Source organism: Pleurodeles waltl, chromosome 6 (assembly GCF_031143425.1).
Source record: "Pleurodeles waltl isolate 20211129_DDA chromosome 6, aPleWal1.hap1.20221129, whole genome shotgun sequence".
In the NCBI taxonomy this organism is placed as follows: domain Eukaryota; kingdom Metazoa; phylum Chordata; class Amphibia; order Caudata; family Salamandridae; genus Pleurodeles; species Pleurodeles waltl.
This window is the reverse complement of record NC_090445.1, coordinates 839,093,081-839,381,438: the sequence shown is the minus strand read 5'-3', so window position 1 is coordinate 839,381,438 and position 288,358 is coordinate 839,093,081.

The window sequence follows — 288,358 nt, the reverse complement described above, 5'->3', positions numbered from 1 at the left end:
GTCATGTGTTGTTGTGGGGTTTGATAGAATTTCAACCTGAAACCTCAAATTGTTTGCAACACCCAGGCATCCTGATCCTTGCGCATAAACAAACAAACTCAACCATCCCAACTACACTTGAGAGGGGTTGATAAGTCTTACCTGTGACATTATTGGCTTGGAAGAAATTCTCATAGCCTCCTCTGCTAAACCTTCTCCTGGTGTAGAAGTTCCTGGAACAGAAGAAGGTGCCTTCCCTGGTGGAGTCCTGCCAATCTCCTCTGCCATAGAAACCTCTTTGTGAGCCCTGGTAGTACTGACAGCCAGATGAGTGGGCCCTGCCTTGACTGGCCCTTGCAAAAAGGTTGGCAAGGAACACCATTTTCAGGTTAGATTAGGCTTTGTCCAAGGTGGTGAATGTATGGACATATTTGACAATGTCTTTAATGAATTTGTTGCCAAAGAGCGATCAGTCAGCCAGGGGGCCAGCATCTGCTGTTGCCAATTCTTTATGGTTTGTATCACTCTGCATAAGGAGAGACTTTCACTGTTCTGCAGATATGGCACAGTTCGCTTACCCAGAGGCAAATTGCACGCTAAGCCCACTCGGCCAGGACATCCGGGTCCACCGCAGACCTACTCTCCTTAGAAGCCAAAGCCATCTCAAGATGTTTTGCTATCGGGCCCACAATGTTGAGTATCTTATCTTGGCATGTGCACCAAGTCCGATCAATCCCTTTTGTAAGGTTCTTAGCGTACTTCTTTAGGAAGGTCGTCATGCTTGTATCTATGTCAGGAGTCTCCTCAGCCCGGTCAGGTAAGTCGGGCCTTGGACATTCAGCCCTCAGTCTGTTGCAGACTTCCTTATCAAAAAATTTATGTTGTTTGTCATGCAGGTATTCGGAAACAGCAGGAGGAAGGACCTGTCCCCAGGATCTTGGGTAGATAATATCCTCCGGGTTGAAGGCGAATGGGGTCGAAGGAGAGCCACTAGAAGCACACTAGGGCACACTGGAGACTGGCCTCCTATGTTTCTTTCGCTTTGGGAAAGTGTCTTGATCGGAGTTTGAAGGGGTATTATCGGAAGTGTCTGAATCCGTGGATGCCTTCTCTTTGGAAACGTGACTCTTGGAAGTGGAAGGTGCTGAACAATATTGGTGATCCCCCATAGAGTCCTGGGATAGAGCAGTCAGAGCCTCAGCTTGAGGCTAATCGATCGTCTCGGCTTTAGCCTTGCAAGGCTAGTCAGTTTTTTTTCTCAGTTTAGATGTAGGGGGCTGGTCAAAACCTTGTTGTTGTGCAAAATATCCAAGTTGTACGATATTGAGCTTTAAAGCAGCAGCCAAGGCCTGATTGAGTGTTAGACAGAGGATTTAAGGACCTTGCTTACTGTCTGCTGCACAGATGCTTCCAAAGCCTCCACCAGATAATCCCCAAGCGGGCGGGGGGCCTGTTTGTCTGGGGCGTAATACTGACCATAGTGTTCCTCCTCAAAGGGCTCCCAGTCTTCCATGATGATGAAGGGTTCAAGAGAGACTGCCAATTCTACCCAGAGGGTTAATCAGACGGGGCAGTGGACCCTAAGTGCAGGGATAAGGAAGGCCCGAAGGCCATCGCTCCTCAGCACACGCTGTATTTAATTATTGCAGCCCTCTCACTCTACCACAAGAAGGCGCCAGGAGAGCCAAACAGATGTTTAATAGAGTGTGCATACCACTCGAACTACGGGAGAGCACTGTTGTTGCAGGCTGGCTGGGCGTCAGATCCAGGCTTCAGATGCTTCAAAAAGTGTGCTAAGCCGAGCTCTACAGAAGCATCTGCTAATTAGAGTAGAAAGGGAACTGCTCCGAGCCCAACTAGCTATCTGTGAGTAGCCCATTTGGGCTACGTGCATCCTGGCTCTCAACTCTGGCCTGATTAGGGAGGGCTCCGAGGGAATTGACGGTGCTGACTTGGGTGGCCAAGTGGGCCGCAAATAGAAGAAAAAACAATGCTCTAATGAAGTGCTGAAAGAGCAAAGCATGAGCGACAAGACAGCAGCAGCTCATCGGGCAGGTCAAATGAGTTCAACCAGTTACCACAGAAATAAGGTATGAACAGGTGTTTATGATTTACCAACAAGGCACACTATGAACGAGTGTGGTGATTAGAGCATTACTTAAAAGGATAAACCGAATGTAAAGGCACTTATCTCAGCTGGCCAGCAGCAAAGAAAGAGGTCATCAATATGGTGCCAATATTATATGTATGGTCTGCTGGGTCATGATTGAAGGGGTTCATGGACTGACCATCATGGGATATTTTGTTTGTTATATGTTTAAATTTGTTTTCATTGGCTGCTGTCAATATGAATAATAAAGAAAGAAAACCATAATCAGTGCCTCTGGTCCTGACATAGAATCTCATTTTCTTCTGTTCTCTTCATATTTATTCTCCTGTTTAATACATATCTTTCTCATTCCTTTCTGACTGTCTTGATTATATCCCTCTTTTTTTCCCTTGACCTTTTCCCTTTCTTTCTCAGCCTCTTTTCCCCTTGTATCAATATTTTTCTTCTTCTCCTTTCTTGGCACACCACTCTTTCCCTGTCACTAAATTCATTTCTCACCTTTTGCTTCTTTTACTATCTTTTTCTCTAACCATGTCTCTTTCACAATCCTCCACCCTTTCCCCAGTGCTTCATTTGTTTAAAAAGAAGGAAAAAAAAGAAAAATGTGCTGTGGCCAAAAAAATTCAAAGTAAGCTGTCGCTCACTTCCATCACTCGCGCAGCCTACTTTCACTATGGCAGCGCCTACTTAAACCCCAGTGCAGTCCATTTCAGCCCCTGGCTCTGTGGGAAGTGGTGTTTGCATTAAAGCATACGTCTAAATATTGAGACAAGAAATATTTAATCTTGGTGATGTTAAAGCAACATAGCTTTTTTTTTGTGAATGGTAGTATATTTTTCAGTGAAGATTGGGGCAGAAAACCTCTGTTGGAAATGACCATCTTTTATTTCCCTCATATTTTTGCCTTCTGTAGTTGAACCAGTTTTTTGCTAGCTATGACTGCACTTCCTGCCTAGTTACCAGTGGTAACATGCTTGTGGTCTCTCTTTAATCATGGTTATCACCCTTAATTTACTCATAAGTCGCTACTGTAAAGAGCTACAGGCACCTAATGCCGCTAAACGAAATGCTAACGGTGGGCTGAAGCACTCATTGTGCCACTTGATAAAGTAGAACTGTATAACATCTGCTAGGCCTAACATTGCAGCCTAAGGTGCAGTTTAAAACTGCGATTTTGAACTGGCTAAATAAACCTTACGATCAACATAAACCCTCCTTTTTAATACTTTTAAAAGTTTCCCTAATGTAGGACCTAATTGCTCATAGGGCAAAGTGCACAATATTTAAAAAGTAGGACATGTATGTTTAATGTTTTACATGTCCGTGAAATAACGTCAGTTATTTTTCACCATGGCAAGGATGGCCTCCCAAAGACTAACACTGGTTTACTCTGTTACATTTAATAAGGGCTAAATTCAGTTTGGCAGCAGCTAGAGAAATATTTCAAAGGCTCATTTTAATAGTAATTTAAAATCCAACTTAATGATAACATCAAATTCTATATTATTTTTTTGGAAATGGCACTTTTGGAAAGTTGCAATTTCCCTGCATAAACCAGAAAGGCTTGTTGCCAGTGTCCTGGGTCATCTGACCCCTAACTGCTCTCCTGGGGTTTATATGCACTACTCTCAGATAGTGGAAGAAGAGTCTTCTTGGATTTCAGGTGGTGTATCCCCTTCCTTTGGTATCCTGGCCTAATGCTATGATGTGAATACAGTGACGTACAGTGGAGTGGTGTGGACTGGCATAAAGTGGAGTAGAGTGCAGTGGCATAGAGTGGATTGGCATAGAGTTGAGTGGAGTTGCACTGAGTGGAGTGGGGTAGACTAGAGTGGTGTGGAGTGTCATGGCATAGAGTGGCACGGACTGTCATAGAGTAGAGTGATGTGTAGAATAGGGTGGACTGTTGTACAGTACAGTGGCATTGACGGCAGTTACTTAGAGTGGTGTAGAGCAGAGTGCCATGGCGTATGGTGCAGTGGCATAGAGTAGAGTGATGCAGAGTAGAACGAGTGTCAAAGAGTGTAGAGAGGCGTATAGTGCACTGGTGTGGAGGGTAGTTGAGTAGAGTGGCAAACAATGCAGTGGCATAGAGCAGAGTGGCGTAGAGTGGAGTTGTGCAGGCTATAGTTGAGTGGCATAGAGTGCAGTGGTGTAGAATAGTGCATAGCGTACTAGGGTAGAGTGCAGTGACATCGAGTAGAGTGGTGTAGAGTACAGGGTAGGGGTGCCAGAGGGAAAAGACGCAACATGGAATGGGGACAGGTGGGAGGGAATAGAAGCTACATAGGCGGGTATATGGGAGAAGGACGAGAGAGGGAGTGAAAGCACAAGCACTCATATTGAGTGCTTGCACACAAACCAGAGCAGTAGATGGACTCAAGTACTTGGTCCATTCTCCCGGGGAGAGCCAAAAACAAGAAGAGCAAATGACTCCTGCATGCTGTGACAAAGGGGAGTGAAGGAAATTGGAGCGACTCTGAAGCTAACCAATGGCTACCTATGGGCAGGCTGTAATCTTGCTGTATGTAAACAAGATGTCTTGCTGCCTAAGCGAAACCTAAAAAGGATGCCAAGACAGTAAGGTTGAATCTGACCATTAATTTCAAGTGGAGTGGGAGAGGGAGGCAACTGTCCAGCCCTCTGAATATCTTGGAAGTTAGGAAGATAGTGTAGTCCAGTCGTGTTGACATGGAAAGTTGGAACAGGTCATGCACTTGCCGGGTTATATGCTGTAGGAACTGGTAAGAGACGCATTCATGAAAATTAATTTTTTTTTTTTACTAAAAGAAATGGACTTGCTCGATAACCATGCACAAATATTTTTATGTGAAACATAGGTGGTTTACAAAACATGCCTGAATACAGGTGTCTTACTCTACACTTGCATTTTGCACAACAAGTCCGTAATATATAGGTTTGTGTAACATACACTTGCATAAGTTGAGTGGTTGTGGAAAGCATGGGTACTGCACAATGGCTTTCCTCTAAGGATAGGCAATGCAAGTTATGTTTATAGTGACAAAGAAGCAAATTGACCAGCTCTCAAATCAGGTGTTCAGTGGGCTCTGTTCAAAGCAAATGTCAATCAGTAATTATAGTGGGTCTAATGTAAATTACTTTTTCTTTCTTTTTTTTTCCTTTTTTCTTTTCTTTTTCTTTCCTTTTTTCTTTTCTTTTTCCTAAGCAAAGAACACACTTCCACTGCTGTTACTCATTTTTGTAAAAGCAGATTTTTATTTTTTTTGTTCCATTCCTTTGGTTAAATGCACATTCTCTGCACTGAAATGGTAAGCATGTCTATCAGCAAAATGCTTGCTTTCATGTGATTAGCAAACATTGTATGACTATTGAACCTCATGCGTGGTGCGGTTGGAAGGGTTCCTGTCTTGTCCCCATGTGTGCACTTTGGAATTATACATAATCGTTTTGCTGTTGAGGCATTTTAAACTTAGGATAGAATTGTTTTTGATTTGGACCTAGAGGTAGAAGCGGCAGTGAATCACATCGCTAATCACCCCCACAAGGTGTGATCTTTCCTGGATGTGGGAAAACATGGGTATAGCCACTGAGTTGTAATGTGCAAAACATTTCTGAAATGTTATAACGATCATCGTCATCACCTACTAGCATCACCATTTCACGCAACCTCAAACCAAAGGATAACATCAAGGGTTACTACTGTGGAATTGAAACTGCTCGTGTTCTGAAAATATTTTAGATATGTTTTGTTTTTATACATTTTGCTTTTCAGTGAATCGTTAGTAGCCTTATTGTGCTATTTCTGCATAGTTGGTTAAAAGTCTAAAAACGCACTGTTAAGGATTCTGAATGTTGCACTGCTTATAGAAGATAAAATACATTCTGCTTCGAACGTGCACAACTAAACCACACAACCTCTGTCTGACAGATATGATAAAGTTGCACTTATGTTGAAATTGAGAAGCCTGCAAGCCTTGTTTTGTTATCACTTCAAACTGCTGGATTAATTTAGGCAGTCATGTTTGAACAGATTCAATGTCACAGTGAAGTTTGAGTGGTCTATTGGATTCAGTTGGTTAATTCAATTTATACGCAATGTAATTGTCTGTTTGAACTTCACACTGTTGGTATAGAGAGCCTATAGCACAAATATATAAACAAAGTGATGTTTCTCCTAACCATTGTTTTTATTAATGTATTACTAGAAGTGTATAATTTGACTCTCGCTCTACCTTGAAGCCATGTACTATGGTCCTAGGACGTAATGTAATAGTTTGTTAATGTCACCAGCATCACATTGGATTATATAACACATTGTAGCATTTTTGTACTTTTACGTTACTGGGAAAACAAGCATGTTCGTGTGCTCCCCATTGACTGAAATTAGAATTGAATTGAACATACATCAGTGTTGTTTTCTGCTTGTAAAACAATAGTCAGATATTATGTATGTAGGCATAGATTATATTTTCTATATATAATTGTGAATTTGGGTTTCTTGACCCAAATTATTTCACCTATACATAATCCATATTTTGGGAGTGGACATAATGCCCAGAATATGACTGAGCACTATCACTGTAACAAGACATATGCAGTATTGTTCACAGTCACATAAAAGGTGTATCTATTCAATATTTGCTGCATTGCACATGCACAAAATAATGTGAAAAAAGAGTATAAGTAAGGCAGTCCATAATAACGTTACACAATGCAACACACATCTGGTCGAATTGCAAATACGGTTTAAATCCACAGGAAATGTTGACAATTCCACCATGGGCAACAACATGTAACACTTACCACTTGTCCAACAAATACCAAACAAACAAACGTCAATGACTCTCACAACACACACAAAATCTAACTAATGATCAGCTGTTTCATATTTAATGTGAACACTCTTGTAAAAACGCATCTACAGGACTTAAGCATGCACTTATCTTCAACACATACCGTTACTCAGCAAACATACACCCTTGCACATATATAAGGGGTTTTTATTGTGTACTTTGATCCACTTTTACGTTCCCATGCCATTAATTGTTCACTATTAACTCCCCATGCTATTGCTTCGAATCAGTCTCCAACTTTGTAATAACCATTGCTTTGGCCTCATCAGTTCGACCTCAAGTCACTTCACCCTCCCCATTCCTAAATTCTCTCTATTCAGCTTACTTATGTAGATATATGTTCTTACTTTTTATTGACCTCATTTTCAGTACTCGTTTAGTACTTTACAGACATGCTTACTCTAGACTTCAAATTTGCAACCTATCAATGTGAGTTGGCTTACAATCACTGTGTGTTCTTTATTACTGCAGTTACTAAAGAAACATAAAAGTAATACATTTCTATATGGTTTGACTAATCTTTGAAACTAAAGAAAGCACCTCTATTGAAAGAGGGAGTTTAGTGGAATTGGGGCCATATGTACAGACACTTTTTCTCATAGACACAGAATGGGTAAAAACCTTTGCTACATCTGGCCCTAAGTGCCTGATTTAGAGTTTGGCGGAGGGGTTACAACGGTGATGGATACCACGTCCTCCAAGATCTAAATCCTGTAAGACAAAATGGGATTTAGGTTTTGGCGGGTGGGATATCTGTCATCGTTGTGACAGAGTAACCCCTCCGCTAAGCTGTAAATCATACTCTAAATAATTAATGGTAGTGGTAATAATTATCTCATACTAACACCAATGAGTAAGTCATGGTTGTTTTTTCCACTTAGGGCTTCCTTTTCCATCCTTTCTGTCTTTTTAGTCAAATCTTATCACATTTTGGACATTTGTATTGTTTTCTATGTTTTCACTACTTTGAATAAATGGTCAAATTATTGTTGATGTTGAATGTTCATATGTTCACCCTTTCGTAGTCTTTAGCTATCACATGTTTGCTACTTTTACATTTAACTTAGTCTGGACACTTATGTTCCTTATGTTGACTATATTGAATTGTGTTAGTTGAGTCCTTCATTCTTTAGCACCTCTTGCAGAGTTAAGCTTTAGGGAGGGCAAAAGCTTATGAAAAGTTGAGTAAATGCATACTTTTGAAAGCTTTTGGTTGCTTCGGTCTGTAAACAGCTATATTCTGGTTCTGTTGGGTCACTTGGGAAAGCAGGAATTTGAAATCAGGTTTCCCGGCTCAGTGATCGTCAGTCGCTGGACCACGTTTCCTATGAAAGGGTTAAACCTGTCCCAATGCCTTTTTAAAGTGTAATGAATCATGAGTGTTTTCCTGATGTAAATTATTTTAAATTGTATATTGATTTTCAGTTTCAGTGTACTTGTCTGATCCACAACAGTGTTGTTCAGAACTAAGGATCATGCCCTTGTGCAAACTCGTTTTAAAACGTCTGAACAATTGTGTGTTGCAATTGAATAATATATGCCGTGGGTACCCAAATGGAGTATTTTCGTTCTCAATGTGAACCACTGATTTTGAAAAACAATACAGGACACATTTGTAATTATGTACTAGGAAGCCAAAAAAGAACCCCCTCCCCGTTTATTCAGTAGTACTTTAATGCATACACTTATCATGGTCAAAATGTTGCATTTTTAATTCCTAGAAAGACTTTTATTCACTTCTGCTTCAAGATAGCAGACTTCAGGCAGCAGATTAGAAAATCAGGAAAGAATGTCTATGAAATATCAAACCTGCTTAATAAAAGTAAATTGTTTATGATGCACTATTATATTTAATAGCTATATTTTAGATGTGAAGCTTGCAATCGTGAAAAGTCTTGCCAAAACTCTGGACATTAAGCACAGTTGTTGCACATATTTGAATCACACTTTGGAAGTTGTCTTTGAGAATGTGGAACTAATCTGTAAACCCAGCGAATTTTCAACAACCAAATATCATGAGAAGTGAGTGAAGTCCATACTTTTTTTGGATTTGCCAGTTTGAGAGTTTGGAAAGAGAAGATTTTGAGGCAATGAAACCGTTTATACAGAGTGCAGTATGCATGACTTGAGGCCTCCGCAGAGGTTGTAAGGTATGCACAAGGGCACGTGGGTAATCAAATAGTGGCTCAATTGGTAGCACACCTGCTTTTGAAGAGAGTGCCACCAGGAAAAGGATGTCAAACAAATGGTTTTTGCTTCTACAGATCTATTCCTTGAATAACATGAGTTTGTCACCACTATTTCTCTATTGGAAGCTGATGCAGTTTATGGCACTCTACTTTAAAATGGAAACCGTGTCTGTTCTGTGACACACATCACTGGGGAGCAAGAAGAAGGATAAACAAATAGTTTATAAAAGATGAGTCTTGCTGTTGCTTAGACCTGGTACGCAATTTTTAATCTACTTTGGTGCCCCTGATAAGACAGGCCTCTCTACAGATGCTGCCGACTGCACAAATAGGTTAATTCACATTTGCAGTACATATCCAATAGAGTGTCTAAATTATTTTGTCTTGTCTCTCCTCCGCTATGTGAATATTGAAATAAAGGTGCCAAGACAAATATTCTTCTGTTGCAGGCTACCACTGGATTTGGGTTTTGGCCATAATGACTGTCCAAGAAGGTATGGATTGGCTTCGATGATATATTGACCTGGAGGAATTCAGGATCAGATTTTGTGCTGATTTTTATTGCTGCACCAGTACTACTCCTCCCCATGCATTCTGTGCTTCCTCCCTGTTGCTGGCCAATATGGCTACCCAGTGCTACAGAGAGATTCTCCAAGCTGGAAGCATTCAGTAGTAGCGTCCGAGGCTGTCTTCCAGATATCTTTGCATGCAAGACATTGTTGTATTGTTCCTATTAAGGGAAGTAGGAGAGAAGCATGAAATCTTCATTTACTGTCTTTGGTCACATTACTGATTGAAGAAGGTTTTGAAAGTGGTAATATATCTCTTGGGATCCAGCAAATAAGAGAGAAAGGTATAAGGGTCAACCAAAGCCCACAGTGGGTCTGAAAACCAAATGGTACATCTATTCAAGATGTAGCCTTGGCCCCAACAGGTGTGTTTGGCAAGGACAACCACTAGTAAATTCTCTGCATTAAATATGTATGATCCATCCAGCCGTCTAGGCCTAGTAATAACTGCAGGCTCTATCTAAAAGGAAAGTGTAATCCCCCAACCTCTTTCAAGACATCATCATATAGCAGTGGAGTCATTCACTGTATTAACCAATCATAGAATATGTGGTTCTGTGCAAAACGTCATACTCTTGAAGAGGTACCTACAACCTGGAAGCTTCCCAAATCAGTGCAGTAGGAAAGGGTCCCCCAATATAAGAACACACTACCAACAGATGTATATAATCTAGACAGCCAGCTAGCTCTAGTTCAGTTCAGTTAGCTAACTCTTTTTGCTTGCAAGTTCTGATAAAGAAAGTCAAACCAAAGGAGCCTCTAGAGTTTAATATCCGCATCTATCAACATGAATAAACTGTCTTTTGTCAGGTAGTGAGGATCTGTGCTAACATAAATGAGAGTATTCATTGAATAATCTGACCTCCTCTGCCGCCATTCTGACATAACAGCCACATCTGTTGACTCAAGAGGGAGAGAAGGAACACCCCATTTCTTCTGTGGCTGGGTAGAATCATTCTCGGCTAGAGCTCCCAGGTGTCAGTGGTGCAGAAGAGCAGGGCTGTCATTGACAGCAGAGTTTAAATTTGGTAGTCCGCATTTATAGAATCCTTGTGCCAATTGTATTATTCTGTGTGCAGTAGCATCAATGCTCAGTTAAAAGCCCCTGTTAGAGATATTCAGGAAAGTATGATGGAGACAGAAGTCTCCTCCAAATACGCCACCTCTGTAGTCAGGCTGGGTGACTGTATAGATAATCTTAAAACAAAGTTGGAGAACTTGGAGAATTGCCAGAGCTGATGTAATCCTCATGTTATTGTGATTAAGGATTGAATAAAGCAGCAAGATTGAAAGGAATTATTAATCCCCATAATAAAGCCTTACTTAAAGCCCACACGTTTTCATTTCATTGACCCAAGGATATGACTTGCAGGAGGTATTTCTCATCAGTTTGCTAACATTTGTCTAATAAAGAGTTTCATTTTCAGGTGGTAGACAGAGCAAACCAATTGAGTGTGAATAACATTCTTTTCTCTTCTGGTTTAGGTTTATGAAACTACGGCTGACAGAAGGTAGAAAGTACAAAATCTGAGCTATCCTTTAAAAAAAAAAAAGTGTGAATGAGACCTGCGAGAGGATGGTATCTTAGATCAGCTGCAGCTGCCAAAGATGTACTTGGTTATGTGCAGCCCCAAGGACAATGACAGGACAACATATGTTAAGATGTTGATTGAGTTGTATTTGGTTTAGACGGGTCTTTATTTTCCAATACCTTGATCTGACACAGTATGCACCCTTCATATATCGGTACTGAATGCTTAATCATTTGTTTTAATATTCCCTTTTTAGGGTTGAGCCTGCAGAGACGCTTTAGGAGTTAGAAAAGGGCTCGGAGCCCAGTTGAAGTCATGTCAGTTGTCTTTCATTGGTTCATGGGCTTGCCTGTTAAAATCTACTTGCTTTCATTAGTGGAAGGCACGCATACGTCGTGCCTTTTCCGGTGGTTAGCCCTCCTCGAGCGCAGGGACCAAGTACTGAAAACATGCGAGGCTCGCTGTTTTCTGTCAGGTTTGTGGACTACTTTTTATCTTTTGTTTGCAGCGCGATCTCGCTTGGCAGAAGTCGAGCGCTTTGTGTAGCATCGACCCTGTTACATAGTTAATTGCACTTTTGCTGGTTACGTAGATAATTGCACTTTTGCCGATAGGTTTCATTAGGATTTAACTGTAGCAGCGCGATCCTGCTGTTTTTTTCTTTCAATGTGGGAAGAAAAATCTGGTTGGGAGTTTACAACTGCTAACAGCTGTTTCTCGGAGAAATGTGAGTCCCTAGGGCATTGCAAATGCTTGTTTCTTTACTGTGATATGAAGGTGGGGAAAAGTTTGGAATAATGGTCCCTGTGAGTTCGCTGGACGTTAAATGATTCCCCTATCGGATGGAGGAGGGACTGCAGTAGGGTGAATGGTGGGGTTGAGGCAAGGACGGCACAAGGGTTGTGAAGGTGCCATGTGGGGAATCCAGGGAATAATTCAAACCCAGTTGAAAATCTTATCATTGAGCATTAAGGGATTAAGTAGCGAGGGTAAAAACTATAGTGCCACGAAATTGGTGCTATGAGCTTAAAACCATCTGTTTACACATAAATTGAGTGGTGTAAAGGACCTTTTGAAAGTTTTTCAGGCAAGAGGAATCTCAAATGTTATTGGCTCTTCTTAGTTTCCTTCATGGTTAGTAGTGATTATACCTAACCTCAGAGTTTGAGTCATTAAGTTCAAAGTAAATTATTGTGGCAGATGGAGATGGTTTCATTGGTAATGACTTAGCCCCACTTGAAATTGTGTTCATTTTATGGCCATAATCTTGATTAGCCCGCTTCTTCCACAGTCACATGGGAGTTGTTAACTGACATATATGGATTTCACTTCTGTCTTGGAAGAACAAGCTAACATTCATCCTATAGAAATAGGATTGGTCACGATGTGAGAATTATTTTATTTGTGCTGGAAATATTCTAGTTAGTCAATATCTGTCAAGGGCTAAATCATCTGAGCCATTAATATATATTTTCTGTATTTCACATACACAAAATTAATGTATTGATATCTTTCTGGTTGTAAGGGACATAGCTAACCTATGTTCTGCACAAATATATCATACAAATATGTTTGTTCATTTCCCCATTCAGTTAACTATTCACAGATATCAGGTTCTTCTTTATGATCTGTTGGAGCTCTTCTGCAAAATCTTAATACCTCAGATACAAGCCTTCACCTTTCATTACATCGGTGCCCACTCAACATCCCTCTCGGCTTCGGCCACATTAGAGACACAAATATAGGGACAGACATAGGCCTCTCATAGCCACCTTGCGGCCAGGGCTCATATTATACACTCTAAATCTGACCTACATAACTTGGAACTAAGGTATTGTACAGCCACATCTACCAGGGACCTGCAAGAGTCCAGGATCTGATCATGGTTAGCCCTTACCAGACGACAAATTAGAACATTGCCTAATCATAAGATCATAGAATGAATGCATTCTGTAGCACTGTATTTATGAAGGGAGGTAAAATAGGCAGAATACAATCCTTGATAGCTGAGGATAAAGTTGTTCAACAAAGAATTATAAGGACATAGAATGATTAAGCTAGATTCATTACCTGGATGATAGATTGCTTTCTGCTATTTTCTTGTAAGTGTGTAGGTTTGTGTGTGTGGTGAAAATCGCGTGTGTCTGTTTTCCCAGAATGTGTGTTGATATTTTTACATGAACCATCTTGTCACAATAGGTATGGAGAAAAATAATTCTGCGATTATTTGCTTTTGAAAAGGCACTAGAGAAGGGGTTACAATTATCCCATCTCTATATAATTTACATGGAAATCAGTTCTAGGTATTATAAATAAACCCCAGAAAAACATACTTTCTATGTGAAGGGTGGGAGTCAGTATACTGGGAAAGGTGGATAATGGGTCTGTGTATGCCTCAGATGCAGAGACATTGGGGCTGCAGAAGGAGTTCTGTTTGGACGGGGATTAAGTAACACCAGTTATTGAGTGGGGATTTGTAATGGTCATTTCCATGTCCTGACATCTACTTATTAGTTAGGAGTGTTATAATCATATTGGTTGCAATAGGGCAATCTCAGACAGTTATGATGGGCCTTCAGGAAATTTCCCCCTGTCTGTGATGGGGAGAGTAAACTTGGTGAAAAGGGTCATCTTATTGAAGTTCTTGTTTTCATTTAGTGCCCTTCTGATGTATGGTTTAATTTCTGCTATCTTTAAAAAATGTATGTAGAAATATATCATCTTTCATTTGGGGACATCAGTAACCAAGCTGGCCTTCAAGATCTAGTTGCTTACCACTGATGTGGATTTGTTGGACAATTTTGGTCTTGAATTCTGTACATTTTTGGCAGACCTAAACAAACACATGATGTTGCTGAATCAGACCAGTATGTTTTAAAGTTCCATATTTGATAATCATTCTTACTGACATATTGAATTCGGAGAATCCAAATTCTGTAAAGTTATTGAATTTAAGGTGATTACTGACTTTCTTAGGGTACAGAGAGAGGTCATGTGATTCTTTCATATTTCTCAAATCTGTGCCAGACTCTTACAAAGCTCGAACCTTCTCCTCTCTTCATTTCCTTAATGAATCTTGTGGTATATTTCAAAACAATATGTTAATTTATGTGTTCTACCACTAACAATGAGATTTTTGAAATCCTTTTTACAAATCTGAGCAGAATTTGAAGTTTTTGAAAACGGATTCTTTACACATATTTTAATCAATGTTTTTTTCTCAATACACAAGCTGATGACTATATAAAATATCTGCCTATTGTAAAAACAGTAATGGGTGTGAATATGCCATCAATTTCCACATTCTACTGTTTATGGCGGTATGGTTCATGGAGTGTGAGAGGTGGTTTCTGCTTTTTACAACTCATCAAAATTGTTATATGTAAAACCCATCAAGTAGTAGTAACCAATTTGGTGCAACATCACAGATCCAAATTTTAATTTTATTCTGTATTTTGCTAAAAATTAAAAGGGGTGAAAATAGTCAGTTGTCCCAGCTGTGCGGCAGTAACAGACGATTTCTTACATAAATTTTCCATTTTTAATAGTGCAAATTATCGGAATTCAAATTTTCAAGTATCATAAGCAACTGCATGTTCAGCCTCTCAGTCTACATTTCTGTGCTGTAGAGTTATGTTCCAAAAATAATATGCCTGAGGCTTTGGTGTTGAGCTCAATGATAGCAGCTCCCTCTGATCATTACTTGGACACGAAAGGAGCAGTTTCCCCCAGTTTTCAGAGAATAGTGGAATTAAATGTTGTATCCTTATATAATGAGAGGGCGATTCCTGAGAACTTTTTCAATGCACACACTCCCCCTAAATTTGTTGGTGCTTTATTCCTCATGCAGTATGTAGCTGATATTTCATGATAGTGATTAAATTGTGTCTCTAGTGTTTCCCTCCCCCACTCTTTTCCTCCTTACAGTACATTTTTTCTGTAGCGTGTTCACTTCTATTAATTTCCAGCTGCTTGATTGGACTCTCACATCTGGTGGGTGTGTGTACTTGGTTTGTTTGGCTATGCTGTTTTATCAATCTTCATATTACAATGCCTTATCTAATTTGTACATGTGCCTTTTATTGCAATGACAAATACAATAACATTTCAGAGGCAAGAAAGTTGGAACTGAACATGGGCCTCTAGGCAAGGATCCAAAGTCCTGAATTTATGATTATGTGTTGCGCTCACCTTAAATCACACTGGAATAAAGCAGGCCACAGTGAGACACAGCCAGTGTCTGCTTCAGAATTATTGACCTTGTGAAACTTTATGTGCTCCAGTGACATCCCACCAGGCAGTTGATCTGTTAAAAATAAGTCACAAGCTAGAACATCCCTAAACAAAGGCAGAATAAAGCTCAACAAAGATTTCACATGTTGTACTCCTATGGATCCTAAGTTACAGCCTGCTCAAGTGATGGCTCAACAGTGACCAAGGAGGGTGATACAAGCTGAAGAACTGAGGCCTTTATAGACCCTTGCATGTATTCCCAAAGTATGAAACATAGTACACAATTGTTAATTCTGATATACTTATTTTTATTTAAATACATTGAAAAGTAAACCATCCCAGAACACACTTATGCACCTTCGGGTATGAATGGAAATATTCCAGGAACTCACAGTTTTAATATATTGGAATTTTGACCCCTCTTCATCCCCGTATGGTGCATTTCTACAGCAAAACACGTATTGCATGATAGTTTACAGTAGTTTTATTACCGTACCTCCAGTCCTCTATATGGCTACCAGGGCGACCGTGTATTGCCATGTCCTCTAAGAGCCCCACCCTCATACACCATTTTTTCCAGCAACATACACCAGTTTAAATCCTTATTCCACTGCTGTAATTCTGTGACTTAGAGTGTTCCCCATTGCCGGGCAGTATTTCATATTACTATCATGAGCCCTAGTCGGAAGAGGATCTAGGTATATCTGTTTAATTCAGTGTCTCCTCAAATGTTTTCAGATAGATACTTATATGCGCACATCCCTCACCTTGTGAATACCCCCAGGCACCAAAATGAATCTGGAGAATGTTTTCAGTAATTCCTTCATGCACCGAAAGGAGGCATTGTGCAACTCTGCGCCGACTACATCCCACCCCAGAAGTGACTTTGGAACCACATACAATCGCCACGTCAGTTCTTGTCTTTCCTTGCCTTTTGGCACTCATCCAGAAGTGTGATCCATTTTCTGCTCTCCAAGTCATTACTACAACAGATCATTTTCCCTCTCCAAATTTTTGGGTTAGTCGAAGTAAAAAAAAGCATAAGAAGGACTCTCCCACGCACCACCACTTTAATTCTGAGAAGTCAGGTGGATGCCAAATTGTCACCTTGTCTCAGTCATGGATGCCTAGTTGAGAATTAGAATTCTAATCTTTCTGAGGAAGGACAAATTCAAGATGCTAATGCTAGCCCAAGTTCTGTCTGCCCTGGATTCCAGGCACTGTATGGTGGAGCTGGACATGCAAGACATCTACTTTTCTTCCAGTACCTGCAGTTCCACTGGTGTTACCTGCAGATCAAAGTGGGCCATGAACATTTCCAGTTTTCTGTGCTCACCTTCAGCTTCACTAGTGCCCTTGGGTGTTCACAAAAGGGAAGAGAGGGGCTGCAGCACAGAGGTTGTGAATACCATCCTTCCTTTGCTTCAGTGACTGGCTTCTAAAGGCAAGCATGCCACAGCAAGTCGTAGACCCACCTCTAGACAATGGCAAACTTCCTCACTTCTTGGAGTTCACCATCATGCTTAAGTAGCACCTGACTCCTCTCCAGAGGCTCCCATTCTTCAGAGCACCTGTGGATACTGTGTGTTTTTTCTAGCCTTTCCACCAGCTTGACGAGTTCAGGAGATTTCGGCTATGTTCCAGATGTTCTATCCTCTATCATGGATATCAGGGAGTGTGACTCTGAGGCTTCTGGTCCTCCTTGCCTCCTGCATGCTGCTTGTAGAACATGCCAGATGGGACATGCAGGCTCTGCAGTGGGATCTGAAGTCTCAGTGGACTCAGCACCAAGGAAATGAATCATATTTTATCCAGATTTCAGAGCAGACTGTGGAAGATCTACAGTGATTGCTGCTCGATCGCAGTTGGACTGGCGGAAGACCTCTCTCCTTAGCCTATCAGGGATGCATTGTTGCTGGGCTGAGAAGGTCATCTGGGAGAGGTAAAGAGGTTATGTTTTACAGATCTTTTCAGTGCACCCACTAGGGTACACTGAGCAGGTGCCATCTGTATACAGTAGGGGGCAGAATATGATTTTACCTTCCCGGCTTGTGTGCAGTTATCTTGGATCAGGGGTTCCTGCAGGTTGTCCATCATGGATACACCCTTTCCTCACTGTCATTCATCCTTGCCAAACGGGTTCAATCATTGCTGGGCAAGGGGCAATAAAGAGAGTCCCAGAGAAGGAGAAAGGCAAAAGGGTGCAACCTCTGTTAAATCTTGGTGCCCAATAAGGACAGGGCTAGAGCTTATTTTAGATCTTCACCTCATGAAAAAATTCCTTTGGTGCTCACTCTGCCCAGGTCCTTTCTGACCAAAATTGAGGGTTGGGGGGGAGGGGAATAGATGGTGTCCTTCGACTTGCAGGACACTTATTTTCATCTACCCTCCATGCAGTCCGAGAGGCATTTTCTATGCTTTGTTGTCAGAATGAACACTTCAGTTCACCATCCTGCCCACCGGCCTTCTCTCTGTGGTCAATGATATCTTCGCAGGTCAGGAGTGTATGTATTCCCGTACCTCGACAACCTGCTTTTGAAGGTGGATTTGTCGCAGTCATCACAGGCCACCTGCAGACAACCATCTCAGTGCTATCTTCCCTGGGGTTATTCACCAAGGAGTGAAAATCCCATCTTTGTTGAGTACAGCAGATTCTCTTTATGGGGTCTTTCTGGACACTATGGCAGTCTATATTTTTCCATCCTGATAGCAAGACAAGGACATTCAGAATATGATCCCAGTGTTTCAATCGCTATCCTGTGTTCTGGCCAGAGAGGTATGAGGCTTCTTGGTCTCCTGGCCTCTTGTATCCTGCTGGTGCCTGTTGCCACATATGGGGCTCCTCACTGAAACCTCTGCGTATAAAAATCTCAGAATTGGCGGTGCCTCTCAGACAGCATCTGTGTATCAGGTAATGCGGCGAAGGACCTTCAGTAAAGGATGGAAGATTTCAACCTGGCTTGTGGCAGGTCATTCTCCCTTCCCTTTCCAGAGCTTACTGTGTGATTGACTGGCCACCTGAGTGAAGTGGTGATCAGAGACCTCAGGTCTGTGCTGCAACAGAAGCACGACATCAGTTTTGCAGAGTTTCTTTCATCCAGATCGGTCTCAAGGGCTTTCTGTTCTACATCAAATGCAGCCTTGTGAGGTCCTGACAAACCGTGTGACTGCTATGTGGTACTGCAACAAACATGGTGGTGTGGAATCACATGTCCTATGTCAGGAATTCCTGAAACTGTGGAACAGGCTGGACCTTTTGGGGTAATTTCTTGACTGTCAGATGCCTGGCATGCTCCCTGAATGCCAGGGTGGATGAGCTCAGTAGATGTCGTCTAGGTTACCATGAGTGGTGTCCGCACCAAACATGGATCAAAGCATATTTACTTAGTGGGGCGTGCCTTAGGTAGGTCTTTTCACCGGTGTTGAAAAAGCTCATTGTTGAGCCTGCTGGATAGTTTGTCTTGTGGATCCTTGGGATACACCATCTGTCTTTTGTGAGATTATGTGCTCAGCTTATTCCAGCCTCTGCTACTGCTTCCCCGAGTTCTGAAAAAAGGCTACCAACTCAGCTCAGTCCAATAGACTGGACTGGGATGGGATTTGAGAGTCTGGTACTCCAACCCACTTAGCGTGGGGGTCTGCCGTCCCCTCTACCTACCTCTTTGGAGAATCTGCTCTCCCAGGAACAGGGCAGGGTTCTGCAACTCACAATTGTATGCATGTAGATAGAATTCGAACAGCCAAATGGATTTCACCTGCATGCAGGAGTAGTAACCATGATTTTGGCGCTCACCTCCCAACAAACATCAAACTATTATGAAAGTTTGTGGCCTAGTGCAGGGACCATTGGTTTGATTTGCTTCAGGCAAATCTTTCTGTTCTTCTGTTTGTCCTGTCTTCTGCCCAGCAAGACTTTGCTGTTGGTACATATTTTTTCAGCCTTTCTGCATTTGACTGATCAGTCCTCTCTCTTCAAATCACTGGTTATGATGCTTTTTAGGGTGAGCCCAGGCAGTACGCAAGCAATGTCTCTCAACATGTTGTAATCTACATCTGTGGGCTTTAACCACACCCATCTCATACCCATCACTTTCATTCGTTCCTTGGCCTGCCTTTCAAAATTCACTTCATTTTATAGGAACATGCTTCATGTTTGGTCTGCTTTGAGGTTGCTTTGTTACCGCCTTGCAGACTGACTCTGTTAAATGGATTATTGCACAAGCGGCAATATGCCTTAGAGTGGTGCAATATTTTTTTCTTTTGCCTTGCTGCTTCACCCTGCATGGCTGTACGTTGTTTCTTCCTTTTCCTTGTTTTGGACATGCTGCGGTTTGTTTGTGGTGTCTGAGCGCTTAACATATAGCGCAAACTCGATCGGATGAGCACTTTACATCACTACGTGAAGTTCCATGTACCGCCACCTCGTACTTATTATTTTCAGCCAGCATATTACTCTTGGCTCCCCTCCCTCATAACCTGAATGCACAGCGTAAAACTTTTCACAAAAGGGTTGCTGCACTTCATATTTGAGCGCCTGAAAGTCATTGGGCATGTGTGGAATTCAAGATTGCAGGGGGCAGTACCTTATGTGGCCACAAGAAGTCCCAAGGGACACCTAGGGACAGCCTGTGGTACTGCACCCTTTCCCTGCTTCGTGTACTTTAGAACAATAAATGCTGCCGTTTATTTTTTTCAGCCAGCATATTATAAGTGTAATAGTGTTAACGTAACCATGTTCTTCTCGATTACATTTCACATGCTTTACTTAATCTATTTTTTATTTTTTTTGGTCCATGCTATCCAAAGCGTTCCCACTGTAATTAACTCTCTCCGTCAACAGATGTCTCAAATGTGGCATAGCGCCAAAGCTGCTCCCTTTATAACTGGGTAACAAGGTTCGAGTATTGGCGTTGGTCCACCATCCCGTGATGCTGGGCAATCTCTCTGTGTCCCCCAAAAATGAATCTGCACTTGCGTAATATAAATGGTGCTCCTATAAAGCTATTCAATGCCTGTTGGTCGATTTAGCGCTATATAAAACTGCAAAATAACAGCAGTGATTTTGGAGAAGATTTTAAGCCATAAGTCATCCACCACCAAGAATTCACATAGATGCCAAGCTTGAAGCCACTTCAAAATGTATACCCTGTCATCCTTTGTGGCGGGGAAAGGTGCCTTAAGTCTGGTATAGTGCCACCAGGAAGTTTTACACACAGGCAAAAACACGTTCACACTCTCTCCCTCTCTCTGTTTGGAAAGACTTAAAAAATGTTGGTAATTTCACAAAGAAATGTGCTTTACCCCACTTACTACTCTTCTCTCTTCCCGCTGCCCCTTAAGCCATTCTCGTGCGCCCTGCCTACCATGTAAAGTGAGTAGTGTTTCAGCCTGTTAGAAATGGGGTCTCTAATTGGCAGAGGTATTCACCTTTTGTCCAAATAGGGACCACAATCCTAGTAAGAATAAGTCACACACAATCCAAATTATCCTGTACCCACCCTCTGGCAGCTTGGCACTGAGCAGTCAGGCTTAACTTAGAAGGCAATGTGTAAAGTATTTGTGCAATAAATAATACAGTAACACAGTGAAATCACCACACAGTTTTAGAAAAATATGATATTTGTCGTTTTGACCTTAAATTAACCAGATAAAGATTCAATAAGCATAAGTTGAGATACCACTTTTGCAAGATTAAATAGTCTTTAGTCTTAGAAAATAACAGCTGTTTCTTGTTTGCACAAAGAACCTGGTTGGTGTCAAAGATAACATCCACGGAGACCACAGAGTAGGAGATGCGTGGAAAAAATAGGGTATGCGTCTGAATTTTGGCTCGGCACAGACTATGACGTTTCTTTCCACGCTGCTATGGGCTTTGTGTCGATTTCCAGCAGGCAGTCTTGGTTCCTCAATGCGATGCTGGGAACTTTTTGGACCCCCATGGACGATGCAGGGAAATCCTGGGCGTGTGGGACGAAGTCACTGGCGTTGCATCGATCCACTATGGTGATGTGTCAAATTTTCTGTTGCACGGCAGGCGCTGGGTCAAATCTTCACTCGGGAAGTCGGGCTGCATCGTTCTGGTTCGGCTGGCAGTGATTTTCTGATCGCAAGGCAGGCTGTGTGTTGTTTCCGGCAGGCTGTGCTTTGATTTTCAGCGCAGAAGGAGTTTCCTGAAGAGATTAAGGGGGTCATTCTGACTTTGGCGGGCAGCGGAGGCCGTCCGCCAAAGTACCGCCGTCAGAATACCGCTGCGCGGTCAAAAGACCGCCGCGGTAATTCTGAGTTTCCCGCTGGGCTGGCTGGCGGGCGACCGCCAGAAGGCCGCCCGCCAGCCCAGCGGGAAACCCCCTTCCATGAGGATGCCGGCTCCGAATGGAACCGGCGGAGTGGAAGGGGTGCGACGGGTGCAGTTGCACCCGTCGCGATTTTCAGTGTCTGCTTGGCAGACACTGAAAATCTTGGTGGGGCCCTGTTAGGGGGCCCCTGCAGTGCCCATGCCAGTGGCATGGGCACTGCAGGGGCTCCCAGGCGTGACACCCGTTACTGCCAGCCAGGTTCTGGCGGTCAAAACCGCCAGAGCAAGACTGGCAGTAAGGGGGTCGGAATCCCCATGGCGGCGCTGCCTGCAGCGCCGCCATGGAGGATTCCCCAGGGCAGCGGGAAACCGGCGGGACACCGCCGGTTTTCCGTTTCTGACCGCGGTGGTACCGCCGCGGTCAGAATGCCCATGGATGCACCGCCAGCCTGTTGGCGGTGCATCCGCGGTCGTTGGCCTGGCCGTAGTCTACCGCCAGGGTCAGAATGACCCCCTAAGTCTTTTTGGCCCGGAGACTTAAGGAAACAGGAGGCAAGCTCAATCCAAGACCTTGGAGAGCACTTTTCAGCAAAACCAGAGGGCAGCAGGGCAACAGCTGGGCAGCAGTCCTTCTCAGCAAAGCAGTCCAGGTGAGTCCTTTGGGAAGTGGGAAGGGTATGCCCAGACGTGGGTCCCTTGCTCACTGTGCCACTGGATTCAAGCTTGCCTGGCTGATGAAGGGTGAAACCCTGAAACCGGTCCCAGGATGCTTGTTTCCAGTCCAGGGAGGACCTGGCTTGGCAGTTCAGGGTGGACTGTTCCCATGAGGAACAGGGTCAAGACTGATTTGCATATGACTGGGTCCAAACGGGGTGGCATGGTGAGCAAAAAACCGATGGATTAAACCCAGATATGTGACTGGGGGTGAGTGTTTGCATTGTTCAGCACTCCATCCATCATCCTTTTGTGTTGCTAGAGTCCTTTGGGCAGCCAGGCAGTTCCTCTTGACAGGTTGCGGGTTCAGGTTCAGAAGTGTCTTCTTTGGTGGGGTCAGGGACCCAGTTTATATACCAAAAATGCCTTTGAAGTGGGAGAGACTTTAAAGAGTGGTTTTGAAGTGCACAAGTTCCACTTTCAGTACAGGTTTGCCTGCCAGGGTTCCAGTAGAGGGTTAGGCAGTCAGTTTTGTGACAGCAGGCCACTAGCCTTTGAAATGTAAGTGTCAGGCCCTCCACCCTCCCAGCCCAGGAAGACCCATTCAGTATGCAGGTGTGACTGAGTATCCTGTGTTTGTGGTTGTTTGGGTGAAATCCGCAAGGAAGCTGCCAAGTAGCCCAGCCCAGACGTTGATTGGAGACAGGCTGTAAGGCACAGATGGATTTTAAGTGCAAAGAAATGCTCACTTTCTAAAAGTGTCATTTCTAAAATAGTAATATAAAATCCAACCTCTCCAATAGACAGGATTTCCTATTACCATTCGTGCCATACTAAATATGACCTGGTTACTCCTTTCTGATCAGGATCGACCACTCAAACAGTATATGAAGTAGTGGGAAACAAATTTAGGAGTTTTCCACTACCAGGACATATGAAACACACACACATGTACATGTCCTGCCTTTTACCTACATAGCACCCAGCCCTATGGGTTACCTAGGGTCTACCTTAGGGGTGACTAATATGTAGAAAAAGGGTAGTTTAAGGTGTGGCAAGTGATCCTAAATGCCAAGTCAAAGTGGCAGTGAAACTGCACACACAGGCCTTGCATTGGCAGGCCTGAGACATGTTTAAAGGGCTACTTAGGTGGGTGGTACAACCAGTGCTGCATGCCCACCAGTAGCATTCAGTTTACAGGCCCTGAGCACATGTAGTGCAATTTACTAGGAACTTACAAGTAAATCAGATATGCCACTTGGGAATGAACCAATTTTACCATGTTTAAGGGAGAGAGCATATGCACTTTAGCATTGGTTGGCAGTGGTAAAGTGCGCAGAATCCTAAAACCAGACAAGTGGAGGGAGGCAGGCAAAAAGTTGGGGGATGGACCACCCTAAGGTCTGTCAGGTCTAACACAGCCACTGAAAGCATTTGATGAAAAATGTGTGGTTACACAGACTAGCACTTGTTACTTTGATTAAACGCCACTCCTCCAGTCCGCACTTCTTAGTAACTGCAGCGAGATGTCATCTATCATGACTCCATTTTGCCCCATGTAAAGCTTTGTGTCTGTCGTGAACTCTTTGGCGAACGCTTTTCAGAAGAACAATGTTCGTAAGATATGCTCTTCTAGCTACTGACAACTGCAACCTAATCCACTTCCCTACTTGTTCAACCACAATTTCTTACATTTTCCCTAGTTATTCCCTGGGGCATTTTAAGGATTTTGGGGGCCCTGGGCCAAATGTATTTTGGGGGCCCCTGTTTGTAACATATTTGAATTTATGATCCAGCTCTTTCTCACCCTTTTTGGCCAGGTCACTGACCATGCACAGGCACACACATCCTAATTCCAAATGTGTTAATTCCTAATATTCGGGGATAGTGATGTGCGTTTTCAATACTTGTAACACTGGAGAAGTTCACTAATATTACTGCAAATAACCTCCATGACACCCTTTCATTTCTCATATGTAAGGTCCTGTTTTGGTCTTAAAGAATGTTTTTTTTTTTTTTTTTTTTTTAAGGATTGTACATGAAACAAACACAACATTTCTATGAATGTCACACATCACCCACATTAAAAATAAATTACAAGAAAATGTTACTAAAAACAAATTAAGAAATGTCCGAGGTCATCAGAGTGAGACTCTCTGTAGTAAATGAAGTGATTTAGTTCTATGAAAACCAAATTATGCAGCAGTCCAGTTATGCGTTTACAAAGTCAATAGCTTTAATTCAAGCAAATGCAAGTCCTATTGCACTGCAGAAGCTGGTTTTTGAAAGGCCTTACATACGCTTTCTCCCTTAGCTTGGTCCTCGCATTCTTTTTGTGCACAGCTGTTCTTTGGGTTTGTTGATTCTTAAGACAGTCTTCCTCATTGCAATCACTTCAGCACCGGTCATCACTGAACTGCAGGCACTGCCAGTAGAGCCTTATGTACCACCTTCTTTCAGCACAAGTTGGTAATTGAATTTGTTCATCCTTTCTCCTGAGAGGGGTGCTGCCTTAATATTTGTGACAGTCTATCACGTTCCCTTCTTTCCCTTTTCCACAGCCTTCTGAGAAAAAGTAGAGACAGGATCCCATGGGAGACCTTCATCTTTCTATTTATTGGACTAAGGAGCACTGGCTGGACGACCAACCATTTGAAGATTTGCCACTCCTTGGCCAAGAAGGAGTCTCCTGAGGGCCTCTGGGCTCATTCCACTAGAGCTAAAGCAGTCACTAGTGGTGTCCTAGTGTTAGACATCATCAAATGCTGCTCTGTGGGTATCCGTTAATACTCTTCACCAGGCACCACTGTAGCGACTCCAATGTCCACAAGGAGGGACATTTAACCTAGTCTGCCGTGAAACACTTCCTAGTGTAATGTGCTCTCCTTTAACCAACCACCTTTGGAGGAGGGTACTGCTTTGGTGTCTGCTCAAAAGGTGAGGAATCTGCAGTTAGAAGTGTCCGTCAGAAGTTACTTACTTTCAGTAATGCTCTCTGGTCGATATTTTAAACAACTGCAGATACCTTAGCTCCCTCACACCTCCCCTTTCTATGGAGTGGAATAAAGAGCTTAGATCACTTGGTCATAAATGAATGGCACATGGGTGATGCTAATATCGTGCCCTGTTCGGTCCATTCCAGATACAGGACAAGTCTGCTGAGTAGTTTGATAGAGCTCTCTACTGGCGCGAAGGAGTAATTACTTAAAAACTGTCCGGATCCAGACTGCCACGTATGGGAATTCAAAAGGTGAGAAATTCTTGGCTTGATTGAGAATCAAAAAATGTGGAGTTTTGGGTCACTGAACTCATAATTTAAAAATACATCTTTTAGTGAAGTTGGTTTTTAAATTGTCTGTATGAAAATGCCACTTTTAGAAAGTAGGCATTGTCTTGCTTATACCATTCTGTGTCTGTGCCCGTTTGTGGATTGTCTGTCTGGGTCAGTTTGACAGTTGGGCTGTTTTGCACCTCTCTAAACAGTGACAGTTACTGCTCGAAAAGCCATGTTTTTAGGTGCTTTCCAAAGCTTAGGAGGTCCTGGGTCTTGTGTAGGTTGGTGGGGAGGGAGTTCCAGGTCTTGGTGGCGAGGTAGGAGAAGGATCTGCCGCCGGAGGTGGTGCGTTGGATGCAGGGGACTGTAGCGAGGGGAGGTCGGGGGAGCGGAGCTATCGAGTTGGTATGTGGAAGTTGACTCGTTCGTTAAGGTAGGCCGGTCCAGTGTCGTGGAGGGCTTTGTGAGCACGGACAAGGATTTTGAAAATTATCCTTTTGTTGATGGGCAGCTAGTGTAGGGATCTGAGGTGGGTGCATATGTGCACGTGGCGAGGGAGGTTGAGGATGAGACGTGCGGCTGCGTTCTGGATTTGCTGGAGTTTTCTTTGAAGCTTGGCTGTGGTCCCTGCGTAGAAGCGCCGCTGCCTGCACCGTGGCCTGTGGACACCGCACGTGAAGTACACGAAGCACCGTCCCGTCCTGCACCGCAGCCCCGGTCCACTGACGCCAGCACCATCAAATCCTGTGTCGTCAGCAGGCATCCTGCCTGTACTGTGGCCTGTGGACACCGCTCGTGAGGGTCACGAAGCACCGTCCCGTCACGGACCACTGGCTTGGACCTACCGACGACAGCGCTTCAACTACGACGACGCTGCCTGCACCGTGACCTGTGGACCCCGCACATTGCACCGCCCCGCCTCACACCGCAGCCCCCCTGGTCTCAACAATGGCGCTGGACGTTGTCACTGAGCTGCTGCCTGCACAGTGACCTGTGGGCACTGCATGTTGCATCATCCCGGTTTGCACTGCAGCCCCAACGCCATCCACGCCGGTGCACCTAACTTCATCAGCCCAGAGTTTGATCCGCAACACGTTTGAACTTCACGGGCCCGACGACTCCTGCACCGACTCCGGAACCGACACGTGACTTCAGCGATGCCTTTCTCCAGGGCTCACCACGAGGATTACGGCACCCTGCAAATCCAAGGTACTGTCTGCGGGTTTTCCCGACACCATAGCTGGCCCGCGGCACTGCGGCTGGCCTGAACTGTTGGTTTTGTTGATCACGATGCCGTGATAGCACCAGGTGGAGCTAACAACTTCAAGGAACTGTATTTTTGAGTAAATCTTGCAGAATTCATATTTTTATTACGATATGTTGGATTTTTATCATATTTGGTCTTGTTTTTGTATAGATAAATATTGGCTATTTTTCTAAAACTGGTGTAGTGTCCGTTTGTAGTGTTTTCACTTACTACTGTGTGTTATTTGCAAATGCTTTACACATTTCTCCTGAGATAAGCCTGACTGCTTGTGCCAAGCTACCAAGGGGGTGAGCAGGGGTTATCTGTGCGGGTATCTCCCTTATTCTGTCTAGAGTGAGGGTCCCTACTTGGACAGGGTGCAAACCGACTGCATCTAAAGATCCCATTTCTAACAGCACAACTTGGACAAAGATGCTGCTTTCTGCCTAATTTAGTGTAGTTCTGTTCAGCCATTTCGGATGTAGCTGTGTTTAATTTTCTGTGTGTGTTTGTATAGGGTGTGTGTGTGTGTGTGTATGTGTATGTGTGTTTATATATATATATATATATATATATATATATATATATATATATGTATGTTAATTATTGTCACTAGATATTTATAGTTAGGTCTACTTTTCCATAGAAAGAGCATTTTTTGGTTTGCTAATTACTTTGGCCCCGTTTTACAAATCTTCATGAAACATTCCAAAAAAAGTGAATCCACCTCTGCACCTTCCAAGAAAGCTTTGGGGCGTGCCTTAAGTGGGGGCCATGTAAAAAGGGGGTCCCAAAACTCAAAATCCCCTTTTATTTTCCATAGTCTTCTTTATGCTGGCTACACAAACACTGCTGGATGGAATTAGACCAAATTCGTCAGGAAGCTACATCTTGGCCCACAGACAGTGTTTTTTGTGGTTTGGAGTAACACTGTCCAGTAGTTTTTGAAAAATTAAGGGTAAAAAATAATTGTATATTTTGGCAGTTGGGCTTGTGAGCCTCCTGCGAGAATGCAAATTCAGAAATGGAGCCCTGTGATTGGTTGAGAGGCCTTCAATCTCTCTCAGGCGCAAGAGGCTCCTGCGAGTCCTGTGAGAGCTTTTATTGGCTGGCTGTTGGAATTTTAGAAATGAAATGGCCTCTGGTACTGTTTACTGTGAAAAATCGGTGGTGCTGTGGAAATGTAGTAAAAAACTGTATGAGGGGGCAGCAGAAAGGCATGCTGTCCTCTATATTCAGAGAGTAGGTTGCTCTAGTAAAACCACTGTGATGAAAATAATTCTATTTTAAAAAAAACTAATTTCTATGATAATGCGTGAGTCTAGTGGTGGTAAATAATGAAAAGGAGAAGATGAGTTCTCAATACACTCTACTAGTACGAATGCATTTTGTGGTCCTTGTTTTTGAGAGGACGTTTGTAAGAGAAAAGTACTGTGATGAGTAGATAGTTAATTCCTATTTTCCAAACAAGTTACAATGTCATGAAACTCTTGCGGGATCGTGAACAGTAGAAAGGAGTAAATAATCTTTGAATACACTGTAGTACACTTGCTACCGTAGAAAGGCGTATTAGTGGAGATTGTGTTTGTCAGATTGTACTGTTTACGCCTATCAACTTTGTAAGAGTTGAGAGTAGGGTGTAGTCTCTTCCCACACTCTAATATGCACATGCATTATCTGAGAGCGAGGGGGGTGCTTACAAGGAGGACAGCCCATGGATAGAGCATACAATGTACACCTGTCATTCAAGAGAGAGGTCTCAGCGGAGAGGCCAGTCCCCCTCTACACACCCTACTATGCACACCTGTCATCTGAGTGTGTAAGAAATAAGTACTATGAGTTCATTTTATTATAAAAAAAAAAATTAAGTTCCAATCTTGCGAGTCCCTTGCGAGATCATGAAAAATAAGAAGTAGTAGGTGATTTTTTTAATATACTCTAGTATGCACACTTGTTTCTGTAGGAAGAAGTCTTGCTGGAGATGGTGTCTATCAGAGTCTACTATTTACACGTATTAGTTTGGGAGGAGTTGTGAGCTGAATTAGGGCTGTTCTCACACACTACTACTACACACTCCCATCATCTGAGATAGAGGTCTGAAAGGAAAGGCCAGTCCATTCACACATACTTCTATTACACACACCCATCAGCTGAAAGAGAGGTCTGACAGGAGAGAACAGTCCCTCCCCACACACTACTGTGCACACTCGTGATTTCTGAGAGAGGTCTCAAAGGAGAGGCCATTCTCTCCCCATAACCCTACCACCCACATCTGTCATTTGAGATAGAGGTCTTGAAGGAGAGGCAAGCCCATCCACACACCCTACTATGTATACCTGTCAATTGAGAGAGAGAGAGAGGTGTCAAACGAGAGGCCTGTCACTCCCCAAATGCCCTACTCCACCCACATTTCACCTGAGAGAGAGGTCTCAAAGGAGCATCCAGTCCATCCACACACCTGAGATAGGGGTATGAAAGGAGAGGCCAGTCCCTCCCCACTCACTACAATGTATATCCGTCATCTGAAAGAGAGGTCTCAAAGGAGAGGCTGGTGGCTCCCCATGCACCATACTATGCAAATCCGTCATTTCACAGAGAGGACTCCGATGGGAGGCCAGCCCTTCCCCACTCACTACTATGAACACTTGTCATCTGAGAGAGAGGTCTGAAAGTAGAGGGCAGTCCATCCACACACCCTACTACACACACCTGTCATGTGACTGAGAGGTCTCCAAGGAGAGGCCAGCCCATCCACACACCCTACTATGCTCACCTATCAACTAAGAGAGAGGTCTGACAGGAAAGGACAGTCCCTCCTCACTCACTACTACGCACACCCATCATCTGAGAGGTCTAAAAGGGGAGGCCATTCCATCCATACACCCTGCTTTGCACACCCGTCACCGGAGAGAGAGGTCTGACTGCAAAGTGCAGTCCCTCCCCACTCACGACAACGCACAACCATCATCTGAGAGGTCCAAAAGGAGTGGCCAGTCCATTCACACACCCTACTACACACACCTGTCATCCAGAAGAGGGGTCTCAGCAGAGAGGTTAGTCCCTCCACAAGTAGAAAGGATGAAATCCTCTTTTTCTAAATAAAGACATCTATATGTACCAATCGCAATCCTTCCGTGGGGTGTGTTTCTTCCCCCGGACCTCTTGCGAGTGTCTTACAAGCCCCTCACAAGACCTTAAAAAATACTTGCTTCATATTTTCAGTTGAACAATACATAATCCATTCTTTTTAACTTAACATCTATAATTTCTTACTTTCATCACAATTACAACAACAGTATTTGATTAACTTTAGTCTAAATGTTCAATCTTGCGAGTGGTACAGGAAGTACAGTCCCCGTACAGTCCACACAGGGGACTGTCTCTGGCTCCCACAAGTGTCTCCCAAGAGCCATCACTTAAAATAAATAAATAGTCAACCATATCTTAATGACTGTTTTAGTATAGAATAGCCTTGAATAATAACTGAAAACATGAGAAAGAATTGTATACAATAGATTAAAATGAAATTTAGAACTCTACGATCTTGTGAGTGTCCCGCGAGCTGCTTGTGAGCCTCTTGAGTGTGATCACACCTCAAATATAGATTGCTGGTAACATGTTTCAATATGAAAATTACAGAAACTAAAGAAATACACAATCGCCAATGAAATATTGCTATATTAATTTGTTTCATACACACACATTTTATAGAAACCTTTAGCAAACTGTGAACCCTTTCCTGTTCTATTAGAATTTAAAAAAAAAATCCTTTTCAAAACACTATCTGTACACAGGACATAATATACAGTCATTCTACTGTACCTACACTCACAAAAATAGATTATTTCACTGAAAAAACAAAGGTTAAAGTAATGTTTTAGTTAGGCCAATTTCTCAGTGACATTAACTTTTTGAACGTTTAAAAACACATACGTTCAGCAGTAATAGTTGGCAACACTAACTATAACGTGCCCCCATGCACTGCTTATGACCTCACATATGACATGTTCTAAAACATCATTTATGACATCACTGATGACATCTCAAATTATATCACTGATGACATCATACTTACTACCGGATGTTTTGAAAAAAAATCATATCTGTTATGTTGGAATTAGGGGATTAACATATGGATTCCGTGTTTCTAGGACATTGCAATGATTTCATAATCTCCGGTGAAATAGAAAACTGTGCCATTTTAGGCTCTCAGGATTGCAGCGGCGGTGTCTCCTTTAGGGCAGAGGAGCACCACCCCATGCCCTAAAATGCCCACCAGGAATGAAAAATAAAATGGTAAATAAAGTTCATTTATTACCATTTAATTTTCCGTCCTCCCGTCCTGAACAGAGTTTCAGGATGGGGCGGGGCCACTGCTGCTGAGTGGCAGCAGTGAGCTGTGCACTTAAGTTGCGATGGCCAGCCAGACATGCACACTTTAAACTTCTCTAACCCACCTGCCTTAAGACAGCAGAGTTGGAGAAAGCACAGGCCTCCAGTGCTCTTGTGAACGCCGAGAGAGGCCGCTACCTCCAATTCTGATGCGTCTTTCATGCTGGTTACTCGCATGAAAGCAACACCATGATTGTGTCAGAGAATTTGCTGGAGCCAGAGAGGAGACTGGATCAAGTGGGACGTCAGACATTATGCAGCATGCAAGGTAAGTGTTTTTATTCTTTTTATTTACACCACTCACCTTGCATGCACGCACCACCACCACATTTGCCCGCCCTCTTCCCCCTCTACCCCCCCCCCCCCCCCCCCCCACTCTGCCTACATGCCAGCCACCCCTGCAGGATTGAGCATGTGATACAAATGAAAAACCTATGTACTAAGCTAGGGGATGAACAGCAGAGGCCAGTTCCCAAGATTAATAACTGGTTGTATAACCTTTCCAGAGGACCATGAACTTTAGTCTACCACCAACAATGAAGGACTTGCAGATTTCTGAAACCTCAAACTCTGGAACTCCCAGTACCAAAACTGGAAGAAGGGTTGGCCTAACACAAAAAAGTATCACAAATCTAAAGTTTCACCTAGAAAATATGGAACACAGGATGCACTTGTCACAAGGGTGAGGGTTGAAGGTGAGTAGCTACACAATCTTTTTGACTATGGGGAAGTTGTAAATGAATTGCCTATACAAGTTGACAACCCGAGAAAGCTTAGGGTTTATTTTAATGTGTGTGGGAGGGGGTGGGGGGGGGGGGGGTAGTCAGGTTTGGGGCATACACAGAACAACTTGAATCTTTCTAGGATCTATAGAAAAGCCCTTGAAAGATATAACAAATCCTGGGAATTCAACCTTTGCTATTCAGTTAGGCACTTCTTTGGCTTACATGTTAATGAATAGTTCTTCTACCACTGGAGGAAATCGTGTACAGGTTGATGGTAGTGACGATCAGTATGTCATCTAAACAGACTATTACATGTAGATTTAGTAGATCTGAGAATATCATGTTCATAAAACTTTGGAAGATTGAGGCATGATTGCTCAGACCAGAGGGCATTACCAAATATTAAAAATGCTCACACTGAGTCCAAAAAGCTGTTTTACACTTGTCTCCATCTCCTATTCTTGAGAAACGATATGCCCCTCTGAGATCAAGTTTGGTGTACATCTGGGCTCCTCTGACTGACTCCAGTATGTCCTTTATTAAGTGTGGAGGATGCCAGTCCTTGACTGTAATCTTGTTTAGGCCTCTATAGTCAAAACTTGGTATTAATTCCTTTGACTTCTTGGGTAAGAAGAAAAGAGAAACCCCAGCAGGGTCAATCGGAGGACCAATTTGGCCATTCTCAAGGTTCTCACCATGGGTACGGTCTTATCACCTTCTTTTCTGTCTCTAAGAGCAAATATATCCGGCCATAAGGAATCTCTGACCCCGGTGTCAGGTTTATAGTACAGTCACATCTACAATGTGGAAGACTTAAGTTTAGGCTTTTCAAATATGTCGTCAAAGTCTTGGGTATGCCCTGGAACTCAAGGCAGGCTGGCTACCGTAGTCACAGATTCCTTTGAGTAGGTCAACTTCCTGTGATCTTCGGGTTCTCCTTGCATGTGGACAATTCCAAGCACAATATTCTGAGCTGAGAGACAAGATCCTAGTGCACCAGTTAATATATGGGTCCTGAAGTAATAACCATGGTACACCGAAGATCATACAATGGTTAGGTGATGCTATTAAATCAAACTCCAAACTTTCTTGATAGTTAAACCACGCCACCTGTACGTTTTTAGTACACTGGTCCAAGAGTTAATGGAGTTCCATGGTCAGGCGGGCGTAAGTATGGTTTGTCCTTGGCTTGAATAGGAAGATTGTTTTTCAAAGTCCATTCCTTGACCCTAAACATGTTCGTGGAGTCCAACAAGGACAAAACATAAGTAAGGGAAGATGTTCTACCAATGTAAATGGGCAGAAGAATTAAATGGTCATTTTCAAGATTCTTTGAGGGTTCAGAAGTCATGATGTGAGGGGGGCTAAGTTACCCAGACCAACCTTCCTTTCAGAGGATGGGCCCATTTCTTTCTCGTCCACTTCACAGGCCTTACAGGAAAATGGCGTAACATATAACCACTTTCTCTGCAGCACAAGTCCCTTTGATTGTTGTCTTGTCTTTCTTCTTTGGATGTGGGACCTCCGGTAATTCCAGTTTACATTGGTTCTTACTGGTGTAGAAACTGAACTTCCAGCTCTTTATGGTGGAGGCATCTTTTGGTTTTAGAAACAGAAGGCTGGGATTGAAAGCCTTACCATTGCTTCCTTTCATTCAAGCAATATTCTTTGTATAATGCTAACTCTATCACTTCATTTAAAGAAGTGGGATGAGGCATGTGGATAATTCATCTTTGATTTCCTTCATCAAGGCTTTGCTGAACAAGGTCAATACGTTCTCACTATCCAGGTTGTTTCCACAGCTAAATACTTAACACTTATCACATCGGCCAACTCATCCTGAAGACCCTTTTGAATGTCAGATAGGGCCTCTTCTGGAGAACTCTCCAGACCTGGCCTTTGAAACATTCAACAAAAAGTTACCAAGGAAGCGGAGGAGCTGTTCAAGTTTTAGGGTGTGCAGCAGTCACCAAGGGTGTACTCCAAGACCAAGATGCTCCGGATAAAAGGGTGATGAGGTAGCCCTTCTTAGTCCTAACTTGAAAAAACTGGGTAGGTCAATAGGGAAAATAGACTGTCAAAGTTATTTTAGCTTATTTCGATCCCCATCAAAATCGTGGGTGCCTGCAGGAACTGGTGGGATCTCAGAAGGAACCCTGGCTAACAAATCTTGATGTATGGTTGCATTCTCATTGAGTAAAGACTCCAACTCTTGAATAGAGGACGATCTGCTGTTGAAGTTACCTTGCCAGCCAATGATGGGAATACAAAGCTGGAACCAACCACCTAAAGACACCACTAGAAGAAAAGAGCAAGAAGCAGAAAAAGACTCCAGATATTCACCCACAACAATAGCACACCTATACTGAAGAATGACTCCAGAAGCAGGGATTAAATGACAACCAGGCAGAATAGCAATTCACCTAATAATAGGTCACAATGACTTACATGATTTAGAAAATGACCTGGAAGGGATTAAGGAGTACAGGTGGATGTTTCTCCGTATAACAAATGGAATTCTCAATAGAAACCTATGAGATGGCAGCATTGACGGATTGGAGCAATGACTGATTAGGAAGCCCCGCCCATCTTCACACCATTGTTTCCTGTCTTTGGTGGAGAGGATGGGGGACTCCCCAAACCACTGTTGTATGTTGCCAGTGCCACTGAATATTGTCTCTCTAGGGAGGAAGGTGAATCATTGTGAGGACAACAGGGACAAGCCACTCTTGGTGGAAAAAGTAGGGGAGGTCTGATCCCGTTGAAGGCAGTGAAACCACACAGTGGGGAGAGGGTGATGCATATTGATGGGTGAGAAATGCCACTGAAGTCAGTAAGCTTGAACAAACATTGAAAAGATGTTTAAAATATTTATTACCATTGAATTTCTTCAGGTGAGTCAATGCTAGGAGTGTCATTTGGACCAGTTTAATCAAAATGCCCCTCGATGGGTTTTTGCTATTGTGGGGAGAATGATGCCATTCAAGTCAGAGGTCAGTGTAAGAAACTGGGTTATTGGTTGTCTGGGGTGTGAGCCCTGGTCAAACAGCAATCACATTCCTTGTCAAGGTGAGGCACAAGCAAACTCCAAATGAACCTGTGCTCAACCCTCTGGTAGCTTGCCACGCGCCAGTCAGGCTTAACTTGGAGGCAATGTGTAAAGTATTTGTGCAACAAGTCATACAGTGATACAGTGCAAACACACCACAAAAGGATCCCACAACAGTATTAGGAAAATAGACTGATTTTTAAATAAATAAATCTAGACCAAAACAACAGACATCTAATTAGTAGAACAGGAGATATTGAATTTTAAAGTTTTTATGAACAATAGAGCCAAAAGACATAAAGTTCTGTCTGTGGATATCTGGTTGCTTCGGACCAGGACAAAGTCACAAGGTCAGGCTGACTACGATGGAGTGTGGGCCGGGAGCAGGGATCGAGTTAGGCTCTCTGAACAAATGTACCTTAATCCTGGTTTGCAAAGTTTTGTGAGGATCTGCATCTAAGATGCGTGGTCCAGGGGAGGAGATGCGCTGGTTGCCAGATGCTGCAAGGCTGCGTTGTGAAGGCCTGTTGCGCTGGTGTCGAAGAGCCTGCTAATGGGGCTTGTGATGCGAAGTCCAGCGTCGAGAATGCTGCTCACAGTAGGAGCAATGCATCGGTTCCAAAGAACTGTGAGACTGTGATGCGAAATCCAGCATCATTGAAGAGGGATGCGAGGGCCTGTGATGAGTATGCATCAAGCAGCCAGTTCTGAAGGTGATGTGGGCTGTGGCGGCATTGCGAGTCTTTTGCAACGGGTCCAATCCATGCAGTCGGATTTGTGTTGATTCTGCTTGGGTTTGTGCTGTGCAGCAGAGGTGATGAGTTAGTTCCACTGGATCCACAGAATCTGCAAAGCACCTTAATCCCACTTCCAAGAGTCCAGAAATGTAATGGCACTGCTTTGCAGGGTAGGCTCACAAATGGCAGAGTCCAGATGCAGGGTTGTTGGAAGCCTGTTATGTCCCTGAGGCTTCAGGTCAGGTGGGCAGCCAACTAGTTCTTGGAGTAACGTTTGATTCTGGGTTCAAGAGATGCAGTTTGAGTCTTTCTCACCCACACCAGAGGACAGCAGGTCAGTACAGCAAAGCAGGAGTCCAGCAGAGTGGCAGTGCTTCAGCAGCACAGCAGCTCTTCCTGGCTGAGTATCCACAGGTCCGGAAGTGATAGTGTCTGAGGTCCTTCTTTTATACACAGTTGTGCCTTAGAAGTGTGGCAAAACTTCTAGAGTTATGCCTTTGAAAAGCACAGATGCCCTGCCTTCCCTGCCCTGGCTTCAGACTAACTACAGGGTGTATACAACCCTTTGTGTGGAGACAGGACATAGCCTATTCAGGTGTAAGTGAGGCTCAGCTTAGCTCCTCCCTCTCATCCTGCCAGTGATGACCTATCCAGCCAGCCTCCTAATATGTAAGATTTAAAAACACAATATTTATTAACAATCAAAATAGTGGGTAGCGCAAATAGAACAAGCATAATAATCTGTTCACGCAACCAAATGTGACAAATCTAAAAAATAATCCCCTTATGTCATAGTTCAGATGTCAACGAAACAACCCTGTCAATTTAAATATACAGCAAAGGGTCCACATGCAAAGTCTGCAATGTTTTGATCCTCTCATAGTGTAAGGATCATCACCAGGACTCTTAAGAACCAAAGTTTGAGATGCACCTACGTAGATAAATAGATATACCATCCAAAACAATAGCAATGGCAGAAAGAAAGAAAAGAGAAGAAGAGGGGAAACCCAAACATGGTCAGTTAAAAACATAAATCAAATGTATATAAGTACTCATTTAAATACCAACTCTTACGCACATTCCCTTATTTTAGGGAGAAAGGAAAATTGTCCTATCTGTTACTGCACACTTTTCAATATATTAAAGTATATGCTGATGTCGCAATTTGGCATTTCAAAAGGCTCAAATTAACATCTGTGCATAAAATCACAAACATTAAAAACAAGCAACTCAACAACCTATATCAAAAACAAAACAACCCAATGAGGGTAAATTGTTACAAAAAAATAACTTAAAGACATATAATACCTGTTTTAGTAAGTGGTGAGAAGAACCAGACATATTAAGTAATTTTGTAATCTGTGAAAAAAATGGCACAAAGTAAGGGTCACCCAAGAGCAGCTCTGTAAAAATTCAAAGCTGGGAAGGAATTGGGCATACCTCAATGGAGTAAAGATGTGGTCTCCAATGTACAATATTTCGAGAAATCACCACTGAAAACAAGTGGGCGCTTGAAAGTACATCTGCAAAGGACGCTGTTACATAAGCGTAGGTAGTACAAACCCTGCATGCTGGTACTAGCTAAAGTGTTGAGTCGATTACAAGGAAACCATAATCTGGAAAAAAAAAAAAAATAGGCACCTGTTATAGGAACAGGTCATTGTGGTTCAATGGCTCTGCACAACTTACAGAATAGTGACCGACCTCAGTCGGAGGAAGAATACCCTCCTAAATCATTTCAGTTAATAAAAAGTGATATACCAAAAACTCTGGCTGCAGGAAGCGGGACAATCTCAAGACAAGTCTTCAGGGGATCATGCCAGCCTCTGTTAAAGCAAAGGCAGCCACTGAGCTCCAAAACACTACAAATTATATAGCTGTGGCTACCAAGGCACAATAGAAATGTTTTGACAAAAGTAACGGAAGGACCAACAGGAGGGAAAACAGCAAGTTTCATGGACCCTAGTTCAGACTGCAGTAGTGTCACAAAACAAAATAAACAAAGAATGACGCCAAAGAGTCAAGCTAAAACCTTGGTGATAAAACGGAAAAAGGACGTGGGGAAAAAAAAAACTAATTGGGTGAATTAGTCAAACCAACAGAATGCATAAAAAACTGATATAAAAGAGTAAACCAAGTGTGGTGGCTAAAATTTCAAAAATATCAGAAGTGTGATGGGAATGACTGCTTAAAAAAAAAAAGAAAATTAAGGAAAATATATATACAATATATAGATCCTGAAAGAAAGTGCAAATCAATGGAAAATGTTAAAAGTCAGCATATTACCCTAGACGAGGAATTTCTTCAAAAACTATATTCATAATATATAAAAGCTCAATTCTTCAATTGTCAGCCACAAAAAAATATGTAATATCTTTAAGAAAAGCATCAACAGTAATTCAGAATTTCTTTTTATGTGGTTGTAGAACAGCCCCTTTAACTGTATAGAGTACACTCATAAGGAGGAGAGCCTCCATCACAATAAAGAAGTCCAGTCTTCCAGTTTTAGAGGAGAGCCTCAATGACACTAAGAAGTCCAGTATTCCAGTTTGTGCAGTCATGTGTTTGGGCTGTTTGTGCGTGGAATCGATTTAAATTCTTCTTTACTTAGAAGAGAAGAAATTCTTCCACCTGTGCTTAGTGGATTCATGACAGTGACTTAATTGCCATTGTAGTTGTCTTCATTATGGTTCTGCTGTACGACAAGTTCTACTAGTGGAGCAGTCATGACCTTACACCTAAGGTGACTCCTATGTTGTCATATTCTGGTAGGTATTTTTGGTGTAGTCTGCCCAATGTGTAGTAAATCACATGGACACGTGGTAGCATAAACCACATTGGCTGTATTACAATTGGAAAATTGATTCAAGGTAATCTTAACATTCTTATGGCTAAATTCTTTTAGTTCAGTAGTAAAGTCACAATCCCTGCATTGGCCTCATTTAAAGTGGCCCGTCGGGGTGGTAATCCCCATTCAAGTGTAAGGTCATCTGCATTTAAAATTGTCCAGTGCCTCAAAATACATTTCTTAACTTTGTCTGAGATGGGTGAACATGTAGTAACACATGCCACTCTGTCAGAGTCCTTTTACTCCTTTGGGGTAAGCAGTGACTCTCTAGGACGGTACAAGCCCTCTTCATAGATCTACTAATCATCTGGGGTACCCTCTATAAATGAGTTTCTGAAAAAATGTTTCTGCTTCAACAAACAAAGTCTTTTTTTATACACACATTACCTTCTAATTCTCAAAAATTGGAGATATTGGAATGTTTTGAATGGAGGGCCTGGAAAGCACAACAGGCATGTGCACCTCCTTTTTGGGAATGTGGCCCCATGCAAATGAGGAAAACACTTAGCCTCTGTGCCCTCTCTGAATTATTGACGCGGGCACAGAGGCAAACATGCCCTTAGCACATTAACAGTGTGGTGTGCTACAAATGGGTGGCACACTGGTAATGCTCTCTTTAAGGGCAGCCTGCCGAGCAGTGAAAGGGAGTCCATGACATTGCCCTGCCGGTGGTTGCAGTCACTCACTGCACCCGCCTGGAAGGGGACCTTTTGTCCCTCTTTAAAGTGCAGGGCAGTTGCGATTTGCCCAGAGAAACATGGACCTACTTTGAAGCATGTTGTTCTGTATTTTACTGAATGCGCTGCCCCCAGGGCAGCATGAGTTTGTGACTGCCCTGAGGGGAGCGCCTTTGTTGCACTAGGACACACTGTCTCAATTTGTGCCTGGCATACCTGCTTAAAGCTGTGATTTGGCGCAAGCAAGGACAGTGTGCCCTATCTGTAATACTGGCCAGACAGTGTTAGGAGTTGGACAAACCAACCAGAGAGTCTCTTGTCTGCAGGTTATGATAAATGTAACCCTACCCGTGTACCCCCTATTTATTACAAGCACATAGGGGTTGGTATTTTACTATCGCATGATTATTTATTATCCAGCATTTGCCTACAAATCAAGTCTTTTAGAATGTAGAATGTTGTACCTTTTGCAGTGCGAGGACACTCCTCCTCATTCTTTGAAACTGGATACTTTAATTGGTAATACTGCCATCAACCCTGAGGGCTGTGCACCCACATATGCGACAGATAAGAGGTGTATTCAAGCCTGAAAAAGGAGTTGTCATCAGAGAACCTGGCTCTTAAAGTGAGCACTTGGCCAACTCAGCTCAATCATTGTTCCAGGACTTTGATATACTCGCTGTGGCAGTGCAAGAGGGTTTAGAATATTTTGACTTTTTAGTGGCAATGGAGCAGCAGGTGAAGCTGGCTACAGACATTTCTTCCAACATCATACGCTCCACCGCTATGTCAACAGGGGCCTTGATTGCAGCCAGGAGTCTCTCGTTCAGGCAATGGAAGGGGGATCCAGAGGAGAGGTCCTCTCTGAAGATTCTGTTTGATGGTCTGTCTCTTTTTTTGGGGAGCAGTTGAATGCGATGATATCTAAGTTATTCAAGGAAAGCAAGCATGCGTTGCTTTACAAGTGAGGTTCTTCGGCCATGAAACGTTCAAATAGATCTTCTAGTTCATCCCCGAAGCATGATTCTCACTCTTCGTCTTTTAGGAGAAGGAGATTCCAACCTAAGTTCTCACCCAAACACTATGGCCTTCATTATGAACATGGCGGTCTGGACTGCCACGCCAGCATTACACCGAATGGCATGGCTGTCCAGACCGCCATATTCTGAACATGGTAGTGAACTGGCTGCAAGGCCAGATCACTACCACCCACTGCCAGGCCAGAGTCCACCGCCAGGTCGACTGTCAGCACATTTGACCCAGTGGTGGAGGCGTTACAGGCAGTGGGATTACGATCCCATTTCCACCAGGGATTCCCTGGTGAATTACCCCGCCAGGTAATCTCTGGTGGAAAGCATACGTGTGTTAGGAATAATCATTCCTGTCACCTGTATGTGACATGCCTGGCCCCTAGAACAGCCCCACCCCCGAAAGCCGTCCCCCAACCCTCCACCCCCAAAACCCCATGCAGTCCCCCCCACCCCGACCCTCACCATCCCCCATCCCTACATGCAGGTCCCCCCACACCCCAACCCCCGGCATCCACATTCACCCATTCACTGACATGCACACATGCAGACATGCACTCAGACACACATCCTCCACCCCACATACACTCACAAACACCCCCATGCACTCACAAACTCAAACACCTTCCTTCCCCCTCGGAGAGCACTTACCGTTTGCCCTGCTCCGGGAGGAAACCGGCTCCCTGGATGCTGCCCCGCCACCATTGCCGCCTCCATACACCGCCACGTCTGTAACTGCTTCATTATAAGCGTGGCGGTATATGGAGTGACATGGCGGTAAGGGTGTAGCACCATCCGCCACCGACCGCCAGCATGGCGGGCCTCACTGCCATCAATGGCTGTGAGCCACCATGAGTCATTATTTGTCGGGATGCCGGCCGCCAACACTGGCGGTCTTTCATTGGCCGCTGGCACCATTGGTGCCAGGGCCTCCCGCCAAGTATGTAATGAGGACCTAGGTCCCTAACCATAAGGCGCCAGCAAAAAATTATTCCTGACAATCAGCTCTCTGCCTGTTGGGTCAGGATACATTATTTCCAACAGGTGTGGATTCAGGATGTTACGGATCAGTGTATTCTGGATATTGTGAGAAGGGGCTATGCGATAGAATTGTGCAGAGGCCCCCTTAATCGGGCATTATTCCTATCCAGGTATGAGTCGCCAAAGTAAAGAGAAATGCTCTGCTGGATCGAGTCAGAAATTTACTGTCAAAGCAATCTGCAGGATATTTCCTTCCAAAGTAGGAAAAGGTGCTTACTCCATTCTTTTCTTGGTGCAAAAGGCTTCAAGGGCATTTCATCCCATTTTGGATCTAAAGTAAGTGAATTTGTGGATCAAATTGGGTCATTTCAGAATGTTGACCCTTCAGTCGATCTTTCCAGTGATACGTCATGGAGATTTTTTGGCGTCTGTGAATCTGCAAGACGCCTACTTTCACATTCCATTTGCAGTTTCATACCAAAAATATCTTTGATTTGCAGTAGGAGACGACCATTTCCTGTTCTCTGTTCTTCCCTTTGGTCTCAAACCTTCTCCAATGGGTTTCACAAAGGTTCTGGCCCCACTGATTGCCAACTTCACTCCGAGGGGGTGTTCATTCATCCTAACCTGGACGACCTGCTTATGCAGTCTTCAGAAGAATCCCAGATGATAGGGCATGTCGAACGGGTCCTATGGATGTTTCAGGACCACAGGTTCTTTGTAAATTGAGAAAAATCTTTATTGGTTCCATCCCAGGACATAATGTTCATTGGCGATCATGTCAAGACTCACATGGGAAGGGTGGGACTTCAGAAAGAAGGCTGGAAAGTCTACAGACACATGTTCAGGACTTACTAAGTCGGGCAGAATCAAAACAGCAGAGTGGGTAACGGTCCAAGGTCACTTGTCATCAACAGTTTTTTGGGTACCTTGAGCCAGGTTTCACCTGCACCGGCTTTACAGATGGATTCTTTCTAATTCTATTGGATCACCTCAGGATGACGAAACAGCTTTGGATGGATAGGTCATGGTGGTTGGATCAGGATCATCTTCTGAAGAGGGTTCCCCTATCTCCTCCTGTTCCAGTGATGGTGATAACAGATGCCAGTCTTTCAGTATGGAGGCCCAGATAGACGTTCAGCAGGTTTAGTGCTTCTACTCTCGGGAGAAGCAGTGGTGGTTCGTACTGACAATATGCTAATGAAAGTCTACATCAACAAGGGGTGGGGGTATCAGATCCAGGTCTTTGAACTTGATCACCCAGGACATTTTCGAATGGGCTCAGAGGTCTGTGTTATCCCTGACTGCAATATATATTCAAGAGGGGAGTAGAATGTGAGAGCAGATCTCCTAAGCAGGAAAATTCTTTCCTCGCTGAATTTCTTTTTTCACCCTACTCCTTTCAGCCTCATTGTTCAAGATTGGAATCAACCAGGGCGTTAGGGATCTTTTTTGCTTCTCTATGGAATGCCACTGTTCAGACCTTCTTCACAAGGGGGAGGTGTTCACAGGCTGCTTGGGCAATAGAAGGGTTGACGTGTCCTTGCCTGTCACTCTGATTTATGCATTTCCTCCCTTCTGTTTGATCAGGTTGTTGCTGGCTAAGATCAGAAGGGACAGGGCAAAGGTAGTATTGGTTGCCCCCCATTGGCCACAATAAAATTGTTTTCCACTGATGGAGTGAATGAAGAAGGGTCGGGAGTGGTGATTGCCAGCTGTCCCATCGCCTCTCAAATTTCTTGCTCTGCCTCTGGGATCCTTGATGAGATTACAGTTGACGGTAGGAGGTTGAGTGGAGTTAGCTGAGTTGGATGTGCCTGAGAAATTGGCTGTTACTTTACAGGTGTCGGAAGGAGCCTCAACTCTCCACTTATATGCTAGACATAGGTGATCTTTTTCTAGCTGGGCATCTGAAGTGGGGGGGCTGAGCCTACCTCACCTAGTCTCTTTTTAGTTACATGATTCTTGCAGGATGTTTCTGTCCTGGGTTTGACTGCAGCAACTCTACAGGTTCAATTCAAGCCTTTAGGAGTTCTTGGCAACATTTGAAGGATGAGGAGACCCTGATTCCCAGTTTTTTAAAAAGTTTTGTTAAATCTCCTTCCTAGGCCTTTGCAACAGTTTCCGAGTTGGAATATTCAGTTGGTGTTTGATGCCCTAGCTGTCCCTCCTTTTAAGAAGCTTGATCAAGTGGGTTTGAAGAAGCTGACCTTTAAAACATGTTTTATGGTGAGAGTAAAATCTGCTAGAAGGCTAGGGGATCTGGGGGCTTTGTCTTGCAAGTATGTGTTCTATAACATTTTCCAGGATATGGTAGTTTTGATCCCGGTTCCTTTTTAAGTCCCAAGATTAATTCCTCTTTTCGTTCTCAGCGGGAGGTGGTTCTTCCAGTTTTTTGTCCATCTCCAACTTCGGAGGAGAGTTGTAGGCTGCATTGCATGGCTTTTTGGAGAGCTATTCTAGTGTACTTGCAAAAGATAGAATACTTTTGGAAGGGTGAATTGTTGTTAATTTTGGGTCTGCGAGGAAAGGGGAGAAGCCACCTACGTGCACTTTGAGCAGATGGATACATTCTCTTACTTTCCTTGTGTATGAGGCAAAAGGTGAAGTTCCTCCTTCTGGAGGTCAGGGAAAGTCCACACGTAGCATGACTGCTACGGTGGCTGAATTGCAGTATGCATCGGCTGGGAAGATTTGTAGGACAGCTACATGGGAAACATTATAGGATTGCTGAGTTGGAACTGCTTGATGATGTCCTTGTTCACAAAGTTATTTCTTCTTTCATGTAAAAGAGCATTTGTGTGTTGTTGGAATGCAATAAATTGGGTTTCTGTGTTTTTTGCAACTCAGTTGCCCGTCTGTTTGACTGCTGTGTCTCAATCATTTTGAAGGAAGGCGAGAGAGGGACGTGGAGGTAATGCTTCTGTTACTTACCGGTAATGCCATTGCTACTAGTCCTTCCCCCTCGCATTCCTTCCTTTTTTCTCATTAGGCTTGTTTACATACAGGAGGAATCATAGGAGCTTTTATTTGGTGAGGTGGTGTCTGATTGTAGGCACAGAAGGTTCAATTGTTCTCAAGGAAGGTCAGGGAGAAGGATTAGGAGTAATGCCGTTACCTGTAAGTAAAAGGAGCATTATTACAAAAAGGCTTTGCTACATATGCCAGTTTCAGGGTCTGCAAGCCAGGGGTGAAACAATAAGAGGCAATCTTCAGAAATATCAACACTTTAACATTGTGGAAATTGCAAATGAAGAAGATAAACTGTATATTTTATTAGAGTTCATTTTTCATTCTCTTAATCTTTGTGAGGTCTACACATCAAGCACCAGTATATCATACTGCCAGTTGGTTCCATGGCTTCATGTAAAAATATTGGTGATATATTTTGGTATGTATTATCTTTTCTATTTTTAGTCCTGCGCACATTTTCCCACCATTTATTTCTTTGAAAGTTTTCTAAATAATTTATGTAGATGATATAATGAAAGGTTAGTGATAAATTGCTGCTGAGTGATTTTGCAATACTTGACTTATTTGATGTTGTTTTTTTTGTTTTGTTTTTTTTATTCCAGATTTGACTTGACTTTCAAGAAGAATCACAAATGTTTATACCCGGCTATCATATTCATGTAGTTATTTAAGAGCAACAGTTTTTACATAAATGTTTTAAAACAATAGTAATAAATTGTACTTAGAACCGTAGATAGTAGGGTGATTAACATTAATCCAAACAGTGTATCTGATATTGGGGTGAGCATGTCAAATTGCATAAATATCATAGTCCAAGAAACATTCAACAACTATTATGGGACATGCAAATGTACAGTAGACATAGTTGAAGTCGTGTCAAGTAAAAAGGGCAGCACCTGGTTTTTTCTATGAAGTTGCAAGAGACAGCATTTTAGTTTTTTTGGCACCTTGGAGAGTCAAGGTTGGTCGGATGTTTAATAATAGGGTTAAGAGGGTATAGAAGATGAACTGATTGGAGGCAACGAAGGCAGCTTATTTGCTTCTAGAAGATGAAAATTTGCTGATGTTAGGTACTGGGTTGGGGTGTAGCGAGATATGATGTCAGAGAGCTAGTTGGGATCTCTGCATTTCATTGGGTTAAATATTGGCGTTTGTTGCTCGGCTCCAGGACCCAGCCATCCAGGTGGCCATATGAGTTGAATCTTAATGGTGACTGCAAGCCGGGTATGACGCTGAAGTGAGATATCAGCCATGAAAGTATAACGATTTTGCATTGTCTGGAACATCAGAGTATGCTCAGAGCTTGTTTTTATGTATCAAAGTTTGTAGAGGTCTTGTTAAGTTGTTTACATAGAGGTCCACACATTTTCTTTTCATACTTCTAATGCTAAGTGCAGTGTATAGTTGTGGGGTGGGAGCAGTAGAGGAGAAGGTGAGCATTGGGTGTTGTGATTCAAATACCTGTTTCAGATCGTGGTTTAATAGAACAACTAAATCGATTCATTATAGAATGAGGTAATTTTGCTAATTTTGCTGTCAATTGCGCGAAGTTGATTTATGATGCATAATGGCTTATGCCGCAGTTCCCACGACAAATACAGTGTAATCAGCCCTTAGTAAGCATGCCTTTCTGATAAAGATGCTGGAAGGCATTGTCTCTGGTTCCTGGGGCAGATGGTGGTTACTTAACACTATCTGTGGTGGGTACTTTGTTTACCTCTGGTGTTGCAAGCCATTAGGTACTTCTGAGATCATGAGGCTATCATCTTTTCTACATTTAATGCTCCAAAGGTAGCTAGGTCGAACTCAAAACGCACTGTAGAAGTTGGGAAAGCACCTGGAACTCAGATACAGTATGAAACGGTAATCACAAACAATCAACTGAATGTTTAGTCTGATAATATTGCTTTAACCGATACTTACTCTTTATAGGGAATGTTGAGCAATTAAAATGTTGATCACCGGGACAAACCAGAATGCTCTAGGCACTATCGTGGGACAAGATATAACTGTAAACGTGTTTAAAGCAATTACATGGTCCAATTCAAATATCCTTGGGGCCTATAAAAAATGTTATATAATGAGAGGAGGATCATGCATTCTCGGCAGGTATCTCTAAATTGTCTTGGGCTCTCATCGGTTTGCCATGTTTGTCAATGTGCAAGAAAAATGGTACACATCTATCTGTAATATGTCTGCACTTTGCTTCTCAGAGGGGCAAGCTTGGAAAACAAAATGGATCTGAGCCAAGGTAGATGAGACTGAGGCAATCAGTAGTATAGAAACACCCACGGCCTAAAAGTGAACTGGAATTCCCAAGCCACATTGTTGCTGCATGTAGGGTGGCAAAGAACTAGATCTTAAGTCAGTGTTCAGATGTTTGATTAATGGGACCTGGATGGATCTATTGATCCAAGACAGGGGTTGCAAACGTCATTGATGATGAACCAGCTACAGTTGCTGTTAATGGATTTGCCACCAACAGTAGGTCCCCCATGTGTAAATCTTGATAGGATGTTCACATTGCCGATTGGCCATAGTTATTTTAATAGGATAAACCTTTTGAGTAGCTCATTTCTTCTTTGAACTGGAGCCCTTAGAGAAACCCTGCACCCTGCTGGGAATAGTGGAAGTGCTCTGCCCTGGGAGAGGAGAGGGTTTGATTGACAGTGAAATACAAAAAACAAGGCCTGACTGACTGAATATATGTTGAGTGCGAATTGAGGAACTGAGCTGCATCGGAGTCTGGAGAGTCTGCAGTAGGCTGGCCATAGCTGAAACCATACCGTTGGCTTCAGTTAAGAACTGAGAAAATGTCCTTGAACCATGACTCGTGATCAACCTGAATTTCCCCTTGATCCTACCTGAGTTTGTGGGAGGGAGTGTAGCTCAGTTTCTAGCCTCGGAGGTCCCTGAGGACATTGTTGCTTCCACTGTAGCTCCCAGCAGTATTGCTGCTCCCCCTTGGAGGGCCACCATATGTATGTATATGTATATGTGTACATGGCAGGGAGTCAGGGCTGTATCAGGTGCCCTGAGAACCATACAAGCCATGCTATTGGAGGCCTTGGTGAAAGTTAACAATATATTTACTTGAGGAACAAATAATGATGTAAAAGCTTTTAAAGTAAAGGGTTCTTGTATGATTCTGGGTAATGTCATCTGATTGGCTGATTGCATTTGCTTGAGTTTGTATGAGGGAAATTTTCCAGCAGTTTGTTTAATATAGTTGGGAGCTGGTCTCTTCGAAGAGTGGAGCAGCACAGTTGGGTAGGCCTGTAAACTTTTGCACTGTCATGCTGGTACTGGGAGAAGAAGCATGTTGTTATTCCTGAAAGGAGAAATAGCTGTGTTCGTTCAGACCCAAGGGCTGGACCAGCTGGGGGTGCGGAGATTCCTGGACACTGCCTTTTGTAAAGACACCTATCTTCACCAGGCAGGAAGATACAGAAGACTGAGAGGAGTTGCTGGTCCCAGATCCGCAGGTCCTTTGTGTTCAGCAGGTCACCAGCAACCACATGAGCATGTTACTTGCCTTTGGAAAGGGAGGCTGTACCCACAATTTTGGACTACAACCATTACCACACACACCTTTTCTTTTTCCAGCTCAGAATTACTGGCAAAGCCTGTCACTTAGAGGGGGGCAAAAACTAGATTGTTCGTTAAGGCATTGTCCTACTGAGAGGGGAAATTGGTGAGTTCCCCTATCAGTATATTTAAGCTGTTCTTAAAAGGAATCTGAACTAACAGCGACTGTCAGGTTTTGGAGGTTTAACCAATGCCATGTAATTCGAATTCGTCTTAGTGAAACAAAAGATGGTAAAGATGAAACAGGTTGGACCTTGTATATGGAAGGGGATAATGAAAGTACTACTTCAGTGCTTCACCACAGCAAGGGTGAAAAAAAGAGCACAGCAATGCTGGGAAATGGTGAAGCACTGATTTAGATGCCAGACGCTGCCCATTTACTGATATTGGGTGCAAGAGAGGAACCTACACCCGCACCTTTGGAGGTCTTTACTGATGAAGGACCTTCACACAAAAAATGGCTGGTGGTTGAGAGATTCAGAGTGAAGACAAACCCGGGGAAAACCCTGTTTGCATGGCTGATGTGGACTGTTCTACCCCTTCCCACTGCTGAAGTCTGCCTACTTCATGTCACAGATCATGAGCAAGTTCAGTTAGACTGTCTCTGACACCCTGAAATCTAGTGCAGCTAGAACAACTTTTAGAGTGTGGTGCTAAAATCAATGCTACATAAAGTGAATTCATAGGGATTGTGAAAAATCCAAGTGTCATGCAAGCAACAAGTGTATCAAAAACCCAATGCCCATTCTGGAGGAGAGTGGTAGGTGGCATGGTATGTAGCCACATGTGGTTTTTGGAGCACCCTGTTGCAAATATATTACAAAAACATGGTGTGGTAGCACTGTCATTTACAGGCAACTCATTTTCCATTGAAATGGCTTCTAAATTTGCCCATACATAACATTTTACAGTTAAAACTATATAGTGCACAAACAATACTGTGTGGAAACTGGTTTTCAGGGACTATTTATCATTTCTGCATCACCAAGGTATTGATTTGTTTGGCCTATTAAAGTCTTTGTTTTCATCATACTTCAGAGTTACAAACAAGTGTACTTAATTTTATGCTTTCCTAAATGCTGATTTATTTTGGGGAAAAAACTGTATAGTAAATTTACAGGTACTTCAATTTTGTTGTGGTAAACTTAAAGGTACTTCCATTTTGTTGTGTTAAAAATACATTACATCCTATAGCCTTTTGATTCACACTCCTCGTTCGTTTGTAGGAGGCTGGCTCTCTATATAGTGTACAAAATTGATGTGCAATGTGCAGTGAGTTCAAACAACCCAACCTTGGTTTACAGAGGTAAAAACTAGACCACCTAATGCTCTAATCTGTTTGGTAGGTTGGTTAAGCAGGTAAACCAATTTTGAAGAAGTGCTAAGCATCAATAAATGTGGACACACACTCAAAAGAATACCTTGAGACCCATTTACAAACATACTCCAGATTTTTATACAATTTTTAAGACCACGATCATCAAAATCCAGTAAGTACTTTTCAAGTTATGATTTTCCAAAGTTTAGCAAAAATAGTTGTTTGTGCGTTATTACTCACCATAGGAATCAATGGGGGAAAACTTAAAAAATGCATATAAAAGCAGGCAGTGTGTTTACCAATATCTCCTTTCATTTGTTGGTTGAGGTTGTCGAGATGTCTTGTGGACCAGTTGGGGAAGTTTGGTTGGCTCACGGTTTTGGCAGAAGCAGTTGCTGAAAAGTCCTTGGAGCTGATGCAGGACAACTGCGGGGGACCACTTGGAAAAGCAATGCACAGGAAGACTTAAAGGTGAGTCTGGTGGGGCCCCTTGGAGTGTAGAGGTTGCAAGGGGTGGTGGACCCTTAGAGCACAGCTGGTTCTCCGGTGCAGGGCCCAGGGAGGTCCGGTCCAGAGCTGATAGGTGAGCCAACAGCTGTGCACAAAGGTGCCCACAGAAGCAGGAGGCAGGTCACTGTGAAGGTGAATTGCAGGTCAGCAGGGCCACTCTGAGGCGTGGTTCTTATGTGTCCTGAAGTCCCTTGACTGGGCCTTGCTCCTGGTCCTTTGGGAGTCCGGAATGGACTTTTCTTCTGGTTGTCTGACGTTGGGGGTCCAGTACCCCTGGCTATTGCATGATGCAGACACTGGAGGTCTCAGTGCCACCAAACTTTGCATGCTGACAGGGTTTGTCCTCCGGGTCCGTCAGGTGAAATTTGGTCCAACTGCTGTGTCTGGTTCCTGGTCAGCGGCCATGAGTGAACAGGACTTCACTGGTCTTTTGTTCTTTGTTGCAGGGAGTGATGCCTTCATTCTGGAGGGAGATCTTTAGCAATTTTCAGAAGGGTAGAGATCCACTGGGGTTTCATAGAGGGCGTCCGATGGATGAGCAACCCCTCAGTTGCGATTGTTGAGTCCTGGGTGCCGAAAGCAGGGTTTGGTGCCTTTTTCTTTGTGCCACAGGAATGCAGTTCTCAAGCCTTGGATCTTCTTTAATGCTTATGTTCCTGTGTCCTTGGAATCTGACCTGCAGGTCTAGGGGTTTCCACTAAATATTGCATTTAGTGTGCATTTAGGGGAGTCCCTAGTAGTGACCAATGGGTCATCTACCTTAAGGTGGCTACACCCACTTCCTGTGGGCAGGAGTCACTTCCCTATCCCTGATTGACTATTTTCCTATCATGCAAGATGGAGTGAAAATAAAAATGAAGGGGGTCAACTCGCATGCAAAACATTAATGGTGTTTCAGGCTGGGGTGGCCACTCCTCCTGTCCTTTGTGCATTTTCCCACCGTTGCTCCCACCAAAAGTGGGGGTTTGCAATGGGGGCGGCCATCTGCTGCTAGCAGCAGGGCTGGGGGTTGAGTTTCCAAGGCGGCAAGCCCTTTGAAGCTCGCTGGCAGGGCAGTGCACATTCATGGGGAAGGAGATGTAACACTTCTGCCCAGGAAGGGCTTTGTTTTCTGAACCAAGAGAGCAAGAGCTCTCACTCCAGGGTTCCAGAATCGTATCTGGTGGTGGCAGGCTGGTTGTGACTGGCCAGCAACCATGCCAGGGTTAGTTAGCTTTTACAAGGAGCACCTCTAAGGTGGCCCCTTGTTACATTTTGCAATAAATCCAATACTGGTACCAGTTTGTATTTATTGTTTTGAGTTGTTTGATACCAAACAACCCAGGATTCACAGTGGCCATCATGTAGCTGTGAAACTCGCACTGACCAGTGTCCAGCACATGCATTTAACATGGCTGCTCTTTTCACTTCCTGTGTCCCAGGTTTGGCAAGAACACAGTAGGGGCATATTGATCCAGTATCTATGCCCACACATGCAGTATAGTGCACCCTGCCTTAGGACTGGAAGACCTCCCAGAGGGCTGGCTTATCTATATGGCATGCAGTGGCCAGGTCATAAAGGCTGTGTGCTATGTCGAGTTTGCATTTTGGGATTCCATTAGGACACTCAACCTGCAATGGCAGTGCTGGGTGCACTTGGATGGATGGTACATGAGGGAAGCACAATCTGTGCTGCTGCTCTCTGGGGTCTACCCTTAGTACCCCATGTCCTGGGTACCTAAGAACCATTTACTAGGACTTATAGTGCAGTCAAGGTGTTGCCAGTTGTGCTAATGCATCACAACAGTTTTGGGAAAGAGATCTGGCCCAGGGAACCTGGTTAGCAGGGACCCTGAGCACTAAGAACTTTGAAACCACATCAAATACCAGGCAAGAAGTCGGGAGCTAACCATGTCAAAAGAGGCCCTTTTTCACATTCCCCAGCAAGACTGATGCATAGTTCACTTCACAAAATCTTCTCAATTTGCAGTCAGAGCAAGAAAACACCACTCTCCATTTTAAAATAATTGGCAGCAATTTGCAGAACACAGAGCCTTACAATTGACCTATATCTTTGAATGCACAGAAATGAGACAAGATAAAACAAAATTTAAAGACATTTTTGTTGCTCATTCACCTTCTGAACTCCAGCGTGATTATTATTACAGTACTTCCCATACCTAAGCTTATATCTACAGAGAAGAGTGCCAGTCAGAGCTCAAGTTGATGTGCATGCAATAGAACATACAAAGATGTGGGCTGTAGCAGTGAACCTGCCAGTCACTGCTTCAGAGATAGAACTGATCAACCCAAAGTTGGCAGAAATGGAACTTTGTGTTGCAAAGAAGCGTGCAGCAGAAACTCAGAAAGAAAAAATGCATACAACACTATTTCAGTTGTTTTTCAGTTTCCCTTGTCTCTGACTGCTGAAAAAGACCATGATCCATGAAAATCTTGCCTTAGACAAGAAAGTATTTTGCAGGAATAGCTGAAGCTGATTCTGGCAATAATGCTGCAGTCTCACTATTGATGACCAGAGAATATAGATACTGTTCTATTGAAACGCTATATGAGAAGAGCACAGGAAGCTGACTAGGAGTAGCGAATTGACCAGACATGGTTACATCCAATGCCTGACATGCCCTGAGATGTGAGTCACAGCAGCCAACAGTGAAGAAAAGGTTTGGATGTTACCCGGTAAGTCAAATAATTTAATGAACTTGTCAGATATGTGCAGAGTGGCAGATTGTAGACAGCTGAGAGAATTTCAAAGGCCCTGGGCCATGGAAAGGATGCTCAACAATGTTGGGCCCAGGCATAGCAAATGGGTGCAAACCTGCTTGGAGCAGCAACTATTAGCAGATACGAGTAGTGCTCTATTGAACCATCCTGATGAGCTGAGGAAGGGTGCCAGCATAAAGTATGCAGTCTGGCGTCAAGACTGAAGAATCTACACGCACTATATGTGAAAGTGACAGAGTCGTAGGAGAACGTATGCTCAAGATCACCTCCTTGATAGTAGAACTGTTAAGTACTTGAATGGTACCTGGGACCGAAAGATGACCACCCACATGCTATAGGACTGTGAGGAGCATGTCTGTACCTTGCTTTAGACCTTCATGGCACCAGTTTAAGCACTCCTTGAAGCCCTAACCTGTTAGTACTCACCCATTGAACCAGTCTGAGCACTGAGATTAGCCTTTCCCCAGTTTAGTATGGATCTTGTGGCGTCTCCTAAAGAAACATTGAGGTCTTGGAAACTGCTTGTGGAAACCCACACTGTATCATCAAAATCCAGAAAAATGTGTAAGAGGTATTGTTCAATGCTCTAAATTTTGGTTTTTGCTCTGAAGTAGGATGTTTAATTTAGTGTTCATTTTACATTTGTCTTGGCAAGTGGATGGAATTCATGAGCGACTGAGAGGGGCTACATTATGATGATGCTTTGGTGGTGATTGAGAAAGAGTGCAGTGATACACAAGTTGGATGTTTGCAGATACCCTTGAAAAAGTGGTTTGGTTCTGTTCTGAATGCGCACATAACATGTACTTGACCACTCCCTGGCAGGGATTATTCTTTTGTTACCAGGAAACTCTATTCTAATTAGAAGTGATCCACTCAAAGACCAGGTGGATTTTGGAGTACCAGTTCACATGGCTCACACAGGGGCTATGTTGGTGCAGGTCGCCTGCTCTGATCTAACTAACCAAGCACTGGCTATCTTCACTTCTGATGTACTGACGATATGGTAGCAGCAGTTTGTTACTTAATGATCATAAGTGGCAGTTTTTTGTGTTTTTTGGGGGAATTGTTCTGGTTATAGGACTGCCACGGAGTTTATGTAAGCAGAAGAGCAAGGTGTCATTTAGGTGTGTGAGCAGGGTAGGGTTGCACATATCGACTTTATTTATGGAAGTTAGCAGTTGCAAAGACTTTACAAATCAAGAAAGGCAAGGCTCGTCCCCGTGTACATACGTGGATGGATCTGTGACTTTGAGACTCTGACAGTGGCGTAACATAAGCCTCCTAGCCCCTGCAGTGCTCTGCCCCCCCCCCCTCGTCCCCAGCTCCAGGCGGCCCCCTCAACAAATGTGGTAGATGGTGGGGAGGGAGACCCACCTCCATGTACTTTGCAGCCCTTCCCCCCACCCCCCTAAGGTTCATTATGCCACTGGACTGTGAAGATCTCTTGAGACTCATCTAAAAATAGGTCTGCCTCAGGTATAGTAAATGATGTCTGAATGTGTGTCCAGACTCTCTGACTGGTCTGGCATTCGAGGAGCCAGAGTGAAAGTACACCTCCCTAGATGTATTTCTGAATGATGAAGCTTGAAGATTGTAAAGTTTACCATGTGTGCACAGCAGAAGGCAAGCAAAGTGTTTGAAGGCTAGAAACCAAGCAAACGATGTATGTACTACAGAATGGAAGTGTTGGCAAAGAAAAGTCCTTTGCATGGTATGGGACATGCACTGCTAACCTGAGTACCCCAACTGTACTGATGTCTGGATCCTTAATGTTGATTTATGTTGTCATAGGCAAATGTGGATCATGCATGTGCGCCATGACATAGGCCTGTCTCACAGATTTTGGTCTTGTTGGACGGGGAGGGGCTCCTAAAGCGTTACCCTCATAGCAGCGAAAGGCTACTGCCTTTACCATGAGCCAAGCAGCACGAGCCCAGTGGTGGCAGCCTACCATGTAGTGATCAATAGGAGTGAAAAGGATCTTTGTACCCTGTGTCACTGGAGTGAGGTCTACCGGCTCACTCACTTAAAGATTGCTGCTGTGTGCTCCACTCACCCCTTGGCCTACATCAGTTTAGAGTGAAGTGCTGCACAACGCATAAGTGGTGTGCCTACCCTGGGTGTATGTGTGCTTGGGAAGGGCACTAAGGGATAATGCAGTACTGTGGTGTGTGTGTATTTTAAATGCATGTGCTAGTTGTATGTGTGCCTGTGAGTGGTACAATACATGCAGTATGCAGTGGAGTGCAGTGCATGCATGCTAAATGCATATGCTGGGTGTATGTGTGCCTGCGAGTGGTGCATAAAGGATACAGTGCTATGGAATGCGGGAATGTTAAATGCATGTGCTGGGTGTGTGTGTGCCTGTAAAGGTTACAACATACTCGGGTCTCCATTTTGGAAGACCCAGGGCTGCATGGTGAAACATGAGGAGAGGATGGAGAGGAATTCCCGCCCCCCAGACAGAGTTGAGTATTGTTGCATTCCTTTAAGCTGGGTGGGACACACTGGAGAAGGGAAAGCCAGGCTCCCCAATACACTTCAAAGGGTGCTCTTTGATTCAGAGAGGAAGGGTCCTGCGCACATCTCAGGAATTAGATGGGGCTGATAAGAGAATCATAAAGAGCAGGGCTGATGCCCTAAGCTAACGTTTTTATACAAGTCACTGTGGCTCAAATCCAGGTGTGAATTCTAGTCACTCCAACGGCCTGTGTTATGGGGCTATCATCTTTGGAGTCACTCCTGTTACAGATGGCTTTCAAAAGAAAGGGAGGGCAGAGGATTGGGCACTTCAACTGGAAGCAGACCTCCTACATAAACTTCAAAGACACAGACTCTAACTCACATTTGGTGTCTGGAAGTGGACTATAAGTAGAGGAGTTCGATGAGGAGAAGCTCTACAAGACTTCTACTTCTACTTGTGAGTAGGACAGCGGGCCAAGGCATACTAGTCTTCCAACTGGGTGTGAGGACATCACCCAGGAAATTCAAGACCACCTGGCTGGAGCACATGCGCCTGCCTGCTTATCAAGACCAGTGTGCCCTGTGGGGAAAAGGAGAGCGTTGGAGGGTGCAAGGCCCAGAGGGGAATCCTGTTGAGTAGATTTCATTTGCAAGGTGTGAGGAGAATGCTGCTGCACATAACTGTTTACTGCTGTGTGCAAGAAAAAGATGGCAACCAGGGTATGCCAGAGGAGGGGCACCATGAAGTGAGCTGTGAACATCACTGTGTCGAACAGGCCATCACCTGTGTGTCCCTGTATGCCAGGAAGAGCCTAAGAGAAGTGAGCTGTGATAATTGCTGTGCCTATCAGACCAGAGCCCATTTGCAGTAATGGACCTGCAACCCTGTATACCAAGAGGGGCCGCCATGGGCAGGCTGCCTTGCGGAATGGAACATAGCCATTGTGCGGTGGCGAGCCAGCAACCCCGTGTGCCAGAAGGGGCTGCTGTGAAGGAATCTACTGTGCTTATCAGCTCAGATCAGAGATGTGTAGTACAGAAATGGTGCCACTGTATGCAAGAGTCACGGGACCAGCAAGAGTCACGGGACCAGCAAGAAGTGTGACTTGGTTAGGATCATTGCTGGAGTGAGACTACGGTGGAGACCCCTGCGCACCTACACCGGGACAAATTATCAATATGAGGACCTTCAAACTACTCCCTCACACCTCCCCACCACGCCACCGTGGGTCAGACCAAAAGATTTTCCCTGCCAAGAGGGGCCAGAGAACCTCTGGTCACTGAGGTCACTTGTGAGAAACTCAAGAACCGAGTAGTGCAATCCACGTGGGCTGTGTGCAGTGAACTCACCTGAACCAGCCGTTGTCGGTCTAGCGTCCATGTAAGGGGGCACGCTCGAGAATTCTGGTTGCTCCAATCCTACTAGTGCAGGTGATACTGATTTCAAGCAAGGCAGCCCCAGGGGAACTTGCTTGCTAGATAGTGCTTTGCCACTGGAACACTTATAGCTTTAATACAGAGCTGGCGTGGTCTCCTGATGCTCCAACTACTACTAGGCCTTGCCCCTGGATGTTGCCTATGATGAATGGGGAATAATCGCTTCTGCTAGAGCAAGGAGGGAGTGGGATGCAGGAAATTCCCTATGAAATGCTAGAGCCCTGACCTCAAGGGGAGTGTGTAGTTGGTTGAGAATCTCATATTTCCATTTGTGTTGTTAGTGGTAAACTGAAATCATTATTTTATCATAAAAGTGAGTATTTGGCTGGACAAAAATGTATTGCTGCATATTTTGAATTGTGAGCCGTCTGTGTTCACCCCGCTGTAGCCACCTCACCTCCCTGGAAGCATTAGACTACTTCGACCATGCTATTCCTGAGAGTCAAGTATTGAAGGGGTACTTAGCCTAGTTGCTCAGGATCCCTAGTAGGTCAGGCCTCGATACATCTGTAGTAAAAGGCCTCAACCCACACGGTTGGACCAAGTAACCCCTCCTGGCCCCATGTCTAGTGGCATAACATTAGCCCCTGCAGCCCTGGTGGTGAGGGAGGGGGCCCGAGCTCCAGGGGGCACCCTCAGCACAGTACACTGTGCACAGGCAACAGACCACTGTCCTGAGAGATCCTGACTGGGTCGGGGTGGGGGGGCCCTCAAGTTTTGTAACGTTGCTGCCTATGGACCGATAAACGGGGTTCTGACAGGAAGTTTGGTGCAAGAGTTGATAAAGTATTAAGTTCATATATGACTAAGGGCAGTGCTGTTATCTGATAGGCAGATTATGTCTACACAAGTCGAACTTTCCAGTAGTTTAGTCCCTGCAATTGGGTTCTTGTTTTCTGAAAGTAGTGAAGCAGTGCATGTAGGCACTGCCCTTCAGGCAGCCTTGTCAACCTCTTCCATGCTATATCTGAGTTGGTTGGCATAGATCTTTGATAACCCCTGAGGGGAGAGATGACCCTGTTAACCTAGTGCTCTCAATCTGAAAGGAAAGACCAGATCTAAATGCTGGGAGGTCTGGCGATAGTTTTCATCCAGCCACTGGTGGGCAGGTTCCCAGCTGACATCTGTATCAGGCACGTCTTCACTAGACATTGAAGGGCTGAAGATTATCCCGCCCTGGACCACAGTTCCTTTGTGGCACATCTCAACCTGTAGGTGGACCCAACATAAGTTGTGCCTCACGGTGATCTGTTTCAGTACCCAAAGATAGTATAGGTCAGTTTTAGATCAGCCTTACCACCATACAGAGAAAGTTGATGTGCCTCTGGCTGTGTTGGAATGGAAGGAGAGTTATTAACTTGCTACTGCCACCTAAGTTGCAGAAGTGACAAACGCAAGGTTTGCATCAAGCTTTCTGGAGAGCTGTATTCACTAAGCATTTTTGCACTGCTGCGACCTGTAAGGGCTGATTTTGAATAACATTTCTGAGTATGCTACCCAACCAGTTTCAGAGTGTCTCTTGTGGAGAAACACCTCATCCCAGACACAAGAATGGAGGCACTTGGATGTACACCGACAATGACTGGAGACTACAGTATGCTTAAGAATTAGCGGTTCTGTGGGTATCATGTTTTACAGGTCTATTCCGTATGCGAGAACCTGTATTCAACACACCCTTTTATGCTAAATTACACAATAAAGACCTTTCAAAAATGCAAAATTGTGTTCTTGTTATTATCCACTTGTTGGTAACAATTTCAAACAGTGCCGATGACGCAGTGCTCTAAGTGAAAGTGTTGCATACTGTACAACACGATACACATTGATATAAATCCTATTTCCACATGAGGTGCATTTCAAACAGAATATTGTTCCTTATGTGTGATAATTTTTCTTTAAGGACAACCCCTGAGATAATGTCGACGCTTTGACGCAAACCACAAGTCAAATGGGACTCCTCAGGACAGATATGCCATCTGGCACAACACCTCGGCCAAGAAGTCAATCAATGTTCATAGATCAGCCAATCCTCAAATAAATCTGTAAACAGATCCAGAGTCCCCTCGTGGTGTTTCGTTTTCAAGCACCACTAGAGGAAGTCCTGTAACCTCCACGGGGTGACGGAGATCCGGTACACCGGACCTGGACGTTTCTTCGGATTTATATGAGTAACTGCTCGCCATATGAACAGCCCTCCAAGTGGTGATAAAAGGAGGGGATATAAGCGGAACATTGTGGTAAAAGAAAGAGGGGACTAGACTGCTAAGAGAAAATCATGCAGAGGGTAGTTGTTCCTGCTGCAAACAGTGTATGTGAGGGATGAAGATCGACAGGTGAGAAACCTCACTCATATGCAAGCAAAGAGGGCACTAATATATGTTAATAATAACGCTGCAGCATGAATTGCCTGCTATAACCTTATAGTATATACATAACAAAAAAAGTGCCTATTGCGTTTTCTCCTTTAGGGTATTTTCGTTGGGTAAAGATTTTTAATTGTTTATAAGCTGTTCTTATGTGTAAAAATTATGCTAGGAAGAAACTTGTTTATGAATGTGTGATAAAAGAACATGCAATCCATGTTTCACCAGAGCAACAAAATGTAACATACAGGCAGAGCAAACTGACTGCTCTTTGAATGGAAAGTGCCCCACCTAGTGGGTAGCTCTTAAATTCCTTCGCACCAATTCTCCTTTGAAAGAGAAATGTTCTTTTTACAATGTAGCGATGCTTTTATACATGAAAATTCCCAATCGGGACATACATACAGTGTCACTCTTTGTTGGTGTAAAAGGTCCTTTATTTTAGGACAGGATTTAAACACAAACATCATTAAACATTTAACTGTATATCGTCCTTTTAAACCAGACCTTAACTTTACAAATTCTTTTGCCTTCATTCACCTCCTTGTTTTTCCCCCTGGAAGGGTGGACAAGCCCGCATCTGGCTCTCCACCCTCCCCATCTCCTGCCATCCAGCAAAACCCATGAGGCGTTTTGCTGCTCCACCCCAAGGAAAAACAAACCTTTTTCCGCTTCAATCAGTGTCTCTGCCTAATTTTTTTTAATACTCTAATCCACAAATTTACTTCCCACACACTTTCTAACATCAACCTTAGCTCTGTTAGATAGTACGCATTTCCTATCTGCGACAAATGAACCCCGTCATCTCGAAACAAAGCCTTCTCCTGCTCTTTTATGTCCCCGTGCCTTAAAACCTTGATCCCTTGGACCCAGCAAAAAACTCTCATGGCTCTGTTCAACTTTTTTCGAGCCCGCTCAATGGCTCCGTGATTGAGTGCCCCTCTCCATGCCCTTCTTGGCACGAATTCCGTCCATACCAGGCATGTCCCACATAGTTTCTGTTTCAAAAGTTCCAAATCTCTCTGCATAAGTTGTATCAAAGTGAGCCCCGATAGCTTCACTAAATCATTTTCCCCAAGATGAATCAATAAAAGGTCCGGGCATCCCCACTGCGGCAAGTTACCCGTGATAAATGGGAGTAGGCTCCCCCACCTCATACCACTCTTGCCCCACCAACGTACTTCATGGTGTCTGCTGGGCAGTCCCAATGATCTTCCGTAAATTTGCTTCTCCGCAAATTTCGCCGCCCAATGAACGAACGAATGGCCGACCAACCATGTTGTCATCTTGTCTTTCTGCGTCCCAGCCACACACTGCAAAGAAAAAACATTGTAAAAGCTGTATTGGTGAGCTAAACTCCCACCACCCCCTACCTGTTCTGTTCTTCTTCAAGGCCTGACATACCGCTCGCAGCACCTAGATTTCCATCTCCCTATGGACTTGATCTTAGCCCAATCTCATCCCAAATGGGCTGCCACAGTCGCTGCGCCAATCCTGAATGAATGTGTTCCATAATCTCCTGCACGCCGCCCTATCCGTCCAAGTGCCATTCTCATAACTTGTAACAGCTGATAACTAGTCAGCTTTTTCCCTGATGCATGCATAAAGACCCCTGAGTCGCCTGCTCCCTGCCACCTGGCCTTGAAACTGATCCACTCTGCTACCGGGCAAGCCACTTCCACGCCCCCTTTTTCCAGCCATATCCACTTGCCCTTGCCCAGCTGATCCGTCTTTGACCGTCTGAGCCATATCCCCAACCTGTCCCTATGCATGCACACCTCCTTCCTCCTTACCCCAGTTTCTTTCCCCACCCCCAACAACTCGGACACTCGAAAAGCTCCAAAGAACATCCACACCATACACAAACGGAATAAACACACCTCGTACTCATCTGTACAACAAACTGGTAACACCTGCACAATCTCCAACAGTATTTCAAAGGTAATGGGTTCTCTTGCTGGTTTATCCCCACTGGCCCTAACCCTGCCCCAGCCCTTCAACATTTTACCCAATAAATCATTGTTCGCTGGGTCATAACCGAAAAAGAGTTTCCCGTAAAAAGAAACGCCTGCCAGTTTTCGCCCAATTGTAGCTGGAGATAAACCCTCCCTGATCAGAAAAAGCACGAAATGTCTGGTCTGTGCTTCTAGCGTTCGCAGGTCTTGCGCCCAAAAGTTGCCCCCAAACGGCTCAAAAGATTGAAACTCCAACCATGCAAGTCTGTAATTTTGCCGCGTAGATACCGCTAATGACATCTCCACCAGCCCCGTGATCATCATGCCCCCCATTCCCAAATGTCTGCCGGGACCACAGTCTTGTTCCGTTTCTCTCCAGGTGCCAATTCGCGAAAAACGCCGCCACTGTGAACGAAATAGGGAGTCTGCAATCTCGTTGTGAACCCCCGGTATATGTGCAGCTTTAAAAATAACATTCAAAGATAAACATAAAAGCATGAAATGCCGCAACAAGTGCAAAACTCTGAGGTCCCTTGCTCTCTGCCTGTTGACCAACTCTACCACCGCCATGTTGTCTACTTGAAAGATCACTGTCCTGTTGGCTAACTCCTGTCCTCATACTGCCAGTGCCACTAATAGGGGAAAAAAACTCCAGAAACGCGATGCTTCTCCCCTGCTGCACCCAAGATGCAGGCCATGTTTCCGCACACCACCTCCCATCCCAATATAAGCCAAAACCCGACGCTCCCGCCGCATCCGAAAAAATTTGGACCTGCCACACAGTGTCTGACTCACCAAAAGACATCGGTACCCCATTGAAATTTTTCAAAAAGATCTCCCATATTCTAATGTCCTCTCGTAATGTCAAGGAAACTCGTATCCTATGGTGTGGAAGTACTGCACCTGACATGGACAGTCCCAGACACCTACAGAAAGTCCGACCGCCCCTTCCTTCTCTACACGCGAAATTGAGGTAACCTAAAAGCTTTTGAGCCGTCCGCAGATCCATTTTACGCAAAGTGCGCACCAATGCTAAGAAATCCAGCATCTCCCCACTTTCGACCTGCCAATCTGGTGACCAATTCTCTTGCATCCAGCTCGATACCCAAAAAGGTCAAGATCGGCATTGGCCCTTCTGTTTTCTCCGGGGCCAGAGGTACTCCTGCCTGCTGCACTAGCCTCTGAAAAGTGTCCAAAGCCCGCCCACACGCCCCGGATGCAGCTGTTCCTACAAATAAGAAATCATCCAGGTAATGAGTCACCCACCCATGGCCGCTCGTCCTCACAAAGACCCACTGTAAGAAAGTGCTGAAGGTCTCAAAAAGCTCGCATGATATCGCGCAGCCCATGGGCAGAACCCTGTCCACATAAATTTTGCCGTCCAGCTGCATGCCCAAAAGGTCAAAATCTGCTGGATGAATAGGAAGCAATCTAAAGGCTGATTGAATATCGCATTTTGCCATTTCTGCCATCCTCCCGCACCTTAGGACTAACTTTATTGCATCATCGACTGACGCATAAATTACCTTGGAGTCCTCTTGGGCAATGAAATCATTAACTGACGCACCTTCGGGCCATGACAAGTGGTGAATCAAACGAAACTCTCCCTGCGCCTTTTTGGCTACCACTCCCAAAGGGGATATCATCAGAGAATCACTTGGCCACTCGGAAAAAGGGCCTGCTATTCTGCCTAGGCCCACTTCCTTTGCTAATTTGTCGCGCACTATCTGGGGCCGTTCTTTAGCTGACCGCAAATTGTCAGCCCATCTGCTTTCCCGGGGACCTTGGTAACCTATTCTAAAACCTTCTCGAAAACCCCTCTCCACTGTTCTGCTGGGCTGGACAGTGAGAAACATTGAATGACTGGATGACAGCCCCCGCACTTGGAGCAATCATGTTTAAACCTGCATTGTGCTCTGGAACAAAAACCTTTGTTAAAGTTCCAGCAGGCCCCCGAGGTTGCCCCTGTAGTTTTTGTGGCAGCGCCCGCCCCTCCCGGGGCAGGGCGGGCGGGCCTGAAAGGGCTTATATATCACTGGTAATCCACTCGCTGTATGAGTGGACGCTGCTGCCTGCGCCAATGCCATCCATTGCATCCATAACTCCGGATCTACATCCCCCCAAGGTTTCTCAGGATTTAAACTCACCCGAGCCCTGAATTCCTCGTCATTATTGAGCCATGCAAACCCCCCGAAATGCATTTGTGCCTTTCTAATGATGTCCATGTATTTAAACAGTGCAATGGCCCTGTCCGGGTATTTCTCGCAGTATATACTGGCAAATATCAAAAAGGCCGACGTCCAATTGTCCATTGTGATAGGGACCCTGGGCCTGCGCGCTAATTCCCATTCCTCCTCCTTGGAACCCTCCTTGGCCTGTATGTCCCTATGCAGTAGCTTAAAAACGTCCACATATTCGTGTTTCCATATCCTAGCTTTTGTTTTTTCCCCTATGTGGGAACCGAGTGGCATAGCCAAACCCATATATGGAAGACGCTTCTTATGGCCTCCCCCTTCCTTTTCCTCTAATGTCGTCTCCCCCGCACCCGCCTTACTACTTGTGGCTGCGACTAGCGTGGCAGCGCCTTCTTTATCCTTGTTCTCGGCCGTTCTTTGTATGGAACTAGTGCCTGATATTTCCAAAACTGACCCGTCTCCTACCCTAATGGACCTACTTGTGCTTGCCTCCCTTGTTGTCGCTCCCCCTTCGCCCCACACTGACCACCATCTCTTACCTCCGACATTATCTCCCAAGCTCCTTGGCACTCTCTTCAGGCTTCTGCCACGCGGCATGGCTTGACGTCCCCCTGTGGGCCCTTCCGTTGGAATCGTATCCTGCAACACAGAAAGCGAAGAAGAGGTTGCGCCGCTCTTGCGCCCTCGCCCCCCCCCCTTTTTTGACAACGCTCACCTCCAAATACCGAATTTCACCATCTTCCCATTCATCCCCTTCCTCCTCATAGTCCAGTTCCAACTCATCCTCTCCTCCACACTGGCCCATGTGTTGGGCAAAACCTCTTGCTTTGGTTGATGTAGTCTCCATCGCCTCCGTACCCGCATGACGCACACCATCTGGACGGTACCCGTGCTCCCCGTGGTGGAGAAGGCCGCCGCAGACCCCTCCAATGCTTCATTCCAATGTGTTTGGGCCGTGTTGCGCCCATTTGGCGTAGCCCATCTCTTGCCAACCTCCGCCGTTGGCATCGGTTTAATTCTACCCCCGTGACCGTATGCGTCACCGGGTTTCCCCGCGCCAACTTGCCCTTCGGCCGCACAAGCCTCTTGTCTCTGATCCCCTTCTGACTGTGGTACCCATACCCAGGTTCTGCTTCCCGGCCCCGGCTGCTGCACTCCTACGTTCTCCCTGGCCTCTCTGGCCCTTTTGCCTGCTTCGCTGCGAGCGTTCGCCTCCTCCCAGTCCTTACACAACTGTGCCCACCTAGCCTCCGTTTCAAGGACAACCCTGCGCTGTTCCTGTATTCTGGCATCCAAGTCCCAGGTCTCTGCCTGGTCCCAATTCCCTTGCGTGTGTGGATTTGGCGCCTCCATGGGCCCTGGTTCGTACGCTACCCTGGTTTTCCCCCCTCTGGCCTGGCGGGGCGCTGTCTTGGCTCTCCCCGACCCCCCTCTGGGTTTTCCCGCGTACTTGACTCTTTTCTTTAACGGTGCCCCAAAACCCCCGGGGCTGTGTCCTTCCCTCTTGTGGTATGATAAATCTAGAGGGGCAACTTCCCCGCTGGGCCCAGGTAGAGACCGCTCGCTCGCCCCATCTTGCAATGTGGACCCTCCCTCCCCTGCCAGTTGTCCCACCGCGCCTGCGGGGTCGGCCCCTGATGCTGCGCTGTCTGCACCTGCGGTTCCCGGTCCCACGTCCTGCGCGCCTTGTGCTTCTCCGCTAAACATCAGCGGGCTATGTGCACTGGGAAGCTCCTGCTGCACTCCTGGGCCCTGCCCGGGGGCCACAGGCCCCTCGTCCCTGTCCCCGTCTGAGTCTTGAGACTCACATGCCGCGATTGCCGCCGCGACTCACCCTGATGCAGCCCTAGTTGGGCGCGACATCCACACCCAGGCCTGATCTAGCACTCCTGGTCTAAGTAGGTACGCCCGGCCTGCCTCGCCTAGCACGCGGAGCGTGGCCCTCACTGCGTCTGCGTCATGGCTAGCCGCCATGGCTCTCAGTTTTTTTTTTTTTATATGTATCTATATTCTATAAATTATTATTATTATTATTATTTTTTTAATATGCCCCCCACCAGCGGCCCTATTGAAAGCACGAAAACAGTGGGCTTTCTTTCCTGCCGGGTGTGGCCCGCTGGGGCTCCCCTTGATGGGTAAGCTCCCTATTGCTTGCCCCCTTTGTCCTTATCCTCCTTATTATTATTATTATTATTTTTTTATATATCGGGCCCACGGGCCTAAGCTCTTTTCTCCTTTTTTAATTTTTTTTTTTATATATAAATATATTAATTAAAGTGTTGCCCGAGGGGCCCCCCCGCTTGTGCTGCGGTTTCGTGTTCCCCGTGCCCCCCCGCGGGGGTGTGGCGTGCCCGAGCCGGTGCTGTGCTCGGGCGCATGAATTTGTGGCCCAGCGCGACCCTGCGCGCCTGCTCTAAATTGCCGAAATTTGCCCTGAAATGCAGCCCCCCCCCGCCGGCCTGTGTGCGCTGCCCCCGGCTCCCGATAACGATGCCGGTTTGCCGAAAGGATTCCTCCCCCCCCCCCCCCACCTGCCTGACCGGTCCCTACCTACCCTCTCCTTACCTCAAAGGCCCAGAAAAAACTGCCAAGAAAACGCTCCCTAACTACCTAGTCGGCGCGGAGAAAGAGGCCGACCCCACCCCTCCACCCCCCTTATAAACCCCTAACTAGAACCCTCCCCCACTTACCTGTCCTCCAATAGGCGGCCTCCGCGCCACTTCCTCCGTCCCGAACGTACCCGCGGAGAGACTAGACCGAGTCTCTCTCTCCGTGGGCCCCTCCATTTCGGCTGTTTGTTTTCCTTTGTTTGCTTGGGTTTTAACTTCAGTGAATCAACACTTTGGGCCTGATTTAGATTTTGGCGGACGAGTTACTCCGTCACGACGGTGACAGATGTCCCATCCGCCGAAATCTAGATCACATAGTATTTAATGTGATTTAGATTTCGGCGGACAGGAAATCCGTCACATTTGTTACGGGGTAATTCCTCCGCCAATATCTAAATTAAGTTTTGGCGGATGGTATTCACTGTTAGCCTGAGGAAGGACCTAACGTCCACCAGGCCGAGGGGACTCCGCCCGCCAAATTCAGAAATGACTGCCAAGCTGGTGGTCATTTCAAAAGTATTGGCAGGAACCAAGGTCGCAGCGGTTCCTTTCAATTATTTTTTTACGTTTTGCGCTGTCAATTTTTTTTATTTTTTATTTTCAAAAATATAATCCAGAAATGGGATTTTCTTTTTGAAAATAAAAAAAATGCTCCACTCCCAATGAAGTTCTCATCCATGACAGGGGAGCATTGAGCAGTTTTCATTGGCCCTTACCACTAGGGTTTTTGGCACTGACAATACACTAAAAATTAACCTATATGTCTATTGTTCTAAGTTAGGTGGATGGAGCTAGAGGTTAGCCTCTGACGGCCCTTATTCCACCAGGGCATCCGAGCGGTGCAACCTTTCCAGAGATGGAGTAGTCTCCACTGTGGTTACACAAAAGGTCCATCTACTTCCAAATCCGGCAGGTGGACCATTGTGTTGGCAGTAAGGATACTCTGTCACTGTTGCAACAGAGTATTCTTATTGCAAACAAATAAATTGGGCCCTATGGCGTCAATATGTCAGTGTAAGTGGTGCAGGAAATGAAAACATTTTAATTTAAGAATCTCAAAATTTGGAGGCTGCAGAAAGGGGTTGAGTTATAAGGGAGAAGAGTCAGTAATGGCCAGCTGATGCATTACTTTTGCCAAACTCTTCCTTGTAAAAGAGATTGTCACCAAGAAAAATGTGACCATTTGAACTTTTTCAGGAGCTGCAGGCAAACAGTGGTTTCTGAGCGAAGAGTCTAACAATGAGAGTATTTTACCCCTAACATCCTGGGACTTTACCTAACTATTGAATCCAAAACCAAGTACACCCTTTCAGCTCTTGTCCCTCTGGGTATCGATGCCAAGCAGTGCAATGCTTACTCAGGGAGGCTGTGTGAGGGTAGGAACTCAGTGCTCAATGAATGAACAATATCAGTCAATAAATCATTGTTTATCCAATGCTTGTACTTAAAAGACAAAGTAGTTTGCTTTAAACAAAATACTCCTTATAAATTTCATGGGGCAATAATATGGTACTCAGTAATCAATGCTATAATCTTTGTCTGAGAGGATGAGCCTGTGCTGGCTTTGGTTTTCCTGTTAGGAAAATATCTTGTGGATGCCGTCAATGCAAGTTATGACACGTTGACTTTTGACGAAAAAGTGGAAGTTAGTGCACTTGTGTTACTCTTCTGGGTTTACAGTCTATCACTTCCAGATGACTGTGGCTAGATAGGGTGTGAATTATTAAACTTCTTCCCACAGTGTCACGATTGCACTGTGCCCTTCATCTTTTAAGTCCACTCCAGGCATGGCTTGCTAATGCTGACAGGGCTGGGAGCTGTGCTACTTCCAGTTGTGTATCCTCCTACATGGCATAAGGGGAAGATCCTTGCTGACTCTGTCTTATCATGGACAACTTTGCAGAATCTCCGGTCTCTCCGTCTGGTGTGTAGATGTGTGGCGTTGGTTGGTGAAGGCAGAATGGTGCAAGCACCAGTGAAGTGGGAGACTGTTCCCTGATTGATATCATGTGGATTTTCACTGAGAGTTGCTCCCCAGACTCAAATACAAAACCCATCACCAGAACAAAGTGAAGTGACCATCCCATGTTACAACAGTGATCAAAAGGGAGGTGAGAGCGACCAGTGATCAATCTAGGTCTAGTACAAAACGTCTCTACTGATAGGATCATTGAATGCACTAGTGACTTTCTGAGCAACAAGCTGTCACAGGTATTTCATCTTCGTTTACACAAACTACTGGATGTGGTTGTATTTTCTGTGTGCACTAAGCCTTGACAGCCTAACATTGCTTATTCTTCCAAGCACTACAACAGGCTGCTTTAGTTCTTCCTACCAAAGCTTATCTCAGTCCTCCTTTTCTAGGCAGCCTCTCCTTTGTACAACGGTACTTCCAGCACTCCTCCTCAACAGTCAGTCAGCACCCTCCCTCAAGGCAGGTTGCAAGAACTTCCAGGTACTAGTTCCAGAAACTGGAAACATCCATTGGCAGTCAGTGATGCCAACCCTGGCACACAAAAAAGTTTCTCTGTCTCCATTGCTGTGGAGCTCCAGATTCGTGTAGATGAGATGTCTTGACATCGGGACTGACGGTTTCTAGACCATACTTACTCTGTGTTCAGACAGGGATAGCTGCTGGGACTGATTTCAGGAAGTTCAAACCTTTTGTGTATTCCTCCTAGAATCGATCAAACTACAGTCTTTGCCCTCAAGCGTCAGCAGGAAGATAGGGTATATTTGAGAGCTCCTTGACAGTGAGACCCGGACCAAAGGCACAAAAAATGGATATGCCTACCCAATTAACTACTTTCCACTTGTTATTATACTGCTGGTAAAGAATGGAGCAGGACGGGGAAGGGATTTTTCCTACACTTAACAAGTACCCTTTGTCTACCCCCTGCACCCTAGTGGCTCACTACACAAGACTTCAGGATTGCTTTGGAGTAGCCTGCAATTCACATCACTGTCTGGCAGGCCCCCTCCAATGCTGATCTAAGGTAGCATCTCACAAGGAATCAAAATGGATTGCTTGCTTCCACAGTCAAGTACAGTATCCACACTCCACACATGCTATCTCAATCATATCGGTCAACCGTCCAAGTATCATCCATGTCCCACATGGATGAAGTGAATGACAGAGTTACAGTGGACTCACAGCCTAATTTAAAAACGGGAGAAGTCAGTAGGCAACACTTCCTGGCAGGTGATGGGTATAAAAAAAAAACCTGTCCTGCTACTACAGTCATTTGCTGCCACCACTGTCAGTCTTCCACAGCCTGGTAAGCTGACTGTTGTCATACTCAGTAAAAGAGGGTACGCATAGATGGCAGAGCCTTGATACAGTCATATTCTGTGTTACATAGTGCCTTCAGCACACGTGCATGACTGTCATGTGCAGTGAGGCAAATATCTGAAAACAATTGAAGACTCGCTTTGGGGAATGCAGGATGGGGGTACACTAACTCCAGAGTCGAGGAGGGGGATATGTTCTGTCTCAACAGATATCTTCCCAGATCCAAATCCTCCTGGACATTCTATACCATTGGACAAGCCTGGTCATTGGGCTAGGAAAACCTGCAAGAATCTATCTGCATTCCCATTTGGTAAGCCAGCCTTGTGTTCCAAAGTGACATTCAATTCCTATAAAGGGATTGACCCCTGCAGCATCTTGAGATTCTCTCCCTTCATAGCCATCAGCCACTTGGGGGATTGTGACTTATCTGGATCACAAACTTTGTACCAAACAAGTAAGGCCAGACACTGCCAAAGGCCCACACTATGGCATAGTACTCTTTCAATTTCAGCTCAATTTTGATTCCAGGGAACAAGGAATGTTGGGAAAAGAAGGGAGATATGGGAAGGGAGAAAAGCCATTAAGGAAGGCACAACCAGATAGCCAGAAAAAGCAGAAAAGAAAAGAACAGGTGAGTGGGGGTGTCAGACCTGCCTGTAAGCGCGGTGAAGGAAAGGAAAACGAGGCCTCATGCCAAATTTGGGGCCTCGGAGAATGCAGATTAGTCTAGGGGCGCGGTGCGTCTTGTGGCCGCGTGCCGCGTCCCGAGCCGAATGTTCGGCTCGAGACGTGCGCAGTGGTGTGACAGGCCCCCAATGAATCAAATACTGAAGATGTTTGTGAAAGATACGAGAGTCACAAATTTCTTGTACCTCATATTCAGGTACATCATCCACTAACACAGGAGGAGGACAAGGAAACTGACGAGAGTAAGGATCAGGTACGTAAGGTTTGAGCTGGGAAACATGAAAGACCGGATGAATTTTCCAGTTACGAGGCAAGTGAAGACGGACAGTGACAGGATTAATCAGCTGAAGGATACGGAAAGGAACGTAGTAACGGGGTGTGAACTTATTCTGCGAAAGGCGTAAAGGCAAGAATTTTGATGAAAGCCAGACTTTATCATGAAGGTGATAGTCTGGAGCATCCCTACATTTCTTGTGTGCTATTTTCTTCATATATTTCTTGGTGTTCAACAAGTTAGATCGATTCAATCTATGGATCTGTAGAAGTCGTCTGGAAAAGGAAGTAACAGCAGGCGAAGGAGAGTTAGACTGAGGAGTAGTAGGAAAAGAGGTAGGATGATAGCCATGAGAACAGAAAAAAGTAGTGACCTTGGAGGCACTATGGACAGTATTATTGTAGGAGAATTCAGCGATAGGAAGGTAAGTGTTCCAGTTGCTCTGGGTAGAATTACAAAAACAGCGAAGGTACTGCTCTAATCCTTGGTTAAGACGCTCAGTCTGTCCCTTGGTTTGAGGATGGAAACCCGACGATAGTGCTATATTGATATTCAGTGTCCTACAAAAATGTTTCCAAAACCGGGAGATGTACTGAGGCCCTCTGTCAGATACAATGTTATGTGGAAGTCCATGGAGACGGAAAATATGATGGATAAATATCTGACTTAGTTCTTGGGACGTAGGTAACTTTTTCAGGGCAGTGAAGTGAGCCATCTTAGTAAAGGAATCTATTGTGACCATGATAACCCGTTTTCCTGCTGATGGAGGGAGCGAACACATGAAATCAGTAGAAATGGTGTGCCAGGGTGCTGGTGGAGCAGGTAATGGTTGTAGTAATTCTGCAGGTCTGGTACGGGGAATCTTTACTTGAACACATATGGGACAAGCCTGAACGTATCTTTCGACACCCGACTTCCAGGTAGACCACCAGAAAGATCACAAGAGAAGTTCTTGTGTGGCCTTGATGCCTCTATGACCAGCAACCGGTGAATCATGGCACATTTGTAGTGCTTTTTCTTTTACTCCATTAGTAGGGAGGAACAACAGGTTCTGATAATAATATCCTTGCCTTTTACATATAAGGGGGTTTAATTTCTCTAATTCTTGATCAGACAGGTTGGAATATTCCAGTTGTACCTCATCCAGGAAAGACTGAGCTACTCCAATGATCTTACTAGGCTCAAGTAGATACTGTGATGGGGTAGGAGTACAATCTGGATAACGGTGAGACAGAGCATGGGATCCAGGAATATAGGTGACGTAAAAATCATACTGACTGAAGAAAAAGGCCCAACGAGCCTGACGACTATTCTGGCATAAAAAATTACGTAAACATTGTAGATTACGGTGGTCTGTTCTCACCTCGAAAGGCTCCTTGGAACCCATAAGAAACTGTCTCCACTCTAGGCAGGCTGTTTTCAAAGCTAATAAATCCCTTTCTAGTACTGAGTAATGTTGTTCCGACGCAGAGAGTACATAAGTCAAATAGAAAACAGGATGTTCAAGACCGTCATCTTCTTGTTGTTGGAGTAAGACAGCTCCGATGGCTCTTTCGGAAGCATCGGTAACAGCAATAAATTGTTTGTTGGTATCTGGGTGTCTCAATATAGGAGCTTGAGTGAAAGCCTTCTTTAGACCTTGAAAAGCTGTTTCAGCCGCCCTAGTCCAAACAAAACCTTTCTTTAAATTTTCCTTCTTTAATGTTTGAGTTATGTGGCTGGTTTGTTTTGCAAAGTCTAAGATAAACTGCCGATAAAAATTAGCTAATCCTAGAAAACATTGTGTTTCCTTAATAGAAGAAGGAGAAGGCCAATCTAGGATGGCTTGTACCTTTTCTTGGTCCATAGCTTTGCCAGTGGGACTTAAATGATAACCCACATATTTGACTTCAGTCTTGTCAAACTCACACTTTTCTGGTTTACAAGATAGTTGATGTTCCCGGGGTCTTGGGAGGACTTGTTTCACGTGAGAGGAATGCAGTTCAGGACGTCTAGAATAAATAAAAATATCATCTAAGTAGATGACAACCGTTTGGTTCAAAAGATCAGAAAACACAGAGTCCATAAATCTTTGGAAAATGGAGGGGGCATTAGTAAGACCAAAAGGCATAACTCTGCACTCATAGTGACCAAATGGGGTCCTGAAAGCCGTCTTCCACTCGTCTGCTTCTTTAATAAGTAAAAGGTGGTAGGCTCCCCGTAGATCCAGTTTGGTAAATCGCTGAGCCCCTCTGACTGCCTCTAATATATCCTTGAGGAGGGGCAAAGGATAACAGTCTTTTATAGTTATCTTACTTAGGCCTCGAAAATCCAGGCAAGGACGAAGATCCTTCGTCTTCTTGGGTACAAAAAAGAGGGGAGCCACTGTCGGAGCGGACGATGGTACAATAAGACCACTCTGTAAGTTTTCTTCCAGATACTCCTTTAGAACTTTCCTTTCGGGTTCTGTGAAAGAATACATCCTCCCAAAGGGAACGATAGTTCCAGGTTCCAAGGGAATAGTACAATCGTAATCTCGATGTGGGGGTAACACAGGTCTGGATGGTTTTTGGAACACATCTTGAAATTCTAAATAGTGTTCAGGGACTCCTTGGACTGTACTGATGGAACATCCGGTAGTAATTTCAGTAGGCTTCAATCTCTTAGGTGACCAATATGTGTCTGAAGCAAAGCAGTTCTCATGACAAAACTGTGAGGACAAGGAAATAGTCTGGGTTTCCCAATTCACATAAGGGTTATGTCTTATGAACCACGGAATTCCTAAAATGATAGTATGGTTGGGGGATGATATGAGATCAAAGGAGATGTGTTCTTGGTGGTTACCAAATTGTGAACTTAGTGTCAGGGTGGTAGTATCAACTGGACCAGAGGATATTAAGGATCCATCCACTGTGTGCACTTGGTCTGGAATTTCTTTGGGTCGTGTTGGTATTTGTTGAGTAGTGGCCCAAGTCTTATCCATGTATATGCCACTAGCACCACAATCAAGTAAAGCCATTGTTCTTTCTTGACTGCCGTCATGTAGCTATAACATCATAGGTAACATGAACAAAGTCGTGGCATTGTCCTTGAATGAACTGATGGAAGGTATAGCCGATGATCCCATCCCCTCCCTTCTTACAGAGGACGGGAAGTGGCGTTTCCCGATGGCCTTTGAGGACGAACAGGGCAGGTACGAAGCATGTGGCCCGCAGCACCACAATACAGGCACAATCCTTTCTTACGTTCGTCTTCCCGCTCGCTAACGGAAAGTGGGCCTCGAGTGGTATCCACTTGCATAGGTTCACCCTCTATGTCTCTGGCGGGAGGACGAGGTTCCTCGGAACGATGCAGAAAAACCCGTGAAGTGCTTGGCTGGGAAGATCGTCTACTCTTTCTATTCTCCAATCGTCATTCTTGGAGACGGTATTCGATGGAAAGTGCTTGATCCATCAGACCACGAAGATCTTCAACTCTGGTGGAGTGTACTAACTCATCCTTTATTTCTTCTCTAAGTCCTCTACGGAATAAAGTCACTAGAGTTCGTTCCACCCAGGTGGTCTCTGCCGCTAGCTGTCGAAAGCGAGTAATATATTGAAGGACATCTTGTGAGCCTTGTTGGATGTCACATAAGGCTTCTTCCGCAGAGGCCTCCAATCCTGGACGACTAAACATTTGTTTAAACCGATTCACGAAGGCGGAATAGTCCGACAATACTGGGTCATTGGATGATACCATCGGGGTTGCCCAGGCCAAGGCAGGACCGGATAATGCACTGATAAGATATCCCACCTTTGTCCTGTCGTGGGAGAATTGTTAATGCATCGAGGAATTCACCCAGTTTAGTTGGTTCACCGGATAAACGAGGAGTAGAGGTGGAGACAGTCGGAACATCGCCACTGCGGAAAGCCAAAGCCTGTCGTAAAGCAGCATTCTCATTGCGTAATTGTTGCAGTTCCTGATCCTGTTGCTGAATAGGTGCCAGAAGAGATTGATCAGGCTGCCGCCACTCTATCATCCATGGTGTTAGATGACGTCGGGAGAATTTGGCGCTGCAATCTGTCACGACTCACGTGCTGCTTACACCTGGAATCCGCAGATCGAGTGGTGATGGTCTTGAATGTTCGGCCTTGGCCCAGGTAGGAGCGACTCTTTCTGGTAGCCACAGTGCTGTAGGCAATGGAAACGCCAAGAACAGACCGTGCCCTTCAGAAATAGCGCCAGACGGAAAAAAACCCTGAAAAGGGGAAAAAACCTCCAAACAGATAGATTCCTGAAACAGGAACAAAAGAACAGGAATCAACAGAGGCAAAAATACAGGAAATACACTGAACCGACGAGAACCAGCACAGGAAGGCAAAGAAACAGGAGTGAAGACACCATCCAAACAGAAAGTGTTGCAGCACAAGGAGAGAAAGAATCACATCCCTTAAATACCAACAAACAGGAAGCGACTGACAGGAAGTACAAGGACACCATCTTAGAAAGGGAAAAGAAACATAGAATAGAATGAACTAGGAGCCATAGAGAGCAGGGAACAAGGAATGTTGGGAAAAGAAGGGAGATATGGGAAGGGAGAAAAGACATAAAGGAAGGCACAACCAGATAGCCAGAAAAAGCAGAAAAGAAAAGAACAGGTGAGTGGGGGGGGGGGTCAGACCTGCCCATAAGCGCGGTGAAGGAAAGGAAAACGAGGCCCCTTGCCAAATTTGGGGCCTCGGAGAATGCAGATTAGTCTAGGGGCACATCGCATCTTGTGGCCGCGTGCCACATCCCGAGCCGAATGTTCGGCTCGGGACGCGCGCGGTGGCGTGACACATTCCACTTTATTAGTATATGGTTTGGCCCTCTCCTAGGGCCCTCTATTTTCTATTGCTTTTGCCAATGCTTATTGCTTTTTATGCTCTTTACTGATTGCTAATGTGTACATAATAGTGTGTTTACTTACCTCCAGTTGGGGGATTGCCTATTAGTATTCTAGTATGTGTGTTACCTTAATAAAGTACCTTTAATTTTGTAACACTGTGTGGTTCTTTCATGTTTGACAGTTCTGTGTGACTACAGTGGTATTGCATAAGCTTTGCATGTCTCCTAGACAGGTTTTGGCTGTTCATCCACAGCTAGAGAGCCCTGGCTTCCTAGACACTGCCTACACTTCACTAATAGAATATACCTGGACCTGGTATAAGGTGATAACACCATAGGTGCTCACCACACACCAGGCTAGCTTCCTACAGCATGGTCCACTTGTTGCCTGAATAGAGAGTGGGAGGATTAAATGGAAAATGTATGCCTATGACAGCCATCTAAAATAGCACAGTATCCCTGGCTAAGTGCACTAAGGGTGCATTTTTGTAAACTCCAGACTTGGCAATCACTTGACAAGCTGGGCAGATCCTGAAAAGCCTCTCCACATTTCGGCCCATACCTCGCCAGTAGAACAAAGGCTAAAACCACCTCTTATGTTTTTTTGTTACTTAGATACGAGTGCCTCTTGGTCTATTGGAAACCGACAACATCAACACCAGTTGAGTTCTGGAGAATGAAGAATAATTTTCAGCACTACAACTGAAGTGAAGGAGATTGCAAGTTCCTTCTTATTCCTTAAAATGTTCATTTAGCATGGTAGTTCCCTTTGGGAGGATGTTGCTGTTGTTGATACTGGATTTTACGAAGCATAACTTTCATCAAGTAGCTAGAAGGCAGACAGGGGCCTTCAAAAGAAATTGGATACTGATACTTAGCAGGAGTTAATGTCAGTTTATTCATAAGGAACTGAGAGAGGTTAGGAATGTTAGATAATCTTCCTGAGAAGCTAGGGCCATGCGCCAAGCCAAAGGCATACTATAGCACATAGTAAGAAACAATTGTCAGCAATATGTTAGATCACCCACTCCGTGAAACAACATGTAAGCAGGAGATGTGCTCATTACTGTAGACCAGGCATGTGTGTCAGGGCTGCTCCAGACATGCAAATCCTTTGACAGGCCTTGAGATTGAACAGGAAAAAAATAAGGTGGCCAGGCCTACGCCAAGCTTCATGTCACTGTCACCCATCAAACACCATGTGATCAGCACTAAAATACGTGCACCTGAGACTTCTGAAGCAGTTTCAAACATCACCAGGATTCAATTGTGGATCAGATTGCCTGGAGATCTACATAGCAGCTACACGGCATGGAGGAGTAGGAAAATGGCTGACATGCTCCATGTATACAGTGCCCTACCAAGCAGAAGACATGGATGAGCAAGCACTGAAACACAATATAAAGGACTAAAGAAGCATGCCTGTAAATCCTGGTAGGAGTCAAGTCCTGTTTCCCTTATATCCACCAGGGGCAATCACTTATCAGAGTACTAATTGCAACAATTCAACTTCTGATTCCTTTTTACAGGCAGCAAGAGGAACCCTCCATACTCCATGTTTGGTGAGAGGTCAAACATCATCGGGAAAATAGAGGAATAAACTTGCTAGGCTTTCAACACAGCAGTCCGTCCACATAAACCAGGTGGAAAATGCAGGGGGGTCCCCAATCTGATGAACTGTGGGTCAGGGCAGCAGGAGGTATAAGCCTGCTTCTAGGTGGGAAGGAAGGCAGAAGTCTCTTAGATCTGGTAGATTTATGGAGAGAAACCTTCAATTGGGCATTGAATACCACAGAAAGCCTGGCATGATGTAATCAGTGATCTTCACCACATTGTCAGCCATTAGTTGTCATCGGGTCTCAACCATGGCTCTATGCATAACTGTGAAGGGGCAACCACGGTCTTTCTAAGCCCCTTAGAACTAGAGCAGGAGGTGGCATGGTGCTATGAGGCAGAGAAAGTTTCTGCCCCTTTCGCAGAAATAGAGATCAGTCATAGTAACTTGTCAGAGAATGTTTTGCAAATGGTGCCATGGTTACTTCAGATGTCCCTCAAGCCCACCATTTCTTGAAATCCCCTTAGGATTGCTGCCTGATATACTGTTAAGGCAAGAGATAATAATCATACATCCAAGGCCTTCAGAATCCAGGTATGAGAAATCGCACATATCTATGTTAAAAAAGTATAGGGAATTAGTTACACACTGCAGTGTACTGATAACCTTTCTTTTGTTTCAGCCCTTTGTATGCCCTTATCTTCCAACCTTCACAACTTCCTCTTCCCCTCAAACTACTTCCACCATCCTTTTCCTTTACACTACTCTGAGTCATTTTGCCTCATTCTCACTCCTGTTCTTTCCTGCCTAGTCTCTCCCTTCTCAGACCTTATCCTCCCTCCTTCCCATTCCATTATCCCTTCTTTTTGCCTCTCATCCCTTCTCTCTTTTTAACCTCCTGAGTTTTTCTTTTTCCCTTTCCCTGCCTCATCTTCCTCCTACTCTCAAACCTTCTCATCATCTGTCCCACAGTCCTTCCCCATCCTTTTCTGTACCCTTCTTCCCCTTCTGACAACACTCTCGGCACTTATACATACATACATCCATGTCTTCCTCTACCAAGGAAAGAACTGTCAAAATCCGGTCCATAATCCTGACTGCTATTTAGCTAGAAAAACAGAGAAGGAGAAAGAAAAGCAACATTTTGTTTTGGTTCTTAAAGGAGCTTCTTTAATTATGCTCTGTGGCCTGATCTGTCTTTCACCTCGGCTGCTGGCTCTGGCAGCAGGCATTGTGATGTCAGAACTCAACTATAATAAGTTATTGCAGTTGAACTCTATGTCATTTCTTTATAATCGTTGACTGGATGTATCTAAAGTCATCATATATATGGGATAAAACAGTGTATTCTGTATATTACAATGATATTGCAAGTTCACAGAAGAGTTCCATGACCATATAGAAGAACATGGCAGAAGGCCAAATTCCTTTATAAGGTTATGGAACTACAAGGTGACATGCAATATTCTTATCATGTAAGGAAAGAGGTACATTAATCCTTATAATGCAATGTCACACCATCACTTTTCCACAAATCACCTAAATCCTTATTGCATAGGACATTTATATGAAAGAGAAAGCATGTTTGCAAACATGTAGAATACAAATAGAATCTCTAATGCAAAAATTTAACACATCCAAAAAGCTGTTAGATATTTTTTGCAAAAAGATATTAGAATCATTTTAATACAAGTCGGGTATTTTTGTTTAAAAAGCCTCAGTAGCTCGGCATTTGTAGAAACATGCAGAGGAGTCTAACTTGTCTATAATTACCTAATGAGTGTAAAAATACAAATGTTGAATTAAATATCTCCTTTCTGCCTGTCACTGACTTTACAGCTAGAGAAGCAGAGCAAAAGAAACATTTCCTTTCGTTCCTTAAACAGCTGCCTTAATTATGCTCTATGACCCAACCTGTTTTTCCACTGGACCACTGGCTCTGAGCAGGCATTGCAAAATCAAAACTCAACTGACTTCATTTCTTTATAACGGCAACATGGTTTGTCAGATATTGCCCCTGTAAAGAAACTAGATACAGATTTTAATACAGAGATTGCGGATTCGCATGTATTATAAGGAAATTAGGGACAGTTTTTTGATGGAGGGTTGTACAATCTCATTTATTACTGAAGGAATTAACAGATTTGACAACTTCGAGCTGGATCCCAATTGAAACCTATCCCATGTCAGTGGAAGCTTTCCGAAGTTAAAGATGTTCCATTGTGAGTGTTCTACAATGAAATCGGATGAAAAATGCTTCACTCCCAATGGCAGGTGAAAGCCTACTCCAAATTAGAGACCGGGAAGTGTACAAAAAGATCACTTACCATGCAATTGGTAGTGGCATATGATGCTCCCCTCCTCCCCCACTGCGGAATGTGAGGAGTGCCCCCTGAGTATCTCCTGTCTCACAGATATTAATTTGTATCTGGCTCAAAGGGGGTTTTCTGAAGTATTGAGAGCCCTCTGAAGGGTCGGGGGGCCCATTGGCTCAGGGAATACAGGGGCTGCTGCGGCCTCCCTTACACCCCTGTCCATAGAAAGAGAGCATAATGTATCCCAAGGCTTTTCCAGTCCTAATGACTTGAATCTGTAGCAAATGGTCTCTCAGTAAATGACTTGGTGCCATTAAGCCGAGGAAGCCATGACATTCAAAAGGGATGCATTATGAGGTACGAGAAATACTAATTAGAAATCACACCATCTCCCATATGTACTATTGACACATTTCCCATCACTTATATAGCGGTAATGCATGAAATAATTCACAAAACATGACTGAACCACCTCACACAGATATAGTTCACCAATCCAGATAATAATATTGTAGACAAATGCTGATGAAAATGTATTTTACTGAAAGGACTCAAAAAATGCATGCAATACAACTGTAAAACATTTGGACTTGCACTCAGAAATTCACCAGATAACAATATATTTGACACTGGAACATGCAAAACGGAAAACACTAGATGAATGCTAGTAAATGGGAAACACTCCCTGAGTTTATCTAAAATATAGCATTATTATATCCCTTGACTCGAAGCAGGAAATAAGAACTGAGGGCCAGAGGTATGAAGATTTTTTGCAGTCGCAAACAGTTCGATTCCCAGAATCAAGCTGTATGCGACCGCAAAAAAAACAGTTTTGGGTGTACAAATGCTATTTTACAATTCGGTAATCAATTACCGAATCGCAACATAGGATTGTGATTCGATATTAGGAAGGGGCATGTTAAGTGTGTCCCTTCCTAATAGTGGCTTGCATGGGAATGCATGAATGTTTTGCGACTGGACCGTTGTAGCAAACCGTTTGCAGTTTACCACCAACTACAAGTTGGTGGTAACGCATTCCCAAATGGGAAGTAGTCCCCCAGGAACCCCATCCCTTTTGTGAATGTGAATGCAAACATTTTTTAATAGCAGGCAGTGGTCCTTAAACTTTACCGTTTTCTTTTTAGGGTCGAGCCTGCTTTGCATGCGCTCGCGCATGCGTATAGCAGGGAGACTCTTTAGTATTTAGAAAAGGGCTCCGAGCCCTGTCAACTTCACGTCAGTGCTTTTTATTGGTTCGTGGGCTTCCCTAATTAAATCGGCTTGCTTTCATTAGTCGAAGGCACGCATAGGTCATGCCTTTTCCGGTGGCTAGCCCTCCTCGAGCGCAGCGACCAAGTACAGAAAACATGCGAGGCTCGCTGTTTTCCATCGGGCTGGTGGACTTTTTTAAAAACTAATTTACGAGCCCGATCTCGCTTGGCAGAAGTCGAGCGCTTTACCTACTTGATTTCACTTTTTCGGGTTACGTGCATAAATGCACTTTTGCCCGATAGGTGAAAAGTCGGGTTAGGAGTTTACAACGCGATCGGCTCTAACACGAGCAAACGCGAGACCCGATGCATTGTAAATGCTTGTTCCAACTGATCTCGTTCTTCTTTAAGGAAAACGGGGTTGATTTCAAAATTAAAATTGCATTATTTAACAAACATTGGCAAAGCCAACAGATCTCATCTATATGCTTTTCAATGTTTTTAGCCACTTTGCACAGCAGCTCAGCCGCTATCCAACATGGCTGAGAGTAAACAAAACGAAAAAACGTTATGACACTGTCAACATTGGCCACCTCATAGAGCTTTTTTTTTCCTTCTTCTTCATATTTTCAGGCACGTTGCACAGTGGCCGCGCTGCTAAGCAACATTGCCAAAAAACACATTGACAAAGACAATAGATCTGGTAATAGGCGCGATCTATTGGCTTTGCCAATGCTTATTTTAATGGCCCTCTACTCACGACTGACTACAATTCTGTCTCGCGCGCTGTTGCGAGCTACTGCCTCCTCACATTTTACAAGTTACATATTTAAAAAACAAGCATTGGCAAACCCAATACCTCGCGGATATGGCTTTACTATTGTTTTTTCGCAAAGTTGCAGAACAGCACGTTTGCTGTGCAGCATGGCTAAAGGTTAGACAAAAAAGCGATATAATGTGGGTACCGCTTGCCGCATCATAGTGGGTTTTTTCCTATGGTGCCTGGGGGTCAAACAGCAACAGTGGGAGGTTGGGGGTGGAGGGGGGGGGGGGGGGTTGGGCATAACAGACAACAGCAGCGTGGGAGGAAAGAAGTGAAAATGAAGACGCAACACCGACAAGAAGAAAGAAAGAAATGGCAGCAACATTGACAGTCACATAAAAGAAGTAAATGGATCAGGCGGCACTTTTAAAGTGGACTTGACAAACACTGCGATTCCGAAGAAAATTACATTAGAACAACACTCACTGGAACAGATACCCCTCAATCTGTAGGTTGAAAAGAGATGGTAAACCCAAAAGGTTGCAAAAATGTCAGACTAAAAGTGACAGAAAAATGGACACAGACCGGCTAATCATACCGTACTCGGAGCAGTTAAGTCAAAGCTGCCACATGATGGCTACGGCATACACTGGCTTCTCGTCACCGGTGCCTGAGCATAACTTCCGGTTTACTAAAGCAGACACCATCTTCTCATCAGGCCCAAGAATAAGACCCGCTTTCTAAGAACACACTTGAAAGAAGTTCTAACCCCGTTTACAGCGGAATGACACACGAAGGTAAAGAAGAAACACTACATGAGTATCAGAAATAACTGTATACAAAACATTTCATGAGAGGAGGTATCATTCTCTGTAGATGTGTGAGATGGGCCCCTTGTTTGACAAAGAAAGTGAAAGTTAGCTTTTTTATCATTATCTCACTTAAAGTATCTGGATAGTGTTTTCAGGTCGAGCACACAAGTATTGTGGGCTTTTAACCACGGCCACCGCATGGCCTATCACTTTCACTCGTTTGTGGGCTTCCTTTTAAAAAATCCTTTGTTATCATTGGTAAATTCTTTACGTTTGTCCCTCCTTAGGGTGGTTTTGTTACCGGCTTGCAGATTGCCCCTGTTACATGGATAATTGCACAATTGCCAAGACGTTTGACTGAGAGCAAACTTCTTTTTCTTTTTGTGTCTCTCCTTTGTGCTCATGCTCATGGCAGCCATGGCGCTTTGAATCGACTCGCTTATGTCAACTGTTTTACTTTTCATTTTCAATTTAAGTGGCAGGAAAAGTCCAGTTGGAAATCTACAAACCTAATAGCTCTAACTCGAACAAATGCGAGACCCATTACATTGCAAACGCTTGTTTAAACATGCAGCGCCAACAGAATGGTTCAAGAAATCTGTTTTAAAGAGATCAGTTTCCAGTAATTGGATGTAAAATAGATATTTTCAGTGACCGTCTCACTTACGCATCACACATACTGTTAAAAAACACAAGGGATGACGAGGAAGAGTGGCAGCAACAATGAAGACTGGATAGCAAGTAGGTTAGTGTGCAGAAAACAATGTGGGATGAGAGCTGGGGAGAAGAGGAGACGGCCTTCAGATGCACTTATACAGAATGCTAGATCCCATATGAAAACAAGCAACAACGACAAGGAACTGCTACAGGAGAAGCAGTGACATATTCCATGATCACAATTAGTTCAAGGCACCAAACTCTGGAAAATTGCACAGGTAGCCAGGTTTGAGTCTCTGCATCGGCTCAACATTGTGTGATTCTGAGCAAATCACCTAATCACCTCGTACTTAAATTAAAAAAATAAACTAAAAATAATGTAATGTTGTTTAACCCTCAGGTGCCCTGGACGAGCTGGTCTCGCCCTCGGCCACAGAGACACTCCCCCTGTGGACCTTCCACCCCCTCCCATGGCAAGGATAGAAGAGGGATCACTTCCCCTTCCATCCCGACTCCCCCCACCCCCTCCCGAATGACGTCTCATCAGAGGCCACCCCCATTGCGCTGGAAGCACAGCTTCCCCTCAATTTCCCGGCTGCAAAGCATTTCTCTTCCAATCGGGGGGTGGGGGCAGGCAGAGGACATGAAAGGAAAGGAAAGGTCTTTCCTTTCGTGTCTATCTGAGCACTTCTGCAGCCTGATCGTGAAACAATTTTTTCGGATATAAAAAAATAAATGGGAGCGACCCCTTGAGCAAGGGTCGCTCCCCTAGGGGGCATTATTTTTAAGGCCTTTTCTGCCTCTATTGTAATTAGGTCAATCTGCGCCCAGGTGGGGCAGAAACTGCTAGACACTAGGGATAATTTTTTTTAGATTGTTTACACATGGGGTGTGAGCCCTTAGGCAAGCGTCGCTCCCCCGGGGAGGGGCAAATAGTTTTTATGCCATTTCTGCCCCCCTTGGGGTCAGATCGGCCTATTTTTATTAGCCCAATCTGCCCCCAAAGGGGGCAGAAACCACTAGACACCAGGGATTGTTTTATGTCTGTTATACGTACTAGGGATTTGAAAAAATATATATTTTTACAGATGGGGAGCAATCCCTTAGGCGAAGGTCACTCCCCTGGGGGGCAATTTTATTTTAGGCCATTTCTGCTCACCTTGGGGGCAGATCAGCCTATTTTTCTTAGGCCAATCTGCCCCCAAGGGGGGCAGAAATCACTAGACACCAGGGATTTTCTTTTTGCGCCAATTTCACACAAGGAGAGCGACCCCTTAGGCAAGGGTCGCTCCCCTGGGGGGCACATTTATTTTAGGCCATTTCTGCCCCCTTGGGGCCAGATCAGGCTATTTTAATTAGGCCGGACTGCCCCCAAGGGTGGCAGAAGCCACTAGACACCAGGGATTTTTATTTATTTTTTTACGGATGGCGAATGACCCCTTCCCCGGGGGGGGGGAGGGCAAATTTATTTTAGGCCATTTCTGCCCCCCTTGGGGCACATCAACCTATTTACACTAGGCCGATCTGCCCCCAGGGAGGCAGAAACCAGTTAGGCACCAGGGATTGATGTGTGTGTTTGGGGAGGCAGCCTCTTGGGCAAAGGTCGCTCCCCATGGGGGCACATTACTGTTGCCCATTTCTGGCCCCCAATGGGGGCAGATCAGTATATTTTTGTAATGCCCATCTGCCCCCAAGGGGGGCAGAGAGCCCAGCAGAGACCAGGAAATATATTTTTTAAAGAGGGTGGGGGTATGGCCATACCCCCACCTCAAATAAATGGGGACTACGTTGTTCTGCCCACCAGTGGGCAGATGGGGAAATTACCCCAGATCCACTCCCTGGTGGCAGGGGGGTAGAAAGCCTACTAGATGCCAAGGAATTACAAAAATAAATACATAGTGGGATGGTGGCTTCTAACCTGTATAGGTGTGGTTATGCCCCAACCCCAACTAAAGGGGGTAACTGTCTTTCATCTCTCCCCCCACACACTAAAAGATCTTATTCCATGGGCAAGCAAGCGGACATTTGATTATTTTGGTTTTTGGTTTTACATTTGGACCATGAGAGCTTGTCTTAATCTTACAATCCTCCCACTTAGAATGGTGAGGGCTGCACTTTTTGGACTTTGGGATGCTGCCATGTAGAAAAATCTCTGACACCTAGACACATCTGAAAACTAGACATCTGGGTGAGTCCAGGGTGGTGTGCTTCACATGCACCCCACACCATTTTCTTAACCCACAATGCCCTGCAAACCTCCAACTTTGCTTGAAATCACACATGTTTGTGATGGAACCTTCCAGTATCTGTAGGAATCCACAAAATTCCTACCACCCAGCAATTTAGCCTACCGATAAAAATTGTGCTCCTCTTGTCAGCCCAAAAATGTGTTTTTTCAAACTGCCCTTTTGCTTTGCTTCCCCCTCATTTTTGACATGTTTTTGGCTCTTCCCTGTTACAGGCACTTGGCCCACCTACACAAGTGAAGTATCATTTTTATCAGGAGACTGAGGGGAACGTTGGGTCGTAGGAAATTTGTGCTGGTTCAGTGATCATACAACTTTTTGTGGGAAAAAGTTGACTTTTTAGCTAAATTTGGGCTTGCTGAGGAATCTGGGTAAGAAAACACTGGGGGATCCACGCAAGTCACACCTCCCTGGACTGCCTCGGGTGTCTTGTTTTCAGAAATGTCTGGGTTTGGTAGTTTTCCCTAAATGGCTGCTGAGCCCAGGACCAAAAACACAAGTGTCCCCCCCCCAAAAAAAACAGATAGTTTTGTATTTGATAATTTAGATGTGTCCACATAGGGTTTTGGGGCATTTCCTGTTGTGGGCGCTAGGCTGACCCACATAAGTGAGGTACCATTTTTATCGAGAGACCTGGGGGAATGCTGGGTAGAAGGACGTTTGTGGCTCCCCTCAGATTCCAGAACTTTGCAGCATTGAAATGTGAGGAAAAAGTGTTTTTTTGTGTGTAAATTTTGAGGTTTCCTAAGGATTCTGGGTAATAGAAACTGGTGAGAGCGCCACATCCTGGATTCCCATAGGTGTCTAGTTTTCAGAAAGGTTCAAGTTTGCTATGTTTTCCTAGGTGCCGGATGAGCTAATGGCCAAAATCCACACTAGGCACTTTGCCAAAAACATGTCCGTTTTCATTGGGAAAATGTGATGTGTCCACGTTGTGTTTTGTGTCATTTTCTGTCACGGGCTCTAGGTCTACCCACACAAGTGAGGTACCATTTTTATCAGGAGACTTGGGGAAATGCTGAGTGGAAGGAAATTTGTGGCTCCTCTTAAATTCCAGAACTTTCTATCACCGAAATGTGAGGAACAAGTGTTTTTTTGTGCCAAATTTTGAGGTATGCAAAGGATTATGGGTAACAGAACCTCTGTGTGTCTAGTTTTAAAAAAATGCACAGGTTTTGGTAGGTTTTCCTAGTTGCCGGCTGAGCTAGAGACCAAAATCCACAGCTGGGCACTTGTGATGTGCCCATGTTGCGTTTTGGGTGTTTCCTGTCGCGGGCACTAGTTCTACCCACACAATTGAGGTACCATTTTTTTCGAAAGACTTAGGGGAACACAGAATAGAAGAATAAGTGCTATTGCCCCTTGTCTTTTTCTACATTTTTTACCTTCCAAATGTAAGACAATGTATACAAAAGACGTCTATTTGAGAAATGCCCTGTAATTCACATGCTAGAATGGGGACCCCGGAATTCAGAGATGTGCAAATAACCACTGCTTCTCATCACCTCATCTTGTGCCCATTTTGGAAATACAAAGGTTTCCTTGATACCTATTTTCACTCTTTATATTTCACCAAATGAATTGCTGTATATCCGGTATAGAAGGAAAACCCATTGCAGGGTGCAGCTTCTTTGTTGGCTCTGGGTACCTAGGATTCTTGACGAACCTATAAGCCCTATATATCCCCGCAAACAGAAGAGTCCAGCAGATGTTACGGTTTATTGCTTTAAAAAATCTGCCATAGCTGGAAAAAGTTATAGAAGAAAACGTGGACAGAAATGGCACTTTTTTTTTATACCTCAATTTCAATATTTTTTTATTTTAGCTGTAACTTTCTGTAGGAAAACATTAAAGGATCTACACAATTTACCCCTTGCTGAATTCTGAATTTTGTCTACTTTTCAGAAATGTTTAGCTGTCATGTTTGATATGCTGAAATGTTTAGGGATACAGCATTGGTTTCACACCCATTTCTGTCACTAATTGGAAGGAGGCTGAAAGCACAAAAAGTAGCAAAAATGGGGTATGTCCAAAAATGCCAAAATTGAGATGAAAATTGTGGTTTTCTGATTAAAGTTTGCCTGTTCCTGAATGCCGGGAAGATGATGATTTCAGCACTGCAAACCATTTGTTGATGCCATTGTCTGGGAAAAAACCACAAGCTTTCTTCTGCAGCCCTTTTTACCTATTTTATTTTTTTTAAACAAACTTTTCGCTGTATTTTGGCTAATTTCTTGGTCTCATCCAGGGGAACCCACAAACTCTGGGTACCACTAGAATCCCTAGAATGTTGGGAAAAAAAGTACGCAAATTTGGCGTGGGTAGCCTATGTTGACAAAAAGATTTGAGGGCCTAAGCGTGAACTGCCCCAAATAGCCAAAAAAAAAGGCCTGGCACCTGAGGTGGAAAAGCCCTGGCAGCAAAGGGGTTAGTGTCCCAGTGCCTAAATAAAAAATAAATAAAACATGAATGTATCATAACTGGAGCTCATGTTAGGCGCTCCAATACCTATGAGTCAAGATCATGCTAGAGGGGAAAGAAGCACAACAGGGAGTGGGCAGGGGGTCAGTGGGGGGTGGGGGGGATGGAACCTAAGGGAAAAAATACATTAATACTGCAAGCAGCGGAGGGCCACTAACTAAGTTTAATTAATTTGTACTTCATCTATGCTCTACTGAAGGAATGGAACCGACACACTGGCCTATGATGCCCAATTAAAAGACTGCATTGAAGAGGGAAGATGGAGTGAACCGATGGGAAGTAAGGACGGACTCCAAGCCCTTTACTGTACACAATACCCCTTGCAGCAAACCGTGCAGGAGCACTGTTAGGTGAGACCTAAAAAGTAATCACAGACATGATTGTCTGCTGACCCCAGCAGACCACAATCCCTGTTATTTTGGCCATTCCCTATTGGTCGCAAATTGCAACCTACTTCATGAATATTGGTAAGGCAGGTCCATTTGTGACTCACTGGGAATCTCAAACTGTATCAAACACACTGTAGTACATCGCTGTTTGCAATTTCCTAATAGCGAATCACTAAAATTTGCTATTACGATATCGCAAACCCGCGATTCTGTACATTTGGCCCTGAATTACTATTTAAATTAGCCCAAAGTGCAGGACATTCTTCTGCTGTTGTGCTGTATCAGGCTGCCATGCAAATTTATTAGTGCTTTATTTCATAGCTCCACCCAGGGCTTCCGTGTTAAAAACGATGGCGTTTATTTTGACCAAAAGCTTATATTTGATGGCATTCTGTTAAAAATGCCTCTTAGTATTTGGTACTGATTTGGATCTCCTTCAGCCCCTTTTCATCTTGCCCTCTCAAATCCAAGTAGTGTTTCATAGCGACGAGCTCCACTTAGTAAACCTGTGAATTGGTTGAAAATTGGGCTTCTCTTTCAGCTGGCCAGTCCATAATTCCTATCGCTGCCATTGGAGTCATATCATCTAATCATCAGAGATGTCAGTCCTTTTCCCACAACAACAAGTAGTTCAAATTTGCAATCCTTGCAGACCCCATTTTGGAGATGTTGTGTGCTGCAGAGGACTGATCTACAAACACTGCCTTCCTGATCATGAGAAAGCCAGTACCCCAGAAACAAGCTTTATTTTATAATGCCTCCTTGGGCTTCTGTGTTTAACAATTTTGTGTTTATTTTAACGAGAAAATGTTTATGTTTGATAGCATTGGGCCCGATTGACAGCGATAAATATACACATATTTTCTCATGTGCATATTTTCTAATTACATTACAACTCTCTTCTACTATTCACCATTTCTGAATGGAAATTTACACTTAGGGGCAGACTTAGAAACCACCAAGAGCTTCAAAGAGGAGGTGGCGCCACCATCAGTGAGGGCGTAAAGTTCCCTTAATATATGTACATTCCACCTAGTGGGTTGACATGTCTTCTACGTGGGTGGAGAGATGGAGATCTCCTGTTGCGAAAGTATAGAGAAATTTAACAAAGTTCTTTTTTATTTAAATAAAAATATTTTAAACGTAATTTAAATTAAGATTAGGGGTGGGCGGAATTTGCAGAATTTGACTCTGCTGAATTCCACAAGTTTCATAAAAACTCTGCAATAATTCATCAAAGTTCCACCAAAGGATGTAAATAGGCACGTCACATTGCTTGTGTTTGATTTAGCACCAGAAGTGCGCCCGCACTGAAAAATCAGCGCAAACGCATCATGCGGCTCACCAGAGGGTGCAGCTACTTATGTTGATTTTGCTGCCACTTGAGTAGATTTTCTTCTCGAGCACCAGCCTTCTGACTGTGAACGTCTGCGACCGCCTGCATTAGAAAAATGACATAGGTTGTCCTCCCGGTGACCAGAAATCGTGCTAGGGGACACCAATCCTCACTTGTGCTCGCCAATTTACCATTCTACAGCTGTGTGTGAGAAAAATTCCACCAAGCAGCGATTGGCAGAATTTGGCCAGAACTCTGCATTACAAGAGTAAAGTGGAATTGGCAAAACTCTGCCAGCTCAGCAGGCAGAACGGAATATTTTTCCCACCCCTAATTAAGATATTTGTTGTTAACCTGGATATATTAAAATAAAGTTTCATAGTACAATTACTCCTCTAAATAATTGTGTATTAAATGCATTCATTACATTTATAAATATTAATTTTTAAACAATAATTATGGACAATTTACCTTTACTAACATTTCTATTTAATATATTTTAAACTTGGTTAAAAGTTGTATATTTAATTCATTTTAAAATGATTTCACTGTTAAGTGTATTTTTAAGTTAAGTTTAATATCTCATTAAACATTTAAACATTATGGGTAACTTTTTGTCCCTTCAAATGTATGCATATATACTCACGTGTCCAATCAACTGTTCCTTTGCAATACATTATACAATCCCAATCAGTGCAGCAGGTGAGTTTTTGTGCAAATATTAGCAAGAGTGCAGATTTATGTTTCAGAGCAATATATAATGTCCAGGGCTATACTCCTCTACATGCATGATCAGGTCTGCCTTGACAGCACAGCTGTGCCAGATCTTATGTGAGAAACACAAAATAACTTTTAGAGTATTTCTGAGAGAGGGACTTAGACTTCACCCGCATGTTTGTTTCCCTGAATAGAAAATTTGATTGGGCTTGAGTTGTGTGCTGTTACTAAAATAAAGTGCTTTTAGTGCACTTTTTGTCTTCCGGCAAAACCTACACTAACTACAGCATGACTGACTTGATCATGATAGGCTAATGATCATGGCTTTCAGTCTGATCTGTTTAGTATGAAATGTTATGAAAAATACAATGGGTTTGATGTATCTATTATGAAAAACACTTTTTAAAATTAATAGGTATGATGTGGCCTGGCAACATGGGTGAACAGAAGCACTAATCTCAGCTCCCATGGATGTTCCTTATTGATAAGCCAGAATCCTGTACTAGCTGGACAGATGAGACCCCCTTCAGCTCTAATATAAACTAAACAAAATGTTAGAGACTCGATTCTGCTGCAAAATTGTGACAGAAAGTGAGCAGGAGTGAAATGATACCTAAAAAGAAGACAAGCGAGGAGAGACAAAATGGCAGCGCTCCATTCGGACCTAGTTCCATGAAGCTTAGGTGCCCTCTTCATTGACCGATGATTGGCCCAACCCTGCTATCGCCTTGATTTTGCCGGTGAAAAATTGGCGACTTTACTGTGCCCTTGGAACAGGGCTGGGTCACAGAGCCTGTGGCTGAATCGGGCAAATGCTGTTCGGCGTGCCGGCGGTAGCCCATTGCAGCCTTGCCATACATAGCGGCTCCTCATGCAGAGAGCAGAAAATCTCTGTCCCACTCTGGTAGAGTGATCCCATCAGTGGAGTCTTTCTTCAGGGAGACCTCCTTTCTGGAAGCGGAGCAGAGCCTGTGCGACCTGCGAAGGGAAGAAGTGCCTTAGGGGTTCTGCCATAGAAGCCGCTCTGTGCTGAAGTGATGACTGGCAGCTACTGGTGTTGCTGACTGGGGCAGCCAGGGCCCTCCTGTGGACAAAGTAACAGGTCTTTTTTGGTGACATTAGGCCCTAATTGGTCCTGGGCCAGTGCTCGGTGCCCTGTGACCCTGTTGCAGCTGGTAGAGGAAAGTGGAGCATACCTGGTGATAAAACAGCCTTCTGGTAGAAGCTGTGCAACTCTCCCCTTCGGGAGCCCCATTTTGAACTCGGTAGCAGTACTTACTGGATGGAGGCATCCTCTTCTTGGAAGACAAAGGGCTAGTGAGTGAGGGGGATTAGTATGGGCCTTCGTCTGACACTTCTTCTCTCTTCTGCTGCTCTGCTCACCCCAGCTGGGGCCTCTGTGTTGATCCTCAAGTGAGGAGAGAGTAACCCTTGAAATGTTGAGGCATGATCAAAATTGGAGGACCACCTTGATACCATGTAAAATGGGTATCTGCCCCTGAGGTGAAAAGGAACAACTGTTATTTAATAGCCAAGATCGCCTGTTAACTGGGCAGCGGTATTTTCCTGGAGTGGAACCCCTTGAGGGGAAACTAAATTGTTTCTGCATTGTATGCCCTGTTGGTTTAGGGCTGTCTGTAGTATCCTCGCCCTGTATTAACATCTCCATACACAAAATGGAAAGAGATAAACTCCTTAGGCCAATACAAAAATTCCACAAAAATTCCACATGAAACAGTACACCTGAGGTATTCAAAGTAGTAAAGCAGAAACCTAAGGGGCACACCTGTTATTTGCAATAGGACAAACTAAGCTCATACTTAAAAATAAAACTGAGACAATAGCACCAGCGATTAACCTTGTGCATGCTAATCCTCATAAATGTAACAAGAGGTCCCAAGAAACTGAAAATAAAGTACACTGTCTAATGAAAGAGGTCACTGGCTTGGAAACGGCGGTATGTACTGTTAAGAATGTGCCAATTTCTTTATGACAGATCTGAGGTTGTAGAGGGTAGATCGGGATGAAGAAATCTCAGTTTTGTGGGGTTCCAAGAGAGAGCTGAAAGAACTAGTCCAGAACTCTTCCTAAAATAATAGGTAAGAGGTATGCTCCAACTTGCTGGTCTCTTGCCCCATTATCACAATAGAAAAGGCACAGAGGGCCTTGGCCCCTCTGCCACTAAGCTCCTTAATCGTAGACACTCAATCTTGCACACAACATAGAACAAAATGACCAACAATATGAAGCATGTACAATATGAAGCATGTACCTTGACTACATGCAAATGGTCCAAACATTGTGTATAACATTTGTGGAAGTGAAACAAAAACTCAAAGCCATGTATCTGAAGTATATATTGCTAATTCAGGGCACGTTTGAGTGATTCATGATGCAGATCTCACTCCTTCATGACTATTAAGAGGTGTGGGAGAGGCTGAAACTGTATAGTAGGACCAGTGTGGTGTCAACAACAGGTAGAGAAGGAAGATACCACAAAGGTGACAGATGAGGTAGACCCCCAACTGAAAGAAGACACAATCAGGGCAGTGCCCCATCAGCACTGACAGACTTTTGGTTTGTGGAGATGGTACACTACATATTGTGAGTTGAGAGAGTGGGGAGAGGTCTTTACCCCAATCTCAGTAATGCAGTGAAAAGGGCAATAAGAACATGGTTTTAGACTAAAGTATTGGATGCCATTGGTCTACAGATAAATGTCATAGTAAATTGTAAGTGAAGTTGTCTAAAAGGGACCACCTACGCTGGTTCGCTGGGTTTAACTAACCGTGAACTGATAATGATTGGTCAAGATGGAGCTCAAGGGTGGGGTGTGAAATGGGCTTCATGTGAAAATATGGGTTTGAACAGTTTAACCTGGTAATGACAGGGCCAGTACTGGCCTGGGGTACAGTCATTTTTGGTTGACTTTTTTCTGCACCATGGTGTGATAATAAAACAAACAAGAAGCAAAAAAGGGAAGTGGGAAAATGGAGAACCTATTGTGGAAGAGAACCCGTTTTCCCTTTTTTTAGCCCCTTAGAAAAGGAAAACACCATTAAACAATAGTAGCTCTACTTTGCCTGGTAAGAGAGTAGGATTTCGAGGGGCTTGCTACCCAAGTTGGCTTGGCCATGCAGCCAGTTACTATGCTTCGGTGGAGCTTTTGTCCCACCATATATTACAGTATATTTAGTATAGCTTAGGCACACTTTTAATACAAGTTAATAGACATAGGGAACATTGAGGCTTTATTCAAATCCTACATCTGGAGTGACATGGTCAAGCACAAGTTTCAAAGTTTGTAGAGTATTTACCCTGAGGTTTGTGGGGAAACCAGGTGGTCCAGGTACAAGTAAGTAAGCACAGATTGAGCAATCAATCATGGATTGTTGCATCACACTTCAATATTTGAGCATTGCACCATTATACCACAGTACAAGACAAGAAATACCGCCCACCAGTATGGTGCACATACCCTGGCATACCAATGGCCAACACCACAGAATGATTTTTACAGATAGCCACCTGCAATATCAGAGGGCTGAAGGCATGCACAAAAAGATACAAAGCAAATGCCTTTCTCAGGCGACATAGGGTACAAATTGTCGTGCTCAAGGAGACACATTTAACTGAAAAGGAGAGTAAAATAAAAGTGGATCGGTCAAATGTTCTCCTCTATATACTCCTCTTATGCTAGGGGAGTCTGTGTGGGTGGCTCCTGGGGGTGCCCCTTCAACACAGCCATTCCCACATGGACGTGGAGGGAAGGTATGTGCTAATATTCGGACTACTGAATGGAGTTTTGTTCTGTCTCAAACTCTTATGCACCAAATATTGATGATAGAGGCTTTTATAGGACAGTGTTTGAATTAATACTTCCATATATAGTCCTCCCCAGTTTGGGCTGGGGATTTTAATTACTTTCTAGATGCTGCTATGGACAGACATTCCCCTAAAATCCTCATTCAAAACCAGTGATGACTGTGGCATTGCCTGAGGTGATAGAGAGACAGGATTGCGTTGATATTTGTTGAACTATGAATCGGATGGAACTACAATATTCCTGTTGTTCATTAAACCATGAAACATATAGTAGATAAGACCACATCTTGGTATTGAAAGACTTTAGTGCCCAAGTACTGGGTGTGCGGTATCTGAACTTTTTTTGTTTGTTTGATCATTCTTCAATCATGGTAGGTAAGAGCAGGTAGAGAACTGGCTCTTAATCCCAGAGGCCCTCAGTGACACTGTGTTTCTCATAGACATTGGTGTGGCCTTGGAGAGCTACCTAAGAAATTATTGGAGATCTACAAACTTTAGAACAATGGAGTAGAAGGCAATGGAAGTGGTGCTGAGAGAGGGATGTATGTCCAAAACATATGGTATCAAGAGACATTTGCAACACCCTCTGTCACAGCAAGACGCTAGATTGGCTCAACTACAGGTGTGGAACACTACAGATCACACTGAGTCCAAGAATCGACTGGAGCTTTAACAGAGACTTAGCCAATACATAGGACACACTGCACAGGCAAGAAAGGTAGACAAATCTGGAAGACTTCTAGCTGGCTCCTAAAATGGGATGTACTTCCCCCTCTGATATTGACTCTAAATAAACTGGATGGTAGAGGGTGGGTGGCAGAGACTAATATTAATGACTATTTGGCATAATATTTGGCCCATCTGTACCATAGGTCAGTACTGCATGATTTGCCTTGGATAAGGGCATTCCTGGCATGTCTTCTGAGAATACCCAGGGAGATAGGGAGGCACTTGAATCAGTGATTAATTGGAGGGAGGTGGTTGCTGTTATACATGGGCTGCCCCCTAAGAAAGCCTTCGTTGATGATAGGTCCTCCTCAAGGTTTTACCAGACATTTGTAGAGGTGGTGGCATACAGGCTTCTGGAAGTGTACACAGAGGATGCAAGGAAGCAATACTTCTAGTGACTAGGAGGTAGGCTATAACAGGAATGGTGCCAAAACCTGATAAGGATCTAGCAGAGCCTAACTCCTACAGACCCTTATCTATGCTAAATGTGTATATGTGTATGTTAAAGTGCTCTCCAAGACCTTGGATAACAGATTGTTGTCTTGAGTTAGGATGCTGGTGCATAGGGGCGAATGTCACTTCATGCCTGATCAGACCACATTGATGAATCTCAGGCGCCTGGGCCAAGTTATGGCCACATTGGATGACTTTCAGTTTCAATATGCCCTAATGGCAAATGCTATTCAAAAGGTCTGCGACTCTCTTGTTTCCTTTGCTTTTATACTTGGGGGAGTTAGATGTATTTCTATAGGGCAACTGTTGGTTATAAATGAGACCAAAGGGGGTACTGAGGGTCTTGTCTCCGGCTCCTTCCATTCTTTTAGCAAATTAATGTGGTATATTTGCTATTTCTTTCTAACATGGGGAACAGCTACCTTGTAGGTAACAGAGAATACTTTTTCTGTCACTACATAGGGTCATTGCCATTTCGCAAGGAGCTTATTCTCCAAGGTAGAGAGTAATATGAGTACTTGACTGCCAACTCTGAGTTTTCTCAATTTGCTACCCTAGTCAAAGTAGCGTTTTTGTTTCTCTTGGGCTCTTTCCATCTGTTTTCGTACCTTTGCCCATAAAGAGTGTAAGTGTCCTTAAAAGTTGCTGGCATATTCTAGTAAGTCCTTGCCTTTGTCTTCTTCCTCCTCCCACTGTTCCACAGCCATGTCTAAAAGAGTTCTAGGTTGTCATCTGAAGGCCAAAATCGAACAAACTGCGGCCAGTGGGAGACTGAGTATAGGTGCCAATAGCATATAAAACAAGTTGTAGTTTGCTATCCCAATCTCTACCTGAGTCTGAAATAGTTTTCTTTAACAGCGATTTGATGGTTCTATTGTATCTTTCCACAAGGCCATCTGTCTGAGGGAGGTAGACCGACGTTTTTAACTCTTTGATACCAAGAAGGCTACATATTTGACTCATTAATTTTGACATGAAAGGAGATCCCTAATCGGTAAGTAATTCCTTAGGATAACCTACTCTAGAAAATAAGTCAATCATGGCTTGCGCCACCAGTCGAGTGGTCATGTTTTTACAGGGTATAGCTTCTGGGTATCTATTGGCATAATTGATCAGTACTAAATGTATTTATAACCTCAGGAAGACTGGAGTAAGAGTCCTACTAGATCCATACCTACCCTAGAGAAGGGGGCGTCAATTATTGGAAGGAGTAATAACAGGGCTTTTGGGCCTTGTGGAGTTTTGGTTAGTTGACAGCGTGTACAAGCTGCAGAAAATCTCCGAATGTCTGCATAGACACCTGACCAATAAAAACATCTCAGTAGATATGTTTCTGTATTTTCCTGGCTTTAATGTCCACCCCTCACCCCCATTTGACTATGGGCTAGGTATAGGACTTGTGCTCTATATGGAGTAGGAACTACCAGTTGGGTTTGTGAGTTAGTGGAACTTTTCACGTTCCTGTACAGCAATCCCTTTTTTATTGAAAAGAATATTCCTACCTTTTCTGGGATCTCAGTTACGACCTGGGCCCAGCCATTTCTAAGAGTGGGATCCTCCCTTTGATAGGCCCGAAAATTCCCTGGGGAAATCCCACCATTAGATTCTGTGCAAGAGCAAGAAAGAATATGTGGAAGAGAAGACATTCCATACTTCTTATTTTCTCTTTTCTCTCTACGACTCAATATCCTCCTTTCCTTACCCGTTTCTACCTCTTCCCCATGAAAGGGAGCCTCCGAAAGCAAACTTGGGGTGCTCTCCGGACTGACTACTTTATTTAACTGGAGAAAGAAGTCGCTATAATCAGTCACTATAAGTTCTTCTATTAGGTCGGTATTCCATCTACATTAAGGAACTCCCTATGTCCTCTCCAGTCCACCTCCACCTGCGCTATGGGATAAGTTTTAATTTCCCCAGGGATGCATGTGATGCCTATCTTTTCACCTTTTCTCCACTGCTGGGGAAAAACGGTTCAGTGGGAAAGTTGTGTCAGATTCCATTTGAGTGATTTGTTTATGATGAAAAGGTATGAGAAAGCAAGTCGGCCTGACTTACTTATTGTGAAAAATATGTTAAAGGCATTACACTTTTGGAGGTAGGTCACGCTGTCCTGAAATCTGTAGGTAGACAATTTGTTACACTGAGTCTCACAAACTTTTTGCCTTCTTCCTCCTATTTTTTCTGACCTTTTTTTGTTGGCTTTAGGACTCTGGGCACTTTAACACTGTTAGGCAGTACTAAAGTGGACATGCTCTCTGTCTACATTGTATTAGTGATTGGTTTATCCATGATTGGGAAGTTGATTCACTAATACGTCCCTAGTAAAGTGCACCATGTGTGCTTAAGGCCTGTAAATCAAATGCTACCAATGGGCCTGCAGCACTGATTATGCCACCCACATGAGTAGGCCTATAAACATGTCTCAGACCTGCCACTGTAGTGTCTGAGTGTGCAGTTTTAAAATGCCATTTCAACCTGGCAAATGCACCCCACTTGCCATACCCAAACCTTCCCTTTTACTACATGTAAGTCACCCATAATGTAGGCCCAAGGCAGCCCCCATGGGCAGGGTGCAGTGTATTAAAAAGTTAGGACATGTGTTTTACTTGACAGTGAAATACCGCTAAACTAGTTTTTCATGATTGCAAGGCCTATCTCTCCCATAGGGTAACATAGGGATTGCATTGAAATACCCTTTAATGTCTCATTGGGAGCAGATAGAGATATGGAGTTTGGGGGTCTCTGAGCTCAAATACATATTTTTGTGAAGTTGGTTTTTAAATTGTAAGTTTGAAAATGCAACATTTAGAAAGTGGTAATTTTCTTTCTTAACCATTCTTTGCCTCTGCCTGTCTGTGAAATACACATCTGGGTCAGGATGGTAGTTGGGTTGTTTGTGAATTCACTCTATACAGTGACACAAAGGGAGCTGAGGTGTGCCCTCCATATCCTGATGGGTCTCCTGAGGTAGAGTGGTGGGAGGAGCTGACACTTAGGGCTATGTCTGCCCTCATACAAAGCAGTCTCCAACCCTCTGGAGTGTGTCTGGGGCCAAGGAAGGGCAGGGTCTTGTGCACTACAAAGACTTCTTTTAGAAGTTTGCCTACTTCAAAGACAGAGAAGGGAATAAGTACTGGACCTCTGACCCCACAAAGTTAGATTCCTTCTGGACAGAGGACATTCCTCCAGGAAAAAGAGATGGATGCTGTAGGAGGGACTGGCACTCTGCCTGTTGCTTTGCTGCACTGGCCTGCTGCTTGCTGCTTCTGTCCTGGGAGTGAAAGGACTGGACTTTGCTTTCTACATCCTTCGTCCAAAGGTTCTCAAAGGGCTTGGACTAAACTTGCCTCCTGTTAAGAAGTCTCAGGGACATCAAAGACTTCACCTGCCACCACCTGGGCTCTGTTTCTGAGAGTCTTGACTTGGCAAGTGGTGCTAAATCCAGTTCCTGGTCCCTTGGTAGTGAGTTCTGGTGGAACCAAGAAGAAACAAGCACATGGACTCCAAAGCGACTTCGGAACCTGCACCGCTGAGTAACTCTACGCCGCTGCCTGCGCCTCAGCCAAGATCCCCACTGAGTGCAATGACCTTGACTGGTGCCGCAGCCCCGATGCTGTGGTAGTACCTCCAAAGTCCCGCCACAGCGTGAGTCCTGATTGCTGTGTCACCGACATCTGTGGCACCCGACTCTGACTCAGCTGCAGCACCTGTGGCTCCATGGTGTGATCGAGACACTGCGAAGTCGATGCCTCAAGTCTTGACCTACTAGATTCATTGACCCTGCCTTGTCGTAAGGAACCAATGCCTCACAACCAATGTCACATCACCTCCTCTGCAACCGTAAGGAACCAATGCCTCACATCTCCTGTCTAGCAGTAAGAAATCAACACCTCACCTCCCCAGTAGCAGTAAGGAACCGATGTCGCACCAGCTCCAGCAATGCCTCACCTCCCTGACTCCGTGCAACATCTTTGTTTCCTCATTGTTTACCAAAGGTACTGTACCTGGGGTCCGTGCGACTCCGTGACCGGCCTGCACTCCCTTGTGAGTGGTGTTGGACTGTTGGTAACGACTCTCTCAAGACGTCATGATAGCCCCACTTAGAGCTATTGTGTTTCTAAGTGCTATATTGAGATTTAGGGGGTTATTACAACTTTGGAGGAGGTGTTAATCCGTCCCAAAAGTGACGGTAAAGTGACGGATATACCAACCACCAGCCGTATTACGAGTCCATTATATCCCATGGAACTCGTAATACGGCTGGTGGTATATCCATCACTTTACCGTCACTTTTGGGACGGATTAACACCTCCTCCAAAGTTGTAATAACCCCCCATATCTTTGATTTTTTTTTATCTTTGCTTCTGTATTTTATATTTTTGTCATTTTGGTTTCGTTTTAATCAAATAAACATTGGCTGTTTTTCTAAACTGTGTGGAATACTTCTGTGGTGTTTTTACTGTGTGTGTGTGTGTGTGTAATGCCCATCACAATGTACGGTGTGGGGGGGACTTGGACTCAAGGCCTGGCTTTGCTTTCTGCTGCCCTCACCAAAACTTACTGTTCCTACCCCCCTCCTCCTTGCCATCCATTGTCCAAGTCCATGCCCCTACGCCCTCATTACAGCCATGTCTGGCCGTTGTTCTGCCACTGCCCTTCCCACCTGCCCTGAACAGTTATCTTGTTTACCCTTCCACCTCCTCCCTACCTTCTGTTGTCCGATGCCATGACCTAGCCTCCTCCTTCCTGCCCTGCAGGGTCTGACGTGCTGCCACAGCCCTCCATTTAGCTTGATGTCCCTGCCCACTGCTCCTGCCCTCCATTGCCCAATTCTATACCCCATCGTTGCTCTCCTGCTTACGGCTTGATTAAGAATTGGGGTTACTGCATCACAGATGTGATGGATATCCCTTCTGCCTTATTACGATTCAATTTTATCTCATGGAAATTGTAATACGACAGATGGGCTACCCGTCACATTTGTGATCGAGTAACCCGTCCACGAAACTCTGAATCAGGCCCTTAACCGTGGTACTTAGCCTGCTGCCCCTTAACTCCTTCCCCCTGCCTTCGGATGTCTGTGTTCTTGCCCCTGCTCCCCCTCTTTTGCCCACCATCTTCCATGGACCTGCCACTGCCCCTCCTATCTACTCTGAGTATTCTGTTCAGCTGCCATTGCCCTGTCCACTAACCTAGCATGGTCAGATGACTTTTGCCTGTCTCTGCCACCTCCACCCTGTCTGAGTTCTATACACCTATCCCCTCCCTCCTGTCTTCAATTTTGCTGCCACTCCCTTCTGCCCTCCTTGCCCTGTTGTGCTGCAACTGCTCGTCCTGCCTACCCTTTTGGTCTGTTGTGAAGCCCCTTCCCCTGCCCTCTCTTGTCTGTGTCCAGCTCCTACCCATCCCTTCCGTCCTCCACAGTCCTTTGTGCATGCCCCCTCCCTCTTGCCTACCATGGGTGTTGTGCTGCCACTAACCCTCTTGCTTGCCACGAATGTCCTTCTGTGCTTCCACAGCCCCTCCCACCTGCCCTGTGTGGTCAGCTTGCTGCCCCTGAGCCCTCCCACCTTCCCCCGTTGTCCGTGTGTATAGACTGTGTGTATGCCATTATGCTCTCACTGTTGCCCTCCATGGTGTGGTGTGCTTCCAGTGCCCATCCTACCTGCACTCTATGGTCAACTTGCCTCTATCCCCTCGCTCCTGCCCTTTCTGGTCCGTGTCCTGCTCTTGGTAGTCCGTTATGCTGCAACTGTCCCTCCTGTATGTGTGGTACGGTCAGCTTTCTGCCCTTGCCTCTTCCCCTCTGCTATTTGTTGTCCATGTGCATGGGCATGTTCCCTCTCTATTGCTTTTCATGATCTGTTGTGTTGTACTGCCATCCCCCTTGTCCTGAGTGGTGTATTGGGCTGCTGCAACCCCAGTGTCTGCCCTGTAAGGTAAGTTGGGTGCCCCTGCCCATCTCCCTCCTGCCCTCGGTTATCTGAGTCCATGTCCCTACCCCATGCCTCCTACCCTCCATGATCCAATGTACCATACTTGGCAACATTTTCGAACTGAGAGGGAGATTTTGAAAAAAAATTGGGGAGTTGATTTTCCCCATTGACTCGCAAATGAATAAGCCACACATGGAGCTATGTATTACATGTCCTTGTTCTTCAGCGTGGAACTGTGAACTCAACATTCTAATCATGCATTAACTTCAGTACGTTCTAAAACTTACGTCATCACTCTGTGAAGTCTTTTAGGACCCTAAGAGGTTCCATCATACATACTCACAAGACCCAACAACTCTTAAAGCCACCCATGCCTCTTCCTACCTATTTCATAAGCACCAGGTCCCAAGGCAATGTGCTAAGGCACCAACAAATTGATCTGCCAGCTACCAAGAGGCCCTAACGTGAAAGACATCAGAAAGCATGTAATAATTAACAGGGGAAGGCCTTGGAGTTAGAAGCACATAGGCCACTTTCATCTGAGTTGGACTGACACTTATGGAAATCCAGAGGTTTTTCACAACAACCTGGTATCTCTGAAAGGCCAGAAGGATTTAAGTTGAGTCAGTCAAGTCTAGTAGTCTCCTCCTACATATAACTAATTTTGCTACAGCCCGGTCACTAGATGCTCTACAAAGACCATATTAACAGGTGACTAAAAATACCTACTCCCTTATTTAAGCATCAGTGAGGTGATCAGACACTCAGCCCTCAAAGTTCAATTGTGTTAATAAAAATAATAACAATATTATATTAAAAAATATGAACACAACTCTGTTTTCAGGGAATGTGTATATAGAGAATGCTCATCCCACAAGTATAAGTTTTTAAACATTTGACACCAAGGACCTCATTATGACATTGGCGGCAAATGCCGCCTACCGCCACGGTGACGGCCGCCAACATACCGTTGCTGTGGCTATCTACTGTCCACCTAATTATGACCGTAGGCAGAATTCCACCAGAAGGCTGGCAGAATTCCATCCCGGGTCATGGTGGCAGAGGGCGGTAAGGTGGTGCTGCTGCTGGCAGCAGCGCCACGCCAGCAAAACACCACCTACCGTATCATCTTCTATGATACTGCCTGGCGGTGTTTTGCTGGCGGACGGTGCTGTGGGCAGCAGCGCTGCATCCCGTCTCCTGCCATAGGACCCCCTGCAAGCAGGTAAGTCGGGTTCTCCGACAGGAGAGGGGGATGGGGGTGTTGTGTGCGTGTGTGGGGGGTGTGTGTGACTGTGTTTGAATGTGTGCATGCATGTGTAATGCATGTGTGCATGAGTGGGTGTGTGTTTACATGCATGTTGTGTCATGTGATTGCGTGTGTGCCTGAATGTATGTTCGTGAGTGTTGTTGTGAGTGTGTATGAATGTATCCATGCGTGGGTGAATGTGTGTGTATGGGTGTGTATTTATGTGCGTGTATATGTGGGGGGGTCAGGAGGGAGCGGGGAGACCCCTATCAGTGCCAGGGAATGAATTCCCTGGCACTGATAGTGCCTACCACCATGGTTTCCATGGCGGTACAGAAACCACGGAAACCATGGCGGTGGGCGGGGTCCAAATGCCATGGGCGGTCATTACTGCTGTGGCGGTCGGTGTGTTGACTTGGCGGTTTGGCTTTGGCCAAACTGCCAATGTCATAATAGTGGAGGTGGTATGTACTGCCAACCTGTTGGCAGTAATATCTCCACTATTGCACCGACCACCGGGATCGTAATGACCCCCTAAATGTATCACAGAAACTTATGCTGCAAGTAGCGCAAATATGAAGTACTTCAACAGGGTAATTGGCAATTGTGAAGGGTATGGTCATTTTGGGAAGCTTTCTCACAATTCCTTGCAGGAGTGCCCCCTCGGGTTGTGTTACGCCACTGAAACGAGCAGTAAAGCTGTCAACAACTGTTATCCAAAAAACAAAGAGAGTTCTAACTGGAATTGTCTTGTAGAAACTAATATCTAGCTCTAATAAGAGCCATTTTCTGGCAACAGCCCTTGCACCATAAATGGGCCAGCGTTATGAAAATGCCTAAAATCCTCAAGTGTTTTGGGAGCATCACTGTGTGATTTTTTCATTTGGTGGGTTTTATTGCTGGTAATGCAGACCTTGTGTTTACATCTGTCTCAGTTTTCTCTTGAATAGTGACTTAGAGCATGGTGCTACCGCATTTTCTGGCTCAAGCCAAGCTGGTGTGGTTTAGAAATGTATGCCAGTAGTGGACTTCTGGGTATTTAGAGTATGCGAATATATCAAGTGGATGGCATTGTACATATTATTGTTCTCTCACCTTAGTGTGACCAATGACCTTGTCCGCAGTAAGTGACTAAAACCTCCAGATACACAACTTTAATGAACTATCAGACATGTTTAGAGACAAACAAGTGAGAGACCCAGATTGCAGTCACCTTTCCCTATCCCAAAGCTCTCTGTGACACCTTTGTAGGGCTCTTTTTGAGCCCCGGCAGCAATAATGACAGGGATATTGAGGTTCTTCATTGCTGCTCCGAAGTTAGTCGTTTTGGTACGTTTTGCTATCGTTTTCACACATACTTATTTATTAGGCTATGACATTGCAAATATTACACATCCCCTTAACTGCAGTGTATTCCTTATGATTTGTGATATTGCTGTTGTTCCCGCTGCGGTAACACCTTACTGGATCTTTCTTCACACAACTACCCTTCTGCTGCCCATACACATTTGTATTCTTCACTTCCGTTTTTCCTTTACACTCAGTTTGTAAACATCTGCCAGGTATTCCTTTTTTGCCCCCGGTCCACATTCTCCCACTTTCCAATCAATTTAGCCTTTCAAATAATAGCATTGGCTTCTTAAAGTGTTTATTAGAAATTCTTGTGCTCCCAGGTGCATGGTTTACGTGGCGTATCACTGAGGACTGGATGTGCTGAGCCCCAAAGGAGGAAGCAGAGTCCTGCTAGTGGGGTTTGAGAAGGAGTAGTGATGGTGGCAGTAGCTACAAGACATAGTCGGCCTCTACCACACAGGAATACATAGAGAGAAAGCACATGGATCAGATTGTGTGGACTGACCTTATATTCCTTGAGAGGTGGTTGTATGAATATGATGGAGGGATGGAGTGGGAGAGTACCTAATGTGGGGCATGGTGTCTCATCAGTGTGATTGCATGGAATGAGTGAGGGCCTCCCAGAGTGAAAGAGAAGTTGCTTGTGATGTAATCATTTGATGATTTGGACCTTTGGTTGCAGTATAAGAGACCCACAAAGGTCACGTTATCTTATGCCAACAAATTCAGAGGCCACCTTTCTTCCCGGGGAAGGTAGGAGCAAGGAGGGGAAGGCAGAGTGCTCGTGAGTGGCTGCTGGCCCTGCTCGGGCCATGCTATTGCAGGAAGCAGTGCAAGGAACAAAAGACATGCTCAAAAGGCCAGCATATGCATAAACATAATGCAGAGAAAATGGTCCCCAAGTCGAAATGCAGTTTTTACACAGCTATATTTAAACCTTAGTGTCTACTTCTCCGGGTATTAACCCTGGTTGAAGTGTTAAAGAGAGCACTACATCTATTAGCACCACTCTTCCTGAACTCAGCCAACACAGGCAATGAAAGAAGGCCATTTTTTTCAGTCTGCTCTCGTTTCCTGCACTATGCCGTCAATGACAAATGCAAAAGCCAGATTCTATACATTTTGAATAGTTGAGCCAGTTGTATCATTTCACCGCTCGTTTCATCCTTCTCAACAGCTGACACTCTTAAGAGCAAGCTTTCCAAAAATGGCGTCTGCCATTACATGGCTCTGGCCGCACTTATTTCTGTTGAGCTTCCACTTGACTTGCTGCAGCCAATTGCATTGTTCACTGAAAAGACGATGTACATTGTACACCACCTGTAGTTTGAAGGTACACACTAATGCCAAACCTAACCAATGGAACACAATTCAAATCCTTAGAAACTGTATTTCAGGGTACAAACACTTTTTGAAGTTTTTAAAAGCTCTTTGTGCTCGACAATTCTAAGAAAAGCCAAGTAGAGCGTTCAAGGAGCCCCACCTGCTGTGAAATGCAGTGGTCTTGGCTGTTCAGCATACACCACTCTGCTTTTCAGTACTTGTACAGTTGAAATATCTGCACGTTAAATGCCTGCATGTTTAATACACATCAGACCTGTTTCACAAACACCTTAGCAAAGAGGATTAGCTTGGAGACTATTGCCACAAAATGGGACGTTATTGATGTAATGGGGTAGGATATGTGTCATGGCAATGATATTGATATCACATCATCAGAGGCCAGAAGTGAGATTTTTGGCATGAGACACTTTGTATTCGGGGCTTTTTGCGTAACGTTACAATTGTTTAATGCAGAACTACAAATACCAGAATGCAGAGTGATGTGAGGAGTCAGGGCTGATCGAGCATCTATTGACATCTGGCACAGACCAGACTTGGAGCTCAGCTCCAATAATGTACACCAAAGGCAAAAAAACAAAATGTTTAGTACCGAAGTAGGGTGGTCTGGAATGTGTTCAGATTGAAACACCCACCCCCAAACATCCATACATACATTTTATTTTGCTTTGGGTGGGGGTAGATGAGTGGTTAAAGCCTGAATATGTAGATTTCAAGTCTTGAGCCTCCCTCAATTCTTAGCTGAATAAATAACAGCAAAGCAATTGCACATTTTGTTAGTTTTAAATCACATCCACTTAGTTTCTTGAAAAAAACTGGAATGATTGCATCTTTAATGAGATGATTTGCAAGACGTGCACTGGTGTCTAAGAGAGAGGCTTCCAGGGGCGAGATTGGAAACACTCGGGTCTGCTGCATTGTTTTACACCCAGAGAGAGAGCGAGAACAATCACTGTGGCTGAGTCGTTATCATTTTTGTTAACTTTTTATCGACTGTTTGCTAGATGGCATGTCACTAAAGTGTATGATTTGAGATGAAAAATTAGACAGATTAACCTGAGGGGAAAGCTTGATTGATTACTAAGTAGGATCAATTTGAAAGTTTTAGTCATAACGTTTCTGTGGAGCCCCTTAATACTTCAAACTTCAATTTTACGGGCGATTGAGCTAAGCATGTTCCTGACAAAATTGATATATGTATTAATTTGCTTTAACTGTTGATTAATTACTCTCCACTGAAGGAAATAGATGGCGCTGCCTGCCTCGTATTTGCATATTAATCAAATTCTAGTTGATAATTCAGGGGATGCAGCGGAATTAAGAGGGAGGGCCGGGGAGAATTCGTTTGTAAATAAATATGTATGTCCATATAAATGGAAATATCTATACATATTGTTTTTCTGCTTTCTAGTCCAGCTCACGTTGTACTGATTTTTCCCGCCGTTGGTCCCTCGCTGCTTAGCTGCCTGTCTAGTGCATTAAACTCAGAGATGCAGAACGAGTTCGGCTGGCTATTTGGTGAAAACAGAAATTGCCTGTCCAGTTTTATGATGTGCTCAGCCTGAGCAGGCAGCTCTTTAATGTGCCCTGTCAAAACGTCTAGGATTTAAAGGGGACGCGGCCCAATTTAACGCTGGATAATTAATGACAAACTGCCCTGCTGGCTCTGGAAGCCTGGCGGTGCACCCTGCCTGGATGTGTTCGGGAAGGGATTGTTTTTGTTTGTACCCCGACCTCGACATGAAAAGCGCTTCTGTGGCGCAGTGTGTTCTGTTCGTAGGGCAGTTTAATGTAATTGTAGTTTCCTATTCCTGCACAACTGCGGGGGGGGGGGGGGGGGGGGGGGGGTTGGTGGTACTGCGGCGGCCGTTGGGGAGGTCGCAATTTTGACAGGATTTCCATTTCATTTGACCAACCTGGCCGTAACGCTTCACATATATTTTTTTAATTTGAATTCGCAGGAACTTTAAGTACTTGGAGATGGAATGTGCTTGAACGCCTTCAGCTATTTTGTGGTGGATTTTGACAACAACCCCAAACGGTCCTCTTAATTTCCCTTACCTCCCTAATATCACATTTTTAAAACCAGTTTTTTCAATTTCTCGTTAATTTAAGAGACAGTCGCGCATATAACACTAATATGCAACATCAGTGCTCTTTTTTAGCAATAGTCAAATAAAATTTAAGAAAAATACCCGCGTTATCTTGCTTTATATTCATGCACTTTGTAGTGTGAGCTTTGGCGCGAGGCCCTCCGAATAAACTTTCCAAGTGTAAGGATTCAAAGAGTAGCGGTGTAATTAAAACCAGATAATTAATGAGATAATATTCTTGCATCTACATCTTTAATGAACAAAACCCTTCAGGGCAGCCTGCACTTCCAGGCTCATTAAAGAGAATAAAGTTCTAGGGGCTTATGTACTTCCCAGTGTGTTAATAATAAAGCAGCAGTGTATGCTTTTAAAAGCATAATAGCCGGAGCCTTCTACCTTGAAATGCTCTCATAGACTCTGCAAGCGTTTAAATATTTAGAATGCAAAGCAGGCCGCCGTGCACAGAAACTGGTAATTGAGTACAACTTACATTACAGAGACATTGTTGCAAGACAACCATGCCAGTTAATTGTTTTAAAGACCATGCGGATATTCCTATAGCAAGAACTGCCTTGGTTCACCAATCCATTTTAGAACACCGATTCCAAGTTCACTGGTAAATTTCAACCTCTGCGCAAATAGGGACATAGGCATCGAAATTTGGTGTTTTGCCTTCTGGATCAAACCCGCCACAGTTTTCTCGTAAATTCAAGTAAATTCTGGCAAAATGTATCAGGAGAAAATGCCCGTAATAAAGCAGAACTTGCATGGTATGCCAGATTCCGAGGTGGGATCTCACGATCCGAGGTGGGGGTCTCAGAATACAAATTATTTACCACCCCCAGTAAATACCACACTCCGGATAGTCCGTATTAGTGCATTGTACAGCAATTTTTCACATAAATTTGCCAAAAAGCAGAAGGTTCTGAATGGCACTCGTGAAATATTCCAGTACATAGCCTATCATTTACCATACCATCAATCTACAATTCTACATTTGATTTTCTTTTGTTAGATCTAGCCTACTACGCAGGGTATGCAATGTCTATTGAGTAATATTGCGGCTTACAAAAGAAAATAGGGGGATTTCGAGCTTGCCCATTGCTTACCATTGGTTGGCTTAACTGTCAGGCTCATTTGCTTGCTTCTTATTCATCTCCCAGCTTGTCAGTCTTATGGCTGTTGATGGTAAAGAGGCAATACCACCACTTTGTTTGGATGGCATCTCTACTTCCATTGCATGCTTATCTAGCACTACTTTTATGAGGAAAGTGGTGTATTATATAGTGTGATTGTGCGACCTCACTATCTAATTCTCTCACAATGTCAACTTGGGTTCAGTCAGGCTCATTTGGTAAACCTCAGCTCAACCCCCACCCCCTGGGTCGCTGTGACCTCGAGCAGTCAGGCATAAACAAAGGAACAAGTGTGAAGCATTTAGAAGCACCAAAACATCAAAATATGAAAGTCACACAACACGAAAGAAACCTGGCACCAGTTTATAAAACTAGATTTTGTTTTTTTATAGATTTTTAGACACCAAAACAGACAAATTTCCTCAGAGTGTTCAGGATATATAGATTGTTAAGAAAATCCCAAATCATTGTTTTAATATTCCAACAAGCATTGGTAAGTGGAAAGTTCAGAAACCTTGTAAAACCTCTATGAAGTTGTGTAAGGGGGCCTGTAAGGAGTTTTAGGACAATTACCTCGTCATCAAAGCAGTCTCGAGTCTAGTTCCAGGCTCTATGGATGAACTGCCATAGCCTTTAATAGAGTGGTCCTGATGCAAGGGATACCGGATGCTGAAGATGCTGTAAGAGCCTGAGGGTGCTATGCAGCTAACAGGGGTCTTCCTGATTGTACTCCTCTGTCCACGTTCCAGGTGGGGTGACTTTGGCCACCGGGGTTGATTTCCCACAAAGTCCTCTTTGGTCCTGCAAAAGTCCAGTTGCCAATGGACTACTGGTCTCTGGTCACAGCGAAACCAACAGTTCCTTTTGGTGAAAACAAGTGTCCATCTTGGGCAACCAAACTACACTTTTATGACTCTCACAGGTTTAGCATACTTGGGTACAACTTTTGAGAATTGGGAATTGGTCTCCTGGATTCACGTCGGTTGGCAGTGGAGATCAGGCAATATTGGCTGCTAACTAGCCGGTACGGACTTCCTGAGCTTTTTTGGCCATGGTGCTGTAACAGAAAATCAGTCAACTGACTCTTGCAGTTCACCTCTTCTGTCTGGGGCTCAGGAATAACTTTTTCATGGGCCAACCACCACAGGCACTGTATCTCGTTGCTTGCCCAAGGATTAGCAGGGTCAGTACAGCAGTTGGTGCAGCTTCTTCTGCCAGGGCCAGGGAACAGCATGGAAGTCTTTCTTTCACCATGTCATTTGAGGTCTGGGTGCCTGGGGTGCCATATTCATGCCCAGAATGTGCCCTTCGGGAATACAGCAGATAGTAGGCAATGGGCTACTAGGACGTCCCCCGCGTGATGATGACTTCCTGCAATGTGTGGCATCTAGCTATCCCAGAGTGCACTATTCTGCCCACTACTGAGATGGCAGAACCCCTCTCTCTGTGTGTGGAGCTTGGTGTCCCATCATAGAGGTGTGTATTTCTGAGGATTATATGCCATGGAAAGACCGGTTTGGCAACTGCTCTCTTCTCTTTGTACCCAATGCCAACCTGTCTACCTGAGCAAAAGAACAGCCCCTCTCATGTGTGCCAACCTTTTGCCCTTCAAAGGCTGCTTCCCCTTTGAAGCTCACCTTTTGGGCTCAGGACTCTTGTGGAAGGGATACACTTCTTACAACGGCTGGCCTCTATTGTGGCCTGTCCTGGCCGGCAAATGGCCACTGGAAAAAATTGAGCAACAGAGTGGCAACTTTCTAAAAGTTGCATTTCTTAAAAGGTTACATTAAATTCAAGTCATGCATCAAGGTGGGTTTAATGTAACAATTATTTTGATGCCTTGAAGTTCTAACTTTGGTAGTCTCATTCAAAAGTTAGCACAGCTGAGTTGTCAGCCTGTACTAGCGTTTCACAATTTAAAAAAACCCAACAATTTGGCGGTTTTAGTGGTAGGACATATAAAAATACATGCCCTACTTTTTAAGATACATCACCCTGCCTTAGGACTCTTTAGGCATGCTGGAGGAGTGGCATATTTATTAAAAAGGGAGGTTTGGGCCTTGCTTTTAGTCGAGTCAATAAATCTTTATTCAGTCTAAAAAAACATAAAAGAATACATAAGACAGATTTCCCCTGGACACATTACAACAGTTTTACCAGTGAGACTTTTACTTGAAGAAAAAAGATTTTATCAACAATCTACAGGAGGGTAGCCTATTGCATCAATCAGCTCATCTGTCTCACACACGCTAGTTATGCTCATAACAAGTTGAACAAAACACAGACTATAAAAGTACAGCCTATCCAACAGCTCAAATTCCATAAGACATATCATTACTGTACATTACTTGCCCACCACATTTCTCGGTCTTACTGCAAATTCTGACTGCAGTAACTGCAAATAAAATAGGGCCATACAACATCTTCTTATATTAAGAGACTTAAGTAAGGGAATTAAAAACAATTTCCTTGGCACAGTATACAGCTTGCAAAAAAGATTTTTTTTTAACATAGATTGCATAGACTTTGAGTCCCATTGACACGGCAGAAGATCACATTTCCCAAACATGTCTTTAGGACAGGAAACCAAGTAATACCTATGATGGTGGTGAGGTAAAAATATGAATAGGGCTCCATACAATCTGTAATAATTAAAAGTTGTTAAGCAGCCAGCCTCCTCTTACTGCACTCCAGAGCTTCTGTTCTCATCATCAACATAGTGATGTTTTAACACTTGCTTTGATTGAGGAACTAATATACTGACGGTTGTTAAAAAGTTCTGGTCACCCTAAGAGTCAAAACTGATCCTTTACATATGTCAGCAATGGAATATGTCATACTTTGTCATGCTGGAGACCATCAGTGTCTTGCTTAAGGATAGTTTCTGACTTTGACCAAACAGCCATACATTAAGGGTGCAAGTTTTACATGGTCTTTCGTATGCATTAACCCCAGTTCAGAAAGGCAGGCATAAGTAAAAGCGCTTGTGGGGACAGATTACCGTCCTCTCAGAAATGCATTTTCAGTAACCTGAATTTGTGCTGTATCACAATTTCCCCAGATAATTGCACCGTACATAGCACAGAGATGCATCTGGCCTTGTAGGTATTAATTGTCATGTCCAGAATTAAGGAGCCTAGTTATGCAGACAACCTAAAGATTGCAGCTATGGCCTGTTCAAATTAAGTTATTTTTACTTTCACTAGGTGTACCCAGGTACTTTTGTTATTAAAGGGCACCCCCAAATATGTAAAAGTTGGTAAACATTAAAGTTTTGTCTTAATAATTTAATGAGATTTTAATTTGCTGATCAACCAACCACAAACCGTGATGTGTGATATGGAGACATTAGTGAACAGAACCTATTGGCTCATGAACAAAACAAAGATATCCAGTAACCCCTGCATATCTACCCCAGTTCTTACCCATTGCAATGCAGGAAGGCACCTAGATTCCAACCTAGGTGTATCAGCCTCTACTTGCAAAAAAAATAAAGCAGTGTTATTGATGTAGAGGTAAAAAAGAAAAGGTACCAACACTCACACTTGTCTACCGCCCGCCTAATTTTAAATGAGGAAGTATGGTCACCATTTGGCCCATACTTGATGCTCCCCATGATATCAGTATGAAGTTGGTTTCGAAAGTGCACAATTGGGGATCCATTCCCATTCCTAGCATACTCCCCCACAACTCTGCCCCACTAACACAATCAAGCACAGAACTAAGATCCATGAATGTTAGATATATACAACAGCTCTTCGCTTTAGTATATTTACGGATTATAAGGTGATGGTTCAGGCATTGGTCTAAAGTCCCCAAGCCCTGTCTAAACCCACAGTGAGCATCTCAAGGTATACCTTTTTCTGTGGCTCAAACCTCCAACTGATCTAACAAAATTCTGCCCAATACCTTGGCAGTGGCATCAATGAGAGAAATGGGATAATGCCAGTGAGGATTCGCTATTTCCCCTTTCTTGAAGATGAGTACAATAATTGAGTTAGACTAGGGCATGGGGAGGGAGTCTGTATTTATTGCACTTCTCAGTATATTGACCAGTAAATGGGCCCATATGTTTGTTATATTTGAATAGATCGATGAGGAAGCCATCTAGGCCCGAGGCCCTATTCCTTGGGCTTGTTCGATTGAATCTATTACCTCATTTAACTTAACTGGTGAGAAATCAATCTCTGCTGTCTAAGACTGAATGGCCCATGGCTATAATGCCCAACATGTCTGGTACTGTACTGTTGTCATACACCTTGGAGAAATTTTCCTCCCACTTATGTGGAGGAATCATCGTATCCATGACGGTATTGGGCCTATCCCCAAAAAAGGGCACATTTACAGTTTTCCAAACAAGGAGTGCGTAATTCCTACTACTAGCCTCACATAATTGCACCCAAGCTTCCTGCCTTACAGCATTCTTTCCCTCCTTAATCACCTGCTTATATCGTAGTCTGCACATCCTCACTTCCTCCATCTCCCTTGGTGACTCTTTAAGAGCCCTTACTAAGCATCTGTGAGCTGAAGAAGAGGCCCCATCAAACCGTATTTTTTTGTCCTTGGCTTTCTACAGAGCACTGAAATGTTTAAAAGGTCACTCACAGTTTCGCAAATTTCATTATAGGCTCTTAGCAGATAAACGGGATCTGCCCCAAGCTATAACCAGACCATCAGCTGTCCCCTATTCTTAGCTTCTAGCTTTGTCAGCAGGTGTCGAGGATCAACACTGGCTCATTTACGCAAGATATCTTTATTATTGCTAACCTCTGTTGGTAGTATAGAGCTAGTGTGTTGAGGTTGTGTGTGGTCTGTAAACCATGTTAATGCCAAAGGATTATTGCGGGAAAAGACAAACACATGATTTGAAAATGCAGTAAATTACAATAGGTTTTAAAAATCCTGACTAGAAGTGAAACAGACCAAAGTTAATAGAACGGTCTTATGATGCCCGAGCTAGAAAAAACAGCCGGGATCTGCAGGGAAGAAAATCCATCAGTTTATATATATACAATATACAATATATTGGGTACATAGTGTCACATACCCAAGTCTTATGCAGACACACAGTGTGATGTTTCTTATCAGACCATTCCAGGTGACATCATCCAGCTTGCGGTCAAGGCCAGACACATTCTAAAACAATAATATAATATAAGATCCAATGCATATACTACCGTCGGTGTTTAGAAGCTGACACTATATCAGCTTGTAAAGATAAGTCATTTGCAACCAGGCCTTTTCACAGCTTGAACGGAAATCGTCTACAAAAGTTTGTTCTCGAAGGAGATGTGGTTGGGGGGTTAGATTCCTTGTGACCAGACTGTCCTGTTCTTGTCACGTTGTCACAGAACCCTTAGTTGCTGTGAACGTCTTTTAATATTGGGGTTAAGATACTAAGGGCCAGATGTACCAAAGGATTTTACCCATTCTGTGTCCATGGGAAAAAGCTTTCGTACATATGCCCCTAAATTCCATGTCCGAGCTGACCTTATCAAACTGCTCCAAATGGAGCAAGTGGATAATAGGTTTCAATAGTGGGAGACCTTAACGTTGGTGCTGAAGTTACAGCGGATCTAGAGGGCACAACATTGCTAGGCTTATAGAAATAACCAAGAGTTGTTGCGTTGATGTTACTCTGTCATGCCCCAGTACACATTAACCCATGCAGTAAAAAAACTGACCATCTGTGGGTCATGGACTGTAATAACAAACTGACCCCCATCTCCCTTTTGGGGCTAACTCCCGTCCAGGGTACTCTCTCGGCAACAATTATATCTTTATGCAAGGCATCATTACGACAGTTTCTAAGTGCTTTACTCATCCAGTGAGTGACTTTATTTTTTAATTGAGATTTGTCCTTGTTTTGATTTGGGTGTAAAACTATGGGAGAGGTGGCCCAGCCCGGGCTTCTCCAGGTGCAGACTATCTTGCTGTATGCCTGATCTTTGCCTGGACACGCACCGTGGCAGCCCCACAACTCAGGTACCAGAGACGCCTCAAATGGCAAATATTGTAGGAGCCACAGGCTTGTGGTCCAGGCCCTTGATAAAGCCTGGTTCATCAAAGAAACAAAGATGCGCCCTGTGCTACTGGTACCAGGGGCACCTTAAATGGCGAGGATTGTTTCGTTGCCGGGTAAAGGAGCTTGGGGCTTGTAGTTCTGGCCCCCAATGAAGCCTGGTTCTGTAGAGAAGCAAAGGCACTTCCCATGCTATAGATACCAGAGGCACCTTAAATGGTACATATTGTGTAGTTGCCAGGTGAAGGAGCCTGGTGCTTGTAGTCCTGGCCCCGAATGAAGCCCGTTCAAAAGAGAAGCAAAGGTGCAACCCACTCCACGGGTACCGGAGGCACCTTTAATGGTACAGATTTTGTCCTTGTTTGATGGAGAAGCCTGGGGCTTGTGGTCCTGGTCCCCAGTGAAGCCCATTTCAATAAATAAGCAAAGGTGCATCCTGCGACACGGGCACCAGAGGTTCCTTAAATGGTGCAAATTGTATTGTTGCTAGTGGAGGAGCCTGGGCTTGTGGTCCTGCCCCCGATGAAGCCCTGTTCAGCAAAGAAACTGTAGTGTGGTCAGTTTTATGTATCCTTTGCGTGTTAGCTTCAGGCGTTAGGCCTTTGTGCACTTTGCCTTGGATGTATTTTATTCCTTTGCTCGCAGCATAGAGCCTCCGTGCACTTAGCTCTAAATGCTTTTTATTCAGCTTCATACTGTTATTTTTCAAATAGCCAGTTCTACGGTCTTGTTTTATTTTTTATATCACACTGTTTAGCCTACTTCAGCACTGGAGTTTTCAATATCACATTCTTGTTCACTCTGTGCTTCAGTCAAGGATACAGTCTGGTACATTGCCGATAGACGTGGTAGGAGTTTAGTCTTTGGCATTCTTGCATAGGGACATTTTGTGATCACACTGACATGTTAGTTATAAAAACACTTCCTTGTCCTAATACATGCAAGAGGGAGATTCCGACCAGGGAACCACAACTAGACGCTGACTGCCTCGTTGCAGATGCTGAACCAGATCACAGGCCTTTGCTCAGGTATGAGGGTTGATGGCTTCCCAGGGAATCTAAAAGGCAAGTTAGAAGCTTAACATGCTGTGCTCGAAATAGAACTAACTGAGAGAGAGTAGAATTTATTAACACCATGATAGCGTTATTCTTATGTTTCACTCTCCTAGTGACTATTTCAATCCTACTGTGTTGTATGGTTCTGATTATTGGGGCTCACGCCTTAATATCTAAAATGCAGTAGTTTTATTGAAACAATCTATAAAACTCAAACTGCCTTTGTCATTTGTATATGAGATCATACTGTAAATGAGAGAGCTGGTTTGGATCTGAGTGACCACGACTTCCCTGAGAAGTTCCAAAGATGTCATGCGCTCGGCTGCCCAATCATCTCTTCCCCTTGGGAGAAATGAGGCACTGCTAGTTAACCGGAGCAAAACCGGATTTGGGATGACAGTGGTCTTTCTCAGTGGGTAAGACTTAGTCCCCCACACCAGGAACAACCCTGCTACCTAGAAACCCACGCGACATGGAGCCGCCAACGATTGGTCTGGCTCTAATTTTCAGGTCCGGCTGACTCTCTCGGTCTCATATATATATTGACTCCTCGGTTCCGTTAACGGAGACGTCCGTGGCGCTGAGGATTTCCGCCACCACAATATAGGTACATCCTATTGTTTTGTGGTCGGTTGTTCAAGCTTGAACTTTGAAAGGAAAACCCCGATATTGGTGTGCCTTCTCTGACCTAGTGCTGTTTTTATAATGGCGAATCCTAATGTAGTGAATATAGCGCTTAATATGCGACAACCGCTCACAGGACATCTGATAGCACATGGTCTGATGAACCAGGGGGGGTCCGGTCACGTTTGTGGTGGACGCCCATGCAGCCTATAGAACAGAGCTTTTTTATTCTTGGGTCGTATTTCCAGCAGTAGCTGGGGGTACACACACTTTTCATTATTACACTATTGCGAATGTCCCTGGACAATACAGGGCATATGCATACTTAGAGTTATCTTTATCTTATCAAGAACACCATAATTGGCTTGATGGCGCCCTCCCACACAAAGTAGCACAAGTTAGGTTAGGTCCACTGAGTAATGATGGTCCTACCTGGCCTTTATTGGCTACATACACACCATATCCTGCGGTTGCTAACTTGGCGGTGGCTGTAGTTCGTCGTTTATATATCGACTTAGCGACTACATATAGAAGATTAGTTCAGTTTGTAATGCAGACACTAAATACTAACGCAGCGCGTGCTGCTCCGGCGCAACCACATGCGGTGGTTCCGGGTATCAATCCGGCCACTGTACACTCAGTTATGGGTAAAGTACCGGCAAAACAAGAGGAAACTCCTTTTTGGCTGGCGCAAAAAATTAATACGCTGGAAGCAGTATTTCCCCATTCGGGACCTCAGGATAAACATAGGATATTGACGATGTGTTTACCGTATGGAATGCTTCCTACTGTGGACCATTGTAATTCCTGGGGCACGGTGTTTGCCGCGCTCTACACTACAGCACACGGTACACCTACATTGGCTAATCTACCGGAAGTGCTAAAACAAATTCAAGATGAATATGGGGCTGCCCCAGCCTTAGATTTAGGGATGCAGCTGATGGGCAATTTTGCTGCGGTTTCTTCTATTATATTGAGTAATCTCAAGGGAGAGGCAGTGGCACTGGCAGTGCGTATGCGTCTTCGTGATGTCCCACAGCTTAATCAAGAGCGGGAGCTGGCGAGAATAATAGCGGAAACATATTCGAGTATCGGTCGTGATAGCCTAGGGGCTAGACCGCAAAAACGACAGTTACAGGGTAAGAGTAGTAAGGATACTACTAAATAACAGCAATCTGAGGGTACTAAAAAGCGCTGGGAGAAAAAACAACAAACACCTAAAAAAGACAGGGGACAATCTCCGCAACCGGAGACTCCACAGAACAGGTATAATCTCAGGAATAGGGAAAATTTGAAGACGCCTGATAGATATCAATATACTGATACACGCCAATCTCGTTCCTTTCAGGACTCGTCGGAAAAGAGAAATGAGAGAGGTGGGCGGTCAGAGCGGAGAACAGAGTACGTGAAACCGAGACAGGAATCACAACGCTCAACTGAGGTTTCTGTCAAGAAAGAAGAGAAACCGATCCAACAAAAACAGCAGTTTAAAAAGAAGAAGGTGGCGGCAGTCTCAGTTAGACATGCCGCACAAGAAGAGAGTTCTCTTGAAGAACAAGACGTGGGCGTTAGCACTGTTAGACAGCGCAGCAGAGGTCACAATAGTTCGCCAGAATCTTCTAGAGCATCTGGAGGTGAAAGCAACTGATGACTTCATACAAGTCGAAACAGCAGAGGGAGATTCCGACCAGGGAACCACAACTAGACACTGACTGCCTCGTTGCAGATGCTGAACCAAGATCACAGGTCTTTGCTCAGGTATGAGGGCTGATGTCTCCACAGTGATTCTAATAGGCAAGCTAGAAGCTTAACATGCTGTGCTCTAAATAGAACAAGCAGAGGGAGAGTAGAAACTGTTAGACAATATGATAGCTTTGTTCTTATGTTTTACTCTCCTGGTGACTATTTCAATCCTACTGTGTTGTATCGTTCTGGTTACTGCGGCTCACGCCTTAATATCTAAAATACAGTCGTTTTATTAAAAACATTATATAAAACTTATACTGTCTTTGTCATTTGTATATGAGATCATATTGGAAATAAGAGAGTTGGTTTGGATTTGAGTAACCACGACTTCCCTGAGAAGTTCCAAAGATGTCATGCGCTCGGCTGCCAAATCATTCCTTCCTCCCGATAGAGTTTATACAGTAACTTTACAATTAGAAGGGGACGTTGAGCGCACTATAAACGCCATCTTTTGGGACCGTATGGTCAAATTGTATGACATTCTGCTGGCCGAACAGGATTGGCCCCCAGACTTTGTTCGCGACTGTCCAGTTGGGGAGGAGGTTATTACACCTTCATTCTCACCACTTGTTCCGGGAGAACTAGCAGAGTCCTATAGTAATACATGGGCTCTGGCACAAGCACCCGCCTTATATAGAAATCATGTGGAGTGGGATAGGGATTCACCTTATCATGTAATTCCGATAAAGGGCGAACCTCAGCCGCAACCGCAATATCCTATCAAATTTGAGGCAAGGGCATCGGTAAGGAAGATACTTACACAATTGGAGTACCAGGGAGTTATTGCACCCTGTGTCTCGCCGATGAATAATCCCTTATTTCCTGTAGCTAAACTGGACCATTCTTATAGGATAGTGGTGGATTACAGACATTTAAACGGACATACACGCACATATGCAATCCAAAATTCACACAGCGCAGCGCTCATTAATAATATTGTGCGTAAGAAATACAAAACAACATTAGATATCTCGAATGGATTCTTCTGCCAGAATATAGCGCCCAAAAGTAGGGACTATACGAGGTTTAGTGCGTTTGGCTCTCAGAAAAAGTTTTGTTGTTTGCCTCAGGGGTATAAGAATAGCCCAGGACTGAAATTCTGCACGAGTTGGACCCTGAGGCTTTGTCATATGTTGATGATATATATCTGACAGACGATGAGTTACTGCAACATTTAAGGTGGGTAGCGCGCATTGTTGTGGGATTTGCTGAAATTGGCTACAAATTTAATTTTAAAAAATCAAAAATTGCCTTCCTCAGTGTCATGTTCCTGGGATATGAGTTGTCGAATGAGGGCAAGAGCTTAGCGCCATACTTTTTGGAAAAATGTGCACAGTTGCATCCTCCGAATACGATTCGGAAACTCCAGTCGTTATTGGGGTTTCTAAATTTTGGCAGAACTTACATTCCTGATTACGCTACACGTATAAAACCATTATACGAGTTGATTCGCCCAAATTTTTCGAGTAGATTTTGGACAAACGAGCATACACATATTCTTCGCGATTTGCAAACTGATCTCTTAGCAGTAAAGCATTTACACACACGGGACAATAAGACGCATCTGGTCATCAGGGTTATACCTGGGGCCATTGGGTTTACATATGTCACCTTTAATGAGGGTGAGACAGTCCTGATCGCATACAAGTCCCACTTGTACTCTGCTGCTGAACAACGTTTTGCACAGACTGAGAAAATTCTCACTGCTGTACAGATGGCTGTGATAAAAGAACGACCTCTTGCCCAGGGCCAGCGCATCGTTGTCGTTTCCCCGATTCCAGCTTTAGAGGCTGTTACAAAAGCGAGTGTTCCTAATTCGAAAGCTTTACACCCGCGGTGGATACAATGGGCAACGTCTTTAAAAGCCACTGATGTAGATTACATATTTGACCCTAAACTGCAGACTCAAGAATTTCTTCAATATGAAATGGAGTACCCAGTTCCCGCTGGCACATTGTCTATTGATCAATATCAGGTGGTCATGTACACCGATGGCTCTGCGCAACCAGAGGTTGGGACTAAACAACAGTATTCTGCTGCATGTGCGGTGGTGAGCGGCTATATGGAGGGGGATAAATTCTGCCCCCAACATACTTATACACAGACATTGGGAGACTGTACGGCACAGTTGGCTGAGCTGAAAGCTCTGTTGTTAGCATTGGAACATGCGGATCCGGCAATATTTAGACTGCTGGTTTGTGATTCCTATTACTGTGTTCAGTCTTTCAATGAATATTTACATTACTGGAGGTTGAATGGGTTCAGAGATTCCAAGGGTAACACCATTAAACACAAATTGCTGTAGGGGAAGGTTGCGGATCTGAAGAAAATGCTTCCTAAAGTCCATGTTGTGCATACACTTGGACACCAGCGCGTTGGAATACACGTTGCCGGCAATACTTTGGCTTATGAAGCCGCGAAATCGGCAGTGGCAATTGCCACTGTGGACGCAGTAACTCGTTCGAGTTCCAAACCAGACACAGAGATTTTGGCTGCCATAAAAGCTACGGCTGATGGCACGCCATTTCCTAAAGGATTTCCTTCTAAATATAGTTACTGCATGGGTGGTATGCTGAACGCTGTAGTTAAAATCCCAGGCGTTGGTGTACGTGAAATGCCCAATAAAATTGAGCGACCTCGATTAATTACTGCAGCACATGAGGGGGCGGCTTCTGCACATGCAGGCGTGGCTGCCACCATTTCACTCTTACAGACTCGTTATTGGTGGCCTGGTCTCTATAAGGAGACAAAGCAGTATGTCCTTTGTTGTGATATCTGCCAACAAATTAAAGTTTCCACGGCTAGACGCCCGCAGCAGACGCCCCTTCTCATATAAAATAAACCTTTACAGTGTGTGTACTTGGATCATTGTGGTCCGCTAACGCCAGATAGTGCATACAAATATATATTGGTTGCTGTAGATTCGTGCTCCAGATTTGTGTGGGTCTGGCCACAGCGCTCGGCTGACGCTCGAACTGTTATTAAAGATTTGCGCATCTTTGTCGATACATAAGCAGTTGCGGCTTTTCATTCGGACCAGGGCCCTGCTTTTGCCTCTAAGGCATTCAGGGACACCATGGCTTCGTTGGGGGTCCAGCTCCAGTTCTCGTCTCCATTTCATCCCGAGGGAAATTCTGTCGTGGAGCGTTTCAATCGTGATTTAAAGCAATCCTTAACGGCCAGAGTTATAGGTACGGGTCGTAGTTGGCTAGCCCACCTGTTTGGAGTACAGAGAGCACTTAATAACTTGCCTAGAAGGTCCCTGGGGGGGTCGTACTTCATATGAGTGCCTGTTTGGAACGCAAATGTATGTTCCTGATCTAGATGATCCTGGTGTGGAGACGGCAGATACGCCCTTTGACATAAATGATCGTGTCACTGTTTTACAGGATTTACAACAATTCCGAGAAGATAACTCTTCTGCCAGTGCTGCCTCCACAGGAATTAAGGATGAACCAGTAACGCCTACTGGTTGGATTACCCAGAATTGGGGATCTTGTGCGTGAAAAGGTCGCAGTGAAAAAAGAATTTGGCCCTTCATATCGAGTGCCAGTCCCTGTGCTAGGGATCCACGGCACAAGAACTGTGATTTTGCCACTGCTGCAAGGGGCAAAGGAAATCGCTTTGTTTCCATTGATAATGTCAAGTTACAACATGTGGCCGATTCTTCACAGCAGACCAAGAGGGACGCCCAGTAGTTCCAGAATCCCTCTCACTACTGGGGACGAGGTTCCGCTGCAGGTGATTTGCACCAACGATATTTCCTCTCCGAGCTTGGGGAGGGTGGAAGCTGATCTTGCGATTGTTCCACTAACGGGGAGTAATTTGGGAACTTTAGATCAAGTTGCTGTGAGTACTACTGATGTTACTGAAAATTTAGTCTACAGCGTACCAAGGCGGGACCCACAATCTGCTCCTTTGTTTACAGTTGCACCTTTTGCGAGAACTGCCTCCGGCTGCTTCAACGCCACTGATGATACCATGTCGGACTCTTCGTCCTCTTCAACATCAACCCTGGGTCCACGTAAGCTACTGTGTTGACTCAAAAACACATATTTTGTTGTTCCTTGGAACTATCTATGGCTTTTCATGACTGTGATGACTTTTTTCCTATGGCTGGGGTTTGTTGTTACCTTTTTTCTGGTGATACATGGTCATTTTCTTCCTGAACGATCTGAAATTGAGCACGTGGAGAAGGTGTTGAAACCGCATTTTTCTTCACATATGGTTCGTAGAGACTTGTCCTTTGTGAACATTTCTGCTGTACCTATTCCGGATGGGATTGTGTGGGATAGAGTAATGTTTGATATATATGGTCCCACTGAAATAATTCAAATACCGTATGTTCTCAAATTATCAATGAATTATATCGTTATACCAGGCATTGTATCTGATGATTGGGATGTAAAGACAGTAGATTCTATGTTGACAGAATTGCAATATTATACTGTCTATGAAAATGAAGAGGCTTACCAATTTAGAGATAATTATGGTGACATGTTTTGCTACAATTATTATGGACACCACTTTATTCATAAAGCTAGTAGCCCTAAATCAATACTTGAGTATATGCAATGGGAACATTGCCCGACTCCTCCACAGGGGAGTTCTAAAACTTATTCTGAGAAATTTGAATATTTTTCTGGGCATAATCAACAGAGTGCTAAGTCTTACTATTTTAAGGTTACTCCGTATGCTAATAAGCAAATGTTATTGACTGATACTAAATTACTGTATTCAAATTTGTTTGTATCCAAACTTTCAGTTGAGGGGTATGAATACTGGTCCAAAACTGTTGATTTGAAAAGTGTCTGGGGAACAAAAAATTGGCAAATTCGGGGTAGGGACACTTTGTTTAGGGCTTGTATTATTCCTGTCCAAATGATTTTCTTAAATGACACTGTACAACAGACTAGCTGTTTGGGCTTAGCAACAATTAGAGACTTGATTTTGCCTAGCATACCTGTCCCTTCGAAATTGAAAAATTGGCAGCAATATATTAATGCCACGTTTAATGAGCTTACAGACCGGGTCCAGAATGGTACGCTTAACACTTCATTGACACGTCCGGGCTGGTGGTTATTGTGGCCCATAGACACTAATGGGTGTCATCAACATTTTGTCACCTCTTCGGGGGGGTTCAGGACTAGTAGGGCAGACCCGGTCCATCATGCAGTTGGGTTGGACTCTACAGACATTAAAGGCAGGTCGCGTTCCGTGGCAGCACATCCGAGCCAGGGAGATATTTTTTTCCTTTAATTTGACACGTCAACAACAGCTAATGGCTAAAAAGGGAGCAACGTATGTTATGTTAAATATTGAAAAGTTGGAGAAGTTGCCTTTTACTGTGGCTGAGATTCCGTCAGCTGAGTGGTTGTTTCACGGGGTTATCAATTTGCCTATTTCCACTCTGCAATTCACTTCTTGTTTGAAGCATATTCCGGTGGGCAGATATGAGAAGTTGGGCGACAGTTACATACATGAGGTGTGGGAGCTTACCTTTTTATACAGATGTCTTAATGGTATGCGGGATGTTTTTATTAGCGGTAGCGAATGCAAAACTTCTGTCAGCCATTCGATGGTTTGTAAGCAGCTGTCTTTGCATGGGGCGTGTAATGCCTTGGTTGCGAACTTGGCTTGCTATCTTAAGGGAGTTCCAGTCCCAGTAATTAAAAACACTTTCCAGGTGCTTTCAAACGGCAGCTATGTCCTTCTTAACAGTGAAGCCTGTTGTGGCATGCGTGCCGGAATAGTTTACGAAGTCGTTATCACCAAGGCTGTTACGTGCTGCGGGACTGTGTTGTTTCCCCCCACTCAATTTAGGAAGGTAGCGGACATCTGGCCTCACATTGCTACTTCCAAGGTGAATTTCGACAAGTTGAGTCGACTAAAGGCTCTATTATTTCAAAAGCATGTGGCCCATACATCTGCACGCGAGACCTACGCACTTCAGGTGGCGAGGTCATCAGCAGAAATACAGTCCCTATTAAATACTAACTTTCCAAGCCACTTTGGTGAACTCGTGGGACGTATATTTAATGCGTCCAGCACTGCTGGAATTGCACAATTTTTCAAAGCTGTTGGTGTTGGTTTTGCTCATACCTTCTCTTCCATATTCGGTTTGATACCTTCGGCTATTCATTCTATTTTCGGAAGCATTTTTGGGGGATTTCCGATTACTTTGGCTTTGTTGGCTGGTGTTTTGCCGTTGCTGTTATTCTTCCGTAATGGCTGTCCCACCGCAATGAGATCCAATATTGGCGCTCCCGTCAACGCAGCTGTGTCGTGAACGCATGATGCAGCATTTTGGAGCAAAACTCCTGGGACAATTGGAGTGTGACTGGTCTCTGTCATTCCGACCAGTTTTGGATTGTGTGCAACCCTTGTTTCGGTGCCTTTGGTGCTCGTTTGAACATGCACTGGCTCCCTGTCTCTCACTGCAGCGCCCCCCCAGTGGTTGATACTAATCTGTTGATGTTCCCGATTAGGGCTCATTCCCAGACTTGTGTACTGCGGTTGCTTCGTGAGGCAGTTTAAGAGATTCCCTTCCTGGTGGAAGATGGTATTGTCTCATTCATAGGCCCTGCACGGGGTACCACCCTGGATGGTTCTGGGGCTTTGGAACACACCTGCTCCATGATAGTTTTTGGCGTGGATTTTCCAGTGTTGACATCTGTCGAAGTGGAGGATATCCTGCTTTCCGTGGCTTCCGTTTAAGAATTGGATTTTTTATAATTGACATTGTAACGATTTGGCTTTACCGTCACATGCTTACAAATTTAAATTAGTTTTATGCTTTGATGTCCTCTGGACTTGTCGAAATATATTTTGTATATTTTTGTATCTTGGGCATATTTTTATTTTCGTTTTTGATTAGAACCACTTGCTACCAACAAGGGGAGGGTGTAGTGTGGTCAGTTTTATGTATCCTTTGCGCGTTAGCTTCAGGCGTTAGGCCTTTGTGCACTTTGCCCTGGATGTATTTTATTCCTTTGCTCGCAGCATAGAGCCTCTGTGCACTTTGCTCTAAATGCTTTTTATTCAGCTTCATACTGTTATTTTTCAAATAGCCAGTTCTACGGTCTTGTTTTATTTTTTATATCACACTGTTTAGCATACTTCAGCACTGGAGTTTTCAATATCACATTCTTGTTCACTCTGTGCTTGAGTCAAGGATACAGTCTGGTACATTGCCGATAGACGTGGTAGGAGTTTAGTCTTTGGCATTCTTGCGTAGGGACATTTTGTGATCACACTGACATGTTAGTTATAAAAACACTTCCTTGTCCTAATACATGCAAGAGGGAGATTCCGACCAGGGAACCACAACTAGACTCTGACTGCCTTGTTGCAGATGCTGAACCAGATCACAGGCCTTTGCTCAGGTATGAGGGTTGATGGCTTCCCAGGGAATCTAAAAGGCAAGTTAGAAGCTTAACATGCTGTGCTCGAAATAGAACTAACTGAGAGAGAGTAGAATTTATTAACACCATGATAGCGTTATTCTTATGTTTCACTCTCCTAGTGACTATTTCAATCCTACTGTGTTGTATGGTTCTGGTTATTGGGGCTCACGTCTTAATATCTAAAATGCAGTCGTTTTATTAAAACAATCTATAAAACTCAAACTGCCTTTGTCATTTGTATATGAGATCATACTGTAAATGAGAGAACTGGTTTGGATCTGAGTGACCACGACTTCCCTGAGAAGTTCCAAAGATGTCATGCACTCGGCTGCCCAATCATCTCTTCCCCTTGGGAGAAATGAGGCACTGCTAGTTAGCCGGAGCAAAACCGGATTTGGGGTGACAGTGGTCCTTCCAAGTGGGTAAGACTTAGTCCCCCACACCAGGAACAACCCTGCTACCTAGAAATCCAGTAGTCTCATTTAGGATAATGAGAGCCCACGCGACAAAACAAAGGTGCCTCATGCACCACAGGTACCAGAGGTGCCTCAAATAGTGCAGATTGAATCATTGCTGGGTGGGGGAGCCTGGGCCTTGTGGTCCTGGCCCCTGATGAAGCCCAGTTCAGCAGAGAAGGAAAGGCATGTCTCTTTGCTATCAATGTGAATGGCAAACTGGCAGGCTGGGAGACATGGTTTCATGTTGTCAAATTCAGAATCGCACTGCAGGTGTTGCACCCTAGTGGAACACTTTAAATTACAGGCTCTGGGTACCCTTGGTACCATATACTAGGGACTTAAAAGTAGGTAAAGTTATACCAATCTTGTATGAACCAATCAAAACATATACTATTAATGGTCAGGGCACAGACACTGAGGTCTCATTAGCAGGCCTCAGTGCACTCATAGAATCAAAATCCAGCACACCATGAGTTTGCATGTAATTTTGGGCTGCCCCACTTATGTACTTCTCTCCCCTACAATCCATATAGCTTGCCTACTTGCTTTTCCCCATTCCTTCCTCATTCCATTTGCATGATTCCCCTCACCAGCGCCCTCTTCCCACTCCATTGTTCCTTCCTCCCCCACCATGTCCTCTCTTACCTTTGGCTTCCTCTGTGTTCCTTACACGTCCCCCATCTTGCGTGTCCATTCTATGTTGTTTTGGCATCCCCCTACTCTCCTGTGTTTCTCCTGCCTTCCCCTACTCTTCCCGTGTTGCTTCCACTTCCCATTGCTTCTGTTCCCATCTCCCAGCTCACTTTAAAACAAAGCTTTGCACATTTTCTTTTCTTTTTAGTTACCGATCCAACTCTGATCGGTAACTATAAAGGAAAAAAGGCACCCTATCATTTTGTAGATGCGTGCACGAGTGAGCCTACAAAACGAGGAGGCGGCTGGAACAAAGATTTTCTTTCTAAACTTTAGCCATGCTGCACAACATTCATGAAAGTGTGTAGTGTAGATAAAAAAACATCGTCATAGCCAAATGTCGCAAAGGCGAGATCTGTTGGTTTAGCAATGCTTTTTTTTTTACCTAACCTTTGCTCGGACTAATGGGAGGGTGTAGATGCCCATGCTTGCTCTTTTAAGTATGCCACAGAGGATGCAGTAGAATGGCTTCACCTCAGGCTTTACACTGCCACTTGTTTTGTAAAGCACTCTTTACACATTTGTGGGGTCTCCAACCACACCCACAAAGCAATATAAACAAGCACAGCAATCTTAAAACTGATTTTATGTTGCAACCTGCACCCAGTACAATCATGCCATAGGCACTTGGTCCCACACCCAAAATGTTCAGATGGTTCAAACAGTTTATTCTGCAGTTTCTCATGGAGGTGGGCATAGCTGAAAGCACAGATCATGAAGAATTACTCCAGTCCTCCTGTAACAAAAACCACAGTTTTCATCTGCCCCTCATTTTCTAGACCTGAAAATATAGCAATATCTTTAGTTAAAAGTTCTGTTTCTGCTTGGACAGTTCACGACTGAACAAAATTCGTAGGCTTTTGTCTGTTACAGAGTCTCGGCCAAGTAATCTAGCCTAGGTAAATAAGGGGTCTGATAGACCTCCTGCACCAATCATTAGTATCTCAATTTTAGTGTAGGTGAATGTCAGCAATCTTTCCATCATCACCGACTGAAAATCTGAGGCAATCAGGGGCGGCTCCTCCATGAGGGCGGAGGAGTGTCGTCCCCCCGCCAGCAGCAACAGCTGCAAAATGTTTACCAAACAACGATAATAAACTGTGTTTATTATTGTTGTTTTGTAAAAGGGCGGGGCCACTGGAGGGAGGAGCAGTGAGGGGGAGTGCTCTGCACTCCCCTTCAAAGTGCATGTGTGTTTGGCCAGCCAAACACACATGTTCTGTAGGCTCTCTCCAGCCCAACAACACAGTTGCTGAGCTGGAGAGAGCCTGCACAGGCTCCCTGTCTGCTTGGGAGTGCCCTGGTTGGGCGCTTCCAGCCAATCTTGACGCTGCTTTGAGCAGCGTCAGGATTGGCCGCTGGGCAGGCTGGGGAGCCTGTGCTAGCAGTTGATGAGGGACAGAGGAGCAGTGTGCAGCGGACGAGGTAAGTGTGTTTTATTTTACTATTTCAAATTTAAATTAATTACCACCCACCCCCCACCCCCAGCGCGCTACCACGCCCCTTTACCTTGCTGCGAGCTGCTCCTGGAGGCAATCACTGTTTTGCTTTTCTTTGACTTTCGGAAAGTCACACTACTATCTGAGGGACATCAGCATATGTCGGAGACTCCAGCAGATGCCTTTTGAAGATTCAGGTACTTTATATACATGCTGTCATGACCACACAAACTTGCCAAGTCAAATCAAAGAAGTGCATGAGAAAAGCAAAGAGATATCCTCAGTGGAGACAGCAAAGCCCAAACTGGAAGAAGGTTTGCAGAGTAATCTTGCGCTTATTTCAAAGGAAGAATCAAGAAGAGAAGATCCAAGATGGCCGCTGTGAGTCCTGAAGGTTAGTTACAGTTCTAGTCTTGCAATCGGTTGGTTGCTAGGTTACGAGCTCTCCAGCTGTGAAGCCTTGCACTTCAACTGAGGTCTGACAGGAATCAGCTATGTGGAGAGAGAGCGCGCTTCAGAACAGAAACTCCTGTGAGGTAAAATTACATTTGAAGATTATATTACAGAAAACTGATAAATATTGTCAAGGTTTATTCGCAGAGTTTGATAGTAGACAGTTCCCGTGGAAGTCGGCAAGGCTACAGAGTTAATGTATGAATTAACCTTATGTTTACAAGGTTCTTGTTTAAGATATTAAAGTCAAAGAAAAAACGAACTTTAAAAGAGCAAGTATCTACAAATGTCAAGGTTATAAACAAAGGCCAAGTTTAAAGGAGAAACGAACTGTTAACAAATAAGCATTTACAAATTCAATGGTAATAAACCAAAATAGAGTTTAAAAGAGAAACGAACTTAAATAAACAAGCATTTACAACTACAAGTTATCGACAGATGTCGAAGTAAGGAAGGAGAAACTAACTGTAATAAACAAGCATTTACAAATACAAGTTAGCAACAAATGTCGAAGTAAGAAAGGAGAAACGAACTTTAATAAACAAGCATTTACAAATACAAGTATTGACAGAAGTCACAATAAGACAGGAGAAATTAAATAACATCAGCTGATTTGAAGAACGCATTATCACCAACTATATATATATATATAGCAACATAAAACCAATCTCTAACAAAGGTTGAGAAGTTCTTCCAGAATCAGTAATAAGCATTTTTTTAAGAAGAGCTATCATTTATAGAGAGAAACAAGGCTACAGAGAACTCAGGGTGAGTGAAGAAATAATAGAATTAAAGAGAATTAAGTGTTGAGAGTAGAAAGTGAAAAACTGATGTTGTATGTCCCTAGTAATTGCGACTGTGACTCTTGCAGGTGCTGTATCCAATCTTAGATGTGAAGAGGCAGACTGAGTACTGGCGTTCATCATCTCTGTGGCAGTCTCTCTACCATCCCATTCCCCTTTCCCCCTCCGGGGTACTCAGCACGAAGGATTAATATTCGTTGTGAGTAGCTCGGGTCGGGACTGAGGAGTTATCTTCTGCTTCTGAGGAAATCGAATTGAAGTATCCTGACACATGCTAATTACCAAAGGGGATAATGAAGACCCTAAATGGACTCAATTGTACACGGTTGTAGATTTGACAGGAACTGCCTAGTACGCAGCCTTTGTTGTCTTCCTTTCAAGAGTGGCTAATCTAATTTGTAGGCTGACCTGTTTCACAATCCACAGCCTAGAAGTGATCCTTCAGCAAAAAGTGATTAATTATGTCAAATGTAGCACACAGATTGAGAAGGATCAAGACTTGTCAGCTGCTTTTCATCTTCAAAAAGTGGAGCACCTGGGGCAAAAAAACCATCTTCCTATCCCCATTCTACACATTCACCTTCGGATCGTCTCACAGCTATTTTTTCTTTAATTTTCCTTGACCATCTGAATGGAATCCTTCACTATCATAACAGATAATGCTGAAGTTTATGAAATGCTGCACATTCACAGGATTTGCTCCTCTATACCATTCCACGTGGCCAAAACAGTAATCTCTGCACTAGCCCTTTAGAATTAGATCACTGCAACAGCCTGCTAGTTGGTCTTCCTCTTTATTCTGTTTTACCATTCAACAGGGCTCCAAAAATTGTCATTACGACTCTTTAACCTCTCCATACCGGATCCTAACTCACATTACTGTCACCAAAACAGCTTACTTTCAGCAAAACCTGAGAAATATACAAATTACTTATTCTTATGGCTATTAACATCCTATATTCTAATTTATTGTCCCAACCTATCAAAATATACGTTCCCATATGCATCCATCGATCCACAAACCTAAACCTTCATGTGAAGCCTTGTGTTCCATTTATTCTAAGCTTCCACTCATGCTACCGCCTCCCTCTCCACTGAAGTTCACTAGTTATAGTTATCTCAAGTAAAGGAACTATATCTCGCACCCCTGCCATGCACAGTGTTGTCATTAGTGATGTCATTTCAGATATTGTAGTCATGTTATCAATGATTTCATAGAACATGCCATGAGTGATGTAATATGTGAAGTCATAAGCAGTGCTTGGTGATAAAAAAAAAATAATCTCTTTTTAGCCCCAGGGGTTCCCTCTGACGCCCCCCGCAGGCCTGGGGTGGCAGGGTATATTTTTTTTATCCTGCCCCCTATATGTTTTGGTTTTACTTTTTTCAAGGACAGGGGACTAAGAGTCCTAAGTTGGTTTCCACCACATCTTTCTAGATGTGGTGTCAGTCAATCGGATCATATCTAGAGATATGACAACTCCGTAGATCCTCTGTGGTGAGAAGTATCTATATTTTTTTATGAATCAGGAAAATGTGTTTTGGGAACTCCTGCCCTTTTTTCTTGGCTCCCTCTTGACAAATCAAGCCAAAACGTTCCAGGAAGGTGCTGAGGTTGATGAAACCTTTTTTTAAAGTTTCGTGAAGAATTGTCAAATGGTGCCAAAGTTATTAGGAATATAAAAAATGCTTTTCCTATGAAAAAGTGGTCCTGACTATAACTTTCCAGTGGTGATTGTTACTGGGTATGACATATATCTATATTTATATTTTCATTGACTAACCAAAGGTTACAGGGACATTAAGGTTAGGTTCACATTTTAACCACACAAAACCATAGAAATTAAGCAGTTATAGTTTTACTTTCAGAAACTATAACTCATAGCCAAAGTTACTTTCTGGCGCAAGTTTCAGTTTCTTCAGATAAGTATAATTATAAGTGTAACTATAACTGCAGAATTTCAATGGATTTGTGTGGGTAAAACGTGAACCTAACTATGACATTCCCTGTAACATTTGTTTTTTTCAGTAAATTTGTATGTAATATATAATTACCGTACCTTAATACAACCACGGCCGCTCATGGCCTTTGGCTCTGTGGCCCACTCTGCCAGCATACACCAAAATGCACGGTGAAGTTACACTGTGGGCCGTGCTGAGCGCTGCAGTGGGTCCACAAATCTGTGGATCAGCCCCAAAAAAATATTTGGCCAATTTCTTCCCTATGAATGGTCCATGTGCCCTTTGGTGTTAGGATACCTGTATCCTGACCCTTTATATGTTTTCATGCTTTACTTTTTCCCTCCCCTTAGGCAAAGTGACAAAGAAAATGGTGGCCATAACTTCCCTGTCAGGTTGCGACCAGCAAATCAGGGCATTGCTTTTTGCCCAGATCTATGGATCCCCGCTGGTGATTCCACCTCCCTAGATATCTGTATTTTTTCCCTTTTAATAACTTCGAAACTACTGAACAGATGTAAACCAAATCACAAAAAGCACAATCTGTGGACCAAGATCTCGCGTCCTGCCACATTTGGTGTAATTCCGTTCAGCAGTTCGGGCTGTAGCTGTGTCTAAAGATTGCAAAATCCCCATGGACACAGAATGGGGAAACAATATTTTAGAAACCCCCCCAATCCCCACTGACTTGACAAATGACCCGAAGCCCAGACAGCAGCTGAACTTGCGTACTAGTTTGAAAATTTCATGAAGTTATTAGAAAAACAAAAAACACTTAGTCTATGGGAAATGTTTTCCCTAGCAATGAAAATGTATGTATATACACACACACACTTAGAAAAACAAAGGTTACAGGGACGTTATAAGTAAGTTCTGAATTTACTCACACAAAACCAGAGAAATTCAGCAGTTAAAGTTATTTATTTCAAGTAACAGTAACTTGCGGTCTAAGGTAACTATAACTCGCACCCCCGCCATGCACAGTTTGTTTTCCAATAATTTGACTTCTAATGTTTTATTGATATTTTTAATGATGTTATAAAAGTTGTCATGAGTTCTGTAATATCTGGAGTAATTATCAGTGCATGGTGAGGGCGCAAGTTATAGTTACCTTCGGCCACAAGTTATAGTTATTATAATTATAACTGCTGAATTTCTCTGGTTTTGTGCGAGTAAATTTAGAACCTAACTATAACATCCCTGTAGCCATTGTTTTTTAAGTGAATTTCCATGTTTAAAAAAAAATCTGTTTTCTAATTATAACGTCCCTGTAATCTTTGTTTTTTTTTCAGTAAATTTCTATGTTTTTCTTTTAACATAAAGTAAGTTTTGTTACTATACGTTAATCCAAACCATTGCATGCACACCCAACAGCCATGCACGGTGGGAATTGGCCACAGGGCCTGGCCTTCCACTAGTCCCTGCAGGCAACCCCTAAATACCCAACTCCATGCAAATGGGAGTTGGCTGCAGGGCCTGTCTGTCTGGTTGTGAGAATAGGTGTGAAAGGGTGTCTATGGGTTTGACAGTGGGTGCGAGAGTGTCTCTGTGAGTGTATGGGTGAGAGTCTGAGTGGGTCTGTGAGTGGATGCATGAATGTCTGAGTTGGTCTGTGAGTGGGTGCATTAGTGTCTAAAAGGGTCTGAGTGAGTGTGTGAGTCTCTTAGTAGGTCTGTGAGTGAGTGGATGCATGAGTCTGAGTGTGGGTGCGTGAGCCTTTGAGTGGGTCTGTGAGTGGATGCATGAGTCTCTGAGTGGGTCTGTGAGTGGGTGCACGAGTGTGTAAGTGTTTCTATGATTGAGTGGGTCTGTGAGTCACGGTGTGAGTGTGTCAGTAGCTGTGTGAGTGACTCTGCCACAAAGGAACCTCATCTGCCCTTTTATCAAACATGAGTCCACAGATTTGCATAAATGTCTACCCAACTGGAGTTCTTTCTGCCTCCTTGGGTAAATGTCCAGTATGTATTCTACCCTACAGCTGTGTAAGAGAGTACAAGGAAATGTTACCAGTGACCTTGTGTGCGTTTTGGCAACATGATTGTTCCTGCTGCCTGTTTCTCTAGAATTCTGTGATAACATGAATCCTCCTATAGTGAGGCCAATGAGACTACAAAGACGCAAATCTCCACTAAACCAGGATTCTTCCTCTTATCTACAAGACCTGGAGATGTCCTCATATTCCCCGGCATCAAGAACGTGCCATCAAAATCGGTGGGAAACACACTAGGGAGCTCTTTGGGAAGCTGTCCAGCTGCATGGCAAGAGGGGGAAAGACATATGCATACTACTAAGTTAGACGGTGCGGGGCCAAGAGGGCACAGCTTTAAGGTGATTTGCACATTTGCATACTTTTAGCAATATAAAGGGAGAACCATGTTGTGTAGGGGAGGCGTCGTGTAGCACCCCCATCCCCTGGCCAATTTTGGCCCCAGGGACCCCATCCCCCAGAGCCCACCTCTATTTGATGGGGGAGGGGCACTGTGCCGCTCCTATCAACCAGCCTATTTCGGGCCTGGGGACCCCATCCCCTGGGCCTCATCGCTATTCAATAGGGGAGGGGGGCCGCACCGGGTTGATTTTGACCCCAGGGCCCCTATCCCCCAGGGTCGGGCCATGTTACCTGGGTGCCCCCCAGTGCACCCAATGTTCACGATGGGGGCCTCAAGGCCCCCACGGTCCCTGCCGGCTCCCCGCATCCTGAGAAAGATGGCATTACTGTTGCACACAGGGAGCTGCTAAACATGCAGCTCCCTGTCTGCAAAAGCAATTATTTAATTCCTTTCCCTTACCGCATCTCTGCGGACAGGGAAAGAGATGAAACCTCTGCTTCCAGCAGGTGAGAGCACTTTGGCAGCTCCCGCCCGCTGGAAGCAGAGTGTTTGCTCTGACTTGGCAGGAGCTGTCAAAGCTCCTGCCAAGTCAGAGCAAACAGCTGTGCCCGGGGGTGGGCACCCTAGGAAAAAGCAGGAACCGGCCCTGGGGTGGCAGTCTCAGGGCCATTATTGGCTCCACGAGGTGGGGCCACATGGCCTCCCTTCAATGCTCGACTTTGCCCGAGGAAGTTGGTGGTCTCTGGGGCCAGCGGTCTGCAACAGACCCCCTACAGCATTTTATTTCAGCCCCTGGGGAGGTGGCGGTCCCCGTGGCTAGGGGTGGAGGGGTCATGCTCCCCTTAATTGCAAAGACTTGCCCCGGGGAGGTGGTGGTCTCCAGGGCCGGGGGTCTGCAACTGACCCCCTTCATAATTTTCTTTCAGCCCCGGAGAGGTGGCAGTTCCTGGGGGCTTAGGGAGGGGTCTGCAGGACCCCCTTTGTTATAATTAAGGCATTTTGCCCCAGGGAGGTGGTTTGTTCGTGGGGCATGGGAGGGGCATGGGAGGGGCATGCGCCCCCCTGCACGCTACTGAATTAAAGCCCTGGGAAGGTGGTGGTCCCCTGGAAATAAATGAGCCCAGGAGGGGGACCCCATTGCTCCCCCCTCCTTTATTATTTATATGCCCTTGGGACCTGGCCTACCAAGGGGCTTTACTTAAACAAGCGCAGGAGACCGCACTTGGTTTTTAAAAAAAAAGAATGCCATGAATTTGCATTGTTGTCACAAATTCACGGCAAAAATGTAAAAACAAATCCTTTTTTGCCCTAGTGGGATCCCTCAGAGACTCCAACACCAGAGCTAAGGGGCCAAGGTGCCCCTACCCTGCCCCCTTTTCTTTGTTTTGTTACCTTTTTTCTAGGACTCATCTGAAGCCAAGTCCCAAGATGGCTGCCAACACTTCCTGGTTGAAGTTTTGGCAGACAATCTGATCTGTGCATGAGATAGGGAGTATTCAAGAAGGATTTGCACCTCCAGATATCTATATTTCTTTTTCTTTTTATATCTCAAAAACGTGTGAATGGATTTACACCAAACCACAAAAATGCTTCTTTCTGGACCAAAAGCTACCTTTCTGCTATATTTGGTGTAATTCCATCCAGCAGTTTGGGCTGTAGGCGTGTTCAAAATCCCTAGAGGAGTTACACTTTTTGTGACACCCCTCACCCCCTTTTTCCTTGCCCCCACTGGACTGATCACCCTAAAACTTCCCATGTCCAACAAGAATCTTGGGAACACTTTTTTGGGAATATTTTTGAAGATTCATCAAACTGCACCAAAGATATAGGCAAATCAAAAAAAGCTTTTTCTGTGGAAACATTGTCCTAATTATAACTACCTACTGGCGACCGCTGGTAGGTAAAATATAATAGTTCTCGTTACTTGAGATAGCTAAAACTGGTTTTGTTAGTTGAAAACATTTGGTTTTAACTGAGAATTTTACATATGTAGAATGCCCCTTTGTTTTTTTCACTCAATGTTCAAGGTTTTTTTTATTTTATTGTAAAGTAAAGTGTTATTACCATACCTAACTACAATGTTACTTTAACCTTTTACCTTACACATATTTACCATACTTGTTAAAGGCATCTGCATGGTCTGGTTATGTGGAAAAGGCATGCATTGTAACGTCATGCATGCCTTAAAGGTAGGTTGTGCCTTATTTCAAAGGCATGTTACTAAAATATGTGAGAAAACGAAAGTTTCTATTTACAATACATTATTCTCCTGTGGAGGTCTGTGTACACGCTGACGTAAAACAGTTGTCATGTAGTGCTAGAGCCAGTTTCTAAGAAAATGCATATAAATCTCTTTTTCAAATGTATAAAGGCAAAAGGGAATATTTATTGGAATGGGAGGAACCCAGGACCAACATAATTATATACAAATTTATGGAAAAGAGGATTATCAAATACAGTACTGAGTCAGACTTATGACATAATCACTACCTGATCCTGTCTAATAGAGGCCTTTCTGGAATCTGGATCTGACTTAATAAGAAGTAACTTGTATGGTATTGTTCAGTCAACCCTTCTTTTCCTAGATGATATAATGAAAATATAACTATTGATATACCTAAAGTAATTCAAAAGCAATATGCAGTCCATTTTCAATAAAGCACATTTATCACAGTTATTTGGGAAGCCACCATATAAAAAATATCCATATTATTGACTATGCCAACTTTCTTCTCTCTTAGTAAGTTTAATAATAAGAAGGGTGAAAACATCTAGCCTTAAAAAAATGCACAGAAGGCTTTCTTTCTTATTCTGTTAAATTTGTTCTCGCTCATATTCTGTTAGCTTTGTTGGCTCTGTCTGCATTGGCTGCTTTAGGCTGTTCTCCTCTCGCTTCAGTGCCATAAAGTTTTTTTTAGATGTCCGTCTGCTTTATAAACACATTTTCTGGTATACTGGATTTTCCTATTACTGAGGAGGCATTAACAAGTTCTAAAAAAATTAGTGATTGCCAGTCTTATTTGCACTGGAGATGCAAAAATAATGCTGTACCTCAACGCACGATCTATATATCACAACAGAAAGTATGAACGTTTGCTGCATATCCAAGACATTGTGAAGGGTAAGAAGAACAGTACTGAAAATGATGCAAGTGGTATGTTCCTATCAGGATGATATGTTGATTTTTGGACAAACAAGAAAGGAACATGATGAGAAAGTCAGTGAAGTGATAGAGAGATTATTGAAAGCAGGTCTCGGGTTGCAAAAAGACAAATGCAGGTTTTGTGTAAGTGAAGTAAACTATTTAGGATATCACATCTCTAGGAAAAGGATAAACCAAAAAAGTAACTTGTTAAGACAGTAGTGGGACTAAAAATACCCTGTTCTAAAGAACTAGGTGCTCATTCCAAGTCTGGCGGTCTTGAGACCACCAGACTTGGGGTGGCCATTGGACCGCCGTGGTAGTGGCGTTCCGATCCACCACATTCTGACTGCGGCCGAAATGCTGCGGTATTACCACTGCCACACCGGATACGGCCTCCAGCCTGGCAGTGCCTGTGGTTGTACTCCGCCAGGGCAGCACTGCAAGCAGCGCTGTCCGCCGGATTACGAGTTCCATTCTGCCAGCCTTTCGATGGTGGTTCACACCCCTGTGGAAAAGCTGGTGGAATGGGGGTGCCAGGGGCCCCCATGCACAGCCCAGTTGCACATTTCACTGCCCGGATTACGGGCAGTGAAATGCACGATAGGTGCTGCTGCACCGCCACATTGGCGCCACCTCGGTCAATGTTAAGGCCCTCTTAACCGCCGGCCCTGCGGTGAAGTCGGAATATGGCCGGTGTTGTCCTGCGGCACCAGTGGTCAGGTGGCGGGTTGAGTTTTCTGCCCGCCAAGCTCAGAATGAGCACCCTAGTGTCTTTTCTTGGAATGGTGAAATACTGTAGTAAGTTCATCAAAGGGTTTGCAAACAAAACAGTTCCTGTCCGAAGTTTATTAGGCAGAAAAGTAGAACTTGTTTGGGATGGTGAATGTCAGAAAGAGTTTGAGCATTTGAAAGAAGATGTTAAAAATGCACCAAACTTGGAGGCATTTGTTCCAGGTGAAGAAACCTGTATAATTACAATTATGAGTAGTAAAGGCACTGAATAACTGATTGCGTGTGCCTGTCGGTGCTTGAAAGGTGCTGAGTTAAATTACTCAGTCATTGAGAAGAAGGCCCTTACAATCTATTGAGTATTAGGGAAGTTCAGAAATCTGACATGGGGAAACCTTTCTCAGGGTAGGATCAGACCATAAACCTTCAAAACAAGTTTTTCAGAAGAAACGTATGGATTCTATTTCTTCAAAAATAAAGAGGTAGGTTACTGCTCTTCAAAAGTATGATTTCATGATTGAGTATATTCCAGGCCTTATAAAGTTCACAGCTGATTGCTTATCATGCTTGAGTCACACAGTGAATTCACAAGATTTGCAAGATAGTATAGATGACTTCCTGGAAAAGAAGTAAGTGTGTGAAGTTACCTTGTGGGCAATAGAAAAGGATGAGTAGAAAGCTGAAATTGTTAAGGAATCAGGTCTATCAAATGCTATGGAATTAATCTTGTCAGGCAACATGAACAAGTTGAAGAAACCATGGTCTATGATCTAAGAGGAATTAGCTGATGGGATTTTAACAAGAAGCACCAGATACGTTCCACCTGAAGATTTGAGGAACAAATTGATTTCATTGGTAGATGAAGGCCATACGGACGTAGCTAAACTGAGAGATCATCTACATCAAGTTTTCTAGTGGCCTAAAATAGATAATGGGGTGGAACATGCAGTGAAAGACTGTGTACAATGTAATATGAGTGATAATATTTCTAAAAACTAGACAAATTCCTATGGTATGTAGAGATCTACCAAAGTATCCATTGGAGGAGGTAGCAATAGATGATGTGGGTCCTCTCTATAATGAGTATCGCACACCTTATAGTAATAGTGTTACTTTACTTATATTAGCAATGGATTGCAGTGAGTTGGGTACTGGAAGAAGTATTCAAAAGGGAAAGTTATCCTACTTTATTTTGTCAGACAGTGGTCCACAATTTTGTCAACAAGAGAAGGAAAACTATCTGACAGATTGTAGCATTTGCCATAAAAAAGCTCTCTGTATCATCCCAGGACAAATGGTGCAATTGAGAGGTTAAACAAAACCTTGAAACAAAGCATAGAGTTGGCAAGAATAAACAATCGAGCATGGGAAATGGTGCAAGAAAGAATCACAGCTTTTAGGCTGTCCCCACATGCCATTATGGTAAAACACTGTTTGAGCTGCGTAAAGGGAGGTCTGCTAATTCAAAACTATGTCTAGATTGCATGCTACTAGACAAAGGGGTAAAGTTTAATGGTGTTGGTGAATGGAGAGAAGGAGAAAGGAAAAATCCAGTGTGGCAAAGAAATAATTTGATGTCAGTAAATGAGCTCAAAACATTAAATTTCATGTTGATGATTGGGTAAGAAAAAAAGCACCAGATCGGTGTCAAGAGTGATCTATATTTTTAAAAGAGAAACAAGCTGTCAAACTATTTCAGAATTCCATTAAAAATGATGATGGTAGAATTTGGAACTTAAATTGGGTAGTAGAAGCCCACATAGACATGATTGTGACAATACTGAAAGTAATCAGTCCACAAACAAGAGACCACATGAGCATGGATGGTCTGAACAAGGCGAAAAAAGCAGGAAAGGTGAGAGGATACACAAATTGCCTCATTAATTAAAAGATTATATAAGGAACTAGGGGGCAGATGTACTAACATTGTGAATACTTATTTCCAAATGTATAAAACTCTTTTGAGTTTCATTAGTGATTTCAAGTGAGTCGCAAATAGAACTACCTCTGGCATATCAATGAGGTAGGTCGCACTTTGCGACCCACTAGCTATCGCAGCCATTACATGGATATTTGCCTGCTAAGGTCAGCAGACCACTATGTTTGTGATTGCTTTTTAATAAAGCAGTCTTTTTCATTTGAATGCGGCCCGTTTTCCTTAAAGGAATACATGATGGCTTTAAAAAGAAAAAAAATGAAACCTGCATTTTTCATTTTTTTAAGAGTAGGTAGTGGTCCATGGGACCACTGCCTGCTCTAAAAAATACTTTTTTTAACATTCTCCAGGGACCCTTTCCCCTTTGCGAATGAGTTACCACCAGTTTTAAACTGCTGAAAAAGTATTACTGTTTTGTGACCGGAATTCGGTCGCGAAACAGTAATACATACCATTCTGATTCGGTATTTGGAAGGGAGACCCTAAACACGCCTCTTCCAAATAACAAATGCAAATTGCGATTTGGTAACAAGTTACTGAATTGCATTTTACACTTCCCAAAAAGCATTTTTCTGGTCGCAAACGGCCAGATTCTGCGAATCAGGCTGTTTGCGACCGATAAAATGCTTTGTGCTTTGGTCCTCTAAGAAAAATGAAGAGCCTGTAAACATATTGTCCTACTGTGATATCAGTACATATTATTATTAGTGTAAATTTATAAGCTTCGGGAGGTAATAGTTGTATTGGTGGTAAAATGGGAATTCACTTTTTATGATGGGGGAGAAGTGTGGATGGTTAATTTGGGCATTCACTGTTTATAAAGGATAGAGAAGTGTGAGGTCGTTACATTTTAATTTAGAACTCTCCCTTGTGATGTGAGAAAGGGAGACTATTTATCTTTAAATGCGGAATGAACGTTGAACATTGGTAACAACTGGTGGATTAGGTAAAGCAAAGAGTTCCTGCAACAGCAGTCTTTTTGCTGCTCCTGTGAAGTATTTTCAACTCAACTTTACAATGAGTGTGCACCATTTAGTGCTGCTTTCCTTCAAGGCACATTATACAAATCCTAAGTGTTACTTCCACCTTGCTATTTGTTTAGGAGGGAAAATCGGCCACGGGATCGAATTGGCAAGTGTCCACACAGATGATAAAACAAAATAGCAAAGACTCTCTTTGCATAATGACCTTCTTGATGCAAGTAGGAAAGCTAAAGTACAGGCGTCTCAACAAGGACACATCCTTAGTAGGAGAGGTATTCCACAATGCAAACATTGAAATGTCTGACTGCACTGCTCAGATGTGGAGTGTCAGTTGTAACATTTTCAACTATGAGTTTGGTGCAAGCACCACAGGGCTATGGCTATGTTGCGAGTACTGGTCCCTGTAATGTGTTTAGGTACTGTAGAATTTGTTTTTCTTTTTAAGTAAAGTAAAAGGACAGAAACATTTCCTTTAGTCTACTATATAACTTACCCAAGTATCAAAGCTTGCATGAAGTAAGGATAGTACACACATCCTAATGGTAAATGTTCAGTTATGCAAGTATGTGTGTGACCGTTCTCAGACAATCTCTTACTCTTACTTTTACCCTACCACTTGTAAATGCACTCGATAGACTATTTCGCGATATTTAGGTTACAAATGTCATTTTCACAGAGCTGACATTATGGCTATTTAAGTATGATTCACTTAATTTGCTATTGTAAAGACTCATTTAGCTGCGCCAGATAATGTGGGCTGTTCTGCAGATTTATAGCATTGAGGGCCCGCGCCTTAAGCTTTTCTCTGCAAATGAGAATAGAGATGAGCTCTGAGTGATGACCTACACTGTAATCAGCTAAGTATATCTGCACGCACAAAGGATGTTAATTAGTCTTGATAGTCTACCAATGTGCCCCTAGTCTGCAAGCAACAATGTGTCTACCAGCCATAAATATATCTAATTGTTACATTTACATTTGGTTACGCTGTGCAGACGGGGTTTAGTTGTATGCTGTTGTCTTTTTGACACCATTGAGTGATATGAAGAGTGCGAGAGGCCGCTGCTCCCTTCAAAATTTTGGGCCCTATTGTGAGTTTAGCAGACAGGAAAGCCCGTCTGCCAAACTCCCGAAAGGGTGACCATCACCTGCGCGGCGTCCCCCACGCAAGTGTTATTAAGTTTCCTTTTAGGTCGGTGGGCCGAAACCTGAGTTTCCGCCCGCTGGCCTAGCAGAAACAGGCTACAGTATTGTCTCCAGCTCGAAATCGATCCGACGGCAATGCTGTAGCGAGCAGGGTGCACCAGCGCCCTCGCAATGTTTACTGTCTGCAAAGCCGACAGTGAACATTGCAACAGTGTTGGCTGGGGGGGCCCTATACTGCCCATGCCAAGTGCGTGGGCAGTGCAGGGGCCCCCTGAACCCATGAAACCACTGGCGGAGAAGGGGGTCGTAATCACTGCCCTTGCGGATTAGCACCACCACCAACCTGGTGGTTCCCTGGTGGCTTGACCGTCTGGGTTGTAATGTGATGGTCAGACCGCCACATTGGCAGGGGACCGCCACTGCGAGTGTGGCGATCTAGAGGCCGCCAAACTCGCAATGAGGCCCTTTGTTTTTAGAAGGGTGCAATATTAACACTACATATCGCTGCCTATTCACAAAGGTAAATGTACATGTATAACTTTACTCATGTGTAACTCTACTATTGTATCTCATAGTAACTTTAGACGTTTTTGCTATTTTCCATTTTCAAGTGTAAAGTTACTCCTAGTTGCAGACTTGCATGTCTCCACCTCTTGGAAGAGCTGCCTACACAAGCATTTATAGGTGTAAACTTAATACTCATAACTTTTCACACATTATTTTCCCCCACGGGCCGTAAATCTCTTTAATGGAAAGTGTAAGAAAAATTATTAAAGTTCATTCATTTTTAAAAACTAGTAAACATATTTTAAAATAAAATATTCATGTTTTATATATGTATGTATATATATATATATATATATATATATATATATACACACACATATATATATATATATATATATATACATATATATATATATATATATATATTTATATAAACCCCAGAATTCATAAAATAAAATGGTAAAGAACATTAACTTGGATGTGTTTGAAATAATTAATTAATTCAAATGATTTTGAAATAATATTTCTTGAAGAAGAATTTGAAAAATAATCAACAGTAATGTTAATATTTATTTAAAATTCTTAAAATGTATCACATTCATTTAAAATACTTTTTATTTTTTTAACAATAGTCAAACGTTTAATTTACTAATAATAAATAATGTTCATTACTAAATTCTCAACTAAATATATAGTCAGCCACCTCCGTAAATATAACGTCACCACCTGTAGTTTCCGATACTCAGACGCAGACCAAGTTGTTGTTTATCAGAATTGATTTGTTACAAATCCGCCATCGCACATTTTGACCAAACCAATGACCTTGTTCGCACATGTGCAGCACTATTGTTAATCCTTCTTATACTCTCCACGTGACCATCACCGTAAACAAAAGACAAACTTTGCCGTGAACCCATAAAATCAATACATTCTTTACAAACTCTCTGTAATTTCAACCTACATCTATGATTTAAATTATTATATTTAAAGTTCATCAATAACAATGCATGATTAAACTGTAAGGAGTTTTGATGATTAAATAGTTTATATCTCCAACAGAATTCATTTTTGTCAACCTTGTCAGCTTATCAGCGTTAAGCAGCTTTCTGAAATGACCAGTTCCTCACCACAGTCACACTGGAGTGAGCACTATGTCTAAACAGGTCATTCATGCATTGTCAATGCATTACAATTTAATCACAATATTTACTTAATTTTATCATATCTATCTACATATATATATATATATATATATATATATATATATATATATATATATAAATATAAATTACTAACTGGCGGTCGCCAGTTGGTAGTTATAGTTAGGACCATGTTTCTGTAGAAAAATAATTTTTTGACTTGACAATATCTTTGGCACCGTTTGACAAATCTTCACAAAATTTGACCAACAAGTGCCCCTGTGATTCTTGTTGCACACAAAAATTTTGGGATGATCTGTCAAGCAAGAAATAGGGGGGGAGGGTAAAAAAAAATGTGTTTCCCATGTTAATTCCCATAGGACCTTTAAACAAGACTACAGCCTGAACCACTGGTTGGAATGCCACTAAGGGCCAGATGTATGAAAAGTTTTTGCACTCGCAAACGGTGCGAATCGCAAAAATCGTCCGTTTGCGAGTGCAAAAACGTGGTCTGCGATGCATGAAAGGCATTCGCAGACCAAAAGTAAGAAATCGCAAAAATTTTGAGTTTTTGCGTTGCGAGGTGGTTTTACGAGTTGCATTTTGCGATTCGGTATTTCCAGTAGGAAATTGCGAGGCGCAAAATGCGATTCGCAAAATCCAAGTCGCAAATAGATGCATCAAAAAATTGCAAATTGCGATTTTTCGCAGAATGGCAGTTTGCACATGCAAAATTCCACTAAGTGAAACCAGGTGGTAACCAGGTGCAACCTATATAAAGAGGCCCAGAATGCCTCAGACTCTTTTCCACAATGGCTGCACTCTACGTCATGGCGAGGAGGATGAGGATCTTGGCAGGTTTGAGGAGATGGAGGAGGAGACAGGAGCGCATTTTCAGAGTGCGCATTACACTTTTTGACCTGACAGAGGAGGAACTATATGAGAGGTATAGGTTGAACTCAGCCATGATACTTGATCTGATAGCTGAGATACAACCCATACTGCAGCGCAGAACACTAAGGACTCACAGCATACCCACCCATGTGCAGGTATTATGCTCCCTACACCTACTTGCCTCAGGGAGCTATCAAGGAGTCATAGCAGCAGCTGGAGGGGTTTCACAGAGTACCCTCTCCAGATTTTTCAATGCATTTATCAACGCCATGCTAAGCAAACTCCAACAGTACATCAGATTCCCCCACACCCCACAGGAAATACAGCAGACAAAAATAGAGTTTGACCAGATAGCACAGTTCCCCCACGTCCTAGGTGCCATAGATTGCACACATGTGGCAATCTGTCCACCATCAGTCACAGAGTATGTGTACCGAAACCGTAAATACCAACATTCCATGAATATTCAGATGATATGCAATGCCTCCTATATCATAACTGATCTCGTGGCCAGGTACCCAGGGAGCACACATGATTCGTACATCTTTCGCCACAGCGGCATTCACACAAGACTGCTAGCTGGGGAGTTTGGTGAAGGATATCTACTAGGTATTTTCCCTCTGTACACTGGTGCATTCATGCAGTAGTGACGTCTGATCGCTCACTTACTCATTGTACCCTCTGTTCCTTCCAGGAGACAGTGCCTACGCAGTGCGCCCCTACAAGATGACGCCCTACCTCAATCCCACAACTCCAGCAGAACGGAGATACAATGCAGCACACAGGGCAACCCGCAACGTGGCGGAACACACATTTGGACTGCTGAATAGTCGCTTCTGTTGCCTCCACAAAAGTGGAAGGGCACTACAGTACAGTCCAGAGACCACATGTAGAATAGTGGCTACTTGTGCAATCTTGCACAATATAGCTACAACCAGGGGCATACCTATAGAAATCAGTGACACTGAATCAGATGAGGATGACGATCCCATACCACCTCTACAGCCAGCAGACAGGACCAGTGCAGCAGAGGGAAGGCAAAAGCGTGCCGACATCACACACAACCATTTCAGACATGAGTATGAATGACACAAATCCACTGACAACTGTACCTGTAGTGATATAGATTTATTACCTTACGTCAGGTAATGTATGATTGAGAAATAAATGAAACAGTTGATGTCACAAATGCAAATAAACTAATGAACAGTCATGCACTATTCCCTCATAGTGGCAACAGCAGTTTAATGGCGGCAAGAGTCACTTTTTTCTCCCACGCACACCACTCGGGTGCCCAGTTAAGTCACTGGCGCCTCTATTGTCACCTTCAGTGGCAGTGCTGTGCCTGGCACTGCGCCGTCTGGTGTCTGCTGCTGGTACGGCAACACTACTGAGGCTTGAACTGTCCTCAGCGTCCCCCAAGGCTACCTCACTTGGAGTGGCAGATCTTTGTCCCAGTATGTGTTCTATCACATTTGTGATTTGAACTAGTCCCTGGACAACGTCCCTGCTGCTATGTGCAGTCTCCACTTGTGCCGCCACTGCGCGACGGGCGATTAATGCAGTGGAATTAGCCATCCTGTTGGAGGACCTGCAGTAGCTGCCAAACATTGTCTGGAATCTGTGCTCCTGTCTGCGCTGGCTAACCCTCTCATGGCGCAGCTCCTGGCAGAGGTCACGGACAGCACTTGTTAGGTCCCTGGTGTCCTCTGAAGCCTGCACCTGTCCCTCACGCAGCTGTAAAATATTGTCATTGAGTGTGTCCAGTTTGCGATGTAGGCCCATCATATTGAGGTTGTGTACTCGCAGGTTTCGGTCTGAACTGAGGATCCGCTTATTTTGCAGACGTTGCTGATGCAACATAGCAGCTTCAAGGCCCCCTCACCTGCCTCATGATGTTGTGGCTGGGACTCTGTCACAATCCTGCGTGGTGCTGTTGATGGCTGACCCCTGCCCTCCAGACTCTGGCTGCGCCTGTCTGGTGCTGACGGTGTGCTTGGCCCTTCCAGGTGCTCATCAGAGTCTCCGCTGAACTCTGGCAGTGGTAGTGCCCTGGGCCTGCGTCGGACAGTGGACATGTGGAGGGACCCACTGGTGCTGGTATCCGAGGGCTGATGGGTGTACGTCTCTCCTACACATGTACTTGGTGTGGCTGCTGGGCCTGGCCCACCTGCAACAACAATATGCAGCATGTCTGTTCTGTATGTTACGTTATCTGTCAGAAAATGGCAATAAAGGTACAGGTGCTGCTCTACACGGTGTTGTGTGTGTTGTGTTACCTTGGGTTTCACTATACTTCATTACATTGTTATGCTACTGTCTGTACTAGTTTGTGGACTGCCACTCCCATAATGCATTGTTGTGCTGCTTCTAAGATGTCGACTGGACTACTTCACACACTGCTTCACATTACATGCTAATTCCTAAGGGGCTTTTGTGCATACACATAAAGGGTTCCTAAACATCATTGCACTTACCTTGGCTGGTACTCGGTGTGCCGGAGGTGTCGATGTCTGTGACCCCAGTCACAGCTTCAGGGAGGAGTGTGGATTCCACCAGGTCCTCCAATGGTGTGGATGGTGCTTCTGTTGGTGGTCCGCCACCTGTACCCCTGGCCTCCGCAAGTCTCCTTGCCACCCTCTCCTTTACACGGGAGCGCAGGACGTACCACCTTTTCTTTATTTCCTCGATGGAGCACTGTGCCACTCCAATGGCACAGATTTTGGATTGTATGTCCAGCCATAATCCCCTCTTTTCACTCTCAGGCACCTGGAGTGAGCTTTTTCTGAATAGGCGGTCATGGCTTCTCACCACCTCCTCAGTCAGGACCTCAAGCTCCTGTTCACTGAATTTAAGCTTGCGCTTCCTTTCAGCCTTCTCCTGTGCTGGTCCTGGGGTCTCCATCCTGGCTCAGGTGTGTCTGCTCCTGCTGAGTGCTGCTCTGTGTGGCTGGGCTGCTCTCTCTCAGGATGCTGGTTTGGGTGTGGCACCTGAAACTGCCTGGGATGACTCATTTCCTGCTGGTGATGTCATCAGGCTCCTCCAGGTGTGCATTCTCGAACTTTCTCGCATTTTGCGATTTTTTTACCGAATCGCAAAAAAATCGCAAATTGCGAGAATGCAAATTGCGATTCGGTAAATGGGCCTCCCAAACCACAAATAGCGATTTTTAAGAAATCGCTATTTCCGAATCGCAATTTTGTTACATGGCCAATTGTGACTCGGAAATAGCGATTTCTTAAAAATCGCTATTTGCGATTCGCAAGCTCATGTTTTCATACATATGGCCCTAAATCGGGTAGAAAGCTAGATTTAGTACACAGATTGTGCTTTTGGGTATTTGATGTAAATAAGTTCAGCAATTTATGAGGTATTAAAGGGAAAATAATTTTGTATATCTAGGGCCACGAACCCATTGCAACTTGGTCGCAGCGTACTCACAAATGTGCGCGCTAACAGAAGTCCTGTGATTGGCTGTTTGCAAACTGACTAGAAAGTTTGCGGCTGCCATTTTAGGGAACAGGGCATGGTCCCCGGGGCTGAAAACTGAAGTACTGAAGTGAAAAGTAGTATTAGGAGTCAGAGTGGAGTTATCATGACCACGGGGATGTCATATAGGGATCTCTGAGGGTGAAATTATGACCTTATAATGTTTTTTCTTCCACTGCACAATCTTTGCAAATAAGTAGCACTCTCACACCCACACTCAGACACTCACCCACCCACTCAGACCCTCATGCACCCACTCACAGACCCACTCAAACCCTCACGCACCCAATTAGAGACCCACTCATACACTAATGAATGCACTCACAGACCCACTCAGACACTGATGCACCCATTCACAGACCCACTCAGACCATCACACATCTACTCACAGAACCACTCAGACCCTCACGCACCCACTCTGACACCCAGACAGACACTCACACCTAGAGACACCCTCTCACACTTATTTTCACACCCAGAGAGACAGACCATTCGGCTGTGCATGGTGCAGGGTTGGGTGGTAATTGGGGGTTGGCGGCAGGGCCTGGCCTGCCATGTGCGGCAGTTGTTGGATTAACATATAGGAATTCAAATTACTTTACGTTAAAAAAGCCATATAAATTCACTGAATTGAAATACCTCTAACTATAACTGCTGCATTTCTGTGGTTTTGTACAAGTAAATTCAGAACCTAACTATAACGTCGCTGATATTTATCTATATGTATATATATATATTTATCTTTATGTATATATATACAATTTTATTTATTTAACATTAATTCATGAATGTTGTTATCTCAGGACTCTGCCTCCATTGTTTTATATAGGGGGGCAAAATGTTACATACCGCCTGCGGAATTGGCAGAATTTGGCGACTCTGAGTTACTCTTGTAACATGGAGTTCCAGCTGAATTCTGCCAATTGGCGCATGATGGAATTTTTTGGAGTTGGAGTACATATAACAGTCCTCTGAAACCTTTTGGTTGTAGCAACTTTAGAATTGTAGATTGTGAATATAGATGGGCTTACTCTTTTGTATGTGGATGTTTGTGTTTGAATTTTCCTCCCTAAGCACTCCTTAATCACCTCAAAACCGTCCGATTTAGGGGTATCCCCCATTCCCAGTTTTATAGAGTCTAGGGGCCAGATGTAGCATTTTCCGAATTTGCGATTCGTAAATTGTGAGTCGGTGCGACTCGCAATTTCCGAATCGCAATTGCAGACACCGTCTGCGATTCGCTATGGGATCGCAAAGACTCACCTCATTAATATTAATGAAGTGGGTCACATTTTGCGACCCCATAGCGAGTCCCTGCACTCACAGGGATGGTGGCCTGCTGAAGACAGCAGACCTCCATGTCTGTGACTGCTTTTTTAATAAATCAGTTTTTTTTTATTTTGCAGCCCGTCTTCCTTAAAGGAAAACGAGTTGCAAAATAAATAAAATAAGGAAACCATTTGGTTTCGGTTTTTCAGAGTAGGCATTGGTCCATTGGACCACTGCCTGCTCTGAAAAAACATTTTTGGCAACATTCACAAAGGGGAAGGGGTCCCATGGGTACCCCTTCCCTTTTGCGAATGGGTTACCACCAGTGTGACACAAAGCAATTTAGCATAGCGATGCGAGTCGCAAATTGGAAGGGGACACCCCTTCCTATTTGCGAGTCGCATTCACAATTTGTGAGTTGGTACCCACTCGCAAATTGTGAATGAGCATCGCGATCGGCATTTTGCATGGCGCAAACTGCGATTTTCGCAGTTTGCACCATGCAAAATGCTTCCTACATCTGGCCCCTAAGTTCTCTGCTTCGACATTAGTGAATAGAATTTGTAACACATGAGTAGTACTACTTCAGGTACAACAAAATGTAGCTCTCGAATAGGCCTGTAGTGTGCTGTGCTGCACTGCAGTAGATCCCGTGCCATTGTCTTTTTTTAAAAGAAAATATAGATTCCCATTATCAGTGTGTCCAGTTTGTAAAACAAGCTTCATACAGAAATTAGCCATTTATACCAGTGTCAGGAAGTTTGAACAGCCACCACCATCTCGGACGCCCTGTTGTCATTTTGCTTGTTATCTGTTTTTGCTACCCTCTTAGTAGCCAACCTGTTGTTACTTTCATAAAAAGTCTGCAAGAACTGAAAGACACCCTCATGGTTAGACTGATGGTCGGTTAGGCAAAGAAGGGTGACTCTTGTTGCCACTCCGACATTTGTTATTATTATATCACCCACTAGACCAATTAAATCTTAACATAACCTTCAACGCAACGCTGTCTACTAGTACGTAAGTCACTTATTACACTCTACAGATGTTTAATGACATTCTGCATGAACCGTCTATGCTCAAGCTGCTTTACTCACTTGCTCCCAATCTGACTTTGAGTCACATGCATTTGAAATATCTCTTACCAACCTTGAGTCACATCTCTAATTTAGGCACTTGACACAACCTATTTATTAGTCACCTGTACATTAGAGTCACCTGTACTAAACCAGTATTTGAGTCACCTGTGCTGTATTTGAGTCATCTGTGCCCAACCTGCACTTGCATGCTGAAAATAATGCTCAATCTGCTGACATTAAAGAAATAGTAAAACAAAAATTATAACCCTTAGCAATCTCACCTTCCTGAAGTCAACATACAATCATGATTTCTGCAAAAGCCAAGTACTATACCAACACATCAATGAAGCTGCCAACAGAAGCAGAGCATTCTTCAAGATACTTAGGGACTGCATCAACCTCCTTCCCGCCTCTCCAGTCGCAAAGTACAAGTACAAGTACAATACCAGTAGTCTCTGCTTCCGTGAATAAATACAGATTACTGGACAGAAAATTAACAAAACCAAGCCTGCCTGTGCTCTGACTCCCTCCCCCTAACTACCTACCTGCTTCACACAATGGTCATACTTCAAACCACTCACTCTTGCAGACAACCTCGCCTCTTTCAAAGCAATCAGCAGTAAAGATGCCTTATCCTCATCCTTCATCAAAGACTTCTCTGGAGAAGTTTTCTGCCCCTACTCCCTCACTCAGTGTATCTTTTGATAAGCTACGATATGCCAGGTCCTCCCACTCATTAAGAAACCCACTTTAAATCCTGATGGCCGTAACAACTACCAGATCTTCATTCACGCACCCTGCATTGGCTAGATAACCACTATGATCACACACAACAGTAAGAACTGTGCCAACCATTTCCTGCATGATTACCAATCTGGCTTCAAATCATGCTGCAACACATCACAGAAGATGCCCTCTTGATCACACAGAAATACAATCCCTGCCTCTTGATATTGCTGTACATCTTAGGCACCTCTGACACCTCTGGTCATCATTCCCTCGTCTACACCCTGCAATTTAGAACATGATTCACTGGCAAATTCCTTTAATCAATCATTCTCCTTCTACCTCTCAAACACTCTAGTTTGTTCACTTTTGTACCTCCAGGTCTAAAAAGATCCCTGTTACCAGTGAAGAGCACCAGGGTTTCATCCTCTCCCCTGTCATCTTCAACCTCTACATAGACTCCACTGAGGCTCTACTCATTATGACAGCATCAAAATACTGTAATAAGCAGATGACATACAAGTTTGCTTGAACCTCTCCGCCAATGCAAATATCCAATTCTGCCTGTTCCTCATCCAGACCTGGATGGCCAGCAAATACCTGAAGCTTATCCTCATCAAAATGATGAACTTCTACTGTTCACCATGAATAGCAGGCAACAACCAATGTAAAACTGGCTCAACAAGATGAACCCAGGCAATTTGGGACACCAACTTTCATAAAATACTAGGTCACTTTCATTTACTGAGGACACTGGCCTTACCTTCAAGGGAAACATTGACTACAAAATCAAGCCATCCTGTACCAGCAACCTCTATTAAAGAAGGTCCAACTATTCCTTCCAGAAAGTGAATTCAGAAATGATGCTCAAACTGTTGTGTTCTTATATCGGATTGGTGGCAACACCCTGCCCCACGGACTCCAGATCTCCACACTGGCGCCCCTTAGGGGTATTTTCCATGTCACAGCAAGCCTCATAAGGGCCTGAGGAGTATGATTACATCACTGTCACACTGAATGAACTGTATTGGTATCCCTTGCTGCTCAAGACCATCGTTTAAAGCGAGCTGCAGCATTTACCAAACAATCATGGTAGGCACCCTTGCCTAGCTAGCCTGATATGTTCATCATCTCCTTTGGCTGTAAGACCACCTTCAGCCTGGGCACCATCAGACTGGCGATGAAGGAGTGCGAAAAAAAAAAAAGGCAACAGTGTTTTTCTGTTTATGCCTAGGACTTAGAATTAATTCCCTCTATCCATCAGGATCACCCCAACCATGCTTCAATTTGGAAAAGAGCTCAAAACAAAACTCTTTAACGAACATTACATTATATTGAAATAACAACCCAATTCCACTCTCAGAACTCAACTACTGCACAAACATTGTTCACTATATCTTTGCCTTTAAACCTGTACAGTGTTGTGCTGCCTTTCAACTAGGTTTGTTCTATACAAATATCACATATATACACACATGCCCACATAGTATTCACAATGCTGCGTTTCCCACAGAGAGTCCAAGTCTGTGGGAAGCCATTCATGTCAAAACTACAGCTCATCATATAGGAAACCTCTTGAAATGCATAGCGTGTTGCAAAATGAATGACACACACCAGAATGAATGTACTGTGTGTCAAAACAAATATGAAACCTGGCAGAGTGAATATGCTAGTTAGTGATTAATAAGCATAACTCACACTCTGAATTGAATAAGAGATCTACTGAAATACATATCAATCATACTGAAATAAATATGGCCCTCACTTCAAACAATAAAGCAATCACAATAAAGCAATCACTGAAACAAATACAATATTCATCAAAAAGAATGATAGATTTCTTGAAATGACTAACATATGCCAAGAGGAATATGACATACATTGGAATGCATATGACAGATTGAAATGAATATAAGGCACTGAAATGAAAATGTATTATTCTGAAAAGAATATAATGTGCATTGAAAATAATACAACATACACTGAAATTAATATTACACATGTTGCAATGAATATGAATGGCTCTGAAATAAATATTACTCTACTTGCAATGGATATGAGATATACAGAAATGAATAAGAGGATTTAAAAGTAATATGGCTTTTGTTGAAATTAATAAAAGCCTCATTGAATTGAATCTGAAATGCTTTCAAATGAGTATGACCAAAGCTGAAATACCCATGACATTTGTCATAATGAATATGGCATTTATTGAAATTAATGATACATATTCAAATTATTAATGATATACGTCATGTTAAAATGGATAAGTTGCATCTTAACATTAATATAACAAGGGTTAATATGAATATGACATTCATTGAAATAAATATAACATTGATTGAAAGGAATATAATACATGTTAAAATGAATATGACATGCGTTGAAATAAATATGAGGTTCATTTAAATGAATTTGACATGTTTCAAAATGAACACAAGTAATGTTAAAATTAATATTACATATTCTAAAAATGAATATGGTTTGCATTGAAAGTAATATGATACACATTGACATGATTATGATACGTGTTGCAATGGGTATGATTCATGTTAAAATTAATATGATGTGTTAATATGAATGAGACATCCATTGAAAGGATTATGACACATGCTAAGATGAATATGATATGCGTTGAAATGACTATGAGCCCTTTTGAAATTAATTCAACATGCCTTAAACAGAGTATTGTAAAAATGAATGTTATGCTTTAAAATTAATATGATACATATCAAAATGAATATGGCACATATTGAAATGAATATGACCTATGTTGAAATGGATACGACCCATGTTAAAATTATTATGTCAGGTGTTAAGGTGAATATGACATCCATTGAAAGGAATATGACATATGTTAAGATTAATGTGAACTACTTTGAAATGAATATGACATCTGGTGAAATTAATATGACCCACATCAAAATGAATATGACATTAATTAAAATGAATATAACACTTTTTTAAATGAATATGAAACAATGTGAGATAAATGTTGCATGCTTTGAAATTAATAAGGCACATTTTGAAATGAACACAAGCCATGGTTAAATCAATCTGACACCTGTTTAAATGGATATGGCTTGCATTGAACTGATGTTGATTTGCTTTCAAATTAATACTACATATTGACATTATTATTACATATTCTGAAAGCATATGATATGAAGAAAAATAAATTAATGTATGTTTACGATTATGTGCTGCATTTAGTTTTTTCTGGTTTTAGTACTTTGGATACTTTACCACTGCTTACCAGTGCTAAACAACATGTGCTTTGTCTAAATTGTATTGATGATTGGTTTATCTATGATTGCCATATTTGATTTACCAGTAAGTCCCTAGTATAGTGCACCATGTGTGCCCAGGGCCTGTAAATCAAATGCTACTAGTGGGCCTGCAGCAGTGATTGTGCCCTCCACATGAGTAGCCCTGTAAACATGTCTCAGAACTGCCACTGCAGTGTCTGTGTGGGCAGTTTCAAACTTCCATTTTGACCTGACAAGTGCACCCAATTACCAGGCCCAAACTTTACCTTTTACTACATGTAGGTCAGCCATAGTTTAGGCCCAAGGCAGCCTCATAGGCAAGGTGCAGTGTGTTGAAAAGTAGGACATGTACTGGTGTGTTTTACGTGTCCTGATAGTGAAATACTGCTATATTTGCTTTCCACTATTGCAAGGCCCATCTCTCCCATAGGGTAGCATGGGGATTGCCTTGAAATATCTCTTAAGTGTCATTTCCCATTGGGGCAGCTAGAGATGTTGATTTTGGGGTCTTTGAACTTACAATTTAAAAAATACATCTTTTGGTGAAGTTGTTTTTCAAATTGTAAGTTTGAAAATACCACTTTTAGAAATTGGGTATTTTCTTGCTTAACCATCCTATGCCTCTGCCTGTCTGTGGAATACACGTCTGGGTCAGAATGACAGTTGGGCTGTTTGTGAATTCTGTCTATACCGTCAGATAAAGGAAGCTGAGGTGTGCCCTGCATATTCTGAGTTAGAGTGGTGGAAGAATCTGACACCTGTACCTGACTAGGGCTGTGCCTGTCCTTATACAAAGCAGTCTCCAAACCCCTGGAGTGTGTCTGGGTCCAGGACAGGCAAGGCAGGGGCTTGTGCACTACAAAGAATTCTCTTTATAGTTTGTCTACTTCAAAGGCAGAAATGGGTATAAGTACTGGACCTCTGACCCCACAAAGTTAGAATCCTTCTGGAATGAGCACATCCTGCGTCGAAGAAGAGCTGGATGCTGTAGCAGGGACTGCCACTATGCCTGTTGCTTTACTGTGCTGGCCTGTTGCTTGCTGCTTCTGTCCTTGGAGTGAACGAACTGGACTTTGCTTTTTACATCTTGCTTCTAAGGGGTCTTCAAGGGGTTGGACTGAGCTTGCCTCCTGTGAAGAAGCCTCAGGGACATCACAGACTTCATCTGCCAGCACCTGGGCTCTCTTGCTCAGAGTCCTGACTTGCCAAGTGGTGCCAAATCCAGTTCCTGGGCCCTTAGGAATGAAATGTGGTGCAACCAAATAGAAACCAAGCACATCAACTCTAGAGCAACTTTACAATCAGTGCTGCTGTCTGATTCTGCACTGCTTCCTGCACCGGAGCTGTGGATACTGATGAGTGCAATGACCGACGCTGATGCTACAGGCCAGATGCCACTGCAGTGCCTGCTGACTCCGCACAGCTCCTGTGGCCCGTGGTGTGATTGCGATACCGCAAAGTCAACACCTCTCGTCTTGACGTACTGGATTCCTTGACCGCACCTTGTCATAAGGAACCGACGCCTCGGCACCAATGCTGCATCACCTCCCCTGCAACCGTATGGAATCGACGATTCACCTCTTCTGCTTAGCAGTAAGAAGCCAACACCTCACTTCCCTGGTTGTAGGAAGGAGCCAACACCGCACCGGCTCCAGTGACGCCTCACCTCCCCTACTCTGCAATGTCTTTGCATCCTCCTTTTCCAAGGTACTGTACCTGGGGCTCTGGAACTCCATGACCAGCAAGCACCCCCTTGCAAGTGGTGTGGGACTGTTGGCAATGACTCAGTAAAGATGTTGTGATAGCCCAAGTTGAAGTTATTGTGTTTCTTTGCGCTATATTGAGATTTAGGGCCTGATTACAAGTTTGGCAGTCGGACCGCCAGACCGCCATGTTGGCAATCCCAAAACGACTGGCGCACTGGCGGTTCCCAGTCTGCGTATTATGATTCATACAAGCAGGACCACCGTCCACCAAGCAAAAAAGCATCAGTGCCGCGGCTAACCACTGAGCCTAATGCAAACACACAGTCACCGTGGTGGTGCCCTTGTGGTGGTCAGCCAATGGCGGTTGACACTGGATGAATAAAAAAAACAACACAGCTGACACACATTGGCCAAGTGGACACAACTGCAAAAGACACTGTAAAGCATACCCCTTCACAGACCACAATCCTTTGCATTTCCACTGCAGCACAGCATCATTGATCCATTTTTTGTCATAAGGCAGCCGTTTTTTTTCCCCATCCCATTTTACACCTTTCACACACCTTGTCAATTTTTTCCCCATATTCACTGGTCTTGTTTAGTTAGTCACTGTCACACCCTTTAATTTCTAGCCATGTTACAGGCCAGAGGATGAATTGAGAGTCATGGTGGATGAAATCATTAGAGTGGAGCCAAAATTGTTTGGAGCCCAAGCCCAGAACACTCCTCTCAGTAGGAAAATGGAAATGTGGGACAGGATAAATGACAGAGTGAATTCTGTAGGCACCACCCTGCACACAAAAGAAGACATGAGGAAGAGGTGGAACAACCTCAGGGGCACGGACCATTCCCTGGTCTCCAGGCAGCAGCTGGAGGCCAAGAAGACTTGCAGTGGCCCTCCCATTGCCCCGTTAAGACTGTTTTCTTGGGAGGGGGAGGTCTTGGCCATCCTGCATCCTGAGGTCTTAACAGCAATACCTGGGGAAGTGGAGTATGGTAAGTCACAATACAAATAATGTCACAAAACTGCAATGCCTTGCATGCTCACAGCTCAGCTGTTGCTACTGTTCATATACCTCAACAAAAGTCAATACCCATAGTAGGTGAGTTATAACGCGGTCAATTTGTATAATTGGATCCAATATCACAGCTACCTGTGCCCACCACATGCCATATGTCCAAATTGTGCCTGGAAATCTCACAATAACAAAAACACATTCCAGGATTCATGGTATGTCCCAAAATGTAAACTTATGCTCAAACCTAAATGTGGCCTGTATACAGATATGTAATGCAAACATTTGTCAAGTGTTGCAGAGTAGATAGAGTGACATGACTGCAATTCCAAGGAGGCACTGTTCCAGTAACTTCAAACACCAGCCCAGTAGTCACCTGTAGACACCTGTGTGTGAGCTCTCAATTGAAGTGTACTCACCAGAGAGGATATAATTTGTCAAGTGTGTGTAGCAGAGGGAGTGATCTGACTGCAACTCACAGGAGGCACTGTTTCAGTAACTCCAAACACCAGCCCAGTAGTCACTTGCCTAAATAGCCCTGTTTGTGAACTCTCAATTGAAGTGTACTCACTGGGATATCATTTGTATAGTGTGTAGGTTAGACAGTGATCTGACTGCAAAGCACAAAAGGCTCTGTTCCAGTAACTCCAAACACCAGCCCAGTGCTCACTTGTCCAAATACCCTACTTTGTGAAATCCCAATTGAAGTGTACTCACCTGGGAGGATGCCACTTGTCAAGTTTTATAGTGTAGAGAGTAATTTGACTGCAAAGCACAATAGGCCCTGTTTCAGTAACTACAAACACCAGCCTAGTAGTCACTTGTCCAAATACCCTTTTTTGGGAAGTCTCATTTGAAGTTTACTCACCTGGGAGTGATCAAGATACAGATCATACTCAAATCAGAGACATGGCTGTTTACCTAGTTCTATCTTGACCTTCTAAACCAGGATGAAACTATTGAGGACAGGGATGACACCTTACACAGTGTGTACAACAAGTATTCCTAAGGCTTCAAGATGCATCACCAGATTGGTATTGGCAGCAGAGACATTGACAAAGCACTGTGCACATGATGACTCCAATCATAAACAACAGAGCCCTGGGTTTGCCTGCATCCCACCCAACTAGGCTTCCTGGTCAAAGCCATATCTTGCCTTTCCACTGTGTTCGCTGCACTGGTGGTAAAATGTAATTGTCATGCCATCTTCCAAAGTACTGCTGATCTGCACATCTCATCAGCTACTTGAGTCAAATTGGGTTGGCATGCTTCACACATCATGTCAAATCACCCAATACCATGGTTACTTAACAAAATTGGATTACCTACAACTTAACTTTGTCCAAGGTCTCTTACTATACCTTTGGAGGTATATGTCACAATTTAATGAGTAGCAATATACTTTTTTCATCAACAGGTGGATCTGCCCATGGGCACACACAGGCCTCAGTGACGACCACTCCTGGACTTCTGGAGGACAGTTCTGGCCCAACTGGGAAACCTGGTCAGAAAGCAACAGTGAGACTCACTGTGCCCACAATGTCACCTCCCATCCCTGTCCCTTCAACATCACAGGAAACCATTCGCACCCCCCCAACTTGTGTACCGAGCACAGTTTCTACCATCTTGTATCCCCCATTCCTGGATCCTGAGTTGGAGCACAACACTTTGGACAATGAGGGTCCCAGAACGAGTTGGAGAGGGCACACTGTGGCCTGTGGGGCTAGGGTGTGTGGGAGGGATGCTATGGGCCAGTGGGGTGAGGCCACTGGGGCTGCTCTTGTCCAGGACACCATCAGCAACTCTTCGGGGTCTATCAGAAGTTCCATAGTGTGATGGGCCAGGTGTTGACCGAACACTGGGAAATCAAGGCAGAGGGACATGCATAGGGGCATGCGTGAATAGATGGGGGCCCACAATTCCAACATGGCCTTCCTAACAGGGGTGTTGAGGGACATACACACAACTCTGAGCAGGGCTTTTCAAAACCAATCTGCCCCTTCATTTGGCTCACAAGCCACAGGCCCATCAGCGGCAGCCAAAGAAGAGAGGCCCTACCAGAGGAACAGCCAGCCACGGACACCCCTGCCTCTGTACCAGCTGACCTCTTCCCCCACAAGCTGGGAAGTCAAGCAATGAATCTAGGAGGGACGAATGGCAAGACACCCAAAACTGCCAGCAAATAACCCTCTTCCTTAAGGTCCTCCTTTGTGTGTTACACATTCACCTTGTGGATTGATCCTGAATCACCTTCCATTTCAAGTGAGAGGAGTACTCTGGACTTTAGCCTTCCAATGGTGTGGCATCACTCTAATAATTTCATTCACTATCGCTGACTCCTTCACATGTCTTATTTTTTGGTTGATTCATGTAACATTTATTTTCTGTTAGTTGTAGCTTCACAATACTCTGACTCATTGTCTGATGATTTTGCTTTCATATTTAGCCATGTAAATATGTCAGACCAGGTGAATCATACAATGATGTTTCAAGCTAATTGTTTAAGTTAGGATATGCAGCATGTACACAGTTTCCAGCTCAGGATTACAACCATCCCACACAAACCCATAGATTCAAGTGTCTGGTCAACCTAAAAAAAATATTAAAGTGTTCAACACATAGGCTGTCAATATGTCTGAACTATTGAAAATCATAAATGATTGACTCATACTGAGTAAATTAACATATTTATTGGTACAGACCTCCAGATCACAGAATGAAGGAAGGGATTTGTCAGACACTGTCCTGTAGAATAGTCAATCATTGAAGCGGTTGATGTCACCATCTTGAGTCTTATCTCGTAACACACCAAAGTAATCTAACATCACATAATCCAAGATTCAGACAGATGGCGTTACAACAGTTCCTGATCATAGCACCTTTATAATTCAATGCTCATGCATTTGGTAGTATGGCACAGTCAGTGCTTTAACACAGTCACTGTGGCCTACAATGAGGAAACACATCTACAGGTATATGCAGGTCATACAAAAAGAGTGTTTAGCCAATGTAAATGGAAAATGGCTTGGTCATGAACTAGGACTACATATTTTATGACCACATGCTGACACACATGATGAATCAGGCTCACCACAGGACACAAAACAAGTCCAATGAGCACTTCTGAACTTATTTCCATACACTGTGCAAGCTGTTTTGGCATAGTTCTCATACATCTAAACTATGTGGCCTACATTACCTGGAACACTCCATGTCCACTTTGTATGTCAGAACAGCATCACATGTCTGCCAATGTCACAACTCTGAAATGCCCACATGAAGGTGCCATGGTGAAGGTACCTGTACAAAGAACAAAACAAGGAGTATAGGCTTGAAACCATACATATGTCACAGGTCACACAGCCCACATCTGGAAAACAAACTACATTACAATAATTGTGACTCAAACAAAGCAACATCATCAAGGCGAGATGTGTCAAAATCCTTTGACTGATTTTTGTAGAGTATCAGCTCCCTAACTGTTTTGAAAACACTAAACTCAACACATTGTCACAACTACAGTTCATTGTACAGTCACAGTCACGACATCACATGTCATACACTTGTGAAACGTAGCTGTGGATGAGATCTTCTCACAAGTCAGCTCGTTCCTCTTCAACACTGTCATCTTCACTTGGCATTTCAGGAGTCTCACCCAGTGGCACTGCAGGCTCACTCTCCTCTGGAATATGTGAGATATTCCCTCACAGGGTGATGTTGTGGAGCATGCAGCGTGCCACAATGATCGGACACACTTTCTCAGGTGAGTAGTGGAAGGCTCCACCAGTCCTGTCCAGAAAGCGGAACCTGACCTTCAGGAGCCCAAAAGTCTGCTCTACTGCCCGCTGTGTTCTTCCATGGGCCTCACTGAAGCAGACTTCCCATGGTGTAGTTGGATTCCGCAGCAGCGTCAATAACCAAGGTTGGTTTGGCTATGCTGAGTCACCTGTTAAGGAATGGGACATATGTGCAACAATGAGTCACTCACTTCATGATTGTAGCACCTGACATTGCTCACACACATTCAGTACAGAAGTGACTTACTAACCAGCCAGGACCTCTCTGATTGCAGTTGTGACATCAGCTTGGGTATGGTGCTGTTCCAGATTATAAAGGAATCATGGACTGATCCAGGAAAACGGGCACACACATTTAAGATGTAGAGATCTGCCAAACAGACAACTTTCACATTGATGGAATGGAAGTTCTTTCTGTTGCAATAGACTTGTTCAGTGCCTGTGGTGGCACTAAGCCAACATGTGAGTCATCAATGGCCCCCACTACATGTGTGATGCGGGCAAATCCTTAAAAGTCATCCTTCACTTTGGCTAAATCCTCAAGTCGGGGGAACCTGACATAGCTGTCAATGTGTTTCAACATTGCTGATAAGAAATCTTTCAACAGCAGACTGAAGATAGGTTGGGACATACCACCAGATAGGCCCACTGTATGTTGGAAGGACCCTGTGGCTAAGAAGTGCAATACTGGCATGACTTGTACAATGGGTGGTCTGTAGTATGGATTACTGTTAGCTGGCATCAGATCTGGCTCCAGCTGATGGCATAACTTCACTGTTGTTTGCCTGTTCAGATGGTAGAGCTGAATGACGTGGCATCCTCCATGGTCGGAAGGTGTGGCAATGGACAGAAGACAGGAGGTTGTCACATCCTCCCTCTCCCAGGGTACCTATGTGTGAAAAGACATTGATTTGGAACATTAGTCCCAGTGTCCACAGCAACATACATGATGGATGCCAACAATATCATGTGACAAAGCATTTCTGACTGGATATACATGACACCCAGTACACATCAAAGCTGGCAACTACACAAGGGTCATATGTGACCCCCATGGTAGGCGGTTTCAACCACTGCAGACACAGCCCAAGGCTAACATTGTTGACGGTGATGAATGCGTATGTGGCATACGTGTAAGCCGGTTGTGCAAAATCAGTAACTTGACTTTTGACACTGCTGCCAGCAACACTTCCACCACTTCAACTGCTGTGTGCCACCTCTGGGAGCAATCATGCAAGGCCCTGTAGCTTAAAGGGCTCCTGCCTTCTCCTCAGAGAAGCTGGAAAGGCTTGCGAGCAAGATCCTTCCCCTGTGTGGTCAGCTCTGTGGCTCACCAGAGGAGCAGGTAAATACCTCATAGGCACAACTGACTCAGTTCAACACAATTCTTTCCCTCCTCACAGGCTACAATGTACCTCTGTGTGTCAGTTAGACTTCTTGTGTGCCTGTTGTTGCAGACTGTGTGATATCAATGGGATGTACATGGTGCAGGTATGGGAGAACATTACTAGATGTTGTGTTCATTCAGATTGTGTTGTGTGATATATTTCAGGGTCCTAGATCCTCCTTGTGTTGGATGCACATAGCTAGGCAAGGAGACGTTACTGCGATCCAATGACATTTCTTTGTTTATGATGGTTGTAAATGTTAGACAACATGTATGTGCATGACAGCATGAGTTGTGCATGCATCTTGTCTGAGTCATTTGAGGATCTTGTAAGCAATGTGTATTGTGCCACGGATCTTTCACCCCACATCTGGCCTGGCAAAACTGTTGTCTCAAAGGCATATCATGATTCACTGTGTCCTTCAGGTTGCCGCACAAGCCAAGAGCCACATTGCCGATGGCCACATGATGTACTGTCATGCGTGGAAGTGATGGAAATGTGAATGTCATATAGGTTCTGTATGCTCAGTCGGCAGAGATCAGGGCCTGTCAAATGTATCTCCCCATATGGGATGTAGTCCAGGCTGTGGGAGAGTCACTGTGGCTATGCAACTGTGGCATTGTGCACACTCCCTGTAAACTTGCAGATCCTGTTAGGTGGCCAATATGAGGCTCTAGTAGCAAAACCTGCCCTGAATGCCTCAGTTCATTGACTTAGATTGGGAGCGGGTATGGAGGTAAATCTCTGAACTAGTCTACATGTGCATTTTGCATCATTGTCAATGTGTGTCTTTGACTCATGACAGTTCCCTTACTCCCACAGCTCTGTTGTCACCTTCACAGAAGTCATATTTGTCCTATACAGGCTTATTGCACAAATGACAGACCAACAATGCAGACAGTGTGTAGATTCCTGGATGGCCTGACGTGACTCAATAGCTTGGTTACATAACAGACAGTGTACAGTACGTACCTTTGTATGTTGGATGCTATTTCTGTAGGTTAGAAACATATGTTCAAAAGAGTGTTCTGTAGTACAGGTACATACCACAGAGAACCACCCTGAAGTGGCATGAGTCTGCATTTGGTAGGCCACATGTCCACACATGCGCAGGAAAAACACTTTCCGTACACCCCCATGCCAGTCCTTACATTGTCACGCAAGTGTAAGGGTGAAGTCTGTACTTTGCTAGTTGCTTGTAGGGACTGTATGCATTGAGTTCATCTTGCAGAGTATAAATGTGTTTGTCCAGTCAGGCCTAAGGTGTTTATCCTTCAAAAGCCACATTGGTGTTTCATTGTGGCTCACATCACAGTACATGTTCCTGAAGCATGGGCTACCTGATGTCGTTAGGCTCGCTTAGTCGATGTAGGCCATGAACAGGGTAGTGAGTTAGTCCACAGATAAATCCAAAAGTATGTAGTCATGTCCCTGTACTTATTGGCATGTGTACTTCACACTTGTGGTGTGTTGACTAGTTGCCCATTTTGTGCTTGGTGTTTCTGATGTGTGTGACTCAACCATTTGGGCAAAAACTTGTGTTTGTGATTGGTTTACTTATTTGTGCATTCATACAGGTAAATGCCCATCAGAAGAAGGAGATTTGGAAAGCCATCGCCTGGAATGTGTGGACCCTTGGGGTCCATAGCTGGCAGAGAGCTCTCTGTCGCAAGAGTTTGGAGAACCTGAGATGATAGGCCCGGAAGATCACGGAGGTTCAGCTTGGGCTGTCCTCCCAACACAGGCAGAGCGCACGCCGGAATATGACACCCCTAATGGCCCACCTTCCAGCGGTGGCGTACCCAGATCATGATGGGTGTTTGAGGGGAGCACAGCAGCCATAAGGGGGTGAGTAGAGGGCATATTCCTGCCTGTTACATGGCCAAGTTGATGTGTTAGGTTCTGACATCCACCCCTGATGATTGGGGATGGCCCCTGTGTGACACACAAGATGAGTAACTGTGTAGATATGTAATTTGGTGCATACTGATGTGCTTTGCCTATTAGCCTAGGGACCTAAGGCATAACTCAGTACAAGCCACAAAATATTGCTCTCCAGGGACAACACATGGCTGAATACAGTGATCAAGTAATGTTTATTGCTGTTGTGGGTTTTAATTCTACGCAACAGACCGTTACTCCTCAGTGTTACAGCACAAAGAAAAAGAAGTGATGGATCACTGTCCTCAGCCATGTGTCTGGTCAAGTGAGTAAATTGGTATCTGCCCCACAGAAGCCACTTGTCATCAGTGTGTGACGAGTGCTGGTGCCTCACTACTGTCTGTCATGTGAAGATGGCATCATACTTGGGACAGAGCATGCATTGTTCTTTAGGTGCAGCTACAGATCAAAACTTTCCCTTGGTAAGTGGGGATTGTTCATTGACATTATTTATGGCTCATCACTGTTTCCAATATTCCTTGTGCTGACATGTTAGCATGTGTCCCTTTCTCTTTTGACAAAATGTGTATACTGCTGTTTCATGCATGCTCTACCTGTGTTATAGGATGATTTCTGTATTCCCTCACATATATGTGCATGCCAACCTGTTTTTGGAATTTGACATATGCAATGGGGCTACATTTCATGTGGTGCCTCAGACAGGAGTGTGTCACTATTGATTGTTGGCTCACACATAACCTCACCCTTCATTGCATGTCATTTGGCATGTACAGCTGCATTAGCAATGAGGGACATGACAGGTAGGACTAGAGTTTTTACAAAGAATGTGCATTGGCATGCCATTGATGTGGCAAAGTGCACTGCACATGTGAAATGGGGAAGGTTTGTAAGCTGACTGTTGGCATGCATCGTGGAGTGACTCACTGTTAAGTTAGAATCACATGTGGTTGAGTACAACCATTCATGCACTGACATCTGGGTTTGCAGGAACAAAATGGAGACAGTGATGTAGCTTCCTATTGGGAAACATGTTGAGGGCCTTCTACAAGTACTTGCAAATCCCTGGGCCTCTCCAACATACAAAGAACTAATGGCTTCTACTGATGCAATCAGAGTATTTTATTTTAAGGGGTGTTATACAGTAGTGGTGATTTATCTGGGGATAGCTGATTCATTGTGTTGTGGTGTTTAGAGACATATCTCTCTGACAATGTGCACATTGTGTCTACAGTGTACATTTCTATGCCAAATGTGTAGTATTTCTGAGAAGCATTAGTACTACCTCCATGAATCCATTAGGACAATTTACACAAGGTGAAGTGTGCATTGTTGATATGTTTCAAGTGTGACATGAGTATTCTATGTCACCTTCTTCAGGTGCACTGCTACCAGCAGCATGGCAGGATTTTGGAGCATCATTTCTTATTGTTGTGTTATTTTGTATATAATAAATAGATGTCTGCATGACCTTGTTTGTGATCTGTGGGAATGAACTTGGCATTAACCTACTATTGTATGACAACAGGTAACTGAGGTATGCTCCACGAGGCAAAGCATTGAAGGTGATGTGGTCTCCTACATGTACAATGGTTACTATGATTGCACAACTTCACTCATGCAATTGGAGTTGTCTAAGATCCAGATTTTTCCTGTGGGCAACTGTTGACAGTTCATGTGGCATGCATGCATCTGCTATGCTACGTGTAGGAGCCACTTTGATGTAGTTTGTTGCTGGGGCCTTCTTGACATCATCGTAATGTTTGCTAATCACAGCTGTTGTTCAAGTGTGAACAGGAACTTGTGGTGACCCTTTTCCTCTTTGTATTTGCAGCATCCTCCCAGGCAAGTGAAGGAGACAGGGCACAACCATGTAGGGAAGCATCTGGCCACAGTACCTCCAGTCTTGACACTACTGACACAGAGGCACCCTTTCGCCCAGAGGGTGAGGGGAGTGCCACTGAAGACACTTCAGATTCTTCATCCAGTGGCCACTCCCTAGTGGTGGTGGACCCATCAGGGCATGCTCCTGTACCATCCTTGTCTGCCGCCCCAAGTTCTATCGCCACCCTCCTGTTACTCCCCAACCAGTTGGCTGTGTCCGCTCACCCAAGAGGGTGGGCGTCTCCTTTGCCCCAGCCCCTGTTACCCCTGCTGCCTTGAGTGAGGAGGCTATTGACCTCGTGACTGCCATTGTGATTGGCAGCCAGGGGTTGGCAAGCCAACTTCAGCAGACAAATGCTTTCCTGGAAGGCATTCAGAAGGCATTCATAGTGACATGCCTGGCCTACAGAGATCTTTTCATGCTCTGCCCTTCTCACTGACGGCAGCCATACACCCCTACAATCCTCCTATCTATCACCTTCCTCTTCCTCTTCCCAATCCAAATTCCTTATTCCCCTACCTGTCCCAAGCACACAGACACATATGTACACATCCACCTCAACACACACTAGCAGCACACATTGACAGAAACATCACAAGCCACACCTGCATGCTGGCACTCAGCATTCACCCAGACACCACATCAGCCACCATTTCCACAGACACACCCACTACCACCAACCCACACATCCACAACATCTGCCATACCCATAGACACTGCCCCAACAGACACACACACATCCAACACTCCCACATCACCCAGCACCTCCACCACCCAGCCGCCAAGACACACAAATGCCCACACTCACTCACACACACAGCAGACACCACCTAAGCACAAGCATACTTCACACACTCATACACCAATGGCATCTACCCCCACAGACAAGCTCACCAGTCGCTCAGCCTCCAAATCCCCAATACCTTCTGATGACCCTTCCCATTTTCCCAAGGAGAGTTTCCTTTTCAACCTTGCCCATTCCCGTATGACCTCCCCACTCCAGTGACCCACATCCCAACCCATCCCTTCCACATCCAAGTCCTCCCTTGACACACATGCCACCCTGTCTCTCCCCACAGAAAGGAAGTACATCCTTCCGAAGAAACTCCTCCAACCCAAACCCACCCATCTGAAATCCGACCCCACCCAAGGATGAACCCTGAGGTGTCTCCCTGCACACTAGATGCCCCTTCCTGTGGAGGTTTCCTGGCAATGATTAGAGTCAAGGTTGAGCACAATAATGTGTATGGACTCTTATAGACTGGCCAATGGCCTTTGCTTCTCAGCATCTGAATTGAATAAACCCTAGTTGTTGTTTTGTTGGGTACACATTTGTCCTGCCATTAATTTTCTACTGTTATTTTGTTCCTGAGTAACTTGTGTTGTATGCCTACAGTTATGTGTGTTTCACCCTGATTGCTGATCCATTTGCTGTTGTTTGTAATATCTGATTCTGTGGGTAGTGCTGGTGTCATCTAAGACAAGGGTAGATTTTCACTGTATGGATATGTGGTTGTTGATCAAATTGGGATGTCTTTGCATTGTGGTATGTTTGCCAGGATAAGTATTTCATCTTGTGTTGGCCAATGTCAGCATGTATGGTGTTAGATGTGTCCCCCTAGTATGGACCGTACATTTGTCTCATGTGTGGGAGCTAGAGTTTTGTTTGTCCACAACTATAAGGTGTAGTGCTAGCTTTGTTTGCATTTGACTGACCATGTATCCATTTTGATGTGTGTACTTTGCATCTACTTCATCTAGATGTATGGCACTTGATGTTGCTTTTGTATGTGCTTTCTTGGCCTGCACTTACACATTTGGCAGATAGGCATGTCACTTGTCTCAAATAATATTTATCCCTAAGATACATGAAGGGCCAGTTCCTGTGTAAATGCTGTTTTGGGGGCATGTGCAAAGTGAAATGTGTCCCAGGGCAGCCTCCTACCATGAGTGCTCCTGATGCCGCCATTCCTATTGTGCAGGTATGTAGGAGGCTGGCCTGGCTTATAGTGGGTACCTTGTGGTACTTACACCTTGTGCCAGGTCCAGTTATCCCTTATTATTAGATTAGTAGTGTTTTAGCAGCTTAGGCTGATAGAGGTAGATATAGCAGAGCAGCTTAGGCTGAGCTATGGGACATGCAAAGCTCCTACTATACCACTTACATCACTTAGCACTATATCACAAGAAAACACAATACTCAGAGTTACTAAAAATAAAGGTACTTTATTTTAGTGACAATATGCCAAAAGTATCTCAGAGGATATACTCCCTTAGGAGGTAAGTAATATACACAAAATGTACACACAAACCAAAATCAGGTAAGTAAACAGTTAGAAAAGTAGTGCAGACACTTTAGAATAAAATAGAATGCAATAGGAGGCAATAGGCCTAGGGGTAACACAAACCATATACTCCAAAAGTGGAATGCGAACCATGATTGGACCCCAGGCCTAGTGTAGTGTGTAGAGGGTCACTGGGAGTGTAAGAAAACACTAAGGGTGTCCAAGATACCCCACCCCAAGACCCTGAAAAGTAGGAGTAAAGTTACCCTACTACCCCAGAAAGACAGTCAAGTCGAGATAGGGGATTCTGCAAACACAACAAATGACTGTAAAGCACTGAAGACGGATTCCTGGACCTGAGGACCTGCAAAGGAATGGGACCAAGTCCAAGAGTCACGCAAGTGTCCAGGGGGGGCAGGAGCCCACTAAACCCCAGATGAAGGTGCCTCCGGGTGTAGGAAGCCAAAGATTCTGCAACAACGGATGGTGCCAGGAACTTCTTCTTTGTTCAGAAGATGTCCCGCGTGCTGGAGGATGCAGAGTTGTTTCCACACAGAAAGACCTCAAACAAGCCTTGTTAGCTGCAAGAGTCATGGTTGAAGGTTTTGGGTGCTGCCAGGGCCCAGGAAGGACCAGGAGGTCACCCCTTGGAGTAAGAGACAGAGGGGGCGCTCAGCAACACAGAAAGCCCATGGACAAGCAGGCAGCACCCGCAGAAGCACCTGAACAGGCATTCAGAAGATCTGAGCATGACGGTCGTCTCAGCACAACAAAACAGGGTCCCACGAAGTTGGAGTCCAACTCAGCGAGTTGGGCAATGCAGGACGGAGTGCTGGGGATCTGGGCTATGCTGTGCACGAAGGAAGTCTTGCAAAAGTGCACAGAAGCCCTAGCAGCTGCAGTTCACGCAGTGCACAGGATTACTGTCTGGCGTGGGAAGGCAAGGACTTACCTCCACCAAATTAGGACAAAAGGCCCACTGGACTGTCGGGGACACTTGTATCCAGCTCCTGTGTTCTAGGGACCACGCTCGTCAAGATGAGAGGGGACCCAGAGGACCAGTGATGCAGAAGTTTGGTGCCTGCGTTGGCAGGGGGAAGATTCCGTCGACCCACTAGGCATTTCTTTTTTGCTTCCAGTGCAGGGTGAAGGCAGACAGCTCTAAGAGCATGCACCACCAGGAAACAGTCGAGAAAGCCGGCAGGATGAGGTGTTAAAATGTTGCTGGTAGTCTTCTTGGTACTTTGTTGCGGTTTTGCAGGCGTCCTGGAGCAGTCAGCGGTCGATCCTTGGCAGAAGTCGAAGAGGGAAGTGCAGAGGAACTCTGGTGAGCTCTTGCATTTGTTATCTGATGAGAAACCCACAGGAGAGACCCTAAATAGCCCTCAGAGGAGGATTGGCTACAGAGAGAGGTAAGCACCTATCAGGAGGGGTCTCTGACATCACCTGCTGGCCCTTGCCACTCAGGTGTCCATTGTGCCCTCACACCTCTGCATCCAAGATGGCAGAGGTCTGGGACACACTGGAGGAGCTCTGGGCACCTCCCCTTGGGAGGTGCTGGTCAGGGGAGTGGTCACTCCCCTTTCCTTTGTCCAGTTTCACACCAAAGCAGGGCTGGGGGGATCCCTGAACCAGTGTAGACTGGCTTATGCAAGGAGAGCACCATCTGTGCCCTTCAAACATTTCCAGAGGCCAGGAGAGGCTACTCCTCTCAGGCCCTTAACACCTATTTCCAAAGGGAGAGGACGTAACACCCTCTCTCAGAGGAAATCCTTTGTTCTGCCTTTCTGGGACTGGGCTTCCCAGGGCCTAGGGGGGCAGAAACCTGTCTGAGGGTTGGCAGCAGCGTTAGCTGCAGAGAAAACCCCAGAGATTTAGTTTGGAAGTACCCAGGCTCTATGCTGGTATTGGAGGGACAATTCCATGATCCTAGACATGTTACATGGCCATGTTCGAAGTTACCATTGTGACGCTACATATAGGTATTGACATATATGTAGTGCACTCGTGTAATGGTGTCCCCGGACTCACAAAGTCCGGGAAAATTGCCTTGAACAATGTGGGGGCCCCTTGGCTAGTGCCAGGGAGTCCTCACATTAAGTAACTTTGCACCTAACCTTCACTAAGTGAGGGTTAGACATATAGGTGACTTATAAGTTACTTAAGTGCAGTGTAAAATGGCTGTGAAATAACATGGACGTTATTTCACTCAGGCTGCAGTGGAAGTCCTTTGTAAGAATTGTCTGAGCTCCCTATGGGTGGCAAAAGAAATGCTGCAGCCCATAGGGATCTCATGGAACCCCAATACCCTGGGTACCTAGGTACCATATACTAGGGAATTATAAGGGTGTTCCAGTGTGCCAATCGGAATTGGTAAAATTAGTCACTAGCCTGCAGTGACAATTTTAAAAGCAGAGAGAGCATAAACACTGAGGTTCTGGTTAGCAGAGCCTCAGTGACACAGTTAGCCACCACACAGGGAACACATACAGGGCACACTTTAGGAGCACTGGGATTCTGGCTAGCAGGATCCCAGTGACACAGGCAAAAACAAACATACATATAAGTAAAAATGGGGGTAACATGCCAGGCAAGATGGTACTTTCCTACAAAGTATTATTTCCATTGTGAGCTTTGGCTATTTGTTTCACAAACTATTGAGCATCCCATTGACCTTCCATTGTGTTGCAATGTGGGTGGTGTTGGTCCATTACAGGAATGTTTCATGGAAGGGGTACTTGAATTCCATGTCACATCCATTCATGTGTGTCTTCAGTCTGACAAAAGTCCAAGGCATGCGAGAAATGTTAGCATGTCAGTTCAATTTGTAGATGTGATGTTGCTGTTGTGTGACATGATGTTCTGTACACTTCGCTGTCCCTGTGCCTCAGATGGGCGGATGTGTGTTTTTGTGGAGTGAGTCAGTGCAGTGTAAGTGACCTGCCCAAAGGATGCATTTGATAACTGTGAATGTGTCTTTCTTTATGAATGACTCCCACTGTGGACATAATGACAAGTGTACATGGTGTCTGCATCGTGAGCCCCATATCATGTGGATGATGGTGCGACAATCTGTTGTTGAGCTTAATGACACAGGTGTGTTCTTACCGTCAGTTGTGTCCACAGTGGCGTAGATCTTGTGCTTCATCGATGAGCAGCAGCGGCAGGACGTGTGTAATGGGCTCCATGGTGGTACAGACCATGTAATGCTGCCTGCAGGTGAGTTGCTTCCTTTATGCTCTGTGTTTCCACCTGCTGTAACATGGTGGTTGGACCGCCATGGACACATTGGTGGTAGACAACATCATAATGTTTGCGGCACAAACACTGGCTCTGTCGGCCTATTTGGTCTGCCTCACCACTACAGCGGTCTGCGCTGGCTGGTAGTGCCAGCAGGACTGCAGCAGTCTTTCCTCTATGGCAACGCCAGCATTGTAATACGGTGGTCCAACCACCAAGCCGATGGCAGTTGGCATGAACCACCAACCTTAAAGTGAGGCCAATAATCTTTCAAAATGTGTATCCTTGCTTGCGTATGTTGGATTTTTTGTTGTTTCGGTCTTGTTTTACTCTGATAACTAGTGGCTATTTTTCTAAACTGGTGGAGTACTTTTGTGGCGTTTTCACTGTGTTAGTGTGTGTGTACAAATACTTTTCACATTACATCTGAGATAAGCATGACTGCTCATGCCAAGCTACCAAGGGGGTGAGCCGGGGTTATCTTAGCTGTGTGACTCTCTTACCCTCGCTAGAGTGAGGGTCTTTACTTGGACAGGGTGCAAACCACTGCCAGTCAGAGACCCCATTTCTAACACCACCCTTTACATCTATGCGCACATAAAAAAATTATTTACAAAAATACTTACTTGCGTGATAAAGTATTGTGTGACAAATTTAAAAATTCTTACCTGCGTTTTAAATGGATACATGTAATGGATGCATGATGAAGGCTGGTTCCTTGTTTCATATTCTGTTAAATGTGTGATATATTAATTTTAATTAATTCATTTTAGTGCACATCATATCCTTTAAGAATATGTAATATTAATTTCAATATGTAATAAGAACTTTAAAGCAAATCAACATAAGTTCAGTGCAAGCCGTGTTCATTTAAGCAGGGGCCATATTCATTTAAACATGTATTGTGTTTATTTCGATATGTGCTTAATTCATTTCAAAGCATGCTACATTTATCTCACAGTTTCATATTCATTTCAGACAGTGTCATATTCATGTTACAGAATGTCATATTAATTTTAATGTGGGCCATCTTATTTTCACCAGGTGTCATATTAATTTCAGAGTGGCTCATATTCATCTTAACATGTGTCATATTCCTTTCAATGGATGTCAAATTCACCTTAACACCTGACATAATAATTTTAACATGGGCCATATCCATTTTAACATGGGCCATATCCATTTTAATATATGCCATATTAATTTTGAGATGTATCATACTAATTTCAAAGCATAACATATTCATTTTGACAAGTTTCATTTTAATTTCAGCATTGGCCGTTTTCGGTTTAAGGCTTGTTGAATTTAATTGAAAGGGCTCATATTCATTTCAGTGCATGTCATGTACAACTTAGCATGTGTCACATTCCTTTCAATGGATGTCTCATTCATATTAACACATCATACTAATTTTAACATGAATCATACTCGTTGCAACACGTATCATAATCTTGTCAATATGTATCATATTATTTTCAATGCAACGTATTCATTTTGATAAATGTCATGTTCATTTTACCGTTACTCGTATTAATTTTAAAACATGTCAAATCCATTTCAATGAAGGTTATATTCATTTCAATGAAGGTCATATTTGTTTTAACATGTAATATAATCTTTTCAATCAATGTTATATTTATTTCAATGGATGTCATCTTCATATTAACACTTTTCATGTTAATTTTAAGATGCAACTTATTCATTTGAATATGTGTCATGTTAATTTCAATGCATGACATATGCATTTTGACAAATGTCCTGAGAATTTCATCTTTGGTCATACTCATTTGAAGGCATGTCTAATTCAATTCAATGGGACTTACATTAATTTCAACACAAGCCATATTCATTTTCAGTCATCTCCCGTTCATCTCTATATGTCTCATATTCATTGCTCTGGGGAAATTCATTGCAACATGTTTAATGTTCATTTCAGTGTATGCTATATTATTTTCACTGTGCATAATTTTCATATGATGTATTCCTATTGGCATATGTGAGTCATTTCAATAAATGTGTCATTCTTTTTTATGACAATTGTATTTGTTTCAGTGATTGCTGTATTGTTTACAGTGAGGGCCATATTAATTTCAGTATAACTGATTTATATTTCAGTATATCTCTTCTATTCGGTGTGTGTGTTATTCATATTAATCACTAAGTAGCATATTCACTCAGCCAGGTTTCATATTTGTTTTGGTTCAATTCAGATTCACCCCGCCAGGTATAATTATTTTGACACATAGTACATTCATTCTGGTGTGTGTCATATTCATTTTGCAGCACGCTATGCATTTCAGGAGGTGTCCCATATGGGGAGCTGTAATTTTGGCATGAACGGCTTCCCATAAGAGTCTCCATGCACACTGGAATACTGCCACATAACGATAAACAATAGTTCTGGTAATAAATGAATTTTGTTTTGTCACGTGATGTTTTGTTGAATGAGTGAATGTCAGTATTTGTAGCACATAACCGAGTTAGAGCGTTTGTACAAATGCTTACTCAACCTACTGCAATTTAAGGTGTGAGGTTTGTTTTTTACAAATGTTTATTTGCTCCCCTACTGTGTTGTGTGTGTGAGTTGTTAGCTTAAGGATATGCTCCTCTGTGACATATTGCCTTGTAGTTTTGTAAACATGTTGTGTTTGTCGAAAACATTTATAGTGCCCTATGGTTGTGTGGGCTGGCTCCATTCTTCTTGTCTGTTTGACCCTACAGGGCACCTGTTGTGGCCTGAGTAATTGTCACCCAGCAGACATTCTATACTCTAATCCAGACCAACAGACAGTGGTCAGTGCACGGGGCAGAAAAGTCCATAACCCATTTTGTCTACACTGTGTCTAATTTGTTTAAAATCCCGTGTTAAAAGTGAATCACTGGGTGGGTTGGTTGTGGCGTATTTCCTTCTTATGCTGGACTGTACATAAATCTTTGGAAGACATTTAACCTGCTAAATTTGTGTATGTCGTCCCTTTTCCTAAACCTATACCTAGGCTTCTGTAAGCTGTTTCTTTGTGCAAAGAGGGCTTGAACTGTTTCCTCTTGATGAGGTGACTTGTTGGGCTTTCACCAGGTTCTGTTACCCAGAATTGTTTGCAAACCTCAAAATTTGGCCAAAAAACACTTTTTTCTCACATTTCGGTGACAGAAAGTTCTGGAATCTGAGGAGAGCCACTGACTTCCTTCCACCCAAAGCTCCCCAAAGTCTCCCGATAACAATGGTACCTCACTTGTGTGGGTAGGCCTAGTGCCCGTGAAAGGAAATGCCCCAAAACACTATGTGGACACATCTAAATTATCAAATACTAAACTACCTGTTTTTGCGGGGGGACCTGCATTTTTGGTCCTGGGCTCAGCAGCAATATAGGGAAACCTACCAAACCCAAACATTTCTGAAAACTAGACACCTGAGGGAATCCAGGGAGGTGTGACTTGCGTAGATCCCCCAATGTCTTCTTAACCCGAATCTTCTGCAAACCCCAAATTTAGCTTAAAAAATCACATTTTGACCACATTTCTGTGTGGGATCACCGCACCAGGACAAAGTTCCTACCACCCTACGTCCCCCTCAGTCTCCCGGTAAATATTATACCTCACTTGTGTAGGTGGGCCAAGTGCCTGTGACAGGAAAGGGCCAAAAACATGTTGAAATTGAGAGGGAACCAAAGTGGGTCCAAAAGGGCAGTTTGAAAAAAAACATTTTTAAGCTGACAAGTGGGGCAGTTGTTTTTTTTATCGGTATAGGTGAGGCAATGATGGGTGGTAGGATTTTGTGGGTTCCTGCAGATTCCGGAAGGTTCCATTTGCAGGGCATTGTGGGTAAGAAAATGGTGCGGGTGCATGTGAAGCACACCACCCTAGACTCACCCAGATGTTTAGTTTTCAGATGTGTCAAGGTCTTGTGGATTTTTCTACATGGCAGCGTCCCAAAGTCCAAAACGTGCAACCCTCACCATTCCTAGTGGGACGATTTGGGAGTTAGCCAAGCTCTCATGGCCCAAATGTAAATCAAAAACCCACAATAATCAAATGTCCTCTTGCTTGCTGTGGGATAAGATGTTTTAGTGTGCGGGGGAGAGATGAAAGACTGTTACCCCTTCAGTTGGGGTGAGGGCATAACCATGCCCATACTGGTTGGTAGCCACCACAACACTATTTTCTTTTTTTTTTTCAAATTCCCTGGCATCCAGTGGACTTTCTGCCCCCCTGGGGTGTGGATTCAGAGTAATTGCCCCATCTGCCCACTGGTGGGCAGAACAACTTTGGCCCCATTTATTTGGAGTGGGGGTATGGCCATACGCCCACCCTCTTATTTTCAAAAGAAGATTTTCCCAGGTGTCTGGTGGGCTTTCTGTCCCCCTTGGGGGTAGATGGGCCTTCCAGAAATAGGCTGATATATGGCCTACATTAATGTGCCCCCATGGGGAATGACCCTTGCCCAAAGAGCTGCCCCCCCAAATAAAACACACACATACACACACACCAATCCCTGGTGCCTAAGTGTTTTTTGCCCCCTGGGGCAGAGTGGCCTAATAGAAATAGGCCAGTCTGCCCCCAAGGGGAGCAGAAAAGGCCTAAAATAAATTTGCCCCCCAGGGGAGCGACCCTTTCCTAAGGGGTCGCTGCCCTCGTGTGAAATTGGTGCAAAAAAAATCCCTGGCGCCTAGTGGTTTCTGCCCCCCCTTGGGGGCAGATTTGACTAATAAAAATAGGGCGATCTGCCTCCCGGGGGGGGGGGGCAGAAATGGCCTAAAATAAATTTGCCGCCCAAGAGAGGAAACCTTGCCTAAGGGGTCGCTCCCCTCACGTGAAACTGGCAATAAAAAAAATCCCTGGTTTCCAGTGGTTTCTGCCCCCCTTGGGGGCAGATTGTCGTAATAAAAATAGGCTAATAGAGTTAATTTTTTCCCCAGGGGAGCGACCCTTGCCTACTGGGTCGCTCCCTACATATAAAAATAAAAGCGCAAATAAAAAAAAAATCCCTGGTGTCTAGGGGTTTCTGACCCCCCTGGAGGCAGATCGGCCTATTATAATTAGGGGGCAGAAAAGGCCCAAAAATATATTTTCCCCCTGGGAAGCAGCCCTTGCACAAGGGACCACTCCTCTTATGTATAACTATATTTTTTTAAAATCCCTGGTGTCTAGTGGCATTTCTGGCTCCCTTGGGGGCAGATTGGCCTAATAAAAATCTGCCGATCTGCCTCCAAGGGGGGCAGAAATGGCCTTAAAGACAATTTGCCCCCCAGGGGAGCAACCCTTGCCTAAGGGGTCACTCCCTACATATAAAAATAAATAAATAAATAAAATATCCCTGGTGTCTAGGGGTTTCTGCCCCCCTGGGGAGCGGCCCTTGCCCAAGAGGCCACTCCCCTTATGAGATAAACAAACAAAAAAAATGCCCTGGTGTCTAGTGGCATTTCTCCTGTAGAAATACTCAGAGAGACATGAAAGGAGAGGAAAGGCCTTTGCTCTCCTTTCATGCCACTCTCGCCCTCTCCAAGTGGCCAGAGGAGAAATGCTTTTGTATTTCTCCTCCGATGCGGAGGGGTAGGACTCTGATGAGGTCAGCATCGCTCACTGACCTCATCAGACGCCACGGGGAGGGGCAGAGAGGGGGTGTGGGTGGAAGGGGAAGCGATTCCCCTTCCATCCGTGCCCAGGGGATGGGGGTGCTTGGCCATCGCGCTCTCCCCGAGGGCCTGTAGCAAGGCGAGCTGGTCTCGTCCTCTGCACCGGGCAACCATTGCCGAGGGCGAGACCAGCTCGTCCTAAGCACCCATGGGGTTTATAGGGGAAGTGAGAAGTGAAGATGTGACAACAAGAAGTGGAGAAACTAGCTTTAATAGAGGAAGTGAGAAGCAAGGAAGTTGAAAGCAGAGTACTGTGGTGATGTGGTTAGAATCTGGATGTGTCACTTGGAATCGTGTGACATCGTATAGTGTGATGTCACAGGATTCCAGGAGTGAGACGAGGAGAAGCGACGGTTGGTTGCGGTGCCTGTGCCCCTTTTCTACGATTATTAATCTTATTTGTCTTATTGGAATAAAGACATTCATCATAAAAGGTATTCACGACGACTCATTTCAAGTGGCGACGAGTGGAAGGAACCAAGATGCTCAGGAACAGAAATGAACTCTGAATTTTTGAAGCGATTGTGGAACCAAGTGAAGTTTTGAAAATACAAATCGGGTGTTTATTACGGCAAGAACGGCAAGTACAGTAACTGTTGTGGAGGTGTGAGGGGCACAGAGTTTTCACGTCAAGGAGGCAGTTACGAATTAGTTTTTTTTAGCTGCGGCACGAGACAATCGGAACCAGTTTAGGGCGCTCGTGCAGCAAACAATGAAACAGACTGTTGCGCGCATAATACATACACGCGCAAATGGTGTATTCAGGAGCTCGCGCGGAAAACATTTATACGCGGATTAATCGGGTACTTCGACGATTAAGAATCGAAGTTAAACTTATTTAAGCAAGCAGAAACTGTGATTCTCACCTTTGGCTTTCAATTGTTCTTCAGGTTCCGGTGTTACTGTTTTTTTGTGCATTTCCTGTTAGTAACTTGTTAGCAAACTAGAAAAAGGACTCGAGTTTTTTGGCACTTTTTCTGTCGGCCATCTTACATTGGGAAGAATATATATAAAAACAAAAGAAGGGAAAGGAGATTTTATTTTACACGTTGGTTTTTTAAATACATTTTTGGAAGTATTTTGTTTAGACATTTGCAAATTATTGGACAATGCAGAATATTCAACCACCTGCTCCTTTCTTGCAAGATCCCGGTGACCCTCCTCTGGAATGGAAACTGTGGTTGCGATCTTTTAAAGCTTTTCTAGGAGCTATCGACGGTCATAGATTCAGACCTGAAAGAAAAAAAAGTTTAATGTATTATTATTTAGGAGTTGAAGGACAAAATGTTTTTGATCATCTACCTGTGTACCAAATGGGTGAAGAAGAAGAGTTAGAGGAATTTGACATGGCAGTTGCACAGTTGGACAAACATTTTGTTAAAACCAAGAATATTGTAGTGCATAGATATACATTTTTTACCAGATCGCAAAATTCAAATGAAAGTGTTGATACATTTATTACTGCATTAAAAGTGTTAGCTGCAAAATGTGAATTTGAGAATTTTACATCTCAGTTGATTAGGGATCAATTGGTAGCAAGATGCTTTTCTAAGAAAATTCAGGAAAAATTACTTACGTGTAAAGATCCTTCTCTGGATAAAGCAATTGATATTGCGAAAAGTATTGAGTGTTCTCTGGAAGATGCAAAACAGTTGGAATCTTCCTTAGCAAATACAACAATATCAGGTGCAGTAACAAATATTCAGAGTGTTGACAATAAGAAGTCTTATTGTTTGGAGAAAAAACAAGATGGCTTTATGACACCTAGAACTTTTTCTACAGTTAAGTCTGGTCAGAAAACCTTTTGTTATAGATGTGGGGCTTCTTCGCATGTGTCTTCTTTCAAAAATTGTCCTGCAGTTGGCCAACAATGTAGGAATTGCAACAAAACCAGTCATTTTTCTCGAGTTTGCAGAGGTCCTTGGAAGAACAATGTCCGCTGTGTTCTTAATGATGATATTCAAATGGAACAACAAGACAAGAATGAGTTTGTATTGATGGTCAAAGAGTCTGGACATACAAGTAACAAGTTGATTGTGGATCCTGACATTCTTGTATCAATAGAAGGGGTGGCTATTAAGTTGTTAGTAGACACGGGAGCCCGCATTACTATTGTGTCAAAAGATAAATATGATGAATTTTGGAGAGCAAAACCACTATGTAGTCCTGATGTCTCCACAGTTGCTTTTGAAGGGAGTAGAATTGATCTACTGGGTTATTTTTGTGCGTCACTAACCATTTATAATGAAACTATTCATGGGAAAGTCTATGTGGCTAAAAAGGGAATCAATGTCTTAGGATTAATTCACCAGGCTGAATTTAATATAGTTATCAAACCAGGACAAGAAATACCTGTGTATATTGAAAAGAACAGATCAAGCCATGTGAAAACTATTGCAGAGGGGACAAGCATATGGCAACAGAAATTCCAAAGATTATTTCAAAACAAATTAGGAAAGATAACTAACTTTACACACACCATTAAACTTAAACAAAATGCAGTTCCTGTTAAACGTAGATTAAGGAATGTACCTTTCAGTATAAGGACAGAATTGTCAAACCTGTTACAAGATTTGTGTGAACAAGGTGTAATAGAGAAAGTTGAGAGCACTTTGTGGTTGTCTCCAATTGTTTTAACTAAGAAGAGTTCAGGGGACTTAAGAATGTGTGTGGACTTGAGAAGCTTGAATAAGGAAATTTGGGTAGACAATTTTCCTTTACCAAGGATTGAAGATTTGATCACAAAAGTTGGGGTGTCTAGCTGGTTTACAAAATTGGACTTAAAGTCAGCTTACCATCAAGTAGAGCTTGATGCTAGTTCCAGGCATTTGACGGCCTTTGTCACACCTGATGGCACATTTCAGTTCTGTAGGCTGCCTTTTGGTTTAGCTTCGGCAGCAGCAGTTTTTCAGAGACTTATGTCCAGCATGTTCAGCGATAATCCAAATGTAGTTGTCTTCCAGGACAATATTTTAGTTTTTTCGGACACCGAATTAGCACATGATAAAGTTTTAGAAAATGTTTTAAGCACATTAGAATTCAGAGGGGTAACCTTAAGGGAAGAGAAGTGTGTGTTCAAGTCAAGGGAAGTTGAGTACCTGGGTCATATTTTATCTGAGCGAGGTATTAAACCAAAGCCGGGTTTAGTAAGAAGTATTTTAGAGGCACCTCCTCCTAAAACTAAAGAACAATTGTTGTCATTTTTAGGAGTATGTGAATTTTACGCTAAATTTCTGAAAAATGTTGCCAATACCACTGAGTGTTTTAGAGCTCTGCTTAGGAAAAATTCGATTTTTGCTTGGTCAGATGAGTGTAACAAAGCTTTTGAAAAAGTTAAACAAGACATCATTAAAGCACCAGTGTTGCGACCTTTTACAGAAGGTTTGCAAACTGTGGTTACGGTGGATGCTTGTGAATATGGTTTAGGTGCTGTTTTAACACAAATTCCAAGTGATGGTTTTGAAAGGACTATAGGGTTTGCATCGAGAACCCTACGCTTAGTGGAGCGCAAATACTCAGTGATAGAGAAAGAACTGTTGGCATGTGTATGGAGTGTTGAGAAATTTAAACCATATTTGTGGGGCAGACAATTTATCTTAAAAACAGATCATAGGCCTTTGGTAGACATATTATCAGGGAGAAAGATTAAACGTTCTACAGCTAGAATTGCTAGGTTATCTGCCAAACTATTAGAATTCAATTTTTCTGTTGAGTATATACCTGGTGGGAAAAACAGTAGGGACGATTTTCTGTCTCGATTACCGATCAAAGAGGATGATGAAGAAGAGTGGGAAACAGAGATTGAAGAATGTTTTGTAGCTTACATTTCTGAAGGTTGTAAATCTTTAGATGAGGAAAGTTGGATTGAGTCAGTGAAGAAGGATGATTTATTAAGTGAAGTGATGTGTTTGGTGAAGTCTGGATGGCCCAAAGAGAAAAATCTTTCACCGGATCTTCAACCATTTTGGAAGGTGTCAGATGAATTATCTATTGAGGGTGACAAATTAGTGAGGAGTGATAAACTTATCCCTCCTGAAAGTATGAGAAGGGATTTGATTGTTAGCGCTCATTCTGGTAATTTAGGTGCGACCATCACGAAGAGGAAGTTGAGATCAGATTTTTGGTGGCCCAGAATGGATAAAGAGATAGAGGAATATGTAAGGAGTTGTACTAAGTGTTCCATGAGTGACAAGGTTTTGATCACTGGGAGAGACACGGATTCTTTTGTGCCATCTCCAGCTAGAGCTTGGCAAAAGCTAGGTCTAGATTTGTTGGGTCCGTACCATGTATTACCACCTGATATGAGGTACTTTATAGTCATAATTGACCATCTTTCAAGATGGGTTGTGGTAGAATTTGTCAGGGCTCCTACCACACAAAGTGTTATCAATTGCTTAAGGAACATTTTTATTCGTGAAGGTTTTCCAGAACAAATCTTGACTGATAATGGTGTTCAGTTTGTTTCATCAGAAATGGTACAATTTCTAAATAAATGTGGTATTAGACACATTAGAACACCTTTATATCATCCTCAAAGCAATGGAATGGTCGAGAGGTTTAACCGAGTTTTAGTGGATTGTGTTCAAGCTGCATGTAGAAGCAATGTGTCAGTTAATCAGAGTGTTAAAGATCTGATTTGGTCTTATCGCACGACACCACATGTAGCCACTGGGAAAAGTCCTTTTGAACTCATGAGGGGCAGAGTTGCCACTACTGAATTATGCCCGTTCTGGATGGTCAAATTGTTTCATGAAGGGTCGGATGTAAAAAAAATCTGGCAAATAGCAGAGACCAATTGAATACTAGAGGACAAAGGAAATTGTGTGGGTCACAAAACAAAAGTGATGGACTGCATGTTGGAGATTGGGTGCGGGTGAAGAATCCTTTGTTGGTTAGGAAAGGTATGTCAAGATTCAGGGATTCTCTGCAAATTCAAGATTTGCGTAGGAATGCAGTGAAATTATCAGATGGCACTTGGTGGAGTACTACTAGAATAGCTTTGGACCCCACCATGAAAATGCAGGGCACAAAAAAACAATTAATGATCAATGTTCCGGCAGAAACTAGAGAGGATTTTGGGAGGAAAAGTGTGAGGGTTGGATATAAACCTGCAAAATTTCGAGATTATGTCATGATGTAAAAAAAAAATGTGTATGATCTATAGAGCTTATCTGTAAATGACATGTTTCTTATGAATTTCTTTGTAAGGCGGTATATCTTAAATGTTGTTTTTATTTATAGAGTTTTATGCTTAATGTTTAACCTATGTATTTATGTTGGATATAGCTTTCAAAGGGGGGAAGAAGTGTGGGGATGTGGTTAGAATCTGGATGTGTCACTTGGAATCGTGTGACATCGTATAGTGTGATGTCACAGGATTCCAGGAGTGAGACGAGGAGAAGCGACGGTTGGTTGCGGTGCCTGTGCCCCTTTTCTACGATTATTAATCTTATTTGTCTTATTGGAATAAAGACATTCATCATAAAAGGTATTCACGACGACTCATTTCAAGTACATAGCAGTAGTGGTTGCCAGGTTGTTACAAACTATCACACAGCCCTTTAAGTACAGAGAAGCTTAAGGTGCCCACGCAGACTAGCCTAACATTCCAAAGTTGTTCACCCAGACAGAAGCCAACACAACAGCCAGCAAAGGTAAGGCTGGATGCCAAGTTAAGTTACATGGACATAGGTCGAGACACTCATGTGGAAATGCCTTTGACTTCAAGCTACACTTACTGCTCTGCTGCAGCTGAGAGTTGGCACATCAGCACCATTTAGAAGTATGCATGTTTGCTCAACAAAGAGAAGGAGCACTATGTATTGAGGCATTGGGGTTCAAGAACAGGGAAGGAAGATGATTGAGCTTTGTGGGTGCAATGGGGAAAAAGAGACCTTAGAGCAGAGGTCTTCAAACTGGGGGCGAGCCCCCCTTGGGGGGCCTCAAGTGATCCCAGGGGGGGCGCCAAACTCTGGCCAAAAGAAATATTATACAGATAACATGCCTTTGTTTGAAGCAGAAGCATGTTATTGCAGTTTTAAAAAGGTAACAGTACTTAACTGCAATGTTTAAATAGGTCTAGACCTATTTAAACATTGCCATCCTTCTGAAATAATTGTGAAAATTTATGAGGGGGGGCCTAATGATTTTTATTTTTCAACTGGGGGAGCGCGGCATTAAAAAGTTTGAAGACCACTGCCTTAGAGCATGCTGAAAGAAGGAGGTAGTGGCCCTTCTCAATTAAATACATTAGCCAAATATGCCCAGGACACTTTGTAATTCTGTGTAACGTCAAGTGATGCCTCAAGAACATTCACACCATAGCCCCAGTAGTACACTGCAGCATGTTTAATTGGTGAATGTGCAATCTCTCCTGAAGATTTTCACAACGAGTGCTGATGTTGAGTCGGTTGATGCTGGTGGGATCCACCAGCATGCGTTTTTAGGACTGGCATGCATTTTTCCTTATCAGACACTGGCCAAGAGCAAGAGAGGGAAAAACCCACAAATGGGAAAGAAGGAGGAAGATGAAGACAAAAGACCATCCAAAAGTGAGGAAAAAAGGACTGGCAAGAGTGAGATAAAGAAGCAGGCAGTGTCTGGTAGTGACTTGAGGAGAATTCAAGACAACGCAGCCTTAATATTAATCGCGTCAACACACAGCTGTGGGATTTTGAGCAAAGCTTTGGGCACCGGCATCCATTCTATTTCAAATTAAGCACTGACCACAACTTTTTGTAAGATCTACCCCAAAATTGTAAAAACAATTGCATCATATATATTAGTCTCTGTCATTCCACGTAAGGCCCAGTTATTCTATTTGCATTCACTGAAAATGTTAATAGATAAATTAAGTAATTTACATGGCATTTTGATACATTATAACACCATCTCTAGGCACTTTTAAGCAACCAGTGTAAGAGATTCCATATTTTGTACGACACTGTGTGTAGTGATGTGATGTAATAAAGGTTTCATGACCTATTCAGGGCACTGTATGAGGCACTGAACATTCCTTATTGGAATGGAATGTTGGTGAGATTTGGTATGGAGAAGTGGAGAGACCGCTGGAGATGAAGGACTGCTTTTCTTCTCTTTGTTTCTGTGTTGACTGTTATAAGAATGAACCAGTACTTTATCAGAACTGATGTCCAGCAGTTCTTACAGAAATTAGTGATGAGTTAGAGGGTGCCCTGGCTGTACAGAAAAGGACCAGCATGAGCAACTATACCTGTACGAGTGAAATGCGCACTTAAATAATGTGCATATGGTGAAATATGAGATGCAAGACTGGTAACGATTGCACAGTAAGAAGCTGTATATCCCGCTGTGCAAGCCCAATCGGTATACCAAATTTTAGCGATGAGGTACGTGGATAACTAGAATCACATTACCATGTACCAGCTGTCATCTGCAACTGCATTCCAATGAAGAGCTGAACATAAAGTACCCGATTTAATGTGTTTATGTATGGCAGCTATTTTAGTTTAGGCAGCATAAAAGCGCTTTAACGTCTCTTCATGGGTAGTAAGCGCAATCTATTACAATGCAATACAATATCCTCTGCTCAAATTAACTTATAAAAATACTTAAACTGAACTCATATTTCCCTATACTAATCCACCACTAATTCCTCTTGGGTTCCGAAGTTGTGTGGTACCCGCCGAAAAGTGATTTGACGCCTTATCAGGGGTAGTAAGCGCTATATAAATACTATTACAATACAATACAATACAATACAATATCAACACAATTGGCGGCCATCTTTTTTTAACAACTATAAAGCTAGTTCAAGCCTGAATTCGAGCGAGATCCTAGCTTTGTGCAACGAAGAACGGTAAGTGCGATTCAAAGTTACTGAGCGTGTTTATTATGCTTTACAACTATGAAGTGTATTGCACGACAGCATGCTTCCAATTTGAATTTAAATTGAAGGTAAAGGAGAGACTGCAGCTACAAGTCAGGATCATCAGAGTGTGTGGCTGAGGATAGATATACATTTTGTCATGGAAAGCAGGGCAAGGAGGAATCTTTTGAAGACTTTGTGGCAGCTTTAAAGACCTTAGCCCTTGATTGTCGCTTTGGGGTTCTGCATGACAAACTGATTCATGATCAAAGACTCATCCATACGCCTAATCCATCTATTTAAGACATTTTGCGGGCTAAAGTTGAGTCGCCACTGCAAGATGTCATTGACATTGTGAAGAGAGCAGAATTAATTGGGAGATGAGCTAAAGGAGTACTTTCTGAGCAGAAGAAAAGGAAAATACAACTGTGGTTAGAGTGAAACGTGTAAAATCTCCTCTGAGACAACGAGACAGGAACAGTGGAAAGCAAAATGGAGAGAAGAAAATGTACGTGTCTACAACATTGAAAAAGAGTTATAGATGTGGAAATAGAGCACATTTGGCTAATAATAGAAAATGTGCTGCCCAGAAACAAAAATGTTCAAATTGTGGGGTAGTAGGACATTTCCACAAAGTATATCTGAGGAAAAAAGCTAGAAATAGCAATGTATTCATGTTGAACTCTGAGAATGAGGTACAATCTGAGAAATCTAATGATGATAAGGATCTGAATATGTGTGTATTGAACACTGATGAAGATGTTCAAAATGTGGATGGGAGGCGTAAGAAACCATTGCGTTATAAGACTGTTGGCGGAGCAGGCATATCTATACCGGCAGACTTTGGATCGCCATATACAGTTCTAAATAAGGATGTTTGGTGTGATCAGTTTGCCTGTGTTGTGGGTGACCATTTAGAGAAACCTGACATTTCTCCTAAAATATTTACAGGAGAACCCATAGATATGGTGAGTTACAGGGAATTATTTTTCCAGTTCAAAAACAGAGAGGCTATAGAGGAAAATAAATGTTTCATATGGTGGCCCATCAGTGATTGGGTGGCTGGATCAGGGGAAACTGAGAATCACCTTGAACCATAATCGCCCTGAGCCTGTTCTATTGCTGATGAAGAGTAAGGACGATACATACTGTCAACATTTAGCAAGATCTTTTGAGGGAAACATAAAGGGTTCCAACACAAGATTGTTTTAAAACCTGATGCTGAGCCTCAGGTACACAAAGCCAGGAAAATGTCCATTAGTGTAAGGGGAAAAAGTGGAAATTGAACTTGAAAATTTGCAGTCAACAAAAGCGATCGGATGGAATCACCTGAATGGGTGACACCTTTGGTAGTAGCTAATTGAGCACATGGTAAACACAGATTTTGTGTGGACCTCAGTGACCTTAACAGAAATATTCTAGTGGATCAATTTCTATTACCAAGAATCAGTGAGATGTTATCTCACACTAAGGGGATAAAATAATTAACCACAATTGATTTGACTGCCACCTACAACCAAGTTCCCTTATATCCTGAGAATAAGTGCTTAACAACTTTCATTACTCCTTTTGGCTGTTTCAAATTTTATAGGGTTCCTTCTGGGATGGCTTCTGTAGCGGCCATGTTTCAAAGACTGGTGTAAGAACTATATAAGGGCATTAAGGATTTAATGTTCTTTCAGGATGTCATATTAATTATGGGATGGGTAAGAAAAAGCAGGAACATGACCAGAAACTAACACAGAAATTACATATTCTGGAACAAAGAGGTCTAACAGCTGAGTACAGCAAATGCAGATTTGCCAGTAACCAAGTTATGTTTCTGGGACATGAGCTCAAAGGAGAAGGTATTAAACCTAAGAAAGAATTGATTGAAGCCATTAGAGGGCCATCCACACCAAAAAATAAAGAACACCAAAAAGTAAAGATGAGATTAGGGCATTTTTGGAATTGGCAGAATTCTTTTCAAAGTTTGTAAAAAATGTTCCAGAAAAAACTACCATCTATGCTAGTTGTTGAAAATTAAAAATAAATGTATTTGGTCTGACAAATGCACATAGGCGTGGATGTCACTAAAAGATAATATATATGTAATGCACCCCCCCCCCCCACTTACAAGGGTATGATGCTACCCTGCACCGTGTGGTTATCATAGATACAAGTGACAAAGGAATTTATGCTGTCTTGTCCCAGAGTGGAATGGATGGAAAAGAGTGTATAATAGTATTTGGCTATCACTCATTGACACCCACTGAGGAAACGTATTCTGAGATTGAGTGAGAGGCACTTGCTTGTATTTGGGGCTTAGGGCATTTCAGGCAATACATTTGGGTTGTTATAGTCACTTTGCGTAGTGATCATAAACCACCCACAAAAGTCTTGACTATAAATGGTTTGTATAATGTGTGAGAAGGTAGCCTCTTTCTAGCCTTGTTACCCCCACTTTTGGCCTGTTTGTGAGTGTATGTCAGGGTGTTTGTCACTGTTTTCACTGTCTCACTGGGATCCTGATAGCCAGGCCTCAGTGCTCATAGTGAAAACACTATGTTTTCAGTATGGTTGTTATGTGTCACTGGGATCCTGCTGGTCAGGACCCCAGTGCTCATAGGTTTGTGGCCTATATGTATGTGTCACTGGGACCCTGTCACACAGGGCCCCAGTGCTCATAGGTGTGCATGTATATGTTCCCTGTGTGGTGCCTAACTGTCTCACTGAGGCTCTGCTAACCAGAACCTCAGTGGTTATGCTCTCTCATTTCTTTCCAAATTGTCACTGACAGGCTAGTGACCATTTTTACCAATTTACATTGGCTTACTGGAACACCCTTATAATTCCCTAGTATATGGTACTGAGGTACCCAGGGTATTGGGGTTCCAGGAGATCCCTATGGGCTGCAGCATTTCTTTTGCCACCCATAGGGAGCTCTGACAATTCTTATACAGGCCTGCCACTGCAGCCTGAGTGAAATAACGTCCACGTTATTTCACAGCCATTTTACACTGCACTTAAGTAACTTATAAGTCACCTATATGTCTAACCTTTACCTGGTAAAGGTTAGGTGCAAAGTTACTTAGTGTGAGGGCACCCTGGCACTAGCCAAGGTGCCCCCACATTGTTCAGAGCCAATTCACTGAACTTTGTGAGTGCGGGGACACCATTACACGCGTGCACTACATATAGGTCACTACCTATATGTAGCTTCACCATGGTAACTCCGAATATGGCCATGTAACATGTCTATGATCATGGAATTGCCCCCTCTATGCCATCCTGGCATTGTTGGTACAATTCCATGATCCCAGTGGTCTGTAGCACAGACCCTGGTACTGCCAGACTGCCCTTCCTGGGGTTTCACTGCAGCTGCTGCTGCTGCCAACCCCTCAGACAGGCAGCTGCCCTCCTGGGGTCCAGCCAGGCCTGGCCCAGGATGGCAGAACAAAGAACTTCCTCTGAGAGAGGGTGTGACACCCTCTCCCTTTGGAAAATGGTGTGAAGGCAGGGGAGGAGTAGCCTCCCCCAGCCTCTGGAAATGCTTTGTTGGGCACAGATGTGCCCAATTCTGCATAAGCCAGTCTACACCGGTTCAGGGACCCCTTAGCCCCTGCTCTGGCGCGAAACTGGACAAAGGAAAGGGGAGTGACCACTCCCCTGACCTGCACCTCCCCTGGGAGGTGTCCAGAGCTCCTCCAGTGTGCTCCAGACCTCTGCCATCTTGGAAACAGAGGTGCTGCTGGCACACTGGAATGCTCTGAGTGGCCAGTGCCACCAGGTGACGTCAGAGACTCCTTGTGATAGGCTCCTTCAGGTGTTAGTAGCCTTTCCTCTCTCCTAGGTAGCCAAACCCTCTTTTCTGGCTATTTAGGGTCTCTGTCTCTGGGGAAACTTTAGATAACGAATGCATGAGCTCAGCCCAGTTCCTCTGCATCTCCCTCTTCACCTTCTGATAAGGAATCGACCGCTGACCGCGCTGGAAGCCTGCAAACCTGCAACATAGTAGCAAAGACGACTACTGCAACTCTGTAACGCTGATCCTGCCGCCTTCTCGACTGTTTTCCTGCTTGTGCATGCTGTGGGGGTAGTCTGCCTCCTCTCTGCACCAGAAGCTCCGAAGAAATCTCCCGTGGGTCGACGGAATCTTCCCCCTGCAACCGCAGGCACCAAAAAGCTGCATTACCGGTCCCTTGGGTCTCCTCTCAGCACGACGAGCGAGGTCCCTCGAATCCAGCGACACCGTCCAAGTGACCCCCACAGTCCAGTGACTCTTCAGCCCAAGTTTGGTGGAGGTAAGTCCTTGCCTCACCTCGCTGGGCTGCATTGCTGGGAACCGCGACTTTGCAAGCTACTCCGGCCCCTGTGCACTTCCGGCGGAAATCCTTCGTGCACAGCCAAGCCTGGGTCCACGGCACTCTAACCTGCATTGCACGACTTTCTAAGTTGGTCTCCGGCGACGTGGGACTCCTTTGTGCAACTTCAGCGAGCACCGTTTCACGCATCCTCGTAGTGCCTATTTCTGGCACTTCTCCGGGTGCTACCTGCTTCAGTGAGGGCTCTTTGTCTTGCTCGACGTCCCGTCTCTCTGCAGGTCCAATTTGCGACCTCCTGGTCCCTCCTGGGCCCCAGCAGCGTCCAAAAACGCCAAACACATGATTTGCGTGTAGCAAGGCTTGTTGGCGTCCATCCGGCGGGAAAGCACTTCTGCACGACTCTCCAAGGCGTGGGGGATCCATCCTCCAAAGGGGAAGTCTCTAGCCCTTGTCGTTCCTGCAGTATTTACAGTTCTTCAGCCTAGTAAGAGCTTCTTTGCACCAACCGCTGGCATTTCTTGGGCATCTGCCCATCTCCGAGTTGCTTGTGACTTTTGGACTTGGTCCCCTTGTTCCACAGGTACCCTCAGTCAGGAATCCATCGTTGTTGCATTGCTGATTTGTGTTTTCCTTGCATTTTCCCTGTAACACGACTATTTTGTCCTTAGGGGAACTTTAGTGCACTTTGTACTCACTTTTCAGGGTCTTGGGGAGGGTTATTTTTCTAACTCTCACTATTTTCTAATAGTCCCAGCGACCCTCTACAAGGTCACATAGGTTTGGGGTCCATTCGTGGTTCACATTCCACTTTTGGAGTATATGGTTTGTGTTGCCCCTATCCCTATGTTTCCCCATTGCATCCTATTGTAACTATACATTGTTTGCACTGTTTTCTAAGACTATACTGCATATTTTTGCTATTGTGTATATATATCTTGTGTATATTTCCTATCCTCTCACTGAGGGTACACTCTAAGATACTTTGGCATATTGTCATAAAAATAAAGTACCTTTATTTTTAGTATAACTGTGTATTGTGTTTTCTTATGATATTGTGCATATGACACTAAGTGGTACTGTAGTAGCTTCACACGTCTCCTAGTTCAGCCTAAGCTGCTCTGCTAAGCTACCATTATCTATCAGCCTAAGCTGCTAGACACCCTATACACTAATAAGTGATAACTGGGCCTGGTGCAAGGTGCAAGTACCCCTTGGTACTCACTACAAGCCAGTCCAGCCTCCTACATTGGTTGTGCAGTGGTGGGATAAGTGCTTGAGACTACTTACCACTCTTGTCATTGTACTTTTCATAAGAGAAAAATATACAAAACAAGGTCAGTGTATATACACATAGCCAAAAAGTTTTGCATTTCCTCTTTTCACTCTTTTGTAAGTGCTGAAAAGTACTCCTAAACTTTCAGAAAGTTCTTAAAAGTTTAAAAAGTTTTTTCTGTCTTTCCAAAAAGTTCTGAAAACTTTTTTTTTCTCTTTTTCTATCACTTTAACTCTCTCTAAAAAATGTCTGGCACAGAAAAAAATGTTGAACTGTCCAAACTTGCATATGATCACCTTAGCTGGAAAGGAGCAAGGAGTCTCTGCATAGAGAGAGGTTTGAGTGTAGGGAAGAATCCTTCCTTAGAACTGTTAATTAATATGCTTAGAGTACAGGATAAGGCCATAAGTGCCCAATCTGTAGAAAAAGTAGCTAATGGTTCTCAATCTGATCCAGGGACTCCCCCAGGAAAAGGTTCAGGAAAGAAACTTCTCAGCCTGCCCATTACTAGACAGTCTAGCATAGTTGGTACAGAGGTTGAATCACACCATACTGATGGTGTGCTCTCACATTATGCTGGTAGCCAAGCTGTTAGGGTGCCCTCTGTAAGGGACAGGTCTCCTTCTGTTCATTCCCATCATACCTCTGTATCTAGAAATGTCCCTCCCACCCACCCTGATGACAGATTGTTAGAAAGGGAGCTCAATAGATTGAGAGTGGAACAAACCAGACTGAAGCTCAAGAAGCAACAGCTGGATTTGGATAGACAGTCTTTAGAAATAGGGAGGGAAAGACAGAAGTTGGGTTTAGATACCCATGGTGGCAGCAGCAGTATTCCCCATAGTCATCCTGCAAAAGAGCATGATTCCAGGAATCTGCACAAGATAGTTCCCCCTTATAAGGAGGGGGATGACATTAACAAGTGGTTTGCTGCACTTGAGAGGGCCTGTGCTGTACAGGATGTCCCTCAAAGGCAGTGGGCTGCTATCCTATGGCTATCATTTAGTGGAAAAGGTAGGGATAGGCTCCTTACTGTGAAAGAAAGTGATGCCAATAATTTTACAGTTCTTAAGAATGCACTCCTGGATGGTTATGGCTTAACCACTGAACAATACAGGATAAAGTTCAGAGAGACCAAAAAGGAGTCTTCACAAGACTGGGTTGATTTCATTGACCATTCAGTGAAGGCCTTGGAGGGGTGGTTACATGGCAGTAAAGTTACTGATTATGAAAGCCTGTATAACACAATCCTGAGAGAGCATATACTTAATAATTGTGTGTCTGATTTGTTGCACCAGTACCTGGTAGACTCTGATCTGACCTCTCCCCAAGAATTGGGAAAGAAGGCAGACAAATGGGTCAGAACAAGAGTGAACAGAAAAGTTCATACAGGGGGTGACAAAGATGGCAATAAGAAGAAAGATGGTGAAAAATCTCAAGATAAGCATGGGGATAAGGGTAAAACCAAAGATCCCACTTCAAATCTTAAACACTCTTCAGAGGGTGGGGATAAAACAAATTCTTCCTCTTCTTCCCAACCTGCACACATTAAAAAGCCTTGGTGCTTTGTGTGTAAAAACAGAGGCCATAGGCCAAGGGATAAGTCCTGTCCAGGTAAACCCCCTGAGCCTACCACCACTAATACATCAAGCTCTAGTGCCCCTAGCAGTAGTGGTACTAGTGGTGGGACTGCTGGCAACAGTCAAGCAAAGGGTGTAGTTGGGTTCACTTATTGGTCCATAGTGGAAACTGATGTCATCAGTCCCAAGACAGTTTCTGTCACACCTAGTGGCACTGGCCTTGCCACACTGGCTGTTTGTCCCCTTACAATGGATAAGTACAGGCAGACAGTTTCAATAAATGGTGTTGAGGCCTTGGCCTACAGGGACACAGGTGCCAGTTTCACTTTGGTGACTGAAAACCTAGTGCCCCCTGAACAACACATCATTGGACAACAGTATAAGATTATTGATGTCCATAACTCCACTAAGTTTCTTCCCTTAGCTATAATTCAGTTTAGTTGGGGTGGAGTTACTGGCCCTAAGCAGGTGGTGGTATCACCTAGCTTACCTGTAGACTGTCTCTTAGGTAATGACCTAGAGGCCTCAGGTTGGGCTGATGTAGAGTTTTATGCCCATGCAGCCATGCTGGGCATCCCTGAGGAATTGTTCCCTCTCATTTCAAGTGAAATGAAAAAGCAAAGGAGAGAAGGCCTGAAAACTCAGGATCCCTCTCCATCAACAGGTAAAAAGGGTATCACAGTATCCCCTAACCACCCTACCATTCAGGATACCATTCCTGTGGTGGGAGAAACCTCTCCTGGGGTGGCACCTGTTCCAAGGGAATCATCAGCTGGAAAAGCTGGACTCCCTGAGGTGGAAGTACCTCTCTGTGGGATAACTAACATTGGTGAGAAAAACAGCACCATTTTAGTTAACATGGAGCATCCCTCCAACCCTCCCAGAGAAACTTTAGTGCAGAAACTCTGCACTGCCTCACAACACTTAGGACAGCATCCCTGCCCTAGTGTGGAGCTCATAGGACAGCATCCCTGCCCTGCTCTAACTCAAGAGAAACAGCATCCCTGTTCTCTCTTCCAGCCAAATGGACAAAGTTTTTGCCCAGCTATGGCTTTACTGAGACAGCATCCCTGTCTGGCATTTCCATCATTACAAATAGGTTCAGTGGATAATTCCCACTGCTCTAAACTAAAACTTACTGATAGAAACTCTGAAAATACATCTTCACATTGTTGCTTAGCTAAAAAACTTCAAACAGGGTGGTTTACATCCCCACAGGGATGTAACCATATAGTGGATGATAAAGGGAGTAACCAGTCTATTGCAGAGCTACTCTCTACTTATCACCACTTAGACAATAAAGTCTCAACTGGCCAAGGTTAGCCTTATTGTCCTTCGTTTGGGGGGGGGTTGTGTGAGAAGGTAGCCTCTTTCTAGCCTTGTTACCCCCACTTTTGGCCTGTTTGTGAGTGTATGTCAGGGTGTTTGTCACTGTTTTCACTGTCTCACTGGGATCCTGATAGCCAGGCCTCAGTGCTCATAGTGAAAACACTATGTTTTCAGTATGGTTGTTATGTGTCACTGGGATCCTGCTGGTCAGGACCCCAGTGCTCATAGGTTTGTGGCCTATATGTATGTGTCACTGGGACCCTGTCACACAGGGCCCCAGTGCTCATAGGTGTGCATGTATATGTTCCCTGTGTTGTGCCTAACTGTCTCACTGAGGCTCTGCTAACCAGAACCTCAGTGGTTATGCTCTCTCATTTCTTTCCAAATTGTCACTGACAGGCTAGTGACCATTTTTACCAATTTACATTGGCTTACTGGAACACCCTTATAATTCCCTAGTATATGGTACTGAGGTACCCAGGGTATTGGGGTTCCAGGAGATCCCTATGGGCTGCAGCATTTCTTTTGCCACCCATAGGGAGCTCTGACAATTCTTACACAGGCCTGCCACTGCAGCCTGAGTGAAATAACGTCCATGTTATTTCACAGCCATTTTATACTGCACTTAAGTAACTTATAAGTCACCTATATGTCTAACCTTTACCTGGTAAAGGTTAGGTGCAAAGTTACTTAGTGTGAGGGCACCCTGGCACTAGCCAAGGTGCCCCCACATTGTTCAGAGCCAATTCACTGAACTTTGTGAGTGCGGGGACACCATTACACGCGTGCACTACATATAGGTCACTACCTATATGTAGCTTCACCATGGTAACTCCGAATATGGCCATGTAACATGTCTATGATCATGGAATTGCCCCCTCTATGCCATCCTGGCATTGTTGGTAAAATTCCATGATCCCAGTGGTCTGTAGCACAGACCCTGGTACTGCCAGACTGCCCTTCCTGGGGTTTCACTGCAGCTGCTGCTGCTGCCAACCCCTCAGACAGGCAGCTGCCCTCCTGGGGTCCAGCCAGGCCTGGCCCAGGATGGCAGAACAAAGAACTTCCTCTGAGAGAGGGTGTGACACCCTCTCCCTTTGGAAAATGGTGTGAAGGCAGGGGAGGAGTAGCCTCCTCCAGCCTCTGGAAATGCTTTGTTGGGCACAGATGTGCTCAATTCTGCATAAGCCAGTCTACACCGGTTCAGGGACCCCTTAGCCCCTGCTATGGCGCGAAACTGGACAAAGGAAAGGGGAGTGACCACTCCCCTGACCTGCACCTCCCCTGGGAGGTGTCCAGAGCTCCTCCAGTGTGCTCCAGACCTCTGCCATCTTGGAAACAGAGGTGCTGCTGGCACACTGGACTGCTCTGAGTGGCCAGTGCCACCAGGTGACGTCAGAGACTCCTTGTGATAGGCTCCTTCAGGTGTTAGTAGCCTTTCCTCTCTCCTAGGTAGCCAAACCCTCTTTTCTGGCTATTTAGGGTCTCTGTCTCTGGGGAAACTTTAGATAACGAATGCATGAGCTCAGCCGAGTTCCTCTGCATCTCCCTCTTCACCTTCTGATAAGGAATCGACCGCTGACCGCGCTGGAAGCCTGCAAACCTGCAACATAGTAGCAAAGATGACTACTGCAACTCTGTAACGCTGATCCTGCCGCCTTCTCGACTGTTTTCCTGCTTGTGCATGCTGTGGGGGTAGTCTGCCTCCTCTCTGCACCAGAAGCTCCGAAGAAATCTCCCGTGGGTCGACGGAATCTTCCCCCTGCAACCGCAGGCACCAAAAAGCTGCATTACCGGTCCCTTGGGTCTCCTCTCAGCACGACGAGCGAGGTCCCTCGAATCCAGCGACACCGTTCAAGTGACCCCCACAGTCCAGTGACTCTTCAGCCCAAGTTTGGTGGAGGTAAGTCCTTGCCTCACCTCGCTGGGCTGCATTGCTGGGAACCGCGACTTTGCAAGCTACTCCGGCCCCTGTGCACTTCCGGCGGAAATCCTTTGTGCACAGCCAAGCCTGGGTCCACGGCACTCTAACCTGTATTGCACGACTTTCTAAGTTGGTCTCCGGCGACGTGGGACTCCTTTGTGCAACTTCGGCGAGCACCGTTTCATGCATCCTCGTAGTGCCTGTTTCTGGCACTTCTCCGGGTGCTACCTGCTTCAGTGAGGGCTCTTTGTCTTGCTCGACGTCCCCTCTCTCTGCAGGTCCAATTTGCGACCTCCTGGTCCCTCCTGGGCCCCAGCAGCGTCCAAAAACGCCAAACGCACGATTTGCGTGTAGCAAGGCTTGTTGGAGTCCATCCGGCGGGAAAACACTTCTGCACGACTCTCCAAGGCGTGGGGGATCCATCCTCCAAAGGGGAAGTCTCTAGCCCTTGTCGTTCCTGCAGTATTCACAGTTCTTCAGCCTAGTAAGAGCTTCTTTGCACCAACCGCTGGCATTTCTTGGGCATCTGCCCATCTCCGAGTTGCTTGTGACTTTTGGACTTGGTCCCCTTGTTCCACAGGTACCCTCAGTCAGGAATCCATCGTTGTTGCATTGCTGATTTGTGTTTTCCTTGCATTTTCCCTCTAACACGACTATTTTCTCCTTAGGGGAACTTTAGTGCACTTTGCACTCACTTTTCAGGGTCTTGGGGAGGGTTATTTTTCTAACTCTCACTATTTTCTAATAGTCCCAGCGACCCTCTACAAGGTCACATAGGTTTGGGGTCCATTCGTGGTTCACATTCCACTTTTGGAGTATATGGTTTGTGTTGCCCCTATCCCTATGTTTCCCCATTGCATCCTATTGTAACTATACATTGTTTGCACTGTTTTCTAAGACTATACTGCATATTTTTGCTATTGTGTATATATATCTTGTGTATATTTCCTATCCTCTCACTGAGGGTACACTCTAAGATACTTTGGCATATTGTCATAAAAATAAAGTACCTTTATTTTTAGTATAACTGTGTATTGTGTTTTCTTATGATATTGTGCATATGACACTAAGTGGTTCTGTAGTAGCTTCACACGTCTCCTAGTTCAGCCTAAGCTGCTCTGCTAAGCTACCATTATCTATCAGCCTAAGCTGCTAGACACCCTATACACTAATAAGGGATAACTGGGCCTGGTGCAAGGTGCAAGTACCCCTTGGTACTCACTACAAGCCAGTCCAGCCTCCTACATAATGCGTCTCCCAGATTAGCCCGCATGCATATTAAGTTAGTGGTGTATAATTACAATGTGCAGTACATACCAGGAGTAAAAAATGTAGTCGCTGATTTCTTAAGCAGAATGCCACTACCTTTTGAAAGTTGCAGAGGAGAAAGTTTGTGATGATTGGTGTGTTGCTAATATCCTAAATGACGTTCCAGGAATCATGTGTGGTGGGTGGGAAATGGCATAGAGTGGTGATAAGATACTTACAGAGGGAAGCAAATTGATAAAGGAAGGGTGGCCATAGAAAAGATGTTTAGGAAAGCATTTGTTATTTTTTTGGGAAGTGAGACAAGAATTATCCCTAGAAGGAGGTATGCTACTTAGGAATTGCAAGGTTATTCCTCCCCTATCTTTACGAACAAATTGTTAGAATTTGGCTTGAAGGACACTTAGGTATTGTCAAAACTAACTATAGAATGAAAAACTTACATTGGTGGCAGGGACTAGACAAGGAGATAGAAATGTATGTGAGAAATTGTGTTCAATGTGAGAATGCTGACAAAACACATTATACACTCAAACCATCTATGCACCCTGTTAGTACTCCCATGTGCTGCGGGAGAGAATACATATTGATATTATGGGGCCCATTTGGGAGAATACTGAACAATGGTATGTAATTGTTATTATTGATCACTTCTCAAAATGGCCAGAAGTGGAGATTGTACAAAAGGTGGATGCTAGTAAATTAGTAAGTGTTCTTCATAGGTTATTCCTGAAGGAAGAATTGCCCAAGATGGTGGTGAGTGATAATGGACCACAGTTAACTTCAGAAATGTTTAAATCCTTTTTGCACAGGACCATGGTATCAAGCACAAGAAAACCTCTGTTTACCATCCAGCAGGGAACGGCGCTGAATAGAGCTTCAATAGAGTCATTAAAAGGATTGGTCAGTTGGCAGGTGGTAATCAGTTGAATTGGAGAAAGGAACGAGTATGAATTGTATGGTCGTATTGGATTACACCCAACGCAAACATGGAACGTAGACCCTTTGAACTGATGAGAGGGCATACACCTGTTTCTAAGGATAATGTAGGCTGGATGGAAATATCAGGGAAGGTGAACTTTTCTGCTAGGATGGTTAAGGGAAGGTTATCCAAAGCCCAGAGCACGTACATGAGATTCTATGATCAAAAACATAGGTGTAAAGTGAGTCACATTGGAATGGGTGATTGGGTGAGAATGAAAAAAGTTGGAATAGTAAGAAAAGATCAAAGCAAATACTCAGAGCCGTTGATAGCAAGAAGATTATTTTGTATTTCCTCACTATTAAGTGATGGAAAGCTGTGGCATCTAAGTTTGTTATCCTTATGTAAAAGAGTAAGGAAGGATGCAGCTCTGCAAAACGAGTGTGGGAAAGGAGTCAGTATGGATGGAGGATGCAAGGAAGGATGCATTGAATATCAGGACCAACAAGATACTGAACATCAAGTATACCAAGATCGCAAGAGAAGTGAACTAGGCAATCACCTAGATTTGAAGCACGTAGATGTAGGGAAAGTGAACCTGGACCATCAATTGTGACTGTACCTAACCTTTGTACAGGAGGTACAACTAGAAAAAGTGGTTGAATTGTAAATAGATCTAAGAAATTAGATGACTATGGGCCTCATTCCGACCCGGACGGGCGGCGGACGCCGCCCGCCGGGCGGAAACCGCCCAAACACCGCCCCGCGGTCAGAAGACCGCGGGGGGCATTTCAACTTTCCCGCTGGGCCGGCGGGCGATCTGGAGCCGGCGGAGTGGAAGGTGTGCGACGGGTGCTGTGGCACCCGTCGCGCTTTTCAGTGTCTGCTAAGCAGACACTGAAAAGCAATGTGGGGCCCTGTTAGGGGGCCCCTGCAGTGCCCATGCCATTGGCATGGGCACTGCAGGGGCCCCCAGGGGCCCCACGACACCCGTTCCCGCCAGCCAGGTTCTGGCGGTGTAAACCGCCAGAACCAGGCTGGCGGGAAGGGGGTCGGAATCCCCATGGCGGCGCAGCTTGCTGCGCCGCCATGGAGGATTCCCATGGGCAGCGGGAAACCGGCGGGAGACCGCTGGTTTCCCGTTTCTGACCGCGGCGTTACCGCCGCGGTCAGAATGCCCATGAATGCACCGCCAGCCTGTTGGCGGTGCATTCGCTGCCCTCGGCCCTGGCGGATTCAATCCGCCAGGGTCAGAATGAGGGCCTATGTTTGTGAGTAAGAGAGACCTACCTATTCATGGTGTAGAGTTTTCCAGCATCTACATATTGATAATCTATATCATTTTTCCATTTTATGTACTTTAGTTGTTATAATAATCCCTGTTTTGAAGTATTGTTTTTTCAACTTTTGGAAAGTATTGTTACTATGTTAATCCTTCTCAGTAAGTTGAAAGGAAATTGTGTTTTTCTTGTTTTAAGGGGAAATAGTTGTAGTGATGTGATGTCATAAAGGTTTCATTACCTATTCTGGGCACTGTATGGGGCATTGTACATTCCTTACGAGATTGGAATGTTGGTGGGATTCGAGAGAAGAATTGGAGATACCGCTGGAGGTGAAGGACTTTATCTTCTCCCCTCCTGTGTCGGGTGTTATAGAATGAACTAGTACTTAATCAGAACTTGTATGCAGCAGTTTCTTACACTGTGCCCGTCCCATTCCCACCGACCCTGTGTCAGTACTTTAAAAAATATTCACTTGCACCGCTGGCACAGTATTTCTACTGACAACATTACCAACTTAAATAAATATAAATGCACAGTTTCAAATGAGGACAGGACTTTTAACCTTGTGCTACCAGAGCAGAGCGTACTTCTGTGTAGTACCTCCAAACTTGAAAAGCCTATGCGCCCATTTACTTGATTTTGCGACCCTCCCGAGAGTACATCGGGCTGTTTTGCCGGTTATTTCGCCTCTTGACGGTTGGTTGCTGAAGGCTAGTGGACAATAACCGTGTGTTCAGTTGTCGGCGCAGTGCTCTGTCTGTCACAGCCATCTACCTAATTGAGTGAGATGGAAGCGGCCAAGACAACTCATTTCAATACTGTAGAACCTATTGACGTAAAGATCGGGTGCTGACATCCGAGGGCCCCAGCCCTCAGTAAACATTATTTACAGCTCTCCATCTTTAACTCGTCTGTGCTGGTGCTGGATAGCCACTGTGCCCTGACCCACAAAGGGGCCATTAATCATGCCCTGCATCTTGCACCCCACACTTGGGCCTGGCGGCATGATCTGGGCGCTGTTTGCTGCTGGGAGGTTGGGGAACTGCACAGGTGAGAATTCTTATGTATTAGACGAAGTAAATGGTGATATGCACCATTGTCACTGCAAAAATGCATTTATGGATTTTTTGAGTTATTTCCATAAATCTGCTGTCGAGTCCATCAAAACCAGAGCTGCGCTCACCCAGGTAATATGATAAGGCTGTCTTTTAAAAGATAATGGAGTGCTATAGAAACAACACTTATTTTTCTGCTTGTTAAGGATTTTTTTGCTTTGAATTTGATTTTAAATTAAAATGCCTCCATGAGATGGTTTAATGGCAACCACCTTTATGTTAAATTTATGGCTCAATAATTGCTTTTCACAAGTTATTGATTCCCGCACAGGCGGTGATACCTTAGACTGCATCTTTCGCCCTGATTTCCAGGCAGTGTCACTGGCAGTACTGAAAATGAACATTTTAAAGGCTGGGTTATTTTGCAGCACTGGGGAAGATGAGTTGCAAACCCTGAGGGGCGAATGCTTTATTGGCACCAGTCCCTGCCGGACAACCCAGAACACTCTTGTTGAAGCAAACATTATCCGAAATATGAGTAAATTAATGCATGAAAAATTATGAAGTTACAGCAAAAGACTGCCATAATATACTATCATCCCCTCATTTTACATTTCGATGGGCCTAGATGCCCGCCTGTTTATATAACCAGTGCATTGGCAATATCTCAGGGAGTATAGATTTTTACATAAACATTTATACAACTTTTAAAGTCAAAAAGATAATGCTGCTTCGGAGACACCACTGCATAAGGGATGATAATTATTTACTGTAAACAGTCCACAACGCGGCTGTGTCTCGCTGGAATTTTACAACAGAGCTCTTTATTTTGCACCAGCACATTATTTTGAGAGCATGTCTGTCGTGAGTAAAGGAGAAGTGGAGGGAGGATTGGTTTAGGAGCAAGAGTAATTTCGCTGAAGGGGGTGTAGCAGGTAGGGGTAGGGTTTAATCAAAGTATGTTTGCTTCCCAGCAATGACGGGGTTAAGGCTCGTTCAAGGTCAGTGACGTTTTTGACTAGAGTGACCGGGAGTGTGGGGCTGCTAGCTTAGAAATTCAGCAGATTTCTTTGAGGGAGGGAAGAGAGTGCGATGGCTCAAGAGCTACGTTGTTTAGCATTTGGACATTTTTTTCAGAGTGGATCTGGTTGCCACTGAGAGCTATTTTCCTGGAGCAGGACGTTTTTCATCGGGGCTACTTTCAGAACGCAGTTTTTTCAAATGGCTGTTGATTACAGAACTCGGTTGCTTCCTACTTGAGGTTATTTCGAAAGTCGGGCTGTTTCCAATGTGGGTCGAGGAGGGAGTGGAGGGTGATTGTTCAGAACAGATGTGTAGTCCACTCAGGGGTTGTCTAAAGCATGGGGTTGGTTTCCACTAGTTGAGGGTGCTACTAGTCAACAACTCGGCTGTTTACAACTCTGGGCTGGGAGAGGATGTGGTGAAGTCGGACCCAGAACCTATTTCCTCTGTTTCCTTGGCTTCCAGTCACAAATCTTATGAATGTGGATGAAACACGACGCATTTTGTGGATTAGAATTGCAAGACGGAAAATCAGAATCTTTATGTTTTTTGTAGTCCTCATCTTTAATTCAAGTAACAAAATGAGTGCCAGGCAATCTTTGGACAGAGACAGTTCACAAAAGGCAAATTGTGGATGAAGAACAAATATTAATGGTTTGATAACCCCCCTCTCCAGTATTGTGGCATGCCGACATTGTTGAAGGGAATAATTGACATCCGTTAAACAACAGAACTGCTGAGCACTCTCTAAAATAACAACCACATATAGAACCTTTTCTGAAAATTCTAAGCTTTAACATTTTTTTTTACTAGTGGGCAACACAACATCACCAAACAGAATCATACACGTTTGCAATACAAATCCATGTTGTAACAAAATGGATTATTATTTGGGGTGAGTTACTACCCACCTCAAGGAATAATTACAATGCTTGTAAGGTGAAGCCTCACAATTACTAAACTAACCTGAGCTCAAACCTCTGTAGCTAAGCCAAAGAGCAGACAGGCCTAACTCAGGGCAATGTGTAATTTATTTATGCACTACAAAAATAGTAATAAAGTGAAAATGCAAAATAATGAAAATTGCAACTGAATTAAAAAAGTAAAGCAATATGTAATAAACAAAATAACAGAGATCCAATCAGGGGAACCAGAGATATGAGTTTTAAAATATTTTAGGGAAAATAGTGCCGAGAAGCACAAACCACCAATGATAGTCTATGGTTGCAGTAGACCAGGGCCTATGTGTTACTTCAAGCTGACTGGATGGAGCAGGGGTCAAATACACCAACCAGATTTGTCCCAGTCTAAGATTTTACCTTCTGACTAAAGGCCTGATCTAGAGTTTGGCAGGCGGATTACTCCGTCACAAACATGACAGATATCTCCTCCCCCTTATTTCAAGTGCTGCACAATTTAATTGAACTTATAATAAATAATCTTTTAAGTCCCAATCCACCACAGGAGTAATAATTTAATGCCCTCCAGGACTTCAGGGGAGGCACTTAGAGACTCACAGGTGTCAGGCAGAGGCCTAGAGTAGGGTCCAGTTCAGGTCTAGTTGACACTAGCCAGCTGAGTACTTCCAGGAATTGGCTTCTTGCAGCTTGTTGTCTCCCTGTGGTCACACAGGATGCCAGCCAACTGACCATTGGAGTCCAGTTCTTAGCCCTGGCTACACGAGAGAGCAGGTCTTGTCCTACAAGGTTTGTCTTAGGCCACAGACCACAATCTCTGTTCTCTTTTGATCTTCTCGGCAGGTCCAGAAAGTGTTCGAGATGTGTGTGCCTGGAGGTTTCATATTTGTGCATGGCACTAGCTGATCGGTGAGAATTACTCCTGGATCTGCCCTCACCAATCGAGTAAAAGTTCCTAGGGGTAACTCTACCAACGTTTGCAACAGTTCCTGTTTGCCTTAATGTAAACATGCCCAAAATGCTGTATGTTAGGGCATTTTCAAGATGGCAAAAGTCTTCTGCCAAACTAAACTTGAGCTCGGAGGACAGCTTGTGTGTGATAAGTGTTGCAATGTCTGTGGCAATCCTATAGTCCTCCTCCATCTAACACTAACATCCCATTTGTGGTAGGAACTGTACCCACAACAAACCCAGAGATAGACGTCTGGTAAAACAAAAACAGGATCCTTCAGCAGCCAGACAGTAGATACACAAGAATTGCCTTGGTATCCTGTTCTCTCTCTTTTACCTATGTCCCAAGTATTATATGTAGCTCAACAGACCTCAAGCAGGATTTGACACTGTTGTGTCAAAAAATGATGCCCACAGCCCCCACTCTGCTTATTCTGTGAAGTTCAGAGGAGTCATCTCTCCCTTTTCGGGTCAGCCTATTGTTTGCACCTGGTAGGAATTTCACAAGGAGGCCTGCCAAAGTGAAAATATCTTTTAGGGCCTTGTCACTGTATGATCATGGTGGCATTATCTTTCTGTGTGTTCCAGTTTCACATATTATGCACCCTATGTTGTGGGCTACAAGGCTTACACATGGGTGACTTGCTAATATTCAAGAGGAAGGTTTTTACATGTCCAAAATGGTGTATTTCAACAGGCTGGTGTGCATGTTTACACTGCAACAGACAGGCTTCACAGGGTAGGTCTGAAGCTATGTTTATTTTCCTACTGTAGTGGAGAGCATAATATGTCCTGCAGTCCACTGGTGGCATTCAACTTCCAGGTCCTCGGTGGACTTTCTACACAATATACTAAGCCCTGATAGGCAAGTTAAATGTGTCAATTAGGAATAAGCTGTTTAAAGCACGGGTATAGGCAGTTTACTACTAGTTAGCACAGGTAAAGTGCACAGAGTTCAAGTGGAGCTGGAACAATTTTCAGAGAGGTGACAGTGCCTTAAATGTCACATTACTCACCTTTCAGTGATTGTGAAAAATCCAAGTGTGACAGAAAGTACAAGTGGAGAAAATGTATTCTGTAGGAAATTGGTTGCTGGTGGGGTTTTCTGACAACAGTCTCAAATATAGTATTAAAGCATTATGTGGTAGCACAATGTCATTTACAGACTGCACATTTCCATTGAAATGGCCACTATATTTGCTCAAACATACAGTGTTACTGATTAAAAAATGCACAAAAGACAATGTGTGGAAAAAGGATTTCTAGAAATAAGTATATCTTGATTTATCTTGATCCTATTAAAATCTTTGTTTCATCACACTTTGGATTCACTAAAAAAGTGCTTCATTGGTGCTGTCCAAACAGCTGATAGATTTTGAAACATTTGCACAGTTCCTTACATGTATTGAAATTTTATTATGTTAGAAAGAAAACGACATCTTACTTTGCAGTCAAAGAAAATAACATCCACCATATTTAAAGAATAAACAGCCATTTGCCAGAAGATATTTACTGACATTTGACATCTGTCTTTGAAACGCAGCAATTATTACCAAATAAAAACAAAACTTAAAGGCATCTTTGTTGCTCATGCACCTTCTAAACTCCAGCATGGTTATTTTGGTGGTGATGCAGCACCCCCAGCACCATTCTTTCCAGTGCCTGTGCAGAGTTCTAAAGTCCAGCCAAAGGCAAAGAATTGGGGTGACTGTGCAGAAAAGGAGGATTTTCTACACATATCATTCTTGGGATAATGACCACCATCAAAGGCTCAGAATAACATTTTATAAAGAAGTCACGGGACCAAATCAAACATTCAGTATATACATAGGAACACTAAAAACCAGTCCCTGGCCCCACCAAGAAGAAACATACAGATGTCATGGATGCCAAGGAGCTACAGACAGGCTTGCTTTACCTATGCTTATTGTATGAATGATATCAGTAAGGACGCTTCTTATTCTACTGAGCTATTTTGCACTTTCATAGCTCTAATGGTATACCCGTTTATAGAGCAATGTGTACAAAAGTCGCTTGGATGATGCCATTGGTGATGTCATTAGACAAGGCTGGACTAGCTGCACTGGGTATCTGGCATTTCCCTGAGAGGCTGGAAGTGTGGGGGCCGTTTTTGTTACTCAGGACTGGTTTTGTAGCAGTACAGCAGTTTTAAAATCACTGCAGAGGTCGTTACTTATCGAATAGTTTTAGACAACAATAAAAGTGCCAAGATAACGCTGGTGATTAATGTACCTGCTGGCGAGAGATTGGAGTTTTGTCTAGTGGCAGTTTTGACTCATTTAAGGTAGTACAGAGGGTTAATATACCAACTGCAAAAAACGTGTACTATGCAGATTACAAAACAATCCTTTATTGAATATCTCAGTGGGATACTGCTTTTGCCATAGAGATCCTTTTGTTACTGTGCAATTCATAAGTTACAATCATAATCTAGCACAGTGAGCTATGAACTGTCATCAACGAGCTGCATGCAAACTGCATGGTACAGGTTAGAAAGACACATTTCTGCCAAATTTGGTGTAATTCTGTTCAGCAGTTTTTGCTGTAGTCGTCTAAATGAAGTTTATGAAAAATACATGGGGATTTTGCATTTTGAAACCCCCTCTTTTTTTCTTTGTCCTTGCTTGATGGATCATCCCTAAACTTTCCAGGAAAGAGTTGAGGTGGATGAACTTTTTTTTGGAACGTTTTGTGAAGATTCATCAAACGAGTTATTACAAACTAAAAACAAACAAACATAACAAAGTTATTAGCAGACCAAAAAACACTCTTTTTTATTTCGTCAGAGTTTCCATTGAAAAGCTATTTTTGTTTTGCTACTATCTTTGGCACAATTTCATATATCTGCAGAAAAACTGCTAAAACAGCCTGAGGGAGGGGGCACGTGGAAGTGGGTAGGTGAAAGGAAATAAACAAAAGGGCTAAAAACAGTGCTTCCTATTTTGAACTCCTATTGGAATCTTTGCTCTTCGCCACATTAAACACACTGGCTGCAATATTAACAAACTGGTATGAAACTAGAACTTTAGTTCGAGGTGTGCCTAATTTTTATTTTAGTATAATTTCGCTCAGTAGCATTTCAGAAATTAGCATTATAAAAAAGGTGCGGAGTGGGCTTCGACGGGTTAAAAGTTGGAGATAGGTTGAGGAAGCCTTTTCTCCCATTGTCTTTTTCTAGCCTATAAACTCAAACTTGGGTTCCTGGCCTGAGCTTTATTTTTCCTGCAGCAGCTATTATGGGATATAAGGTGCATGGTCCCCACATCCTGAAAACAATCTTCAGGCCAGATAATGGGCACTGTGGGGACATCCTGAATCCCAGCCTGAAAGCGGGCAGTGGCGACTTGTGGGAGGGAAAAGGAGCGGGGAGGCTTGTAGCAGTGGTTTTAGGGGGAGAAATAAAATCAAAGAATATTTTTTTTTAAACTTACCTTAATGCTGTGTTGCTCCACTCCTCCGTCCTCGAGTGCAGGCACAGGCTCCCAGCCTGCCCTGCAGCCAATCCTGACGCTGCTCAGAGCAGCGTCAGGATCGGCTGGGAGCGCCCAGCCAGGGAGCTCCCAGGCAGACTGGGAACCTGTGCCTGCTCTTTGCAGCCCGGCAACACAGTGCCTGGCTGGAGAGAGCACACTGCACATGTGTGTTTGGCCAGCCTGAGACAGCCGGCCAAACACACAGGTGCTCTGAGGGGAGTGCACAGTGCACTTCCCTCATCCACGTCGCAGTCTGTGGCCCGCCCCATTTAATACAAAACAATGATAAACATAGTTTATTATCGTTTTGTATTAAAGGGTTTGCAGCTGCTGCAGCTGGTGGAGTGGGCGACTCTCCTCTGCCCTAGAGTAGGCGCTCCCTCTGAAACTGAAAGGGGGCCCTCAAAGGTCTCATCAAAGTTTAAAAATGAAAAAGAAATTGGTTTGTCACGTGGTGTCCACAAACTCATCCTAGAATCTTCAAATGCTAACAGGCACAGACCCCCAGTAACTATAATCGAAAAATTGCAAACCTGTACAGAGATCATGGACTACAGATCTCTTGTATCCAAGTTGGATACCTTGCATTAGTTTGTGACCTCTGTGCAGAGTTCACAAACTATGAAACCATTAAACACATGTTGGCCCCTCTATTGTAGTTTGTGAACCTGGTACAGAGTACTCAAAATATGCATAAAGGTTTACCCCCACCTTTACTTGGCTGTACTCTGCTTTGCTTCTCTTCAAGCTCCTTCTGTGCCTTGCCCTAGTGTTTCCTCGAGACGCAACGGTGTCAAAGGGAGCCATTTTGTTCAGCTCACATCGGATGATCGAGCCGAGAGGACCATTGTGGGGGGATGTTCGTTCTTGCATGCTCATGTTATAGAAACACCACATGCAGAAGGATCTAGGTGATATTCCTATGCCACAATTATATTTTTGTGAAATTATTATGCTCACATTGATATTACTTTTAAAGAGTACCATCTTATGCTTAACTGTTTCCTCCTAAATCTACCATTAATTCATTTCCTAATCCATTATGGCTTAACCACTTTGTGAATTATTAATTATATGGCATTGGAGCACTAAAAACATACTGTAATTCATTATACAAATGTTTTTAAAAAGCAGCCCATATATATGCTATGTTATTTTATTTTCACCACTTGGACTGTTGTCAATAATCTTTACAAAAACATCTGTCAGTGAACACGTTTTGTCTATCAATACTTTTTCAAGGCTCTAATTATAGGCAAAAATATCAGTTTCTAAATAGTCAAATGCAAAAAATATCGATCCTTAGATAGAAATAATGCTCAGTCCTTAAATAAGTGTACAACTGAACACCTACAATTAATGAACTGATAAATAGAGTTAAAGAAATATAAAAAAGTAGCATGCAGCATTAGTGAATGACCCGGGTCAACTGGGTGGAAGTACTGTACACCCAGCTGACTATGCAAACCACTATAATGTAGATTTTCCAATTTCTATGACGGAAAGTCTTAATTTTGTTAAAGACACGGAGGCAAGTATTATGCATTTCTTTTCTTACTTTTAATAAATGGCAGCAGTCAAGAAACATACTACAATTCCCAGAAGGCCAGAGAACCAGAGCCAATGGGAATAAAAACATAGTTCAAAATACTGTACATTAATCATATACGAACATATGCATTGTGACATCAATTGACTGCGAACAGCCCTCTTTTCTTGCGAGAGAGTCAATAAGCATTAAACAATAGGAAAATGGTAAATAAAATAGGAATTGCCATAAGGAAGGATAGAACATCCGAACAAAAGTTCAAACACCGGGATATCCACGGAAAATCCTGGAAATTTCGATCCACAGAAAAAGGAGCAGAGAGTGGTGTCTTGTCGGTATGACGAGTAGAAGACCAGGTGAAAGCCGAAGTCCTAGGTAGAAGACTGAGTGATGGCCAATGGTGCTGGAGAAAAGGGGGGGAACAAATAAACAACGTTAAGATAAGTGGAGGGATAATACTCGCCTCCGTGTCTTTAATAAAATTAAGACTTTCCATCATAGAAATAGGAAAATCTACATTTTATGACAAGACCGGAGGCTCATATTATGCGAGTTCAAAGCATATTATTTACATTCAATGAAACATTATCAACAGGTTTACAATAAAAAACTTTAAATACATTGTCATTAGACCAATCTGCAGACTTGAGAATATCCTCTAAACGGGAACCCGCCCAAAAAGCTTTGGAAGCCATGGCACCCCTGGAGGAGTGGGCTCCAAACATGGAAATGTCTATACCAGCCAAAGACATTAGCCATTTAACCCACCGGGCTAAAGTAGCAGCCGAAACAGGATTGTGAGGTTTCCTGAAAGAAATTAGTAATTGAGAATGAGAGGGAGTTCTCAAATCTGCAGTCTTCCCTTCATATGCTTTTAAACATTGTCCAACACATAATTTGGGATGGTCAGGAAAATATGGGTAAAAAACTGAAGATAAATTGGTTTTGGTTCGGCGAACCACAGTAAACAAAACTCCAGGCGGAGTAAACTGACAGTTCGAAATATCTAGAGCTTTGACATCTAGAGGCGTTTAATAGAAACAAGACACAATAGCATAGTTAATTTCGCAGATAACATTTTCAAAGAAAGCATGGGATTATCGGGCCATGACAATAGAAATTTCAAAACAATATTAACATCCCATAATTGACTGTATTTAGGAAGCGGAGGATTGGAAAATGTTACTCCCTTTAGTAGACGGCAAATGAGAGGATGTTCTCCAATTGGTTTCCCATTAACGAAAGAATGGTTAGAGGAAATAGCTGATCTGTACAAATTGATAGTACGGAAAGTCTTACCTTTACTTGCTTCTGCCGCTAGGAAATTTACTATAAAGATTACATCTGCTGAAACGGGATCATTGTTTTTTCCCAAACACCAGTTGTGCCAAATAGACCAGGCTGACTTATAAGCTTTCTTTGTACCTGGGGCCCAGGACTAAGAGATATATTTTGAAGCCTCTGTCGAAATGCAAGGGAAAAGGCGGGGTTGCCCGATATTTTCCATGCTGAGAGTGTCAACACATTGTCCAGAATGAGAGGATGAGGACAGCCCGAGGGGTCTAGCAGTAGATTCGGAAAGGAAGGAATCAACAGTGGGAAATCTGTTGACAGTTCTAAGAGGGTTGGAAACCAAGCTTGTGATTGCCAAAATGGGGCTACGAGCACTAGAGAGGCCTGTTGACGTCTGACCTGAGTCAACACCCTGCTGATCATGAGAAAAGGGGGGAAGGCGTAATTGAGGGTAAGCTGCCAGTCTTGTAAAAAGGCATTTGACGCTAAAGCCTGAGGATCTGGGCGCCAGCTGTAAAATTGAGGAAGTTGAGAATTGAGACGGGATGCGAATAGATCGATTATAAGAGGACCCCACAAATACTGAAGGTGTTGGAAAATAGAAACGTGGAGTTTCCAGTCGCTTGAATCTCAAAGGTGACGGGAATGCCAGTCTGCCACTGAATTCAGAGATCCCGGAAGATACTCTGCATGAACCGAAATGTGGTTTAAAAGGCAATATTCCCAAAAGCCCTTGGCTAATTCCGCCAGGGGTTTGGATTTTGTCCCTCTGAGATGATGATATATCGAACTGCAGAGATGTTGTCCATTCTGAGAAGGATGGCACAACAAACTCTGTTTTTTTGCAAGGCTTTTGATCGCAAAGGAGCTGGCAAGCATCTCTAAACAGTTGATATGCATTTTGGACTCCTCGGATGACCATGTACCTCCAGTCGAGATTGGTCCACACCGGGCCCCCAGCCGGTTCGGCTTGCATCTGATTCTAATACTATATCTGGGGCAGATGCGAAGATAGTTATTCCGTTCCAAGCATCTAAATGGTCTATCCACCATTGGAGTTCTGTGCGTGCGTCTACGTCTAAAGGAATGACATCTGAATAGGAGAGGCCTTTCCGTAAATGCTGAATTTTTAATCTCTGAAGGGCTCTGTAATGCAGGGGACCTGGGAAAATAGCCTGAGTTGATGAAGAGAGGAGACCTACAATCTGCGCTAACGTTCTGAGAGAGATCTGAGAACTGCGCAAGGTTTGAAGAATCTCCGACTTTATGGTTTTGATCTTTGCAGATGGAAGCATGAGGAAGGCTGAAATTGAATTTATCTGAAAGCCTAAGAATTCGATAGTTTGAGAAGGTATTTTTCCTTGTTTATGATGAAACCTAGCTCCGAAAGAAGGGAGCATGTTATGGATAGGTGATTTTGTAGGGAATGTGGAGATTGGCTCATTAATAGAATGTCGTCGAGGTAAATGATGAGTCTGATTCATTGAGCCCTGAGCAAGGCCACTACCGGTTTCATGAGCTTGGTGAAACACCATGGAGCCAATGATAGCCCGAAGGGAAGAGAGGTAAAGGGAAAATACTGATTTGCCCATTGGAATTGGAGGAACTTTCTGAAATGAGGATGGATTGGAACGACCAGATATGCATCTTGAAGATCCAATCGGACCATCCAATCTCGCTGAAGCAGGGTGTCTCTCAAATGGAGGATGGTTTCCATTTTGAAGTGATGATATACTACAAAATGACTGAAACAATAGAGATTTATTACAGGATGCATCTTCTTGTTCTTCTTCTGAACTAGAAAAATGGAGCTGTTGAATCCTGATGGGTTGGGAAAGGTGGGAGAGACGGCCTGTTTTTGCTGCAGGGACTGCACTTCGGAAGAAATAAGGAGAGCCATGTCTGAGGAAAAACGAGGAAGAGGAGGGGAGAAAGTTTGGACTGGGGTTGAATAGAGCTCTATGGAATAGCCCTGAATAGTGTTGAGAACCCATGGGTCTGCCGTGATTTCCTGCCATTTTGTTTGGAAAAAACGGAGACGCCCCCCTATGGGAATAGAAGGAAATAAAAGACTTACTTGGTTGGGTAGAAGATCTTGGGTTCATGAAGCCTCTGGAGCATAAACCTCTGCCCCTTTGAGGGTAGAACTGCGGTCTATATTCCTGGAAGGAGGTGTTATGGTATCCTTAGGAACCTTGGTTTGGATAGGAATGGCCAGCAAAGCGGTTCCTTCCTCTGCCGGCCCTTGCAAAAACCCGTTGGGAAAACATCTTTTTTAGCGATTGCTGAGCTTTATCCAAAGACGTAAAAGTTGCTACGTATTTGCTTAAATCCTTGATAAAGGAGTCACCAAATAGTGCGCCATCAGTGTGGACATTAGATTGGACCGATGCCAGGTTAGCCAACTTCGGGTCGAGCTTTAGAAGTAAGCCTTTTCCTCTCTCGTGGGTGAGAGCGGAATTTGCGTTACCCAGAAGGCAAAAAGTACGTTGTACCCACAGGGTAAGCTCTTCAGGATCAGTAAATGAGCCATCAATCCTAGCCGCTTCTGCAATGTCGAAAATGCGGGTTAAGGGACCCAAAATGTACATCAATTTCTCTTGGCAGGAGGACCGCGCCTTATCCACTCCCTTGCATGGATCCTTGCCCATTTTGGTAAGAAATGTGAGAAGGGGCTGATCTATAGAAAGGGTAGCCGAGAGGTGTTGTGCTAGGGAGGGACGGGGACATTCCGATTTTAATTTAGCTCTAGTTTGTTTATCCAAAGGACAGAAAAATTTTGCGGAAACATATTGGGCAACGTGATCCGCAGGAACCCATTCAGTAGAATTGGGATGAAGGATATTTGAAGGGTCAAACATTGGGAAACCTTCAGGGTCGAGAAGGGAAATAGGGGTGGAAGAATGGAGAGAGGTCAATTTGGATTTCTTTAATGGAGGAGGGGAGACAGAAACGTCGTCCCTAACATCCGAAATATTGGAGTCAGAGTCCAAATCTGATACATCATCATCCGTGTCAGGGATGGACGAAATATACAAAGGAGTAATAGTATTTTTTTATTTGGATTTATGTTTCAAACTTGGTTTCCCAACGTCCAGATTTTTATACTCCTTGGAGGGAGCCTTTTGAGGAACCGCGTCCTCTGCCACATGTGAGGAAGCCTCACTTCTCTTTTGTGCCATTTTTCGTAATTTTGGGGGATTTTTTGAAGGAGAGAGGCGCTGACTGCATTCCCCCGCAGCCTGGGCCGATATGGATTTAGAAACATATCTGAAAATGAAAATTCTAAATTTTTTGTAATTTTTTGTAAAGAGGAATTTACTGCCTGTTGGACAGAAGATTTTATAAAGGCAGAGAGTTCCTGCCTAATGTCATCAGCATCTTGTAAATGGGGAGAGTTGTCTGGTTCCATAGTTAAACAAAAGGAACTGGCAAATAAGGGGTTAAAAAAGGGAATGAAACTATGAAGGAACCAAGGCCCCGTCTATGGGCGTCACCATGCAGAGAAAACAGGAAATCCCAGCCTTGAGTGAACGTAATGCAGAGGACCCAGCTGGGCGTTTCAAGAAAGGCTCCGAGGAGAGGCAAAACAGTGGGAAGCCAGGTATGCAGCCGAAGTGAAACGGGAGCGCGTTGGAGAGGAAACGCGCAGTACACAATACGATGCCTCAGACGCTTCGCTCCAACTGCCAAAACGTTAGGCAGTTGGAAAACGAAGCGCGCGAGGCGCCGCGCGCTAAGACAATGAGGCAACTTGCCGACTAGGGGCTAAAATAAATAATTAAAGCATGCGAGCAACGCGTTAAGCACAAAAACGAAAACCACAAATATAGTTAATAATAAAATATATACATTCTAATTTAACCAATGAATATATGGAGTAGTGAAAAAAGGTACTTAACTTGACTGCGAGCAGCAAGAAAAGAGGGCTGTTCGCAGTCAAGTGATGTCACAATGCATATGTTCGTATATGATTGGTGTACAGTATTTTGAACTACGTTTTTATTACCATTGGCTCTGGTTCCCTGGCCTTCTGGGAATTGTAGCAGGTTTTTTGACTGCTGCTATTTATTAAAAGTAAGAAAAGAAACACATAATATGAGCCTCCGGCCTTGTCATAAAATGTACTAATTTCTAAACTATTTTCCTTGGGGTCCTCTTTGTTTAGACTATATCCCAGTTTCCATAGGTTTACAGTTTGATCCTGCATTACAAATAATAAGCAAACAAAAAAAATGAACAAACTCAGAATTTACTCATAATACAGCATGAAAAGTTGTTCTTTCAAGTTTAAGAAGATAATCGATACCATGAGCATACAAAAGCTATTTAGGGCAAACACTTTTGGGCAAGCAACAAAAGCTAGATCACTACAAATTCTCTTTGCCAGAGGGTACCTTAGGGGCATTATCGGACACAATTCTGGAATACTAGATTCTGTTTTGGATCCTTGAATGACAGTTGTTGCCATGCTTTGTAACTGAAAGGGCCCATAGATCCCTGGTGGCAAGGCCCCCCAATGTATGCCCCCCCACCCTATGATCACCAAAATCCTTTATTTCAGTGACAGACACAATATGCTCCGGGCTGTTAGTATGATTGATGTGGTGCGCTTCCAATCCTCTAAGGCATAGGCACTCACAAAATATTTCCCAGAGTCCAAAATATTTGAAAAGCCTGAGGGCTGCGTAGATGCCAGCAGTGGCTGTCAAGTCGGGGGTGTTTGCCACTAAGGAGGATGTAGGGGAAGTGAAGCATACACATCTAGTGTGGGAAGGGACAGTTTGGGGGTTTAGGGGTTGAGAGTTGTTTAGGCCCTGTTGGCTGCAGTTAAAACATGAGTGGAAGTGAGGGTTCTGTTAATTCTTTGTCTTATTCCGATATGCAAATATGACAGAATGACCACTGAAAGTTGGTGACCTGGGGGATTCCCAGGTAAACCCATGTAGGTGGGTTCCATACTTGAAGTCCTTAGTGTGTCATATCATGGTGGCTATTAAAATCATCACATGGAATGTCAAAGGCTTGTATTATCGCATTAAGCATAGCGCAGTACTGAGGAGGGGAAACCCCACATGCCTGAAATCTTGCTGCTCCAGAAGACACACCTTCTGGGCACCAAGTAGACCTCTCTGGCCAGATAAAGATTGGATTCTTGTGGGTTACTGGGGGTGGCTATTTTGCTCCATAAATGTTTGCTCATGGTGGTCTCCTGCAGTGTGTCTAATATGGAGGTTAGATAATTCATGGTGGAGGGGATTATTGCAGGGCAATCATATAGTTTTGTTTGTGTTCACGTCACCCGCTGTTGTCATGAACCACCCTTAATGCTGTGACAGCCATATTGCTAGGGCTGTCTCAAGGTATTGTGGTGGTGGGAGGTGACTTTAACATGATAATGTCCCCGGCCTAGGAGCACGCTCTCTGGCTTTGTGGTGAGCAGAGTGGGCCTTTGGCCTTGGGCTCTGTGAGGCATGGAATATTTGGAGTTTAGGAGAGCTGGCATTCACCAATACTTCTGCTGCGCAGAAAGCATGGTCCTGCTTTGATCTCCTCTTTATGCCAGCTAACGACCTGCTCCACACATTGGGGTTGTGTATCTTCCCTAGGGCGATATCCAGCCACTCCCCATTGGCAGTTAAGATTGGGGGGCCTTGCCTGAAGAGCGCCTAATTTGGCAACTGACTGCAAGGCACCTCACGAATAATGAGGTCACGGACTTCCTTTCACAGGAGTTAGATGCATTTCTTGCATTGAACAGCAGTTCTGTGGAATCACCCAGGATCTGAGGGCAGCTAGTAAAGTGTAAATGCGAGGGAATTTGCATTCCCACTTTAAAGCCAGAGACAGGCAGAAGCAGTACCAAATAAAGGAGCTCGAAGCACATATAAGATGACTGGAGAGAGGGTGGGGGGGGAGAACTTATGATCCACCAACTAGAGTTTGACAGGACGTGCTAAGGCAGATGTGCCTTGATGAGGCATGCCTCTACTGGAATGCTTCCCAAAGCAGGGTTTACGGGTGGGGATAAATCCAACAAACGTTTATAATGGCTGGCAACTCAGAGCGCAATGGAGAGGATGATCCTGGGTATTGTGGCCCTTGAATGTAGGAGAGTCACCAAGACTATTGAGATTGCATCTTCATTCACGGAGTACTACCGAGCCCTGTATGCGAAACGAGTGCGGTCCCCAAAGAAGTTCTCCACTCCATTGATAGCAGATTTACAACTGCTTACCCTGCTGGAGCCAGGCAGGGCTGAAACAGAATGACCTACAAACCTTTAAGAGCACTTTCAGATATGAATTCTGGCGAGACACCAGACCCCGATGGGTTCCCGTTTCCAGAAGTTCAATAGAGCTCTTCTGTCACATCTGTTGGCAATGTATTATAAAACCAAAGCAAAGGGGCACTTCCCAGTAGTGTTGAATGTAGCAACAATTGTGGTCCTGCACAAGGCTGTGCATCCCCCTGAGGACTGCACACCCTATCGCCCTCACTGACAGTGAGCTCAATTTATACACTATAGTTCTGATGGACAGGCTCCCTAAAGTTATAAATAAGCTAGTTCATTTGGAACAGTGTGGTTTTATACTCTGAGCCAGCACTTGGCACTGCATCCATACGGTGCATGCGGCTTTGGTGTATCAATATCGGATTGCAGAGCCTTGTGCTTTCCTATTTATCAATTTCGAGAAAGCCTTTGATTCCCTCAACTGGGATTTTCTGTAAAATCTACTGCAGCACCTGGGTCTTGGCCCGCTTTGTGTCTTATATAAGGGCATTATATGTAGACCCAGAGGCACAAGAAAGGGTGAACGAGGTTCTGTCACTGGCTTTACGGATACAGCGTGGCATCAGATGGGGTGCTCGCTATACCTCCTGCTCTTCACCTTGGTGGTAGAGCCACTGGAGATATGGATCCTGCCCGATGTGCAGGTGCGGGGATTCCAGTTGGGAAATGGCTTTATAGGCAGATGATGTTTTACTTTTCACCTCCTCCCCAGAGACCCCAAGACCAAGACTGCTTCACATGCTAGAAAAATATGGCCAGTTCTCTGGCCTGTTAATCAGCTAGTCCAGTCAGGGGGAACCAATAAACACTTGGTCAGCCAGGTCAGACCGGCGGAAAACTTGTAATATGGTTGGGGGACGCCACTGCCATGGTGGTGGTGTCCTTCTCGCGATTTTGGTGGTCTCGCATTGGGGCTGCCAAACTCGTAATCAGGCAGGTTTGGTAATAGACCCCTATTGTTTTACACTTAGAGAGATGTAGAAATTTGACCTTGGATGCAGAACATCCTGGACAGTGGACTGCCAATTTAAACATTTGTTTCAATCTTTTGTGAGGCTACATGAATGGACGTTGTTCTCATGACAGACCTGGGAAGAAATGCGAATGTTGCAACTTGGAGTCGTACGATTAATTGCTATAAGACGATAGCCTGTCAACCTCAAATGAACTTTTTCCCTGACGAATCAGATTGCCGTATGAACTTTAAAATATCGATGACCAGTTGGACTTGGGTCAGAGTCAGAATTCTAGATTCCTGAAGATGAGGAGCTGAGCCCCTTTTACTGTACCCTGAATACTGAGTCCCTTGGAGAGCGATCTTCCTCTCTGCCCCAGCCCCATTAAAATGCTATGCTTAGACTTAGAGATTTAGCAAGGGTGTGGAATTTAATAAAATATCTACTTGTCCAAGGGACAGGTTGCTTCCTAAATCTACTTGTCCGGTAAAAAAATCTACTTGTCCCTTTGGTGTCATGTAGTGCGGCGACAAATTACGGCAGCAATCTCATTAATTTAAGAGCTCTGATAATAGCCTCTCGGATGATGTCAGGGGTACTACTATAGTAGGGCTTGAATACTTGCGATTTTAATCCCTACTATAGCAGTTTCCTTATTTTGCCACTTTTCTGCAGATCTACATAATAGGGCTGGAAGATGCAGTAAGCAATAGTTCCAGGGCTGGAGTGTCTTTGAGCCTGCAAACTTACTAACATGCATGTGTTAAGGATTTTCACCATCTCGTCTCTTTTTGCATAATGAGAAAGTTGGAAATTTACTCCTGACAAGGGCAGAAGTAGAAGTTCTTCCAGGGTTGGGAAAAAAGTGGTTGGAGGGAAACTGAACTTGTAAACGCTCAATAGGTTTTCACATGAGCAAATCTACACATGCATGTTTGCTTGTTCTAAAATACACTTCACAAATATTTTCTAGGAGTATGATTTTCTGGTTTACTTCTGAAAGTTCTTGTGACTTCATGAAAGCCTCCAATTCAAAGGCCTATACCATCGGTGCACTTTTGTGACTTTCTTTAAAAATCGGGTCCCTAATTAGGTCTGGGGTTAACAAAGACATTTTGTTTTTATTAAACTTATTTCTCTATTGGGTGGTTTTACTGTGAGTGATCGCATTCTGCTCTTCCACAAGGAGCATATTAGCACACAAAGTCGTTTTGTTCAGTGCCAGGAACCACTGTGGCAATCAGTGGTGTGATTAAACTGGATGGGGCCTCTATTCAAAGAACATGGAGGGCCCACCCCCCTCCAGACTCACTCAGGGCAGGTGCTGTGCTGACAACCAGTCGCCGTATAGGAGGGTCTGTCCTGTGACTTTTAATCATTCTGTGTTTTGCTGTTCTCACATCTGTTTTAATTTTGTTTCATTCTCCAGTTTTCTTAACCTGAGTCTCGTCTCTTTTCGCATAATGAGAAAGTTGGAAATTTACTCCTGACAAGGGCAGAATTAGAAGTTCTTCCAGGGTTGGGAAAAAAGTGGTTGGAGGGAAACTGAACTTGTAAACGCTCAATAGATTTTCACATGAGCAAATCTACACATGCATGTTTGCTTGTTCTAAAATACACTTCACAAATATTTTCTAGGAGTATGATTTTCTGGTTTACTTCTGAAAGTTCTTGTGACTTCATGAAAGCCTCCAATTCAAAGACCTATACCATCGGTGCACTTTTGTGACTTTCTTTAAAAATCTGGTCCCTAATTAGGTCTGGGGTTAACTAAGACATTTTGTTTTTATTAAACTTATTTCTCTATTGGGTGGTTTTACTGTGAGTGATCGCATTCTGCTCTTCCACAAGGAGCATATTGGCACACAAAGTCGTTTTGTTCAGTGCCAGGAACCACTGTGGCAATCAGTGGTGTGATTAAACTGGATGGGGCCTCTATTCAAAGAACATGGAGGGCCCACCCTCCTCCAGACTCACTCAGGGCAGGTGCTGTGCTGACAACCAGTCGCCGTATAGGAGGGTCTGTCCTGTGACTTTTAATCATTCTGTGTTTTGCTGTTCTCACATCTGTCTTAATTTTGTTTCATTCTCCAGTTTTCTTAACCTGAAGGGGAGCCTTCTAGGTTGAGTAGGAGCTGCTGAACTCCAGTTCGTATTATATTTAATCCCCTTATCCTAGCATTTTTACAGGTCGCATCATGGTAGAGGCCATGTCCCCTTTGTTTGGTGGACTTTTGCGGCACAGTGCTAGAGTGTCTGTGCAGATTGCACCACTAGCGCACCACAGGCAAACTCATCTTCATCTGTCCACACCAGGACTGTGCCTGGTGCCACAATTCCTGGCTCTTTTAAGCTACCTCCACAACAAGACAGGAGCTCCTTATCATCAAGGATGCAAGTAGGGCATCTGCTCCTTGCCTGCCTTTGGAAACTACTTCTCTTCTGGTTGTTAATTGTAAGATGTGGCTTCCATCCCAAACATTTATTCAAAAGTAGGTCAGGCATGCATATTGACCCCACACTCTTTAAAGCCTTGAACGCCATAAACTTTACTACTTCGGTAGCTGGCTTTCTAATAAGTGCTAAATCTACAGTAAAGACAAGCTTGAGTTGTTTGAATGTGTTGATATTCATAAACCAGGGATAGTGTTTATCACTGAAACCTGGTTGTGAAACTCACAATATAGTTGACTCAATCCCTTCTAATTACTCAATTTTGCTTCAGGACAGACTAAACAAAATTGAAGGAGGCCTTGCTATGATATTTCCCATGACTACGAAATGTTTAATCTGTAAACTTCAGTCCCCTGCATTGTGAAGGGCTCATTTTATGTTGAGTACTAATACTAATATGTCTTTCACTGACCCACTTTACGTATTGCCCTACAGGCCCCGTGAATATTTTTCATTCCTTATTATCTTTTTGGAGCCATTTATTCAAGCATCTAATTTTACAATCCTTTGCAAATTAAATTTTCATCTGGAGAATAGGACAAACATGGACACTGTTTCCTTAATGGATTCCATATGAGCGACAGGGTTCAACTTATTGATTTCCCTACACATAGTGCAGGGCACACTCTAGACTCTATACTTGCTAATCACAATTATTTGGAGATAGGCAAACTTTTCTTCTAACTTGATCCGATCCTGTAGCAGTTTCATCCAGCTTTGCTTCTGAACCCTCCAAATAAGAGGCCTTTAAAAAAACATGCTCTTGAGCCGAAGGTGAGTGTGGTAAATTTAGGAAGAGTCTTCAAGACATTTCCCCTTGCATTGTTACAAAAATTGATTCCCATGCATCCACCTTCACCAGCTGGATTACATCTGCTTTGATTCCGTTGCTCCAATGTGCTTTAAGTATAAAAGAATGACCACTGCTGCATCTTGATTCACTATTGAACTTAAAACTGCCAGGCAGAATTGCAGATGTCTAGAGCAAAAATGAAGAAAAGCATACAATAGTGAAACTAAAACTAGATATAGAACAGCAATCATTAATTACAAACTTCCAATTAAAACTTCCAGAGCTGCCTTTTATATTTAAAACATTGAAAAGTCTAGAAATCCAGCTAGACATCTCTCCGCCATTATTGAAAATCTTTTTTCTCCCACAGCAGCCAATACCACCATTGCCCTTTTGCAGTGTCTGTGTAAAAAAGTTAGCCGGTTTCTTTAAAAAGAAACTCGGGGCATCTACTTGGAATTCTCTCTATCCTCACTCTCAGATCTCTTATCTCTGTTTAATTGATCTCCTTTTTGCATGAAGGTCCTTTGCTTCAGAACATCACACCCCTTTCTGGAACTTAAGTCTATGGCCTTTTCATGACTACAAAATCAGGTTCTCCCACTAACCTGTTCCCATCATAGGTTCTACAGCTGTCTCCTGGACAAGTGGATCCTCAGCTCATCATTCTATATATTGGTCTGGATATTGAATCAGTCAGCGTTCAAAAGGCCTGGAAGAAGGCTTTGAGAGTGCCTCTCTTAAAAGAAATAGCTTTTGACCACAATGAGTTAAAACAATTAGGCCTAGATCGCCACTGCCCCTGACCCTTAAAAGTTTGGAAAAGACCATCAATCAGGTACTATCTTAATTTCTAAAAAAAAAAAAAGAGCTTTTAGGTGTCTCTCACCCTTGGTTCAAAGCCAGTCATAGCACTGAATCAGCCCTAATGGTTAATACTGATTACATCAGACTGACTCTGGACAAAGGTGGAGCACTGGCTCTATAATCTGGCCCTCTTTGCAGCCTTCAACACTGTATCTCATGTGGTCCTTGTGGCCCACCCAATAGACCTAGGTATTTGTCAGAAGGCTTTGGGGCTGCTCTATTCTTTTGTATCACATATAAACCAGACAATGTCAGCCATACTTTTATATCTAAGCCCTTCATCACTCAATGCAGAGTACCCTTAGGCTCCTCGCTTAGTCCCACCCTGTTTAATGCATACATGTCTCCTATAACAGCAATAGCAAGATCCTTTGGGATCAATATCCTATTTTACATGGACAACACCCAGAAAGTGGTCACTATCACGGAAGACCTAGATACCATCACTGTGAATTTTAGGCAGTATGTGACAGGTTGCTTGAATGATTAATGCAAATTGTCTTACACTCAATAGAAAAAAAACTGAAGTGCTTCTGATTGGTAAGGGGTCCTCTGTCTTGTCAGCATTGTGATGGCCTGAAGAATTAGGTGCTGTTCCGTCATCATTTAGATCAGCCAGAAACCCAGGAGTCATCTTTGATAATACTCTTTCATTCTTCATCCAAATTATTCAGGTTGTTCCAACTTGTTTTTACATCTTGTGCAAACCTAGGAAAATCTTTCCACTTATTCTGGTAGCTTCTTGCAAAACGGTTGCAGATGGCTTTAATTTCTTCTTGATTGGACTACAGTAATGCCCAGTATACAGGTCCTCACCAGTCCCTCTGTCAAAGGTTACAGGTAGTTCAGAAAGCTTTGGCATGCACCATTTCAGACATTCCTAAACCCAGTTCGGCGGTTTAACATTCTTTGAAATGCTTGTAGTGGCTTCCGCTATGTATAAGCATGATGCTGAAGGTGTTGTACCTTGTCCACAAAGCTCTTAATAAGGGACTGGATACATCATGGTCAAATTTGCTTCATATGTTCCCACACGCAATCTTACCTCTAGTTATCTTTGTAATGCAGTGTCCCTAGTATTATATTTAGCAGACAAGGAGGAGGATTATTTTATTTTCTGGCAGCCAAGCTCCATGACACCCTCCTCTCGAATATCACAATCATTGATAACCATCTTTTATTTAGGAAAGTAATTCCAGCTTGGCTCTTCCAACTTAAGTCTTAATCCAGCTCGGAGTTGAGGACCCCTCCTCTAAGTATCAGGCTGGTAGTGTCAAGTGGCCTTATAAATCTGTATATTTCTTTCTTCTTGTCTTCATCCAGTTTGGCTCAGTATGAAATATCCATGTGCAAGGATCAAGAATCCCCATTATCAGATTTTGTTAATTTCACATTTGATACTGATAGGCCAACACCATGCCCATTTTCTTTGCTTCTCCATATATCTGTTTATTTTTGGTTTTCTGATTCAATAATTCTTTCTTAGCTCACACATCTTTAAAAATATAATTTTGTTTTAAGACCTAACAGTGCATCTTCATTACTTCCATTATTGATGTGGAGCTCAGCCTCACTTACCTGTTAAACTAAGAGCCAGATGTACTAAACTCTAGTCACAAAATATTGGTCACAATTGGCGACCAGAGTGCTATTTTGTGAAACAGACTCTATATTAATAGGTCGGTTCTCAAATTAATGACTTCTAGTGAGTCACAAATTGGCCTACCTCATGAATATTAATGATATAGGCCGCAATTTGCGGCCCACTAGGACTCAGAACCATTGCATGGATGGAGCTCTGCTGGGGTCAGCATTCTACCATGCCTGTAATTGCTTTTAAATACAGCAATCTTTTTTTGTTTTAAACGCAACCCATTTTCCTTAAAGGAAAAAGGGATGCTGTTGAAAAAGTAAAATGAAATATTTCATGGAACCACTGCCTGGTCTTAATTTTTTTTTAACATTCTCAAAGGAGAAAGGGTCCTTGGGAGACCCCTTACTGTTAGCAAATGTATTACCCCTCCTTTTCTGTAGTTGGTAAAGTATTCATGTTTTGCGACTGATTTCTAGTTCGCAAAACATTAATACATACCATTCTAATTCAGCATTTTGAAGGGATGCCCTAAGCACATCCCTTTCAAATACTGAATTAGTATTGGGTCACACACACAAATTATTAACAAGTTACTGAATCACAAGTTGGTGTTTGTGTAAGAAAAAACATTTTTTACAATCACAAATGGCCCAAATTTGTGAATCGGGCCATTGTGACCACATAAATGCTTTGTACATCTGGCCCCAAACTTTTTAAATGTTCTTCTTTGGTGTTTACTTTTCCTTGTATCATATTGCATGGCTTGCCTTAAAAACATAGGGGGTCATTCTGACCCCGGCGGGCGGCGGTTGCCGCTCCTGGAGGGAATCGCCATTTGGCCGCCCCGCGGTCAAAAGACCGCTGGGGCCATTCCAACTTTCCCGCTGGGCCGGCGGGCGCTACCTAAGGTAGCGCCCGCCGGCCCAGCGGGAAAGGGGCCTGCAACACTGAAGCCGTCTCCGAATGGAGCCGGCGGTGTTGCAGGTGTGCGACGAGTGCAGTTGCACCCGTCGCGCTTTTCACTGTCTGCTGGGCAGACAGTGAAAAGCATGCTAGGGCCCTGTTAGGGGGCCCCTGCACTGCCCATGCCATTGGCATGGGCAGTGCAGGGGCCCCCAGGGGCCCCAGGACACCCGTTCCCGCCATCCTGTTCCTGGCGGTAAAAACCGCCAAAAACAGGATGGCGGTAAGGGGGTCAGAATCCCCGCGGCTTTACCGCCGAGGTCAGAATGGGCAAAGAAGCACCGCCAGCCTTTTGGCGGTGCTTCCGTCACCCGCGGCCCTGGAGGTCTATGACTGCCAGGGTCGGAATGAGGGCCATAATGTCACCCATTCAGTGCCATGCTCTTCTTGAACACAGAGGAAACAGAGAACACAATCTAACCTTCAAGGGAAGTATTAAGATTTTAGGGAGCATTCTGTATTTGGGAGAGCCTTTGAGTGTAAGAGGAAAATGATCACATAGGACATCAGTGTTAGAAATGGGGTATCTAGCTGGCAGTCAGTTTACACGCTGTCCAAGTAGGGACCCTCACTCTAGTCAGGGTAAGGGAGGTACACGGCTCATATAACCTTTGCTCACCCCCTTGGTAGCTTGGCACAAGCAGTCAGGCTTATCTCAGAGGCAATGTGTTAAGTATCTGTACAAACACACACAGTAACACAGTGAAAACCCCACAAATGAACACCATACCATTTTAGAAAAATAGCCAATGTTTATCTAAATCAAATAAGACCAAAACGACAAATATCCAAAGTGCACAAGTAAAGATATCATATTTTAAAGTAAAAAGAGTCTTAATCCATAAGAATCAATGTATGCCTTGTTTTAGCAAAACATACCTGGTATGCGTCAAAAATAAAGCAGCAAGGGCGAGCTTGCATGGAAAAAGCCCACTAGTTGCATTTGATTTACAGGTTCTGGGCACCTCTAGTGCACTTTACTAGGCGCGTACTGGTAAATCAAATATGCCAATAGGGATAACCAATCATAACCACAATTTACACTGGGAGCACTTGCACTTTAGCACTGGTCAGCAGTGGTAAAGTGCCCAGAGTACCAATACCAGCGAAAACGAAATCCAGCACACTGTCAAAAATATAGGAAGCAGAGGCAAAAAGGACATGGAAAACCACACTAACACTCAGGATATATGGTAGAGTCCAAACAGTGCAGGGGTTTAGAGGAAAGAAAAGCCTGATTTGAAAACTGTTTACTGATAAAAAATAAAACCGCTTTCCGAAGTCTATTGAACCTGCCATATATTCTGCAATCCATATTTTCCCCACAGATGCTTGTATGATTGTTGCTTTTACTGTCCAACTTTATGACAGCCATATATGAAAGAAAATGTCTTTGTTTTGCCAATTTTGGCATGCATTCTTTTTTTACTTTTTTGCTTGCAAAATCTCCTCCCTGACCTATGGCCCCTGGCAAAGTCATGATCCTAGTCTCCTCTCGTACACACCCTATCTTATTCATACAAGCATATCACACATTTTAAAGGGGGTGATAGATTAGTGGCAATGGTGGTGATCACAATTCCTGCCTGGTGTAAATAATACCTAGTCCATGTCATAGACAACTGGAACATGGCAAAACAAGGACTGAACAATACACACCGTATTATAACAAAAAACACTCACTGATACAACATACTTTGTAGAACATTGTTTTTTCAGTAAAACAGGATTTCTGAAAAAAATATTAAAGACTTGCTACCACTAAACTTTTGCTATGTAACTTTAAAAAAATCTAGGTTGACAAAATTGAAGAATTTAATACCAAAGTTCCTGTAGTCGGTGTAGAGGAACATCTGAACAGAAAATAGTATTTGTATGATAAACTGCCCTTTTCACAAATCTTTATAAGGATTTCTCATTCATAAGGTTCTCCTGAAACAATACATTGATCACTGTTCGGTCTTCCACAGATGTTAATAGGAGTGCACAGGACACAAGCAATTGGAGCAGCTGATTGATGGTTTTCAGTCTCCTTTTGCTGAAAGTGGACTTTTTTCAGTTCAACAAGTATTTTAAGAAAAGATGGGTTTTTATAAGCCACTATTGAACACCCAAAATATGAAGATTGTTCCAGCATGGTCGGTTTTCTAAGTCCTTGCATTTAAATTTGTCTGCCTCTATTGTGTTTTCCTGCTTTGGGCTGGGCTCATAGCAGAACCAAATTGTTCTATATATGTTATGTTATACTCTTAATTCTCTCACAAAGATTGTATTGTTCAAGCTTTTCTGTCAAGAAAATCATCTTTTCCACTGAGACATTTAGGGGGTCATTCTGACCTCGGCGGTAAAAGGCTCTTACCGCCGGTCAGAGATCCGCCATTCTACCGCTGCGGCCGCGGTAACCCGCCACGGGCATTCTGACCCACAACTGCCAAACCGCCAAAAACCCGACATCCACGGAAGGCCGCCTCATCAGCGGTCAGCGATAAACTGGAGATGGCCAAACCTCCACCGTCACGCCAACACAAACACGCCCATGCCATTACGACCCACGAATCCAAGCGGCGGTCTTTCATCCGCGGTATTCCATTGGCGGTACACACCGCCGCGCTCAAAATACACACACCTTTACAAAACACAGCCACATTGGACAATTCCAAATACACACACCTGATACACATACATACACCACTCCCACACATCCAATCAACTATAAAACACACACCCACATCACCCACAAACCCCCACTACTAGAATTTCGGAGAGAAGGCGAGAGAGAGAGAGAGAGAGAGCACAGCTATCGACAAACCCAACACACACAGGAACACAACATCATCACCCACACCACATCCACGCACAAAACACCACACAACACCACACACACCACACTCATCACCACATACACCACCCCACACCACCCCATGGCACCCCAAAGACACCCCAGGTTCTCGGACCAAGAACTCAGGGTCATGGTGGAGGAAATAATAAGGGTAGAGCCCCAGCTATTCGGCACACAGGTGCAGCACACCACAATAGTTAGGAAGGCGGAGCTATGGCAAAGGATCGTCGACAGGGTCAACGCTGTGGGACAGCATCCCAGAAACCGGGAAGACATCCGAAAGCGCTGGAACGACCTACGGGGGAAGGTGCGGTCGATGGTGTCAAGACACAACATCGCTGTGCAGAAGACTGGCGGCGGACCCCCACCCACTCCACCCGAATTCACAGCATGGGAGCAAGAGGTCTTGAACATCCTGCATCCTGAGGGCCTCTCTGGAGTAGGCGGAGGAATGGACTCTGGTAAGTCTAATCTCAACTACTTCCCCCCCCCACCCACCAGCATGCCAACCCACACCCCCGCCCTCACCCCCAACCCCCCAGCACACATCGTCCCTGCCAATGTCTCACCAGCACAACCCACCCAACACAACCCCAATCCCTGAATGCCACCACAAACCATGGACACCCCTCACCTAAGCATGACCACTGCACATACCCATCCCCCCTCACAAACCACCCTCACAACTCCTCCCACAAGGGAATGCCAGCACTGGGGGATAAGGGCACCCACAAATCGCACGCCATGGCACACACAGAAGCAATAACCATATTCTTTTACCCCTGCAGGGCCCGAACGCCAACACACCGGCCAGGAGGGTCCAGATTTGTCCATCCCGCCCCCAGAACAGGCCCCCAGTGATGACAGCAGCTCTGTCGACCTAGAACCTGATGACCAGCCCGGACCATCGTGGACCTCTGGACAGTCGGTTCCCCACACACAGACACTGGCCACAGCAGACCCAACCCCCCCTGGGAATACCAGCACAGCTCCCACCCAGCGGGCCCATGCCTCTGTCTCGCGGACGCGTCAATCAGCGGTGTGTCCACCACTACAGGGCACCCAGGCTGACCCACCACCCCAACAACAACAGGGACCTGGGGGCAGTGGTAGTGGGCACACCGTCCAGGGGACAGAGGCCCGGGGAAACAGGGCAACTGGGAGGGCTGCTGTGCGAGAGGGGGTTGACCGGCCCAGGGAACCCACTCTCCAAGAGGCCCTCACCACCATCATGGGAGCATACCACCACTCCCAGGAGACGATGGCGACGGTACTGGCCAGGTTCCAGGAGATCCAGGCACAGCAGAGGAACGGTACATGGGGTTCAGAGACGAACTCAGGACCATCGGTACCGCAATGGGGACCATCGTCCTGGCCCTCAACCAGATAGTCACCACATTGCGGGACCATGTGGCACCCCAAAGGGCCCCTGTCACCAGCCCGGACGACGAACAGCCTACCACCTCCACCGTCGCTAGTGGACAGGAGGCCCCCACACCACGACAGGCCACCAGAACCCCACCTCCTGCAAGCGGAACCTGAGATCACACAAGAAGACAGAGTAGGATGCCAAGACCCCCGCCAGCATAAGATACACCCTGATGTCATCCCACTGTCCCACATTGTCACCCTGTCCAACCTTGAACTGCCCCTGCTCCAGCCTTCCACAGGCATATGGACAATGCACCTGTGCTACTGAGAACTGGACTCTGCCATGGACATTACTCCACCCCCACCCATGACCGTTTTACTATCATGGACCTATACGCAGCACTTTAAATAAATCACCAATTGCACTTCAAATGTCAGGAGTCTGCTTGTATTCTTTACAAATGTATTACACATAACGGTGCAATAATGTTCATTTAACATTGTGATGACAACATACCAGTGTCAATAAGCATTAGTCCATGGGCAAACAAAGCAGAGGTCACGCTGTGGGTCATACAGCTCTGAAAAGGAAAGGGAAAGTCAAAAATCAGTGAAAAGGAACTGGGGGGAAACACAGAAAGTAGAGATGCAGGAGGCCAGAAGTAAATGTAAAATGGCGTGGGTGATTCTTACCTGTGTGCTACTGAAAATACTGTTGTATCACTGTGTCCCTGTTGTCCGTGTCGTCCCCGTCGTCTTCCTCCTCTTCACTCTCCACAGGCTCCACAGCTGCTACAACACCACCATCTGGACCATCCTCCTGCAGGAAAGGCACCTGGCGTCGCAAAGCCAGGTTGTGAAGCATACAGCAGGCCACGATGATCTGGCACACCTTCTTTGGTGAGTACATTAGGGATCCACCAGTCATATGCAGGCACCTAAACCTGGCCTTCAGGACCCCGAAGGTCCGTTCTATAATCCTCCTAGTTCGGCCATGTGCCTCATTGTAGCGTTCCTCTGCCCTGGTCCGGGGATTCCTCATTGGGGTCAATAGCCAAGGCAGGTTGGGGTAACCAGAGTCACCTATTAGCCACACACAGTGTCTCTGTAGCTGTTCCATCACATAAGGGATGCTGCTATTATCATGACATATGCGTCATGCACTGACCCCGGGAACTTTGCATTTAGATGGGAGATGTACTGGTCAGCCAACCAGACCACCTGGACATTCATCGAATGGTAATTTTTTCTATTTCTGTACACCTGCTCATCGTCTTTTGGGGGTACTAAAGCCACATGGGTCCCATCAATGGCACCAATGATGTTGGGGATATGTCCAAGGGCATAGAAATCACCCTTCACAGTGGCCAAATCACCCTCCTCAGGGAAAACAATGTATCTCCGCATGTATTTCATCAGGGCAGACAACACTCTGGACAAAACCTTAGAAAACATAGGCTGAGACATCCCTGATGACATGGCCACTGTTGTCTGAAAAGACCCACTTGCCAAAAAATGGAGTACTGACAGCACCAGAGGGGAAATCCCTGTGGGTTGGCGGATGGGGGACATCAGGTCTGGCTCCAGCTGGGCACATAGTTCATGTATAGTGGCTCGGTCAAGTCGGTATCGAAGTATAATATGTCGTTCTTCCATTGTCGACAGGTCCACCAGCGGTCGGTACACGGGAGGATTCATCCTTCTCCTCGCAAGTCCCAGCGGACGGTGCCTAGGAAGGACAACATGGAGCACAGAGTCAAGCAACCCACAGGTTCGTTCACACAGCTTGCACAGTACACGAATCGCTATGCATTGAAAGGCTTGTATGAGTGGCAATGCAAGGCCTAGGCCTGTGTGACGCAGTAGAAATTAAGATATGGGGGCCCTTGAAATGGCGGCTGCCTGACCTGTGAAGTGTGACAGTGGGATGTGAGGTCAATGCGCTGGCGTGGCACACCGTGGCGGTAGGCGGTCGAAGACCGCGGCGCAAAGCAGCATTGGTTAACATTGAACCCTATGGGTCTCAGGAGCCAATGACGATGTGCGCCGGCGGTCGCGGTCCGCACCGCCGCGGTACGCACCGCCGCGGGCGTGACCGACATTTTCTATCTGATTAATCACTCGAGACCTGATCATCCACAGGAGAGGACCTATACTGCAAGTGCTGCTGTGACCTCGGTCTGGAAGATACAATGGCTGCTGCGACTGGGGAAAGGGCCCCTGCCTTCACTTCTGAAGAGTTGGAGAAACTTGTGGATGGGGTCCTGCCCCAGTATGCGCTACTCTACGGTCCTCCAGACCAACAGGTAAGTCCACTGGGTGCACGTTGAATGGGCTATGCCTGGGTTGTGTATGGTGGATGTAAGATGGTGGGGTGGGGAGCGAATGAGGAGTGCAAGGCACGACAGATGAGAGCATGTGCCACATGGCAGGGTTTGGGAGGGGGGGGCAATCAAATCTAACATGCAGAAAATGTTGAATTTTTCTTTCCCACCCTGTACATGTCAAATAGGTCAGCGCCCATCAGAAAGTCGACATTTGGCGTGCCATCGCCAAGGAAGTCCGGGACCTGGGGGTCCACAACAGACGGGGCACCCACTGCCGAAAGAGGTGGGAGGACATCCGCCGCGGGACCAGGAAGACCGCCGAGTCACTGCTGGGGATGGCCTCCCAACGTAGGAGGGGTGCCAGTCGTACCTTGACCCCCCTGATGTCCAGGATCCTGGCGGTGGCCTACCCCGATTTGGATGGGCGCGTGAGGACATCACAGCAGACACAAGGGGGTGAGTACCAGCACATTCTGCTATCTTTACACGCAGTGGAGGCGTCTGGGTGGGGGAGGAGGGCTGTGGGTGACATTAGGCCAGGGCGCTTTCTGTAGTGTAGTCCCCTCCTTTAGGCATGGCCCTGTGCCCCCGACCCCCACCTCTGTAGGGTGCCAAGTACAGCAATCCATGGTCCAGCATCACCCATGTGCGCATTTGTTGTCCATAGACCTGTTGGCCTAGTCACAAGTACTGAGTAGTGTACCCCGATTGCGCAGCGTAGTGCATGAGGCTCCTGTGTCTGTCCTCTCCGCCAACGGTGTTGGCAATGCATGCACTCAACCTGTTTTTATTTCTCCCACCACCCTTTTTCTTTATCTTCTTGTGCATGTGTGCATTAGCATCATCAGGCGGAGGAGAATTGGCATCGGAGCACGAGGGAGCTGCAAGTCACAAGGCCCCGGTGGGCCATGGTACAGACACCGAGGTCACCAGTGATATGGAGGGCGAGGGGAGCACCACAACGGGGACCCGTGGTGACACCAGCGACACCAACACGTCCTCGGAAGGGAGCTCCCTAGCGGTGGCGGCAACATCCGGGTCCCCCGCCTCTACAGGTACAGCCGCCACCCAGCGCACCAGCTCCGCCCTCCCAGCAGCCCCTCAGCCTACGACCGTGCCCGCTCGCCCAAGAAGGCGGGCATCTCCTTCGCCCCAGGCACCTCAGGCCCTGCCCCTGTTACCCCTGCTGCCCTCAGTGAGGAGGTCATTGACCTCCTACAGACCATCATTGTTGGGCAGTCTACCCTTTTGAATGCCATCCAGGGGGTAGAGAGGGAGGTGCATCGGAGCAATGCATACCTGGAGGGCATTCATTCGGGTCAGGCTGCCCATCAACGATCGTTCACTGCTCTGGCCTCAGCACTGACGGCAGCCATTGTCCCTGTTTCCAGCCTCCCTCTTCTGACTGCCTCCACCCTGTCTCTGTCTCCTGTTCCTCAGCCTATCCCATCCACACCATCAGACCAGCCTGCACACACCTCAACACCCAAGGGCAGCTCATCCAGACATAAGCACCACAGATCACACAAGCATTCACCCAAGCAACACCCAGATGCAGACATGCCAACAGTCACTACCACCCCTGTGTCCCCCTCCTCCTCGTCTCCCTCCTCCCTCCCTGTGACGTCTCCACTCACACCTGCATGCACACCTCCATCAGCCAGTACTTCCATCACCAGCACACCCTCCAGTACAGTCCGCACACGTGCAGTCACCACCCCCACTGCCATTTACTCGTCCCCTGTGTCCTCTCCCACTGTGTCTGTCACCCCCTCTTCCAAGACACACAAACGCAGACAGCCACCCACCCAACAGCCATCCACCTCACGCCAGCCTCCGTCACAAGCACCTGCACCCAAAGACAGCACACCTGACTCTCCTACAACCACATCCTCTTCCTCCACTCCCATACCCACTACACCTACCCTTTACATTGGTCCTAAAAAACTTTACCTCTCAAAACTTAACCTCTTTGCCCCACCTGACCCACCCCCTCCATCTGCTAAGAGTCCCAAGAGCACCTCAGCCACCACCAGCCCTGCTTCAAGTGTCAGCATTGTGCACGGGTTTTGGAGTCCACCCTTTCCCAGCACAGATACATCGGCCAGCAGCAAGGGGACAGCCAGCCCCCCCCCTGGAAAGAGAACCCGTAAACAGAAGGGCCGCCGCGAGAAGGCTGACACGGCTGCCCCCAAGGAGCAAAGTCCTGGGCCGTCACCTGCCACAACATCCAGGGGAGGCAAGGGCCAGAGAGCCTCATCGAAGGAGTGCAAGGGCAGCAGGGCGGAGAAGACAGCCAGCAGGGGCGCGGACCAGGAGGGCCCCACAAGCCCCATCCCGGGTGTGAGGGAGGACACCCACGGGCCCAGGACTCCGTCAGCGAAGGGTCCAGCAACTGCACGGTCGGAGGGCGACTAAGCAGGGAGTCCTGGCCAGGTCTGGCTCCCTTGATTGACTGGACAAGGACCGCTGAAGAGGGCCCCGCCGGGCAGCAAGGCACCGCTGAAGAGGGCCCCGCCGGGCAGAAAGGCACCGCTGAAGAGGGCCCCGCCGGGCAGAAAGGCACCGCTCCGCTGGGCCCCGCCATCTCAAGCACCACTCCGCTGGGCGCTTCCTGTCAAGCACCGCTCCGCTGGGCCTCGCAGTCTCAAGCACCGCTCCGCTGGGCCCTTCCTGTCAAGTACCGCTCCGCTGGGCCTCGCCGTCTCAAGCACCGCTCCGCTGGGCCCTTCCTGTCAAGCACCGCTCCGCTGGGCCTCGCCGTCTCAAGCACCGCTCCGCTGGGCCTCGCCGTCTCAAGCACCGCTCCGCTGGGCCCTTCCTGTCAAGCACCGCTCCGCTGGGCCTCGCCGTCTCAAGCACCGCTCCGCTGGGCCCTTCCTGTCAAGCACTGCTCCGCTGGGCCTCGCAGTCTCAAGCACCGCTCCGCTGGGCCCTTCCTGTCAAGCACCGCTCCGCTGGGCCTCGCCGTCTCAAGCACCGCTCCGCTGGGCCCTTCCTGTCAAGCACCGCTCCGCTGGGCCTCGCAGTCTCAAGCACCGCTCCGCTGGGCCCTTCCTGTCAAGCACCGCTCCGCTGGGCCTCGCCGTCTCAAGCACCGCTCCGCTGGGCCCTTCCTGTCAAGCACCGCTCCGCTGGGCCTCGCAGTCTAAAGCACCGCTCCGCTGGGCCTTGCCGTCTCAAGCAGCGCTCCGCTGGGCCCTTCCTGTCAAGCACCGCTCCGCTGGGCCTCGCAGTCTCAAGCACCGCTCCGCTGGGCCCTTTCTGTCAAGCACCGCTCCGCTGGGCCTCGCCGTCTCAAGCACCGCTCCGCTGGGCCCTTCCTGTCAAGCACCGCTCCGCTGGGCCTCGCCGTCTCAAGCACCGCTCCGCTGGGCCCTTCCTGTCAAGCACCGCTCCGCTGGGCCTCGCCGTCTCAAGCACCGCTCCGCTGGGCCCTTCCTGTCAAGCACCGCTCCGCTGGGCCTCGCCGTCTCAAGCACCGCTCCGCTGGGCCCTTCCTGTCAAGCACCGCTCCGCTGGGCCTCGCCGTCTCAAGCACCGCTCTGCTGGGCCCTTCCTGTCAAGCACCGCTCCGCTGGGCCTCGCCGTCTCAAGCACCGCTCCGCTGGGCCCTTCCTGTCAAGCACCGCTGGCCCATTGACAGTGCCGGTTCTGTGTCGAGCTAGTGTTCACGCTGCACTCGGGGCACCCTGCCTCCTCCATTACCTGTGGAGTCTGTAATCCACCTGATGGCCTGTGTCTCTGCACTCCCCAGGATGGCAGAGTGGGCAGACCACGCACTGTAGAGACTTGTGAGACTGTGGCTTTGCACTCCCCAGGATGGCACAGTGGGCAGACCACCCACTGTAGAGACTTGTGAGACTGTGGCTTTGCACTCCCCAGGATGGCAGAGTGGGCAGACCACCCACTGTAGAGACTTGTGAGACTGTGGCTTTGCACTCCCCAGGATGGCACAGTGGGCAGACCACCCACTGTAGAGACTTGTGAGACTGTGGCTTTGCACTCCCCAGGATGGCACAGTGGGCAGACCACCCACTGTAGAGACTTGTGAGACTGTGGCTTTGCACTCCCCAGGATGGCACAGTGGGCATGGTGGACCCTTCGTGGATCTGGCGTCGTGGACTCATGTGGCTGAGGTGCCCCCCATTCCCTTCACCCTGAGGTGCCTGTAGTTTTGTCATCTGATGCCCCAGCAGTGTTCTCTCCAACGGACTCAGGTCTCCTGTGTGGGCTTTGCCCATGTGTTGATACACTTTGGCCCACGGACAGTGGAAATTTAAGTGACTGTGCAGGACTTATTGCCTATGTTTATCGGGTTAGCAAGGTTCTTACTTGATTTTTTTAAAATCATATTGCTATTTTACCATGACTTCAATGACCCTCTTTTATACATAAATTTTGATTCTCACTTTAATTATGTGTTTGGATTATTCCGGGGGGTTTGGGTGGTGTCGCTGTGACTTGGTGCTCTGCATTGGTGTGTAGATAGTTGGGGGGGGGTCGCATATGTGTGTGCACGTAAGCTTTCGTCCTCCCCCCTCCCCTGTGTCGTAGGTGCAGTACTCACCGTTGTCGTCTGCGCCGGCGTTCGTACTCGTGGTAGATGAGCAGGTAGACAAGAGCTGGTAGGATGTTTAATTCGGGTTCCATGCTGTTCTCCGTCCTCGTGGAGTGTGTATAGGTGAGCGTTTTCCCGTTCGTAGTCTGTTTCCGCTGTGTTTTTATCGGCGGGGCTCCCGCCCCGGAAAAGATGGCGAATTGGTGAGTTGTGATAGTGTGGGCGGTACATTGTCTGCCGCCTGTCTGTTGGCGGTGACCGCCGCGCTGTTTGTTTGTGCCGCCGTGGCGGTCGGAGTGTTAAAGCGGCGGCCTGTGTTGGCGGTTCCCGCCATGGTCAGAATTCCATTTTTTGGACCGCCAGCCTGTTGGCGGGTTGGCCGCTGCTTTATCACCGACCGCCAGGGTCAGAATGACCCCCTTAGTCTGCATTTGCTTTACCTGCTTATTTCCCTGCTGGATGTGTTGCATCATAAAGATCATTTGTGTTTTCAAACTTTGGCCATCTGTTGGTCACTTATTTCTTTGATTCTCATCTTGAATGCTGGAAGGTGCCCCACTGCTGTGTGGTTTTGCTTCTCATTCCTCCTCTTTTTTGAGTTCTCCTTTGGGCTGGCCCTTTGGGTTATTTAAGTTATTCAAAAGCAAGGTTCATGTTTCATGTGAATTATACTATACATGCTCAATTTAGTCCTTGGTGATCAAAATGAGACGTACTCAGATTCTTGGTTCAACCTATTTTGCACTTAAGTACATCTATACTAGGCAGAGTTACAGGAATATTCTTTCTCAACATTGCCATACTTCTTCAGTGGTGTCACATTGTATATGTTGGATGAAATAAGAGCCCACTTTCTGAATTTCCATGATATTGTGCTGACTTATTCAGCAAAGAAATGTATTCAGGGCCGGATCCTCCAGTAGCAGCCAAAGTGTTAAGAAACCTTAGATAGAAACCATGGTACCATCTTTTGTGCACCTTTTAGGAGAGTAGGGTATGCTCAGTAAGAAGCTCCATGAGTCAAAGTTTGAAAATCTAGATTTAGCCACAGAAGATTCACCTGTGGCAATGTCAGTGTCATGTTCTGCTTTTTCTTGGATCCCTCCAGATCGAGCTGAAATAAGGCAGACTAGCCTACAGATCACTGCCTTTGTTACTGCTATATAAAATATATGTGGTGGAATAAGTCATACTAGAGAAGAAAGCAATAACTAAAGTCAGCTGGGACAAACAGGTTGGATTAGATTCTCTTGGATTAATTACCTCCTTGCTCTCTATTGTATCAACAAATTTTGCAAATGGAAAAACTCTAGAATGATACCCAATGTGATTGATTCCCCCTGTTCAGTTGTGTACACCATGCTTCACAGGTGATCTCAATCCATTTGAGCAGAGTAGTCCTCTGCCACCTTTTTAAAAATAATTTAGACCTAATAGGCTCCAGGATAAGGATGCCTAGGGCTCCACAGCATGCTTCATAGAAATGAGACTCAGCCCCTCTGTATTTGTGCTTTGGGCATATGCCTTACGCAAAGCCAGGATCTCCTTCCTCCCCTTATGGAAGTAACAGGCTCTGTTTAAGACCTGTGTAAACTGGAGCTCATTCCCTTGTTACTTCCTCACTGGACAGATAAAGGCAACAAAGCCAGCAAGAAACAGTGCACCTCCTATTTACACATTTTCATCTATTGTGCAATATAAGTCCGACCTAATAGTTGGAGAGGGTGAGCATGTGATAACCGCCTAATTTATTTTTCCAACAGGTGGGGTATTAATAAACAGTATTCACATGATGCAGTCTCAAATCTGTAACTGACAGCTCTATTCTTGGGACAATACAGCTGCAAACATCAAGACAGTCGGATAAATAAACTATCCCCTCTTCATGGTGTGCAAGTTCTCCCTGACACCAGGAAGGGAGGTTGCTGCTATCTTCCCATCACACTGCAGTGCTGTTACAAGAGCACTCTGGTGCTGGGCAGAAGCTACTACTGCTGAATGCGGCCCCAAGACTACTGACAGAACTGTTCTCTAAGGTTTTAGCATAATTTAATTGTCTATGGTGTTCCTGAAGCCTCATCACTAAATGACTCCGACATGATAAATTAGACACAGCACAAATATAACCAGGGATGCAAGGAATCAATAGATACAAAATACAAGAAAGGGGGTGAGGCATGATGGAGACATTTAAATATCTCCAGGAATAAACACAGTAGACGATATTTGTGAATCTGAGCTTAAGTGGGTTGCTACAACAAAGAGTAAATAAATAAGACTTCTCCCGAGAAGGCTGATGGGAATTCTTCTGGGGAAATTCTAGTTCTTCACAGTCCATGTGTGGGAGCAAAGAAAAACTGGGGATCAAGTGAATCTGTTGTTGGCTGGGCAAACTCCTCCTGACAAAGACTTAATGGAAGCAACTAGGATGGATGTGGTGAAGTGGATGGGGCTCTGGTGTTGTCATATCAGACAATGCGTATGTACATGGTAACATCAGTGGTACTTGCGGTAATGCTCTGATGGTTTTAACCCACAATGTCTTACTCCCAGCATCCCACACAGCCCACACGTTAGAGTCCGAAGAGCTTTTGATTTGCTCTAAAAACTAGTGTACCTGTGTGGAGCCAGATGGAGCCATTTTCTCTAAACTGTGCAAGGGGTGGGCTTAGATGGTTGCTTGCCTCATCTTGTATGGTTGCCTCAGCTGGCCATTTGTTGCATGTGGAGTTACTTATAGCTGGAGGTGGGACCATTCCAAAAGATACAGGCTACTGTGTATAGGTGTGGTGCCTCTACGGACATTGCCTTCTGCACTCTATAGACTTATAGAGGATGCTGCAACCTTGTGGATAGACAGCACAGACCTTAAGACAGGCTTAAAAATTAACCTCTTTGGTCACAGGTGCCCTACAACACAGCTCAATAAAGGAAGCTGTGCCTTATTTTAGGTGGTGGAGTGCATAATTGACTCCCATGTTCAGTCAGTGTGCGGCGAATTACTCGGTCTTCATGTAGTTGAAGCACCACCCCGCAAGTGCCATCACGGAGACCGCACGTCTGCTCTTCCGACACAATAGGCAGAATAATGGAACCACGTGATTCTCATCTGTTATCGCTGTGTACTGTCAAATCTTCCTTGCGTACCCCTTCTTGAAACCTGCCTACTGGAAAATGGCTTGAATTATGTTGCTCATTTATTTAATAGAATGGTGTAGACGTGTTAAAAGAATCCGTTCTTAGATTTCAAGGCAGCAAAGGTTAGTAAAAGTATACTCCCCTGACTGACTTTGATTTTGTATTTTCGTTTCATACCTTCTAATTTCTCACGTGTACTTTAAAAAAGATATGGAGCTTTTAGGTTGCAGAAAAACATTTATCATATTGTTATCTCATTCTTTTATTGTTCATTTTAGACCCAGTTTTATTAGACAGTGTTGTTAAGGTTAAATTGTTGAGGTTTTCACACGGACTGTACTCGCACAATGATAGGTTTACCTTGGTTAACCAGGCACAGGCCAAAGGTTTTAATTGTCCTGAAATACTGAGTAATCTTGGGAGCAGCACTGCTGATTTGCATAAACGCCACTATGGAGGAAGGAGCCGACTTGACAGGCATAATGCATGTCGTGGAATTGCATCGGTCTATCCAGAGAGACGCATGCGTGAATATAGGGAGAGCTGGGCTTTTTTTGGTCGAGCACGGTGAGCGCTGGCCACTGCTGCCTGCTCCCTGGGAGCACCGCACCGCCTGTCCCCGGCCTGTAGGACCTTATTTATAACTGGAGAATAACTCCCCGCTTACCGGGCTCCTGATTCATGGGCGGCTTCGCGCAGAAGGATGCCTTTGTGAGGAATGGCTTCCCTCCACAATTTACCAGGTGTACGCCTGGCAGTGGCAAATGATTTACGGCCAACGCCGGATGATTACTGTATGGCGTCCAAGACACTTGGCAGGGGCTCTCGGAGAAGAGACACGTAGGAAGTGACGGCGGTAGCTGTACGTGCGGGTGTTACTCGTGTAGGTTGGCGGAGGTGCCTGGACGTTGTGGATAAAGCTAGTCTCTTCGGTTAGAGTAAAGTTAGCTTATATGGAAATGAATACAAATATGGACCCGTTTTATGTCTGGCTTCACAGCGTAACTGTTTGCCGACTATTGTTAACAATTCTTTAAAATATACATAGGTGGTGGCGGATCCGCCCAAGGGAGTATATTTTTGTCTTCATTTCACGCTATTGCTTCTTTAGTATATCAGTCCGCCTCCTGTGGAGAGCTTGCCTTGCAATGCATGAGGGAGTATTTTCTATCTCAAAAGTACACCGAATCATCAGATATGAAATTATTTATCTCGTAAACGCATTGCATACATGTTTTTTTTTCACTGCATCAGCCTTTTTAAAATCCTTTAGGCCTCAAAATGCAAGGGAGACCTATCGGCTTTGCCTAAGTTTGTTTATAAGACTCTTGCTAACCCAGTTTTGACATTTTTGATTTTTTTTTGTTCTTTGTACCAATATTCACCTCTGAGGTATGAAGGGCTGAGTTGGGAAATTGCGCGACGTTGGGAGAGAATGGGCATTTTAAAGACGAAGGAAGATGCTAAATGACGCACAGGCTATCAGGCGAACAGGGCTTTAAGTGGGCCGGGTCCCTCTGGGTCTCAGACCCAGTAGTAATTTAAACATACACGGAAACGGGTCCCGTCGTGCCCTGCATTCATATTTTAGTTGTATAGGCAAAAACACTGATCGATTTCCGAACAATGAGTGCATAAAACGTTAAGGTAAACCACGTCGTTCGTGTTTATACTTGACATGCTTTACATAATTTTGTAGTCCCTAAGAGTGTTCTCTTTTTCAAAGATGTTGTGTGTCTGTATTTTTTGGTGTAGCATACTACACTTGTATAGTACCTACTTTGAACTGAGTGACCTCCAGGTATTTATTACGGGCTACGACTGAGAGATCTGGAGTTGTGGCTGAAGAGATTGCGAGTTTCTCTCAGTGCCTGACCGTTTGTCAAAAAAGTGCTCTGGCTACATGGTCATCCAATCCTTGGCCTCTCTGCAAAGGGCACGGAGCAATGGTGACATATGCCATATGGATTCTGTGCAGATGTGCACTGAGAAAGATGTGGACATTTGTAAAAATACGACAAGGCGAAATTAAAAGAAAATGCAGTGTTTACAGATGAGCCTGTGTGTGGTGGGGTGGTAAAGTGAAGGAGATGCAAGGAAGTAGATGCAGGAGAGAGTGAAACGTGTATGCTGAAGAGGAGAGAGATGAGGTGTGAGATAATGCAGCTGGAGGATTTCAGAAAGATGTGATGAGAAAAAGGGTGTCTAACATAGATTGCAGAAGAAAGTTGTGTGAAGGGAAGAATAGGAGTCTGAAGAACACTACCCTTTCCACTGATCTTATGTTTAATTTACAGTATCATAATTTCAGTATAAAAATGTTTTCAATAATAATTATTTACAACAAAGTCATTGTTGTTACTCATTTACCTTAAACAGTCAACTACCATCAATAAACCCAATAGTCCTGTCTGGTTTTAGGTGTATGTGAGGTGTGTTACATCTTTGGATGAAATAACTGAAACCCCAGAAAGGCACCAAACTACTGTCTGGGTTGCACTCTACAGTACGCACAGGATTCTAGTTAACAATTTTAAGCCACACCATCCATTATGTCACACCTATTTTCATGGACCCACCACTTTTTCCATCCCACTTAAAGCCCTACATGTGACTATGTGTATTCCACCTCTGAAGATCTTCCAGAGACTTCTGTTTGTCACAATGTCTATCATTAAGTCAAATTTACCTTTCCATTTTGGCACAATATTTATACAGATCTTCCGTAGAAGCATTCTAATTTATTTCACATATTTTTCATAAAAAATGCAAACATACTGATCCCACTCAGAAGTGTATTGACTAGAAGAGGCCAGAGGCAACAGCTGCAAAACTTGAAAAATAAAACAATAATAAACTATGTTTTTTATTGTTTTATTTTTCAAGGGGGCCGGCCATGGGGGATGACAGGCAGGGAGTGGGAGTGATGTGCATTCCCCTCAGTGTGCATTTGTGTTTGGCTGGCCGTCTCAGGGCGGCTAAACACACATGCACACAAAGCTGTCTCCAAACCGAGATGCATTGCTGGGTTGGAGGCAGCAGGCACAGGCTTCCAGTCTGTCTCGGAGTGCAAAGTGAGGGTGCTCAGGCCAATCCTAATGCTGCTCTCATGCTGCCAGCAGCATGAGAGCAGCGTTAGGATTGGCTGCAGGGCGTTCTGGGAGCCTGTACTTTGTGGAGCCAGAAGAGTGGCGATGCAAATGAGGTGAGATTCAGATACGTTTAAAAAAAAACATTTTTGTGATTGTCCCCAACCCCGCCCCGCAAATGCCCCCACACACGCCGCCCTGCCACTTTACCCCGCCGCTAGCAGTGACTGGAAGAGGCTACAGGTGAATGGGCATGTACACCTGCCTAGCTAGGGGCACACAAAATACCTGCATCCCTCTTATCCAATCCAATATATCTCTTCCCTATATACATATATGTATTTCCTCCACCTGGGACGACTCCTGGTGGCCTGCCACACTGGGAACCGCACCGACACCGACCGACCACGCACGAAAACTGGGATTCATCCTGGATTCATCGCTGTCAATGACCCAGCAAGTCAACGCTGTCAACTCCTCCTGCTTCAACACCCTCTGCATGCTTCGGAAGATCTACAAATGGATCCCAACTGGAACCAGAATGACGGTCACCCAAGCCCTCATAAGCAGCAGACTGGACTACAGCAACGTCCTCTGCACAGGAACCACGGCCAAGCTCCAGAAAAGACTGCAAAGCATACAGAACGCCTCTGCATGCCTCATCCTGGACATCTCCTGCCACAGCCACATCACAGCCCACCTGAGAGACCTGTACTGGCTCCCCGTCAACAAGAGAATCACATTCAGACTCCTCACCCACGCTCACAAAGCACTGCACAACACCGGACCAGAATATCTCAACAGACGGCTCTCCTTCTACACCCCGACCCGACAGCTTTGCTCCGCTGACCTTGCCCTCGCCACCATTGCACACATCCACAGAACGATGGCCCGCAGTAGATCGTTCTCCCACCTCGCCGACAAGACGTGGAACACTCTTCCCACCCACCTGCGACAGACACAGGACTGACTTACTTTCAGGAGACACCTCAAGACTTGGCTGATCGAGTAGTAGCAGCCCCCCACAAGTGCCTTGAGACCCTCACGGGTGAGTAGTGTGCTTTACCAATGCCGTGATTAATTGATTGATTGATTGATCTCAGGCACCCAGTGAGGGGCAGAACAGGTGTTCCGGCAGCATATGAGGGCATGTAAAGAATTATGTAGCCCACACTTTACTTTTGCACCTTATCGACCTGAATAACTAGACTGCATGAGATGTGTGATAAGTGCGAATGTTATCAAATAGCCAAATATGATGGACAATCTTCTATGACCGTGATGAAAAAGGAACGTAATTATGACACACAAAGTAACTAGCGCTATGAAACCTGAAAAACATAATGAAATATTATTGTTTGAATCAGCAGGAAATGTGACTGGCTGTTTGATACTTGAAACCCAGTAAAATATTGTCCTGTAAAACATGTTATTATGTTAAGATCTCTCTTTCACACTCTGGAGTCTAGTTCGCACTGTACAAAACTGCAAAAGTCATGAACAACATTGCAGACATTCATAAGAACGGCGCATCAGCGGTGGGCCAATGTTAGCCATTACTGGGCCAATGTGAGCCATCAATGTTTGTTCCTTAGTGCAACTGACTTTTTCGTTTCAGTCTTGACTTCATCAGACCTACTTCAGTTATATTTTTCAAGTGTTCAGCCTTTCTCCTAGAGATTTGCGACAGCTTTTACAAAAATTCTTATTATTTTGCATGCACTTAACTGTTAGTAAAATTCGTACAATAAATAACATCAGTGATATAGAGGCAACACATTCTGTACAGCAATGCATTGAAAAACTAGAATGTATATGGTTAGTGTGGCCTCTTTTGAGTATTCCAGAGACCATATTTTTATATTTATATGTAGTTAATGATAAGTGTAGACTAGGCAATTTCAGGAAGCACTGACCACTGTTAAGCCTTTGTTTTAGCTAGCTATGAACATCTGGATCAGACAGTGTTCCTTATGCGTCAAAATATGAGCCCGAAGTAACAAGGTACTTGCACATCGACATTTCTCTTATGTTCCAGATATCTTCATTTATGAGTGCACATTCCAGAATTCACAGAATCAGGATTGATGTCACTTAGCTGGCGGCAACCATACCTGGCCTCCAGTGCGGTGAAGCTGACACGTGAGTAAATCTGTTATGAGGGGGCGTTGCTTCCACAGCCAATAGCTAGTGTGGGCACCAGCACCCGCCTCTCACAGTGACTGAGGCAACACTGTGGGTCCACCAAGCGAGCTGAGCTAGTCCAGTGGCTCAAAAGTCACGGAGGGGCTTCGCAAGACACACATTGAGAGTGTAGCAATATCTGGATAGACAGAGGCTCCAGCCACCTGGGAAACTGGAGGATAAAATAGGATTTGGCATAAAGGCCAGAACAGGTTCGAGTCTAGCTCAACATCCCGTCATTCTAGGCAAATCACTTAATCTCCCTGTGCCTACAAAAATGAATGTGACCTTCCATAATGTAACTGGTGCTCCTGTGCTCAATTCCTGTAGGTCCAAGAGTGATCCGAGCAGAGTCCAGTTGAAAGGGTTGCGAATGCAGTCAAATCAAATCAAATCATTAACATTTATAAAGCGCGCTACTCACCCGTGCGGGTCTCAAGGCGCTAGGGGGGAAAGGGGGGGTTATCGCTGCTCGAACAGCCAAGTCTTTAGGAGTCTCCGGAAAGCGGAGTGGTCCTGGGTGGTCCTGAGGCTGGTGGGGAGGGAGTTCCAGGTCTTGGCCGCCAGGAAGGAGAAAGATCTCCCACCCGCCGTGGAGCGGCGGGTGCGAGGGACGGCAGCAAGTGCGAGGCCAGCGGAGCGGAGGGGGCGGGTGGGGACGTAGAAGCTGAGGCGTCTGTTGAGGTATTCCGGTCCCTTGTTGTGGAGGGCTTTGTGTGCGTGGGTGAGAAGACGGAAGGTGATCCTTTTGCTGACTGGGAGCCAATGCAGGTGTCTCAGGTGTGCGGAGATGTGGCTGTTGCGGGGTATGTCGAGGATGAGGCGGGCCGAGGCGTTTTGGATGCGTTGCAGGCGGTTTTGGAGTTTGGCTGTGGTCCCGGCGTAGAGGGTGTTGCCGTAGTCCAGGCGGCTCGTGACGAGGGCGTGGGTCACGGTTTTTCTGGTGTCGGCGGGGATCCAGCGGAAGATCTTACGGAGCATGCGGAGAGTGAGGAAGCAGGCGGAGGACACGGCGTTGACTTGCTTGGTCATGGTGAGAAGAGGGTCCAAGATGAAGCCGAGGTTGCGGGCGTGGTCTGCGGGGGTCGGTGCGGTGCCGAGGGCCGTGGGCCACCAGGAGTCGTCCCAGGCGGACGGGGTGTTGCCGAGGATGAGGACTTCCGTTTTTTCAGAGTTCAGCTTTAGGCGGCTGAGCCTCATCCAATCTGCGACGTCCTTCATACCCTCTTGTAGGTTGGTCTTGGCGCTGGCGGGGTCCTTGGTGAGGGAGAGTACAAGTTGGGTGTCGTCGGCGTAGGAGGTGATGATGATGTCGTGCTTGCGTACGATGTCGGCGAGGGGGCTCATGTAGACATTGAAGAGTGTCGGGCTGAGCGATGAGCCTTGAGGTACGCCGCAGATGATCTTGGTGGGTTCTGAGCGAAACGGAGGGAGGTAAACTCTTTGGGAGCGGTTAGCGAGGAAGGAGGCGATCCAGTCCAGGGCCTGGCCTTGGATCCCGGTGGAGCGTAGGCGGGTGATTAGGGTGCGGTGACAGACGGTGTCAAAGGCAGCCGAGAGGTCGAGGAGAATGAGGGCGACTGTTTCACCGTTGTCCATCAGGGTTCTGATGTCGTCTGTGACTGAGATGAGGGCGGTTTCCGTGCTGTGGTTGGTTCGGAATCCGGTTTGTGAAGGGTCGAGCAGGTTGTTGTCTTCCAGGAAGGTGGTCAGCTGTTTGTTGACGGTCTTTTCTATTACCTTGGCTGGGAAAGGTAGAAGAGAGATGGGGCGGAAGTTTTTCAGGTCGCTTGGGTCAGCCGTAGGTTTCTTTAGTAGGGCGTTGACTTCAGCGTGCTTCCAGCATTCGGGGAAGGTAGCAGAAGAAAAAGAAGAGTTGATGACGGTCTGGAGGTGCGGGGCGATGATGTCGTCGGCTTTGTTAAAGATGAAGTGCGGGCAGGGGTCCGAAGGGGCGCCGGAGTGGATAGAGTTCATGATGGATTTGGTTTCTTCCGTGTTGATGTGGGACCAGTTGTTGAGGGTGATGTCCGGGGAAGCGGGTTCAGTGGTGTATGGTTGGGTCTGGTGTCCGAAGCTGTCGTGGAGGTCGCTGATCTTGCGATGGAAGAAAGTGGCGAGGGATTCGCACAAATCCTGTGAGGGCGTGACGGCGTTGGCGCTGGCGCTGGGGTTGGAGAACTCTTTGACGATGCTGAAGAGTTCTCTGCTGTTGTGGCTGTTTTTGTCTAGTCTGTCGGTGAAAAAGTTCCTTTTGGCAGTGCGGATCAGGTGGTGGTGTTCGCGTGTAGCGTTCTTGAGGGCGGTCATGTTGTCAGCGGTGTGGTCCTTGCGCCAGGCCTTCTCAAGGGCACGACAAGTTTTCTTTGATTCTTTGAGGGTGTCAGAGAACCAGAGAGGTTTTTTGGTGTTGGTCTGTCGATGCGTGCGTTTGAGGGGAGCAAGGTTGTCAGCGCAGTTGGAGATCCAGTTTGTGAGGTTGAGAGCTGCGTCGTTGGGGTCGGTGGTGAGGGTGGGTTGGTTGGCGGCGAGAGCGGAGAAGAGTTGCTCTTCAGGGATCTTGTTCCACTGTCGATGAGGGATGGGTTGAGTGCGGAGGTGGGAGGTCTCGCGTCGGAATGTGAAGTGGACGCAGCTGTGGTCGGTCCAGTGTAGGGCAGAGGTGTGGCTGAAGAAGACGTGTTTGCTGGCGGAGAAGATAGGGTTGAGCGTGTGTCCGGCGATGTGGGTGGCGGTGTTCACCAGTTGTTTGAGGCCGAGGTTGGCGAGGTTGTCGAGCAGGGTGGTGGTGTTGGGGTCGTTGTTTTGTTCCAGATGGAAGTTGAGGTCGCCTAGGAGGATGTAGTCCGGTGAGGCGAGGGCGTGCGGGGAGATGAAGTCGGCGATGGCGTCGCTGAAAGAGGCGCGAGGTCCGGGAGGACGGTAGACGAGGGATCCTCTGAGGGTGGTCCTTGGGTCGGTGCGAATCTGAAAATGCAGGTGTTCAGCGGCGAGGGGGGGGTCTTCGGTGGAGGTGGTGACGCTGATGGAGTCTTTGAAGATGATGGCGACACCTCCTCCTACTTGGTTGGTGCGGTCTTTTCTGGAGATCTTGTAGCCTTCGGGGATGGCGGTAGCGATGTCTGGAGCAGAGGAGGCGTTCATCCATGTCTCCGTGATGAAGGCGACGTCCGGGGCTGTGGAGTCCAGGAGGTCCCAAAGTTCAACGGCGTGCTTGTGGACGGAACGAGCGTTGATCAGGATGCACTTGAGGTGGTTGATGGCGCGTGGGCTTGTGGTCGTGGTAGTTGCGTGGTGGAAGATGCGTTTGCAGGAGTTGCAGGCGAAGGGTCCATGGGTGCGTTTGGGGTGAGCTAGGAAGCAGGTTTTGGAGCGCCCTGGGTTGAGGGCGTGGAGGGTGGTGGGGTCGTAGCGGATCAGCGGGGCTTGGGGGAGCTGGGACCAGGGGTCGTGGCGCTGGGCGCGGGCCAGGCGCGGACGGGCGCAGACGGGCTTGCCTCTGGCGCGTGATGCAGGTGTCAGGTGAAAGACTGTTTCAAGGGGTATAATGGCCACGATGCATGTCATACCAGAAGTCCCTGACCACAGAATCACTGCAGGGCAGACAACTAATTGTGCTTTGTGGAGCCGGGGCAGGTTCCATTGAGATGCCGCCCTAAGCCCCGGTCTGAAGAGCGACAGATGGCCCTGCTCTGGTGGGATCAGTCTAGCATTTGGGTACCCTGCCTTTATACAAACCTCTATTATTTTTCCACGCCCATTTATCCATTAAATAGTCCATCATCCTGACCACCGAAAAGTGGCGCTACCCAAGGGTCTTTTCCCAATGATTTTACCTCTCTCAAGTCTACCCATCCTTCCCCTTTTCACACATCTCCACCCTTCATTTTTACCCCCCACCCAAAATAGGTAGGCCGGGTCCCGGCAGCACACAAGCGGGGGGAAGCATGAACAACCTCCCGGTGGGGGGGACCCATGTGTGATAGATGACAACTTGACCCCAGTTACCAGTGCGAGAGTTATTAGAGAATGGCATACAGATTTAACCAGTGGAACGCGCCACATTCTGGAGTTTTCTTATGTGCGCGGCTGGCTCTTCGAGTGGCTGACAGTTTTTTATATGCTCCAAATGTTGAGATCTTAAAAAAGGAAGTAAAAAAAGAGAACTCACTAGGCGTCAAAACAAATTTGTTACTTTACAACTTTACGTACTTTTATTTTGTAAATCTGACCCGATGTTTTAAAAAGAGGTAACAGTGGTAAGCAATATAAAGCCGTATAGGCCGTACTTGAAACAGGAAGGAGTGGCCCGGCACACCTTAATGTTAATACGGTTTACCGTATCTTCCCTTATTTGTGACTGGTAGGTGTTACGGATGGCTCCTGTCTCCCGTCACTTTTCTTTCGGAGACCTCATTTCATTCTCTCAGTGAACGGCATTCTGCATCCGAGCGCTTGCTTTGAGCTGGGAAGCAGCTTCCTGCATATTCTAAGGCGTGGCCCGCCATCTATCGGTCAGTCCTGGTAGCAAAAAGCAAATTACAGTATTCCTCAACTCGATGCAGAAAATAAGTTCTCAACTGCTGCAAACGTCAGTTGTAGGCACCTCGTCCATATTATTGTCTCTGAAATTGCTTTTTATTGTAATATTTATTTTACCCTCGTTGAGTAACTTCATAACAACACAAAGATAATGTGTGGGTGCAAATTTTCAACTAGGAACAGAAAAGCGCACAAGCAACTCATGACCGAGCACGTTATTAACATGCGTTCTTCACACGTGCGTATCTTAAAGCTGTGTCTGAATTATGCAATGTTTCTTGTAAAATAGAATAAAGAAAAGTTAGAAGACGTGCTAAATTATCCCTAAAGTGGATAACGCGGTTTAACTGTTTTTATCAAAAGAGGAGCTCAAACGCAGTGAATATTCCTCATCACTCATTTTATTACATGTTCACGAATTACCTGCGCTCCTGAGGCTTGTCCTTTGAAAACGAAACTACCATTCTCCTTTCCTGCGACCAAGAAAAACCCGCGTCACAATTCCGGAATCATATTGAGCCCACCTAGTGTGTCAGCCTTCGGGGGTGCATAAGCGGAGGACAAACAAGTTTGGTAATATCACCTGTTATTATCATCGCCATACCAAGACCATGCGAACCCAAATAACTTATTAAAGCTCTTCTCTGGCCCCAGTACTTCAAGTCCAGACCCAATGCTTTCCTCATCAACTCTTTCATCCGTCCTGTTGTTTATACGCAGTCCCTCTCCTTCCGACCTAACATCAACTTGTCTTCTCTTCTTCCCTTCGGCGGTGAGACAGGAGAATAATGGCCCATAACGCAAGGAAGTAAAACGGGCCTTGCTAGGCCTGATTTTCTACCAAAAGAGTGCTGGATTTGGGTGCCGACGGCTCCTCAGTCTCCTGGCTCCCAGTGCCACTGCACATGTTGCACCATTGTTAGCTACAACACTGCTCCCCATGGCTCTCAGTCATCTCCTTTTAGTTTCTTCCTCACCCATTACTGCATATCTAGAGCCAGCAGTTACTCTCCAGTTCAGTAGTCTCCTCACTCCTTCATGGCATCACTCTTGCTAATCAAAATTCATGTCTCTTCCCTCCATCCTTCTCCTCAGGTGTATAGCCAGCACACCAGGACTGAATAGGGGTGAGGAAGCAATTTATGTACCAAGCACGGGCAGAGCCAATATGTCCCACCTTTAAAATGAGGGGGCTATGCTATTGGATGTGGCAGTGCTTATTTGTAAAGGATCGTGAAAAATGCCTTACAATAAGACTGTTCCAAGACAACAGCTATTGCGTTATAACACATACACACTCATGGGCGGCGACTTTGATTCATAATTTCTGAAAGAATACACATTCCAAGATAGCTTTCATTGTCACGCTTCCATCATGCATGGTGTCCTCACACATGCACACGTGATGGAGTACAGTAGTGGGCAATTTTCGCTTTTTTTCCCCGTTAAGTTTAATTTATTGTTCCAAGATGGTCAACAACCGTTTTTGAACAGTAAATCAAATTACCAAAAGTAAGCCTGCGAGCAGGAAAATAAAGGAATGTGCAACCCGGAAGCAGCGTGGAGTTGCCAGGCCCTTTCCAAAAAATAATTAAAGGGGAAAGCAAAAAATGGACGAGAAGGAACAGGGAGCAACTTCAAGGAGCTTGGAGGTGGGGATTATGGGAGGGTTGGCAGGGCAACAGAGGAACTAGTAAAAGGCTGAAAAGCAATGGAAGAGTGAGTTGGGGTGAGATATCAGTGGAGGAAATTGTAGAAAGCAACACAAACACCTGGTGGTGAGGAAGGATGAAAAACACTTAAAAGTTGCGGAAGGGTGGCAGAGCAATGGTAGATTTGGTAGAAGCAAGAAAAGTAACAGAAGAGTAATGAAGGGAAGCAGAACAACAGAAGAACTGCTGGGGAGCGAAAGAAATGAAGAGCAGATAGAGGTGAGATAGCAATGGAGAAAGTGTGGGCCAAAGCAACATGCATAGCTGAAAGGGGAGGTAAAAATATAAATCAAAACAAGCACACAAGAGATGGGAAAATACACACACTCCTAGGGCCAGATGTAGCAAGCAGTTTTGCCCATTCTTTGTCTATGGGAAAATGTGTTCGTACATATGGCCTCTATAGCTTGCTGAAAGAAAAAGAAAACATATTTCCTTGATTGTAATCAGTGGAAGGATACAACACATCCAGTCAGAAACAGTGTGAAACGGCTGTGCTCCAAGGGAGGGACAAACATAAGAAAAGGAAAAAAGCCATCAAACAGGAAAAGTGGAAATTTGTGTAAGTAGGCCAACCAATAGTAAGCAATGGACTGAACCAAAACCCACACTGAACATTGGTGTTGAATATAACAGGTGTTTTGGCAAGGCCTAAAAAGTATTGGAGTACTTGAGTGTAGGCATTAGAGTTGGGGGGAAATGAGGTGGCTAAAGATTAATTTGTAACTGTTAACACATTAGGCCAGTTTTATTAGTCAGGACCTTGTTTGATGTAAGCACTGCTTTACTGGGGTGTGAGAGTTCACCCTATTACTCTGAGGGAGATTCAGTGTAGGGCGACATTTTGTCAATGAACAGTGTTGAGCGTATTTTTTTTTTGTCAAATATGATTTTAGTAATTATCCTTTACCTTCTTCCTAAGTTACACTTCTAGGCATTTCTGGGAGTGTGTCAGATACATGGACCCAGAAACCTAAAGCAAATTAGGTGATGACCCACTCAGATTTAAAGTATCGAGTATTGACCAACATTTCCAATTCCACATCCCGCCAATATCTGTGCATGTAAGTCGCAAGTGCTGCTGGAAACATGAAACACAGCATAAATTACTTAAGTTTTTTTACCACAGTTGGATGGAAGAAAAAGTAAGATTTTAGAGGAAATATGGTTAAACGAGTGAAGTAACGATTTCTAAAGATTATTAAAAGTGCATCAAACTAATCGACTGTAAACTGTGGTGCTTTAATTAATGCATAAAGTAAGCAAACTACGAAGACTGTGGGGGTCATTACGAGTTTGGTGGGCAGAAAAGGCTGGCTGCAAACTCCCGCGGTCAGGTTGCCACCAGTATGGCCACCTTCCCGGCGGACCCATTACGAGTTCCCCGCTGGGCCAGCGGATGATAACAGTGCTGGCCCAGCGGGGAACAGTCCACAACATTCACGCCAGCTCATAACTGAGCCAGCAGCAATGTTGCAGTAATTAGGGTGGAACAGCACACTGCGCTTTTCACTCTCTGCAATGCAATGAAGACAGTGAAAAGCACAACGGGTCCCCATAGGGCCCCCTTCACCCCATCTCCTCCAGCTTTTACATGGCGGTGCACCAGCCATGTAAAAGCTGGCAGAGAGGGGATTGTAATCCCCAGGGAGGCGCTGCATGCAGCACTGCCCTGGCGGATTAGGACTACCTGCACTGCCAGTCCCTCCAGTGGAGGGAAACTGGCGGTGCTGGCGGTCCGACGGTGGTCCAGCCACCAAGGTCATAATGTGGTGGTCTGACCACTGCCAAAGTGGTCAGGCCACCGCTTTGGCCGCAGTCAGACTGCCACTGCGGCCCTGGCGGTCTTCAGCCCCGTCGTAATGAGGAGCTATATTTTTATTGTAATTCCCATACATTTATTCCTGTCCTCGTAGCAGTCTTAAATTACACATTTGGGGATAACAAAGTTTTATAAATGCTACAAACACCGAACAGAGGTACACCACATTTAAATCATGTAATTTACAATTGATTTCATGAAAAAGAGACTTAATTTTCTGAGAAATTGTGTTTGATTGTTTTGCAATTTAATGTATAGTGCCTCATACCAAAGCACTTTGTGTGGATTGGTAGCAATATACTTCAACCATTTTGGAACATTAATTGAGTGTTGACTGGGATGAATATGGACTGTGAATCTCCGACCCAGTCAGGTAAAAAACAAGCATTGGCAATGGTGTTTGCTTGTTTTAATGTTTTTGTAAGACTTTATTCTAAAAAAATATAAATTGCCCATCACTTTGTACACAAACATCCAAAAGCAGAAGTATAGATGTTTTGTAATACTGTTTTACAAAATGATTAAAAGATAGGTGTCAGCCAATGCAGACGCAAGGCGATAATCATGAAATGGGTTGGAGGTTCATTCAGAGATGGTAACTTATGCATGTGCTTGTATGGGAGACCAATTTGGAATGAGTTGAATGCTCATATGGAAACTTGATGTCCACAAGCAGTGCACGGATGGGACCTGGTGCCTTGCAAGTGGTGGTGAAGGGCTGTAGTCGAGTGCAGGGTGCTGCTGGGCTCTCTCAAAGTTGAAAAATTCTAGAAAGAAAATAAATTGTTTTGAAAAGAAAGTACACAGTAGGTAATCTTCAACTTACTGGATCTAAAAGCGATTTTTGTTTCCGTGGGTGACAACACTATACTTTGGAAAAATACTGTCACTCACAGAGAAAGGACCTGATAGCTGAAGTGGACTGCCCCACTGCCCCATGCTGTATACTGCAGTAGATAGAATAAAAATTGTGGATGGTAGCTGGACAGACCAATTGATGAAGAGGGGTGCCTGAAAGCCCCTACAACTAAATATGTGATATTTATATTTTTTTAGTAATATCAAAATGATTTGGCTGACACCAGCCCACTGTCTATTTCTAGGCGAACTAGACCGTACAAGTCCTTCCATGGCACAATATGTTTGCCATCTTGGTCGTAGCTACTACTAAAGGGAACCCATGATACTACTCTAGTATTTAGATTATGATGAATTTTTCTCACTCCGTTTTGCTCTAAAATCAACTCATGCTCAATGAATAATGCTTGATTTCAAAAGCTGACCTTATCTCCCCTGTCTAAAACCGTCTTTCAGTGGCTACAACTGTCCTTCCCCAGGAGTGGCAGTCCTGGTTTTAAAACAAACAGTTGTCCAGTATTTTTGTACTTTTGATTTAATTTAACTCTATAAAATTCTTCCTTGGTAAAGTCCGGTGCATTTAAGAACAGCGGTGCAACCTGTAACTTAAAGATACAAATATTTTACATATATTTTGTGATACTTTGTGGAGACAATTGAAACTGCACTGCAGGAAGTTGTCTCCAAACAGAAGAATCATAAGGCATCACTTAACAGCAATTACACAATTAAGTAACCGAGAATCATCTTATGACAGGTGTGCAAGCATCAAGCTGTTGTATTAAAATCAAGATATGCATGACCATGATTACTAAAAATATTCCAATTGGAAAGTAACATTGTTAAGTTTACGAGTATGGTGCAACTTGATCTTTCAGGTGTTGTCACATCACAGTCATTTTATCACCAATTCTTGTTTTGTATTCTATGAGCGCCTTCCATCAATTACTTACGTCTGACTGTGGTACTCTAATCATATTTCGTCCCAATAATGAAGTAACAATGTAGTGACTTGGCTGGTGTTTCATGAAAGGTTCAAATTAATTTATTGTAACTGGGTCGTGACCCTTGTCAACACACACCACTGCACTGTAGACTATTGTAGAATAGATTGCTTATTTAATTCATAATTCAGACAAAAACACGAGTGTTCATTCTGCCCTGCTACAGTATTAATTTACAAACTCTTCATTATATGTTGTGCTCTTGTCACAAATTCTCAGGCTAACAGTGCCACTTTTTTGTACATCAATAATAATGCTTCCTGAACTTTTAATCACACAATAAGAAAATATTTGTGAAAGCATGAGGGAATCTGCATTTCTGAGTTAATTGTTCCTTTCTGAAAGGATTATTTTCTGTAGCATACATGTCACAATGTTAAAAATAATAACAAAAAAGTCCCCTTTGGGAATAGCAGTTTTTACTATAGAAATTCATTAAAGTGAACACTGACTCTGGTCAAATACATACTCTGAAAGTAGTTTACTAGTTTCACTTCTGTATCTCTGGATATGTAAAAAATACGCCTTTTCTGAAAATGTATGCTGCAATAGACTAAGTATTAATCCCTCGGCCCCAAACTACAAGAGTCAAATGGACCAGCAGAGATGAGACTGACCTTTTGCATGTGACTGGGTCCCACGCTCCCTTTTGAAAGTTTTGGGCACTGACTGGATTTTGGCCACTTAGTGTCACATCAAGAATTGATTAATTTTCAAATTCTTAGTGCTTCTCTCGGCTCTGCATTCCACATTTAGTTCCAGTCCCTCCTTATTGTGCTTGACACAAGCCAGAATGGAGTGTGCTGGTGAAGTTATCACCCAATGACCCTCTGCCTTGTCTTCTTTATTACCTAGTATTGTAAGAAGGCGCAGGAAAAGGCTCGGTCCACACATGTTCACTGCTTGGCACAGGGACATCTCCACTCTTTTCTGTTTGGTCAAGACATATGTCCAGTTCTAATTCCATTCATATCATTGGTTATGGTCATAAGCAATAAATCCCCCATATACCTCTACGAGGAAGGCAAATGCTCACCTTTGCTATACTTGTCAGTCCAAGGTTTGTGCTTCCTGTAGAATTGTCATGTGTGTTTTTGAAGTCGGCGTGGAACGACAGCTGAAAGTGGAAGCAGAGCACCCATGGACAAATGTAAGTAGCCGTCTTCCACCTTCTTGTTTTTGATAGGGATGCAGTTCCATTTACTCCTACGGTGTGGGAGGCATGGACCGTGTCCCATTTATCATGCGCCACAGTGGAGAAATTATCAGCTCTAGCAAATAAACTCTTTTATTGTCAGGGGGTATGAAATGTTGTAGGATGCTTGTTAAAGTGGTATATGGTGTGATTAGCCTGGCTGAAGGTTGCACTTTGAACATAAGCACAAGTTATCATCTCTTTTAAAAACATACACTGCTCATTCTTAAAACACATTTTTAAATGTGCCTACTAAATTTACCTCTAGTTTCCAAGCATTTTTGTGAATTGGATGCTTCTCTAATCTTAATTATGCTTTTACACGTGTGAAAAATCCATATGATTTACAACATTTAAAATTACTTGTGTTTTTCAAATTTGTATGTGTGATTATTTTTGTTATTTTCGATAGTACTTACAAAGCCAGGAGGGCGCTTCAGAACATTAAAAAACAGAACAAGATCTCAAAACTCATTTACTATCAAGCACTTCTTAGTGAACCACAAATAATTGCCCTTGACTTAATACAGGGAGTGCAGAATTATTAGGCAAGTTGTATTTTTGAGGATTAATTTTATTATTGAACAACAACCATGTTCTCAATGAACCCAAAAAACTCATTAATATCAAAGCTGAATATTTTTGGAAGTAGTTTTTAGTTTGTTTTTAGTTTTAGCTATGTTAGGGGGATATCTGTGTGTGCAGGTGACTATTACTGTGCATAATTATTAGGCAACTTAACCAAAAAAAAATATATACCCATTTCAATTATTTATTATTACCAGTGAAACCAATATAACATCTCAACATTCACAAATATACATTTCTGACATTCAAAAACAAAACAAAAACAAATCAGTGACCAATATAGCCACCTTTCTTTGCAAGGACACTCAAAAGCCTGCCATCCATGGATTCTGTCAGTGTTTTGATCTGTTCACCATCAACGTTGCGTGCAGCAGCAACCACAGCCTCCCAGACACTGTTCAGAGAGGTGTACTGTTTTCCCTCCTTGTAAATCTCACATTTGATGATGGACCACAGGTTCTCAATGGGGTTCAGATCAGGTGAACAAGGAGGCCATGTCATTAGATTTCCTTCTTTTATACCCTTTCTTGCCAGCCACGCTGTGGAGTACTTGGACGCGTGTGATGGAGCATTGTCCTGCATGAAAATCATGTTTTTCTTGAAGGATGCAGACTTCTTCCTGTACCACTGCTTGAAGAAGGTGTCTTCCAGGAACTGGCAGTAGGACTGGGAGTTGAGCTTGACTCCATCCTCAACCCGAAAAGGCCCCACAAGCTCATCTTTGATGATACCAGCCCAAACCAGTACTCCACCTCCACCTTGCTGGCGTCTGAGTCGGACTGGAGCTCTCTGCTCTTTACCAATCCAGCCACGGGCCCATCCATCTGGCCCATCAAGACTCACTCTCATTTCATCAGTCCATAAAACCTTAGAAAAATCAGTCTTGAAATATTTCTTGGCCCAGTCTTGACGTTTCAGCTTGTGTGTCTTGTTCAGTGGTGGTCGTCTTTCAGCCTTTCTTACCTTGGCCATGTCTCTGAGTATTGCACACCTTGTGCTTTTGGGCACTCCAGTGATGTTGCAGCTCTGAAATATGGCCAAACTGGTGGCAAGTGGCATCGTGGCAGCTGCACGCTTGACTTTTCTCAGTTCATGGGCAGTTATTTTGCGCCTTGGTTTTTCCACACGCTTCTTGCGACCCTGTTGACTATTTTGAATGAAACGCTTGATTGTTCGATGATCACGCTTCAGAAGCTTTGCAATTTTAAGAGTGCTGCATCCCTCTGCAAGATATCTCACTATTTTTGACTTTTCTGAGCCTGTCAAGTCCTTCTTTTGACCCATTTTGCCAAAGGAAAGGAAGTTGCCTAATAATTATGCACACCTGATATAGGGTGTTGATGTCATTAGACCACACCCCTTCTCATTACAGAGATGCACATCACCTAATATGCTTAATTGGTAGTAGGCTTTCGAGCCTATACAGCTTGGAGTAAGACAACATGCATAAAGAGGATGATGTGGTCAAAATACTCATTTGCCTAATAATTCTGCACTCCCTGTATGTCAGCCCTAATGTTAACTCCAAGTAGTTGATAACAGCATAGGAAGCATAGGTTATGAATGCCTAATGTGTTTTGTATAACAAATCAGATATACACACATCTTTATTATCCCATGTTGTGTACATCACGCAACATTTATAAAACCGTGCACTATTTTTAAAATGTTAATTCCCTTTTTCTTAAACATTAACTGCTTTGCATTAACAGCCAAAATTAGCTGTGAAAGCCTGGGTTATACAGTGAACCACTGGATTTACAAAAATGTACATGCAAATATACTTAGGAAACAATGCAGCTCAAATTTAGCTGGAAAATAGCCCCATTACAGTGAGATGTAAGATCCAACTGTGACGTCACGTCCTGTGGCATCGTTGTACATTCCATTTACTAATTATTCCCCACGTGTTATTTTAAGACTCCTTCTGCCTTGCACGGAAGTGATGGGAGCAGAGATTTTAGGCAGTGCACAAACTGATCTGTCTCCCAGCATATCGTAATATATATTAAAGGATCTCCTGTTATTTATTGAGTTTGTGGTGTTCGCTCCCTAAAAGATGAATTTGTGCCCCGTGGGTTACACACAGATGTTTGCCGTAGGTCCCCAGTGCTCTGAGATCTTTTACCAGCGTTTTGGACCAAAGGCCCCAAATTCCTGTAATCTGTGACGAATACACCCATGCGTTGCCCTGATGGCACAATTGTCTGGGAGAATGTAGTGACACGTCTCAGAAACATTTTCCATATGAATACAGGCCAAGGCCTCCTTATGGCACTCTGCGGGCATGTGACTTGACCGTCTGTCTGTTCCAGAAACACAAAGAGGGTGACTGGGCGTCCTAATTTCCCAGCAAGGCGCGTTTCCTTACAAAGGGCCAGTGATGGATATGAGGATGGGGTCTGCTCTGCCTCTTTCAGCAGCCCACAGAGCAGCAGAATGGGGTTTAGTAGCCGGTGATCGGGATCTAGGAAGTGTGTTAATAGGTGTCCCCTAAAAGCATATCTTCTGATGTTGGTGATTATAGCTGCTGACACATCTCATGCACTTTTTCTGTAGTCTCCTCTGTCAGTGGTCGTTAGTTTGGTTTATAAAAAGAATATGTAATTCTGCGAGTTTCTAAAACGTTTGTAAACAACCTTACCTGAAATATTCAAGAACAAAGATTATTTTTTATAAAGTCATTTAGATTTTTTTCAACTTCCATATAAAAATAAACTGTAATGTATTCCAATTTTCTTTTTTGTATATAGATACATGAGCAAAAGAATACTTGGATAGAAGGAAGAGAAAAAGGATAGTGATGTGCCCTTTTTATGGGACTCTGATTTTTTCTGCTCTTCAGGCCCCACAATCCTCCCCAGAGCCAAGCACTACTGCATAATATATGGAGCAGCGGACGGGCAGTCAATAACAGCGGAGATATCTTAATAAATCAGCGATCCTATTGCTTACAACAAGAGTATATCAGTGACAAACACCTAGAGGCTGTGCAGTGTAGAGGGAGGCTTGTGTTGTGTGAACATTAATATGACATAAACGGGACATATTATCTTTATGCACCACTAGGATCTTCTAACTAATCGAGGCTGACAATGTGGGCCATATGAGTGGTACCAGTGCTGCTTTACTATGACCTGTAAAAACATTTTTTAGCTCCGTTCATTAACTAAGGTAAATGATGTCTTTCACCAGTGAGATCTTGCATCCTAAGTTCAGAAACAGCACAGTAATTCTTAATTAAAAAATGTGAAGGTTGCATGAGCGAGCTATGGTTTACCAAAGTCTAGAAGAGTTTTATTTTGAAAGAAACACCAAGATTTGTCACCATAGTGCAACATTGGGTCCAGTGGGTCTTTTCCTAGGGAATGATCTCAGGGCCTATGTACCCAATAGGCAAGATCCGCATTATAGAGCCCCTCAACATCAACCGGTTCTGTGCATTCAGCTGTTGATCCTTCAGAAGCAATTGTGCTGGATTTATTTTTAAGTCATTGTTGTCCCCAAGGGCTTGCTCATCTGCTCTGATCACCATCTATGCATAATGAGTGTAGATGTACATGGTTTTGCATTACAGCTACCTCATGTCTAGTACACATTGGAAAGTAATGTGGAGGAGTTGCCAACTGCGGTTCTCTGAAGAATAGGGTTTCATATGAGGAGGTAAAAGGCCCCTATCACTGTTTATGTTCTATCAAGGAGAGAGGATGCATAGCAGTGAGACAAAATCCTGTGTTTTAATTAGGGGTGGCCGTAACTTGAATAATCCAGTGGAGCATAATCCCACAGAATTACCTACATATTCTGTGAGATTGTGAATAATTACACAAGAAGAGTAATTCTGCATTTAGTGATATTTCTTAACGTAAAAATGCTCCCTTGAATCCATAATGGGTGTGAGAATTCATTTTGCACCAAGAAATAGTGTTTAATTCAACACAACATAAATAGCAAGCACAAGCAACCAGTCATGCTCACTGAGTATCAGGGGCAGCCCCTCTGCTATAGCGGAGGAGCGTCGACCCCCTGCTGGAAAAGGAGGAAGCAGAGAAGCAGAAAAATAAAATTATAATAAAAGCATTTTTATTATCATTTTAATTTTCTGCTTAGGTAGGGTGGGGCCAGCATTCTCTGCGTCACAGGGGTGGGGGAAGGAGTGCTAGGTGCACTCCAAGTGCGTATGTTGGTTTGGCCGGCCATCCGAGGCCAGGCAAACAGACATGCGCACTTGGAACTCACCACCCGGCTGTGTTTCACAGCCAGGTGGAAACCAAGTGCAGGCTTCCACTTCCTCCCTGAGCGGCATTTCAGCCCCCTTAGGCCAATCCCTGTGTTTCTTTCATGCAGTGCGACAGCATGAAAGAAGCATCTGGATTGGGTTGGGGGGGGGGGGGGAAGGCAGAAGCACTGAGGTGGCAGGAGCAGTGGAGGCAAGGTGGGACAAAGAAGTGTTCTTTTTTTATTATCTCCCCCTCGCCCCGCTCTGTGCGCTGTGCCTCACCAGCCCTTCCTGCCAGCAGCTGCCCCTGCTGAATGTGCTCTTGGGATAGGATTTTCACCCAGCGTACCCTCAGCACTTACTCCTGGGATCTATTGCTATTTTCTTAGCACCAAATTCATCCTCATGTCAAAAATGTATGTTAAGAAATAGCTGTAAATGCAGCAGAACACAAATATTGAGTGTGAGTGCCGTTCGCAGTGCTAAGTGTGCTCTCACGGCAGGTTTGTTTTCCCAAAAATTATTCTTAAATATGCAAGCAGGCATAATCGCATTATTATTGGTAATTCCATGTAAAAAGAGCACTGTAGAATTACCAAAATTACTCTGGCTACTCTACCATGAATAAAATGACACCCAGGCCTAGATTTAATCCACTGCTCTGCACTGGTCTGTAGTATTAAGGGACCCTGGTCAGTTGTCTTGGGAAAGAGGTTTACCTAAGAAAATAAATCTCCCCAGGTCCGCTGCTTTTACCGCGATGCCATGGTCTAGGTGCACTTAAGTCATCCTACCTGTGCAGGCCAAGATGGTCAGGGAGTCACACTATGTCATGGCTAGGATGCTGTTCATGCAGTGTGAGAAGAATATTTACATATATTTACATAAGGGCCAGTGGACTTCAGTTCATTCCTGAAACATTAACAGATTCTGGACTACCTAGGCTACGTCAAAGTGTAGGCATTAAAAAGATCAAGCCTCCTCAGTTAGTCTAAATATTTTGCCTGTAGTAAGAACAAGATTGGGTCACTACGACTGCATTAAAATCCAGTACATGAGGGACAGCATCTCAACAGGAACTGTGATGAAACTAGTGCATCACCAGGGCTTATTATAATGCTCTCCACTCCTTCCTGCCTCACTGAGTCCTTAGTATTTGGTGTGACTTGAAGGAGAATAGCATACAAAAGAAACCTTCATATCTCAGGACTATTTTGAATGGGATATTGTCTGCACTCTAATCAAACTTATGATTTATCTCAAGCCATGGGATTTAGGGAGGGGCAAGACCCTTATATACTAAATAGTACAAACTCTTATCATTTTCCCTCGATCTTGAATTAGTGGCAACCTGCACCATCAGCCAGCCCACACTGTCCATGCTGGCTATTTGAATACACTCATTCTACTGCCTCCAGCTGCTTGTCCAAGGGTTATCTGTGCAAACCAGGTAGTCACAAGTTTTAGCCTGTATGGTTCCACACCACTGGAACTTGTGACCAGTTTCCACACTGTGGTGCTTGTTGATAAAGATGAAATTGATGCTGCCGGTGTGATGAAGGTGCACTTTCAAGGTTCATACGATGGATTATCTTAACATCTCTCCTATTTGTGGGATTAGATATGATACTTCAGAAGGACTCTGATGCAGTGGGTCTCAACAGAATCATGAAATGTAGTTCGGGCAGAAGTGGTTACCCTGCCATACATATAAAAGTCCTAAAACATTACCAACATGTGCTTTGAATTCCATGGGTAGCAGCGGCCTTGCTTGGATGCTGCTGGTGTGCCGTTCCACTTATGACCATAGTACTTATGTTCTCAGAGGGGTAAATATGCATCTTATTTAAAACACAAATGCTGGTCCCTGTCAAGTGGTGGGTGCCTTCTTACTGCACTCCCGTGTCACCAGTCTCATTTGCCCATGTGATAAAAAAAAACAGAGAAAAACATCAGTCGTCTTTGGTGACCTAGCCTACTCTGCAGTACAGGGATTACGGCTCCCAATTTATATCAGGAATTTTGTAGTGAACACTTAAGCCAACACAGGGTGAGTAAACAGAAGTATTTTCTTCTTGGTGCCCCTCTGGGACGGCAGAGTGATGTTCTAGTCCAACGGTACTCAAAGTACGGCCCGCGGGCCGCCAGCGGCCCCACGGACCTAGCTTGGCGGCCCGCGAGACGCACACCAAACGCCACATCATAATGGCAGCAGTATGTAAACATAGAAGAGGGCCGCGGGAGCATGCTCCCGCGGCCCTCCTCTATGTTTACATACGGCGGCCATTGTTTATGGCGTTGCCCTGACGATCCTGGAAGCCAAAGCCCCATAAAAGTCAGCGCTTGCAGCTAACTTTTATGGGGCTTTGGTCGTCTGCTTCCTGTCACCGGCTCCACGTCTGCTGCCCGCCTGCCTGCCTGCTGTTCCACATTTGTGGCATCTTTACAGTGCTTTGAGTCAGGTAAGGCTCTTTGGTTATTTATTTATTTGTTTTAAATGTAGTGTGTGTTACTGGGGTAGGCGTGAGAGCAGATGGCGCTGTGTGCAGATGGTGCAGTGTGTGTTACTGGGGTAGGGGTGGGAGCAGATGGCGCTGTGTGCAGATGGCGCAGTGTGTGTTACTGGGGTAGGGGTGAGAGCAGATGGCGCTGTGTGTGTTACTGGGGTAGGGGTGGGAGCAGATGGCGCTGTGTGCAGATGGCGCAGTGTGTGTTACTGGGGTAGGGGTGAGAGCAGATGGCGCTGTGTGTGTTACTGGGGTAGGGGTGGGAGCAGATGGCGCTGTGTGCAGATGGCGCAGTGTGTGTTACTGGGGTAGGGGTGAGAGCAGATGGCGCTGTGTGCAGATGGCGCAGTGTGTGTTACTGGGGTAGGGGTGAGAGCAGATGGCGCTGTGTGCAGATGGTGCAGTGTGTGTTACTGGGGTAGGGGTGAGAGCAGATGGCGCTGTGTGTGTTACTGAGGTAGGGGTGAGAGCAGATGGCGCTGTGTGCAGATGGCGCTGTGTGTGTTACTGGGGTAGGGGTGGGAGCAGATGGCGCTGTGTGCAGATGGCGCAGTGTGTGTTACTGGGGTAGGGGTGAGAGCAGATGGCGCTGTGTGCAGATGGCGCTGTGTGTGTTACTGGGGTAGGGGTGAGAGCAGATGGCGCTGTGTGCAGATGGCGCTGTGTGTGTTACTGGGGTAGGGGTGGGAGCAGATGGCGCTGTGTGCAGATGGCGCAGTGTGTGTTACTGGGGTAGGGGTGAGAGCAGATGGCGCTGTGTGCGTTACTGGGGTAGGGGTGGGAGCAGATGGCGCTGTGTGCAGATGGCGCAGTGTGTGTTACTGGGGTAGGGGTGAGAGCAGATGGCGCTGTGTGTGTTACTGGGGTAGGGGTGGGAGCAGATGGCGCTGTGTGCAGATGGCGCTGTGTGTGTTACTGGGGTAGGGGTGGGAGCAGATGGCGCTGTGTGCAGATGGCGCAGTGTGTGTTACTGGGGTAGGGGTGAGAGCAGATGGCGCTGTGTGCAGATGGCGCTGTGTGTGTTACTGGGGTAGGGGTGAGAGCAGATGGCGCTGTGTGTGTTACTGGGGTAGGGGTGAGAGCAGATGGCGCTGTGTGTGTGCGCGCTGTGTGTGTTACTGGGGTAGGGGTGAGAGCAGATGGCGCCGTATGTGTGCGCGCTGTGTGTGTTACTGGGGTAGGGGTGAGAGCAGATGGCGCTGTATGTGTGCGCGCTGTGTGTGTTACTGGGGTAGGGGCATTGTTTTGAAAAAGGGGGTGGGGTGGTTGTTCCCCCTCTAAGCCCCGCCCCCTCTAAGCCCCGCCCCCTGCTGTCACTTCAGTGCGGCCCTCGGCCGCAAACCATACTGCAATTTTGGCCCCTGAGAAAAAGTTTGTGAGTACCCATGTTCTAGTCCTACCTTCCCCTTGACATCAAAATCTGAAATCAGGGCACTTAGGTGATCCCCAATGTGTATCAGTTTAGTCTTCGCTTGGCTGGTTCCTTCTCAGGGGAAGAAAGCCAGGCATTCAGAAGAAATAAAAGAAAGTGATCCCCTTGATTTCTCTGTCCCCTTTTTCAGCTGTGAGATGTGGCTTGGCAGCATTCTGGTAAAGCCCAGAGAGAGGCAGGACAGAATTTTACCTTGAGAATTTTTTGCCAGGATGGAAGTAGAATCTGTGGATGGTAGGAAAGCAGAAGTAGAAAACCGATAGCAAGTCACTTCCAGAGAGCAGTAAGAGAGCACAAACCATGAAGGCTCTCTGTCAAACAGCATCCTCCCAGCAGCTCCCCTTCCTCATCAATCCTGTGATTTCTCTATCTGCTTCAACTTTTGAATGACACAATGAGGTTCCAATTGGTGAAGGCTGACTGGCTGAAATGTCGCCAGTGCTGTTTTTTCTGTCTGCAAAGTCCACTGTCTTATTTGCTTATGGAGTCACAAACTGGACCGCCTTTCCTAGTCCAGCTCCACATCCACATAACCATCTAACAGTCCCTCGAGCCATGATGAATAACCTCAGCTCAGCCTCTTCCTTGAGGTTCAATTCATTCTGAGACCCACCCAACCGCCTAATCTGGCCCCCTTCTCAGCACCTCCTGGGTCACCCCGCTGATCTTCCTGGTTACCTTTCCTCAGACTCTCCCTTATTACGTTCTGACCTTCTTATAGGTCTCTGATGTCCCCACCATTCTCGTCAGCTCTGTGTGATACCTTTGTGGCGGTGGGCGGGGGAGTTATGCACCTGCAGGACTGCTGACCGTCCTTACCTCCATGCTGCATCCAGGGGCAGAGGAGGCTCTTGTCACTGCAGGCAAGCCATCTGTCCTGGATACTAGGGGTGTCCTGTTAGCCCTCCTCTCCCAGGCAGAATGGGAGAGTCTTGGTGCCAGACAGCCTAGCCCCTACCGCCATTCTGAGTCCCTCCGTTCTCTGAGGAAGTTTCAGAGGGCAATGTGAAAGGCTACTAGAACAAACATGGCGGGCCTTGGCACTGGAAAGTGTGGAAATATGTGGTTGCTCATCCGTGGGAAGGGAAGTGGTGGGTGAAGAAAGATCCATCCCACCCACCTGGGTCGAAGCAGTCAAACTGAAATGAGTGACATGAAAGAGACAGAGTGTGGAATTCCTGGGCAGAGTAGCTGACTACCAGGAGAGATTTACTGTGGAGATTTCACCTCACCACACCAGGGCTACCTCCACAGGTCTGGGTGCGCCTTGTTTATACACACTCTTGACATTTTTTCCAACATTTTCGATATCATAAATGAATGTTTTGTTGATTAAACTTTCAGTCAGAAATTAGCTATTGCATAACTAAGATTCGAGGGGAAGGCGCCTTTTTCTTTCCTTTACAAGAGTCCTGCTCAGACCCCACTGCATCTCACCCAAACCCACTACCACCAGTGCTTTCGGATGAACAGGTCAGGTGCACTCATCCACATCTCACGCCTGGTTTAATTCTCCTAGGGAACTAGTGGTTTGCAGTTTGTAGCTGTGGCGCTCGGATACATCAGTCATCTTTGGAATCAGTCAGAATATCGGTTGCAAAAATATTGTCTGATACAAATACTGAAGACTACCTTTAGTAATCAAAACAATTTCTGCATTGAGAACATATATTCTATTTTTAACTCCAGTGGGGCGCTATTTTTGTAAACAATATTTAGTACACTTTATTTTTGTAAGATGTCATTTAGACGACAATATTCTGATATGATGCCTCGGAATCCCAACTGCTAGACATGCTGATTGTGGAGGTTCTACTGTTTAATGCAGAAGACCGGAGAGGAGTCCCAGTATGTCAAGGATGGGAACAGACTATGGGGGTTATTCTAACTTTGGAGGAGTGTTAATCCGTCCCAAAAGTGACGGTAAAGTGACGGATATACCACCAGCCGTATTACGAGTTCCATAGGATATAATGGACTCGTAATACGGCTGGTGGTAAATCCGTCACTTTTCTGTCACTTTTGGGACGGATTAACACCTCCTCCAAAGTTAGAATAACCCCCTATGTAACAAGTTCTGGATGGGTAAACGCAGGCGGTTGAGTCAGTGTGTCAAACGCTGCATCTGTAAGCACACTTGCACATTGTCAGATGTAAAGACTTCTTCACAAGGAATTTTGGTTGTTCCACTAAGGAGTTTTTCAGAAAATTAGTGCTATATTATATGGATAATCTGTAAGCACAATTGATCATAGGAAACACCCACTGTGCAACACCACTGATGCATGCCAGCCAAAGTGCTTAGTTAGAGCTTGTGGCTGCCGGTGGGGGCCGTCATCAATCATTTTTGGGGCCCAACACTTATTTTTCTGCATCACACATTTACTGAGAGCAAGAGATGGAAAAACATTTAAAGCGTAAAGAAGGAGGAAGAGAAAGGCAGAAAAACTGCCACAGAGGAAGAAAGAAGAAACCTGCAGGAGTGAGATAAAGGAGCGAGTGTCTAATTGTGGATCAAATAGGCCTGAATTCAAGACTGCGTAGTCTTAGTATTTGGCGTATCCATATTTAATTGCTCCAGCCATCAGTGGTTTTTGAGCAGAACTTCAGGCACCAGCGCTCACTCTTTTACAAATGAAGTACTGACCAAGCAGACCTAACATTAAGGGGACAGAGTGTGGAATTCGTGAGCAGTAAAAACTATACAGAGTGTGCAGAATATGTTATAGTGAGGACTACTGGTTCTTTCTCAAGGATGATCCTTATGCTGGTGATGCAATATGCAAGCAAGTAATACTGGCCAGGACATAGAATTTAAGAACAGCTGTACGTGGATGGTGTGAAGAATTTACTGCTGTTTTTGAAACACTTTGCGAAAAGTACCTCCATTAAATTAGCAGCAAGGAAAATTCACGCTAAACACAGGCCTGTTTTAATAATATTGCAAAAACATATTTACTTCAAAGCAGTGAGTGTGTGAGCTTATTTATTAATTGCTGAGTTTGTAACTGAACTAACACACCAGGGCTTCAATGGCACTGGATAGCAATGCCGTGTCCTGGCCCATTGATAGTGCTGAGCTCGGTTGTTGTCTACTGAACAGCGACAGAACTGAAAGCACCCTTCTACTGTATTTTCAAGTGGTCAGTGATATCAAGTGCTGTAGACAGGTTGAGAAGCATCAGAACTACCAGCTTCCCTTCACAGGAGCATCACGACAGAGTAACACACAAACACAGACGTAGATAGTAACTGAGGTGAGGGTGCAAGAGCACAGCTCCCTATTTTAGGTCTCACCTAGGCAGTGCATGCGCAGTCTCTTCGAGACATGCTGTGTTTGCTCAATGGGCTTTTGCCACACCCACCTCACGCCCATCAGTTTTTATTCGTTCTGATTCATTCTTTCCTGTGCCTTTTAAAATGTCTTGTTTTTGCCTGGTTAATCATTTACATGAGTCCCTACTTTTGGTGTGTTGCTCATGCCCATGGACACTGCCCCTGTTACATGTATTACTTCCCTACTCTTGATTTAGGTTACTTTTGATTGACTACTTTTTTCTTTCATTTTCCCTGTTCTTTTGTTTCGGTTGCTTGTCTTCTCTCGTATGCCACTCCATAGGAGTGTTTGTGAGCTGAGCACCCGGCTATCTGCGAGTTGACAAGGTCTTTGCTTGCAGTGAACAGTCTTTTTTGGTAGCTTTTACTGCATCTGCTTCTGTTCAATAAAATCTCAAAGAAAAAAATTGTGAACACTGGTGTGCTGTCTCATTACTATAGAGCGCTCTCCAAATTTAAGTAGAAAGGTTACATGGGGTGGTTGCAAACCTCAGCACTTGTGGCATGGCAGTAACCAATTACCAATTACCAAGAGAGTAGCCTGGCAAGCAAATACATCAGCGGTTCTCTCTAGGTACAAAATGTTCATGTGGGATTGGAAGCGGAGTTTGCGGGCTCCAAAGTGCTCCGGAGTCCCTGCAGGCGTGTCTGCTCTCAGCTGACTTTCTGTGACTTTGTATAGTTTTGTATAGAGAGGGGGTCGTGCTTATCAGGCCCTAATTAGCCTTCTTCTGTGTTCGGTGAATTGGGAGGTATTTACGCATCTTCTTCCCAGAGGACATTAAATCTTATCTGTTGACACAAATCGATGTCATTGTGAGCTGTACCTGTGAGTTTTGATATGCACAGTGATCACACACAGACACATACTTTGGCATTACTTTTTACTGGTGCATATATTATTCATGTGTTTTTACCACATTGGCGTGCATTTTTTTTGTATAGCTCTACGTATATATGTGTAAGCAATCGTTCATTTTTCATGATGTCTTCTTTGTTATTCGCATACAGATTTATACTGGTGTTCATGGCTGTCATCGCACTGCTAATCTTACACACACTCCCACGGCCCAGCCCTCACTGAGGGAGACACTCAGTAGCTCAGAAGTAGCTCCAAGCTGGAAACCTGAAGGACAGACACAACGAGGAGTGCCCTGCTGTTTTCATAAATACCTTTTACATTATGAAAATGATTTTCTCACCTTTAATATCTTTAGCCCAGCAGGAGGACGGGTGCAGGCCCCCACATGGCTAGCTGCTGACTCCTCTCAGCCGTACCAGCCAGTCAGCACATGGCCTGACAGGAATGCTCCAGGTATTTCAATTGGGCAATTCGCCAAAGCATGCGTCAGGGTCTGGCTCAAGAGGTCACCCATTGGTTGTAAGGGGTTTGATGCGATTAATGCAAACACTTTGTGTGCTTGCAATGCCTTCATAAACCCATTATTCGGTTCTGTGGCCGTATGTTGTTTCTTTCTCTTCCTTGTTTTTGGGCATGCTGCTGTTTTTTTGTGGCTGTAGGAGGCTGGACTGGCTTGTAGTGAGTACCAAGGGGTACTTGCACCTTGCACCAGGCCCAGTTATCCCTTATTAGTGTATAGGGTGTCTAGCAGCTTAGGCTGATAGATAATGGTAGCTTAGCAGAGCAGCTTAGGCTGAACTAGGAGACGTGTGAAGCTACTACAGTACCACTTAGTGTCATATGCACAATATCATAAGAAAACACAATACACAGTTATACTAAAAATAAAGGTACTTTATTTTTATGACAATATGCCAAAGTATCTTAGAGTGTACCCTTAGTGAGAGGATAGGAAATATACACAAGATATATATACACAATAAAATATGCAGTATAGTCTTAGAAAACAGTGCAAACAATGTATAGTTACAATAGGATGCAATGGGGAAACATAGGGATAGGGGCAACACAAATCATATACTCCAAAAGTGGAATGCGAACCACGAATGGACCCCAAACCTATGTGACCTTGTAGAGGGTCGCTCGGACTATTAGAAAATAGTGAGAGTTAGCAAAATAACCCTCCCCAAGACCCTGAGAAGTGAGTGCAAAGTGCACTAAAGTTCCCCTAAGGACAAAGAAGTCGTGTTAGAGGAATAATGCAGGAAAGACACAAACCAGCAATGCAACAACTGTGGATTTCCAATCTAGGGTACCTGTGGAACAAGGGGACCAAGTCCAAAAGTCACAAGCAAGTCGGAGATGGGCAGATGCCCAGGAAATGCCAGCTGCGGGTGCAAAGAAGCTTCTACTGGACAGAAGAAGCTGAGGTTTCTGCAGGAACGAAAATGGCTAGAGACTTCCCCTTTGGTGGACGGATCCCTCTCGCCGTGGAGAGTCGTGCAGAAGTGTTTTCCCGCTGAAAGGACGCCAACAAGCCTTGCTAGTTGCAAATTGTGCGTTTGGCGTTTTTGGACGATGCTGAGGCCCAGGAGGGACCAGGAGGTCGCAAATTGGACCTGAAGAGAGAGGGAACGTCGAGCAAGACAAAGAGCCCTCACTAAAGCAGGTAGCACCCGGAGAAGTGCCAGAAACAGGCACTACAAGGATGCATGAAACGGTGCTTGCCGAAGTTGCACAAAGGAGTCCCACGTCGCCGGAGACCAACTTAGAAAGTCGTGCAATGCAGGTTAGAGTGCCGTGGACCCAGGCTTGGCTGTGCACAAAGGATTTCCGCCGGAAGTGCACAGGGGCCGGAGTAGCTGCAAAGTCGCGGTTCCCAGCAATGCAGCCCAGCGAGGTGAGGCAAGGACTTACCTCCACCAAACTTGGACTGAAGAGTCACTGGACTGTGGGGGTCACTTGGACAGAGTCGCTGGATTCGAGGGACCTCGCTCGTTGTGCTGAGAGGAGACCCAAGGGACCGGTAATGCAGCTTTTTGGTGCCTGCGGTTGCAGGGGGAAGATTCCGTCGACCCACTGGAGATTTCTTCGGAGCTTTTGGTGCAGAGAGGAGGCAGACTACCCCCACAGCATGCACAAGCAGGAAAACAGTCGAGAAGGCGGCAGGATCAGCGTTACAGAGTTGCAGTAGTCGTCTTTGCTACTATGTTGCAGGTTTGCAGGCTTCCAGCGCGGTCAGCAGTCGATTCCTTATCAGAAGGTGAAGAGAGAGATGCAGAGGAACTCGGATGAGCTCTTGCATTCGTTATCTGAAGTTTCCCCAGAGACAGAGACCCTAAATAGCCAGAAAAGAGGGTTTGGCTACCTAGGAGAGAGGATAGGCTAGCAACACCTGAAGGAGCCTATCACAAGGAGTCTCTGACGTCACCTGGTGGCACTGGCCACTCAGAGCAGTCCAGTGTGCCAGCAGCACCTCTGTTTCCAAGATGGCAGAGGTCTGGAGCACACTGGAGGAGCTCTGGACACCTCCCAGGGGAGGTGCAGGTCAGGGGAGTGGTCACTCCCCTTTCCTTTGTCCAGTTTCGCGCCAGAGCAGGGCTAAGGGGTCCCCTGAACCGGTGTAGACTGGCTTATGCAGAATTGGGCACCTCTGTGCCCAACAAAGCATTTCCAGAGGCTGGGGGAGGCTACTCCTCCCCTGCCTTCACACCATTTTCCAAAGGGAAAAGGAAGTTCTTTGTTCTGCCATCCTGGGCCAGGCCTGGCTGGACCCCAGGAGGGCAGCTGCCTGTCTGAGGGGTTGGCAGCAGCAGCAGCTGCAGTGAAACCCCAGGAAGGGCAGTTTGGCAGTACCAGGGTCTGTGCTACAGACCACTGGGATCATGGGATTGTGCCAACTATGCCAGGATAGCATAGAGGGGGCAATTCCATGATCATAGACATGTTACATGGCCATATTCGGAGTTACCATTGTGAAGCTACATATAGGTAGTGACCTATATGTAGTGCACGCGTGTAATGGTGTCCCCGCACTCACAAAGTTCAGGGAATTGGCTCTGAACAATGTGGGGGCACCTTGGCTAGTGCCAGGGTGCCCTCACACTAAGTAACTTTGCACCTAACCTTTACCAGGTAAAGGTTAGACATATAGGTGACTTATAAGTTACTTAAGTGCAGTGTAAAATGGCTGTGAAATAACGTGGACGTTATTTCACTCAGGCTGCAGTGGCAGGCCTGTGTAAGAATTGTCAGAGCTCCCTATGGGTGGCAAAAGAAATGCTGCAGCCCATAGGGATCTCCTGGAACCCCAATAACCTCAGTACCATATACTAGGGAATTATAAGGGTGTTCCAGTAAGCCAATGTAAATTGGTAAAAATGGTCACTAGCCTGTCAGTGACAATTTGGAAAGAAATGAGAGAGCATAACCACTGAGGTTCTGGTTAGCAGAGCCTCAGTGAGACAGTTAGTCACTACACAGGTAACACATTCAGGCACACTTATGAGCACTGGGGCCCTGGGTTACCAGGGTCCCAGTGACACATACAACTAAAACAACATATATACAGTGAAAAATGGGGGTAACATGCCATGCAAGATGGTACTTTCCTACAGTGGCGTCTTACCTCAAAGGCAGCAAGCAGGAGGGTTCTTTTTTCTTTCATTCTTTCTTTTTTTAAAAAGTTTAATATAGCGCAAACTCGATTGGAGGAGCGCTTTACATGAGTACCAATTGGGTACGCCTTTAGCAGTTGAAAAATATGCAAACTGGCGCATTTAAACAGAAAAATACACAAGTCCTCAACACGGCTCGCCTGGCACAGCGAGAGAGCCAACACTACAATATTCACTGAACTCTGGAAACTCGCCCCTTAATGCTTTGCGGGGCATTTCTTTTACAAAACATTTTGGCCCATATCTCAGCCTGATGGTCCTATGACAACGGGATTACCACCAAACCATTCAGCACCACTCACTCTTTCTGTCTAGGTCATCTCTGGGTCCCACATTAGGTTGTGGGGGCCCAAAATAGTGACCTCTCGCACCATTCATTGTCTTTTTAAGCTCTCATGGCTGGAACTTTTCATTTACTACTGGGAGCAGTGTGTATTTTTCAGGACCTTTTCATGTGGTTATGCCCTCTAAGGCTGACCATATGGTTACATGACCATGTTTCTTATAAATGCTATTTGTATTGTGGTGTCCTCTAGGGGCTGTTCTAAGCATTACAGTCAAGATACTACAATGTTCACTGCACTCAGAAACTCACCCCATAATGCTTTGTGCGGCATTCCTTTTTAAAAACATTTTTGCCTCATAACTCAATGTGTGGTGGCCCTAGGAAAACGAGACCACAATCAAAACGTTCAGCATGATGCACTCTCTCTGTTTAGGTCATCTATGGGTCCGCACATTAGGTTGGGGGCAAAATAACTCCTCCCACCAATCAGTGTCTTTTTAAGCTCTTTCATGGCTGGAACTTTTGTTTTACAGCTGGGAGTAGTTTGTATTTTAAGGGCCTTGTTTGCAATATTATTCTAGTAGGCTTGAAAATGTGTAATGTGCTACGCCTCCTAGGGGCTAATTATATGGTTAATTGCGTTACATTCTGCCATTGTCTTTTCAGGTGGTGATGCTGTCTATGGGCTGATTATTTGTTTACATGACCATGTTTCTTACAAATGCTACTTTTATTGTGGTGCTCTTTAGGGGCTGTTCTGAGCATTACAGTCAAGATACTACAATATTTGCTGCACTCAGAAATTCGCCCCATAATGCTTTGCGGGGCATTCCTTTTACAAAACATTTATGCCCCTAAGTCACTTTGTGGTGGTCCTAATACAATGAGACCACCATCAAAATGTTTAGCTTAACACACTCTTTCTGTCTGGGTCATCTGTGGGTCCCTACACTTGGTTGGTGGGGAAAAATAATAACCCCTCCAACCATTCAGTGTCTTTTTAAGCTCTCTCGTGGCTGGACCTTTTGTTGTACAACTGGGAGTAGTTTGTGTTTTGAGTGCCTTGTTTGTAATATTATTCTAGTAGGCCTGTTAAACCTGAAAATGTGTAATTCACTATGCCCTTTAAGGACTAAATATATGGTTACACTGCATTACGTTCTGCCATTTTGTTTTTTGTGGTTATACTCTTCAGGGGCTGACTATAGAGTTACAGGACCATGTTTCTTACAAATGCTGTTTTTGTTGTGGTGCGCTATAGGGGCTATTCTGAACATTAAAGTCAAAATACTACAATATTCGCTGCACTTGGAAACTCGCCCCATAATACTTTGCGGGGCATTCCTTTTACAAAACATTTTTGCCCATAGCTCATCATGTGGTAGTCCTCGGACAATGGGACCACCATCAAAACCATCAACACAACATGGCCTTTCTGTCTATGTAATCTCTGGGTCCCCTTGCGAGGTTGAGGGGGAAGCCAAAATAATAATATAAATAAATATAATAAATAATGGCAGTATTTTCAATTTTTGCTGCAGATACAGGAAGAAGGTAAATGGAAGTGCTTTAGTTATATGCAGGGCCACTGGAATTATGTGGCAGGGAGGACCAAATTATGTGTCGGGGTTGACCAATTTAAGTGGCAAGAAAAGTCCAGTTATGCATTTACAACACAAATAGCTCTAACTCAAGCAAGTGCGAGACCTATTGCATTGCAAATGCTTGCTCTTAGCTTGGTCACCACTCCTGGTGAAGGGATGGGGGAACACTGAGTTACAGTACTCACTAGGTTCTGTCCTCAAGAATATTACAGCTGGGTCAAAAAGAAGTTTAACAACAAATGTACTTTATTCTTCATTTTAGCTACTCGACTGGAAAGAAACTGACGTTTCCAAGACATATGGAGGTAAAGGGCAGTTTGAGATTTCTTTTAAATTTGATGCAGGAGTTTTTCAACACCAGGATGGAGGAGTTTATAACACTCAAGAGGGGAAGAGAGGAAAGAGGATTACAAGAAATCCTTGGTGATTAGAGTCTTGAAGAGGAACACTTTGTGCGCTCTTCGTGCATGTATAAGGTAGGGGAGGATGCTCTGAACTGGCAGAGGGTTCTGAAGTGTTAGAGCTTCGTAAGTGAAAGCTTTATTTAGAGTTTTCATTATACTTGCTTTGGGGAAATTGCGCTGGAGGCTGGGTTTAACCTTTGTGTTATGGGGAGACATCTGCAAGAGTCACCTTGTTGTGAAGCTACAGATGATTTTATGCCTGATGCAGCAGTGTGAGTCAAGTGATTTCAGAGTGAAGAACGGACCTGGCTTTGTCTATTTACCTCCTCTGGACCGATGCTGCAAGACAGAGAACAGGCTCAGATTTCTTCTGTAGTATCATCGTGTGCACTACGCCACCGATTATTTAGACTTATTGTTCTAACACAGACAGAAACACACACTCTCTCTGTGTATCTCTCTCGCTCTCTCTCGCTCTCTGTCGCTCTCTGTCGCTCTCTTTCATTTCTGTCACAAGACTACTCTACTGCAATGTGCTTTATCTTGTAATCGCCAAGGACTACGGGCATAGCTTACAAGTTATATAAAGTCAGGCTGCTATACCTGTAGCCTTAGTTCTTCATCTAAAATCAGGAAGGCCCTTACTTAATGAACTGCATGGGGACTTTTCCAACAAGCATTAGCAAAGCCAATAGGTCTCGCCCAATAAGAACGATGCAATGCTATGGGTAGTGTAGGCAGACAGGAGCCCGACTTTGGAACCAAGGAACCAGGTTCGAATCTCGGCATCTCCATCAACATCCTGTGATTCTGGGCAAATCACTTCATCACCACTGCCTTAAAAATAAAAATGAATGTGAAGATGTTGTAAGTGTAACTTGTGGTCAAGTAAAGCATCACATATTCGGGTAGCTATTTAAAAATGCAAAAAAAGGAACTGGTATCTCAATCGTAGCAAGAGGGGTAGAGGGGGAATAAATACATTAAATGAATCCGTACTTGAGTGTACTTGAGTCATGCTGCACACAGCAACAAGGAAATGACGGCATCCTATGGGTTGCTGAATTAGAAGGCAGCTAACAAGTGTGATAATTGTGCTAGCAAATGCTAAGTAATGGGTGGGCTAAAAGCCCTTTTTGTCGTTTTTTTTCCAGATACAATAGATCATCGCCAGTGACAGCGCCTGTGTGCTGCCTGCAGGCTCGGCCTAAAAATTATTAATTTTGAGACTTTGCGTTTTGTTAACAAACGTTTGTACGGGACGATCTCTCATTTGTTCAGAACCAAATGTACAGAGTATCTACCTGTCCATTACGCTCCACATCTTCTAATCTTTTGGTTGTTCCTCTTTTTAATGAAGCCTCTTTCGGAGATAAACTATTCTCTCAGCTTTGAAACTGCCTCACTCTTCAACTTTAGGAAAAAGCTTACAATTTTTCTCTATTCTCTGTAGTTTTCTTTTTTGTTAATGCCTTTGCATTGCATTTCGTGCCAAAAAAACCTCGGTGGATGATGCACTATATACATCCCATCCACGCCCCGTAAGCAGATATGTGTGGGATTACTGATAGATTCCCCCTTTAGTCCCAAAGACAGAACTGGTTAAGGCTCTTTTCATGTCCAATATGTGACTCCCTAGGCAGGTTGGGTGGGGTAGGTAACAGGCACCACATGTGGCCCATACTCAGGCAAGGATTGCCTCCGGACCCACTCTGTGTCCTGTAGGCAAATAGGGCTAGGGTTTCTCCCAGTGTTGTTTTGTTTTTCCTTCTCAGAGACGTTCAGAAATAAGGTAGATGGTTTCTGCAATGTGTTACATGCAAGACTTTACATATTCCCAGCAAATTTGATTTGAATCTTGTGTAATGTAACTGGTGCTCATGTAAAGTACTCTAATGCCTTCAGGTCGAGTTCTTGCTATATAGAACTGTCAAGAAAACGTAATTCATGCTGCAGCTGGGAACCATATGCAGCTCCTAGATGATTTTTTTTAACAGGGACTGTGTGTGTGAAGGGGGGCAGGGAATTTTGGTTGTACTTATTCGGTGAGGAAAATGTTGGTTACTTCAGTTAACTAGGTTTGAGTAATTCCAGAGTAAATGACTGCATTAGAATGTTTGGGGCCCGCTCCCTGATAATTTAGGGCTGGGATTCTGCTGGTTTATGGCAGCTTTACTTCAGGTGTCATTCTCCCTATTTAGTAGCTCTAAAGCTAAACATATTTCAAAATCTGCCTTTAGTAGGACACCTTCAGAGCTGCAGGTTCTCCCTACCATTTATCACATGCACCAATGCGGCCCCCCTCCATAAACTGACGTTCCTCTTTGTGTACCCTCTAAATTATCTCCCTCTGTCTCCTGTGTATTACGGCCAATTTAAATTATTAAATCACTTAATGTTCTACCAAGAGTTGGTGAGTGATACAGGCTGCCTTGAAGAGTGTTCTCCTTTCAAGGGGAAGCTACTGAAGTGTAACCAGAGTGAAGTGATATGGTCATTTTTTTGGTTCAAGTGACAAAGTGTGTTGTGGCATGCAGGACTGCCTTAAGGGGGGCAAGATGAACTTTAGGTAATTGCCATAATCAATTCTTGAAAGCAAATGGCATTGGATAAGTCTCTGAAGGTCTTTAGCAGGGATGAACTTGTAAATCCCCCCCATAAGTCGCAATTAGCAGTTGCAAGTTTGCATGCTCGGCCATTGCATTTATTTGTGTTTGAAGTTTTTTGCCAAGAATTAAGCCCAGTGATTTGCACTGTGAATAATGGTAGACTTGCAGACAAGATCACTGCATGAGTCATTCCAGCATTGGGCTAGCAGGTACAGCTGCCGACTATGTAATGGTGGGAACCAGGTTTGACTACCAGCCTCAGCTAAAAATCATGTGAATCTCAGAATATTTTACTGTGTCTAAAAAATAAAAATATAAAATACTCTGTCTGTCCTGAAGTGTTCATATGTCATTGGGTAAGGTTGAAGCTATGTAAAACTGCCACACAAAAGGAACATTCTGTTTGTCACCCACGCTCTTATCTCATATGCCACAAATGAAGCACCTTTGATGTGGGAAAGTGAAACTCTTTTCATGGCAAAATTGCACAGTGTGAAACTGGAAAATCGGAAATCAATCCCAACTTCCCTGCTTGACCAAATTATTTGATCCTAGGCAAATAATGTATTTCTTCAACTCTCCTTTTTGTTTGTTAACATATATGGTACCTTCAAATATGTGAGTTCAGGATGTGAGCTATACAAAAAACATCTAAGTTTAATAGCCTATAATGTTGCTAGAGTAAGAATTTAGGCCACTTGTAGGGTACACATGATAACTAAATTGCCTCTTAATTCACTAACAGCATTGTCGTGAGGGCTGAGGGGAGGGATGTTTCTAAGTTCATGTTTAAAAGCTTTCACTTTATACTTCTCATTGCAGAGATGTGGTCTGATGTACTAAGGTGTAATGCTTGTGTGTGTTGAAGAAGTACATTTTTTGTATTTTGAAGACGCCTTTTCATATTCTAACATGGTGTTTGTTGCATGATTTACATGGCAACTATGTTCAAGTCTCGGCTCGAGTCGGGCTGTTAGTGCACAGCTTACCCTTGGCTCGGCTCTCCCGTTAAATTGTTGAGGCTCCCACATCTATGCAACTACAGCGGTGTTTGTCAGCAGGCGATCCAGTGTATTCTCTCATGGCATTTTGTTTGAAGTTTTACAGTGCTCCTTGTGAAAGACCACCTGGGTAGAGGAGTTTGAAAAGTGTTCATACCAAAGTTAAGCGAATGTTTTCTAAGAAAATGAAGATGAAAGCGTGCCATGATCAAGCCCCAAAGTGCCAAGAGATCCCTACTGATGTTCGAGAAAGACACCCAAGCTTTAAATTAAAGACACTTTAAGGTTGTTTGACTTACTGTATCATGCTGCACTGTGCTTTGAAAGCTCATGCTACATAAAACAAATTTAAATTGGAAATAAGTTCTAGTCTTTTAAAGAACTGTCTTAGTTAACTGGGGTGAGGAGACTGTATACTTTTTACTTTATATATGGCGACCATACATTATTTTGCCTCCTTGATTATGGGCTTCCTGTCACAGCATGAAGCTGCTAGTTTATTAACCGCGCATTTGCTTGTATTTTTCATAGGTGAGCCTCACGTCTTGCAGCAACCGGGACACAGGAGCCACTAACCGCCTTGTAAGTTTGAGCTGGAGCAGTAAAATATTTGACTCTCTCGGATAATGAATACAGTTGTCTATAGATTACGGTTTTGCTATGGATGTGATATGCGAGTGGGGCGTGAAGAGCCGCGCTGTCCTTTTAAATAGTACTTCTGTGTTTTAGAGAGAAATACAAATTTCGAGATGTATTATGAAACTCCCAGAAGAAACGTTAAACCAGCGGAACAAAAATCTCTTGCAATTTAGTGCAGTACGCGTTTAAGTGGTTTCAAGTATGATACAAGTGCGACCTCTCGTGGTAAAATATGTCTTCTGCAGCAATTTAAAGACGAGCTGTCCTTCAATGTCAAATTACCTTCCAACGACACGAAAGTTGTCCCATATTTAGGGTTGAGCCTTGGAGAGCATGCGCTGGCGCGTACTTCTCGCTTACGAGACCCTAATGCATGGGTACTCACAAACTTTTTCTCGGGGGCCAAAATTGCAGTATGGTTTGAGGCCGAGGGCCGCACTGAAGTGACAGCGGGGGTGGGTGGTAGGGGGCACAACCACCCCGCCACCTTTTTCAAAACATTGCTAAACAATGCTGCATTTTGAATCCAGGTATAACTACAAACCTACCCCAGTAACACACACAGGGCACACACACAAAGCACCATCTGCACACAGCGCCATCTGCTCTCACCCCTACCCCAGTAACACACACAGCGCCATACACACACAGCGCCATCTGCTCTCACCCCTACCCCAGTAACACACACACAGCGCACACACACAGCGCCATCTGCTCTCACCCCTACCCCAGTAACACACACCGCGCACACACACAGCGCCATCTGCCCTCACCCCTACCCCAGTAACACACACAGCGCCATACAATCACAGCACCATCTGCTCTCACCCCTACCCCAGTAACACACACACTACATTAAAAACAAATAAATAAATAACCAAAGAGCCTTACCTGCCTTAATAAAGCACTGTAAAGATGCCACAAATGTACAACGGCACAGCAGGCGGCAGACGTGGAGACGGTGACAGGAAGCAGACAAAAAAGCCCCGTAAAAGTTAGCTGAAAGCGCTAACTTTTAAGGGGCTTTGGCTTCCCACCACTAGCCAGGATCTTCATGGAAACGCCATAACTAATGGCCGCAGTAGGTAAACATAGAGGAGGGCCGCGGGAGCATGCGCGAAGTAGCCACTATTGCGCATGCTCCCGCGGCCCTCTTCTATGTTTATGTACTTTGGCCATTATTATATGGCGTTTCTCGGACGTCCACGGGCCGCCAAGATAGGTCCGCGGGGCCGCTGGCGGCCCGCGGGCAGTACTTTGAGTAACGTCGCCCTAATGTATACAGAAAAGGGCTTGGAGCCCCCTTTTACTTACCATTTGTTGGCTTCTTAATTGGGTAGTGCACACGAAACATCATTTCCGGTCACTTCTGTGGAGCGGTGACCAAACACCACAGATTGAGGGAAGTTAATTCGTGCTTAGGTTTTTTTTTAGTGTATTATTCTGCCGCTGTCGTCCTTGCCTTCCCCTCACCTCCCACCCTCTCGTTGTTTAGGTTGAGTTTTCCTCCCTTCCTCCTGCTGTTGTCTGGCTTCTTGCCTCTCATACCCATCCTCCCACTGTGTCAGCGCAGATAAATATAGGCACAATGGCCCCTGTTAATTCAGAATCGTTGTTTACAGGTTGCAGCATACATTAATGCAAGCTCTTGTCTCTGATAATGACTCTTGCGTATTTGACTGTACTAAGAAGTGTATTAGATGGATATGTTTTCAGGTGGCAAAGTGAACGCTGCCTTTAGCTGCACTAAACATGCTTACTTTACATAAGTGCAAGAAGCGCATCGAGGCTGCAGTTGGATCAGGTCGTTTGTGGTTTCCTGTCCTAGAGTACAAGGGGAGTGAAAATAAATAATTTCTGCACTGGAAGTAAGACGAAAAAGCACTTTCCTTTATGAATGCGTCTAGGCGTATTGATTTACAGTGCAAAGCATGGACAGTTGTCTGTAATCTTTGTTATGTACACACGGGAAATGTGAAGTCGCAGTATGGTTCCAAACAGTTTAGTACTAGTCTTCTGAACATTCAAGAAATAAAATGATCAAAGTGTAATGCTCACACATTCCACACAGGCATGATGGTGTTTAAGTTAAATGGTCGCTCCTGAAAAATGTAGTGATCCTTAGGCCACAAGTTGGAATCCTAGCAAGTTCTACTACGCTTTCCATCTATTCAATGTTATTTGCAAGGAGATATAGAAGTTCTAAATGAAACTCTGTCAAAACAAGTTATTTCTTAAGTGTGAATTGCGTTTATGCTACTTTATTGCAGACGCCGTAAAAACAAGACAAGTACAATTTCTTCCAAAACCCCTCAAAACCAAAACATTTTTGGAAATCAGCACAACTGAAATACATGTAGGACTCAGCAAGATCTAACATTTTGGATTTGTGTGGCCTCGAATTGTGGGAATGAAATATTAAATGAAAAACAGCATTGAAAAGCAACCCTCTTAATCACTTAACTGCAAGGCAATGGACAAGACTGCTACACATGGTCAAAATAAGAACACTAAGGCCCTCATTATGGCATTGGCGGTAAGTACAGTTTACTGCCATGCTGACTGCTGCCAACATAGTGCCGCCGCAGCGGATTACCGCTATCCATATTTTGACACACACATAGCAATCCGTCACTTTACAGCCACACACACAATCCTACCAGCCCAAAGGTCAGTGATAAACTGGCGGTATCAAAACCCAGACTGTTACGCCAACAGAACTACGCCCACAACATTATGATCCACGAATCACTGCGGCGGACATTCAATGGCGGTAAACCAGTGGCGCTACATACAGCCGCGCTCAAAATGCACACACATACAAAACAACACTACATTGGACAATTCAAATAACACACACCTGACATCCATACACACACCACACCCACACACCCACACCACTATAAAATACCCACCCACATTACCCACAACCCTTTATGACTACAAAGAAGTGCCACAAGAGAGATAGCAAGACCACAGACAAGACCAGAGCCACACACCACCATCACCTATACACCATCCACGCACCTTACATCACACACCCAAACTCATCACCCCACACACCCTCGCCCACACCACTCACACAACACCTATGACACCACAAGGACACCCCAGGTTCTCAGAAGAGGAGCTAAGGGTCATGGTGGAGAAAATCATCCGGGTAGAGCCACAGCTGTTTGGATCACAGGTGCAGCAGACATCCATTGCTAGGAAGATGGAGCTATGGCAGAGAACCGTGGACAGGGTCAACGCCGTGGGACAGCACCCCAGAACAAGGGATGACATCAGGAAGAGGTGGAACGACCTACAGGGGAAGGTGCGTTCCACAGCAGCAAGACACCAAATAGCTGTACAGAGGAATGGCGGTGGACCCTCACCTACTCCTTCCCCACAACTAACAACATGGGAGGAGCAAGTCTTGGCAATCATGCATCCTGAGGGCCTGGCAGGAGTAGGAGGACTGGACTCTGGTAAGTCATATCTCTATTACTATCACCCCCCTACCTGCATGTAATCACATACCCCCACCCTTACCCTCACTCCCATCACTCCACCATCTCCCACACACCCCACCATCACAACTCACCCCTCCCAATACCAAGGCCTGCATGCAACACCAATGCATGGACCCCCATCACAGACCTGCATGGACACCCATCACTAAAGCATGCACACTAGAAGGAAACAGGAAGCCCACCAAATAACTACTCACACAAAGCAAAGCTGTCAGGGCAATAACAACCATAGACGGCAACACATCCATGCACAAGATGTCACACGCAGAAACAATAACACTGCATTTACATCCCCACAGGTCCCCTAGCCAACGTCACCGGAGAGGAGGTGCCAGCAACATCCAGTCTCCACCAGAAGAGGCCCACAGTGATGACAGCAGCTCTGGATGCCTGGATCTGGATGACCAACCTGGCCTATCAGGGATATCCGGACAGTCGGTAACCTAGGTACAGTCCCGTAACACCACAGAGCCTCCCCCCATCAGGAAACACCAGCACAGTACCCATCCAGCGGGCCCATACCTCTGTCCCCAGGACATGTCAATCAGCAGTGTGCCCACCACTACAGGGCCACCAGGCCACCCCACAAACACAGGATGATCAGGGACCTGGGGTCAGTGGCAGTGGGCACACGGTTCACGGGACAGAGGCACAGGACAACAGGGAAGCTGGGAGGACTGCTGTGCAACAGGGGGAGGACAGACCCAGGGAACCGACTCTCCAGGAGGCACTCACCGAGATCCTGGGAGCATTCCCAGGAGACGATGGGCCAGATACTGGACAAAATGCAGGAGAACCAGCGGCTGCAGGAGGGACAGTACCTGGGGATCAGGGAGGACTTGAAGGACATCAACACCACCCTGGTCACCTTTGTAGGGGTGCTGGCAGACATGGCCAACAGGATGAGAGAGGCAGTGGCACACCACCAGGCCCCTACCACTAGCCAAACTGATGAACACCCCTCCACCTCCGCTGCTGCTAGTGGACAGGAGGCCCAGCCACAGGACCAACAGGCCACCAGCACCCCTCCCCCTGCCGAAGGAGAACCACCCTGCAAACGTTCCCTGCAATCCAGGCAGAAGCCAGAGACTATTCACAAGACTCCACCAGGAAATAACACTCTCCTGATTGTCACCATTGTGTCCAACCCTTTCACCCTGTCTACCTTGAACTGCCATTGCTCTCCTTCCTATGCCCCCTTGGACAATGCACCTGTGCTCCACATAGACTGGTCTCTATCCTGGACTTTCCTCCACCATCACTCTAGCCCATTGCGCCCCCCCTCTACTTATTAGCACTTAAATAAACACCCTTTGAAAAAATACAAGTATGGAATCTTTCAAATGACTGAACTATGTATTCATTTAACAAGCTTTAAACACTGCAATACAACTGTACAGTAATGTAAACATAGGAATGACCTGTAGTTGGCTGCAGTCAACACACCAGGAGCGATAGTGGGGCACAAATATCTGCAAATAGAGATGTCAAAGGGTACAGTAAGTGGCCATAGGAGTGGGAAAATCAGCCTGCCAGTGACAATGTCAAACACAAACCTGTCAATTAAAAGTGAAGTTACTCTGTCTTACCTGTGTGTCATTGGAAGTATTGTTGAATTATTGCACTTCTATTGTCCTCAACCTCATCCTCTGCCTCCTCATCTTCACTGCCCACAGGGTCCACTGCTGCCACACAGCCATCTTCAGCCTCATCCTCCTGCAGAAAAGGCACCTGGCGACGTGAGGCAAAGTTGTGCAACATACAGCATGCCACGATGATCTGGCAGACCTTCTTGGGTGAGTAGTATTGGCTGTGACATTCCTGCTGCCAAGCCCACTGTCACTTGGAAGGAGCCAGTTGCCAGGAAATGGAGCACAGATAGGACTTGCACATGAGGGGGGATCCTGGTGGGGTGATGGATAGCAGATATCAGGTCAGGCTCTAATTGGGCACACAGCTCTGTGATTGTGGCCCGGTCCAGTCTATGGGTGAGGATAATGTACCTGTCCTCCATTGTTGCCAAGTCCACCAGGGCCCTGTTCACGGGGGGATGTCTCCATCTCCTATTCATCCACAGTGGTTACAATCGAGGGGGCAAAACAGTGAGCAGCTGGTCAGTATCCCATATTTCCAAACACTACACCTCATTGCATGTTGTGACTGTAACAGTATATTGTTGGGTAGGACCACGTGATGCTTATGTGTACTGTGACGCAGTTAGGTGCCATGGCCTGCCCCCCCTTGAAATGGCGTCAGCCTGTCCTGTTAGGAGGGACATGTGGAAATGAGGTAATTCAGCTGACGTTGTGCCCATTGCGGGAGGCGGTCGAGAACCGCCGTGCAACTCCTCATTGATTACCATTGGGCCCTATGGGTTACAGTGGCCAATGGTGATGTACGTCCACTGTGACGGTACGCACTGGCGTGGACGTGACCACCATTTTCTGTCTGATCACTCACTTGCTACCTGACCTTCAACAGGAGAGGACCTACACTGCAAGTGTTGCTGTGACCTGTGTCTGGAACCGACCATGGCTCGTGTCACTGGGAAAGGGCCCCTGCCTTCACCGCAGCGGAGTTGGAGAGACTGGTGGATGGGGTCCTACCCCATTACCGAATGCTGTATGGGCCTCCAGACCAACTGGTGAGTACACTGTGAGCACGATGCATGGGGCATGAATGCATGGAGTGATGTGTGTGAGGGCCTCGTGAGGGGGGGGGTTGGTTGCCTTGGGCAGTGTGCTACATGTATGGTGGGCCATGTCTGTGCGTAAGGGGATGTGAGGGCTATGGTGGGCCATGAGTATAACAGGCAGGATGGTCTGACTGATATCTTTTCCTATGTGTATTTCTCTGCAGGTCAGCACCCATCAGAAAAAGGGTATATGGCGTGCTATCGCCAAGGACATGCGGACACTCGGGGTCTACGGCAGGCGGAGCACACACTGTCGCAAACGGTGGGAGGACCTGAGACGCTGGGCACGGAAGACCACGGAGGCCCAGCTGGGGATGGCCTCCCAATGAGGAAGGGGTGCCCGTCGAACCCTGACCCACCTGATGGCCTGCATACTGGCGGTAGCCTATCCGGAGCTGGATGGGCGCTTGGGGTCATCACAGCAGCCACAAGGGGGTGAGTACAGTGCCCCAATATACTACTTGCGTGTGGTGGGGTGGCATCTGGGTGAGGGATGTGGGCCTGAGGGTGCCCCTAGGCCAGGCCGGACATTGCAGGGTAGGTCCCATGTTGGGAAGGGTCTTATGTAAACTTCCTCCAACCAAGCTAGTAGGCATCCACCACTGGGCCGGGGTCTGTGGGTCTCAGGTATGCTGCAATTGGCGTTAGGTATCCCTGTCCATGGGCTGGTGACTAGCATTGTGACTGTTAGTGCATTGCCTAGTGCGTAGGGCTGTTCCCTGTGTGTGTGTGTGTGTCATGCATGCCAACAGTGGTGTTGTTGCCACCATTGACCAAGTGTATCCTTTGTCTCACCCCCTTTTTGTTTTGTCACCCTGTCCTTATGTGCATTAGCATCATCTGGCGGAGGAGCAGAGGCACCACCGATGGGGAGAGCTGCATCCCACAGGGCCCAGGAGGCCGAATCCACCCAGGGTGAGAGCACCAGTGGGACAGAGGGCAAGGGGAGCACCACGGCGGAGACTGGAGGAGACAGTTCTGACAGCGATACGTCCTCTGATGGAAGCTCCCTGTTGGTGGTGGACACCTCTGTGCCCACCCCAACTGCAGGTACAGCCGCCACCCCTGTACCAGCACCGTCCTCCCAGCAGCGTGTTTCCTGTGCCCGCTTACCCAGGAGGGTGGGCATCTCCTTCGCCCCAGGCACCTCAGGGCCTGCCCCAGTTATCCCTGCTGCCCTAAGCGAGGAGGCTATTGACTTCCTGCAATCCATCTCTGTTGGGCAGTCAGCCATTGTGAATGCCATCCAGGGGCTGGCAGCCCATTTGCAACAGACAAATGCATTCCTGGAGGGCATTCACTCTGGCATGGAGGCCCAACAGAGATCAATCCAGGCACTGGCCTCCTCCCTGATGGCTGCTATTGTCCCTGTTTCTAGCCTCCCTCTTCCAACTTCCTCTATCCAGTCCCATTCCCCTCAACCCCAACCTATCCCAAGCACACAGGCAGACCAGCATGCACACAGGACAACACACAGGAGTGGTTCAGGCAAACACAAGCACCACACATCATCCCACAGGCACTCACACAAACACCATCCAGATGCAGACATACCAACATCCACTGCCTCCACTGTGTCCCCCTCCTTCTCGTCGTCCACCTCACTCCCAGTAGCATCTACACTCAAACCTGCATGCACTACATCCTCATCCACTGCCGCCATCACGCCTATCACTACACGCCCCTCACTGGCAGTCACCACCCCCACATCCATGCACACGTCCCCTATGTCCTCTCCCACTGTGTCTGTGCCTCCTCCTTCCAAAGTACACAAACGGAAGCACTCAGACACCCAACAGCCATCCACCTCACAACAGCATCCAGCCCATGCACCTGCACCCAAAATCAGCAGACAGACACCTCCTACAACCACTTCCTCTTCCTTCACTCCCAAACCTCCACCCTCTTCCCGGCCCAATGTCCCTAAGAAGCTTTTCCTCTCCACCATTGACCTCTTCCCTGAGCCCTCCTCACCCCATCCCTCACGTCAGGCCAGGGTGATGAAAACTCAGGCAAGCACCTCAGCCACCAAGTCCACGGCTACTGTACTGTCAACAGCTACTGCAGTTGGGAGAGGATCTTGGCCCCAGGCAGCCACACTGAAAGGGTGCCTGCACCAGGTGCTTCAAGGAAGGGCAAGGAGGCACCACCAGCTGCGTCTAGGAAGAGAAAGGAGGCACCACCAGCTGCGTCTAGGAGGAGCAAGGAGGCACCAGCTGCTACAGGGAAGGGCAAGGAGGCACCACCAGCTGCTACAGGGAAGGGCAAGGAGGCACCACCAGCTGTGTCTAGGAAGGGCAAGGAGGCACCCCAGCTGCTACAGGGAAGGGCAAGAGGCCTGCACCAGCAGGCAGGGAGGACAGGAGGCATGGTGCTGGGACTCATTCGGAGCCCCCACCACCAACCATAGTGGTTCAGCCATCTGAGGCTGCAAGGGAAAAGCTGGACCCTCCCCCCACCACTGGCAGCACCACCACGAGCACCGCCACCAGCACCACGGTCAGCACCGCCACCAGCACCACTGCCAGCAGCAGCAGCCCCAGTGGGCAGCCGTCCGAGGCTGCAGGGGAAGGACTGGAGCCTCTCCCCACCACTGCCAGCACCGCCACCAGCACCACTGCCAGCAGCAGCAGCCCCAGTGGGCAGCCGCCCGAGACTGCAGGGGAAGGGCTGGGGCCTCCCTCCACCACTGCCAGCACCGCCACCAGCACCGCCACTGCCACCACTGAGCAGGAGCCACCACCGGCGGGCAGTGTGTAGTCCTGCATCCATGGGCTGTTGTGCGACCTGGGCCCTGCAAATCCTGTGGGTCTGACACCCAGGTTAGAGACTGTGGCCTTGCACTCCCCAAGATCTGCATCAAAGGGCACAATACCCCCTCCAGAACCAGTGGAAGAAGCCATCCACTCACAGCATCCTTCCCAGGATGAAGCACACTGAGCACAAAGCCCCCTCCAGAACCAGTGGAAGAAGCCATCTACTCACCCCACCCTTCCCAGGATGAAGCACACTGGGCACAAATCCCCCTCCAGAGCCAGTGGAAGAAGCCATCCACTCACCCCATCCTTCCCAGGATGATGCACACTGGGCACAAAGCCCCCTCTAGAACCAGTGGAAGAAGCCATCCACTCACCTCATCCTTTCAAGTATGAAGCACACTGGGCACAATACCCCCTCCAGAGCCAGTGGAGAAGCCATCCACTCACCCCATCCTTCCCAGGATGAAGCACACTGGGCACAATGCCCCCTCCAGAACCAGTGGGTAAACCACCCACTTGAGAGACTGTGGCTTTGCACTCCCCAAGACCAAGCAGTGGGCAAACCACCCACTTGAGAGACTGTGGCCTTGCACTCCCCAGGATCAAGTACAGGGCATGTTGCCCCCTCCAGGACCAGTGGCGTTCTTCCATCTTCCGGCTGAGGTGCCCCCCAATCCCCATCCCCCTGAGGTGCCTGTCTATTTTCAACCTGATGCCCCGGCATCTCTGTGTTGTTGCAGGAGTGAGGTGGGGCCTTGGCCTATGTGTTGTGGCCCTGTGGCCCACAGATATTGAGGACTGGGCAGTGTCCCTACATTTGTAAATATGTATATACATTTGTATTTTGATGCACTTATTCACAGTATTTTAACGTATTACAGTCACTTTCTTCAAATCATTTTTCCTTGCATTATTTCTGAGGAGTTACGGGGTGAATATGTCATGTTACTGCTTCTGGTTGTGTGTATGATGTTGGGGGTGGGGGTGTTGCGTTGTGCATGTGTGTGTCACTCTCTTTTTTCTCCCCCCTCCCTTGTGTGCTATTCGGCAGTACTCAGGCCCATATTTATACTTTTTGACGCTAAACTGCGCTAACGCAGTTTAGCGTCAAAAAGTTTTGCGCCGGCTAACGCCATTCTGAAGCGCCATGCGGGCGCCGTATTTATTGAATGGCGTTAGCTGGCGCAAGCAGACCGGCGCTGCCTGGTGTGCGCGAGAAAAACCACGTACACCAGGCAGCGCCGGCGTAGGGGGAAAATGGCGCATGGGCGTCTTAAAATGGGGCAAGTCAGGTTACGTCGAAAAAATCGTCGTAACCCGACTTGCGCCATTTATTTTCGACGCCCATCCCCCATCAACATGACTCCTATCATTGTAAAGATAGGAGTCATGCCCCCTTGCCCAATGGCCATGCCCAGGGGACTTCTGTCCCCTGGGCATGGTCATTGGGCATAGTGGCATGTAGGGGGGCACAAATCAGGCCCCCCTATGCCAAAAAAAACTATAAAAAAAAAATAAAAAAATACTTACCTGAATGTCCCTGGGGTGGGTCCCTCCAGCCTTGGGTGTCCTCCTGGGGTGGGCAAGGGTGGCAGGGGGGGTCCCTGGGGGCAGGGGAGGGCACTCTGGGCTCATTTTGAGCCCACTTGTCCCTTAACGCCATGCCTGACCCAGGCGTTAAAAAGCGGCGCAAATGCGCCGTTTTTAGCCACGCCCACTCCCGGGCGTCTCTTTTGCCCGGGAGTATAAATACCACGTAAAGGCCTGGGAGTCATTTTTTAGACGGGAACGCCTCCCTTGCATATCATTAACGCAAGGAAGGGGTTCACGCTAAAAAATGACGCACATTCCGGGAACTTTGGCGCTATTCGCCTCTAACGCCATAGTATAAATATGGCGTTAGTTGGCGTTAGTTTAGCGTCGAATTTGCGTCGAAAAAAACGACGCAAATTCGGCGCAAACGGAGTATAAATACGGCCCTCACTGTGGTCGTATTTGTCGGCGTTGTTGTTCATAATGCAGCAGAAGGTAGACAAGCATGGGGAATATGTGCAGCTCGGGCTCCTTGCCGTTGTGGTTGTTCCCAGAGTCTCCACAGGTGAGTCCTTTGACTTCTGAGATCTGTTTCCACCATGGTTTTGATGTCGTTGGTACTGCCCCGGAAAAGGTGGCGGATAGGCCGGTCATAATAGAGTGGGTGGTACATTGTTTTCCGCCTGGCTGTTGGCGGTTACCGCCGTGGTGCTTGTTGATTCCTCTGTGGCAGTCGGTGTGTTAAAGTGGCTGTCTGTCTGAGCGGTTTTTGCCGTGGTCATAATTCCATTTTTGTTACCTCCAGCCTGTTGGCAGTATTACTGCCATTTTATCACCGACCACCAGAGTTGTAATGAGAGCCTAAATGACTTGTTTCTGATTCTGCACAGCTTTTCGCTCATGCTTTTTCGCAAATGAGCCGGGTACAGCGATGCCTCCATTGTAGGGGTAGGGGAAAACACCAGCATATGCCTTTTTCTAGCTTCTATTGGGAAGACAAGGTACCTTTTGAGAAGCGCAATAACGTGATGCGCTTTTGTGTATGTTACAGACAGAGAGTAGAGAGAATCAGACCTGTAAGGATAAATCATTATTATATTAAAAAAATTGTGCTTATTGTGCTGTTTAGATTATTCAGACAACCTAATGATTCATATAACTGGTTGTTTTCCACGTGAAGACATGGTTGTATTTGTCACCATAATATTCTACCTCTGGGCCAAGCACAAGAACAATTACATAAGATTTGCGGCTTACACCATCCTAGACCGCCAGCATATTCTCTTGATGAAACGAAATGCAGTAACCACCCCATGCATCACAGGCTTCAGAGAAACCCCAAGTAACAGACCACTCCTCTATAGCTGAATTCAAGTGGAGGATGAGGAAATTTGCACATGCACCCTAATCCCTGCAGGGTTAGGGGGTAGCCTAGATTTTTCATTATTTGGATATTGAGTGCCCCCCCTCCATTCCTCGGTAATAACCTATCTTAAGTAAACTCTATGAGGGTTTTTTCTCTTTCTCTGTTCTCCTATTATTTATCACACATATCCTCTTGTTTCTCTTGCATAGACCATCTAGTGAGCTTTTTGTATAATTTTACTCTGATGCTTGGTGCATGCAAGTTCATGGGGGCCTTTTGAGAAGTTGGTGAACTATTCAGTGGTTCATGGAATAAGGAATCACCACGTACCATGTAATTTTGATGTGTTGTTTTGGATAAATAAAGACACGTGCTGCATGTTCTAAAAGGGATGAGTTAAATATTTGAGTGTGTCATTTATCGTGTTACTTTTCAGTGATCCATTTTCACTGTGTGTTCTGTTTATCTGCTTTATTATATGTGTGTGTGCCAAAAATCTCAAAGCCAAATAGCTCATCTATTTGGTTTTGTAAATTTTTTAAGCCATGTTGTACATCAGTGTGTCTGCTGTGCAGCATGTTTCAAAACTAAACAAAAAAAGTGCTATGAAATGGCAGGCGTTGACCACATCAAAATACTTTTTTCCCTTACTTTCAGTCTTGCTGCAGACCAGCCGCCCTCTTGTACAACATGAATAAGAAACACTGATCAAGGCAATATCTTTAACACAGGTGAGACCTATTGGCTTTGCCAATGCTTATTTAAGTGTCGCTGTGCTGCAAGATGCATAGTTTACAATTCAGTAGGCTTATAACCCACTCACAGCATACCATTAGTTGTTTTCAATATCACTCTGATTTGCAATCTTTCAATTGCTTTGTTCCCTCAGGCTTCCTGAAGGAATTTGGGTTCTTTTGCCTCAAGAGTCCCAGTCCGGATGAACCATAAAAAGTCACTAAATTAACCTGAGCGTAGCCATCTGGTAGCTTGGCACAAAAGCAGCCAGTCTTAACTTAGAGGCAATGTGTTAAGTATTTGTGCACCACACAAACAGTAATAAAGTGAAAACTAGAGTGCATTTTATTAAATAAAATTATACCAAGGCAACAAAAATCCAATCAGTAAAAGTGAAGATATGTTATTTAAATCTTTTAGGTATGTGTAGTGGCTAAGAGCACAAAGCACCACTCGTAATATCTCATCATGCTATACTGGGAAAAGCCACAAATTAAGGTCGAGCACAATGGAGCGCAGGCCGGAAACAGGGACCAGATCAGTCCAGTTGAAAAGTTACCTTCTCAAAGTCTGGCACAAGAGCCTAGTTTGAGGTGAAGGAAGCCGCGAAGAGCAAGGAGAATGCCACAGATGGTCATCACTGTAGCACGAAGAGCAGGCCTGATATTGCGGAAGGTCATTGATGGA